Source organism: Canis aureus, chromosome 8 (assembly GCF_053574225.1).
Source record: "Canis aureus isolate CA01 chromosome 8, VMU_Caureus_v.1.0, whole genome shotgun sequence".
Taxonomy (NCBI): Eukaryota; Metazoa; Chordata; class Mammalia; order Carnivora; family Canidae; genus Canis; species Canis aureus.
The window spans coordinates 28,497,879-28,786,236 of record NC_135618.1 but is presented as its reverse complement, the minus strand read 5'-3'; the positions used below and the strand labels follow the sequence as shown (position 1 = coordinate 28,786,236).

Here is a 288,358-nt window from a genome sequence, read left to right as displayed (position 1 = left end):
ATTTCCAGCCTTTGCACCGGCTTGTCCCTCAACTCTGGACCGCTCTTCCTCCGGAAATGCAGAGAGCTAACTGCCTCAGCCACCTCAGGTCTGTGCTCAGATATCATCTTCTACCTCACTTAAAATCCCCCCAGCATTCCCAATCCTCACATCTTCCCCAGGTAGCATTTTATGACGTACCATACAATTTTATTATGTTTCAGGGGTGGGGTTTTGTGGGGTTTTTTTGGTTTGGGTTTGGGTCTATTTTTCTTTTGGTCTCTTTCCCCCTGGTAAGATGAAAGCTCCCTAAGGAAACTTAGACCAATCTCTGAAACTTGTAGATGCTCAACAAGTATATGCTGGTGAACACCTGATGTGCAGGACAACTGAAGCAAGTACCCTGAGCTTATTAATTTAGAAGAGATCAAACATTGTGAAATTCAAGTGTGGTTTGGGGTTTGGTGTAATGGGGTAAAAAAATATATATGATTTTCAAAGTAAACTCTTCTCTTTTTTTCCCTACTATCTAACTTCTAATCACCAGTCTGCACTGATGGCAATGTATGCACAGATACTGATGTGCTGGTTCCCATAAATAAGTGCAAGCTAGTGAGTCAGTCCATCAGCTTATAGACAGATCGCTATCATCCAAGCAGAAAAGGTAAAGTTCTCATTCTCAAGGACCTTACATGTAGCATGCATGAATAATTATTCCACTGTACTCAGATGAAAGAAATGTCACATTGTTGTTGGGTTTGGTTTTTTTTTTTTTTTTTTCCTGTCTCTAAATCAATTTAATCTGCTCCACTCCATCTGAACCAAGCTCAGGCTGAAATCTGCAATGGGCCCCCAAGGCTACCACTTTTAGTGTGTGGCCACCCTGGCTTCCACCTGTCCAGGTCATTCGTCCTATTGATCCCTGGGGTGCTGTGATGGAGCACGGCACAGATCTGTGACACTCTTGGAATTTTCTTCCACTAACCATCCTTCCTAAATTTTTGGAAAGCTCTCCTTTGTAGGGTTGCCTCTTTTTCAAAATAGTGTCAACCTCTACCCCGTCCTTCTTCATGACCCTGAAACCCCAGAGATTTATAACTTCAGCATGGCAGGTGGGGTGCAGGTGGGGAGTTCTGTAGGACACAATCAGACTTTAATTCATCTCTTTACCTGATGTAATACATCTGATAAGACAAAATAGCCTCAGAATGATTACAACAAAAGAAATCACAAAACAGAGTTTCTAAACGGAATGCATAAATTCTCAGACAATGTAACATAAAGGTTGATCCAATGGGCTAGAATTTATCAGAGAAATGTTTCTGGAAGAAGCAGATTTTGAATCAATCCTTCAACAGGGGGAGAGAGACTGAAACTTTCCAATAAAGGCAGATGATTTCGTCTTTGGTGCACAACAGGGGAAGGAGGGGGAGGATGCCAAGTCCGGAAATAGTGAGTCATAACCTGGGGAGCAAAGATAGAGCATCAGGATTGTAGGGTATCACGCCCAGCAGGGGATTCTTCACCATGGCAGAGCGGCAAGTCTACGGGGTGGCAGCTGGAAATCCGAGCACATTAAGCATGACTCAAGACCAGTTTAGATTCCGGGATGAGAAAGAGGGGAATGAAAATGCACTCCCCAAGCATTAGTGACAGATGACCCACAAAAAAGGAAGAGACCAAATACTGCCATGAAGAATCCCAAGTGCGGTATTGGGCATGTACTTCATTCCAACTGAAGCATGAACTTACTACTGTGTTGCATTTCCCAGAGCTACCTCAGTCACTGGGCTCATCAAATCCAATTTCTGCTTTTGGTGGTAAAAAATGTGAGGCCACAGAAGACTCACTAAGGTAGAGAAACTGGAGCTCGTCTGTCCTTGTTCTCTGAGATGGTGCTAAACTTTGTAGCACTCCTGTCTACCTGGAGAGCTCTTAGGAAGACCCAGAGCATTACAGCCACAGAGGGCACACATCTAGCAAAAGGAGGGGCATTTAACAAACAACAGGAATGCTGTCCCTCCCCTTCCATGTAGTTTCAAAGTGGTTTCACTACTACTCCCAATTGGTAGTATATACTTCGTACCAGCCGCCAGTGCTCAGGCATACATCTCGTACTGTTCCTAAGACCTGTGGAATCTTTATCCTTTCAGGAAGATGATGGCTTGGAATAGCTAAAAGTGCCTTGGTTCTAGCTCCAGTGGCGGAAGTATGTGATTAGAGTGGGTACCACGCCACTTTTTATTACAGTAAAGTAAATAGGTTGATTTTCTCATGCCATTCCTTTTGGAGACTCCAGAGAGCTGTTGATTTCTTAACTGTCAGGCACTGCAGGGGAACTGGATCGTTTCTATGGTCCCTGCCATCAGCAAGTGTGCATTCTAAGGCAGTACATACTCAAGCGGGCAAGTTTAATAGCCACAAAAAGTGAAATGCCATGATATGCGAGAAGAGAACAAGCCATTAATTTGATTCGAGAAACAGGGAAAGAGTTCATAGGAAAAGGACCATTTTTAGTACACCTGGGTGGCTCGAGTGGTTGAGTATCTGCCTTTGGCTCAGGGCATGATCCCAGGGCCCTGGAATCAAGTCCTGCAATGGGCTCCCCATGGGGAGCCTGCTTCTCCCTCTGCCTATGTCTCTGCCTCTCTCTGTGTGTCTCTCAAGAATAAATAAATACAATTTTTTTTTTAAAGGAACATTTTTGCTGCCAGTTAGGGGATAAATTGAATCAATACGCAAAAAAAGAATGAGAAAAACATTCCAAACTGAGTAAGAATAACAAAGCCACAGCCATGTGAAAGTGCAGGGTGAGTTCAAGCAATAGTAAACAGTTTTCTGTGGTTGGAGGAATGGGCACTTGGGAGATGGCGGTGGAAGATGAAACCAGATGATGGAGGACCTTAACTATCAGATTTGGGATTACAGCAGACCCAAAGAGCACGTTCAGTCACGTTCGAACAATGACAGCCTTGTTGGAATAAGTGGGTACCTTCCTGAGATGAGTACTTTGAAGGACTGCGCTCATTGGCATGCTCAAGCCCCAGGGCCATTGAAACACAAATCAGTCCTCCTTACTTGATACTCAGACCTGATAAGATTGTGTCTCAGTAGAGGAAAAATAAGCAGTGATTAGGTAAGAAATCAGGCTTCAGACTCAGGATGAGTCATCAGCAGACCCACAGTGGAGGAGGAGTCTCTGTCCTGCTGGGCTGTGTGTCATGGGAGGTTACAGAGTGTAAAGATAAAACTGCCAGGAAGGCCCCTTGAGAAAAATCTGTTTCTGCCTCAGGGGAATTACAGAGGTCTCTCCCAGGGTCAGGAGTCCCAGGGGATGAGGTGGCAAGGGTAGGGGTGCATGGACTGCATTTAGGAAGAACACAGTAAAGTTCTAAGGTACAAGTCATAGAAATGGAGAAAGAAGCTGGGTCTATTCTCTAGCACCAAACAAGTTTGAAGTGTTGAAGGCACTGGAGGGAGACCCCAGCCGGCTCAGCCTGTGGGCACCCAAGATGCACACCGAGGGCTCAAGATAGAGCACCCCTGGCCGCACAATTCATTCTGAATGCCACCAGCTGGTGGGCTAAGGCTACCAAAATAATTCCCTGTCCTGGTGAGAAGTTGTCCCCAAACAGTGGCTCTCAAACTTGGGATACGTCAGAATGATCTGGAAGGTTTGTCAAAACACAGATTGCTTGGCCCCATCCCCAGAGTTTCTGATTTAGGAGTTGTGGGATGGGCTGAGGATTTAATTTTCTAAGGACTTCCCGGGTGGTGCTGATGCTGTGGTCTGAGAACCACTGATCTAGAACTTGATGGACCAGAAAGCACCCAGGTAAAGCCTTCACTAGTTGAATCTAAGTGGAACTAGAAAAGGTAGGCTTTAATCGATTCTAGCTTGAACTACCTGGAAGGGTTTTGTATGCTCAGGAGACTGATAAATGTCAAAAGCGTCAACAGCTCAGTGATAATGCAATAGAAAGGAGAGGAGAAGGGATGGTTAGTTTAAATGATTTCAAGAAGGAATCTGGCCATTTGCCCAGAACAACCACCTGTTGGAGGAGGAACAGCGTCAGTGGCCAGTGACTGGTATCTACAGCTCTCCAGTCACCTGGCCGCCTCTAGAATCATCTTCAGGAGCTTTCCAAAAACACCAGGTGTTTTTGATTTACCTGACCGCATGCCCAGGTAAATTAAATCAAAATCCCTGTGGGTGGGGGCGGGGGGAAGTGGGCATTGCTGACTGTGGAAGTTTCTGAAAGCTCCCAGATGATTCTAATAGTATTTAGGGCTAACAGCCACTGGTCTAAGGAAAATCTGATCCAGTTTAAAGGGGAAACAAAAACCTCATAGGGGATTGAAGAATTAACATCTCCAGGTAACTTAAAACTTGGCAAGATTTCAGAACTGACCAGTCCTCACTCTCTTGCTCTGTCCTTCCCAGATTTTCAAATCCCACTTACTGTTGATATTCCCAGTACCTGGGCAGTTGCCCTGCTGTGCTCCCCCTCACCTCGTTAACCGTGGATCACCGTTATGGCTTCTGGCAGCCGTATGGCTTACAGCCAAAAGCACTGATCAAGGTGTTCTCCTCGACATTGGTTTCTTCCTGTCTCTCAGAGGCCTGACACCGAGAGCAGGTTCAAATGGCATTTGTCTCCGCAGAGCCACACATCCATGAATCATTTATTTTATATCAAATAAAAATGTAGATTTAAGAGTCATGAAATGCCCTGGTGAAAGGGAAGATTCATAGATAGGCTAGTCAAATATTTCATAGAGAGATAACCTCAGTACAGTGAAATCTAAACGAAATGTCAATGAAATTCCAACATATAAAATAGATTTTAAAAGAGGCACTACGGAACGGTGTGTGTGCTATGTTGCTATTTGTGTTAATGAAAGAAAGGAGATGGGGCAATGGTGGGGGGAGGGAAAGCTACCTGGAGAAAGATAGGCTGGAGATGGTAACACTGGTTTCCCTTAAAGTGGAGAACTGGAGACAAGTTAGTAAGGAGACTTCACTACATACGGTTTTGTACCTCTTGAATTTTGAATCATGAGCATGGATCACCTATTTGAAATTAAAATTTTTAGCAATTGATTTTTTGTAGTGGAGCTGTTCTGGTTGGAGCAGGCTGGTCTTTACCTTGCCACTGCTCCCACCTAGCCTAAACCCCATCCCCAGACAGAGACCCACTAGAATTTTTAATCCCATGAAGTTCCTCAGAGGATGTCCCCATAGGATCTGGTTGGAAAGCTACTGAACTTTTCAACCTTACATCTCTTAGCAGCCAGAATTGATGCCTTAGAGAGGCCAAGTAACTGGCTCAAAGTCACATGACTAACAAATGAAACTAAACCTCCAGATTCTTTCATTTTTCTTTCTGGTCGTTTTTTTCCAATGCCTCCTCAGATAATTTAATTCCTTCCTTGTAGGGCAGCCCGGGTGGCTCAGCGGCTTAGCACCGCCTTCAGCCCAGGGTGTGATCCTGGAGTCCCACAAGGGGCTCCCTGCATGGGGCCTGCTTCTCCCTCTGCCTGTGTCTCTGCCTCTCTCTGTGTCTCTCATGAATAAATAAATACAATCTTTTAAAGATAATAATAATTCCTTCCTTGTAGCATCTCAGATACTTGTTGAGCCTCTGCAACCATGCCAAAGAGATACCGTTAATGCAAGCACACATCAGAGGCAGAGAGAATGTATGGACCGGACGCTAAATTAACAGCAAACCCTCACCATCACAGCATTGATACTATGACAACGATCCTCACCATTTGTGAAAATTCACGCTATTAACAACCACACAATATAAAGGATTATGTAGTTTTTTTGGGTATTTTGTAGCATGAGTCACAAGACAAACATTGGGAAGATAAAAGCACCATACACAGAAAGCAAGTGTAGGGTTTTTGTTGATGCTGGCACAGCCCCAATGACCACTAGGTGGCAGTAGTGTCCTAACAACGTAAGGCAGGAGGCCTAGCGCTCGCGGAGAGGAATTCCTATCACACAACTGCCCACCTGGCCTTGAGACCCAGAGAGAATTATTAGTAGCAGTTCCAAACAATTCATTCTCTTGATAAGCTACGTCCTCTGTTGTAACAGCCAGGAATGCTTTAGCTGATGTCAAAAAGCAGGCTCCTACCGGCAGCCCGTAGGCAGAATCTGGTCAGCAGCAATGCAGTCGCCCAGGTCAGTGTTCTGCTTTGTTGTTTTGTCTTCACCCAAAATGACTTTAGGTGGAGCAGGCTCTCTCCACTTTGCCAGATCTCCCGCCACCCCTTTAATGTCTTATTAAAGATATTTAAGGCTCCCTCTTATTTTTGCGGGGCCTCTGAAGGCATTTGAGATTGGGATCTCTGCTAAAGCGCCTTGCTTAAATACACAATAACCCTGCAATCACAGTCTAACTGGTCTACTCAACCAACTTAAGCTCTCTCGCCTCCATCTATCTTTTCTATGTCATCCCTCTATCTGCAATGTCCTTTTCCTATTTTTTTTGAAAGATGTATTTATTCATGAGTGACACAGAGAGAGATGCAGAGACACAGGCAGAGGGAGAAGCAGGCTCCATGTGGGACTCAATCCAGGGACCCCAGGATCATGCCCTGAGTCTAAAACAGATGCCCAACTGCTGAGCCACCCAGGCGTCCCGGCAATGTCCTTTTCCATGGCATGTCCTTTTTTTTTTTTTTTCTACAATCCTTCTCATTCTTTTTTTTTTTTTTTTTCTAAGATTTGATTTATTTACTTGACAGAGAGAGAGAGAGAGAGCACAAGCAGGGGGAGCCGCAGAGGAAGAGTGAGAAGCAGGCTCTCCACTGGGCAGGGAGCCCCACACAGGGTCCTGGGATCATGACCTGAGCCAAAGGCAGATGTTCAACCAACTGAGCCACCCAGGTGCCCCAATCCTTTTCATTCTTGAAGGCTCAGATTAAAGGTCACCTCCTCCTTTTCTTTAAAGATTTTTATTTATTTTATTTATTAATGAGACAGGGCGGGGGAGGGGTTGCAGAGACATAGGCAGAGAGAGAAGCAGGCTCCATGCAGGGAGCCCAACGTGGGACTCGATCCCGGGACTCCAGGATCACGCCCTGGGCCAAAGTCCGCGCTAAACCGCTGAGCCACCAGGGCTGCCCCTCCTTTTCAATCATATCAGGCTGAAGTACATCTTCCCCTCTTCTGACCTCTCATGCCACACAGAGCCTCTACTACTTGGTTGGTGCTTATTTTCTGCTCCGTACCATCAGCTGTCTCTCATAGGGCCTCTACTGCTTGTAAGTTCTCTGAGGGAAGCAAAGAAGCCTGCCACTTCTTTGTATGTGTGGTATCTTGTATACTGTCCTCCCCAGCTTTTGATTTCTTCCAACTCAAAAACTATGCCAGTACCTCCTTAATGGGGATGAATAGGAGGCAAAATGGTTTAGAAAAAAAGTATTATATAGGATATCATTTAAAAAGATGTCATTTTGGGGACTCCTGGGTGGCTCAGTGGTGAGCATCTCCCTTCCGCTCAGGGTGTGATCCTGGGCTCGAGTCCCACATCAGGCTCCCTGCAGAAAGCCTGCTTCTCCCTCTGCCCTTTTCTCTGCCTCTGTTTGTGTCTCTCATGAATAAATAAATAAAATCTTTTTTTTAATTATGTCATTTTTGATACAAGTATATGAAAAATTAAAACTCCATTGTCTCCTCAAGGCGCTAAGAAGATACACTGCAGGGTTCACTATAAGCTCTGGAACTCGACACCCCTAACAAGCTGGGTGACTGAGCAAGTTACTTCACCTATTAATAAGATAATAACAGTACCTACTTAAGAAGATTTGGGTTTTTATTAAATTTTTAGTTTGAAATAACTTTAGAATTACAAAAAAAGTTGCAAAAATTGTAGAGTTTCTACCCATCCTTCACCCACCTTCTTCTGATGCTAACATCTTACATAAACAAAGTCTGAAAATCAAAACCAAGAATTGACATTGATGCAGTACTATTAATTAAATCTACAGAACTTATTTGAATTTCACGTTTTCCAGATGTGATGCTGTGCCCCTCTCATCATATTTGGGGGTACATGATGTCGATGTGTCTGGCTATTGGTGTGGTTAACTTTGATAGCTTGGATTAGGTGGTGTGTGTGTGGGGGGCTTCTCCATTGTAAAGTAACTATTCTCCCCTTTGTAATTAATAAACTCATGGGAAGAGACTCTGAGACTATGCAAATATCCCATTTCTCATCATACTTTCGCCCACTAATTGTAGTGTCCATCAGTGTTCTTACCTGCAACAATTATTACTGTGGTGTTTGCAAAATGGCAAGCTTCTATTTCTCTTATTCCTTCTGCATATATTAAGTGGAATTCTTTTTAAGAAAATATTTTATTTATTTATTCATGAGAGACACAGAGAGAGAGGCAGAGACACAAGCAGAGGGAGAAGCAGGCTCTGTGTGGGGAGCCCAACGTGGGACTTGATCCCAGGACCCCAGGATCACATCCTGACCCAAAGGCAGACGCCCAACTGCTGAGCCACCCAGGCATCCCGAAGTGGAATTCTACTGCAAGGAAAAGGTGTTTCTCCCCCTCCCCATTTATTTATTTGGGAGAGGCGGTTAATGAGGATGAAATGAAGTAGGACAGTGAAAGTCCAGGAAGCATGAGCCACTTCTGATGTCATTATTGAGACGATATAAACGCTCTCTGATTAACATGGCCATTTTCTGGTTGGGAATGAGTCCTTCTAAGATACTTACGGGTATTCCCAAATGGTCTACTGTGCTAGTTTGCTAGAGCAGCTATAACAAAACACCACGGACTGGGTGACTTACACAACAGCATTAAGTTCCTTACAGTTCCAGAGGCTGGAAGTCTAAGATCAAGGAGGCAGCAGATTTGGTTGCTTCCCAGGCTCCTCTCCTTGGCTGGCAGGTGGCCACCTTCTCCCTGCGCCCTTCCCTCTGTGCGCAACCCCCGACTGCCTCTTTCTGTGGCCACGTTTTCTCTTCTTCCAAGAACACTAGTCGGGGCTACCCGGGGGGCTCAGAGGTTGGGCGTCTGCCTTGGGCCCAGGATGTGATCCTGGGGTCCCGGGATCGAGTCCCACGTCGGGCTCCCTGCGTGGAGCCTGCTTCTCCCTCTGCCTGTGTCTCTGCCTCTCTCGGTGTTTCTGATGAATAAGTAAATAAAATTAAAAAAAAAAAAAAAAAGAACAGTAGTCAGATTGGATTATGACCCGCCTGAGTGTCCCCTATTTAACTTACCTCTTGAGATCACCTGCTGACTGTCTCCGACTAGGCTGCACTCAGGTACCGGAGTTGGGGCCTCCACATAGCCATTCTGTGGGGACACAGTGGACCCCATAGTGTTTCCTTCCTTCCGAGAACAATCGTGAGGAAATCCCTGCGCACGTGGGGGAGCTGTCGGGTGGATGGCAGGCTCCGGCCCGGTCGCTCGGCGACCCCTCGCCGGGTCACCAGCGCGAGGCCTGCGACCCCTTCCCCGCTGGCTTGGGGCTCCGCAAGGCCGACCTCCGCCCCGCCGCCGGGTCACAGCGCTGTCCCCGCAGCCGCCAGCGGCGCGCCCCGCTCGTCGGTCCTCCCGGGGAGCCCAGCCGGCCCGACCCCGCGTGCCCCCCCTCGGGGAGCCCAGCGCGGCCCTCGCCCCCGCATCCGCACACCTGCTGCACAACCTGCACTTGTGGTTGGCGCGGCGGCACACGGGAGCGCGGGTGAGCACCCCCGGGAGCACAGGTGAGCACCCCCGGGAGCGCGGATGAGCACCCCCGGGAGCACAGGTGAGCACCCCCGGGAGCGCAGGTGAGCACCTCCGGGAGCGCAGGTGAGCACCCCCGGGAGCGCGGATGAGCACCCCCGGGAGCACAGGTGAGCACCCCCGGGAGCGCGGATGAGCACCCCCGGGAGCACAGGTGAGCACCCCCGGGAGCGCGGATGAGCACCCCCGGGAGCACAGGTGAGCACCTCCGGGAGCACTGGTGAGCACCCCCGGGAGCGTGGATGAGCACCCCCGGGAGCACAGGTGAGCACCCCCGGGAGCACAGGTGAGCACCCCCGGGAGCGCGGATGAGCACCCCCGGGAGCACAGGTGAGCACCTCCGGGAGCACTGGTGAGCACCCCCGGGAGCGCGGATGAGCACCCCCGGGAGCGCAGGTGAGCACCCCCGGGAGCGCGGATGGGCATCCCCGGAGCGGGCAGGGACTACGAAGGAGCGGGCGTGTAGGGGGCGTTGCGGTGCCCACGCGGAACCTTCCTTTCCTGCCCTTGGAGAACCAGCCGCAGAGCAGACACCTGCTGGGAAGCCCGTCCCCTTCCAGGGTGTTCCCCCGGGGGTGGCAGTTTGTCATTTCACCGAATCTGGGCCCCAGAAGTGGGGGAAGGGCCCGCGCTCTGCTGCGGCGTGGAGACGAGGAGTGCCCCCCCCCCCCCCCCCCCGCCGTCCGGCCTGGGGCATCGCGGGCCTCGGCAGCCTCCGGCCGCGTGGGGAGGACGGGGCGCCCCAGGGGTCCCCCGCCCGCCCGCCCGCCAGCGCCGCTCGGCCGGGACGACAGCGGCCCTTCCTTGCTTCAAGACCACGCGGGGCAGAGCTGCCAGGACGCTGAGAGCCAACGGAGACAAGTCTTTGTTTCGTTTTCGAACTGTTTGGCCGCTTCCAGGACATCCCAAGGGAGGTTCTCCGCAGGGACGGCCTCTGCTTCCTGCATCTCTTCCCCCCTTTGCAAAAACTCCTCCCCCTCCCTGGGCCTCATCCCCGGGGGGCGCTTCCACCACTGGTTTGGTGGAAACCCCAGCTCCCAGGCGTGTCCCTGTCTTCCTCGCCCCACTGTCAGGTAATCACGGCTTCTAGTGCAACAGGAAGCTTCTAGAATCCCCCCTAAGTCATCCTGCTCGCTGCCAGCCCAGCCGGGCCTGCTCCTCTCCACCTCGTCAGATCCTCAAATTAAAACCGAATCTTTCCCATCTCACCTCTAGTCCCGTAGCCTCTGTGACGTTCCTGGGAGCTGCTGTGCCTTGTGACCAGACCGAAAGAGAGAATGTGTGCAGGGGTGAGAGGCTGATGAGGAGGGAGGGGGACAATGGGAGCTGGTGGAGCAACACGTACAAAATTGTGAGGCGAGCACAATTTTGAGTCCTCAAAATTTTGAGTCCTCCACTCCGTGTAATTCGGTAAAGCGGGGACCTAAGGAGCAGGGGAGAAAGCTGGCCTGGGTGCACTGCGCCAGGTCACAAAGAGCCTTGGGTCCCATGTGGAGTTTGGGTTTGATGGAGAGACGGTGGAAGTAAAGGGTGGGAAGTAGGGGTGCGTCAAGGACAGAGGTATGTGTGAGGAAGATTTCTGTGGCAGGGGGGTGGAGAATGCATCACAGGAAATTGCCAGAAGCTGGGAGGCCGTCCGAGAGGCTGTTGCAATAATCCAAAGTTGACGGCAGCGAGGGAGGAGACGCGATGGCAGCTGAGGTAACGCTCCAAGTGTTGTAGTTGGCCCAGTGCCACTGTCTGGACCCAAGTCAGTCTCCTGACTGTTTTTAGTGATCCACTGTGAGATAAGGAACTTGTGCCACAAGGTAAACCCAAGGCAGTACTCCCTTCATCAAGAAAGCCTTGCCTCAGGGGGAAAAAGCGTGTCATTTGACCTAAAAGTGTGCTTCGTGAGGTAGTAGTTTTACATTTTCCATTCTGGCCCAAGAGCCTTATCTTTGTGGACCTGAAACAAACAGTTCACACCATGAGTGGCACTAACCCAAGGTACATTCTGACCTGATGATCCGGATCCAAGTGAAAAGTTCAGTCACGATTGGCTAGGAAAGGGTGGAACAATATAGCAATGGAGGTTTATAAGGCAAGCTAGGAACCCAAGGTGCAGAAGGAGTAAGACACTGGAAGAGGGACACATGAACGAAATCTTTGAGGGCTCGAGTGGAGAAGCTGGAATGGAATGACTGAGGGCTTTTGAGTGAAGCAGAACCGAGTTCAAGTCCCTACTCGGTGACATACTGTGTAACCCTACATTAGTTAGCTGACCTCTCTGAGCCTCGTTGCCATGTCATTAGACTGGAAGAAATTCTACTTGCCTCACAAGAACAGTTCCCGTGATACAGCGGGTGACAGGTGTTGGTAAACACCCTGAAGACCTAGTGTTGCAGGATTTCTTTTCCTGTAGGGCCCACGGTTCTCCATCACCCCACTTGGAAGAATGAAGAGGTAGACCAGATAGACCGGTGGGCAGCATAGCCAAGTTGAGTAGGCGACACTGGGTGAGAGTACAAAGCTCCCAAAGAGGGAGAGGACCCCAGAGGTTTGCCTTCAGGGCTTCTAAGTCTGGAGGTTTTCTGAGAAGGTTGGGCTGTTTTAATCTGACTAGCCCTCCACTGCCTGTCACCCAATCAGGTTGTTGTCCACACGCTCATCTACCTATCAGGTCGCTGTTCCCTTGGCAAAGGGCGGAGGGCTCCTTCCTGGGTGCTGTTTCATAGCCTCAGGGCTGGAGAGCTGAGTTTGCCACTGCCCCAAGGCACGCAGGCCAGGCCAGCCACAGGCCGCCAGATCCCGCTCTTTGCTTAAATACCCCAGCGGCTGTGGATCTGACCCCCGCAGTCGGGGTTAGGACACCCAGGGCCATTCCCTTTCTTTCTGGCACACGCAGGTTGTAGGTCTTCCCAGTAGGAAGACTTAAAGCTGGGACACTGCGTAAAGCCTAGAATAACAGGATGGGGTCTTTTTCCTTTTAAAGATCGTTTTCCTAAAAAAAAAATTAAAATAATAATAAATAGTTTTCCTCTTAGGATGGAAACCCCTTGCCCCTGCCTGCCTTTCTTCCGACTATCCTCCATCGCTGGCACATGATGAGCACTTATGAAAATGTATTGAATATCGTAAACATTAAGCAGCAGGGTAATGAGAAGACTGTTAAAAAAAAAAAAAAGAGTAGTGTGAATAAAGACAGAGTTGGGAGTATGTAGGTATTAGCCTCTGGAATACCAAACTCTGTAAAAACATAGTAAAACCATGACACAAAGATCTGTCCCCAGCAGAGTTGTGAAGTCCTCTATTCTATTCCCATTTCTTCCCCACACTTTCCTTCCTACCTCCAGCTCCAGTCCTACATTCTGTGGCCCAGCCTTTGAGTCATCCTGCCTAAGGGTCCATCCCCAACCTCTGGTCTCCTCTGACCACAGGGCTCTGTCCTGGTGCCTATTTCGGTCCGATTTCAACCCTGTTCATGTTGTAGGCACCCACCCAGTACCCCACGTCTCCCTTTTGGACCACCTGGGCTGCTCCGATGGTCCCCTCCCACAGAGATTCCCAAACCCTTCTGTGGCTGTTGCCCTGATAACTACTTGCAAATAGACGTGCTTGAGAACACACAGAAGCCCCCTGCCACTTCGCTTGGACCTCTTTACCATTTGCCTGCAGGGCTCGGAAGCAATACTGCCACGGCCTTCAGACACCAACTTTGCAGTCAGATGGAAACTACCCCAGTAGCTGATGAGTTGTCCCCCACCCCCTTGGTGACTGCCTTGCCCACAGTGTAAAAATCCAGTTCTAGGGGACCCCTGGATGGCTCAGTGGTTTAGTGCCTGCCTTCAGCCTGGGGCATGATCCTGGAGGCCTGGGATCAAGTCCCACATCAGGCTCCTTGCGTGGAGCCTGCTTCTCTCTCTGCCTCTCTCTCTCTCTCTCTCTTTCTCTCTCTCTCTGTGCCTCTCATGAATAAATAAATAAAATCTTAAAAAAAAAAATCCAGTTCTAGATCCAAGTGTTCGCTACACATACATGGGAGGGTGGGGGTGGGCAAACTATATGTTTGTATGGCAATTCACAACAAAGTTCTTTCCCATTATCTTGACATAAAAAAAGAATCCATTCCCCTATTTTACATATAAGGGCTTATATGGACTTAGCATAGTCCAGGAGGAAGAGATTTCCTGGCATGCAGGACCTTCCATGCCAAAACCAGAACAGTCCTGGGCAAATTGAGATGTTAGTCACCCTGGGTCCCCGAGCTAGTAAGTGACAGAGCTAGGATTTGAACCCAGCACAGAGTCCAGTACTGTAGTAGTTGCACTTAAAAAAATATTTGTTAAAGGAATGACACCTAGTCTGCTTTCCAGTGCATCATGAGCCTCTCATAAACAGCATCCCCGGTAAATGAATATATGCAGGTCTTATTTGCCTTCTGTCTTCCTGAGATGGCAATCAGAAGAAAAGATAGAGGGAAAGCACTACTTTGCATGAGAAAAGCATCTTTGCATGAACTCCCATGTAGGAATAAACACCGATAGTAATAATTTCAACAAAGGAATTAATTAAGCAGAGTCTGTGATTATCTTAATAGGAACTTGAAATCAAAAGTGATTGTGAATGGGCCACTAACCCAATCAATATACACACTCTGCCCCAGAATAATCAAAGCTGATTGCATATATGAATATTCAGTACATGTAAATTTTAAATCCTCGAATCAGATAATAATAAAGGCTTGTAAGAGACATGAAGTATATCTCTTTAAAGTCAAGCTTAGCCTCACTGAAACCATCTGGGAAAAGATGACAATCTGTGCTCCTTTTAAAGAGAGAGCCCAAGAGCTTCTTCAGGTGACACTTTTAACATTTAACCATCAAGGAAGGGTGAGAGATTAAGGGACTTTATGGAGGATAGCTACCTAACTCAACACGGAAAATCTTTCCTTTTCCATTCACCCACCAAGTAGGCTTCCATCACTCAATAACAAAGAATGAGAGAGAGAGAGAGAGAGAGAGAGAAGGAGCATTGTTATCCCAAGAGAGTCGGTGGTTGTACACTGTTTCAAATGGTGACACTTAGGGAGAAGAGGCAAGGGTTTCTCTATGATATGGACAAAAAGGTATCAAAAAGATATCAAAATATGGCCCTTCCAGGGCCAACACTAGCTTGGGACTTTGTGCAAATACAAAAACTCAGTTCCTCCAAGGGGAGACCAGTTGGAACAAGGTGTCCCATGCTCGGCTTTGTCACTGACTCTCTCCATGGTACACAGCTAGCTGAGACACGGCCCAATGTCAGCCTCAGGAACTTACCCTCTACCAGACTCCTGGGCAGAGTGCAAGTCACCGTCTACCTAAGCCTTCGCCAGTTCAAGCTCCCCTCTGTCACCTGGGATGCAGCTGTCCTCCAAGACTGTGTGCAGGCTTTCTATTCACTTATTTCTTTCATTAATATATAGATCGCCTTTTAGGATAGGCAATTCCCCAGATTCAGCCACATTGTGAGACATCCCTTGTAGGCCCCCAACTTTTACCTTTTTCACCACTTTACAATCTTTATGTGCATCAAAAAGCTTCCAAATATCTATCATTCATTCAACAAGCATTTAAGAGATGCCTATAATATCTCAGGCACAGTACTGGGTACTGAAATCAGCAGTAGAACATTTACAAAGGGCAGGAATTCTTGAGGCCATTAAGGGAATGAGGAATAAAAAAGTCATTCCTGGAAGAGAGGACAGCATCACGCAGTCAAGACAAAATGCCCACATAAGTACAAGTTGGTTCAGAAGGGCCGCAGGCAGGAAGTCTTTAGGTGTTGGCAGACATGAACCTGGATAATTCGGTGCTTTTCCAAGAAGTCTTCTCTGGCTGATCCCCAGAAAAGCAGTAGCTTTTGCCATCTCTCCTTGAATAAATGTGGGCAATCAAGGCTTCCTACCCTCCCTCTCCCATTTTCCAATATCCAGTGCTTCTCCACCGATGAAGAGATTTAATTCCCTATTTGTATTTTCTTTTCCATCTGTCTTCTGTATATACCCTACATCAGTGTTTTCTGCCAGTAACCACTGGTAAGGGTGGAGTAGTCAGTAGTTTCCTGTGACCCAGGAAGAAGAGAAAACAGAGGTTATTGGTTCTGGGCTATATCAAGCCACGATGTGTTTCCTCAGAAGCCTGGTTAACCTATCTTACTGTAACATCAAATACCTGTCTCTGCTAAGCATGCCCTGTTAACGGAGAGACTAGACTCCCTCACACTCCTAAAGATGCTTTCCAGTGGCAGAAAGGGAGCTAAGAAAAGGACTGGCTTCATTTAGCTGGGTTAGAACCAATACAAACAGTGGTAAGGGAGGAAAGCTGAGAAAGGCAATGGAGACGGGGAAAGAGGCCCTATGGGAAGTGCTTCTGGTTTTGAGCACTGTCATGGGCACAATAGTTGTGTGCCTGCCCCACCCACAGGCTCAGTGAGAATGTCTTGCCCCAGCCCTAACTGCCAACCTCAGCTGGTTGGGACACAAATAGGATCTGATTAAAGGCTGTCAACCCATAGGACAACAGCGAAGATAATAACAATTGGGATTCATTGCAGATTTACAGTGTGTCTAATAGATAGGCTATCTCATTTAATTCTCACAACAATGCTATGAGGTAAATACTATTTTTAATCTCCTTTTCTAGATGACAGAAAGTTTTTCAAGGGGCTTCACAAATCTCTCAAGATCAGATTAAGTCAAACCCTGGTCTGTCTGATTCTAGAACCAAGCACTTGCTCATTTGTCAGCATTGTCTTTTATTCACTTTTTTATGTATTTAACAAATACTACTGAGTGTTCACTGTTAACCAAATACTGTGATAAGTGCAGAGGTACAACAGAGTCCAAGAATAAAAATGCCCCTGGGGCACCTGGGTGGCACAGTCTGTTAAGCGTCTGACTCTTGGTTTTGGCTGAGGTCATGATCTAAGGGTCAGGAGATTGTGCCCTATGTCAGGCTTCACACTGAGCATGGAGTCTGCTTGAGTTTCTCTCTCCCTCTCCCTCTGCCCCTGCCCCCCATTCTCTCTCTCTCTCTCTCTCTCTCTAAAAAATAAATAAATATTTTTCAAAAAAAAGTCTCTGCCCCCATGCAGGTTATACTCCACAGAGGATCTAGACAAAGAACAAGCAACTAATCAATGAAAATAAGTACAGGTTGCACTAAATACTTTCAAGAAGGTTAATGGAATGCTATTCCATTAAGACGGGGCATGCTTAGTAGAGAGATATGGAGGAGATCTAGTTAAATGTATGGTCAGGGATGACATCTTAAAGAAGGAACATTGCATTGAGATCTGAAGGATGTGATTCACAACCAGTCATGAGGTGACTTGAGGAAGAGGTAAGGGAATAGCAAGGATACACCCATCAGTGAAGAGGCAAAGGGTCAGAGTGGCTTTGGTCTATAGAGAGTTAGGCAGGGATCAGATCATGAGGGCCTGTAAAGGTCATAAAAGGAGTTAAAATTCTCGTCTATGTGCAAGCCATGCCATTGTAGGTTGTTAAGGAGCAGAGTGATAGTTTATTTACTTTTTATTAAAAACAGAGGTAGCATACGTGCATTAGAAGAACAAATATTGTTAAAATGTCTTTACTACCCAAAGCAATCTACACATTTAATGCAATCCCCATCAAAATACCAATACCATTTTTCTCAGAGCTAGAACAAACAATCCTTAAATGTGTATGAAACCACAAAAGACCCCTAATTGCCAAAGCAATCCTGAAAAAAGAAAAACAAACCTGGAAGCATCACAATTATGGACTTTAAGCTATATTACAGAGCTGTAGTCAATAAGATAGTTTGGTACTGGCACAAAAATAGACATATAGATCAATAGAACAGAATAGAAAACCCAGAAATAAACCCACAATTGTATGGTCAGTAATCTTCAACAAAGCAGGAAAAGAATATTCAATGAGAAAATGACAGTATCTTTACAAATGGACCTGGGAAAACTGGACAGCAACACTCAAAAGAACGAAAACAGGGATCCCTGGGTGGCGCAGCGGTTTAGCGCCTGCCTTTGGCCCAGGGCGCGATCCTGGAGACCCAGGATCGAATCCCACGTCAGGCTCCCAGTACATGGAGCCTGCTTCTCCCTCTGCCTATTTCTCTGCCTCTCTGTGTGTGTGTGTGTGTGTGTGACTATCATAAAATAAAAATTTTAAAAAATGTTAAAAAAAAAGAATGAAAACAAACCACTTTCTTATACCATTCACAAAAATAAATTCAAAATGAATGAAATACCTAGATTTGAGACCTGAAACTATAGAAATCCTAGAAGAGAACACAGGCAATAACTTCTTAGCATAACACTTTGCTACTGGCCACTGGCAACTTCTTTCTAGATATGTCTCCTGATGCAAGGGAAACAAAAGCAAAAATAAATGGGACTACATTTAAAAAATGTAAAAGCTTCTGCACAGAGAAGGAAACAACCAATGAAACTAAAAGGCAATCTATGGAGTAGGAGAAGATATTTGCAAATGACATATCTGATAAAGGGTAAATAGCCAAAATCTATTAAGAACTTACAAAACTCACACAAAAAAATGAGTGATCCAATTAAGAAGTGGGCAGAAGAAATGAACAGACATTTCTCCAAAGATGTCCAGATGGCAAACAGACATGAAATTATACTTCAACATCTTCCAGGAGTAGAATCTTAAGCCAGCTAATTTGGAATTTCGTAATCAGTACTGAGGTAATCTGCCTCATAGGCCCTGCCGACTCCTAAAGGAAGACAACCTTGCCACAAACAATCCACTCTTTGCTAATGACCTCCTTGTCCTGTCCCCTTTTGCCTATAAAAATATTTCCTTTTGTACAGTTCTTCAGAGCGCCTTTCTGTTTGGATGAGATGATGCCCAATTCAATGATCATTGAATAAAGCCAGTAAGATTTTTAAAATTTACTAGGATTCCAAACTATGGAAAGAGCCCAAATATCTATCAATTGATGAATGGATAAAAAAGGTGCAGGGTGTGCCTCGGTGACTCAGTCTGTTAAGCATTCAACTCTTTTTTTTTTTTAATTTTATTTATTTATTAATTTGAAACAGAGAGAGAGAGAGAGAGGCAGAGGGAGAAGCAGGCTCCATGCAGGGAGGCCAATGCGGGACTCAATCCCGGGACTCTGGGATCACACCCTGAGCCGAAGGCAGACACTCAACCACTGAGCCACCCAGGCAACCCAGCATCCAACTTTTGATTTTGGCTCGGGTCATGATCTTAAGGTTGTGAGAGGGAGCCCCTCACCAGGTTCCACACTGGGCATGGAGCCTGCTTAAGACTGTCTCCCTCTCTCTCAGTCTAAAAAAGATGACAATCATAACAATGACAACAACACCAATGAAAAGCAAGAAGAAGAATTATATATATATAATTATATTATATTATAATATATATATGCATATTCATATATTACTCGGGAATCAAAAAGAATGAAATCTGCCATTTGCAGTGATGTGGATGGAGCTAGAAAGTATTATGCTAAGCAAAATACGTTAGTTGGAGAAAGACAAATACCATATGATTTCACTCCTATGTGGCATTTTAAGAAACAAAGCAGATGAACATATAAGTGGGGAGAGAGAGTGAAACAAACCATAAGAGACTCTTAAAAATAGAGAACAAACTGAAGGTTGATGGAAGGAAGTGGGTGGGGGGTGGGTTAGGTAGGGGATGGGGATTAAGGAGGGCACTTATGGTCATGAGCACTGGATGTTGTATGTAAGTGATGAATCACTGAATTCTACTCCTGAAACCAATATTGCACTGCATGTTAACTACAACTTAAATAAAAATTTGAAAATAAAATAAATAAATAAATAAAATTTACTAGGATAACTTTTGTTTTGTAACAAATTTGGTGGCAGCAGTGGGATCCAAAAGAGACTTTCATCATCTGTGGGAACAACAAGAAACATAGGCATGTCACCCATGCAGCCCTTGAGTTCTCTGTCTTTCTCACTATCGCTGAGAGCCACAGGTTAGTTCCTCTGGGACTAACCAGCCCAGTGGTACATCCCTCTTAGGAATTAGCTTGGCTCCAAATGACCCATAGATTTAGCTAAAAAGAAAAAAAAAAGAAAAGGATCCATAAATTCCAAATTGTTGAACATGCCACTTACCATCACACCTGCTTATTTTATGCCTAAAAATGACGATCCTAGAAGCTATAAATATCTACAAACGTGGCAAAATTTTATTAAATTTGTGTCCTAGGGATGCCTGGGTGGCTCAATGGTTGAGCATCTGCCTTTGGCTCAGGGCGTGATCTCAGTTCAGGGATCGAGTCCCACATCAGGATCCCTGTGGGGAGCCTGCTTCTCTCTCTGCCTATGTCTCTGCCTCTCTCTGTGTCTCTCATGAATAAGTAAATAAAATCTTTTTAAAAAAATTGTTTCCTAAAAACTTGGCTTAATACCTGTCAGATTAGGAGCCCCAGAATACAGCTGGAAAGAAATGTGCTTACACCCCCCATTTGCAGCTAGATATGTGTTGGACAGAAATGTGTGTTAAACTACAAAGGTGGCTAAGGATCCTACCAAACCACTGCCAACCCTCAGGGAAATGGCAGCCTAGAATGACAATGGCCATTACGGAAATGGCAATTATGGAAAACTTCAATTAGACAAGATTATTCTTTTAAGCAGTCTATTTGAAAGCAAGGTCTCCCAAATCAAACAGAATGGGATATCTAATTTAACTGGCATGCAGAAGCTTCTAAAAGACTTCAAGACTCCAAACACTTTCACTGAAAAAGTCATTGCAGAAAGCTAATGAAATATTAAAGACACAAGTGGTACTTGAAACAAAAGACCATAAGATGGATGCAACTCTTACTGTTCCCTCTGTTTTTCTTTATTCAAGTACTCATTCTAGTAATCTTCCATCTGAATTGTCTTTCCACTCAGAAGAGGCTACATGAGCATAAACAAAACCTCGCCAAATTATAGACACCCCCACACTACCCTTGAGGGAGAGTCCCCTAATGGGCTCCTCTCAGGGTTGACGGGACTCTGGAGGGGTTTTCTAGTAAACTGCCAAGAGAAACTAAAATTAAAATTAATAAAAATCTTTGCCAAATCCTGATACATATCAGACCTACACATTTCACTTTAAACGCCACTCAGAACCTGTGGATGGGATCTCGGGAATACCTCCTTTGTGGAAGGATTTACTAAAATATTCCAAAGACAAGCTCTAAATGCAGAACATAGAAATCTTTTGATTTCCATCTTAGTTAGAAATCTTCCTGATCTAAATATAAAAGCAAATTGACAAAAATGTGCTTGGATGGCAGATCAGTCCCTTGATGTCATTTGGGCACAACCCAATTCTTCGAAGAATTAAAAGCAACTTTCTTTATTTTACAGATCTCTGCAAAACCAGAAATATGGCTCCAGAAACTATTAAAACTCTACCTACCTTTCTACTAATCCCCTAACTTCCCCTATTCATTTTAAAAGGCTTGTAAAGTACTGTAAGGAGCCTGGCCTTGGGAAACAGAAGTCCTTCTTAGAGTTACGTACATTCTGTCCCTTTGCTTTTGCATTCAAAGGTTCTATCTGAGCTTCTCCAAAAGCTCTTATCTGGGCCATCTCTTTGAAATTGAAATTAAGAAGGAAAGAAAGAAAGAAGGAAAGAAGGAAAGAAAGAAAAGAAAGAAAAGAAAGAAAGACAGACAGAAAGAAAGAGAGAGAGAGAGAGAGAGAAAGGAAGGAAGGAAGGAAGGAAGGAAGGAAGGAAGGAAGGAAGGAAGGAAGGAAGGAAGGAAAGAAGGAAGGAAGGAAAGAAGGAAGGAAGGAAGGAAGGAAGGAAGGAAGGAAGGAAGGAAGGAAGGAAACCTCAAGGAGGTAATTCGTATCAAAAGGAAAAAATGGAGAAGAATATTCAAAACTTGGATAAATAAAAATCATGTTTTCATCACAAATATTAGTAAAATTCCATAGCCATCATAGCAGGTAAACCTAAGCTATTCCATCCACCAAAAATACAATTGGATTCAACATATTTTGTAACTAGTGACTTTCATATTTTTGAAACTTATTTATGGATGGCTAAAATTGTAGAATGGAATATAAGGAGGTCTCTTCTTGCATCTGTAAGTTTCTGTGTGTGTGTGTGTCTCTCTCTGTTATACACATATGTATATGTTATATACAGTGTTGTTATATACATAAACAACGTTGTTATATGTGTATGTTAACAATATATATGCTGCATTCCCAAGAGCCATAATCAGTCTTCCATTCCTGAAGGGACATTTGGGTGGTTCATCACACTGTCTACCACAGGAACACTCTTGAAAATAACGTGTAAGGAAGTAGGGGAAATATGATTGCGCAGAGGGAGAAGTTGAACTTCGATATAGTTGTAGCAGAGACCTCCTCTAATTCTACGAGGAACTCTGGGACTGGCATGGCCCTTGAGAGTTGTCCTGAACCAAAGCCTTTGCAACATTCCTTCAACTAGCATTAAATAGACAGTTTTGGGGGAAGAGGTCTCATCTTGAGTAGAGGACAATGCTCAGTGAGGGAATGAACTGTGACCTGCCAACAGCCAACAGCTCAGCTGGAGAAATGAGTGCCTTAGTTCTGCAGGGAATATCTGGTTGTTAGACCATAGTCTCCGATAGGAGTTATCAGCATATAGATGATAAATTAGGCCATGGATGTGGATGGGATCACTGGGGAAATGTGGGGTGACAATGGGGTGGAAGCCAATGATGCAGGAGGTGAAAGAGTTCAGCTGCGGCAGAACAAAGGAGATAGAAGTTTATTGAATATACTTCAAGGAAGCAGCAGGCGGACAGTGGAAGGAGGCTGTCTGCAAGAAGGCAGTGGGAGGGGGAAAGATGAAGAGGTATGGCAGCATATGGAATCTTCCCCTTTTTTTGGTAACCATGCCGAGTTATAAGTAGCCCATTGGTCCGTTAGGGCCTCTGGATATTTTGAGGCAGGTAGCCTGCTGAGCCTGTCTGTCAGCCAGGTGGTGGCTGTGGGCCCTTGCTGCATTCCATTTTTCAAACCTGTTTACCTGAAAGGGGCATCCACAAGAATGGCAGAAAACCCAGGGGAGCAAGGTGTCACTGAAATCAAGGAATGGGGATGGAATCGTTTCCCATGGGAAATGATGCAGAGAGGCCGACAAGTACCCATTGTCTTGTCAACATAAAGGTCCTTGGTAACTTTGACCAAAGCTGTTTTAGCAACTGGTGGAGAAAGAGGCCAGATAAGAGTGTGATGAGGGATGGAATGAACTTCAGGAAGTGCAGACAACACATGGACAAAACTTTTTTGAGATTCATTTAAAAGAGAACATAAAAACAGGTGGGGATAGTAGCTGGAGGTAGATAAGGGCTCAACATAGGATTTTGCATTTTACTTGTGCTTGCTTTTCAATCTGATAATTACTAGAGTATGTTTGCTTATTGGAGGAAGATATGGATGATGCTGGAGAAAAGATAAGAAGGACAAGGGTCAATAGGAGAGTCTAGCCTTTGCTAAGAACAGGACCATGAAGAAAGAAGATGCAGAAAGATGTGGGCACAATTGCTGATTTGGTGGTAGGAGAATAAATAAGTTCCCAAAGATGCCTTTTATTTTCTCAATGAAGAAAGTGACTTGAGTAGGTAACTGCTTGTACATTGCAATTCTGTTCCCACCCTAAAATATAATAGCCCCAGGCTGGTTTCTTATATTAAACAGGAAGAGAAAAACAAGGTGTGGCTTTGCAGAGCTAACAGCCGCTGGCATATGTTGCTTTGCTTCTTTGCCTTCATTTTTTTATTTCCATTTACAGTCATGGGTGCCAGCTTCAGACTAGAAACAGGGGTGGGGCTAAAGGTCAAAAGGTGATAAGATTTCAATCTGAACTCACTAGAGTGATCAGCTGTGCTTCCTCATTTTAATCAGGAAATCCTGGAGTGATCTAGCCAGCAAGAACACATCTGAGGAGGCAGAAAGGGACAGAGGGAAGGAGAAAAAGGAAGAGTCATGTTGCAAGGAAGGGAGAGGCTCATCTCTCTTCTCTGGGTCATTTCTTTAGCTTTTATCTTTGCATATATTCATTTAAATATGTCCACATTTGATCTCTGCTGTACCTCTTCCCTTTGAAGCTCTGTTGTTTTTATAATCTCTTCCCCGACTAGAGGAGATTTCATTGCATTTATACATAAAGTCTGCTGGTTTCCAGATACAGCCAAGATAACCAACATTATGTCTTGCTATATTGTAAAGCATACATACACTAATGGAAAAACAGGTAAAACTACAAAAGGTATTTATTGACATATAAATACAGTCCCAATACACTGTTTAATAATAAATGTAGGTTTTTAAAGTGTAGATCAATAAGTAGATATGTATTCAAAGATACATTTACTTTTAAATGGCTAACATTTATTAAATGATTATTATATGCCGGCTATAATGTTAGCTCTGGGTTTTAAAAATAAAAATTATTTTTAAAAATATTTTTTTATTTGACAAAGAGAGCACAAGCAGGAGGAGTGATAGGCAGAGGGAGAGGGAGAAGCAGGCTCCCCGCTGAGCAGAGAACCCAACCCTGAGACCCTGACCTGTGGACTCAATCCCAGGACCCTGGGATCATGAGCTGAGCCTAAGGCAGACACTTAACCAACTGAGCCACCCAGGTGCCCCAAAAGTGATATTTTAATTTTAAATTTTCATCAGTGGGATCCCTGGGTGGCGCAGCGGTTTAGCGCCTGCCTTTGGCCCAGGGCGCGATCCTGGAGACCCGGGATCGAATCCCACGTCAGGCTCCCGGTGCATGGAGCCTGCTTCTCCCTCTGCCTATGTCTCTGCCTCTCTCTCTCTCTGTGTGACTATCATAAATAAATAAATAAATAAATAAATAAATAAATAAATAAATAAATAATTAAAAATTAAATTTTCATCAGTAATTATTAATTTCTCTGTATGCATTACTTCCATAAAGTTTTTAAAGTCAGTTTGCAGCCACTATCAGTTCCCTGATAAACCCTGTCATTTACGTACAGATTCCATAATTCCTCCTCCCATTTGCAACCTAGAACTGTATGAGACATGAGACTGGAGAATTCTTTCTTCTGCTCTGACTTTTCTCTGCTCTTTGTAACATTTGCCAACACTGTGAGTCTGAGTTTGGAATGTCTTGTACAGCTGATTATCTTCTAGGCTCTGAAAATCACTAACAACAAAGTTCATGTTTTAGGCAACATTAACTTAATCTAATTTCTGTTCTCCTCTCAAAAGCTCTCTGATTTTTGAAAAGCTTATGCATGGTTCCCTATTACTTCAGTGTTTGTGGCTTTGACCTCAAAAATCTCTTGAATTTAACTACTTGAATGCCGGAAGCAGTTCCATCCTGTAACTGCCTTCTTGTAACTTATCAGAAAGAGAGCAATAAGTGCTTCCTCTACACCCATAATTGTCTCATTTTCCACTCTATCTCTGTTGCATCTCTTCATACAATGAGAAAGAAAACTTGACTCTTTCTTTCCCATAAAGCTTGGGCATAAGAAGAGAGATGGTAAACATGTGCTCAGAGGAACTAACTTTGTTTTTGTATCACATGCCAGTCATGTTCCAATCAGGAAAAGTTACCCTCGCAACCAAATAACCAGTGCTTTTTAACATTCGTCCAGCCTAAAAAAAAAATAAAATAAAATAAAAAAATAACATTCGTCCCTGTCTTCTAAAAATTTAGTTCCCTGTTATAGAGTTTGCCTGCCTCCTACATTCTGATAGCCATATGATACAGTTAAGCCTGCTGGCAATGACAGGCATATGGTTAAAATTGCTGGAAATTCTTTTCCTATTTCTCTCTCTTGGAGTTAACAATTATCTGAATATTAGCATACCACGTTTCCTATTAAAACTCCCTGTTTCCTTTGGAGATCACAACTGAAAAGCCTGGCAAAACCTGCTATTTTAAAGAGTAGGGGTGGGGGAAAAGGGTGAGAGCATTCCTTATTTGGCTCAGGTCGTGATCCTAGGGTTGTGTCCAGCATCAGGCTCCCCACAGGGGAGCTTCTCCCTCTACCTATGTCTCTGCTTCTCTCTGTGTGTCTCTCATGAATAAATAAGTAAAATCTTTAAAAAAGAAAGGAAAGAAGAAAGAAAGAAAGAAAGAAAGAAAGAAAGAAAGAAAGAAAGAAAGAAAGAAAGAAAGAAAGAAAGAAAGAAAAGGAAGGAAGGGGAAGGGAAGGGAAGGGAAGGGAAGGGAAGGGAAGGGAAGGGAAGGGAAGGGAAGGGAAGGGAAGGGAAGGGAAGGGAAGGGAAGGGAAGGGAAGGAAAAAAGGGCCAGAGAACCACTAGAATCATGTTCCCTGGTTCATCCTGCAGGCTTTTTGACCACGCTATTGGCCTATCTTTCTAATACTGTGCTACTTTGTCATAGCTTTCAGGGAGTATTTTCCTGAACTTCTTATGTTTATGTGACTTACAGGAAAAGTCTAAGACTTTTATAAATCTAAATGTTTCTTTTTGGAAGCTACTCCTTGAATAAGACCCTCATTTAAATTAAAAAAAAGGAAAAAAGAAAAGTGAAAGTATAAGAAAACACATTCAGAGACTAATTGTGTTTTGTTTCTTAGCTTGTATCTGCTATGCACCCTGTTTGGTGTTTTTTTGTTTTGTTTGTTTTGTTTTTTTTTGGGGGGGGGGGTTCTTTTGTTTTGTTTTTGAGAGAGAGAGAGAATCTCAAGCAGGGAGGGGAGCGACAGAGAGACAATCTTTAAGCAGATTCCATGCCCAGCATGGAGTCCAACACAGGGCTCAATCTGTGAGCCCTGAGATCACTGAGCCAAAATCAAGAGTCAGATGCGTAACCAATTAAGAAACCCAGGTGCCCGGGATGCCTGAGTGGCTCAGCGGTTGAGCATCTGCCTTCCTCTCAGGGTGTGATCCTGGAGTCCCACGATTGAGTCCCACCCACATCAGGCTTCCTGCATGGAGCCTGTTTCTCCCTCTACCTATGTCTCTGCCTCTCTCTCTGTGTGTCTTTCATGAATAAATAAATAAATCTTAAATAAAATAAATAAAATTTCCCCTGTACTTATCTGGATTTGACTATCCATACCAGCCAATTAGTGTTTCTTAACTTTATTCCAAATGCCTTATTGGTTAAGGGTGAGGTTGGGCTTGGTAAAGAAGGCTAATGGTAAGGCTAAGCCTTGGTCACAATTAGAAAAATGACCTGGAATGCATTCTCATTTCAAGTAAATTGATAACCTCTTCTTTGTGAGGATCAGCATATGCATAGTGAAGGGGAGGAGAAAATTTTTCTCTACTATTCTATGTTCTTTTAGTTATATGTATTAAATTGACAGGACAAATTAACATGAGAAAAATTTAATTATGTTTGTAAGGGAGCCCCATAAAATATATGAGATCCAAGGACAAGTCAGTCAGTTAAAGCTTATATGCCATCCTGAGTTAAGAAATGAGTAGGGTCCTGGGGCTCCAAAGGGGAGGAAGGTGATTCAAAGACAGTAGGAAAAGCAGATATTTGGGAATTAAATCTTTGCACTGGTATATAGATAGGTCTTTCAGACAAAAAGTTGTCTTTGATAATAATAGCTCTCTTTCTGGACCAGGCCCCCTATCTAAATTATTTTAGGTAGTTAAGGGAAAGGTAAAAATGTTTGTTGTTGTTATCAGCTGGGTCTTGATTGCCTTTAGCTCAAAATAATCCACATGCCAAAGTGGCATATTTCAGGGTCATGTATTTTGCCCCTCTTCAGTCTCACCTTTGAAACTTCCCCAAGAAGTTTCATAGTCCAGAAATTGAGCTGGTAGATTGCTTCACCTTAATGAACCAGTCTCTTAGCCCTGAGAATAGGGCAGTCTGGTGAAACGGTTGTTTCTCATTTCAGGATGCAGTGATGCAAGTGGGTTTATGTTAGGCCGATGGTGAAAGCAATCTGATATTTATTAAGGGGCGTTTCTATGGAAACAAAAGAAAAACAATGGTTAATGATTGGAGCAGACTATAGTCACAGTTTCTGAGTTCTGAAGGCAGCTGGTTGAGAAGATTTCTAGAAGTCCAGCTGGAAGCATCTTCAGATGGAGTGTGGGCAGTGACAAGATGATAGATTTTCCTGATTTGCAGGAAATATCTGATGATCTTTCTAAATGGCCCTTACAGCAAGGCATGAAGATCACCCATACATGGGCTGTTGTGAGGATTTCTCTGAAGTTTAAATCAAATTGTCCAACTTAGCATATAGGGCTTTAGAAAAAGGGCAACTTTATTTCTCAATGACTCTAACTCAGAAGGGTGAGAGAAAATTGGAAATGTTAGTTTGGAGAGTTGTAGCCAGTATTGGAGAAAACTAGAAGAATTCAGGATCTGTTCTACTTCATGGGTAGAAAACAAAAGCTCAAAGCAATTAACAACATTAGAATCTCATGTCCACAAATACTTATTATAGTTTCTACTAGAACAGAATTTTTTTCTTTGTAGTCATCCTTATTTCTATTAAAGAAAACCATTGTAAGACTAATTTGTTTGCAAATTCAGTTTAGTTTCAATAAATTTGGCCAGATTATTTATATAAGTGCAACAAGAAGAGTGATTAACCATATAGGCCTTTAAAATCTACTCTGCTAGAAATCTCAGATTCCAACTTTTTAAAAGCCTCTTGAGGCTAGAAAGCCAATTTGTCATCAAAGTTCGCCTGCAAAACCTATAGACTTGAGTTAACTCCTCTCTTCTTGAGGTCCCCAAAATATCCTGAGGTTCCCATGCCTGCCCGAAAGTGATCTTCCTTATTCACCTGGTAAGACTGCCAAGAGCCCTATAAGTAAGGCAGACTAATTTTCCCAAGGGCTTTATTGGCTGGCTCCATAAATTAGTTTCTTAAAACTGTTTGGTCATCTGTGTTTGTCACATCATTCTCAAATATGACATTCTGGTCAAAACCTTGGTAATATAACCTATATTTTCAATTACAAGAATAGATTCTTATTAAATTTACACAAATAAGTATATTGTCATGAAAATATAAGGATACTCATGTTTTTCAAATTCTAGAAGGATCAGGTAGGGAGAAAATGTAATTATTTCATCTTTGTTCACAAAAATGTGTCTTACCAAGTCATTAATAGCTTAACGGAAAAAAGAAAAAAGTTTCCTTAAATCTGGAAAAATAAAACAAGGAACCAACAATGTTTCAAACAAAAAGTCATAAAAATTATCGTCATCCTGCTCAATTCATTCAGTTCCGTGTAATTAATATTTGTTCTGCTTGAATCAGGTTTTTTTCATTAGTTTTGTGAATTCCTACCTGGTTCAGCTTTGTGATCTTCAAGTTATCAGAAACCTGTACTTGTCAAAAGTCCTTTCCTTGACCTAAAATGAAAAAAGAAAAAAAAAAAGTCCTTTCCTTGAATGTCCTCAAAGATGAAGTACATTTCCAGGACACTTTTGCACAGCATAAGAGTAAAACAATAACTGTCTGTGAATGACAGAAGACTCCACATGCCCACTGTTAAAGACCTGATGAAAGTTTGTTATGATAGAAGTGACCAAGAAATTTAGTTGTTTCTAGACATGCAACATTTTGATGTAATAACTAAAATGATGACTGATAACATTATACCAGGACATATCAGAATTTTAAGAATTTATTTATTTATTTAGATTTTATTTATATATTCATGAGAGACACAGAGAGAGAGAGGCAGAGACACAGGCAGAGGGAGAAGAAGGCTCTATGCAGGGAGCCGTATGTGGGACTTGATCTCGGGAATCGCAACCTGAGCCAAAGGCAGATGCTCAACCACTGAGCCACTCAGGTGTCCCAGAATTTTAAGAAGTTAATACAGCTTCTAGAATAGTTATATTAATAACACCATACAATATAAGCTAAGAATATTTGTCATCACTTATTTGGCAATGCTTCCCTGGTGATGTAACATACCAGGTAGGCTTAATTAATACACCCTCTCTCTCTTTATAAGAGAGAACTTAATTTGAGGTTAAGAAAAAAAACTTTCGTTTAGAATATGATTTTGGGAAGTTTGTCAATATCAGGTGGTTCGGATGCTTGACTAAATTGGATCACAGATCATCATAAAACAATACTCAATTATCTACTTAACCAAGAGACAAAAGCTTTGAAGGCGAATATAATAGGTTACATTGTTGTGAGCAAAACCAAAGACTTGATAAAGAACAGAAAATTATTATAATAAAACAAAGAATATTTGATTTCTAGCCAGACTACTTTAAAGGTAAAAACAAGATTTCCACAATCTCTTATCAGGAGCAATACAAGAAAACTTAGTCCTTTTTTTTTTTTTTAAAAAAAAAAAAAAAAACTTAGTCCTTTTAGCACAATAAAGAAAATTAAATTTTAGTTACATAAGTACACTATTGATTTTAAAATTAATTTTATAACAATTCTATGGTACGGACAGCTGTCTTCAAGTCTTCAAATAATTGAATTGCAGCCTAAATGCCATTATAGGCAGATCTACTCACCCAATTATGTTATTTTCATTTTTCTTTTTTTTTTTTTATAACAGGGAACTTTGGAAAATTTTAATAAATCCTATTGCAAAGGTTTTAGAAGGTTTTTCTTTTCCTCTGGGTACAGTTAGCTTCATTTTAGCCTCAGGGATAGGGCCTAAAAAAAATTCCTCTTTTTGAATATCTTACCAGTTTTTAGCAGGGACAAAAAGTATTTCTGGCAGCCTTGAACAACCCATCTTGGATGTAATAGGGGACCTCAAAGAGGGTGCATAGGATATTGACATTCCAAGATTCAGAGTCATTCCCAAAGGTAGCCAAAAGGAAAAATCAGCAATCTGCATGTCCCAGACAGGCAGAAAGCCAAGACAAGTTCTTAGGACACAACATCAGATAAGCAAGAAGATCAAATTATGGAAATAGCCCAAATGTCCATCAACTGGTGAATGGATAAAGAAGATGTGAGATATATATATACCCAGTACACACACACACACACACACACACACACACACATATAAAATGGGATACTACTCAGCCATAAAAAGGAATGAAATCCTGCCATTTGCAAGGATGTGGGCAGAACTAGAGAGTATTATGCTAACAAAATAAGTCAGTCAGGGAAAGACAAATACCATATGATTTCATTCATATGTAAAATTAAAGAAACAAAGTAAATGACCATAGGGGAAGAAAGAGAGAGGCAAACCAAGAAGCAGGCTCCTAAGTATAGAGAACAAACGGATGGTTACCAGAGGAGAGGTGGGTGAGTTAAATAGGTGATGGGAATTAAGGAGTACACTTGTGATGAGCCCAGGTGTTGTTATTGTTGAATCACTAAATTGTACACCTGAAACTAATATTACACTCTATGCTAACTAAATAGAATTAAAAAAAAAACTTTTTAAAAAGGGAGGCACTAGCTATCCCAGGGAGGAAAAGAATCAGTAATCAATAGGTCTGGAGTTGAAAGGAGCAATGTAGAATTATATTTTCTGCTTTCCAGGGGACATGAATTCCTTGGTGGCAGTCCAGGATATATCTGCAAAGGACACTGTACAGGAAGGCCTGAAGCTGCCAGAGCCTGACTATACAGTTCAGCGAAATCAGTCCTACAGCCTGTCCCAGGTGCTTCTGCCAAACTCACTTTCTGACTTCTAGTATTTTTACAGGTAACTTGCATACCCTGGGTCTGGAAATCAAGCTGAAGTGCTCTCTGTATATCCTGAAGGTAAATGAAAGTCAAAACAGGCATTTGGGGCCATATTTTGAAAAGGTGAATTTACTTTGGTTTTAATTTTTGTTCTAATTTCCTTCTATCATCTTGCTAAGGGAGTCCCTAAAGTTATCCATTATAACTCTTTGTACTCTTTCTTTTAAGATTTTATTTATTCATGAGAGACACACAGAGAGAGGCAGAGACACAGGCAGAGGGAGAAGCAGGCTCCATGCAGAGAGCCTGATGTGGGACCCAATCCTGAGACTCCAGGATCATGCCCTGAGCCGGAGGCAGATGCTTCAACCACTAAGCCACCCGGGCATCCCATAATTTGGCCTTTTTCATATGGACCAATAAGACAATTTGTTCAGGATGAGAGCTCTCTAAAAATGTTTTTCTTTCAAACATAGCCAGTTCAAAGGATCCATTATCTGGTCATTGGTGAGTAGGATCTTATATTAATGTCAGTTACAACTCAAACCGATAAACCTTTTTATGACTTACCCACAGATGCAGGAGGCATCCCCAAGAAGTGTGGGGGAAAAAAAAGGCAGCTCTCACAAGATCCAGAAAGTTCACTCCTAAAGTTAGCCTAAGAAAGATCTAGCTACAAATGAGATGCAACTCACATTTCTATTGCCCCAAATTAATGACAACTAATTTGAAAGTTGAGATGACAAAGACTTCTTAAGGACTGAGATCCCTTATGACAAACTCCCTTGAAAGCTGGCACCATTGGACAAAGAGAAGGCTGCTTATCAGATCCACAGTCTGTTCAGCTACCCACAGATGCATGTGTCCTCCGATTGGTGGAGCAGAGGAAATATTCTCACTGGTCATAAAGCCAAGCTCTCAAAGCATACAATAAGATGAAAGGGAAACATCATCTGGTTTTTCTTATATGCACATTAATAGTTCTAGCTAAGCCTTGGGTCTCTTGGAGCCAAACTAATACCTAGAGAGAAGCACCTCTGAGTTAAGAATCATGTGGTATTTTTTACAGAGTACCTTGTTGCAGAGAAATTTTCTTGAGGTTGGCAGGTGATCTAGTGTCAGTCTTGCCTGTCCCATAATCTACTTATCCTAACGCAGAGTCTTTGGCTTAGGTAGTGAGTTCTATGAACTTGACCAATTCCCACCAACTTTGTGATATTGGCTTCTTTTTATTTTTTAAAAAGATTTATTTATTTATTTATTTATTTATTTATTTATTTATTTGAGAGAGAAAGCACAATCAGAGGGAGGGACAGAGGAAGAGGGAGAGAATCTCAAGGAGATTCTTCACTGAGCAGGAAGCCTAATGCAGGCTGATCCCACGACCCTGAGATCATGACCTGAGCTGAAACCAAGAGTTGGATGCTTACCTGACTGAGCTACTCAGGCTCCCCTGTGATGTTGGTTTCTAAGATGTCCCTTAGCAACAGCCTTTACCTCATGTGCACATTAACCTGTATGAAAACTTATCTAAATGGACATTATTCTGGTGAGAACTGCGAACCCATCAGTCTGTTAGGCAGGCTGATAGGGTCTATGCCTGTGTTCTATCCTATAGCTTTCCTCCTTATGACAAACAACATGACAGAAACAAAGAAAAACAGTGACCATCTCTGGAAGGAAAAAGATCAATAAAAAATCAAGAGTACTCATACCAAACCTTTACCCATTACTATACCCAAGAACTAGTTCTACAGATATTTTTCCCTGCTACTCTAAATTTAGAAAAGGTAAAAAAAAAAAAAAAAAAGACTCACCACTCATGCTTCCGCTGGCCCTTGTAGGCAGAGATCTGGGAGGCTGGCATGGTGAGAATTCTTAGCTTCTGCTGGCTTTTGTCAGAGGTCCAAAGATCTCAGCAGCAGCCTTGGAGCAAGCAATCTCCAGCCAGTAAAGTTTGTCCCATCAGGGTCACAAACAGTAGGGGAGGAAGCTTTTTTTCTCTATTCTTCTAGATTCTTTTGGCTAGTCTATGAATCAAATTGACATATAGCATATTAATGGGAGAAAAACAGATTTAATTATGTTTGTAAGGGAGCCCCATAACATACATGAGATCCAAAGACAAGTCAATCAGTTGAAGCTCATATGCCATCCTGAGCTAGGGAGAAAAAAAAAAAAGAAATGGGATTTGGGCCTGAGGCTTCAAAAGAGAGGAAGATGTTTCATAGGACAATAGGAAAAGCAGATGTTTGAGAATTAGATCTTTGCCCTACTCTATTAGATAGGTCTTTCAGACAAAAAGTTGTCTTTGTTAATAGCTCTCTTTTTGGACCAGGCCCCCATCTAAATTATTTCAGGTAGTTAATGGAGAGGTAAAAGTTTTTCTTGAATCTGCTGGATGTTGATTGCCTTTAGCTCAAAATAATCCACATGTCAATGTGGCATATTTGGGGGTCACATATTTTGCTGCCCCTCAACTGCATTTTCTTTTTCCCCTGTCAATTCTGGCAGGATGATATGGCATTGCTTCCAAAGAAAATAGATTACGTGGGAAAGATATCAGAAGCAGATCACCCTGGACATCATACTTCTCTGCTCAGTTCTTGGCAGGATCTTAAGAGTAAATACTCCCAGTCAGATACATGCACCACCATTTGTCACCTCTGGCTGGATGTCAAGGATAGATCCACATGCTTGAGGGTCCCTTCTACATGCTGTTCTTCATGGGAATCATGAATTAAATGACATGAACACGAAACAAACACATAGGTAAAGATGTCATGTGATTCAATGATAGTCCTGTTTACATAAATAATTTCTTGAAATGGACCAATTAAAAAATATCACACATTGAAACCGGTCTTTACTAACATCTTATGCCCATCAGTTATTATGATATGGCAGCAGGGCTTCATTTCCTTCCAGTGCCTCTGATATCACTAGTAGTAAAGTTTCCTGAAGGGTCATGGCAGTTTGAGGACAAAAAATCTTGTATCTCAAAATAACAGAGAAACTTGAGGAACTAACCTTGGCTTATTCCAAACCATAAAAGATCTGGCCTTCCCACCCCCACTTCCTCTAAAACAGGAACCCGTGAAGATCTTTCTTTGTTCTAAAAAGAGGAGCCTTGTAAGAATCCTCCCCATTCTCCCTTAAAGCCAAACCTATCAAGGAAATCAGAAGAAGAAGAGAACATCAGCAGGAGAGGAAACGATTAAATATGCTTTAGTTTTAATTTGTACAGTCTTTTTTGAAAACTTTTTTCCCTCTCTCTTTCTTAATCCTTCAAATGTCAGTTACTTAACTACTCTGAATCATCATTATTGATTTGATACTAAACCCTACCTTGATTCGAGAGGATACTGAGAAGTAACCCATAGTAAATAACTATACATTCTTTAGGTAAAACTCATTGTCCTTCTCAAACCCAAAGACATACATACGCACATTTACTCCTTTTTTTTTTTTCTAGAGTGAATGTTCCATCAGGTTTTTTCATTGAGCACTCACTATCTTTTAGCTAATCTCACGGAATAAAAAATATACCGGCATAACTCCACACACCACCTCCCCTCCAATGCTGCAATGCCACAATTGTAAATGGTGAATGCATTGGCCATCCAAGAATGAAGCTGAAAGCAAAGTTCAAAGGACCCCGTTTATGATGGCCAGGATTTTAGCAATGAGCGTTTCGGTATATTTTATTTTCAGTGACTTAATGGGGCAGAGCACTGTGAGCAAGGATGCAAGAAGCAAAGCAAGAGAAAGAGGGAAAGGAAGAAGGGAGGAAGTAAAGATGAATGGTAAAAGATACTAAAAAAAAAGGGAAGTTAAATATAATTTTAAAAATTAATAATCACCCAAACAGAAAAGGGGAAAATAATTTGGCCTGCAACAACAAAACAGAAGAATGGAAGAGGAAGTGGTTAAGATAACCTACAGAAAAAGCTGGAACCAAAATAATATGGAGACCTCCTTGTTAGCAATTTTGATGGCTTAAATCTGTGAGCTTCTTTCCATTTCCTGACTTGTACTGTCCTCTTTACCAACACCAAGATCAAAATAAGCAGTCATCAGACCATTAGTCAGCACTTTTAATAGAATTGCATCAAAGATTAATCATCTCTGAAAAGGAGTTCCCCATTATATCCTTCAAAGGAACGGTTTTTAGACCAGTCATCATAAGACAATGTTTGAGTTCCATGTTCAAAGTTGTTGATTTTCATAGGAAAGTCTAAACTATTATTTAGAACAGTATGCCTTTAATGGGATGGGTTTAAAGGTTAATGAAACCTGGATTCAAGTCCTGGGTGTGCCAATTACTAATTCTGTAGCCTTGAACAAAAATGGTTTTAATTTCTCTGATCTTGTTTCTTCCTATAGACGATAAAGATTTTTTAAGTTAAATGCAAAAGCCAATATAAAAAGACTTTTTAGGACGCCTGGGTGGCTCAGTGGTTGAACATCTGCCGTTGGCTCAGGGCATGATCCCGGAGTCCCAGGATCCAGTCCCACATTGGGCTCCCTGCATGGAATCTGCTTCTCCCTCTGCCTGTGTCTCTGTGTCTCTCTGTGTGTCTCTCATGAATAAATAAATAAAATCTTAAAAAATAAAAAGACTTTTCACATCTCTACTATGTAATAGGGGCTCAATCAATGATAGCAACGATCATCATCACATTACAGAATGAATGTTCCCATATATAGAAGAACAAAAAAGAAAGATCTGGAAAGAGAGAGAGAGGCAGACAGGGCTATAAATGTGTACATATGGACAAAGAGAAGAGGGTGACATGTGTGTTTTTGTGAATGCATATGCCTGTATGTGTGCCCAGTGTGGGAACAAAGTTCAAGTGTGGGAGCAAAGAGAAAAAGACACCTAATAAGGAGAAGAAGATAATGAAGAAGAAGAAAGACCCCACTGGGTAGAAGGGGATAAGTTTGACTGAAAAGCAAGCAATCTGTCACTGATACCCAATCAATGGACAGTAGGGCAGTTTCCCAGGGCTACCTATGTCAGTGTCATCCAGTCACGTGGACAGTTCGAAACAATGAGTTTCTTGACGGCAACGGCCATGGTTCTGTAACAGGGGTACATTTCCTTTTGGCTTTTGGCTTTTTGTCCTCCTGAGCAGAACTCTTTGCACTGGTCCACCTTAGGTAGTGATTTGTCCAAAAGAAACATTTGAACTTTTTACAGAACAAGAAAAAGAGCAATGGTCTGCTTCTGTGGTTCAAAATTTTAAAAAAATAGGGTGAGGCAAGTTTCTTGAAAAGGGATTTGCTGGACTCCCTTGTGAGACCTTAGTATTTTATTTTATATTATTTTATTTTATATTAGTTTTTATTTTATTTTATTTTATTTTATTTTATTTTATTTTATTTTATTTTATTTTTTGACCTTAGTATTTTAACAACCAATCATGGAGGCCTCAAATCATTGAGGTCTACCACAGTAAGGTTAAAAACAAAACAAAACCCCTTTATCACTAAGATTTAATCAGGTGAATGAAGTCAGGAAGAAGAAATGATGGAAAGATCAACTCTTTGTTAGTGTGGAGAATTGTAGGACATGAGAAGAGGGAGAAAGAAGTGTGTGGGTGGATGTGTGTGGGGGTGTGGTGGGGGGCTGGGATGTGAAATGGCCCAAGAAGGAAAAGGGGCACTAGGAAAGCAAGGTTACCTTCAAAGGCAGAGCAGGGGACATTTGAAGATAGCTCCCCAGAGACTCTGGAACGAAAGGGCCCCCTGTGTGTCACACTCCATACAGACCGAGGGACCCAGCCCTCCCACCCCCTAAGGCAGTGTGGTAGGGTCAGAGAGAGAGGGATGGAGACGGGAGCCAGAAATCGAGCCTCTGTGCTAGTCAAACGGAGGTGAGACAGAGGCCTGAGAGGCCAGCCAGACTTCAAAGGGCTCGCCAGCACTGGGGGAAACCAAAATGAGGGCAAGTCAAACAGCACACTACAGACTTTGACCAGCCGGGAGATCAACCACAAGTCACACCCACCCAGTTTTGGGCTATAAACACCCACAGGGCCTGCAGCACCCAAAGGAAAAGGGACAACAGCCTGGGGCCAGGGCCAGCAGGGAGCCTTGCTGAAGACACCAACCCCTCCCACTACCACAAGGTTGCATAAGCCTCAGCCCTTCCCCCACGTTCCAGAAGAGCTGAGGAAGAGGTCAGTCATCTGAGAGGCTGAGCATTTTTAGCTAAGGGAAGCAGAACGGTACCCAGTTGGATTAAAGTATTGAATGGCACCACGTTTTAGACCAGCGTTCAGTTAGCGGTATTTCCTCCTCTCTCCAGAAAGCGAGGGCTTAGAAGAGAAGCCACAACAGTATAGACTAAATTAAGCTTATTTTTCGCACATCCCACTTGTCGTGTAGGTTACATTTCGCAATACCATTACACATTCTCTCTTTGGTTTCATGCAAAAAGGCGATCTAAGCACAATATGTAATTGTTACTGGCAGAACTTTCAAAGGATTGAATTCTTTGAAAGAACAAAAATATTCCTTCTCTGTGGCCTGGCTTTAGTGGGGAGGATCAAGTGACAGGAGGGGGAGAGAAGAAGGGGAGCTGACTGTGGGCAAGGGCTGGCCCTGCCTGGAGCATGTAGTAGCTTCTCCACACATCTGGGTCCAATGGGTGGACATTTATACTCCATTTATACTGTCTTGTGTCACACTTTGTCAACATGATCCTATTCTCACAACAGCCTCTGAAGTTGGTACTATTGTCACTTTTTGATGGATTAAAAAAGTGAGTTCAGAAAAGTTGAGTAACTTCTTCCCTCACATGCCTGAGAAGTGTGTTATGGGGACAGAAGTCAAACACAGGCCCAGTTGGTTCTCAAAGGGTTTCCTCCTCCTACAGGGGGAAATCATCCTTCGCAAAGGATAAATTCCAACGGGATCTCTGCCCTCTGTTTCATATGACAAAGAAGATCCTGATGTTCTCTGCCACGACCTGGCTCCCACTGAAGAAATGATTCTCCAGCTGCCATGATCACAAATCCCAAGGTAGCACTGATAGTGCGGCAGTTGCTGTATCTAAATTGTAATTTTAATAGAATAGTTATCTGTGTAAAAAGAAATCACAGGAAAGTAGAAGGAGCTGTGTGGGAAACCGAAATGCCACCCTAGAGAAAAGGAAAGAAAAAAGGCAAATCATAAAGTAATCAGTTCTTTAACTGAAATAAGCGTTTTTAAACTCAAAAGAACCCTTGAGTTTTGTGTAATCAAAATAAACAACAAAACAGAAAAAAATAGGCTAAATTGCATAAAATAAGCCCTTTCTTGGGTTTCCAGTGACGTTACAAACCACAAGAGGCTCCGCCATCTATTTAGATTACAGCATGGGCTTCAACCCTCTGGTGGGTTGTTTGGTCAAACACCGGCATCCGCATTAACATTCGCCTCGCCCTCCTGCTTTGATCTGCTGCTCCCTCTAAATTCAACTGACATTCAGGGGGTTGCAGAAGCAAAATCATTGTCATTTCAAAGACTTGCATTCCACTTATCCCAGTTATAAAAATTAGCAAAGGGCCAACGGCCGGAGGGGGTAACGAAACTCTGGCTGCATCTAAAAGAAGCGAACCTGGAGGCAATAAAAATGGAAATATCACCAGCAACAAAATTGTTCACTTTCCATCATTGCTCTTGCTAAGATGACTGCGATTTCCAAACAGCACAAGGAAAGGAGAAATGATGAGGAGTTGGGGAGCCAGTCACTTATCTCTGAGATGAGACAGCTGGCCCCACAGCTCTCCAAGGTCGGCTCAGAGGTCTGGGGAGGTCTGGGGAGGCCTGGGGTCCCCTGGCTTGGCCGCCTGCGCGCAAAGCAAGGCCCCGCTCCGCACAGGCGCTCGCTGCTGGGGGGGAAGCCAGCTTCTGGGATCGCTCATTGTCGGGGGACAGGGGTCGTGCACAGCTCGCAGGATCCTTTTTTTTTTTTTTTTTTAATTTTTTTTTTTTAAGATTTTATTTATTTATTCATGAGACACCACAGAGAGAGAAGCAGAGATACAGACAGAGGGAGAAGCAGGCCCCATGGAGGGAGCCTGACATGGGACTTGATCCCAGGACCCCAGGATCAGGCCCTCGGCGGAAGGCGGTGCTAAACCGCTGAGCCACGGGGGCTGCCCAGCTTGCAGGATCCTTGTGTGTAGCTACTGGGACAATGGGGAAGTCCGACTTGCTCATACACTTTTTAAAGCTTTTCATTTGTAAAGGGAGGACAAAGGGGGCAGCGAGCCATTGGCTCAGGGCCGGGTCCGCGTGGCTGATTTTCTCCATACCCTACTCCACTGTACAGCAGGGCACCTTTTGGAAAGGTTGAGATGCTACTATTTTTTTTTTTAAGATTGCATTTATATATTCATGAGAGACACAGATGGAGAGAAAGGCAGAGACACAGGCAGAGGGAGAAGCAGGCTCCATGCAGGGAGCCCAACATGGGACTGGATCCTGGGTCTCCAGGATCACGCCCTGGGCCCAAGACAGGCGCTAAACTGCTGAGCCACCCGGGCTGCCCAGATGCCACTATTATGCACCCAACATCACCATGCCATGGAAATCCAGGAGTGGGACACTCCCATTCAAACAGGTGGCACTCTCCAGTGATCAGATAGGCCAACTGAGAAGACTACCTACCGCTCATCCCAGAACACGGGCTGGCCTGTTCTTCCCCTCACCCCGCCACTCACCCCCCCCCACCTCCAACCCCCCCCCCCCCACAACCACCACCACCCAGGCCTCTCCCACCCCCAGCCACCAAAACAGGATGGCTCTGAAGTGGGACTGACTTAGCGCCTATGTTGCTCTTCAGTAATAGGAGCCCTGAGGTCCTGCTGGACAGCTGCTCTTAGGTTGCATTTGGCCTGTACAAGATTTTTTGAGAAGGAATTAGTTACCAGTATTTAACAACCAGGAGATCACACACCAGAATCCATACTGTCTGCTCCCTGTGGAACAGCCAAGTGCACTGGGCTCACATTTGTAGCTGTAGGGGCAGGAGGAGGGAGTCCACAGGGACAGGTATGTGCTCTCAGATTCACCCGGTCCCTGTGCTGCCCACTTCACTCCACTGTGTAAGGACTCTGCCCAATTCCTAGAAGCATTTCACTGCAATCGTTGATTCAGAATATCTACGTGGACTAGAGATTTTCTGACGGCCTTAACTGCCAGGATGCAATTGCCTCCGGATGAAAGTGGCTGGCTGGGCGTCTGCATGATCCAGCGGGAGACCTGTGCTAGGGAGCTGCGAACGCCAAATGATGGGAAGACTACTGGCCAGTTCAGTGGTGTGGCCAACAGGCCGGAGAGCCTTAGAACACCAGCAGGGAATCAGCTCCAGGCCAGAAGCATTGTTTCAATATTGCAAGCGCTTTTTAGACTGTGCTGCCATGTATGGCACAAAAAATGTCATTTTATAAGACATCATGTTCGCTGGCCAACAAATAGATGGAGACATTTCCACAACATAAAGGAATATTTCAGCGCACTTAAAGCTTGAATCCAAGCAGTGCTTCACTAAAACAAATCCTTCCTATATCCTACAATTCTTTCTCTTCAATAAAAATAAACCCAGTTCCATGGAAAATACTATAAATCACAGAGATCCCGATCTTAGCAGAACTTAACAGATAGATCCTTATTTTCCCAAAGCCCAGACTTGGCTCTTTTCAGTGGAATTACTTTGTGTCTCTGTGCTGTTTCCCAATATATGATGGTTGTCAGCCTGAATGCCAGTCCCCAGATCGGGTCCTACTTGTGGGAAAGAGCTCAGTGCACTTAGACTTTTATGTTAGTTCATCCCATTAAAGAGCTTATGCTTTGTTATCCTTTTCTGAACCTTGGCAGGGCCTCTTCATTCCCTTACAAGTTAAGTGAAAAGCAAAACTCTGCACCGGGCTGTTAATGATTCCTAGTGAGAGCCATGAAATGTGAATGGTGTTCGTCCTGAGATTATTCAAGCAGGCAGCCACAAATCCCAGGGAGACTCTTGTCAGTCTCAAAACATGGAAAACATGGTTGCACCCCCAATTTCTGCACCTCCTTAAATTTACCAAAAAAGGAATTTGGGGAGGGGAGATGATGCCGCCAGCTTTATTAGCTTTAGGGTGTTGCAGCCTCTGGAATAAGAGTTAATGCTATGGATTTCCTCCAAATTACAGAAAAGTTCATGGAGTGACACATAAAGAATGTGGACAGTTTATAGCACAGAGAAACTATAGTAATCCCTGATGTCTAAGCCTCCTTTTGTATGGAAAACAAATTGCTCTTTTTCCTCTTTTTCCCTCAGATAGACTGAAATGAAAGTAGGCAAGAAGTAAAAGTGCTTTCAGCAACAAGAACATGTTGTCATTACTTTGCTCCAAATAGAAGTTTCCTACCAGTTACCAGTGCATTCTTAATTGATAATGAAATGCAAAGTCTAAAGTGAAGTGAATGTGGTAACATAGATACACAGTTCCATATGAGTCAAAATCCTGCAAACCACCTAATAACATCGTTCGCAGTGCCAGGCGCAACCCTGGCATGACGAAAGGCAGCTGCGGTGGCCTGCAAACTATCCTCTCCGGGGAAGAAGTCATAACATTCGATCACTCCTTGGTTTTTCAGTGAAACTCCTCTTTTGTGTGCTTTTATTTCCTTTTGGTGTTTATGTAATTCCTCCAAATTTTCCACAGCCATCTTCTAAATAATTGTTTCTTATAAGAGACTCTGATAAAATCATATAGTACTTCCCCAAAGCCAACCATCCATAAATCAAGAAAGTTTTACAACACAAAATTTTATAACACAAAGAAAAATAACTGTCCATTCCTTAAGTTAAAAATAGTTTAGGTTTTCCATGTTGAGCATTGCATTGAATTAATATCTCTATTCTAAAGTTTTACTTTGAGGAAGAACTAGTTAATTCATTCTTGTTCTGAGAAGACAAACAAAAGATTGAGCAATTTTTTTTTCCTCTAGTGGAACTCTGATGTGTGTTTAGGCAACCAGGATCCCACACTACCAATCCTCCAGTAGTTAGCTGCTATGAATATTCAGGTATTAACACACACGCTTTAAAAATATCCTCTAGTTCCTTGATTAGTATTTAACCAAGACTTTCTAAGAATACCCAACACTGGCCTTTCTGCAAATCTAATAGAAAATCCAGATGAAGAGAGAAAGATACCAAATATACAACCCTACAAATCAAAATCTCCTTATCTGCAGGCCACATACCCCTTAGCCCAGCTCCTGTCCTGATGGTACCCCTTTAAAGAAAGAAAGCATAATCCAGGTATCTCCTTTCACTTTACCCTGAGTAACAAGTTCATTAACAAAACTGCTTGGTTTTGAATTCCTTGGAAAATTAACAGAGAGCAGAAACCCATTTGACACAAATCACCTACGGATGTTTAAATTATGTGAACACATTTCAATTTTTGCTACTTGGGGCTGCAATTCAAAATAACTGATTATCAGGATGCCTGGGTGGCTCAGCCGATAAGTGTCTGCCTTCAGCTCTGGGTGTGATCCCGGGTCCAGGGATCCAGTCCCACATCTGGCTCCCCTCGGGGATTCTGCTTCTCCCTCTGCCTATGTCTCTGTCTCTCTCTGCGTGTCTCTCATGTATTAAAAACAAAAACAAAAACCTAAAAAACCTAAAACACAAAATAACTGATTATGAAAAAAATAAGACACTGAATGAACATTATTTTTTAAAAGATTTTATTCATTTATTTGACACAGAGAGAGCACAAGCAGGGGGAGCGGCAGGCAGAGGGAGAAGGAGAAGCAGGCTTCCCACCAAACAAGGAGCCCAACATGGGGCTCAATTCCAGGACCCTGGGATTATCTGACTGGAGCTGAAGGTAGACACTTACCTGACTGAACCACCCAGGCACCCCTGAACATCATTTTTAAAGGGGAAAAAAAAATAAGATGAAAATATAAGATGAGATAATGTATATAAAACTGTTTTCTAAATCATATGTTAATATGTAGGTCTTTTTGCCCTTACAAATGAAGGTCCTTGTGAGTATGTCTTGTAAATTCCTTATAATTCTGCAACTTTTACTATATTGCTTAATAGAGTATAATAACTCAGTTGGAAAACAAAAGTTGACATAAAACATTCAGATAATTAAGGCAAAGGATTTTATGGATTGAATGGTCTAAGTAAGTCTTCGATATCCTAATTCACTTTGCACGTGTCAATGGGAATATGAAAATCTGTGTTTTTCTAAATGCTGCCCTGACTAGCATCTAGACAAGGAAGAGAAACCAAGAACTATTTCTGCAGGTGGCCACATGAAGATAGCTGAAGCAGAACAGCATGTGAGAGCTAACCACTATTTCTGGTGCCACAAGAGAAGCTGGGTGAGTGAAGACTCTCCAGGCATATGATAGTTAATGTCTTTAGAAGTCTTCTATTTTAGAACATAACTTTACTGGTGATTTAAATTTGTTTTTCTCTGAAGTGTCTAGACAGGCACAAGAGAAACCCTGAAATTAGAAATAAATATGCTTTCCTTTGTGCAAAAGAATGGAACCACTTGTTCTGCTACCAGAAGACCTTTGAGGGGTAGATCCGGTAATGGTTGGTGGGCATTTGAGCTGTTGGCATTCTCAAGGTCCTCCTTATAAAAATGGCCCTTGAATGTGAGAGGACCAGCTCTGGTTCAGTGGGATTGGTGTGTAAGATTGGGCAAAGTTCTTGGGCTGCTGGGGGTAAGACCCAGCTCTCTGGCAGAGGTAGTCACTGAAACATGCAGCACACAAAAAGGTTTTTCTCTAGCCCTCCAGATGACTTGCAATTGCTCACCGTTAGATGGATTTGCTCAGAATGATATTGATAATTAAGGATGTGTCATGTTTCCTCTTGAGCGGTGCATTTTTTGTCTCCTTTCTTTTTCATCCTAGTTAAATAAAAGACACCACCTAAGATTTATTCAAATGTAGGCTTCATTTGCTCATGAGAACCCCAGTGGTCCACCCAACAGAGTTCAGAGCAGTGTTCTAGAAGAAAAATACAAATTAAGGTGAGATAGAAACTAAAAACAGTGTTGAATGCTTTGCTTTTCACATGGGGCCTAGAACTTGAAAAATTGACTACAAATGCTGATATTCACAACAGCATCCAATAATATAAAGGACCTGTCTCCATTCCAAATCTAAAGGTTAATGCCCCATTATCTAATTTTAAGTTATTTAAATTTAAAATACTGGTTAAATAATAGCTGCTAACATTGAGCACATTTCTAAATAAAATGATTTGATATTGTTTGAGAACTCAGTGTATTAGGGGAATAGTACAGCAGTGGCAAACTCAGGTTCCCTGGACCCCAAAGAGGAGCCAGTGAAGACCAGAGCTTGAGGAATGAATCCTGTAAACTCTATGAAGGCAGGGACTTTGTAATGGTTTGCCTGACAGCTCGTAGCTCGTAGCCTAGAGCAAGCATTCTTGCTGAATGCACAGGTGAATGGATGGGTGCACCCATCAAGAGGGTTGGGAGCAGGAAGCCCAAGCCACACCAGGCTTCCTCAATGGGGTGGTTCTTTCTGCCCTCGTATCACAAAGCAGCAGAAAAGTGGACCGGTAATAGGATCAGAGCTAGAGGGAAATAGATATGCAACTACCACCTTTCCCTCTCTGGTCCTCCCGGGTATCACTGCCATTTCTTTCCCATTCCCATCCCTCCCTGTATCAGATCAGCCTGACCAAGGACCACTGAGCACCTGAGGCACTTCCCCTTTGCCCAACAACTCCCAGAGAAATCCTTAGGGCGGAGAATAGGGAATGTATCTAAGGCACAACAGGCTTACAAAGGCCTCAAGAACATGAGCCTGTCTTGCATTCATTTTGTGTCTCAGCACATTACTTCTGACAATGCAGTGCCTGCACCCAGGACCAGCGTTATTATCTGACTGGATGTAGGTTTGTCAGGTGGTAAGACATGGTTTGGCACGCTCCAGTTTGTATGTCACCAACACTAATATGTGTCAGTATCCTCACCAGTGTGTAAAAGCCCATTCTTCATAAGGTTATTCACAATACATTATATATTTCTGAGACTGAAATCTGAATGTCAATAGATTCTTATTGTGATTGTCTCATTCCAACCCCAGACTCTTCCGAGGCACAGAAATTCTTTAGGGATTACAAATGGTAATACTAAGCCAAGTTCTCAACTACAGAAGCAAAGAGAATATCATTGGGGCACAATTATTTAGCATTTTAATGTTTTGTTTCTGGGACTTAAAAGAATGCTAAAAGAGCAAATGCTTCTTCTGTGGAAAACTTTAGAACTTTTGCCATGTCTGTTGAACTCTTTGGAACCTCATTTCATAATATTGCAGAGAAGGTCCCATATAACCCTCATATTCATATGGAAGGAAGTCCACCATACTGATTTAAAAAAAAAAATCCATAGGCCTTAATATGGTTGGATACATTTAGACAAATGCATACACCCAAGTAAACAACATCCTAAAAATAAAGATACAGAACATTGCTAACAATCTGTACATTTTCTCCATGTGCCTTTCCAGTTTATCCTCTTGTCGAGGCCGCCACTGTTGATTCCCATCACCATACATCAGTTTTGCCTGTTCTTGAATTTCATATAAATGGAATCATGCAGTATGTTCTTTTTTGTGGCTGGCTTCTTTTGCTCAATAGAATGGTTTTCAGATTTATGCAAATTGTTGCAAGTATCAGTAGCAGTTCCTTTTTAAATTTCTGAATAGTATTCTGTTGTATGAATTTACCGCAATGTGTTTATCCATTGTTAACGCAGGAGCTGGTTGGGCACATGAGGTCACTTCAGTAAAAGAAAATGTAGCAATTCTTGTTCATTCAAATATGCAATCCACACACGCTTTTGCTAATGATCATACCCAGAGTAAAATCTGATTTTTAATCCTTCAGTTATCAAAGGGATGAGAAAGAGAACATGAGAAAAATAGGAATCACTTGAAAGTCTGATTCTAAGAAGAAAGCATAAGGAGTAAGAGGATGTATTAGGTGAAATATCTTCAACAGGAGCCCAATTTGCTCCTGGTCCTGGCTCTAGTCAAGGATTGTGAAAAGGCTGAATTAAAGGCAAGTCTAACCTTCCCTCACTGTTATCTTCCTCTTATCTCTCCTAGCTCTTTGACCACTGGTTAAAAATTCTTTTTCTTTGTAAACAATGTAAAGGCTTTTAGTAATTCAAGCAGACCTTGCTTGCTTGGTTGGGCATTCTTCTGGAATATGACTCTAGTTCCAATCAGAGTGGTAGTGAAGGCAATAGCACGTGTTAAAAAAAATTGGGGGAGGGGTCCGTTTCCTTGGACCATGTGAAAGACACATCAAAAAAGCCGGAAGCTTGGGGGAAATGATGCAAGCTATTATGATCTCTCACCATCAAGCACTTGCTGTGTCTACAGGGAAAGAATAATCTAGCAGGTCCTATACAAGTTTCTTTGGATTGTGATTCCTCCCTCAAGATGTTTCAAAACTATTTAGAGAAAATACAGACAAATCTAGTTTGATCTAGTTAGTTAAGAAACAAATGAGATCAATCTAGTTGGATCTAATTAGTCCAGTGTCCACAGGAAACGTCAATCCAGCTGTGTATGGAGCAAGCAATATTTAAGAAAAGAATAACTGGACATCACACAGAGAACACAGAAAATCATTATTGAAAATTATGTAGGTAAGTAAGAGTTCCTAGTTAGAGATTAATTTTTTAAAAAAGATTGTATTTATTTATCCACAAGAGACACACAGAGAGAGAGAGGCAGAGACACAGGCAGAGAGAGAAGCAGGCTCCACACAGGGATCCCGAAGTAGGACCTGATCCCGGGACTCCGGGATCACGCCCTGAATCAAAGGCAAAGGCTCAACAGCTGAGCCACCCAGGTGTCTCTAGAGATTAATTTCTGAGCTAGTGACTACAAGTTCAAAATTAACAGTTTTGTAATTAAAAAATTTTTTAATGTCACTTGAGTATTATCTCTTTCTTCTCAATTGAAAATAGAGTCACTAGTATTTAGAATTTTTTAAAGATTTTATTTATTTATTCATGAGAGACACACAGAGAGAGAGGCAGAGAGAGAAGCAGACTCCTCACAGGGAGCCTGATGTGGAACTCCGGGATCACGCCCTGAGCTGAAGGCAGACGCTCAACTGCTGAGCCACCCAGGCGTTCCTAATATTTAGAATTAATTGAACTTCCAGTCCTCATTTGGTAGGATTTCCCAAATAGAGCTAATCATCTTTCTGAAGTTACTATTTCCAAGCAGTAGCTCCCAAACAGAGCTACATTTGTAGTTACCTAGAAAACATGAAAGATCTCAGTGATCTTTTGAATGGAGGCATGAAGAGTGAAAATCATTCAAATAGTACAGTCTGGGCCAGAAGTACTACAAGAGTACTACACTGGGCACATCCTTATCATTGGCAGCATCCACAGCAGAAATTAATCCAATTTAAAAAGCTAAAATCTTCATAATAAGACTTTTACATCAGGGGACAATTAAAGATGCCATAAATCACAACCAAAGTGCTGATATTACTAAAATAAAGTCCAGTCTCTAATTAACATAAATGCAAAATTTATCTATAACTATACATTTTGGAATTTCTGATATTGCTAGATCAACTTTTATTAAAGAATTTAATTTTTCTACTTACAATGTGGCTAAAAGGCAAGAACAAATATTTGTCTTATATAAGATATTTGAAGATTCTGTAGAATTGCAATCACATTTAATGTTGTTAGGAATAAAGTATTCTTTTCTTTTTAAAGATTTACTTTATTTATTTGAGAGAGACAGAGAGAGTGCACGATTGCAGGGGGAGGGGCAGAAGGAGAGGGAGAGGGTCTCAAGCAGACTCTGAGCTGAGACTGGAGTCCCACTCAGGGCCCCATTTCATGACCCCGAGATCATGATCTGAGCCAAGACCAAAAGTCGGATGCTCAACCTACTGAGCCGCTCAGGCACCCTGGGAATAACGTATTATTTGATGTCATTTTGTAACTTTCCTGAATATTTACGAGCCAGAGGCATTTCTACAAGAATATGTCAGGTATTGCTCAGGTTGCCTTGTTTTACTCCTCTTATAAAACACTGCCTATGTTTTTTAATCAAAGTTTTATGGGCCTCTGTTTTAGTATAAAAATATAGTTGTTGAGGTTTTGTTTTTTTTTTTCATCCTCAATTCTCAGGATATACTAAATTAAACCCAGATATTCACATTGAGATACAACCAAGAATTCCTTTATCTTAACCATGGCTTCTTGGCCAGAGGTAGGACTCCATCCCACACCTGCCCAAGAAAGCTGTAGTCCATAACTGTCTAGCTCTCTTGGAATGAAACGCATAGTCTGGAATTTCCAGGAAGAATGCACATGCGAGGATTGGCTAATGGGCTCCCAGGTGGGCAAGCAAGGCTGTCCATTGTCACAAGCTCCCCAGTCCCCACCAGGATCAGCTGCCCTACCTCATCTTCCTCATGTGTGAGTCATTGCTGTGCTTTTAAAGATAAAAACCAAGAGTAGGAACACTTATCTTCCATAGAAACACAAAATGGACATGCTTTTCCATTATGCTTGACTCTGTAACGAAAGCTCTAGGAAGTGAGTGCAGCATGAACTCATTCCTTCCGCCACAGCAGACAGATGGATAGAGACATTCCAGTTTGTTTCCAGTCTTTTGTCTTCAGAGCATTTTTGGCATTTCCTTCAGGAAACTGGAGGTTGTGACCTAAGATTTCCTTAGTGAACACACTTCTGTTTCCCACAGTTAACCTTACCCAGAAATGACATCGACTCTGTTAGGTGAGGTTTATCTTCATGTCCCAACTGTGTCCTGTGCATATTCAGTGACAGTTGGAAGCACAAATTCTGAATGTAATAATAGGACTAAAGAGCCAAACACACCAAAATCCTTCAAATTAATCCCCAACAAAGATGACAGTTATGTTCAAACAAAAATGAACTATTCTGGCAATTCTGTGATGCTTACAAAGTGCCCTTGCTCTCACTGTGGAGTTGGAGAAAGTAATAGCTAGGATGTTAAAACTTTCAAATCCTGGTAATTGAAAGTTTTCAGATATGAGGTGTATACTGCTCCACCTACATTCGTCCTACAACTTGCTACTTCATTGAGACTGTACAGTCCCATGCTGTTCCAAGGATAGTCTGGGAGAAGCCAAGACAGTGTCCTGGAAAAAAATTAGGTGATCTGATATATTATCTGCTGTATGTATATCTCCATTTCCCCAGCATGTTGGTGGAAAGCCAAGAATGTAAGCTTTTGTTGATGGGTTTGCAATGACCATTGAGTTTCATAATTTAAATTAGATTCACAACCAGGTCATTGTATATTATTTCTTTAAAAACTCATGTTTTAGGAGGAGAATAATCGCATATAATTTAGTTTGGCTTGAATGCAATTTAAAACTCCGCTAATTATACTTACTTGTCAATGTGGTATTTAGAGGTTGGTGGTTTTCATCTCATTTTTTACTACTCTTCAGTGTAAACTTATTGAAGTTTCTCTTCCTGAAAAAGATAGAGTGGTTTTTAACAAACCACATTTTTTTTCACACCCTACTTTATCAAGGTAAAATCCTTTAAAAGAGTAACAGAAATTTGCCCATAACTTTGGTTCTAAAGAGCCACATAGTCAAATAGGATCTTAATTATTTTTATAAAATGTTCTTCACAAAGTAATCTTTAAAAAAATCAGTTTATTAATGTTTAAAAGTTGATAAAGCTATGTGCAAAATGATCCACAAAAGTCAGAAACCTATTAAATACTATTTTTTTAAAAAGACATTTCTTGGTTTAATTGCACTGAAAACCATACTAAAGAGACAGCAATATATTTTTATTTTTTTGCAACATTTATACACAACTTTAATGAACTATTTAATGAACAGCTGTATTGAAAAACTTCTGGTATTCCCTATCAGTTAAAGTAATGCTTTAATGGCACAAGAGGGTTGTATTTTCTTAGGAAATACACGTTCAACGGTGTTAACGCAGGTTAGAAAAATCCAATAAAATGCTCAAACAAATACATTCAAAAATCACAGAAAGTACTTTTAACACAACAAAATACAACCATCCTGTTCGTTGAACTAAGTCACACAACACTCTGAAATAAACATCAACAAAAGTGCCAAAGACAGATGTTGTATTCATTAGACAGATCCATTAAGAAATCTCTCTTGGTTTACAGTCACCACCACTCCCCGTCAGTTTTCACCTCGTTTTGCTAGTTTGTTCCTCCTGGGACACTAAGGACCCTACCGGATACCATACTGTAGATAAACTGGACTTCTTTAGGCAGATTTCAGCCACCATGGATAATGATGCTGCTATCACACATTTCATTGTCATGTTGTGAAAGGGAAAAAAAAAAAAAAAGAAATCAAAGTGACTTTAATGAAATTCCCCAAAACTGATCTGGAAACTTTGGCCTCAGCAAATAAAACGGCTTTACATCTCCAAACCATCTCCATCCCTCACAGTCTACATCCTGGACACAGGCTACCTGCTACAGACCCCCCAGAAGTGGACTATACCACCTACCCCCAGCTCCCCCAGCTCTGATGAAGGCCAGGTAGTTCAGATGGAAAGTAAGAGAATTTTGAGGAGGGGTCTGAAGGGCGGGCAAGGGAGGGTGGGATACGCAGAGCATACCCAGGGCAGCAGAAGTGCACACAATCACTTGGGCTGGAAACTAAGGTGAAGGAAAACATCTCCTCAAAGCTCCCGACAGATGCTTTCACACCGGGACCAGGGCCACACTGGGAACCCTTCAGGAGCTTGACGATGCTAGACCTTTGGCTCAGTGCAAAATCAAAGCTCCGGGGCGGGGGTAGGAAACAGCTTCCAGGCCAGGGCCGGGTCTCCACCCTTCCCAGTGCATTGTTCACAGGAACTAAGCCACCAACACCCCGGCACCCCCGGGCCTGCCCGCCCTCCCTCTGGCTCCCAGCGGCTCCTCCCCAGCAGCAGTGGAGACAGAGATTTTTTTTTTCCATTTTTTCCCCCCAAACCCTGGGTGGTGGTGGGTGACCACGCAAGAACTCTCCCCATGGGTCGGCGGCTTTCAGTTCTAGGAAGAAGAGTTGACATTTCCAGAGGACATAACGGTCTCCGGGTTGTCCCCATCGTCCTTCTGCGGGTGGGAGGAGTTGTCCGACTTACTGCGGCTGAACTCCACGCCGGCGATGATGGGCCGCTTGAACTTGCCCGCGGGGTCCCCGCCCGGGCACTTGCAGCAGGACAGGATCCGGATGAAGGCCCGGCGCATCTCCTTGTTGGTGAGGGTGTAGATGATGGGGTTGGTGCCCGAGTTGAGCACGGCCAGCACCAGGAAGTACTCGGCTCTGAAGAGGATGTCGCACGTCTTCACCTTGCAGCCCACGTCCAGCAGCAGCAGGATGAAGAGCGGCGCCCAGCAGGCGATGAAGACGCTCAGGACGATAATGACGGTCTTGAGCAGGGCCAGCGACTTCTCGGAGCTGCGGCTGGCCTTGGAGATGTTCTTGCGGAAGGTCAGGCGGCGGCTCCGCGTCCTGACCAGGGAGTAGATCCTGCAGTACAGGATGACGATGGCGAGCAGGAGCAGCGTGAAGACGGTGGTGCAGAAGAGGATATAGTGCTTGTGGTAGAGCGGCAGCACGGTGGAGCAGCTGGCCAGCGCGCCGATGCAGTTCCAGCCCATGATGGGCAGGCCGCCCAGGACCAGGGAGATGACCCAGCAGGCGCTGATGAGCAGGAAGGAGCGGAAGCTGTTGCTCCCGTTGTGGAGTTTCATCTTCAGCATCGTGATGTAGCGCTCGATGGCGATGGCCAGGAGGCTGAACACGGAGGCCGACAAGGCCACGAACATGCTCCCCTCCCGCAGGAACCACTGAGCGGGGGTGAGCTTGTAGGTGGTGGCGCCAGACAAGAGCAGGTTGGCCGTGTAGGCCACCCCCGCCAACAGGTCAGACAGGGCCAGGTTGCCGATGAAATAGTACATAGGTCGGTGGAACTTCTTGGTTTTCCAAATGGTCAGCAAGACGAAGATGTTCTCTAGGATGATAAAGCAGCAGATGAGGATGAACACCACCGAGCTCATTTTAATGCCATTCTCCTTGTCCGCGCTGGTGTTCAGCTTGCCCGTGTAGTTATAGTGCCGGACGATGATATCGTAGTTGACGTAGTCGGAGACGGGACTGCGCAGGGCCTTGACCAGCGGGACGCTGGTGGACCCCATGGCGCGCAGCCGCGCCTCCCGGAGCCCGGGGTGGCGCTTCTCCAGAAGGGCGCTAGAGGGCGAGGCCGAGCGAGCCTTCACTTGCCGCGGGGGTGCTCCGGCCCGAGGGATCCCGGCTTTTCTGCGTCTCTTTCCCTTGGCTGGAGAGGGCCTCGGAAGCCAACCCCTTTAAACGAGTCACAAAGAGGAGAGAGTCAGGGAAGCGGCCACAGCACACTGGCATCATTTATTCTAGCTAAGGCATTGCTCCAGTTTTGTCGTGGATTTGTTTTAAGGAAACTTGGGGAAGGCGTAAAGAGTGGGATTTAATATATATATATACATATTATATATATAATAAAATGCCTATTTCTTGCAGAAAAAAAAAAAAAGAGGAGAGGAGGGAGAAGAAACAAAAATGTACCCAAACAGAAAACTCCAACTGGACAAAACGAAAACTCTCCTGTGTCACATCCAAATGGGAGTGGGAAAACTGGAGAAGTGATCCCCATTTATAACACCTCCCCCCCCGCCCCCACACACACACCCTCACTTCCCCACCTCCAACCCCATCCAGGTTTCCAGCGTGGAAGTCTCCTGAAGCATTCGCCGGCTCCCCAGCGGGTTCCCTCCTCCAAAGAGACCCAACCGCTAACATGAGGGTGGAGGCTCACACCACCTCTGCTCTCCCCCACCCCCCTGCTAAAAGAGCTGAGAACCACCTCCTAATTGCCTTGCAAGACATTCGATTTGCACGAAAATCATTTGACAGAGTAAGTCATTCTTTGGGCTCTATTAATAACTCTCTAGGAACAGGTGTGCTCAGGGTCCGAGGGGTGTGGGCAGCCCAGCCCGCCCCGGCCTTGCGGTAAACAGGAAAGCTTACACTTCTGTGAAGCAACTGCCTTTTCTTAATTTCTTCTTCTAGTTTTTTTTTTTTTCCTTGTAAGCCAGGGCAAGAAAAGATGAAGATAATTCAGTGAAGATCGTTCAAAAGAGCTTGCAATAAATCCCAGGAATGTAATACATTCACTGATTTTCTAAGAAGTGTGTTCAGTTGCTGTGGGTTTGGCCAAACCACACACAGGCACACACACAAAAGAGAGAGAAGTTCTACTACTGACGATGACAATACATGCCACTGCATTTCTAATTCCAAGTGCAAAGCTTCTGTCCAGAAAAAAAACAAAACAAAACAAAACAAAAAAAACAAAAAACAAAAAAACGCACGTTTAATGCATTGCTGAACCGAAGCTGGCGGTTTCGTGCACTGCCCTCCCCCAGCATGCTACCTCCTGTCTCAGAACTAGAAAGTGTGGAGGAACGAAACATGGCACTGGCTACCAGACGTCTACTTGTAACGTTTCCAGATACCGCCGCCACGGGATGGAAGTGGAGCAACAGAGGCCGTAGTCCCGGACGGCGGGGGCTGCTCGCGCCCGAAGCCCCGCGTCGCTCGCATCTAATCCCACGCCCCGCTCGCCCCCCGTGCAGATGTAGCCCCTGACCCCCCACCTCCCATATTCTTTGTCTGCGGGACTTTTCCGAGTGTAGGCGCCTGCCCCGCTCCGCGACCAACCGCAGTTGCCACCGTCCCCAACCCCTGCTCCGCTTTACGATCGCACTAAACCCGTTTTCCCAACTTCATCAATCACCAGCGCCCCAGGAGCAATCCGACCCGGTTGGGCTCCTCGGCAGCCCAGGGATGAATGCCTCCGGCGCCCAGAGAGGGATGTTTCAAAAGTTTTTGTTTGGCTTCGTTCCGCTTTCAAAAACATTCGTTTCCAGCAGCGAAGACCTCCTGCGGCGGGGCCCCCCGCGCCCCGGCCCGCGCGGGCTGGGCGCCGTCCCCTACCTGGCTCAGGCGGGGCGCAGCCGCGTGGGGAGAGCTCCGGGTCCCCGCGGCGCGCTCGGCATCTTGCAGCCGCTGCGGACGGGCTGGACGCGCTGCTGCCTCGTCGCCTCGGGGTCCCCTCCCTCCGCAGCCGCACTCCAATGGGCAGCCCGCCCCGCTCGGCCCGCGCCGGCCGCTGCCTGAGCCGCCGAGCGCCGGCGGAGGCTGGTGGCCTCGCGAGGAAGGGGCGGGGAGGGGTTAACACCAACCCCACGCCCTCCGCCGCGGCGGGGGCCCCGATCCCCGCGCCGGACCTACTGTCCAGGAAAGATCTGGGGCAAGGCGCGCGCGCACACACACACGCACATGCACACACTCCTCCCCCACAGACAGCCGGAAAAAAAAAAAAGAAAGAAAGAAAAAGCAAACCGAGAAGGGACGGAGGCTGGTGCCCCCTGGATTCTGATGCATAAATCACGGCCTCGCCTGCGGCCCGCCGCTCCCCGAGACCGTTGGCCCGAGTCTTCCCGAGAGAGGAGGTGGGGAAGCCTCGGGACCCCACGCCCACCCCCACCCCCAGGTCTCGGGGGCGGGGGCAGCCCGGCGCCCCGCAGCGCCCCTCGGCCGCCCCCTGCACGCGCGAGCCTCGGCGGGGCGGGCGGGGCAACCAGGGCGCGCGACCCGGGGCAGCGGGGGCACGGGGGTCCTTGCCGCCTCCCCACCCCCATCCCTCGGCTGCCGCGACACTTGCGGTCCGAGCGCCAGAGGGTGGCTTTCCCGGGCTCACGGCCGACCGGCCCGCGTCTGGGGAGCCCCCCGGGGGGTGGGGGTGGGGGTGGGGGTGGGGTCCCCTCATTCCGCTGCGCGCAGAGCCCGGCCGGGGTCCCAGACTCGGGCCGCGCGGGGACGTCCGCGGAGGTGGGCACGAGACTGGGCGCGTGGGCAGCCCCAGGGACTTCCGAAGGGAAGGACGAGCCGCGGGGCCCGGCCAGCCTCGCGGGGGCCCGCGCCCTTCGCTCCTTTCCGCGCGGGGCCGCAGCCCCCGGTGCTCCCCGCACGCCCACCCGGTCTTGCGCGGAGAAGCCCCTCGAGGAGGTGAGACTGGGGCGGCGGGGGCGGCCCTGGACCCCGGCGCGGGGCTCTCCTGGCCGGGCCTGCAGCCGCGCAGAGGCCGCCCACCCGCCCCCGGCCCCGGGCTGCCCATCCTGGCAGATGTGAACGCAAAACTTCTCCGTGTGCAGTTTCAATTGACAGACACACCCTGTACCTGAATGACTCAGAAGGAGTCTAAATGAATAAACAGACCCCTGGCTTCTGGGATCTTATGAGTTTGCAAAAGAAGAAATCAAGTGACAGTTAACATCAAGTTCACAGCTGCCTGAAAGTCTTCAGCAACGGAATTGCACCGGGCACACGGCCACGAGTTCAACAGCAGTACCTGCCTACCACCCAGAAACTAAGATAACGGTCCTCTAGATCTAGAATAAGCTCTGCTTGGGTCGGGGAGTTACTTTATTTAAAAGAAGGGACGTGGGATCCCTGGGTGGCGCAGCGGTTTGGCGCCTGCCTTTGGCCCGGGGCGTGATCCTGGAGACCCGGGATCGAGTCCCACGTCGGGCTCCTGGTGCATGGAGCCTGCTTCTCCCTCTGCCTATGTCTCTGCTTCTCTCTCTCTCTCTGTGTGACTATCATAAATAAATAAATAAATAAAAATTAAAAGAAGGGACGTGTTGAGTCTGCCCTGCGCAACATAAGGTGGGGAACTTGGCAAAATCCATCCCGTCCACTCATTGATGAGTTCTTTAAGGGAAAGGAATTGCAGGACACCCAAACTCTACATATCATGATAGATTATCTAATTTAAGCAGGCGTTGTTGGTCATTTTATTGATGAGAAAATGTCACTCAGCTTAAATCGCTGGATATCCCAGCTAGTACATGGTGCTGGGTTCCCCAACTTAGTGCCATGTCTCCCAAATGTCATGTCTCCCAGTTCAAATACCTTCAGTCAATAAACAAGGAACCGAAAAGCGTATGCTCCCCAAGGGGGAGCAAAGCCTAGCTTTAAAATTTTTTAATTATCCTAATCTCTTGACTCTGCATATGTATAAAATATATACAAAGATATGCTAATGAATGTCCTTTTAAAACCGCTTATTTCCTGACTATGCAAGTCTACAAAACATATTCAAAAGTTTTGCTAATAAATGTCTTTTTTTCACCATGAAGCATTTTTTTTGCTGAAATGTTTTGTTAAATTTCTTTTTATTAGATTATTAAATATTACATTATTTATTAAAATAAACCTATTTCTATTTTTACCACCTTTTAAATTATTAAGACTTTCTTTTTAAAGACTGTATTTTCTTTCAGATTTTTTTTTTTTAAGATTTATTTATTTGAGAGAGAGGAGCATGCACATGAGGGTGGGGAGAGGGAGGGGGAGAGAATCTTGAGCAGACTACTCCACACTGAGCAGGGAGTCCGAAGTGGGGCTTGATTGCACAACCCTGAGATCACCACCTGAGCCAAAACCAAGAGTCAGATGCTCAACCAGTCACACCACCCAAGTGCCCCAAGACCTTTTCTTAAGAGCAGTTTTTAGGTTCACAGCAAAACTGAGTGGAAAGTACAGACATTTCCCATATCCCCCATGGCCCACCCATGCATGGCCTCTCCCACTGTCAGTATCCCCACCAGAGTGGTACATGTATTACCGTAGATGGGCTTACACTGACACATCATGACCATCCACAGTCCATAGTCTACATTATGGTTCACTCTTGGTATTATTCATTCTATGGGTTTGGACAAAGGGATAATGACATGTATCCATGAATACAGTATCATATGGAATATTTTTACTGCCCTAAAAACCCCTCTGTGTTTTTATTTATGCCTCCCTTCCCCATGAATGTCTTTTTTAAAACCACTGATTTTCTGACTATGTATTTCCTGACAAAGTGTATACAAAAGTATAATACTGAATATATCTTAAAACTTCACATTATCTACCTATCACGTCTAATGTAAGGTTGTGTATTTGGGTAGCAGATTCTAAGTATTACACATATTAATTCATTTAATTCTTCCAATGACCCTACAAATTAGGAATTATTATTACCCCAATTTTACAAACAAGGAAACTGAGTCCCAGGCGTATTATATTAAGTAAGTTGGTTAACGTGGGCTGTGACCATAGATGGGCTCTATCCTCTTAACCACTAGCCCAAACCACCACGATAAACCTCAAACATGTCAAAGAATTATGCAGGGGAAATAAGTCTTTTTCTTGTGTATAAGCAGTATACATGGTGAGGACAACACTCATTCAGTGTTAATCCAGTGTCTTAAAGAGCTCAAATACTTTGCAGATGATTACTTAGAAATATTCATCCTTATACACACGGATAAGATGTAAAATGTGGATGACCACTCCCAAGAAATTGGAAAGTAGGCAAAACTATTTGCAGCAATGGCTTCCCTGCCAATTCCAAGTCGCTGGTTCCCACACATATCTCTTCCCATTACTCTCAGGAGAGGCCCTAAGAATTGCGTCCTCAAGCTATCTCCTGGCTCTCAGCCCAGCTCCCTTTCCGCCGCTGCCTGGAAGGCCAGCCCAGGGCTTTACCTTACTTCTCCTGGCAATGAGGTTACCATCTGATGCCCGGTTACACTGAGGTTGCTCCATTCTGCATTTCTTTTATTTATTTATTTGTTTGCTTATTATTTGTTTCCATTTCGTATTTCTTATTTCAAAGCCACTTTACTCTTCTTTATGCATTAGCTTTGCTATCTCTCCTTAAGGGTTGCCAGTGAGAATACCATGTAATATTTGGGACTTCTACTAAAAACAATTATTTGTCCTCAATTGGCAATTCAGATTTAACTGAGAGAGCTGTATTTTTATTTGCTGAGTCTGGCAACTGTCCTCTCCTTCCTAAATGCTCCAGGTACTTTCCAATTCTCCCCACAATCCCTTGTGAAGATCCAGCCCTCCCCTTCCAACATTTATTCCTAGGAGAATAGCTACCCTCCTGCTTAGTGCAGAAAACACTATCACCACTTCCCTTCCTCTCCTGTAAGTTCATAACAACTTCACTCACCCTTATTTCCTCTCCGTTGTTTTACTCCTTCCCAAGGCAAACTCTTGCCCATACCACTGTGCTACCACCTGCCCCCTGCCTCCTGCCCCAAACTTTCTAAGATGTGACTCAAGTACTCCTTCTCTCTCTTGTACTCTCAATTCTTGGCCTCTGATGACTCTCTATTTTCAACTTACATTAATATTTATGTGTTGCCTCTACCAAAAACTCACTGTCTTCCCGTCATACTAATTAGGTCCTGATAGAAATTTCTCTTCTCTTGTTTGTCACCACTCAAAACTCAAAAACTGTCATACTGTGGAACATGACAGTCTTAGATTCAGACTTCCTACTGCCTGTTCCCACCTGGGTCACTTTGGGCAAGTTCTTTCAATTCATTGAGCCTCAGTTTCCTAATCTCTTTCTCTTACTCCACAGTGTTCCAGAATCATACAATAACATATCTTGATTTTTCCAAGTTCTCTCCTGGACATACATTGGGCCCCTTATAGTCTGAGAAATTATCCAAAATTATTTTTCTGATAACTTCATCTTCTCTGTTTTCTCCATTCTCTCTTTCTGGGACTCCTACTATTCAGATTATGGGCCATCCAGAAAGCGTACTTTTGTATATAATTTCCTCATATTTATTTTCCATTTCCTATATCTTAATCCTTTTTCTGATTTCTGGGAGATTCCTCAACTTTATCTTTCAGCTCTTCAGTTAATATTTCCCTTTGTGTTATCAGACTTTTGAGTCTAAATGTTTTCTTCTTTTTTTTTCCCTGAATACTTCATTTTTACAGAACCCTGTTTCTGTTTCAGAGATCCCGTATCTATACTTACCTCCAAGAATATTAGAATGGCATTGCTGTTGTCAAGATTTCCTTATTTATTTATTTATTTATTTATTTATTTATTTATTTACTTAATCGTCTCCTTTTCCTGTTTGCTTTGGTCTTGGTTCTTTGTGTCAGCAGCTTTTTCAATCATCAGGTGATCTCTGGCTATCCATTCTTATTTCAGACAGAAGCACTGAAAACTAATTAAAACTCTTGGTGGGGGGGTTGTCAGTGGAAGGGTGCTAGGTAATCAGGCTGTGTTCTTTTATTGGAGGATCCCAAATATCAATATTTATAGATCTCTATTTCTGGAGTGGTCAATTTCAACAGCAAGGAATTCTAAAATCTCCTGTTCACCTTCTACTATTTTCCCAAGTGAAAAAGGGAAGGCAGGGGCAAGAAGGAGAAAGAATCTTATCATTGAGTGTTTCAATTTGAACTGAATCACGATGATAGAGACCTCCATGCACATGCTCTCAGCCCTGCCATGTGTTCCTGTGTCCAAACACCCTCTGAGATAGCGGGTTTAGAAAATAAATCTCCAGTCTTCCACTGCAATGGTCCTTGTCCTGTTGTACAGGTTGGACATGGAGGGCTGTAGATTGGCTGCTAATCTTTGATAAAATATCATTTTATTCAAAAACCAGAAAGGAAAAAGAGTGGAAAGTAAGATCCCAGAAACAATGCATATGCCAGGCTTAGAGAGAGATGGGATGGTGGTGGTGTGTGAAGCATCTTCTGTCTACCAGAGTCCATGCTTCACCTTCAGTTTCCTTCTTTGAAGATTACCATTTACCATCATCTCAGAAGGATCTGGAGCCTCCATCTCCTGATCCTATTTGAGGATCTTTAGTGGGAAATTTACTTGCTTCTAGATCCCCCTGCTTCTGGCTCAGGTTTCAATTTTCTATGGTTTGACAAGCCATTTACCCACATTAATTTGTTTTCCAAAATTTCATTGCTTTTGTCAGAGGCAAACTAACCTTGAAGCTAAATGTAGCTTAAACTTTAGAATTCATTTCCAGGGTCCTGGAAGGAGTCCTAGCAATATTTCAACATTATTATATAAATATTAAAAGTAAGGAATTTTAACCATGATTGGCCAAGTTTGCTGTCTTTTTCCATTAGGAAATCTCTACTATTTCATTTCCCCGTATGTAGGGGTGGTTTGGGGTCTAAGGGGAAGCTGAACTTGGGCTACATTTAGGTTCAGTTTAGAAGAATATGTGAGTGAGATTCCAGTTACTTCTGTATTATTACCAGCCACCCTAGGGTGGAAATGACTTTCAAGACTATTTCTACTGTACTCCATGGCTACTCATGCTGTCATGATAAAAACATGCAGGACCAGTATCATGTGATTCTGAGCCAGAAGCTAATCTGGGCAAAGTTATTCCAGGGGTGTGACATGTATAAATTGTAACTAGAGAATTTGATGCTCATTGACATCTAGTTAAAACAGAAGTTCTCCACACTCCAGAATATACTTGATGACTCCATATATGTAATTATTAAACATGTCATACATCTTTACCATTTTTGATGGAATTCACATGGAAAAGATTGATCAGAATTTGTGTATTTGCTGGTATTTGTAGGGTATAACTATTACAACTTGGTAATAAATTTAGGATAATTTCAATAAAGTCTGGGAGAAAAGACAGACTTTTCATTTGGACATACATATAAAGGATATTTTGTCATCTATAAATTATTAAATAAGGATCGAGAGCAAATCCATTCTAAAAATCATTGAAATATGAAACAAAAACAATAAAATAAGCAATTAAATCAATAGGAATTATTCTGATGCTGGGAAACAAGTTGTATCAAAAGACCTTTCAGATCATACCAAGAATACAATAGGACAGGCACAATACATACAATAGGACAAGTACCAATATCCCCATTCTGTTATTAAAAGAAAGATACATGTTTTGCATAGAAGCAATGAATATGTTCTTTGAGTGTTAATAATCCATATAATGAAGAGGAATGAATCATAAGCAAGTAGAAAAAAAGATAAATTTCCTGCTGATTTGACACACAAAAGAACTGACACAGAGGGATCCCTGGGTGGCGCAGCGGTTTGGCGCCTGCCTTTGGCCCAGGGCGCGATCCTGGAGACCCGGGATCGAATCCCACGTCGGGCTCCCGGTGCATGGAGCCTGCTTCTCCCTCTGCCTGTGTCTCTGCCTCTCTATCTCTCTCTCACTGTGTGCCTATCATAAATAAATAAAAATTAAAAAAATATATATTTAAAAAAAAAAACTGACACAGAGAAAGGCTCTATCAAGATCAAAATATGTCAAGATGCTTGGGTGGCTCAGTGGTTGGGCGTCTGCCTTTGGCTCAAGCCCTGATCCCAGAATTCTGGGATTGAGTCCCGTATCAGGCTTCCTGTGGGGAGCCTGCTTCTCCCTCTGCCTGTGTCTCTGCCTCTCTCTCTCTCTCTCTCTCTCTCTGTGTCTCTCATGAATAAATAGATAAAATCTTTAAAAAAAAATCAAAGTATGTCACTATGATGTAAAGACACCAATAGCAATATGGCGAATGATAATCTCAATTCAAGTGTATTTATAATTGGATCATAAGAAAACCCAAAATGTTTTGCAATTCCACAGCTTATATATGAAAAAAAAGGCATAGCAATTTTTTCAAAATTTGGCAACAGTCCTGAAATCTCACGTCACCAATAATGAATTTGAGTTTTTTGTTTTGTTTTTAGAGAGAGAGAGCAAAGGCAGGGAAGGGTAGAGGGAGGAGAGAGAATCTTAAGCAGTTTCTACACTCAGTGAGGAGTCTGGAGCTCTGAGATCTTGACCTGAGCCAAAATCAAGAGTCTGATGCTTAACTAACTGAGCCACCAGGTACCCCACCAATGAATTTAAAAGCTGAAAGAATGAAGTTTAAAGTTGAAGGAACGTTTTCTAAACCAATAATAAAACATTTTTTTTATTAAATGTACTTGAAGGAAGATTAAATCACACAAATAGTATTTAACATTTTATACCATGAAGTAGAGATCAAAGGGTATATAGCCAAAGATGTAAGAATTAAAAAAAAAATTATAAAATGTTTAAGGCAGTTATTTAAAATACTGTTAGTTTTATAATTCCATGATATTTGTTAGCTTTTGAGAATTAGTACTTTGTTGTGATACCTTTCTTGTTCTAAATTCATTTTCATACCTAATTTGTGCTTTTTTCCTAAATGAGGGCCCTCTGTCGTCAATTGTATAAGCTCCTACCTGGCTCTCCTTTCTTCTTCCATTCTCTTTGTCCTTATAAAGATGATTTATTGCTTTTAGTGGGATTGGGAGGGGAAGAAAATATTTGCCAATCTCCATATTTTGACAGAAATTTTCTTTTTTTCTAAAGATTTTATTTATTTATTCATAAGACACAGAGAGAGAGGCAGAGACATACCTAGGCAGAGGGAGAAGCAGGCTCCCTGCAGGAAGCCCGATGCAGGACTTGATCCTAGAACCCCGGGATCACGACCTGAGTGAACCAAAGGCTCAACAACTGAACCACCTAGCCATCCTTTGACAGTTTTCACTCATGATTTTTTTTAATAGTAATTTTTATTTAAATCAACTATGTACACAGTCTTTAAAAGAAATATTTCTATAAAAGTTATTAAGTAAAAAAGTAATTTCTCCTCTGATTTTTGCTCCCCAATGTCAACTATTTTTATCTTTCACTTTTCCTTTGCATATTTGCCTCCATGTTTTCTAATAATGCACTTATGTTGACTTTTAGATTATTTTCAACTGTAAGTATTTTTTTTAAGGTTTTATTTATTTATTCATGAGAGACACAGGGAGAGGCAGAGACACAGGCAGAGGGAGAAGTAGGCTTCATGCAGGGAGCCCGATGTGAGACTGGATCCCCAGACCCTGGGATCACTCCCTGGGCCAAAGGCAGATACTAACCACTGAGCCACCCAGGTGCCCCTAGAAATTAGGATTTAGCTCTCTTACATACTGTGCACTCCCACAGTTTCCTATCCCCCAAGTAGAGATTACATTTAATTTTTTATATTGTTGTAACTATGCAGATTTTACTCACAGCCTAGCCATTTGTATACATATTTACTTTCATGTAAATCTTTTGGTTTTCCCTAGACTTAAACATTGTCTTTTTCTTTGTTTGTTCAGTTTCCTATGTACTTATTGCTAATCCATTCCCACACTCTCAGGGCATTCAAACACATGAACAAATGTATCACTTTCGTGAAGACATCACTCCAGAATCCTCTGTCCTCCTCTCTAGTCCTAATCATTGAGTGGTTGTCATCCTAGCGGTTGGGGGTTCCCTTCATTTCTCTCCTGTTCAAGAGCCTCAATTCTTGGATCTTCTTCATTCTCTATGCCTGCATATTGATGGAGTTTCCAGAAGTTTCTTGGTTAAGGGTATATGGAAAATAAATTCCTTGATAAGTTGAATATATACAAATGTCTTTATGCTGTCTTAACTCTTTAGTCATAGCTTGGCTGAGTATAGAAATCTAGGTTGAACGTTATCTTCCTCGCATTGGTTTTAAGGCATTGCTCCACGTCTCCAGCATCCATTGCTGCTAAGGATTTATAACATCATTCTCATTCCCTGTCCTTTATGTATAAGCTATTTTTATTGCTTTCTGTGTGTGTCACATTCCATGTGCTCTTCTTCCAATATAACAATTTACACTCCTCTATCAAGGGTGGGGTTTATGTTGCCTCCAGTTGAACATGGTAGACCTTTGTAAGCAGATTGGAGTACAGATAATGCTAAGAAACTTCCAAGGCTAGGTCAATAAAGGTGATATGACTTCCTCTGACACTTGTTCCTTATGGCTTTTAGTACTCATACCATAATGTAGACACTATATGGTATGATGAGAGAAATAGAGAGAAGTACCCACGGTGCCATTCGTCCTTTGTGAAGACTTTAAACACTCACATAGAACCACTATGGAAGCGCTATGTGCATGAATGAGCCTTGTTAGCTGGTGGACGTCACTGTACCTGGCTGAGTCATTTCATTGGTGGACCCCTAAAGGTCAGTATCTTTCGGTTATTTCTTCTGGGAGTACTCATACATTCAGAGAAAAAGGTTTCCACTCTTCTTCCCAGAAGACACAAACCTGGTTGCAGCACCTGGAAGAAGAGTAAGAGAATGAAGCTGGGTTATCTCACCATTCAGTGGATGGATTTCCACTAACCATTCATGTTTTTACCGTGGTGTCGCACCATTAAAGTCATTCTGTGCACCCTCTTTACCCCCAGTTGTCTTCCCTAGTGGGGGAGTTTCAGGCCCTTGGGCTGCTCTGGGCTGGGGAAGGTCATGATGAGGCAGCATGAGGAGGTCAGGATGAGTCCAACTGTTTCAGAAGTAGACCTTCTGTTTTCATCTTCACTCTCAACTTTGCTTTCAGAGATACCTAAAATCCCCAATTTCTGGGCCTTTCTGGGGTTCTGTAGAGCAACTCAGCTTACTTCTGGGCTTCCCCCATTGTTGTATTAGTTTTCAGTTTTCTTGGTTGTAGTAGGAAAATTAGCACTCATCCCTCTGCTTGTCAGTTGCCAAAATTTAGTTGTTCTTATCTCTTGTATTTTCTTTCTTTTTGTTTGTTTATGCCCCAAGCCAAGCAAAACAAAACAAAACCAACGCCTTTACTATTATGTCAGTGGAGCGTAGGAGTGGAGAGAAGTGAAAGTATTCAATTTACCAGTTCTGAACAGAGATCATTTACATTTCTCTTAAACTCATGCAATGTGGCTTCTGAAACTGTTCTCCTGACCTGCCCTTTCTAAGGACACAAATGACTCCTTAACCAACAGAGCCAAAAACTTCTCATGAACCCTCATTTAGAGGAACTTAGTGTTTCATCTGACATTGTTGACTACTCCTTTTGCTGAGACTCTTTAATCTGTTCTTCTGTAACAGTGTTCTCTTGCATTCTCTTCTGACTCAGATTCCCCCTTCCCAGTGCTCTTAACTGGCTTCTCTTTGTCTATATTATCTTAAATATTCCTACCCCAAGAATATGAAATAATTATGTAATCTGCATTATGTGCCAGGTATGGTACTAGATAAGCATTTTATAATACAATTAATTCATCCCCTCAACATTCAATACTGGAGGTACTGTTAAATAATCCATTATACGGATACAGAAACTGAGGCACAGAAAGCTTAAGTAAGTTGATCAAAGTCCCCAGCTTTTTCTGACTGTGCATATTGCCTCTTCAAATACTACATCCTCAGTCTTCCTTCTTATCCGTTTACACTGTCTTGGATTTTTTTTTTAAGATTTTATCTATTTATTCATAAGAGACACATAGGGAGAGGCAGAGACCCAGGCAGAGGGAGAAGCAGGCTCCATGCAGAGAGCCTGACGTGGGACTGGATCCCGGGACTCTAGGATCAGGCCCTGAGTCAAGGGCAGATGCTCAACCACTGAGCCATCCAGGCGTCCCTACACTGTCTTGGCTTTTGACATTTACTTCTAGGGCTTTATCTTTCACAAACATACAGAAACTCTGAACCATACACCTCTATTCCCACCTTTCTCCTAAGCTTCAAACTCAATATCAAAATATTTATTGGAAACCTCCATTTGTGTGTCTCACAAGCCAGCCCCTCAAGATCAAAATATCCAAGGCCCAATCAGGTCATTCTGATCATTCCTTCCCAGGTCAATTCAGCTTACTCCCTTCTGTATGTATCTATGGCATCAGCTTTTACCTCATCAGACAAGTTAGAGCATTCCAGACTCCATTCTAACTGCCTCCTCTTTCTCATCCATGTGAAAGTTGCTCCCAAAATTGTTGTCCTCTGAAGGAGCTTCTGCATTCATTTCCTTATCACCTTTGCACGACTTTATGAAGTCCTTGCCCCTTCTCCCCATTTATTTATTTATTTATTTATTTATTTTAAAATATTTTATTCACTTATTTGACAGAGAGAGAGAGACTGAGCAGAAACAGGTGGAGCAATAAGTAGAGGGAGGGGAGAAGCAGGCTTCCCGCTAAGCCAAGAGCCTGATGTGGGACTTGATCCCAGGACCCTGGGATAATGACCTGAGCTGAAGGCAGATGCTAAACTGACTAAACCACTCAGGTGATCCTCCTCCCCCCATTTATAGCAACTTCCTCAGAGGTCTCAGCTCTGAGGATCCACACCATAGTCAGAGTTGCTTTTCTAAATGATCTGTTCATTCTACTTACTTAAGCTTGACAATCTTCAGGAGACGGAAGGGGTTTCTTACATTACAAACGTATAATGAGACTTCTTAAATAAACATCTCTTGGATATATTTATAGATCAATAAACATGTACCAGGAGAAATTAAAAGCTGTATAATGTTCCAAACCATTGATGATTAAGTACCAATCAGAAACTAAGATGGAAACAATTCTGAGATTGTAGCAACAAAAATGGATACACATTTATTAATTCAATTTTGCTTAAAAAAAAAAAAGTCTATTAAGTTTTTTTTTCATTGAAAAATTCCAGAGGTGGGACGCCTGGTGGCTCAGCGGTTGAGTGCCTGCCTTCAGCTCAGGGCGTGATCCTAGGGTCCCAGGATCAAGTCCCACATCAGGCTCTCTGCATGGAGCCTGCTTCTCCCTCTGTCTGTGTCTGCCTCTCTCTGTGTGTCTCTCATGAATAAATAAATAAAATAAAATCTTTAAAATAAAAAAAGACAAATTCCAGAAGCACCATTTGTTGCTTTTGTCTATTATTTGTTCTCCTGTAGCCAGTCACTTTAATCTCTCCTCATTCCATTGTTTCAACTACACTGAAGGATGCTACCTCTGCCTTTTTGGGGGTATCCTGGGACACTCTAAGTTTTTGTGTGTCTACTTTAAGTCAAGCCTTCTTAATGCCTCTTATTTTGAGAAAAATCTGTCTAGCTAGTTTTGCATGAAGATGTAAATTTTGTTGACATAAATTGCAAATATTATAGTCCTGCATATTTGTTAATATCAACACTATAAAATCACCTTAATCCTTAGCACCTGGAAACGCTGAATGAGATCTGTGAGACATTTAAATTGGAAAGTATTTAAAAAGTGAGTTCAGTAATTTAAAATCCCTAGCTTATAAGAATTAGGGTAACCAAGTATTGTTCAGGAGATGGCTTTTGGGGAATGAAGGGAGCAATTCAAAACCAACTCTCTAACTCCTAACCCTAACCCTAATTCAAACTCCAAACCTAACCCTAACCCTAAAATAAAAATGACAAAACCACCTCTCATATATATGAGGTAAACATGTTCTTCAAGTGCTTAAGGGATCCTAATGTTTACTCAGAGCCCTTAAATCTTATGTAGACTCAATGGGATTAGTAGACTTTGTCTTCACAGGTTATTTTGTCCTTGGCCCATTCTAATTCTTATTCTCTCTGTTTATAATTTTTTTCTTTTTTTTTTTTTTTTTTGCTGTGGCAGGAGGGGAACTGGTAATTGAAAAGAGAGGCAAAAGGATAAACAGATAAAGTGCCTTGTATGTGGTTCACAATTCAGCCAAGGATTTTCAGCCACTGAAGTTTTGTCTCTAAATTTGAACTGCTGCAATCTGAGGAATTTTAGAAGGTTATCTGGTAATTACTCTCCTGGCGTCTTGTTTATTCGACATAAAAGGGTCTACTTTAAGTAATAGAAAGGAAAATAATAGAAGCTTGCTAATTAAAAATACTCATAAATAATTGTGTGACAATCCCTCAACTCTGGGCCTTTGCACTTGCAATTTTGTCTGTCTGGAATATTCTTATGATCCTCAAATAACTCCCACCCTCACTTTATTTGGGTTTTAGATCGAATGGCATGTCCTCTGAGAGATCAGACCTGACCCCTATCTAAAAATTCACACATTCTCTCTGCACTCCATCTCCTTGGGCCTACTTCATTTGTCTTTATAGCACTTCAATTGTCACGCAACACATGATTTGTTTGTAATTTGTTTGTCTTCTCCTACCAGAGTGCAAACTATAGAAGTGAATTGCTTTGGGTAGCCCAGAAAGGTCCCCATGGCAGTAGCCCTTTAAATATTTGTTAAGTGAAAAAAAAATTGTTAAGTGAAGGAATTTAAAATAGCAAAAAAAAAAAAAAAAAAAAAAAAAAGATATTTCTCTTTCCTTAAACACCAAATGGCTTTTTTTTTTTTTTAATTTAGAAAGTGAATATCCTCTGATTGAAAGAAAAAAATTCTCATGAAAAAGCCAATAAAAGCATCAAAACCTCTGAAGCTCTAAAGTAAAATCTGGAGCTTTCATAAATGTGTTTATGGACATTCTCAAATTACACCTAACGTGGATATTGTATCATCCTTAGAAGAGAGAGAATCTGCAAAATTACTGCTAAATTATTAAATTCAATCAATTCAATGAAAGAAATCAGTGAAACTAGTTGTGTGCCATTGCATAGAGAAAACAACCGATTGCTTGGTTATGGCTGTTACCATCCGCTTGATTTCTGGTAAGAGTATTGAATCTATATGAAAAACCCAGTGGCTCAAAGTTGGCTTTCTTCCTGACCCTTTCCATTTCTACTCAGAGCTTATCTGTCTATAAGGAAGATTTATTTATATGTTAATCTAATACACAAATATCCAATACTGCATATATGCTAATTCTAGGGGTATAAAATCTCTGGCCTCTACGTACTCAACCTAGTAAGGCTGACAAATGAACAAATATACACCATTCAGTACAGTACATCATATAATCCACATGTGCTTCTGCATCCCAGCTGAGCTCCTGTTCTTATGTACCCAAGTTCTGAGAGTGTTCCTTCTTGCAGATACTACTAGAGGAATAACTTTGTACCCTAGCCTGAGCTATCTGAAACTTGGCTTCAAAAATCATCAAAATCTCTGTAAGAGGATAAGAGTTGGAAAACTCATACCAAAACTGTAAGCAATTTTCTGGACACTCGATACATAACATAACTCGACACTTGATACACATTTGAATCAGGTGTGTCTTTTATTCTTTAAAAAAGAGGGGAGGAAAGCCCTCAGTTGTGCAAATAAAAAGTAAAAAAATCCAGTCAGGAAAGGTCATTTTTGCGAAACTATGGCATTGGGGAGCAAAACTTCTATTTCCCCCAAGCAAAGACAACCAAAAAATAACCACTTAATATCTCCAGTTGACTACCTCAGATATCTCACACTCCACATAACTACAGTGGAACGCTTGATTTCCCCTTCCAAAACCCCCTGGGCACCACAGCCATCACCACCCCACATTTTCCATTTCTCAGTAAATAGTATCACTAGTCACCCAGGGGGATCCTTGATTTTTCCCTTTCCTTTAATAGCAGATTCAACCCATCAGCAATCTCTGTTTTCTCATCAAAACCCAACTGAATCTGTCTGCTTCTCCCTTTTTTCCACGTCATGCTTATGTCTGAGTTACTGTCACCTCTCACTGAAGGACCACGGTGGCTCCTTCAACTCCCACTCCTGCTCACCTCTAGGTCGTTCTTGGTTCAGGAAACAGAAGGAGCTTCCCTCACCCCAACCTCTTTAACGTGGTGGTTCCATTTTCTCTTTAATTCACAAAATTTCTTTTTTCAAGTGGTTTTAGGTTCACAGCAAAATTGAGGGGAAGATACAAGGAATTCCCATATACTCCATACCCCGCCCATGCACAGCCTCTCCCACCATCAGCAGCCCCCACTGGATTGTCACCCAGCATAGTCACCCAGACTCCACAGTTCATATTAAGGTTCACTCTTGGTACTGTACGTTCTATGGTTTTGCCAAATGTATAAGAGTATCTCTCTAACATTACAGTATCATATAAAATAGTTTCCCTGCCCTAAAAATCTGTGCTCTGCTTATTCATCCCTCCCTCCCTACTGACCCCTGACAACCACTAGTTTTTGACTGCTTCTGTAATATCGTCTTTTCCAGAAAGTCATATAGTTGGAATCAGACACTCTGCAGTCTTTTCAGATGGGTTTTTTTCACTCAGTAATATGTATTTTAGGTTCTTTTGTGGCTTTTCTTGGCTCGACAGCTCATTTATTTTTAGTGCTGAATAATATTCCATTGTCTACATGTACCACAGTTTATTTATATATTCACATATTGAAGGACAGCCTGGTTGCTTCCAAGTTTTGGCAATTACGAATAAAGCTGCTATAAACATCCGTGTGCAGATTCTTGTGGGGATACAACAATTCATTTGGATAACTACCAAGGAGCATAATTGCTGGATTACATGGCAAGAATGTGTTTAGTTTAGTAAGAAACTGTCAAACTGTTTTCCATAGTGTCATTTTACATTCCCACCAGCAATGAGTGAGAGTTCCTATTACTCCACGTCCTCATCAGTACTTGGCATTGTCAGTGTTTTGGATTTTGGTCATTCTAATAGGTGTACAATGGAATCTCATTGCTGTTTTGTTTTGTTTTAAGATTTTATTTATTTATTCATGAAAGACAGAGAGAGAGGCAGAGACATAGGCAGAGGGAGAAGCAGGTTCCTTGTAGGGAGCCTGATGTGGGACTCCATCCCGGAATCCCGGGATCAGGCCCTGAGCCAAAGGCAGATGTTCAACCGCTGAGCCACCCAGGCATCCCTCATTGCTGTTTTAATTTGTAATTCCCCAGTGATGTATGACGTTGAGTATCTTTTCGCTCACTTATTGCCTTCTATATGTCTTCTTTGGTGAGGTGTGGGTTCAGGTTTGGCCCATTTCTTAATTAAGTTGTTCATTTTATTATTGTTAAGTTTTAAGAGTTCAGGGTGTTCTTAAGTACTAGTCCAGTGAGTGATTGAAACTTCTACCCCAGGGCAGCCTGGGTGGCTCAGTGGTTTAACGCTGCCTTCAGCCCAGGGCGTGATCCTGGAGACCCGGGATCAAGTCCCACATCGGGCTCCCTGCATGGAGCCTGTTTCTCCCTCTGCCTGTGTCTCTGCCTCTCTCTCTCTGTGTGTGTGTCTCTCATGAATAAATAAATAAAATCTTTAAAAAGAAAGAAGAAAGAAGAAAGAAAAGAAGAAAGAAAAAGAAAAGAAAGAAAGAAAGAAAGAAAGAAAGAAAGAAAGAAAGAAAGAAAGAAAAAGAAAGAAAGAAAGAAAGGAAAGAAAGAAAGAAAGAAAGAAAGAAAGAAAGAAAGAAGAAAGAAAGAAAAGAAAGAAAGAAAGAAAGAAAGAAAGAAAGAAAGAAAGAAAGAAAGAAAGAAAGAAAGAAAGAAAAACTTCTAGCCTGGGGCATCTGGTCACCTCAGTCAGTTAAGCTTCTGCCTTTGGCTCAGGTCATAATCCCAGGGTCCTGGGATAGAGCCTCACATCAGGCTCCCTGCTCAGTGGGGAGTCTGCTTTTCCCTCTCCTTCTCCCTCTGTGTGCTTGCTCTATCTCTCTCTCTTTCTCTCTCAAATAAATAAATAAATAAATAAATCTTAAAAAAAAAAAAAAAAACTTCTAGCCCATGTGTATGTAGTCACATATACATTCGAATAACATAAGTATGTTCCAAATGAGATCCGTCAGTCTTTTCAGTACTAGAATTCACTCACAAGAATAGAATTCATATATAAAGAATAATTTTTTTTAGAGGAGGGAGGGACAGAGGGAGAGGGAGAGACAATCTTAAGCAGGCTCCAAGCCCAGCGTGGAGACTGACACAAAGGCTGCATTTCACAACCCTGAGATCATGACCTGAGCTAAAATCAAGGGTAGATGCTTAACCTACTGAACTACCCAGGCCCCCTAAAGAGTAAGTTTTATATATCTGACTAGTAATTAGGTAACATAAAACATTTTATTCTGGCTTTCTCGCTTATAAAATGACTACAGCTGTAACAAAATGTCAGATAATATTCTTTTTTTTCTTTGAAGTAGATAGTCTACAGAGAAGAAAATTACTCCCAATTGTAATGCTATCCTTAGATGTCTTGAGCTTCCTAGAAAACAATTCACAAGGAGCCCACCAGCCAGCCCTTTGTTAATTATTACAGAAGCAGGGCCCAGCTACTACTAAGGTGGTATTTTTGCCTATGGAGACAGAAAGGGAAACTAGTTAGTGGAGTATAATTTTCTTCTTTCTGGCTTTACTTTAGTTTCTAATACCTTTTATATTTTTCCTTAGGCATGTGAATGCATAATCCTCAACAAGTTAACTGGTCTTTGGAATGTGGATACCACTGACTTTTATTTTTAATAAGGATTAAAATTAAGTAGGTATCATATTAAAATGCAGTTCTGTGGAAACCTTTAATGTTTTATTAAATGTTGTGAGTAAATTTTTGACCTACGAACTTGAGAAGGTAGAGGTTCAGTAAGTACGTCAACAATCCCAATACACGGAATTGTTCTTGAAATAGAGAGTGGTAACAGATTCCAGTGAGGCTCACATCATTGGAGGAATTCTACAAATGGCTAAGAATATGGTCCTTTTTTTTTTTTTTAAGTTATCTTTAGTTGAACTCAGAGAAATAGAGATTAGAGTGGTGGTTACCAGGGGCTTGGTGCTGGGGAGAAGTGGGAAGATGTTGAGGGACCCAAATTCACAATCATAAGATATTAAATAAGTTTTGGAGAGCTAAGGCACAGCATTGTGATTACAGTCAACAATACAGTATTATAAATTTCAAGGTTGCTAAGAGATTGTATCTTAAATGTTCTCACCACAAAAAACGAGATAACTATGGGATGTGATAGAAGTGTTAGGTAACACTTTGGCGGTAATCATATTTCAGTATGCTGTGCACCTTAAACTTATACAGGGTTCTATGTCGATTACCTCTCAATTTTATTTATTTATTTATTTTATTATTTTTTAAAGATTTTATTTATTTATTCATGAGAGACACAGAGAGAGAGGCAGAGACACAGGCAGAGGGAGAAGCAGGCTCCGTGCAAGGAGCCAGATGTGGGACTCGATCCCAGGACCCCAGGATCACGCCCTGGGCCAAAAGCAGGAGCTCAAGCCACCCAGGCATCCCTACATCTCAATTTTAAAAAGCTATCTTCAATAGGGAAATATTATGTTAAAGCTTCAATTTAGCAGCCTCCTAAACCACTTCTAAGTATGTTTCTATAATTTGAGGGATAGAGATAGATTGGCTTATATTAAAGTATTTCATTCATTCAACCATCCATTTGTCAAATGTTTACTTGAAACAGAACATGTGGCAGGTCCAGTTCAAAGTACGGGATAAAACAGAAAAAGATCCCATCCCTATGGAGATTGTAGTCTAGTAGGAGAGACATCCAATTAACCATCAATACGGTAAGAAGCAAATTATTAGTATTAAGCCATCCAGATTATTTATTGAGCACATATAGAAGCCCAGCAGTAAACAAAACAGGAAAAGATCTTTGTCTCTGTGCAGTCTACTTTCTGGGGAGGGGAGACAGGTAACAAGCATAATAAATAAGTCAACTATGTAGTATATTAGAAAAAGTTAAAACTGGTAAGTCTAAATCCAAAACAGAGGAAATAGCTGAAACAGATCTTCTTTCCTTCCAAAAGTTTCAGTTTCTGCATAGTCTGAAAGCAAAAATTGCTCACTTTTTAAAGAAATATTTTGCAAAAGAAACTTGTCCTGTCATAAGATCTTTTTTGTTAATTGTAGGTAGGTTCACTCAGTCATCAACACCTTTATTCCAAAAATCTGTATCAAGTGCCCACTTGGCATGGAAGACGGCAACCAGCAAACAGACGTAATGCCTGCCATCATGGGCAAATGCTTTCTATTCATCCCAGAATTTCATTGAAAAGAAGTGGATCTGAAAAACATGCGCATCTGCATAACACATGTGCCCTAAAGTTTATAACTACTCTTAAAGATTTATTTTGTGTCTATTTTGTCAACCAAAAAGTCTCCCCACATCCTAACCATTGCCAGTTAGGAGGACTGGAGAAAGGGTAACAGTCTTCGCTCCTGCCGATACCATTTCATCTTCACTGTGACTAGGAAACCTTCACTGCTCCTTAACCAAATTGTATTAACTGAATCGCGGAGGAAGGTGTCATGGAAGCTGTGCCCAACTGCATACTTCTCAGGGGGTCTGGGCAAAGAAATTGTAGTTTCTACAAGAATTTTTAAGAACCATCTCTGTGGCCTCCTTACATAAACCTTAGGTTCATGTAATATCCTTAATGTCCCAATGTCCAAATTATGGAAATTATTTTAAGAGAAGGTACCATATCCAATACCTTATTAATACATCACAAAATGCTCTGAAGAGCTTTATGGTAGACTCTGGTATTTTTGCTGGCCTGGAGTCTCCTCCCCTCTTCTCCGGGTTCTAGCACCCCACTTTGCCTTTGGCAAACCGCCTGCTTTATTCCACATGCCAGGACTGCCAATCCAGTGACCCAACTTCCTTGGCCAAGCAGTGCTCCCGGGCCCCGAGCCAGGCCAGACTGATTCTCCTAGGATTTGAATCCTGAGCAGGGTGACTCTAGGTCAGAAAGCATTCATAGCCAAGAGTTCCTGAAGGTGGAGCCCTGAAGAAGTGGTCCGCTCACTCCATCCCCAAGCCTAACTGAACTACCCCATATATTCTTCTAGTAAAACCCCTTTTACTTAAATATGCCTGAATTAATTTCTGTTGCTTGTGCCCAAAGAACTTTAACATACCTGCTCACATAAATAGATTGGGGAACGTAATATAAATCATTATGGCACCTTGAAAAAGAAATTTGTGGAAAATGGCAAAAATGAGAATTGATTTTGTTTTTCCTTAGTGTCATTCAGATGTTCACTTCTCAGCCCACAAAAGCACAGTTTAAATATATATGCAATAAGCATATGTTTTCTTAAAGTATTGAGAAAAATTATATTCTTATAAAAAGTATTATTTTAAAGGTTTATTTATTTACTTTAGAGAGAGAAAGAGTGCACAGGCAAGAGGGGCCGAGGGAGAGGGAAAGAGAATCTCATGCAGACTCTGTGCTGAGTGCAGAGCCAGACATGGGACTTGATCCCAGGACCCTGAGATCATGACCTCGGCTGAAACCAAGAGCTGGACACTTAACTGACTATGCCACCTAGGCACCCCTAAAAAGCATTATTTTTAAAAAGGAATTGCAAATAGGCTTACCCTTTTATGTAAAACTGCTAATGTTCAAATACATCTGTCATGAATATAGACTCCCACCTCCAAAATGAGACCCTTTTTTTAAAGGATTTTTATTTATTTATTTGAGAGTGAAAGAGAAAGGAGCATGAGCAAGGAGAGAGGGAGAGGGAGAAGCAGACTACCTGCCGAGCGGAGAACCAGATGCTGGGCTTGATCCCTGGACTCTAAGATCGTTACCTGAGCTGAAGGCAGACACTTAACTGACTGTGCCACCCAGGTGCCCCTAAAATGAGATCCTTCTAGCAAAAATAAAATGAGTCACTGTAATAGCTGTATGTGGAAGCAACTGCTGTAGTTTCTTCACTAAAAAATGCATCTATGGGGGTACCTGTGTGGCTCGGGGGTTGAGTGTCTGCCATCGGCTCAGGTTGCAATCCCGGAGTCCTGGGATCAAGTCCCACATTGGGCTCCCTGTGGGAGCTGCTTCTCCCTCTGCCTGTGTCTCTGCCTCTCTCTCTGTGTCTCTCTCATGAATAAATAAATAAAATCTTTTTAAAAATGCATCTATGTATGCATGTGTGTGTAGATAGACACACACATCACAAACATATTTACAAAAAAAAAATCTACCTATATTACATTTAGGCATCCATCCCTTGAGGATGGAGAGTTTAACTGTGATTGGAAATACTTCCATTCTGTTAACTATTCAGCTTTCTGACCATTCCCTAATTTATAAAGGGGAAGCAAACCATATCCAAGTACGCCTTATTCAATATTACCTTGATCTGACTTCTGATTCTTAAGTTGCTGGTCTAGTACAATATTTAGATAAACCAGGAACATTTTACAAACTTCAAAATATGGTATTGATGGTGAAAATATGGCCAAATAATAATAACACTAATTTGATGACCTGTATCTTTAAGGATAGTGCTTTATAATTTTCAAATCTTTTTGCTTACTGTACCTATCAGGTTCTAAGCAAAAAACAGAAGGTACTCAGAAGATTCAATAGGGAGATTTTAATGAAGAGACTACTTACAGAGGTTGTACACACATTGTACACAAGAGCAAACAAAGGATGTTGAAGCAGTCAGACTTGCAAGAGTAGGAAGACATTACTTCTCCTAGAACCTAAGGGCTAAGGAGTGGGAACAGTGTATCAGAAGTCCATGAAAAGTCAAAACCAAAGAAGAGGGGTCACCCAGCCACCGTCAAAGATGTGGAATGGAAGCAGTGGAAGGAGGCAGACTCATCTTGCTTCTTCTTTCTTCCCACCTTCTGATCTACTCTTAGAGCCAATCAAAAGCCAGATGGCAAGGGAGTCCTGGCAATGCAGTTAGTAGGAGACAGGAAATCCTTGGGGCACAGAAAAGGCAGAGAAGGGTGGGGGCCAAATGCATCTGGGGGGGAAATAGAGAATGACCAGCCACATACATTAACTCAGAATAGAACAGGCTCAGAGAGATTAAGCCTCTGATTAAATTTACACAGCTCCTAATCCCTGATCAGAGACTTAAAAACAAGTTTGCAGACCCTCCAAAGCCAGTGTGTTTTCCAATATGTTTTAGTTAATGGCTTAGTTGTTCACGATTCAGGAGTACTGTGCTGCTTGGATCAAAAACAATATTTTATCTCAAACTGAGCTACCTCAGGAGATCCCTAAGGAGGTCCTTTGTTGCATGTCTACCATGAGAATCTGGCTCACAAAGCAGATCGTCTGATGAATCTGGGAACACAGTGATTATGCCTGTCCTTTCCTGGTGAGGTCAATGGAAACACTGGGAGTCATGGGAGCCCTAGAGAGGAGAGAGGCAGTGAAGGGGGGATGCTAAGGCTGTCAGGGAGGAGCACCCCAGTGTGGGTAAGAGCCTGGCCATAGCAGCCAGCCCGCCTGAGTCTGAATCCACTCTTTCTCTCACTATCTGGGTGAGTGGGTATTAATCTCCATTTATTCATCTCCATTTACTCATCTATTATTGGGGCTAAAATACCTACTTCACCGAGTTGAGATGAGGACTAAAATAATGCTTATAAAGTGCTTAGCATGATGCCTGACAGAGTGGCTCTAATTAATAGTCACATCTACCTTTTATTGGGCTCTTGATGTGCTATTGCTTTCATAAAACAGACTTAGAGTGAGTCTTAATATCCCTCATTTTACAGATAGGGAGATCGAGGCTTAGAGAACAATTAGCCAAAGATCACAGAGCTAACACTGGCACTGAGATGCAAATTTAGGAGCACATGCTTCTACTCCATTATACAGTTTCAGACAAGACAGGAGTCAGTGATTTTCCTGGGGGGTTTCAAGCCAGAAACTTTTGAAATGTGCCCAAACACATTTTCTTGAATTTTTCTAGGTTTGTGTAATGCAAGGGATGTGAATTATACACCCTTTTCTGGATATTGCCCTCATCTGTTTCTTGTGTCCATGGCTGACATTTCAGGGCTAGCACCAGCAATGTTACTGTTTTTTAAATAAAGCCCAACCTGCCCTTGAGGAATATGCCTTTCACCAGGGGATAATTGGTTTGGAATCCCGATGCCAGTATTTATCATCACGTGGAGGTGATTTGCAAGGAATATGACTTTGATGCTTGAGGATTGGCTTTGCGCCAAGAAGTCATTGTTGGCGATTCTGGCTGTTTGATGTTAAGATGCAATCTGCCGAGGAGCTGACTGGGCCTATTAATAGGAGTTCAAACACAGTGTCACCAGCTTAACTATGAGAGCCTGCAAAGAGAGCCTGAATAACAATTCTGAGAGAGCCAGAGGTGTCATTGGACAGGACGGTGTGACCTCAACACCATGATAAGAACTCAAGAAGGCATCTGAAACATGCCAGCAGTTCTCTCCACACTTCCTCGCACTCAAATTCACTATTTTGGGCACTGACAGAGCAGGGGATGCCACAATTAGGTGTCTGTCTTTCCCACAGGACAGAGCTCCTTAGAGTCAGGGATTATGTCATTAATTCAAAAAGCATTCATTGAGTGTCTCTTGCCACTGCCAGGCATTGTATGAGGAGCCAGGAGCCTTATTCATCTTTGTACCCAGCACCTCATACAGAGGCTAGCACATGGCAGGCACTCAATAAGTGTTATGGGTAAAATATTGCTCACTGAAGGGGCTAAACACAAACACTGTCACATGAATGTGTTGCGGTTTTCAAAATTTGCTGTAATACCCAAGCTTTCTGAATTAGGAAAATCGACTTGTGGCAAATAAAACTATTTAGTACTTTCCTATTTGTCTTGTGGTTAAAGGCTAAGGAATGCCTGTTGATTAAATATTTGGTTATTTAAGACTTAATCCATTTTTGGTCATGCCAAATAAAAAGTAAACTCAATGCTTAAACAAAACATTAATCATTCCCTGATATTGCCTAAAAGGTGATGTATATCTCACAGCTACCATTAAGGGGATTAAGAGCTTGGATCGATATATGCTTTCCCTCTTACTGATATTATTTTTTTCAGTGAATTAAAGACACATTATTATGATGAGATTCCTAGACTACAGTCAATCATTTAAAAAATCATAAAAAAGAACCCCGTATTAATGAAATGTTGTTTGTGAAAGCAACAGAAACTGTCTAAATTAAAAATAAAAGAATACATTTGAAAGACAAAGATAAACCATCAACAAAGTGAAAAGGCAGCCCACAGAATAGGAGAAAATATATTGGATAAGGGGTTAATATCCAAAATATATAGAGAACTTCTACAACTAGAAGTTTTTGCAATAGCAAAAAAAAAAAAAAAAAAAAAAGATATGATTAAAAGATGGGCAGAAGATCTGAATAGACATTTCTCAAAGAAAACATCAATGGCCAACAGGCATATGGAAAGATGTTCAATATTACTAATTATCAGGGAAATGTAAATCAAAATCGCAATGAGATATCATCTCACACCTGTTAGAATGGCCATTATAAAAAATACAAGAAATAACCAGTATCGATGAGAATGTAGAGAAAATGGAAACCTTGTGCACTGTTGGTGGGAATGGAAATTGATGCAGCCAATGTAAAATAGTATGGAGGTCCCTCAAAAACTTAAAAATAGAAAAAAAAAATAGAATTACCATTTGATCCACAATTCCACTTTTGAAGAAAACAAAAACACTAACTCAAAAAGATATGTACACCCATATGCTATTGCAGCTTTTTTTAAAAAAAGACTTTATTTATTTATTTGACACACAGAGCACCCAAGCCGGGGGAATGGCAGGCAGAGGGAGAAGGAGAAGCAGGCTTCCCATGGAGCAGGGAGCCGGATGCAGGGCTTAATCCCACGACCCCAGGATCATGACCTAAACTGAAGACCAACTGACTGAGCCACCCAGGCACCCCATATATCCATATGGTATTGTAGCTTTATTTACAATAGCCAAGATATGGAAACTACCTAAATGTCCATCAGTGGATGAATGGGTAAAGAAAATATGATGCAGTGAGACGCCAGGACACCCACACCCCAATGTTTATAGTAGCAATGTCCACAATAGCCAAACTGTGGAAGGAGCCTCGGTGTCCATCGACAGATGAATGGATAAGATGTGGTCTATGTATACAGTGGAATATTACTCAGCCGTTAGAAATGACAAATACCCATTTGGTTCGATGTGGATGGAAGTGGAGGGTATTATGCTGAGTGAAGTATGTCAATCAATCGGAAAAGGACAAAGGTTATACGGTTTCATTCATTTGGGGAATATAAAAAATAGTGAAAGGGAATGGAGGGGAAAGGAGAGAAAATGAGTGAAAATATCAGTGAGGGTAACAAAACATGAGGGACACCTAAGTCTGGGAAACGAACAAGGGGTAGTGGAAAGGGAGGTGGGCAGGGGGTTGGGGTGACTGAGTGATGGGCACTGAGGGGGGCACGTGAAAGGATAAGCACTGGTGTTATGCTATATGTTGGCAAATTGAACTCCAATAAAAAATAAAAAATAAAATATGGTACACGCACATGCAGGAATATTATTAAACCATTAAAAATAATGAAAATTTTGCTCTTTGCAACAATATGCATGGACTTTGAAAGCTTTATGCTAAATGAAATAAGTCGGACACAGAAAGACAAATATTGGGGCACCTGGGGAGCTTAGTCGGTTAAGCACCTGCCTTTAGCTCAGGTCATGATCCCAGGTTTCTGTGCTTGAGCCCACATTGAGCTACCTGCTTAATGGGGAGTCTGCTTCTCTCTCTCTCCCTGCCTCCTGCTTGTGCTCTTTCTCTTGCTCTTTTTCTCTATCTCAAATAAATAAATAAATAAATAAATAAATAAATAATAAATAAATAAATAAATAAAATCTTAAAACAAAAAAAGACAAATGCCATATGATCTCACTTATATGTGGAATCTTAAATAAACAAAAACAAAACCAAGCTCATAGAGAACAGTTTGGTGGTTGCCAGAGTTGGAGAGTGGGTATGGGTGAAATGGGTGAAGAGAGTCAAAAGGTACATACACTTCCAATTATAAAATCAGTAAGTCCTAGGGGATGCAATGTACAGCATAGTGACTATGGTTAACATGTATTGGGTATTTGAAAACGGCTAAGAGTAGATCTTAAAAGTTCTCATTACAAGAAAAAAAATTATTTTTGTAACTATGGAAGGTGATAGTTGCTAACTAGGCTAAATGTGGTGATCATTTCCCAGTGCATACAAGTATTGAATTATTATGCTGCACATCTGAAATTAATATAATGTTATATGTCAACTATACTTCAATTTTTAAGAAATCAAAGGAAAGAAAGATAATAAGTAGCTCTTAAAAAGGAAGGTTGGAAACCCATACCAGGAAAAAAATGGCAGTAATCAGGAGATATTAGGCAGCAGGAAGCATAACTGGTGTTTGTGCCACAGGAGCTGTATGGATATGCTGCCACTGGCCCCTGGCTGCCACCGCCCAGCTGTGAAGAAGGTCTGAATTGTCTCTGTGACATGGAGGTGGAGCCCATATGGGCTGAGCTAAGGCCATAGGACCACAGCCCAAATGCTAGGGCACAGGAAGGGGGAAGATCTGGCCCCTTGAACTTCTGTAGCAATTTGGATTTTACATCCCATAAATCCATTAGGAGAATCATAAAAGGCAATGTCCATTATATAAGCTGAGTATTTTATTTTATTTATTTAAATTCAATTTAACATATAGTGTATTTTTAGTTTCAGAGATAGAATTTAGGGATGCATCAATTGCATGTAACACTCAGCACTCATTCTGTCAAGTGCCCTCCTTAATGCCCATCACCCAGTTACCCCATCCCCCCTACCCACCTCCCCTCCAGCAATCCTCAGTTTGTTTCCTATAAAAACTGAGTGACTTTAAAACAAGCCCAAATGATACTGTTTGTTATAATACCTTGTGATAAAAATAAATGTACAAAAATATAATGTAATAGTATAAAAATAGATTGTCAGTAAGGTTGAATAATGCCTCCTCTCTCCCAACCAAAGATATTCACATTCTAATCCTCAAAACTTCTAGGTATGCTGTTTATATGGCAAAAGGGACTTTGCCCATGTGATTCAGTTAAGGATTGAGATGGAGAGGATAACCTAGATTACCTGAGTGGGTCAAACGTAATCCTTTAATCAGAGAGCAGAGGGACTAAAGTCAGTCCAAAGATATGTGACAAAGATGGAGAGATGTGAATAAGGGGTCATAAGCCAAGGAATGCAAGAAGCCTTTAGAAGCAAGAAAAGGCAGGAAATAGATTCTCTCTTAGAGTCTTCAGAAGAAACCAATCCTGGAGCACCTGGCTGGCCCAGTTGGGACAGAATGGAACTCTTGATCTCAGGGTTGGAAATTTGAGTCCCAAGTTGGGCGTAGAGATTACCTAAAAATAAATTCTTAAAAAAAAGAAGGAAACAAAGAAAGAAAGAAGAAGAAAGAAAGAAAGAAAGAAAGAAAGAAAGAAAGAAAGAAAGAAAGAAAATGAAATGAAAGAAAGAAACTCATTTCGCTGACACCTTTGGCACCTTGACTTTAAGCCTGTGAGACTCAATTTCAGCCTTCTGACCCCAGAGCAATAAGAGAAGAAATTGTGCTGTTGCAAGTTACTAAGTTTCTGATTATTATAGCAGCCATAGGAACACAATGGATAAAGGGGAAATCCTAGCCATTTAAACTTTCTAGTAAGACACAGAATTATTGTATTATGCTTAATTGACAAGCCTTCTAATATCATTAAATTTCTTTTACAGAGGTTAAGTTTATAGAGTATATCGAACATACTACTTTGAGCATGTAGGAGAAACAAAGCAAGAATGGTAAATACTTAAACTTCATATATTTTTAAGTAACTCAGTAAGTCATAGAAATTAATGACTTATCATTAAAAGGGATATAGATCTTTTTAAATGTTTTTCAATATTTGTAGCTTAGAACAAGTCCTAGCATTAAAACTCTTTTGAAGGAAGACTTTTAATAAATTTTTTTCTCTTTTTCCCCCTTAATAATCATTAAAAATTGTTTCCATCCAAAGAACTCCTAGTCATATGACTGTATCATACCTCCTTACCCTCATCCAGATCACCTCTCAAAAAGAAACTAATAATTCTAATTTTTATCCAGCATGATGTCAAAGTCCTATATCAATAACAGTTGAGTTCCAAAGGTAAAACATGTCTCTGGCAGCCAGTTTCCTTCTGTCATTCATCCATATGCCTGGGTTGCATGTAAGGATGTCCATATAGCCTTTACCACCCATGGCAGTTGAGTTAAGAGTAAATACATAAAGACTTAATCCTCTAGCTACAGTGAAATGAGAATAGGTTTTCTTCTTGAAAAGTATTTTGAAAACCTAAATACAATGAAATACAATATTCTGTTATATCGAGATAGAAGAAAGGCAGACATATCACTGACAGAGATGTATTATATAAAATGAAATAATACTTAGCACTTTCGAAAGAAAGAGAACACATTGATACAAAATACTCTTTATTTTATATTAATGAATTTGTGTTTGTGTGAAAATTAATCCTTTGTTTTCCACAGAGGGTAGGTGAGATGAAGCAGCTTTTTGTTGCTATTTATTGAGTTTAATAATCCCATGTCTTCTTTTTCTGGAAACACATTGGACAACTGATTCAAAGACAAAAAACAAATTCTTTAAGTTACACATAATTAACCGAGTCTCATAAAACTCTTTGACCTATATATTGGCTTTAATGAGCCAAAGCCTAGTGTTATTTTCCCCAAGTTGTAACTTTTTAAAAGTATTTTATTTATTTATTCATGAGAGACACAGAGAGAGGCAGAGACACAGGCAGAGGGAGAAGCAGGGTCCCTGGAAGGAGCCCCACGTGGGACTCGATCCTTGGACCGCGGGATCACACCCTGAGCCGAAGGCAGACACTCAACCACTGAGCCACCCAGGCGTCCCAGATTATGCACCTAATCACATCCCTGATAAAAGTCACATTTCACAAAGAATTAAAAAATCATTCTCATTTCTCTGAGCAAGACTTCACTCGAATAATATTTTGATGTTTAATGAATCTTGGAAGCAATAGTTTCATTCATAGAATTATTATACATTGATGTATTTTAATGCAATATAAATGATTACTTTCTATGGTAGTGAAACTAGTAATTTATATTTCCATGTGATTCAACAGACCTGAATACCCTAGAATTATGAGAAACCTCTGGGTATGCGGATTCTTGCTCCCCAGAGTTGACACTCAAATTGTGCCAGAATCGATCAACTGGGGGCAGGCAGTATATGGTAGGAGCATGGATCCCATTGTGGAGGTGAGGCCCAGAACTGAGACTTGCTGTGACCAGCCTGTGTATCTGGTACACCCAGAAGTAGGCCTGCGCACTGAATTTCTGCATTTCAGAAATTCTGAATTTGAAATTTGAAATTCTGAATTCTGGAGCCTCTGAATTTCAGCATTTCCTGCATCCCTGTGCTTGTGCCTCACTGTCCTCGTCTACTCTCCACATACCACCAAGAACTGGGGTTCGATCCTGAGCACCAACTTTGCAGTTACCTATCCTGTCAGTCCTCTCCCTCAATCCTGTTCTCTCAATCTTTTGGCTGTGGAGGTGCATCAGGAATTCCCAGACAGACACGATACTCCCAGTCTTCCTGAATTTTATTTTAAGTAGTATAACTTTATATGTTGTTCAGTCTGGGTGTGGTAGACTGAACTGTGTGCCCCTAGAATTCATACGTTAAAGTCTTAACCCCTACTAACTCAGAAGTTGACTGATAAGTTTTGGGAGATAAGGCCTTTAAAGAAGTAATTAGGTACTAAAATGAGGCTACTAGAGTGGGTTCTGGTATAATCTGATCAGTGTCCTTATATGAAAAGGAGATTTGGGATGCCTAGTTGTCTTAGTCGGTTAAGTGTCCAACTCTTGGTTTCAGGTCAGCTTATGATCTCAGGGTCCTGGGATCAAGCCCCATGTGAGGCTCTGCACTTAGTGAGGAGTCTGCTTGTGGATTCTCTCTCCCTCTCCTTCTGCCCTTTCCCTCACTTACCTCTTTCACTCTCTTTCTCTAAAATAAATAAATAAATAAATAAATAAATAAATAAATAAATAAATCTAATAATAATAACGTACCAATTATGACTTTATATTACTCAGAATTAGTTCCAGATGTAAAGATAACGTTTATATTTAAACATCTCATATTATTGCTTACTGAGGAACTATGAGGACACTTCCCTTCACTGGAGATGCAGACTCTCCATGTTCAGTGCAGTGTCTGGCCATCTCAGGTTTTGGCCGTTTGGGGTGGCAGGAAGATTTGGTCAGTCAACCTTGAAACCAGTTGTTCACTTGCTTCTTGGATGATTGGTCCCTGAGATCTTAGCTTTTTCATGCCTCATCAGCTTCCCAGTAACTTTTTCAATACAAGTCATTAATTCATTCAACAAGTAAATGTCATAAGTTCACTGGCTATCTAGAAGATACTGATAGGTCTGGGGTTACACAATCGGAGGTAAACTGTTGTCCTCCCATTGTTCAGCTTCTCACGGGGGAACGAGCAAGAAAATTTATGTTTTTGGATGGTATGGCAATTGTCTTAATAGAACCACGCACAGGAAGCCCTACCAAATGCTTAGACTAGAAATGGGGTCGTTTTCCACTATGCCAAGTCTACCACATACTGATGGTTTAAAGAATAAGCTCATATATCCTCATGTTGCTTCATGGAAAGAGAATGATAATGTGTAAAGCTGGTTCATTAAGAAGTCATATAGACACATTATTTGAAGATATGGAGCTAAGCACTAGAACTAAAAATAGAAAAAGGTTCAAGTGATTGCCCCTAGGAAAAGAATGATAATGGAGAGGGGTAGAGCAGAGGGTTGGTGCTTTTCATTATATACCTTTCTGTTTACTTTTCTACTGTATGCATTCATTTGATAAAAATAAGAAAACTAACTAAATAGTTTAGCTCCTTCTTTTCAGTCCCTTCTTCGCCCCCATGGCTTCCATATCTACCCCTCAATTATTGGAATGGGAAACACACTGACTCAGAAGTTCCCTGGTCAATTGTGTACAATTCCATTCATTTCCACACATATTTGCTGCCTGCTTACTATTTGCCAGGCATTGGGGAAATGGTGATGGACAAGAGGGACATGGTCTTTGTTCCCAGGAACTTATACAGGTTGTAAAGATGAATATAAATAAGTCATTGTTTAAGTTTGTTCTCCTTTTCTTCTCTACATAAACAACTGAATCATATGATGATGACTATCATGCAGTCATCAGAAGTATGTGAGCAGTTAGGGAGACTTGAGCCCAGGGACCAAGCACCTACCACCACAGTGGAGGAGAGACCCAGAGATATAGTCACAAATACTAAATTATTGAACAGGACTATGCACAGTAAACAGTTTCCTGCCTTAGTAGACAGGATCATGGACAGTAGAGTGGGGCATGTAAGGGGAATAAGCTCTGGAGCCAGACTTTCTAGGTCAGAACTCCAGTTCTTCCATTTGTTAGCTGGAAGTATGGCCCTAAGTATGTTACCAAATCTTGATAGGACTATAGTTCTTCATCTCTACAAAGATGATAATAGTAGCTATCTAGTGGTTATACGATTTACTTACCCAAAACACCTGAGTGACTAGCAAAGTAAAATGTCCAACACATGTAACATTATTATTATGTATACCTACATGCTTAAAAGGATTAAAAATGATACTGATTATGGTTATTTTATATCCATATGTAAACTGTAAATTTAGAATTCATCACTCTTATCACATAACATATGATAATTCACCATTTATAAACATAACTACTAATTTGTATAGGGACACATGAATGGACAGAAATAGATCTGGGAAGATCTATATGACATGGCTGACAGTAATTCCCTCCTTGGAGAACTAGATCAGAGATAGCAAGAAGCCTTTAGCATTTTACCAAATATTTTATGATGAAAATATATTTGTGAATTAGAAGCAGTTGTTAAAAAAAAAAAGTCCTATTAAGAGAAATGCTGGCAACCAGTTGGAAACATAAAGGAAAATATATCTATATTCAGATGACATTTCCATATTCATCGATTGAGAACTTAGTTTGCACTAGGCACTGCTCTGGGTACTTTAATGTAAAAGTACATGTGGAGTTCCCCAATCTCTTGCAAAAGCTCATTTCCCTCGTATGTAGCTGGTATGGTATGAATTTGAAGTGGACCTTGTGCAATGGAGGCAGGTGGTTATTTGGCATGTCTAATCATGGCAGGCAGTGTAAGCAAGAGCATGGGGGTATAAGAGTATGAGAAATGTCCAGGAAACAGTAAGTAGTTGAGTTTGGACAGGTCGAAGAGTACTGGATAGAGAGTGGTGAGATATATATAAACTTGGAAGAGAAGGTTGGATTCAGTGTAGTGAGAGCTGCAAATGCTGGCAGAAGGTATTTGGCTTTATTTCTTTGAATGAATGGAACTCACTGAAGGATTTTGAGTAAAGGACTAGCACAATGTCTTAAGAATATTTTGGCAGCAGTGGATAGGTTGCATTCAAATAAGCTTCTTTATGGAATCTTAAATGGTCCGTGTAAAAGGCAATGAAGGCTTGACCCAGTAGATAACAGGGAAATTGGAAAAAGAGATAGATGGAAAACAACATGCAAATGATAAGACAAACTCTTCATTGGCTAAAAAGTTTCAAATGTTGGCAAGAAATATAGGGGAGGGGATTTACAGGCTACATCAGAGTTTTAAGGAGTACATTTTCAGTAAAAATTAAGTAGACGTAGAGATATCCAATGATGCCATTCACAGAAACAGGGAAGTCACCAAGAAGGCAACCTTAGATTTGTTTTGGAATATGTTGAGCTGACTTGCTGGATGGGCCTTGGAGCAGAACCAAGAGAAGAGCCATGTCAAGAGCCATCCGCCCCAAGAAGATAATCAAAGAGGTCAGCATGGGTAAGACGGTTGGCAGAAGGGTAGAAGAAGAGGATGATGACAGACTTGAGGAACGGTTTAATGGTGAGGATGTTGGAATAGTAGAAAAACTAGTGAGAGACAGAAAGTCACCTACAGAAGCAAGAAGAGAACAAGGGTCACGCTTTGAATGGATTCAAGGAAAAAGAGAATTCTAAAAAAGGGAGAAGTCAGCAGTATTCCACATAGCAAAAGAACTAAGGAAAATAAAGATGGAAGGATTGATTTCTTCTCTGTTACCAAAAATGCCTTAGTAAAAGGCAGTTAGAATAGCAGATGAGCCTGAGGGCGCTTGACACAAGTCACCACACATTTTAAAGGTGGATGGAGTTCCTGGCCGGAGCCTGAGTCCTGGCCTCCCGTGTCACCCTCTTACTCTCCGAACAGTATGAGCTCCACCACCTGCTCCTCCTTCTCTTCCAACTACCGGTCCCTGGGCTCCAAGCAGTCGCCCAGCCAGTGGGTTGGCCAACCAGCATCAGTGCGACCAGGGTCTATGCAGGCGTGGGGGGCTCGGGCTCCCAGATTTCCATGAAGAGAGAGCTCCACCAGCTTCAGGGGAGGTTGGGGGCCCGGCTGTGGGGATGGCCAGGGGTCTGGAGGGCATAGGGGGCATCCAGGGGGAGAAGGAGACCATGCAACATCTGAATGACCACCTGGCCTCCTACCTGGAGAGGGTGTGGAGCCTGGAGGCTGATAATCAGAGACTGGAGATGAAAATCCGGGAACACTTGGAGAAGAAGGGACCCCAGGTCAGAGACGGGAGGCATTACTTCAAAACCATCAAGGACCTGAGGGCTCAGATCTTTGCAAGTGCTGTGGACAATGCCCGTATCGTTTTGCAGATTGACAATGCCTGGCTTGCTGCTGATGACTTCCAAGTATGAGACAGAGCTGGCCATGCACCAGTCTGTGGAGAGTGACTCCAGGGGCTCCACAAGGTCATTGATGACACCAATGTCACTTGGCTGCAGCTAGAGACAGAGATCAAGGATCTCAAGGAGGAGCTGCTCTTCATGAAGAAGAACCACGAGGAGGAAGTAAAGGGTCTACAAAACCAAATCACCAACTCTGGGTTGACGGTGGAGTTGGATGCCCCCAAATCTCAGGGCCTCAGCAAGATCATGGCAGATATCCGGGCCCAGTATGACGAGCTGGCTCAGAAGAACCGGGAGGAGCTGGACAAGTACTGGTCCCAACAGATGAAGGAGAGCACCACAGTGGTCACCACACCGACCGCTGAGATAGGAGAAGCTGAGATGACCCTCACAGAGCTGAGATGTACTGCCCAGTCCTTGAAGATCAACCATGAACTCAATAAGAAACCTGAAGGCCGGCTTGGAGAACAGCCTGAGGGAGGTCAAGACCCGCTACATGACGCAGATGGAACAGCTCAAGGGGGATCTGCTGCACCTGGAGTCAGAGCTGTCCCAGACCTGGGCAGAGGGGCAGCGCCAGGCCCAGGAGTATGAGGCCCTGCTGAATGTCAAGGTCAGGCTGGAGGTTGATTGCCACCTACTGTTGCCTGTTGGAAGATGGGGAGGACTTTAGTCTTATTGACGCCCTGGACAACAGCAACTCCTTGCAGACCATCCAGAAGACCACCAACCGCAAGATCGTGGATGGCAAGGTGGTGTCTAAGACTAACGACACCAAAATTCTGACACGTTGAGGCAGCAGAAACAGGGTGCCCTTTGAGGAGCAAGAGGCCAATAAAAGGTTCAGAGGTCTAAATAAATAAATAAATAAATAAATAAATAAAATAAAGGTGGATGGAAAATGTGAAGAACTCAGAAAAAAGATAGTAAAAGGCCAGAAACAAAATGAAAACAAGGCCATGGCTACATGGAAAGCCGAATGAACACCCAGAACAGGGACATTTTTCTTTGACCCATGTCCCAGAAGGCCTTGTTAAGGAGTATATGTTGTAAACACTATACCTCAAACCACAAGTCACATAAACCAACCATTCTGCAGTGGAATGTGTGTGGGAGGTGGAGTAGATTTCCTTTAAAAACATAGATTACATCCTTCTTTGGCTCAATCACTTTCGATAGCTCCTTGCCTCACACACAATCCTTTCTAAACTTCTTATCTTGACATTTAAGAGACTCGGTAAGTTGGGTCTGTCTCAATATTATTTTTCACTGTTTCTCAAAAGAAGTCCAGGCTGATCTACTCAGTCTCCCCAGATTTCTTCTTAGTCCCTCATCTGCACCTTTGCTCGAACTATTTTCCTTACCTAAAATCTTCCTCTTCTCTCTGCTGCTCTAGTCTATGAAACACCTAATGCTCAAAGAAGTCAAGTGCCATCTTCTCTGTGCAGTTTTATTATTCAATTTCTGTAACATTTATTTTGGGGTTAATCCATACATAGATGTTATCTCCAATTATTCGGCATTATACCTTCTTTGGATTATAAGCTTCACGAGGCAAAAAAATTTATTTGAGAAGCACCTAGTATAATACTATTTTCAAATCAAGGCTTTTATTTATTTTTTTAAGATTTTATTTATTTATTCATGAGAGACACAGAGAGAGAGAGAGAGAGAGACAGAGACAGAGAGAGACACAGAGAGAGGCAGAGACACAGGCAGAGGGAGAAGCAAGCTCCATGCAAGGAGCCTGACGTGGGACTTGATCCCGGGTCTCCAGGATCAGGCCCTGGGCTGAAGACGGTGCTAAACCACTGAGCCACCAGGGCTGCCCATTGAGACTTTTATTTAAAGTAGGTTCCCTGGGTGGCTTCCTTCAGGGCTTGAAGTCATGACCCTGAGACCAGGACCTGAGCTGAGATCAAGGGTCAGATGCTCCATTGACCAAGCCACCCAGGTGCCCTCAAATTGAGTTTTTTTTTTTAAGATTTTATTTATTTATTCACAAGAGACACAGAGAGAGAGAGAGGCAGAGATATAGGCAGAGGGAGAAGCAGGCTCCGTGCAGGGAGCCCAATGGGGGACTCGATCCTGGGACCCCAGGATCATGCCCTGAGCCAAAGGCAGATGCTCAACCACTGAGCCACCCAGGCATCCCAAATTGAGGGGTTTTTAAGTTGAAGTATGTAAGCATGTAATTTGATGAACATCAAAAAACATATCTATCTAAGCACCGCCATACCAACCAGGGTAGAGAGCATTTGCAGCGTGGTATTTTGTGCCAGGTAAGTGCTCAGTAGATACCAGGCTTGGCACAGAAAGGAGTAGGCAGGACCAGGAGGATGAATCTTGAGCTTGAGGTCTATCCAAAAGTGTTGGGTCATCTGAGATCACATGAAGTGAAAAGTCAAATACTGAGGTTGGAGTGGGGGGTGATGGGGACAGGGGGCAGGATTTAGTAAGTCCAAGCAGGTTGGGATTGTCCTATCATGGGCTATGCAGACAAAGTTCAGAAACCAACAGGCAGCAGGGAAGGCGAGAATGCTGGGGTGGCCAGGCCAAAGGCAGCTTTACTTCTCTAGTTGAGAGAACTTGCCCTCTTAGAAATGCTAGAAAGTGAAGGCTTGCAGTATGTGGTGCTCCTAAGTCCTGAAGCCATGAGATTTTTGAGAAATTCTCATTAAAAACATTTGCTTAAGGGTGCCTGGGTGGCTCAGTGATTGAGCATCTGCCTTTGGCTCAAGTCATGATCCCGGAGTCCTGGGATCAAGTCCTGCATCACGCTCCCCACAGGGAGCCTGCTTCTCCCTCTGCCTGCGTGTCTACCTCTCTCTCTGTGTGTGTCTCTCATGAATAAATAAATAAAATCCTAAAAAAAAAAATTTGCTCACTGACTGCCTGGCTGCTGATGAAAGTGAGAGCTTGGCTGACTTGGATGTTTTGCTGTGCTGTATTAATAAAACACCCCACTCCTTTCCCCATGTGGAAACTGCATCTGACTAAGAGTATATGAGAAGGCTGAGAGACAGATCCCAGCAGAGTACTTCTCTAACGTTATGCTAGATTGCTTTGATCTTGTAGTTAAACAGCGTTGTCATTTGTCAGGCATCAGAAGGCTCAGAGTGCCCACGGAATGCCTTCACCTGGTGGTCTATGTGGCATCTTGAATTCGATGTGTTCCAGGCTGAGCTCTTGTTCCCGTCTCTTCTGTCTAGCCTTCTCCATATGATTAAATGTTGCACCGTTGTTCACAATAAAATTCTAAAAAGTTCAAGGAGTCCTCTTTGATTCGTGTCCTTTCTTTTGTACCCAACATCAGAGCCATCAGGTTCTAAGCTAGCTGCATCTTTGAAATGTATCCCAATTTTGTGTAGCACACAGTTTAAGCAGGCGAAGTTTGGAGCTATGTTGCTTGGGTTGAAGCTTGGGCCTGCCACTTACTAGCAGAGTAATGTTGAACGAGTGCTTCAGTATCCTCATACAAAAAGGGAGATAACAATATCACAGGGTTATATGTAAAAATAATGTTAACACATATAAAGTACTTGGAATAAAGCCCAGATGTAGTCGGTGTGCAATTAAGGCTAATTCTACCTCTCGATCTACCATCTTAATCCAAACCCATCTTCTCTCACCTGGATTACTGAAATCATTGACTTCTACCCAGTTTCCCTGCTTTTATTTCCACCCATCTTTGGTCTACACAGCTATCAACGTGAATTTTTAAGAATATAAATCAGATCAAGTCCTTAACCCCTACAAAACGCTCCATTAGGTTCCCAGCCACAAAGGAAATCTAAAGTCCTTACCAGGGTCAGTGAGGACTGGCTTCTGCTGATAACTCATCATCCACAGCTCACTCTTTGCATTGGTTTCGCTTCATTTCTCCCTTCCTATTGGTTCTCAGATATGCAAGTCATTCCCTTTTCCCGCCACTTTACCTAAAGAGAGAGAGTGGGGGTGCTGGAGAGGGACACAGGGAAAGGAAGAGAGGAAATCTCAAGCAGGTTCTATGTCCAGCACAGAGCCTGACTCCAGGCTGGATCTCACAACCCTGAGATCATGACCTGAGCTGAAATCAAGAATTGGAGGCTTAGCCGACTGAGCCACCCGGGCGCCCCATGCAAGTCATTCCTGGTACAGACCTTTGCACTTGCTGTCCTCTTTCCAGAAATCTTCTTCAGCAAGCCCTTTGCATTAAGGTGTCCTCATTTTATTCATCACAGCTACTTAAAGAAGTCTAGCCAAATCACCCTATCTCCCCCTTACCCATTTTATATTTCTTTTGTAGTTTTTATCAATCCTGAAAATACACTCTAATTAAAATTGTTTCCTTGTGTATGAGCTGTTTTTGTGACTCAGTGTCAGCTTTCATAGTCTATCTAGTTCATCAGCACGTCTCTGTGGCTAAAACAGTAACTGAACATCATAGGAACTTAATAAATATTTGTTGAGTGAATGAATGGGTTAATTTTCATATCTTCTCATACTCTCAATACATCCACCCCTGCTCCAAATCAAACATCACAGAGATCATCCAGCTCAATGCTCTCGTTGCATATGGGGGAGAAACCAATTGACCAAGGTGAAGGTTGTCTTGGGACTACCTCCTAACTCCTGTCCCGGCATGCTTCGGTATATCATGCTGCCAGTCACCTTCCATCCAACCTCTTTGGTGCCTTGGTGCTATTGGCAACACACAGTAACCCAGCACAGGTAACTAAAGGATATGCAAAGGCCTTCCTCTCTTACGTTCTATCTGTATAAGGTTTCTCTGTCTCCTGTCTTCCTTTTCTCCTTCCACCTTTCTTTCAGCTAGTCATCGGAGTTCCAGTCTTGTTCTACCCTCCCCACTGGTCCCCTGGGTAGTCAAGTCCATTGCTGTGACTTCAGCTACCATTGACATGCCAATGAGCCTATCCCTTCAGCCCAGATTTCTCTTGCCATCTCCAACTCACACTTCCTACTGCTTATGAGGCCTCTCCATCTAGATGCCCTCCCTCCTCCTGGGCATCACACACTTTGTATTTCCAAAACAGACTTTATTCTCCATCAAAATAGCTTTTCCTTCACTGCTGTCTATCCAATGGATGGAAACAGGTTAGTTAACCAGGCAACTTCCTCACTTTGTGCTTCCTTCAAACTTAAGGACATACTGACTCTACCTAAATAATTATTGTATCTATTTCTCTCGTTCCCACTGCTAATGCTTTAGTTATACCTATTATCTTCTCTTATATGGATTACTGTAACAATCACCTAATTATTTTTCAAAATTTGTGCCCCTTTAGTGAGGCATTAAATCAATGTTCTGGGTCATAACAAGCTTTTAAAAAACATCTTAAGCTCACTTCTTTGATATAGTCCAGAAATTAGCAGGATCAAATTAGTAGCAACACAGAAATATTTACTGGCACTCTTTCCTTTTTTTTTTTTTTTTTTATAAAGGTCAAAATACTCAAAATATTTTCAATGAGTACAAAGAAACATCTAACAAAGAAAGCCAGTCTTCTGCTCTGATACACCGAACTCGAGTGGAGAAATGCTGCATATGAATGGCTCTCAGTGGATAGCACTATCAAATTCGGTGGAAATTTGATTTTAGTATGATTTTATATCCAACATGGTCATGAAAAAAGTTTGTTTCTCCGCAGTGTTACTCTCCATACTCCTTATGTCTCCTGCCCCTTTGCTCCTTGGAATAAATGCTTTCCCCTCGCTACATATTAGCTCTCGCAACCATCTTGGATTTGAAATAGCCAGATACAGTTACTTCAAGTTAGCCCAGTTCCGTGATCTGGGCAGGAGTGAAGTTTTTCATTCACCATGAAATTTTTTCCAGCATCAAGGAGTCCAATAATCATGCCCCCCCTCGAATCTTTCCCCTTCCTGAAGCTTACTCTGAATTTGGGCAGGAGTCATTCCATGACTGTCTATCACCAGCTTAGCAGGTTTCATGTCCTGGTCCTTGAGAGCAACATGCACAGGGTAGGGTTCCTGTGATGGCCAGTGAAGGGATGACAAGGGGTCTCTGATGTTGACTTGGCTTAAGACAAAACAGTCAAACCTGATGTTCTTTCAGCTTCCTGGCCCTGTGGTGTTAGTCCCGTGGCCTCCTTATCTCATTTAGTTGTTTTCTAGGTTGCTGCCGCCAAGCTCCAAGAGGGCTGCAACTGTGGGGGGTTCACCACTCTATCTCAAGGGCTTTCCCCAGTCTACTCCTCCACACTATTTGCATTTCTGACCATCTGTTTTTGTTATGTGCTTTGTGGCCTCTGAGAAAACAGTCTTCCACTTGCCTCAATGTCTTCCTGTCCTGCATAGGGCCAGGTGAACAAGCATTCCCAGCAAAGGTACTGCTTTCCTGTGGCAGGGGACCCTTTCATGTCCTCCAGATCCATCTGGCCTGACATTCCCAGTATGCTGGGCCTACCCGGGCCTGTGGCCACATGGAGGAGAGGGTCAGCTCCTCGTGGCCCACTGAGACCACCAGGGCAAGGACCATGACCAGATGAGGGGACTGAGGCCATGAAAAGACCTCACCCTCCCCACACAGGCTTACTCCCCTGCCTGAGGTCATTTGTCCCTCACACCCCGACCACCTCCCCAGCCCCGCAGCCAGCCCTGCTGCCCGCCCTGCTGCCCAGCCATCTTTAAGCAGAATTTTTCAAAACATGCAATAGAACAGAATGGAGTATCAGACCATGCTGTAAAATCCCAACTGTTTTTTATGGTTGTATGTATTCAGGGTTTACAATGTAACACTGTGGATCATGGCCAAAACATTTGAAAGGTCCTATTTTAATTTGTTACTCTGCCTCTATTTTTGTCCACCTTATGTTCACTTTCCACCCTAGGAATGACCTTTCTAAAAAGTGAGTGCAAATAAGGAATCTTTAAGCACCATATACCAAGTCATGCAAGTCTAGCATTTAATAACGGTGTGATAATGGAAGACTTAGATCAACGCTGACCCTCCAGCTCCTCATCTTTAAAGTTGGAATAATAGCTTCATGAATTCAAGGCTGTGGGCCAGCCCCATGCCAACCACTTTCAATCATATATCCCTAATCTTCACAAAAATCCCCAAGTACTTATTGTTACCCTTACCTTGTTAAGGAAGCTGAAGCTCAGAGAAGTAAAGAAACCAAAGCTCATGGTCAGGTTGCTAATACCTTGCTGAGCAAGGAGTTCATTTCCATATTCCCCATGCTCTTTTATAGAAAGCATGTATTTCTACCCATCTAAAGTCTGAGATTTATAATCACATGGCAACTTCTATTGACTTCTCACACATTCATTTAGCTCAATCAGTTCGGTATTTATTAAGTATCAGTTAAGTACACAGCACTGAGTTGGGGACTAGAGGGAAAAGAGAGGAGTAAAATGCCATCTGTTCTTATGGAACATACATTTGACTCGGAGAGAGAACACCGATAGGCACGGAACAACGGCAAGCTGACTAGAGGTGCTGAGCTCCTGAAGTACATTGGACATGTAAAAGTTGTAACAGGTGTTGTCCCATTATAAATTTAAATGATAGTTAATGAAATAAATCAGTTTCTATTTTGCGCAATGCCTGAGGGATCCAGAGTATGGGTATAATTTACAGATGAGGGCTCTACATGGAGATACATGAGTCTAAGTTACTTTTTTTTTTCTTTTTAAGAATATAGCATAAGATGTCCCATTTCGGAGACTAGGATTATTGGACTAACATAGTCTCTTGCACTTTAAAAGTAAACCACATATATTTGTGCTTGATATAATTATCGATATATATATTTCCCCCTCAAATAAATTGGTCTGCTCTGTAGTCAAGAACTAATAGGGACCAGTTTTTTAAACATCATTCTTTAAAGGGCTCACAGGAAGCTGCCTACTTAGTCACTCATCAAGACAAGCCTCGCCCTTCCACACTTTGTTTACTCTCTCTGCTGTCCCTGTTTATGGTTTCCAATTGCTTTTCCACTCCTCTAGTGAGCACCATGTTCTGGCAAAGCTGGGAAATTCAGTTTCTCCCTGTGTTATGAGCTTACCAGCATTTCCACCAGGAGTTCTGTAATATGAATGGGGTGGACAGACGGCTGGATGGACAGGCGATGGACAGTAGGAGAACTGAATGCTGAAGCTGTGGATTGGGAGGGAACCGCCTGGAAGGGCGCTGCTGCAGCTCAGGGCCCAGCCCTGGTGCGCGAAGGAGGCAGGAGGCCCCACGGTATGCCCTAGGCCCCTCGCGGTGGCTCAATTGGAAGAAAGAGTCACGTTGGATTTCTCTCTGAAGTATTACAAGAACCCCAAAAAACTGACATGAGTTATAACATTACCTTGGTTTAACTAACAGTCACTCCAAAATTCTACAACGTTGTTACCATTTCCTGAAACTAAGCTCTGTTGTATCTTGGCTACAACCTTTGAGAAAACCCTAAGAGGAAATCGGAGGAAGAATGGAGTTTTCCATTTTCTTTCTTTTAATTTCTTTGCTTGCAAATAAAATGGGTATTAAAGCCTCTAGAACAAAATCAATACGACTCACATCCTGTTTAGGTCAGCTAAATGACATACGTGTTTAGGCAGAAACCAAAAGTTCCTTTCACTTTTACTATTTTTTCCACGCTAGAGGTTCAGAGGACACCAGGATATTTCGCAGCTGGATGGGACTTTGCCAGGTAGGTGCACACGCCCTGCAGTAACGTGCTAAATGGGGTCGTTGGTCAATGAACCGAAGGGTTAAAAGTTCTTAGTTCTCTGGAAAATGATCAGATCCATGGTAAAATATCCAGAAAAGATCTTTGAAAACATTGCCACAAGTATGAAAACTAGACAAAACATTTGACAAGAAAAAAGACAACTTGAACTGTAACCCATACAAGCCTCGCAGCCGCCCTAATATTCCCAGCCGGCCCGAGATAACGGGATTCCTTTCTTGTGATGTGTGGGACTTAATACGTATAAAAGAAAACAGTGGCTTATGCTCAGTGACGGCACGATATGAACGTTTACACATCATATCATACTTGGCAGGAAGATAGCATGGATCCGGTTTAACCCACCGCAAACATGCTATCAGGTAAATACGTCTGAGGCCTGGTGGGAATGTGAAGGGACAAGCACCTCTCATAGGCTGTGATGGTTACACTTGCAAAATAAGAAGCCAGAAACTCAGAAATGGAAAGTAGACACACACTCCCTTTTCCAAGACAATGTAAAAACTTCCAGGCTATGTGGAATAGAAGAAAAAGATTAAAATATAAAGAAAGGTACACACAGCAGAAAAGCAAAGTATAAACTTTACAAACATTAACAATCAGATGGAGCATATGTTATCCTGGAGGAAGGGCTCACACTGGTTTCTCGGGCATGCCAAGGTGAAGGGACAGGATCTCAGAGAAGGTGCAATCACAGAAGCACAAGCTTGGTTTCGTTCACTCGGAAAAGATATGATTGTATGTATGCCTCTGGCTGCCTCTGGCTACATCACTGTGCTGGATGTAAAACTATCCTTTAGAGGTGAAAGGTTGGGATTTTGTGACCCATTCTAGGGCTTGCATCTTTACATGCACGATCAAATAGTTCTGAAGTTTGAATCCAAGGGTATGTTTTTTAATGTTTTTGGTTTTAATCCTTTTTAGAGGGTGCAGACAAAGAAAACAGTCACATGAAGCCATTGCTGAACTAATCTGGGTTGAAAGTGATGTGTGGAAGAAAAAGGTGTAGTGTTGTTTGTATACGCATGTGTGAATGTGTGAGTGTGTGTGCGTGCACGTAAGTGCGGATGTGTTGAGCACGCACTGAGGTGCTAGAGAAATTCAGCAGACCTCTCTCTCATCTACTTATTCACCTCCTAAAGCCACTCTTCAGCTTTCAGATTCCTAAGTCCATTGGCCACATTTTTTGGTGAGAGGAGTCTTTTGCCCAATGTCTTATTTATGTGTCCCAAAATAAATGCTTGTGGGTGAGTTTCACGAATCATTTTCTTTTGTTAATAGTTTCAAAGGAAACTGATGGTCCCCAGATGGGATGTGGGCGGGGCGGTGGAGGGGGAGATGGATTAAACAGGTGATGGGGATCAAGGCGGGCCCTTGTACTGGTGAGCACTGGGTGTAATATGGAAGTGATGAATTACTAAATTCTATACCTGAAACTAATATTACACTGTATGTTAACTAGCTGGAATTTAAATAAAACCTGGAGGAAAAAAATTTCAAACAACCATGGTTTTGGTAACTAGCAGCATTTCAGCCTAAGGTATAATGAATCATTATACTTGAAACGTTGAGCATCTCTCTTTGTGTGTCTCATGAATAAGTAAATAAAATTAAAAAAAGAAGTCCTTAGCATGGTTTATCAGGTGCCTTGGGATTTATTTGACCCTTGCCCACCTTTGCAGCCTCACTCCATCTCTCTTGCCCACTCAACCCACAGTCATTCTGAAAGCCCCTTAGGACCTTAACTCATCAAAGGCCTCGCGCTGCAGTGCCCTTTGGGTTCTCCGGGAAACAGACTCGGGCAGGGTTAGTGCTCAGGATGTTTATTAGGGAGTGCCCTTGAAGTCACCCCCGTGGAAGGGAGGGGGCGGAAGCAGGATTGGAAAGGGAGAAATCAGGCTGTGAGGCCCATGACAGCCTCAGCCAAACGTGCAGGCTCCTGTGCCACCGAAAGGGCCCCTCAAGTGGCCTGTGCGGACGTGACCTTGGGCGAGGCACCTTTCTGCAGCTGAGGCAATGCCCATAGGGCTGCCAGCACAGCCACTGCCTGGGGCAGCAAATCCTTCCTCAGAGGAGGAGCTGTGCCCGGTTTGCATGCTCACCTCTCCTGGCATTTACCTTGCAGAAAGCTCCTTTCTCCAGTTCACCAGGGGAACTTCCGCTGGTCCCTTAGATCTCAGTGTAGTCCTCACTTTTTTTTTTTTAAAGATCATTTATTTATTTATTTATTTATTTGGAAGGAGAGAGAGAGAGAGCAGAGACAGCATGAGCAGGGGTGGAGGGAAGGGAAAGGGAGAGGGAGCATCAGACACCCCAGGGAACAGAGAGTCGGACTTGCAGCTGGATCCCAGGGCCCTGAGATCCTGACCTGAAGGCAGGTGCGTAACCAACTGAGCCACCCAGATGCCCCTAGTCCTCACTTCTTTAGAGAGCAATTCCTGGGTTCCTGAACTAGCTCGAACTTCTCACGTTTCTTTAGGACCATCCTTGCCAGAATTCTCCTCACACTTAATTGTGATCAGCCGATGGTAACTCCACGAGGACAGAGATAACTTCCATAATAATCTCCTCTGATCCTCCGCGCCTACCACAGTCTTAGCACATAGTAGGTACTTGATAATTATTGACTGAATGAGTGAATGAATCCAAGGCCTGAAGAGCATTGCGAGGAGGAAACACTTTGCACTTGCCAAGCCTTCTAATATACTGACTCCTTGAGGCATGATGTTGAGGCAGAGAATTCCTTTGGATCGTGTTGTCAGACTGCCCACCCCATCAGTCCTGGGTGGATCACATTCTAGCTGTGTGACTGTGGGTAAGTTAATTAATCTCTCTAAGCCTCGATTTCTTTACCTATAATAATAATAATAAAAGCAACAATAGTATTTTCCCCCTAAGGCTGTTGGGAGGGTTCCGTGACATAATCTACATGAAGGGTTTATCATAGCTCCCGGAATTTAGTAAGGCATCAGTGAAAGCTAGCTGTAATTGCCATCTGTAAGTTCTTAATATACCTTAAAAAAGAGAAGAAATATTAGGAAAAATTTTTTATATTTGTTATTACAATGCATCAAAGTAGTGAAAAATTAGAACTCTATTGATTTCCCTACACTTGCTTTATGATGTAGGATTAGTTTTTATTTAGTTTTATCTGTAGAGGATGGAGAATGGCATTATCTTCTCATTTGCTTAGGGTCTTCTAAGGTTTTAAATAAGTCCTGTTCTTGTCCTCTCCTCACACAACCTAGGCATCTAATTCAGCACACTGACCATCTTGTACCTTACAAATAGTGGATGTGTGCACGTGCGTGTGTGTGTGTTGTGTGTGTGTGTGTGTGTGTGTGTGTGTGTGTATGAAGCATGCCTTTGCTTATGTCTGAAATGCACCTTAGGAGATTTCTGCTTCAGTATGAATTGACTCTTCAGCTCAACAAACACCTGCTGGACGAGGTCTTCCCTACTTCTCCCAAGCCACTCCTGCTTTTAGAGGAGTAAAAGCTTTTACAGGTAAATACCAATAAGACCATGTACACATCTGGACTGTTGTGCCCCTGCATCACGTCTCCCCACTAGACTTGAGCTTCTTGACAGTAGACCTTCTTCATCTTTCGTATCTGGCACATTCCGACCCTCAGTGTTTGTTGAGTTGACTTGAATTAGAAGAAAAACACCGGATCCCTTCAGAAAGACACAAATGATAAAGAGGTTTAGGTAATCTGCGATACACTCAAAAAACGAAGTAGGATTTAAAAAGCAAGAAGTCAAATGTTTTCTTTTTAATAGAAACATAATACTCATGCCTGAAATATTAACGTACTACACAATGACTTATCACAAAATGCACATTGGACTAAAGGCCAGCTTAACAAATGGACCATTTCGAAGCCCCTCTGGTGCCCCCTCGAGCACTGATCCTGATAGAACATTTTCTTTTATGTCAGAAAGCATAGCTGAGCCCTAAGAGGTTAAATTTTTCCCCTCATAAGGAATTTCAATAATTAACTGTCCTATGTAAATATTTATTTGTTTATATATGGAAATCATTGACAGGAAATAAATAATTGCCCTGCCCTGCTTTCTTTAGGGGCTGCCATGGCAACAGGATGTCAGTCACTTACCTCCATCCTTTCACTGGCATGTACTTTCACATTCTCTCATCCTATAAAGAAATACACTTAGCAGCCACCTTCTATGCCTTTATGACTCATTTCTGGGGGAGTTCTTTTTCTCCTTTGTCTCCCTTTACTCTGTGTTCTCTGTCCCCTATGTTCCTCCTGATTGAAATGCTTCCCCCAGGGAACTGAATCATCTGACTGCTTTCTTTCTTTCTTTTTTAAAGATTTTATTTATTTATTCATGAGAGATACAGAGAGAGGCAGAGAAACAGGCAGAGGGAGAAGCAGCCTCCCTGCGGGGAGCCCAATGTGGGACTCGATCCCAGGACCCTGGGATCATGACCTGAGCTGAACCACCCAGGTGCCCCTGACCGCTCTTTTTTCTAACTCCACCATGACTTATTATATACTTTTTAAAAATATCTGGGAGGAATTAAAGTTTTCGTGAGCCAGTGTGAATTCTTTATTTAATCTTGCAGGTAAAGATTAAGAGGGTATAGTATATGAAGATAGGTCAATGACATAATAGAAAAGATGACAAATTTAACGAAAATGATTTATACTCTTCTGAGTGTCCGGCGTAAGAACATGAGGAAACTGAAACCACGAGCAACCTCAGAAGGGTTGATAGTAAGAGTTGTACTCAGGATACGTATGCCACAGTGATATAAACAACCCAGCAGCAAAAAGCTTTAAAAGGTACAAGTAACTGAAAATGTTATTTATTAGTCAGCTAGAAGAAAGAAAATTAATAATCAGAAGAACAGACTACTTCTCTGGAAATGTCTCTTTTCTTTATGTGTCATGGTACGTTAGCTTTTTTTTAAAATTATCATTCTTAACGGTTCTTTCCATTTCTTGTCAATCTATGTCATTTAAAGAATTGATATTTGCTGAGATTTGCAACTCCAAGATCTTGCATGCTAGGAACCAAAGGGCTTCTCTTAAATCTTAGTGAGATGCCTCTCATTATATTCTTTAAAAACATTAAAAAGGGGGTGCCTGAGTGGCTCAGTGGTTGAGCACCTGCGTTTGGCTCAGGACATGATCCCAGTGTCTTGGGATGGAGTCCCCCATCAGGCTCCCCACAGGGAGCCTGCTTCTCCCTCTGCCTGTGTCTCTGCCTCTCTCTCTCATTAATAAATACATAAAATCTTTAAAAAAACATTAAAAAAGTTGGACTAGTAAATATGTTTGAACTCTCCTTATATATTAGGGATAGAAAACTGATCTGGGAAATTCAGTGCTAAAGATACCTGGTGACTAAAATGAAGAAGAATGAATTTTGGGATGTTCTAATACCCATAATTTCACAATCTCACATAATTTCACAATAGTTCAGTGAAAGTGTCTTCAATAACTTATTCCTCCCATTTGAAAAAAATAAAGGGTGATGAAGTTACAAAAATCCCACCTAGAAGAGGAATCTTTTTACTGTGTCTATTCATGTAAGTGAATGTTTCTCTGATAGATTTTGAGAACCTCGGGGAAGAAAATGTGTCTTACTCATCCACAGCACCCAGGATGATGCCTAAAAATGTAGATGTTTCAAGCCTCCTAACCTACAAATCGCAATGTCAGCCTCAGGATCTCTCTCTCTCTCTCTCTCTCTCTCTCACTATCTACTTCCAACAGCCACAGAATTGTTACCTCAGAAGGGAAATGTCTTTGAATCTCATATTTCTTCGCCATCTTCAATTCTCTCTCCTTAGAAAATCTTGTCTCTGAGGAAACTAATCCCATTCATGAGGGCTCCACTCTCATGACCCACTTTGCTTCCAAAGGTTTCACCTCCAAATACCATCATAACAGGGATTAGGCTTCAACATATATATTGGGGGTGGGTGGACATAAACATTTTGCCTATAGCAGTATCTCTAACACATGGTTTAAAATTTTTGCTGAAAGCTGGAAGGATTAAATAATAGTAATAGAAAAAAATTCTGACTTTTTTTTAAGATTTTATTTATTTATTCATGACAGGCAGAGAGAGAGTGAGAGGCAGAGCCACAGGCAGAGGGAGAAGCAGGCTCCATGCAGGGAGTCTGACATGGGACTCGATCCTGGATCTCCAGGATCACACCCTGGGCCGAGGGCAGTGCTAAACCACTGGGCCACCAGGGCTGCCCTGATTTTTTTTTTTTTTTTTTTTTTTTTAAAGACCAGGTAACAGTTTAGAAACAAGGTGGTGGGTGAAAGCAATCTGCTTTCAAAATGTTTTCAAAACGTGATTGCTTCAGTGGGCATTTAGTAAAATCATTAAGAAAACGATACAATTAGCAAAGAATAAAAACTATTAAATCTAAATAAACAATGCCACAATAACAGCAGCTAACATTTATTGCTCAATTACTACAGAATTGTTCTATTTGCTTTCATGAGCAAACTCATTTAGTCCTCACAACAACCGTATTAAGTAGTTAGTACGATTATGAGCTGCCTTTTGAAACTGAGGCACTGAAGGTTTCCCTGTGAATACATGAAACTAGTAAATGTCGCGACTGGGATTTGAACCCACACAGTCTGGTTTGAGAGCCGTGTGTGTAGCTTCCACACCAGATAAATAAAGAGCCACAGAAAGAAACGAATATCAGAGAGAGAAAAATTTTTTCAAAAGATTAAAATTTCCTATCTCTGTTCTTAGGGGAAAGAGTCAAATGAGAAAAACCTATATACAAATAACTGGTAATGTTTCTTAATACTAGGCTGGGGTGGGGGATGCCTGGGTGGTTCAGTCGGTTGAGCCTCTGACTCTTGGTTTCAGCTCAGGTCATGATCTTAGGTCATGAGATCCAGCGCCACATGGGCTCCTCACTCAGCAGGGAGTCTGCTTGAGGATTCTCTCTCTCACCCTCTGCCCTTCGCCCTGCTCCTCTCTCTCTCTCTATCTCTCTCTCTCCTGCTCTCTTAAATAAATAAATCTTAAAAAAAAAAAAAAAAGACTAAGCTAGTCCAGGAAAATTTATAATGTTTCTATAGAGTGTGGTTAAGGAAGGCAAGTAGGACTCAAACTCTAAGAACTGAAAGAATGTAACATAAACATGGATTTATGGAGAAAGCTTTGACACATACCCATCTAACACTATGGGACAAGCTTCAGGGATACGAAAGAACTGTAAAATATGATTCCTGCCCTGAAAAAGAAACACTGCTGTTGCAGAAGATGTGATGGTCACACACAAAGTACTTAGATAATAGATAATAAAATCTTAAATTCTGTGGTACAGGTAAAAACTGCAATTATAGAGCACCAAATGTATGTTAAATAGTAGAGTTATTTATTCCTAAAGGGAATTTTGAAAATTAAACTGGGAATTCTTATTCTCAGATGCTTCCAGAATCATCCCCTCCACAGAAATTAAAAAATAAATAAAATCGCTACTCCTAGAAGATTCCATAAAAATTAAGTTTAAGAGACAAAGAACAAAACTGACATACATAGTTCTAGGCTGAATTTTGATTAAAACACACACACACACACACACACACACAACAAGCTTTGTTTCGTGGTATGAGTAAAATGGAATAGCAGTAGGAAAACTGCCTCAGGAAGTCAGAACACAATATAAATCAGTCAAACTTTCCATACCTTTCTAGTTGCAGGAAATCTTAAAATATCACTCCATTCTGCCTGTGTGTGCAGCAAAGGCAAAGGTTTTAAGGCATTCAAAATACTTTATAAGGTAGAGATTTTATGTTTTATCAAATTAAAGTGACAACTTACGTGTTAACCTTATCTATGAATGTCATTTTGAGGAAGGGGAGTACATTATAAAAATTATAGGAAGTCTTACCGAAATGGAATGAAAGAACTCTACAAGAAAAAGAAATTAACTCAAAGTGAATAAAAGAAAACAAGATATTTTTCTGGCTATTCAGGATGACAGGTTTTAAGCTCACTGAAATGATAATTAACTACAGAATCAGAACTACCTAGACTAGCCAGGGTGCTGCTGATGTGGAGAGGGAGGGGATTTTAGGGACCCAAGGACCAGAAGACAGACTGGAAAAACAGAGGCCTCCTTGAGAATATGCGAGATGATACAGAACTATTCTAGAACTTACTTCTTGAACTGAGAAGTTCAGAGTTATTTGGGCTTAATTATCTGGCCTCCAGATAGTTTGGAATGAATTGCCAAATTAGGCATCTCAGAGGTCAGTGCAGTTATTAGGTCCTCAACTTTATTCTCCAAATAAATTATAGCTTGTTTCAGGGGTGGTTAACGTCCATTTCTTCCTTCCCTGTATCTACTCCTTTGGATCCGAGCTGGTTTGTGACATCTTTGCCTAAGAGAAGACAGTGAAAATGATGCTGCATGACTTCCAACCCTAACTCCCAGGTCTTGAAGCCTCTACTTGAATCTCTTGGAATGCTTGCTCTTTATTTTTATTTTTATTTTTTTATAAATTTATTTTTTATTGGTGTTCAATTTGCCAACATATAGAATAACACCCAGTGCTCATCCCATCAAGTGCCCCCCCTCGGTGCCTTGCTCTTTAATTTGTCATGCCGTATGAAGCCAAAGTCAGAAATGGAGAGTGGCCACTCGGAGAGAAGAGAGAGAGAAATGCCCTCCCAGTCCCCAGCTCTTGCAGATACTCTGGCCCAGGAGCAAGACACGTGAGTTTCATAGACGCTTTCAGATGACTCCTGCCTCAGCTGACCCCGACTGAGAAGTGCCCAGCCTTGTCTGTTAACCTCCAGAGCAGTGAAACATAATAATAAGTTATTGTTTTAAGCTACTAAGTTTTGGGAAGGTTTGTTAACCCAGCAGTAAATAAGTGGGACATGCAATTAATATTTGAAGATGGATCTCACAATTTTTTAAAATATTGTATTTATTTATTCATGAGAGAAACAGAGAGAGAGGCACAGAGAGAAGCAGGCTCCATGCAGGGAGCCCGACGTGGGGTTCGATCCTGGGTCTCCAGGGTCACGCCCTGGGCTGAAGGCGGCGCTAAACCGCTGAGCCCCTCCAGCTGCCCCAATTTTTTTATTCATTCATAACAGTATAAAATTCTGCACCACCCTGTCATTCTTGAATATAACTAATTCTACGTATCTATCATATGTTTAACTGAGCGATACCTTCATACTGTTATTTCATTGGGCCCCAAAATAAGTTGTATATTTTGTTGAAATTTGTAAGGCTATAAAATGGCACAATAAAAGTGACATATACATATTCATGTATTCCATAAGTTTATATATTTTTTTTTGTTTTTTTTTAATTTTTATTTATTTATGATAGTCACAGAGAGAGAGAGAGAGAGAGAGAGAGAGAGGCAGAGACACAGGCAGAGGGAGAAGCAGGCTCCATGCACCGGGAGCCCGACGTGGGATTCGATCCCGGGTCTCCAGGATCGCGCCCTGGGCCAAAGGCAGGCGCCAAACCGCTGCGCCACCCAGGGATCCCTCCATAAGTTTATATTAATGAAAAATGGTTATATATTCTTTTTTTAAATAAATAAACTGTAATATTTAGAGCAGCTTTAGATTCACAGCAAAATTGAGCAGAAAGTACAGAGCATTCCCATATACTTTCACATATTTGCAGAACTCCCACTACCAACATCCAGGCCGTACTGGTACATTTGTTACAATGGATGAACGTACGTGGATGCATCATTATCACCCAAATCCATAGTTTACATTATGATCACTGTATGATTTATGGGTTTTGACAAATGTGTGATAATGACCTGTATCCACCATTACAGTACCATACACGGCCCTAAAAATCCTCTGGGCTTTGCCCATTCATCCCTGCCTCCCTTCTAACCCGAGGCAACCACTGATCTTTTTCCTGTCTCTGTAATTTTGCCTTTCCCAGAATGTCGGACAGTTGGGACCATATACTTAGTACGTGGTACTTTCAAATTAGCCTCTTTCACTTAAAATATGCATCTAGGTTTCTCCCATGTCTCCTCATAACTCGATTATATATTCTCATCGAAAGAATACTTTGTCATATTTTCTTATCCCTGACTCATTCTTTAAACCCTTTTACATTTAGTTTCTGTTCACATTCCTCTATGGAACCTCATGACCTTAAAGGTGACAAAAGATTTCCTAGTTCCAAAATCCAGCCTTTTCTGCAGCATTGACTATTGCTGTCCACTAACTCCTTAAATTCTTGCCTATGGTTTTGTGAGACTGTTCTTTTCCTTCTCTTCAGCCTTTCCATTCTCCTACCTTTTGAATCACCATCCTACACAGTCTTCGAGAGTAGGTACTCCCCAAAGGCTGCCCTTGGCCTTGGCTGTACTCCTCATTATCATCTCAGCATGTCTTTCTCTCACACCCACATTATCTTCCGTATCTTCAATATCTAAGAATAATCTTTGATAGTTTCTCTTGCTTCTTACATTCAGCCAGTTACCAAAACCTCTCAATCCTCCCTCCTTGTGACATCTTGAGGTTGTTCCTTCTTCTTCTTCTTTTTTTTTTTTAAGATTTTATTTATTTATTCATGAGAGACACAGAGAGAGAGGCAGAGACATGGGCAGAGAGAGAAGCAGGCTTCCCATGGGAAGTCCAAGTGGGACTTGATCCCAGGACCCCAAGGTCACGACCTGAGGCAAAGGCAGTTGCTCAACCACTGAGCCACCCAGGTGCCTGTGGTTGTTCCTTCTTTCCATTTCTTCAATCTCTTCCCTAGTTGAGGACCTCATTAACTCCTCTTTAGAATTATAGCCACAATATCTCTGCCTTAGGCCTATTTCCTTCTAGCTCATTTTATTCAGTCTTGCTAGATTAATTTTTCTGGACTGCCCTGCTGATTGATGCCTACTTTGGTGTCATTTGAAGTATAAATGTACATTTAGGATGATTGCAAAAACTGTTGTTTTTATACATAATTATGAATAACTTGTAGCTAGATAAAAAATAGTTAAATAGGGCACCTACCTGGGTGGCTCAGAGGTTGAGCGTCTGCCTTCCACTCAGGTCATGATCCCAAGGTCCTGGAATAGAGTTTTTCATTTATTTTATAAATGAAATCTTTAAAAAATAGTTAAATAAATAACATCTATCTGGTGAAAATGCATCAAATGAAATAAAAAGACATCATCTTTAGTAAACTGATTATCAGGAGAGGGTTAATTAGATGACACAAAAAAAGAATATTATATCTCTTTTGAGCCAACAAGAATTTATAAAATTATGAATGCGAGGCAGAATCATAGATATATAATAATTATAATATTTATATAACAGTACTTGTGTGCTGGCACTCTAAGGGCAATGGTGATATTAAACAAGTTACTTCAGCTTTGTATGAATCAGACATTTGGAATGAAGAACCAACTAGCAATAATTTTTAATGGACAGTATGGCATATCAAGGATGAATTCAATTGTACTTCTGCTTTACTTGCCTACTGGGAAGTTTCTGGGTCTCAGTCAACTAAAAACATAATGAGTTGGACTGAAAGATACCAATAGAATGGAAAAACAGAAAAGAAAAATATCATCTAGTTGTCATCAGCACTGAAACAAACATGATTGTCTGTTGTCAACTTGGCATCACTGCTTTCCCATTTATGATCCATGCATCTCAGAGGAAAAATAGAACTATAGTTCCCAGAATCCTCCTCCCCAGATGGTTCCAGGTCAGAGTCTGCCTGGAACAGGCACTTATGTGACATCGGAAAGGGAAAGAGCAGAAGCTATTTTTCAAGCAGGGCAGTGACAGATAGATGTGTGGGCTGACAGTAGACATGAAGTTCACAACAGCTTCTGGATGAGTTCCTACAAGTTACCTTCTTTGGTTCCATACACAATTGAGATGACTTAGTGGTAGCTGTTTGAGAATTACCTGTTTTAGTGCTGCAAGCTTATTTTTTTTCTAAAGATTTTATTTATTTAGTCCTGAGAGAGACAGAGAGAGAAGCAGAAGCACAGACAGAGGGAGAAGCAGGCTCCTCACAGGGAGCCTGATGCGGGACTTGATCCCTGGACCGGGATCATGCCGAGTTGAAGGCAGATGCTCAACCGCTGAGCCACCCAGGCATCCCAGTGCTGTTATCTTTTATAGCTGGTAGAACTTTCTGGAGGTTGAGAGAAAGAAGCTCCCGAGAAAGTTCTCAGAGCCAGCCTCCTTGGCAATGCAAACTGAGATTATTGGCACAGCTTCCCCGATCTTTAATCTCTTGACCCTTCCAATGTTTGTGGAAGCCTCTAATTTCCATATTAAAAGTCTTGATATTTCATCTAGATACAGTAGCTTTTGTGTTTTATATGAACTTTATTTAATACAATGTGGAGGTTACTATGCATTGTCAACACTGTTTTGACAGGGTCTTCAAAAATTACTATGCATTGTACTATGGTAATAGAATTGTTATCCAAAACCAACAAAACATACTACATATGAGAAATTTTTTAATTACCTTGTCATATACTTATAAAACATGTTTAAACAAAATGGAATAGGAGCTATAATGCTTAAAAAGGGTGATTGAACATAAGAAAGCTTTAAAAACTTTCCATATAAAAATTTTAACATAGCAGGCCTTACAGAATTGGCCTGCTTTCAGAGAAAGTAAATCCTCTGCTGGAATCTCCTAAATAAATAACTGAACTTATATGCCTCAAAACCATAAATGTTTCTTAGGTAATATATACTAAATATTCTCCTATTATTCTACTGTAAGTGTAACCTCTTTAACCTTCTTGATTATATTGTAAAAGACTTTCTGGACATACTCTAACAATCCATATTCATACTTGCATTGTTCAAGAATGCACATTTTACTATATCGTCGCCTTCATTATGATATTTTTTCCACTTTTTAGCTAGTAAGATTTCAAAAGCATTTTAAAGAAATTTGTTTCTTTTGGCCTTTGATTTATCTGGCATTTATAATATTAGTCTTATCTAGGTAAGAAAACACAAATCTAAAAACCAGGAAACATGATATTATTTTTGGTTCTCTTGTGGATTTTTCAATCTGGCCAAATATTTGTGTTTTCAGTTAAAAAAGGAAATTTTAAAAAAAAAGGATTGTTTGCCCTGACTCTTTCTTTTTTTTTTTTTTCCTCTATGCCCAATGTGGGGCTCAAACTCACAACCCTGAGATCAACAGTCACATGCTCTACCAACTAGGTGCCCAGCACTCTCACTCTTCTTTCTCAAAGTAGCAACATTTGAAAAATAAAAACAGAGGAAAGTCAATACATTTAAATATGTTAGGTTGAAAGCAAATATTCATTGTCTTATTTATATTTGTTGGGTCACACTAAGTACTGGGCAGTACAAGGACCTGAGGTTGACTCGAGGCCTCACCCTCTGGTAGGCACACAGACCAGCAAGCAGGCAACAATGCAGGCCCATTGGTCTTTGTCCAAAGACTGTCCACAGGTGTTTCAGAAGCAACACTCTTTGTGGAGTTTTAGAAGGGTAAAAATAGAGTCCTGCATCTGCTCTGTGAAGAGCCTGCTTCTCCCTTGGTCTATGTCTCTGTCTCTCTCTCTCTCTGTGTGTGTTTTTCATGAATATATAAAAAAAGAAGGATAAAAAATATATATATAACATTCAATATGTAACATCCCTGATAGAGCCTACGGCAGCCTCCCATACACAAATACAACAACATTTCTGCAGTAAAATACAACATTATAAATAGTTTCACGTCAGTTCAGGTCAGATTTTGCTGCCAAATAAGACTTGGCACCAATCAGAAAATAAACTTTTGCTTTTCAGAACTGCAGATAAAGAACTGTAGACCTGCATTGTATGTTCTAGGCTAGAGGTAAGAACAGAGTACAATGGGAATGTATAGGTTTGGTACCCAATCCAGGCTGGCTGAGGGCTCATGCATTGGTGGAGAGAATATATAAATTAGTTCATAAGTACCAATGAAATAAAAAGGTCTTATTGTGTTATTGCTCCAGAGAGTTGGGAGAAAAGTTGAAGAGGAGATTGTTGCCTAATAACGAACTTTGAAAGACAGCTTTTGGGTTTTCTTACTTTATTGTTGTGTTACAAACTGTCAGATACTTCCCATTGTTGTGTTACAAAGTTAACAATGAAAACATTATTGTCCGGTCAATTCAATTCTCCTACTAACAGAATGAAAAATATTGCAAACAACACATTAAATGGCAACATCTTCATTTAAACAACTATTTCTCGCATGTCTAGGTTATAGTTCAAGGTTTTTATATTCTCTTAGTATTCAGTGGGTCTCTCTGGCCTAGCCAGGCTCCCTCCTACCCCATCATACAGCTGATTATCTGACTTTCATGCCTGAAAACTTTAATAAGAGCTCCTTGTTGAAGAAAAAAAAATTCTCTCTCATGTATATACACACTATCTAAATCAGCAATTTACACACAATCTGGGGAAGAGCACAAGTACTAGGAAGCTTTATTGGGATTGCAAACTGGAGGGTAAAAGGGTAGGAGGCAGGACAAGGGCCCATGCTCAGGAGACACATACAGAGCAACATGATCCAGGCCAATGAAGAGTTTATTTTGGACATGCCCCTTAGAGCTGAAGTGTATGGAAAAAAGGTCCAGAACTAGAATCCTCTTAACATGAACTTAGAATATCTCAATGTATGAAATATTTGTGTGTGAAGAGTCATTTCTTTTTTATTGTTGTTGTTTCTTCTTTTTTCTCTTATTTATTTGTCAGAGAGACAGAAAGAGAGCACAAGCAGGGGGAGCAGCAGGCAGAGGGTAGAAGCAGCCTCCTAGCTAAGCAAGGAGTCAGACTGGGCTCTATCCCAGGACCCTGGGATCATGACCTGAGCTGAAGGCAGATGCTTAACCGACTGAGTCACCCAGGTATCCCTGGAGAGTCATTTCTGAAGTTTGTTTTCTATAGTATTTTTAACATTCCTTTTTTTCCAATCTTACTTGCACAAATTATTTGTGATATTTTTCAAGGTGGGCTTCACTATACGATGCAAATGCTGGACCTGATCAAGATGTACTTTTAAAATATTTAAAAGCTCTAGAAAATCCCTTGGTTTGTACACTGCAATGTATTTACAAATACAAAATTCTAAACACTAGCTATTCATTTTTCCTAATTGGGACAAAGGTAAGGCACAGAATATTAAAACCTCAAAGATTGCCATTTGATTTATGACTATGCAAACTAGAGAAGCTTGGCTAAACATAAAAATGCAAAGTCTGTTTCATTTCTTGTTCCTTACCTTGAACTTGAATCTGCAAGCAAGGACAGAAAGAAGGCATATAATGCTCCCTCTCCCATCAAACACAAACACAAAACAAAATTTTGGGATGCATCCCTCATCCCAAAATCAAACACAAAAAGATGGTGGACCCTAATTCTGTTAGAGTCTCATTACTGCCTCCCATGTCTTAGGTAAGATGTTCACCTAACTGGGAATTTATTTCAGTGATAATTAAAAAAAAATATCTGTTCTAAATGGAACCTAATTTTCCTAAGGTAAGGTTGATATCAACTCTTGAGAGTGAGTGGTGTGTAAAGAGAAATTACATTCCTTCTTCCTGCAAACATGGGACCCCACTCCCTGAAATAACCTTGTTTTTGAAGACTGGAATTGATCCTGCAAGATAGGTTGTAAAGATTAAGAAAATAAGAGTCAGAGGCAGAACTATATGGGGGATCCAATTTATAGGAAGCCCAGTCAAAACCAGAATTTGGATTTCTGACTCCTTGCACCATGTGCTTTCACACCATATATGGCAGGAAATGCATTTTCTCAAAAGCGTTCATGCATTCCCTCAAACAAATATTTATTAAGTAGTGATTTAGTCTCTATATAGCAGTACTTGCCGAATGTCAGGCACTGCATGGGGATACGGCAGTGTACAAGTCATACAACAATTTCCGACATTATGGACTACATTTATGTGGAGAAGAGAGAAATGAAATAAAGATAAATAATAAAGTGCATAATATACCAGATGGTGGAAGTACTATGAAGAAGACTAAACAAAAAGGGACCAAAGGTACACAGCAAAGGGAGACTGTAAATTTAAATAGTTCGGTCAGAATAACCACGCCAACGAAGTCCACTTGAACAGAGATTTGAAGGAGAAGAGAGGCTATAAGTGGATGGATAGCTATGGGAGAGCATTCTGGGGAGGGAAACAAAGGCAAAACCCCTGATGTGGGGGGGTGTCTAGCATGTTGGAAGACAAGCAAGGAGGGTGGTGTGGCTGGAGCAGAGCGGACAATGCAGAGGGTACAGGAGGTTATGCTGGGTCATGCCAGGCCAGCCTGGGTTTTACTCCATGTGAGGCTGAAAGTCATTGAAGAGTTTTGAGAAGAGTGACAGGACATGGATAACATTATAGTCTTGTGTTGGCTACTTTTTGAGAAACGTCTAGAGGTGCAACTGTAGAAGGAAGACTGGTTAGGAGTTTCCAACAATAATCAAGGGGAAATGTCAGGGAGGCCGAAGACACAGAGGAGATGGTCTTGATAAGCTGTTAATTCTGGAGAGATGTCAAAAGTGGGGTCAATAGGATTTCTTGATGGTTTGCATATGGGTGTGAGAAAGGGGGAGAGGAGTCAAGGATGACTGCAAAGCTTTTAGGTGAGCAACTAAATCATGAAGTTGTCATTTACTGAAGTGGGGAAGGCAGTGAGAGCAACAGATCTGTGAAAAGACCAGGGAGTTCGGTTTTATATATTTATTTGTTAAGATTTTGTTTATTTGACAGAGAGAGAGCACGAGTAGGCAGGAGGGCAGGCAGAGAGGGAAGGAGAAGTAGGCTCCCCACTGAGCAGAGACACCCCCCTCACCATCTCCCACAACACAGAGCTCGATCCCAGGACCCTGGGTTCATGACCTGAACCCAAGGCAGATGCTTAACCAACTGATCCACCCAGGCACCCAAGGGAGTTTGATTTTAGACATGCCAAGTTCAAGATGGCATTTAAGATCGCCAGGTACAGGTCAAGCAGGCAATTGAATATACAAGTCTGGTGTTCGGGTGGGAGGTCTGGACCAGATATATTTGGGAGGTCAGCAGCCTATGCATGATATTCCAGTTCCAAGACTGAATGAGGTCATCAGAAGAGTGATACTGGATGGAGAAGGGGCCGGGGAACTGAGCCCTGAGCAGAGCAGTCAGTGGAATGCAAGGCGAACTCTTTCAAATGCTGCTGATGGCTCAGCTCCAGGAGGACTGGAAACTCGTCCCTGAGTGTCACAGTGTGAATGTCATCGGTGAGCAGCCAAGTGCAGGGCAGTGAACAGTGGTTAGCTGGAGTAAAGTGGGTTACAGGGCAGGGGCAAGGGGAGGAGTGGGAGATAGCAAGTGGTCAGCTTCTATGGACTTGCCATATTTTTTTTTCCATATTTTTATGTGATTGTTAACTATAAAAAAAATTTTAGTAACTATAACAGGAATCATTACTGAATGCCGGGGCTATAATAGAATATAAAGCCCATGCACTTTATACATTAAAAAAAAAAAAAAAAGAATTATTCTTCCAGTGAAATGTAGTTCACAGATGAGAAAAGTGATGGTTAAAAAATTAAGTCAACTTTCCCAAGGTCCCATGTGTGGTAAGGGGCACAACTAAAATTTGAATTTAGGTCTCTTTGACTCCAAGCCTTCACCCTTAACCACTGTGCAACATGGCCTTGTCCTATTACATAGTCACATTCTGTAGGCAATTAAGTATTAAATAGCTGCATAAGGATGATTCTTTCCTGAGGTTAAAAACTAGTTTGGAAATGTTAAAAAACAAAATTCAACCAAATAGATTTTAAAGATCTTATTGGTTTTGTTCAACAATTCATGAATGAGGTGGCATATCATCTAGCAAATAAAAAGGAGCTCTGAGGAGCGCCTGGGTGATTCAGTCCGTTAAGCATTTGCCTTTGTCTCCAGCCATGATCTCAGGGTCCTGGGATGGAGCCCCATGTCTGGCTCCCTGCTCAGCAGCTCAGCATGGAGTCTGCTTGTCCTTCTCCCTCTGTCCCCATCTCCCCACTCACTTTCTGTCTGTCTCTCTGTCTCAAATAAATAAATACAAATCTTAAATTAAAAAAAAAAAAAAGGAGCTCTGATAGGGTGCCTGGGTGGTTCAGTTAGTTGAGTAACTGACTCTTGGTTTGGGCTCAGGTCCTGATATCAGGTTGGCACAACCATGCCCCTCATGCAAAGTCTGCTTAAGAGTCTCTTGCTTCACCCCCCATACTCTCTCTGTGTCTCTCAAATAAACAAATAAATCCTTTTTAAAAAGATTTTATTTATTTATTCATGAGAGACACACAGAGAGGGGCAGACACAGAAGCAGGCTCCCTGCAGGGAGCCTGTTGTCAGGCAGCTCACAGCAGGTCACCATCTATGTAGCCTGTTTCAATACAAAATGGCCAGATGAACCAATTTCAGCAATACTGCTAAATCAAATAACTATGAGTATTAATGAAAAAGGAGGACTGAGGTCTATCTATAAACCTAGTAAAGCAAATACAGGGAATGAGAATAGCTTTTTTCCTTATCTGGTCATCTATACGCATGAAAAGGAGTGATACCCCTCTGCAAAGAAGGGTTTGGGGAAAAACAATTTTTTTTTAAAGATTGTATTTATTTATTCATGAGAGACACAGAGTGAGGCAGAGACATGGGCAGAGGGAGAAGCAGGTTCCCTGCCCAATGCAGGACTCAATCCCAGGACCGCGGGATGGTGACCTGAGCCAAAGGCAGATGCTCAACCACTGAGCTACCTAGGCATCCCAGGGAAGGACAAATTTCATCATCCCTATAGTCCCACTCTGTTTTCACACCCTCCATTTAATTTTGATTAGTATTTTAATTTACCCTTAGAGTCACCTATTGAACACTCTGGCTTGGGCCCAGTGGGATAAGACAAAAGTAACTTCAAACAGAATTGTGATGGATCACCACATGGCTCTCAAAATAAACACCTGAGTGTCCTGAAGGTCTCTGTTCTGATAGCCTGACCTTTATAATTCTGTTATAGCTTGGTCCAATACTTAAGGAAGAAAGTATTAACGTATCACATAGAACTTCATTAGAAACTACTGAAGAATACAGCGTCATATCTTCTTTGTGTGGTACAAGGGAACAAAAACTTTGCAGTTCAATATAATAATCACATATTAAGAGAAGAAAACTAGAAGAGCTAAGTAATAAGTAGTAATAAATAACAAAGTGATCTTACAAATTAGGTCACGTATGCAAAATCACTTTGGGAGTTTTAAAGAGTTTACAGACATGAGCTAGTGTCACCACGTAAGCAAAATCAAGGGACATCCTGGCTAACGCACAGAATCTATTAACCAGGCATTTACTTTTAGTATTATGGAAATAGACTTAACAGTGAAAATATTTGCACTTGATAAGCACTTGTTCTTTTAAAAAAGCTGTATATGTACAAGGAAAGAAATTAAAATATTACAATATCACAAACTATGCAAAGTATCTCTGACTGCTAGACCCTCAATTCTTTTTCTCAAAGGCAACCACAGTTTCTAGTTTCTCATGTATATAGATATTCATATTCCTTACCTGTATCTCTGGAATAAAAAGAATTGGTTGTCACCTGACAGTTTTCCTTCACTCTTTCACATTTGGTGGATTTTGGTATTGTAATCACATCCTCTTCTGAAAAATAAGTAGCATTAATTTTTTTCCTCTGAAAATATTCAGGCAAACCACAAACATGTAAACATTTAAGTTGCAATTTTATTTTATTTTTTAAAAGATTTTATTTATTTATTCATGAGAGACAGAGAGAGAGAGAGAGAGAGAGAGAGAGAGAGAGAGAGGCAGAGACACAGGCCAAGGGAGAAGCAGGCTCCATGCAGGGAGGTGGATGTGGGACTCGATTCTGGATCCCAGGATCCAAGCCCTGGGCAGAAGGCAGATGCTCGACCGCTGAGCCACTCAGGTGTCTCTAAGTTGCAATTTTAACTTCAAAAATTCACTGTACAATTTACTGAAGCAATCTGCCTGACACCGTTAGAAATCAGAACTTTAAGATAGGTGCTTGCCCAGATGAAATCCATAAATATTTGCTGCTCAGGGTTCCTGCACTCACTGCATTCAGTAAAAAATCAGAACATGGTGAGAAAGTAGTGCTGGTTAATTTAACACTGGGCTTTGGAGGGAGCCTGCTTTTCTGTACACACCCCATAGAAGTTGTTAGGTGACTTTCCTTTGATTCCTGAGTCTTTCTTCTTTCTGTATTCCTTAAATATTTTATGAATCTAGGGAGCATTTCTTTTTTTAAATATTTTATTTATTTATTCATGAGAGACACACTGAGAGAGAGGCAGAGACATAGGCAGGGGGAGAAACAGCCTTCCTGCAGGGAGCCCACTGTGGGACTCGATCCTGGAATCAGGCTCTGAGTCGAAGGCAGATGCTCAACCACTGAGCCATCAGGCGTCCCTAGGGAACATTTCAATACAAAATCTTTTTTTTTTTTTTCAATACAAAATCTAAATACATAAGCTAGAGGAGGGGAAGAAAAAAAATTTTAATTTTATTTTATTAAATTCAATTTAATTAACATATAGTATATTGTTCGTTTCAGAGATAAGAGTTTAGTGATTCATCAGTTGCATACAACACCCAGTGCTCATTACATCACTTGCCCTCCTTAATGTCAGTCCCCCATCCCCCACCCACTTCCCCTCAAAAAATTAAATTCTTACATCCTTTGGATATGGAGCTTTGACTTGAGGCACAGAAACGCACTGCTTGTGTTTACCATCTCATTTCTTCACTGGGTTCTATGAATGTGCTTCCCCAACTTACCCGGATGCTCCAGCATCTACAGATCTGGCCAGGAGCTTTTTCATACTTCTTTGCCAGCTGGAGAACTTGGATGACTCAGAACCTTCCCTCTGGCTGATGGTCAGTAGACTCTCAAAACGTGTTTATTTTTTTTTAACAATAATCTGGTAGCTTTTGAGGTCTTTGGGAAAAAATGAAATGCAACCTGTTAGAGACTGGGGGAGTTGGGGGAGGAATCTGAAAAATAAAGATTTGCCGTATTTAGTTATTGGTTTTATAATTTAATGTGAGAAAGGACAAAACGCAACTGTTGTGAATAGTTAAAATAACAGATTGCATTTACACATAGCTGAGGTATGTCAGGAAAGTGTGCACAGAGCCCTCTGACATAGGACTTCCTCTTACTCCATCGTCCCTACTACCCCCCTTCCTAAAATAAGAAGCCCATTGACCTCATTTGTTTCTCAAATCGCTATTTTTTTAAAAGATGAAACTTTCTCACTGAAATCTTCTTGCTATAGCTACATAATGAAAACACAACCATCAAGGTACAAAAAAAGTTCTCAAAATATTCATACAGGCTGTTTGGACCAGGCAGATAAAACAATAGCCAATTGAATTTTTCCTTTTTCACCTAATTGTTTTTGGTCGTGGAAAGACACAGGCAAAGCTTGGCTGAACACCAATCATTCATTTTCTACAGTTACTCTCAAGATTTCACGCTGCAGAGTGTGCTGGAAAAAAGAAGTTCAAACTGACATTAGAGTTAATGCTACTAAGTGACAGCATTTTAACTCGAAAAGAGGATTTCTGGGATTCTATAAAACTGAAGAAAAAGAAGAATTGCAAAATGGGATGAAATGGAGCTTGTTGGGTACATAGGAGCTTGTTAGGTACATAGGGTATAGGATGAAAAAAGATCACAGACTCAAACAAACATAAAACAGTATGACGTTACTTAAATTAAAAGAAAGAAAAGACACAATCATACCTGAATTAAGACCTCTGCTTCTTGATGCTTATATATCCAATCCTGTCCTTAAATACACTGTGGAACTAAAAAACTGGCTGGCTTCTACTTTGCTCTCAACTGACAACAGTGTACAGAGTAGGGGAGAAAAGATCGTAATTACTATTTCCTTTCTTTTCTAGAGTATAGCTAGTTGTTTTTTACTTCTCAGGAGAAAAAATTACCATATTTGTGAGGGCTTTTTCCCCTTCACCTTATCCCGAGACCCAGTTTAAGCTTTAATCCTCAACCCTTGAAAGAGTACAGCATTTCAGTTCCTTTCAAAGCACCACATTGGTGCTGATGAGAATGCGACCAAATTTTTTAACAAAGAGATTAATTATGCTAAGAAATGTCCACTATAAGTACTGTAAGAACACTGAACCAACCAGCGAGTGTCTACTGAAGCTGCCTACTGCTATTTATAGGAAACGGCACAAAGCACAGTCCTGGAAGAAGGAAATAGAATATGTGCCATAGACTTTGAGGATGGAGAAAAAATTCAGTGTAAAATAATTAAGGACCCTTCAAAGAAAATAGAGATCAAGACATTCAAATATACATTTACTTCACACACACACACACACACACACTGAGCAAATAAAAAAAAATCCTTGAAACCAAATACAAAAACAATGTGAAACCCTATTGTGGCAATTGTAGGGCTCTATTCTTCTACAAGACAGCTTATACACTCTGCCCAGGACAGTGAAGACATTGTTTCAAAGATCTAGTCACTAAATACCTTTTAAAAAAATATCTGAAAATAATTACATCAGCATATGGACTCTGGAAAATTTCTTCTACCGTAATAAGTTCAGATGGACATTTCCTGTTTCACGTTTCTAGTACACGTTGTCTTTTAGACAATAACAGTGTGAAACAATAGTTTGGCATGAGTTCAATGCATACTAAGAAATGCCCTGGCCCTTGAAGGCTGGGATGAGTCAGCCTCAAATGGCAACAAGAATAAGATTCAAGAAGCCGACACACCTCTGCCCTCAATTGTTCATGTTTCTTGACCAATAAAGAGCTCTTAGGTTTAACATTTACATTTTGCACAGATAGTATTTAGGTTTGTGTCTGCATAACCTGGCTTTTAAAAAAATTGTAAGGCAAAACTGCAATCCTGTAAAAGCATGTGTTGGCAATTCCTCTTACGTTGTTAACTGGCACTGGCCTTCACTTCCACTGCTCAACCTCCTGCTCAGGTGAAAATGAGCTTTCCTGCCTCTCATCAAACTTTGCAGACCTCTGGTAATCCTTACCCTCTCGAGGGGTGTTACTACTACTTTGAAAACCATGGGCCCAGTACTGGGCCCCTCTTAAACTTGGGTAGTGGACACATCCATCTTCTCTGACGCCAGACTGGGACCTCCAGCACGTGTTGGCATCAAAGCAACCCAGGCCAACTTAACAGGACTTGGGTCAGTCGTTTCCAGCAACATCTCTCATCTCTCATCTCCTGCCACTCAGCTAAGAAAGTTAGATGAAGAGAGCATTCTGAAATCAGGCAGCGCCTGCGGAGGACCCGACGGTGGGACCAGCAGTAGCAGGGGCAGAATGAAAGATGAGAAGTTGAAAAGTGTAAGGAACGACAATGGGGAGAAAGAGTAGGCAATGGAGGGTTGCCCTTCAACCAGTGCCAGAGAATTGCTAGGATAAGAGAACCGGAAGTCATCCTTGACCAACTCTTCTCTTTCACTTTCTAATTATACCCAGTCATCAAGCTCTCCTCATTTCTTACTCCAAAGGATAAAAAGAACTGCTGTTTTCTTCCCCCCAAATAATAAAGTTTTATTTACTTAACAGTTATAATTGATACGAGTCTATTTTCAAATTTCAGAACAATATAGAAAGACACAGAAAAAAAAAAGTAAAAATCATCTGGAAATTGACCATCTAGAAATAGGCACTGTTTTAATATTTTGTTGAAAAGGCTTACAGATACCTCTGTATGTACACATGCACATTCCTGCACATATGTGTAGACAATTTTACAGAAAGTGAGGCATATTACACAAGGAGTCTGACAATCTTTTGTTTTCACTTACTAGTGGGTCATGAGTATCTATTTCAATTAAAATAGATACACACAATAATGTAGTAATTGCATAATATTCCATTGAGGGGATATGTCAGAATTTATTTGACAAATTTCCCATTGAAGGAAATTATTATTTTTTTCATTTTTGACTGTTATTGACAGCACTAATGTTAATACCTTGTACACACATTGTGTGCTATTATGAGACCTTCTATATTAATTTGATAATAAAAATAGCTCTCATCTTTTCATGTCTATTTTTAAAACTTTTTTAAAAAATTGTATTAATTCATGAGAGACACATAGAGAAAAGCAGAGACATAGACAGAGGGAGAAGCAGGCTCCTCTTGGGGTGCCCTATGTGGAACTTGATCCCAGGACCCCTGGATCACAAGCTGAGCCAAAGGCAGATGCGCAACCACTGAGTCACCCAGGCGTCCCTCATTCCTATTTTTTGGTCGTTAGTAAGGCTTTAACATTTTGCAGACCATTTATATTCTTTGACAAATTGCTGTGTCCATTTTTCTATTAGAATGCTTTCTCCTATTGAGTCATAGGAGACTCAATTTGTATATTAGGCTCATTTGTATATTAGGAAATCAACCTTTTCATCATTCATAAGTGTGTCGCCCATTTTTTTTTTCCTGTTTGTACTTCACCTTTCAAACTTAATGTTAGGATGTTTTTGCTGAAGCATTTAATTTTTATGTAGTCAGATATATCAGTGATTTAGTTTTGGTTTAGCCCTCCCGATTTAATCTCTTAACATCCCTACCAGCACTGATCAGATCCTTTGTCTTCTTTCTCTCAGATAACTATAAGAATCTGAATTGGCTTCTCTGCTCTTTGCCTCCTGGAATCTACACTCCACAAAACTGTCAGAGTGGTCTTTTTCAATGAAAATCTGGCCGGTTCACTCTTCTGCCTAAGACTGTTCAGTGGTGTGTGTCTCAAACTGGCTATTCATACAGCTGTTCCAGGAGTTGATCATATGTCAAGTAACCATGGCAAATATTCCTGGAGCATTATTTGTGAGGATTTTTGAAGAAAGCACAATATTTTTTATTTTAAGAAATAGACAAACATATAATGGAGCAGAACTCAAAAATTCAAATGAATTTTTAAAATAAACCAGAAGGTTTCAAAGGAACATTAGAATTTAAGTGGCAATGGTTCAAAGGCAATTGGTACAGAGGAGAAAGCTTCACCTCCTTCACATTGGCAGCAGGGAGTGCCTCACATTTGCCAAAATCTATTGCTTTTTCCTTCCCATCACATAAATTTCCTGCCTCCCTTGAAGTCAGATGGGACTATGTGATTGAATCCTGACCAATAGAATGTAGGAGAAATTAGGGTGATCATACGACTTATTGTCTAAATCAGGACACTGCTAAGAGTGAAAGAGGACATTATTAATTGTTGTCCTGGGAATTCAGGCATTAAGGTGGGTGTATGACCACTGCAGGGAGGCGTGAAGTGTGCCACCGCAGTATGGGTCCAGGCCTAACTCCCCCATCTCATCTCCAATCTGCTGGCAGATGCACAAGGTGCTAGCAGAAGACTCAATGCCTGGCTAGAAGCAAGGGATGGAAGGCTCAAGTTAACTGTTCCCGGGAGTGAGAACTCTACTTCCAGCATTTCAGATCCTTGTTGGTGATGGCAGTTCTTTATCCTACTAGTATAGGAGCCCTGGGGCACAGGGCTTCCTGTGGTGTGGCCTCTCCCTAGCCCTCCGGCTTTACTTTTCATCTCTCTCTAGCTGGAATGTAAGCTCTAGCAAACTGAATGGCACTCCCTCATGCACTTTTAAGTACCTGTTTAGGTGTCCATTTCTCCCACTAGTCAGAGAACTCCTTGACGGCATCATCATCATCATAGATTTCATGAATGTCTGTTGAATGAGGAAATATTTAGCCACATAGGAAGTAAATCTTCCAACAGTGACTATTTCATGTCCAGAAACAAAACTCTATATGTCACATGGAAGATCCTAAATCTGCAAAGACATGTTCAAACTCAAGATTTTGGAAAAAATGAACTACACATTTTTTACCCCTCAAATATGAATGCAGAAATATTCCACCTCTTAGCCCTTCACTATTCCTTTGTCTTCACCTTTTCCTCATCCCATACAAAACACACACACGCACACACACATGCACAAGCACACACACATGCACACACTTGCTTACTTCATAGGGGGATATTTGACTTAATTAACACTAGTAGAATAAGTTTGAAGGGAAAGAAAGAATTAAGATTTTAAGTTCAGATCCCAATGCTGGCCAATAATCCCTACATGAGGTGCTTTCGCTCAGCAGGGGGATTTACCATTCCTGCTTCCCAAGATGATTAAAGAGTTGATGTATAATTGACAATGATGTACACTAGAGCATGTTATCAACTCAAGAAAGGGGCTTTGCCTGCATGATTTAATTAACATTAATGGTAGTTAAGCTGCACACACAGAGCATAATGTTCTCTTTGCTCTAAGAAAAAGGAAGGGCTTTCACTACCCAGATTAGGAAATATTGATTAATTCATATATACTCAAACATCCATCTAAAAATGGAATCACTCAAGCTGTCAGTCCTTCCCCTTCACCCACATACAAAGACATAATGGCAGTCCTGAGAAGAACAAGGATGATGAGCAAGTGGAAATGAGGAAGGAGGGTAAGAGCAAAGAAAGGGAAACACAGCAAATGAAGCTACATCCACGGGAAGACACCCAACACCCACACACAATCACACACACACACACACACACACAACATCCACTCTACTAATTAATGCAGCTTTGCTTTCACGCCAAATATTAGGGAAACATTAATTAGAGAGAAATCTCATTAATCCATTTCCCAGTTCATTAATTATGCATCAATGCCAAGTTTTTGTCGGCCTGACATAAGATAATCCTATTCCAATAAAGATCTCATGCTGCATATTACACAATAGCTATGGGGCTTTCCTGACTCTTTGGGATGGTATTCAGGATCTACTCAATTCATATATTGTATATATTTGTGTCTCCTAATAAGTATTCTGTGATTAAGAGATGTCTATCCTTTAAGCTGACTGTGACTACTTCTCAGCTAATACTTCATCCATCTTTGTCACAGGCACATTAGGAATTCTGTTCAGCTAGAAAAACAGCGACACAACATCATGAATGTACTTAATGCCACTGAGTGTACATTTAAAATGGTTAAAATGATCAAGTTAGTGTGATAAGTATTTTACCACAATAACAATATTTCAAAAAAAATAGAACAACTGTAGGTTTTTTGAAAACTTAAGTTATAGGGGAACTATAAATGTAAAAAAACAACAACCTCAAAAGACCTAAGAATGTATTTCCTTTTGTAAAGAGAAAATATTATGAGATGAACTTCAGAGTCCAGACAAGCTCAAATGTACTGTTTGCAAAAAAGATTTTGGAAAAGCAAGGATGTCTGAAGGGCCTTGACAACAAATGTTAACTGAGCATCCATAAGATTTCTTGCACTGTACTGTTAATCTGGAGTTACCCATATCTAATTATGTCTAGTCTCCTAACATATTATTCCCTATATCCCTAGCTCATTTCCTTTTTTTTTTTTTTTAAGATTTTATTTATTCACTAGAGACATGGAGAGAGAGAGGCAGAGACAAAGGCAGAGAAAGAAGAAGCAGGGTCCCCTCAGGAAGCTGAATGTGGGACTCGATCCCAGATCCCAGGATCATGCCCTGAGCCAAAGGCAGACGCTCAACCACTGAGCCACCCAGGCATCCCCCTAGCTCACTTCTTTATTAATGACTGGATGTCACTATTCCCTCTGACCCAAGCACAAGTAAAGGTTAAAAGGTTTAGAATAAGTCTCACTTCGGAAGAGTCTTTCAGATCCATAAAGTGCCCCATACTTAATAAATACTACAGTGTCATACTCTCAGTGGATACACAGTAAATGTCAACTGACTCAATAACCTTTCCCAACATTTTAATCAAGCTATCCGGTATTAAATGTCATCAAATCCTGTCTTCAAGGTGCAAACTGATTGACCCTGGAGTCTGTAAAAGAATTTTCTACTCAATATCACACAAGTGAATTTACTGCAACAGTGTTATATAGTTTCAATCTGAGGCAAAATCTTGAGACACACAGAGAGAGGCAGAGACATAGGCAGAGGAAGAAGCAGCCTCCCTGCAGGGGCCTGATGTGGGACTCGATCCCAGGACTTCAGGATCATGACCTGAGCCAAAAGCAGACGCTCAACCACTGAGCCACCAGGTGCCCCTCAAAATGAGTTTGAAATAAAGAAGAAAAAAATAGAAAAAGATAAAACAAATTATATGTTAAGAATTATTTGATTCTTCTGATCTTTCACCATGGAAATGTTGCTAATCGATATTTTTATTTAAAGAAAAATAAATTATTAATGCCCAAAGAAAGTTGCACACAACCGGTTGTTAAATCCCTCTAGTCACTTTTCCTTAAACTTCCTTAATTTAAAGTCTAATTTTATCCACTGTTTTTACTGAACAGGCTGATCTACTTAAATTCTCTTCTATTTGCATACATAATTTATCCCATCTGCTTTCTCCTGGGAGGGGTTGTTGTCTGTGATCAGTCCAGCCTGCAAGAGACCAAGGAAGAGGATAGAAGGGCCTCTTGCACAACACTATATCACACATGAAATGAGAGACAAAGCACCAAAGACTATCTTAGGAGAGACTGCTCGGAGAAGTAACTCTCAGTGTCCAAACGCTCATGAAAGCAAGGGGGGCCTACTGAGGTTAACGAGATCCTTGCTGAGGAACCAAGTGATCAGAGAACAAGAAGCAGTGACAGGTCCAAATGGGTGGGCTGCATTTGTGTACATTTCTTTTCTTTTCTTTTCTTTAAAGATTTCATTTATTTGTTCATGAGAGACACACAGACAGAGGCAGAGACATAGAGACATTGGTTCCCCACAAGACCCTGGGATCATGACCTGAACCAAAGGCAGGTCAACCATTGAGCCACCCAGGTGCCCCTTTTGTACATTTCTTAGCATCATCTTCTGTAAGCAGACCAAATTTATCTGACCAAGAGTGTTAGGACAGATGATATTCAAATACCTTCAACATGGATCAACTAATATTTGTGTAACAGTTTTAAATATCCCAAGAAGCCTCACATGTGTCATCCCAAATGACTCTTGAATCAATCCTGTGAGGTAGATATTAATATTACCCACATTTTACAGATAAAGATAGGCATGTAGACTGTCATTCCACTATAGAAACAGCATCTGGAGCTTAGCTTCCACTCACTGAGTCACCTAGAAGCCACCATGCCTCTGTCTCGATGCAAGCTGGAGGAGTCGAGTCAACAGGTATATTGCTTGCTGACCGCCTACTGACTGGCTAGTCAGAGAAGCAGCAAATAATAGGAGTTACACTCGGGCTGAGAGGGTAGTGGGATCTGGGAGGTGTCGGTGAGCCTTTTGAGATCTTTTTGAAATCTCAGTTTCTCATTTAGAAGGTCCAAGAAGACAGGTAGTGGGAAGTAGTGGCCAAGTTCAAGACCTCATTAAGTTGTTCACTAATAAATCTCCAATTTTTAAATGAAGATACACAGTGATTTGGGCCATATGACTCAGAAACAATGGAAAGAGTTTAAGTAAATTCTCTTTTTTTTTTTGAAAGATTTTTATTTATTTATTCATGAGAGTCACAGAGGGTGAGAGAGGCAGAGACATAGGCAGAGGGAGAAGCAGGCTCCATGCAGGGATCCCGATGTGGGACTCGATCCCAGATCCCAGGATCATGCCCTATGCCAAAGGCAGACGCTCAACCGCTGAGCCACCCGGGCATCTCAGTAAATTCTTCTTTAAACAAACAAAAGCCCTCCTTCCAGAGCTATCTACTTATGTATATGAATAAGGCTTCTTAGGATCTACAACTACAAAAATAAAACTATAGAATTTATTGATGCTAAACTGGTCTCATTCCAACAATAAGCAATAACTATACTAACAACAATATACTAGTAAGCAATAACAAGCACTAATTGTAAAATAAAAGACCCAAAACAAAAGGGAAAAAAAGTAGAAATTAAAAAATTTAAAGCCTGATTCATCTTACATCCATGTCATTGAGATGTATTTCTAATAAAATTATGTTTACTTTGAAGTCAGATGGTATGACTTTTTTTGACCAACTGAATATTAATAATAATTATAATAGTCACTTATTTCAAAAAAAGTTTGGGCTTCATGGTCACAAGAAATATTTTTATTTTTTTTTAAGATTCTATTTATTTGAGAGACAGAGAGAGAGAGAGCACTAGCACAAGAGGGGGGAGGGGCAGAGGAGAAGACTCCTTGCTGAGCAGGGAGCTGAACCCTGGGCTCCATTCCAGGACCCAGGGATCATGACCTGAGCAGAAGGCAGACACTTAACTGACTGAGTCACCCAGGCACCCCTTAACGATTTACTTTTTAAGGAGATGGTGGGAACACTAAATTGCTACAGTATTTAGACCATATTAATTACTATTAAAGAAGTCATATAGCAGATTTATTTTTCAAAAAATTTTTTTTAATTTTTATTTATTTTTGATAGTCACACAGAGAGAGAGAGAGGGGCAGAGACATAGGCAGAGGGAGAAGCAGGCTCCACGCACCGGGATCCCGACGTGGGATTCGATCCCGGGTCTCCAGGATCGCGCCCTGGGCCAAAGGCAGGCGCTAAACCGCTGCGCCACCCAGGGATCCCCATATTTTTCAATAGAATATTTACAACATGAAGAAAATTGCATTCTCTGCAACTATTTGTACTTACAATAATAAAAATTTTCAGCTGTAACAACATGCAAGAGGGACACAAACCTCTTCAAAATTCTATTATGGTGTATGTGAACTGGAAAGTTTAGAGACCATTATGCCATAGGAACAGAACACATCCAGATGTCTAATACGCATTAAAAATGCAGATATTTCTAAAATCTACTATAGAAGGCAGAAGTTCTATTCAGAGCACAAACTCATAGCAGTTCATTATAAAAGCAAACATAACCTACTGAAAGATTTGTCTCTCAGGGAATCCAGTGTCTCCCACAATTGTTTGCCTGCTTCTTCTAGGAATACATTTTAAAACCTATTGACCTGGGGCACTGGGTGGCTCAGTGGTTGAGCATCTGTCTTTGGCTCAGGGCGTGATCCAGGGGTGCAGGGATCGAGTCCCACGTCAGGCTTCTTGCATGGGGCCTGCTTCTCCCTCTACCTGTGTCTCTGCCTCTCTGTCTCTCTCTCATGAATAAATAAATAAACATCTTAAAAAAAATAAAACCTACTGACCAGCTCATTGGGCATATCAAGAAGAAATAAGAACATGAGAACCTGATATAAAATAATCACAATTTTGTGATATATACACTACACTATGATAAAGGGCAACTCTCTTATACTTACACATGATCCCATAATTCTTTACCCCTAACATAACTCACATGACATGTTGGATTATGTTAGTTTTCCAAGAGGTGGACTAATGACTAATCAGGAAGTTACTTACCCCCATGGAATGGCATAAACGTAAATGAAAAGGCTGACATTGTACACAGGAACAACAACACATCGAACAGGAAATGACAATCTCTCTACAGGTTTCAATTTGTCTTTGGGGGAAAAAATGATAATAAACCATCTACATTAAAACTGAACTGAATTTTAATGAACATTCCCAGGAAAAAATATTTAAAACAATTTTGCTGGTGCTGTTAGAAGATGGAGTTCTATTACAAAAGCGCTCAGAAAAAGCTTTACAATCTAAACACACTGGAACTCCCTAGTGTAAAACTCTCTAGGCTAAATTATGGGAAAAGCCAATGTCGTATCAGCACCAAACAATCGCCCAGCATCAGAATGAAAAGAAGGAAATGTTGTTCTGAATAGCTTGCCAAGGCTAAAGAAAAGTAGAACAGTTGCCGAAGACGCATTGGTTGTGAGGAACAGTCTAAAAGGATGCATTCTAATTTGTGTTTGCCACTTCGATTTTGAAATAGGCCATTCTCTTTAAACTTTGAGTAAATTTCGCTGTGTTAGAGGAAAAACGGAGAGGAAGAGAAAGAGAGAGAAGGAGGCATGAAAAAGGACTTAACAGATGACAGTGAAAAAAGCATCTTAATTTTTAGATTTCTCTCAATCCATACATCCTATAATCCATTATAGATCTATGAATGCTGTTTTCTCCTTTTAATTCTGGAAATATTAGGTTAAGTGTAAAAACAGTGGATCTGGATCCTCCAGAGTAAACAAGTGACTGACAATGTATCTCTTATCTAGTTTTTAGTAACGTATTTAATCTTTGCTTTGAACAGTTTGACTGCTTGAGTATCCGGTGGAAGAATTTGTAATCAAATTGCTTGACTATTTAATATAAAGCAGTGGTTGCTAAGAAGGGCACTTGATGGGATGAGCACTGGGTTGTTATACTATATGTTGGCAAATTGAATTCAAATAAAATATTTTTTAAAAAATAAAGCAGTGGTTCTCAAACTTTTGGGGTATCATAACTTTAAGGTTATTTATTATAAGGGAAAATTTCAAAAAAACCAACAAAGTGAAAGCGAAGGCTATACTAAAAGACTATACTAAATCTACCTGTATCCATCATTAATTAATCATTAATTAACGGTTATCAACTCATGACCAATGTTATGTCATCTATACCTCACCTACTCATTCTACCCTAGCTTATTGTAAAGCAGGTTCAAGGTATGAGATGATTTTTTTAAAGATTTTTATTTATTTATTCATGAGTGACACAGTGAGAGGCAGAGATGTAGGCTGAGGAAGAAGCAGGCTCCTTGCAAGGAGTCCAATGTGGGATTCAATTCCGGATCCCGGGATCTCCCCCTCAGCCAAAGGCTGACACTCAACTGCTGAGCCACCCAGGCTTCCCTGTTTATTTTTTAAAAAGATTTTATTTATTTATTCATCAGAGACACACACACAAAGCGAGGCAGAGACACAGGCAGAGGGAAAGCAGGCTCCATCAGGGAGCCCAAAGTGGGGCTTGATCCCGGGACTCCAGGATCATGCCCTGGGCCAAAGGCAGGTGCTCAACCGCTGAGCCATCCAGGTGTCTCTATTATTGTTTTTAATATAGAACATTTGAGAGTGTTCCCCTATCACATTACAGTGGTTGGATTTTTAAGATTACTCAATTGAGAAAAATTTACATGTATATATGGATTATTGCCCACCCCACTCTCAGGGGTCTTTGCTGACTCTATGCTACCACTCCCCATCCCAGGGATGTGCAGCCTATGGGGGGAAACTTCTGGCATAATGATAACAGCTGGTAACATCACTTTGAAATACGCTTATTTATTAGCACCTTTACATATACTCACAACACAAATACAGCTAATGTTTCTTTATTTCTTGGGGATCCAGTTGTCATTACAGATTTACAAGCAAATTATAAAACATAGTATTAGAATTCTTAACAGAACTTTTTTCCTCCTCATGCACTAAACTGAGCATTTCTCTTCTAACATAGAACAAAGATCTAACTCAGGCCACCACCTTCTAAATTTGTTCCCCCCAACAGCTGTTTAGAGGCCTTTATGACATTGACATTACCTATGAAAAAAAGCCCAGATCTTTGTGGGCTGGAAATCCTTGCACAATACAGCTTGAGAGTTGGCATGCTTGTTGGCAGTCTCCCCGAGAAGCTAAGGAACAAATGAGCAAAGGCTGTGTTCACACACTTGGAAATGACGATTCTACACCAGAAGCCTTAGTACACCCTGTACATTTCCTTTGTCTAAAAGACTAATATTCAATGCTAGTAAGCCAAAACTCCTCTTACACATGAAATGCAGTTTTGTAGGAAGAAAAAGCTTCCTTTTCCTCTGTATGAAAGGGAATTTCCTCAGATTTCTTAGGACAGGGCTCTAAAGCAAACCTTTTCTGATTTCTGCTTAGTGCACGTGTGGTACTGATTAATGCTAATGTGATTTACATATTTTAAAAATAGTATACTGTATCTCACAATCATAAATGTCATTCAGAAAGTTTGTGATTGGATTATTGGTAGGCATTTACTCCAGGTCAATTTCAGCTCCTAAAAATTTGTATTTAAATGAACAGAATTATCTCCGTTAAATCATATTTAACACTAATTTTAAAGGGAAAAAAAATTATAGTAGTGTTACATTTATACTTCACTAGAGAAAAGCAATAAACTCAAAATGGATTCTTTTCCTAGTTTCATATAATATTCTATTTGTAGTTATAAATTTCTGGAAAAAAATGTCATCATTGGAAGATTCCAATTTTGGCTTTATTTTTCTAACTGTGTCCATCATAGAGCTGAGCAAATAGAATACATAAGATAACGAAGTCTTGCTTACATAGGACAATGTTTTTTTAAAAACATAGTTCAAATGTGAAAGAAGGCAATCTAGTTTTCAACCAGGGAAATTACTATCTACTTCATATGTACCGTATTAATTAGATTATATTCAAATCCTAGTAGTTTGCATAATTGCATTTAATTTGCCAGAGGGGTCAAATTATAGAATTGGGCCTCTACTAAGAGGTAATGCTGTTTAGTCAGCAAAAGCATATCACATTCTAAAGAAACTGAAATGCATTTTTAATTTTAGAATAATAAAATGTAGTCTTTTTTTCAGAGTCCCAATTTAAATAGAAGTTCCCCCAGAAATGCACCTGGCTAAATACTTAAATTCATGAAATATGGTTAAACATTAATTAAAAACTTATTTATTTCAGCCCCTTCCAGTTCACTGTCAATTCTTCAAATGTATTTTCTGCTCATTTAGCTAAACTATCATTAAAATATAAGATTTCAGACACTATTGTCCATTACTTCCTTCTTATTATACTGCCTCCTCATGGAATTAATATGTTTTCTCTATATTAAGTAAATTTTTTCACTCCTCACTTCCACCCCTCAAAAATAGGGTACTCCGTTATAAACACTCCTGCTACTTTAAGGGAAAAAAGAAAGCACCTGAGGAAGAACTTCTAGAACTTGTTTATAATGGAGAAAAGAAGATCACCAGAATTGCAAGAAATAAAAAACTTGCTGTATTGGGACACCTGGGTGGCTCAGCGGTTGAGCATCTGCCTTCGGCCCAGGGCGTGATCCCAGGGTCCAGGATCGAGTCCCACATCGAACTCCCTCAGAGGAGCCTGCTTCTGTCTCTGCCTGTGTCTCTGCCTCTCTTTGTGTGTCTCTCATGAATAAATAAGTAAAATCTTAAAACAAACAAACAAACAAAAAAAACAACTTGGTATACAAAAATGTCAGGATGTTTTGGTAAAACAACATTCTTCCAGATTTTACTGAATGTTACTTTGCTTTTAGGCAAACAGTACCCAAGCAAACTTTGTGATATTGGTATTCAGTGACTCCCGTCTACCCTGAGCTACTTCGTCTCCCACCAGCCACCCCCATAAAGCAGTGATATATTCGAATATAGATTATCATCAGAACCACTCAAGGCACCTTTGACAAAATACATATTTCCAGAGAACCAACTTAGAGTTATTAAATTGGAATCTTAGAGGTAGAAGTGGACATGGCAGTGGGGGGAGGCAGAAGCTAGAAATCAGATTTTCTTTAAAATGTTTCCCAGAGAATTTTAAAAACAGCTTTATTGAGATATAATTTGTATGCCATACAATTCATCCTACTAAAGAATGCAATTCAGTGGTTTTTTTTTATAGTCATACATATATGCAGTCCTCCCTACTGTCAATCTTAGACCGTTTTTGTCATCTCACAGAGAACTCCACACTCTTTAGCTACTATTCTACTATCTCCCCCCAACCCCGCCTTCAGCTCTAAGAAATCATTTCTGATTCCAAAGATTTCCCTACTCTGGACTTTCATATGAATGGAATCATATAACATATGATTTTGTGTTACTGGCTTTTTTAGTGTAAAGTTTACAAGATCCACCCAAGATGTAGCATGTATTAGTACTCCATTCCTTTTAGTGGCCAAATAATATTCCATTGCACGGATATACCACATTTTGTTTATCCATTGGTCTGTTGATGAACATTTGGGTCCCCAGGAGATTTCATCATTAGCCATATTTACTAACGATCGATAGACAAGGACTGAGTGTTGATCTCAGGGCAGTTCCAAGCTCTCCTCACAAAGCAGCTGAGGGTTTTACACTGTGAGTAGGGAAAGGAGCACAACTGGAAAAGCAGGACTTAGGATGGAGTTCTGGCTCTGCACTCAATCCTATTACCTGGGCAGTGTCTTTCATTCTATCTCCATTTGCTCAGTTGTAATATAGGAATAGTGATTTCTACTTCAAGGAATTGTTGTGAGGATACATGGGACAATCTGAGTAACGTGCCTAAAATTGCCTACATGACAATTTTATTTTATATACATTTGGTATTTTATACATGGCATCTATTAGTCTCATTCTTATTTTTCTTGTTGAATCAAGGCAAAGCAACTATTTATATACAGAGCTATAGAGGTTGGATAGATTACTTCCACTTAGGAAATAAATTATTATAAATACAATAAGCCTCTTCAAGTTATAAGAAAGTAAAAGGACGGATTAGATAGTACAATTCCTTTACTTTTTTAAAACTAAAGTCAAAGTAATAAATAAAAGACCATTTTCCATTTAAAAAAATAATTGCTTTTGTTTAAGAGTGCAAATCAGATTTTTCTTGTTTCATTGCTTTTTCAAAGTCTACATATTCCACATACTCTGTGAATCTTTTGAAAGCTCTACCCACATAAGTGCATATATGTATATGTATATACACACAAACACACACACATATAGTTACAGTCAACACTTACTGAATCCCTGATATATGCCAGGCAATGTACTTTATGTGCATTAATATACTTAATCCTTCCAGCAACCCTACATGGTCAGCTCAAGAAATTGAAGCACAGCATTGTTAGGAATCTGCCTCTCAATCATAGAGCAAGTGAGTACCAGAGCCCAAGCTCATAACCATGACACTTGCAATAGTTTTTCCTCTATGTGTTTGTATGTAAGGTAATGGAAGATATCATTCATGAACTACAGAATGATGCTTCTACAGCTTGAAGGAGCTTTTGACAGTTATTCATGAAATCCTCTTAATCTACAAGTGAAAAGGCACCAAATTGGCAAGCCAAGCATGCTTAGCTCAGTCCCCTGTCTTGCAATCTAATCTCTGCACCACACCACACTGGCCAAGCATCAAGGTTCCACGTTGGGTTTTTTGTTTTGTTTTAAGATTTTATTTATTTATTCATGAGAGACTCAGAGAGAAAGAGGCGGGGACATAGGCAGAGGGAGAAGCAGAGGAGTCCAATGCGAGACTCCATCCCAGGACCCTGGGATCAAGACCTGAACCAAAGGCAGACAATTACTGAGCCACCCAGGCGCCAACCCCACCCCCTCCCCACTCCCATGTTGTTTTTTTTAAAGGGGATGCACTATGAGAATGCCAAGCTACATGTTTAGGGTAGCTATACCTTCATGTCTACCTTAAGAGTCTTTACTTTATGCTCCTGCTGCAAAATTTCCACCCATTCTTAAGGCTCAGCAAGAATGTAACCTTTTCTATGGCAATTTCTCTCATAAAGTTCAGTCCTAGTTTCTTTCTTTTTGTTCCCAAAGTATGTTGCACCCCTAGCAGTATTGTATTTTGAACACCATTTAAAGATCAAACCAGAGAAAATCAGCATCGTACAGTGCACTGGTTTTCTTTGTCTTTTCTTTTCTTTTTTTTTTTTTTTTGATATTTTATTTATTTATTCATCAGAGAAAGAGAGAAAGAGAGAGCAAGAGGCAGAGACACAGGCAGAGGGAGAAGCAGGCTCCCTGCAGGGAGCCCGACAGAGGACTCCATCCTGGGTCTCCAGGATCACACCCTGGGCTGAAGGCCGCGCTAAACAGCTGACCCATCCGGGCTGCCCAAGTGCATTGGTTTTCAAACTGAGATCTGGGCCGACCCAGGGATTCAGGAAGGAAGGAGCTCTAGCGTTCACACTATGATTAATCAGAGCAGTTCTGCCTTTATCTGTTTGGTTTATTTTCATCTCAACGTGGATCTATTTGGCTTATTTTCATTTCAATAATAAGATTCTTGACAGGAAAGAAACAATTTGAAAAACTGGCATAGTTGAGAGACCTTGAGCTTTGGATTCAGATGGGCCTGACTCTGAATCACAGTTATGCTACTCATATCTCAGATGCACATTCTTGGTTCAAATACTTACTCAATGTTGACTGCAGGTTCTGCATCTGTCAAACAAGGAGAGGACCATCTACAGTGTAGAGTAGGGGGTAAATAAAATGTGTGTAATAGAATAGTGCTTGGCACATAAAAGCTGGATAAATTAATTCCCTTCCTTATTTATTATAATTATTTCTCTATTTCCCTACAGTTTGTAGGATTTTTACATCCTTTCTACCTAACATAGCCTAACTCAAATAGACACTTAACACATGCTTTATTGAAGAGAAGCAGATGTGATGGGATATTAGAATGTCTTCTTTTTCTTTTTTCTTTTTTCTTTTTTTAAAAATAGCTTTGTTTTAGGCATATTGGAAGGTTTTAACACCCCTGTCTCAGTAATTTATAAAAGGAGGGGAAATTAGTAAGGAGATGGGATATTAAAACAAAATAGTTTCAATATTGAGGATAGAGGTGGATTACGAAGAGCTTTGAATGTTATGCTAACGTTTTAAACTGAAAGTTTTGAAAGGCAGGGATGTGATAATATTCTTTAGCAGAATAGTTAATGTAGTGCAGTGATTCTCAACAGAAGGTGCTGGGGTAGAGTTTGACTTAGTAGTCAAAAGTGTAGAATCTGAGTTCAAATCACAGCTGTCACTTAACAGCTGTATGACTGTAAGTCACTTAATCTTCTCTCCCTCAATGGTAAAACTGGCTTAATAATAGCACTTACCTCAGGGGTTGATATGAAGATTAAATAAGTTATAACATACATAAAGTACTTAGGACAATATCTGGCACATAGTAAGCAGCATATAAGAGTTATAACAATGATAAGAAGAAGGTTTTTTATTATTATAATCATTTGCCCCCTAAAAGTGAGTAAAAAGGCAGATTCTAGAATCACTTGGTCCACCTTTGGAAATTCAGAATCGTCTGGGACTCTTTCATAAACTTAACAGAACTTTGTTTTGAGAAGAAGTACATAATGAGGCACTCTTATTGGAAGTGTATTGTATTCCTCGAGTAGAAAGTTGGGAATCTCCTCCGTCCTGATGACATGGAGAGAGACTGGAAGCAAGGAGTGGAGTGAGAAGGTTACTACAATAGTCCAGGAACTTAAATCGATAGTCCAGACCAAAGTGAAAAATGACCACCAGGGAAGTCTGACTTTGAAATATCTGGATTAGATCAGATCCTCATTGGAGGCTACCTAAAAGTAACTTTGAGCCGCTTAGAGAGGCCTAGAACTAGCCCATTCCATTGATAGGATACTCCAAGGTTTGGAGTGGAGTCTCAAGTCAAGTCATATACTTCTGGAGACTTGTTCTAGTTCCACTTAAACATCTAAGGCAGTTTGTAGGATCCAAATGTTGGACCATGAAGTCCAGAGCCAGGAGGCTCTTTATGCTAGTTGATATAGTGACCCAATAAGGAGAGGCCAACAGAACTTCTAGCAACAGAAAACATTTCTAGTAAGCCATGCCTCAGGATGAAGGCTTTCTTCAGTTGGCTTTAGTTATGAACTATAAATCAGTATACATGATATTTCAAGAGCTATAAATCATCTAGAGGGAAAACGTTTGGGAGAAGATTTTATTGAAAAGAAAATGTGAAAAGCACAGTTCTCTCCTAGAGCATTATTCTGTGCCCCCACTCACGTGCTTCCTTATGTATGGTAGGCAGAATAATGCCCCCCATCACCCCCAAAGATGACTACATCCGGATCTCTGGGACTTGTAACTATGTCACTTTCCATAAGCAAAAGGGGATTTGCAGATATGATTGAGGTTATAGACCTTGACTTTGGGAAATTGTCCATCCAGATTACCGTGGATAATCCAGGTGGGCCCAATCTAGTCAGAAATCTTCCAGCTGTAATCAGAGATATGAGCAACAAAGACTCCACCCACCACTGCTGATTTTTAAGATGGAGGAAGAGGACCCTGAGCCAAAGAATATAAGGCCTCTAAAAGTCAAGAATGGCCCTCAGTTTACAGCCAACAAGAAAATGGGGCCTCAGTCCTTTAACCACATTGAGCTGAATTCTGTCAACACCTGAAAAAACAAGGAAGTAGAAACTCCCCTAGAACCAAGAGAAAGGAATATAAACCTGAAGACACTTTGACTTTAGCCTGGTTAGACTTGTACTAGACTTCTGACCTACAGGACTATAAAATAAAAGCTTTGCATTGTGTTAAACCATTAAATTTTTGATACTTTTTATAACAGCTATAGAAAAATAGTTCATATTACTGAATTTTGGAATATAGATTATTTCCAATGGGGTGTGGAAACATAGAAAATGCAATTTAAAAGTATTTATCTTATTTTTTTTTAAAGATTTTATTTATTTGAGAGAGAGAGAGAGAAAATTCCCGGACCATTGTGGTAACCTTCTCACTCCACTCCCTGCTTCCAGTCTCTCTCTATGTCATCAGGACAGAGGAGGTTCTCAACTTTCTACTTGAGGAATACAAGTGCAGGGAGGGAGAGAATCTCAAAGGAGTCCCTAGTGAGTGCAGAGCCAGAATGGGGGTGGAGAGGCTCAATCCCAAAACCCTGAGACCAGAGACCATGACCTGAGCTGATGCTTAACCAACTGAGCCACCCCAGGCGCTCCTAAAAGTAGTTATTATGAATTAAATATTAATCTGTTATTGCTACCTAGTGTGACTCTACTTCATTTTAATTAGCTTATGGGACTATGGGGAGTTTTTAACTGTCATGAATAGGTTCCTTTTGTTTCATGGAAGACATTCATATGATGCAGGCATATTCTTTTCTCACTGTCAGGTTAACTAAAGTCAACTAAACAAACATCCACATGTTTGAAAAATAGGATGTAACTAAAAGGATTAATTAGGACAGGGATTTGTGATATTAAATAGCTACAACACACATAGGCTTAAACAACAACATATATAATTTGATGATCTTGTTCATCAATATTGATGACACAACTGAAATATCATAGGCAAATAAAGGCAATCAACAAAGTGAAGAGAGTAAAATTTTGGGGTGCATACAGAGAAACTGATTTTAATAATAGCCACACTTAGGAACGTCATAGGATTACAATTTTTTACTTCAAACACTGTCAGTGTTACAGGGTTTTTCCTACATCGGTGCCCATGGTTCTTGGTCATGCTGCTCTGAAGAATGAAGAGGCAGAGCAGACAGAGAGGTAGGCAGCAAAGCAAAGTTTATTGAGCAATAGCAAAGTGATGGTACACAGCTCCTGAGGAGGGAGGGGACCCGAGAGGGTTGCCAAGAGTTTCTAAATCTACAGGTTTTTATGATGTGCTTTAATCAGATTAACCTTTCCTGTGCCTGTCATCCAGTTGGGTTTCTGTCACCTATCCATCACTTGGGAAAAAGTGGAGGGCTCCTTCCAGGAGTGGGGGGGCAGGCTGCTCCTTGTGCCTGCCGGCCTGCCTTCCAACTATCCATCATCTGTTCTTATTGAGCTTCCTCTCTAGTATCTCACACACCTATGGACTATACCTTATACAATGAACTTTAAGAGCCTATCCGTGTTTGGCTGATAAAGTGCAACAAACTTGATTTTAAATAGATGGACTATCACTCCAGGATTAGATTTAGATTTTCTTCCATAAAGGATTTCCTTGAAATAGCATTTGTTGCGACAAAATTTGAACTATAATACTCATTCAGTTCTATAATGTCCAGCATTATAATTCCCTTATTTAATACACTTGACATTCCACATATGGAATTCTTTCCAATTTTAATAAATATTCTATCATGGATTAGATCTCTGCTTAAGCCTATTATCTGATCATAGTTTCCATTATAATTTGCCTATGTATGTCCCCACAGGACTGCCATGTCCGGCCGTTCTTTGCTTAGTCTCAGTTGAAGATGAGCAGTGCGGAGCCGTGAACAAATCACATAATTGGATAAAATCATCTGTCCTGCCTCCAGGCTGCTCTGTCCCCTTCCAAGGGCCCACTGCATTTTTGCTCTGCCACTCTCTTCCTCCATCTAACCAGGAATGAGTGTGATATCATCCTTTATAGCTAAAACTGATTCAGTTATTTATATTTTTAGCTTCTTATCTCTAATTGTGGAATGAAAGGATTTATCAACAGTTAAAGTGATTTTTTTTTTTTTCTTTTAGGCAAAACAGTCAGTGGAAGGGAAATGCTGGGTTAAATGCTAGTCCTGAAGGCAAAATAATTTTAGTTCTAGTAGGGGGCAGTGTGCATTGGGGGAGGAGGATGGTGCAGGGAGGAGGTTTGTGTGGAGAATGATGGTCAGGTATCAGAAAGAACAGGGGATATGTAAGAACTCTTCTTATTCTAGGTCTTTTCTTCTTTTAAGCCTAATGACTCCCCTTTCATTCTTTTGCTTAAGAGTCTCAAATTTTGGAGCTCTGGCATCCATTCATTCCTCAAAAGCAGAGCCTGATGCATGAATTAAGTGATAAACTTTGTATGGGAAATGCAATCCCAGGGCAGTGAAAATGAGGGCGACAGAAGGTACGTGTGAGAAGGGTAGGTAACACAAGGTCACCACGTTGGTCACTACTCCATAATGAGCCATGGAGAGACTAAGACAATCACTTGCCAGTTTTCATCTGCTCAGGCACACTGGGAAACTGTCTGAGAAAGGAGGGGAGGAAAAGAGGAGAGAGAATTCTTAGCAGAGAATTGGCTCCCTCTGGTCTCCTGGCTTCCACTGGCTCAGGATCCTGTGCTTCTGGATATGGCATCTGACTGATCAGGAAGCCAGATCCCATGCCCTGTGGTGAAGTGTTTCATCTAAGCCCATAAATGAGAGAAGCAACCAGAGACTCTGGATGTATGGCTGCTTACCTGGCTACACAGTGATAACCCAAGTGAAAGGCCAATGTTCTTTTTTTTTTTTTTTTTTAAGATTTTATTTATTTATTCATGAGAGACACAGAGAGAGAGAGGTAGAGACACAGGCAGAGGGAGAAGCAGGCCCCATGCAGGGAGCCTGACATGGGACTCAATCCTGGATCTCCAGGATCACACCCTGGGCTGAAGGCGGCGCTAAACCGCTGGCCCACCCAGGCTGCCCAAAGCCAATGTTCTTAGACAAGCAATTAGTTCAATCCAGACAACAGAATCATGTGAGACATAGAATAGGTATACCATAGAAGCTTCCAAGGAGGAGTTGATGGCTGGAATACAGAGAAGGCAAGGCCAACAGTATCCAAGAGGGCATATAAGCTACCTATGTCTTATATTTTTTCAATTTTATGAAGAGTACAAGTTCTTTTAACACAGGACTATATATTTTCATCTTTGACTCCTCTGTAACTATAATATTATATGCTGAATCTTAGGTGAGTTTGACTTCAAGGTGTACTATAATTTTAAAGATAGCTAGCAGGGAAGAGCAAGAAGCAGGATTGAGTAAGATAGGAGACACTCAGCAGTTTAAACTGGAGTTAGCATGGCGATCAATCGCCGCCCCTGGAAAAAACAAAACAAAACTGGAGTTAGTAAAGAATCATCTTGGACTAGAGCCTAATCAAAGACAGCTAAGGGGGTCTAATTTTCCTGGCAGATGATGACAATAGAGATATTAAAAATCAGATGGTAGTACATCCTGGCTCCATTGGAAGTCAGTGATATGCAGCATCCCAGCCAGCAGTTGATGATGTAGGAAACAAGATCCAGTTCCCAGGAATAGAGCACAGGGTCCTAAAGATCCAGCCACTGGGGGGACCTGGGTGGCTCAGTGTAACTAAAAGGATTAATTAGAAAAAAAAAAAAAAAAAAGATCCAGCCACTGGATTAGTGTCCACAGTAGGTTTCAGTTCTAGGCAGGGAACTGGAATTTTTAAAAAATGAGGAAATCAAGACAAGAGGCCTCAGAGCTGAGCTATATGAACATGGCAGGGATTTTACAGATGGGTGAAATTATTAATAGTATTTGTATTAATTCTAATAATTTGTAGTCAGTATTGATTATGTACACTGGCTTTTTTTCTATATTGCTTAATTTTCCCAACAGCTCACTTAGATGCTTTTATTATTTCCATCTTACAGATGAAGAAATGAAAAGTCAGGAAAGTTAAATAACTTGTCCATGGTCACACAGCTCATAAATAAAGCCACTAAGATCTAACCCTAGAGGAGTCTATTCCAGAGCATCCACCTTCAAGCACCATTGAAAGTATTAAATGAAATAAAACTCACAAAGTTCATTTTCCTTTTCTTTTTAAGATTTTATTTATTTATTCATGAGAGACACAGAGAGATAGGCAGAGACACAGGCAGTGGGAGAAGCACACTCTCTCTGGGGAGGCCGATGCGGAACTCGATCCCAGGACCCTGGGATCATGACCTGGGCCAAAGGCAGGCACTCAACCACTGAGCCACCCAGGTGCCCCTCTTTTTCCTTTTCCTCACAAAGTTCTTAGCAGAGTTTCAGTCGATGAATTGATATATTTATTGATAAATTATTATTGTTATTAGTATTTAATAGGAGTAGTACTATGAACTATAGTGAGTGAGGAAGTCACTAGTCCTCAGGCATAGGGTCTGAGAATTAGGTGTGAAGGAGGAGTATAGGTATACTGTGTATCCAGGTATAGGGACACACAATGAGGAACACTGCCCTTCTAATGAATATAACTGAGAAGTAACATAGGTGAGGATCTAAAAGCATGGACTTTAGAACTACAAAGGCCTATGTCCTGTTATTTATTAGCAGTGAGACCTTGGAGAAATTACTCAACAGATGTGAGCTTCAAATAACTCACAAGTGCACCTGGCAGACTGCACAGCCTATACTAATAATTCAAGAAAAGCTTGTAGAATACACTCACCGTTTCATTTCCATACTTTTCTACCCAAGAAAACAAAAACAAAAACCCAGGGATGCCTGGCTGGCTCTGTCAGTAGAGCAGGAGACTCGATCTCTGGGTTGTGGGTTCCGGCCCCATGTTGGGCATAGAGCTTACCTAAAAATAAACAAATAAATACTCACTACCTTTAAGCAAGCAGGAAATCATTACAGTCTCTCTTCAAAAATTGTAACCTCCCCTCCTCCTCCCCAAAAAACCTATCCTCAGTATACAGCTGCTATTTAAACTTCTAAATACCAAGGCAAACTCATCCCACTGAGTTCAGCTACCTTTTCAACTAGTATAATTTGTCACCCACATCCACCTAACATTTCAGTAGCCTCCTGATCTGTGCCCCCAAACTGTAGCATGACCGAAGAAAAATGTGTGATGTGCTGTTCCTCTCATCCTGATTCTGTGTTGCTACAGCAGACATTCTTGTGCAATTCATTTATCTGAAGCTACTCTGATTGGACAAGCAAAAGAAAATTTAAAAGAGTGCATATTTATCCCTCCTCCCAAAGCAGGTCAATTTTTTTTAAAAAATAGCTCTCGTTTTAACTACAGTGCAACTATACATGAAAACAAATATATATTTCATTGGTAACCTTTCACTGTAAATTTGAATTTCATTTCCTGGGACTCAAAGAAAAGAATGCTTTAATTCATGAAAGAGGGAGAAAGGAAGGGAGGAAGGGGACGAGAGAGAGAGAGAGAGAGAGAGAGAGAGAGAAAGAGAGGAAAAGAACATTACTGCCACCTCTCGCTCATTTCTCTAGAAATGAGAAAATGTCCAGGAACCCTGGCACTCGCTGTCACACAGACAATCTGACTTTTGTTTTTACTTCCATGACCTTTGATGGCTCTCAGTGCAGTCAGATCAGCTTTGCATATATATATATTGACACTATGGAAACCACACAGATAAGCTTTGGGTTTGTGTGCTGTATTTACATTGGCACTCACCAATGATACACATATTTTCCTGTTAGAGCTCCCAGAGGCTTTGTTCTGATCTTGAGTTGCTTTTCTCTTTTATTCAACTTTTGAATTTCTTTGTAATTACTTAAAAAATGCATGTATTTTTAAACTGGTCCCTCTTACCCCATTTTGTTTTGGATTGCATTGTATGCACGCTTGCTTTAACAGAAGTAGGGAGGGTTCTGCTCAAGCTGGGAAACACGCACTCTCCTCTTGAGCTTCTAGAGGGATACAAATAGAGGAAGGAGTCTCTGGAGGAATAGACACCCCCATCAGGGTCACCTTCTCAGGTATAGACATTCTCTATTTCTTTCTCTCCAGGAATTTCAGAGTGTTCTTTGACATCTCTGATTGTCTTTTAGAACTGGTCTCTCCTACCCTTCTGGCAAAATCTCACTTGCTTCAGTTAGTTCACACACCCTTGTATCATTGAGGACAAAGTATATACTTCTGGAACTCTACAGGAAGACATTTTGAGAATGACAATTTTTAATAATCTGATAAATACATTCTAATTTGTAAATCGTGATTTGCTATGAACTGAATGTCCCCCCCCCCAATTCATATGCTGAAGCCTAAATCCCCAATATAGGGGCACTTGGAAGTGGGGTCTTTGGGATGTAATTAGATCGTGAGGCTGGAGCCCTCATGAATGGGATTAGTGTTCTTCTGAGAAGAGACAGGAGAAAGATGATTTTTCTCTTGGCCCTGTGAGGATACAGCAAGAAGGCAGCTGTCTACAAGCTAGAAAGCAGGGTCTCACCAGACACCCAATGTGCTGGCACCTTGATTTTAGACATCCTTGCCTCCAGAACTGGAAGAAATGAATTTTTATGTTTAAGCTATCCAGTCTATGTTATTTTATTATAGCAGCGTGAGTTGAATAAGATATTGGTAAAATATGTATGACTAAGCTTACTGTTTAAACCATTTTTAAGTGTACCGTTCAGCAGTATTAAGTGCATTCATATTCCAATGCAACCATTAGTGCTGCCCATCTCCAGAACTTTTTCACCATCCCAAATTGAGACTCTATGCCCATTATATAATAACTCACTATTATTCCTTTCCTTCATGCCTGGCAACCATCATACTACTACTTTCTGACTCTATGAATTGGACTACTCCAGGTATCTTATCTATGAGTGGAATCATCCAACATTTGTCATTTTATGCCTGGCTTATTTCACTTAGCAAAATGTCCTCAAGGTTCTTCCATGTTGTACCATGCATCAGAATTTCATTCCTTTCGAAAATTGAATAACATTTCATTATGTACATATGCAATATACATTGTATACATATTCTACATATTATATATATTCTAATTTATATTTATATACACATACAGATCCACATACATGTGCAGACATACCTACCAGTTTGTGAATGGACATTGTCAATGGACATTTAGGATGTTTCCACTTTCAGGTTCTTGTGAATAATGCCACTATGAGTGTGAGTGTGCAGATATCTATTCTAGTTCTTGCTCTCAATTCCTTTACATATAGAGCCCTAGAAATGCAATTGTATGTTTAGAATTTGTTGCAACTGCCATAATATGTTCTGACTAACAGTAAACAAGGGTCCCAATTTCTCTACATTCTTGTCACCAGTTGTTATTTTCTGGTTTGCTTCATTTTGATAATGGCCATCCTAGTGGCTGTGAAGTGGTATCTTGTTATATCCTGACTTTTGAATAAGATAAAGTATGTGGTCTAAATTTCTAGATATTCTTACAAGAGATTTGAACTTACCACTGACAATTTTATAGCAAACAAAGAATATTTTATAGGATTCTTAATATGGCCTCCTTTGTACTACAGTAAGTGAATAGCTAAAAAACAATCAGCCAAATAGCTAAAGAACCAGGCAGGATAGGTGAATATGGGAAAGCGGCTTGAAGAGTTACTTTTCTTAGATTCTCAGGAGTTCATGCCTAACTGGATTGGAAGACAGAAGAACCTAGAATCTCTTTCATGTTTCTGACATGGGTGATTGATAGATGGTAGTGCTATTTACCAAGATATGGCAAACAGAAGTGAGAAGGACAACTCTAGGGGAGAGGGAATTACAATAAATTATGCTGCATGCTCAGTAGGCACCTGAGTCTATCAAACTGGAGGAAGCTGAGGGAGATGAAGAGATTCTGGAATTACCAGTTTATGGTGATGTCATCAGCTTGGAGACCTCATCGATCTGCAGGCTGAGAAGGGACAGCACAGAACAAATGATTCAGATGCACCAGGAGCTGAGTGTGGGCAGAGGAAAAGTAAGAAGAAATTATTCTAGAGTGAGGAGAAATGGTTCCATTGAAACCAGCCAAAAAAATTTTTAGCCCAAAGTGTGAAAGCTGTAGACAGATTAGATAAATAAGTAATGAAAACTGTTGATTGGATTTGGCACCCAAGGGCCACAGATAACATTCATAGAGCAGTTGGAGTAGAGAGGTGTGGGCAGGAGCCTATGGGAGTGGGAAGAAAGTGGAGAAATAAAATAAAGCACAGTCTTTCAAGAAGCCTGGGAGTGAGTAGGAGAAATTCAGGGTGGCAGCTTGAGAAATGCACATTTTTTTTTTTTTTAAACTGAGAAGAAAGACTTGAGCTTGTTTACAGGCTAAAGGGGAAGAGCTAAAGAAGAGAAGGAGGCTGAAGGCACAGGAAGGAAAAGAAACGGCTGATGGATCCAGGTCCTCAAGGAGCTGGGAGGGAATGAGAGCCCCAACTCAGGTGGCTGGAATAGGATGGGTTTGAAACCTCTCCTTTTGGAACAAGGAAAAGAGGCTAGGTGACAGCATATGCAGATATGTTTTTAGAAGTGGGGGGAAGGGCAGGAAGTTCAGAGCATTCATGCATGATATAGCCTTTGTGAAATAGGAAGTAAAGTAATCTACTAAGAAAGGGTGATATTTTTGAAAATCAATATGGTGGAATAGTGCAGTATATGGTGAGTGAGGTAGGAATTAAAAGTAGAAAAAGGAAAAAAAGTAGAAAAAGGAAACTAACATAGTAGTCTAGGCATGAGGTTATATGGGACTTCAGTGGAGAGACAGCAATGAAGTTGGAGAATTGAGATAGGTATCATGCTTTTTTCCCTCATATTCTTTTGAAAGTTAGAAGAATTATTTTTCTTTGGATGAACAATTTTTTCATCTATCCATCCATTCATTCGTTCATTCACTCAATGAATGTTTATTGAGCCCGTATTTTGCTAGGTCTTCCCTGTCATAAGCCGTTGGCCGAAAATGGCAAATGAACCACCCTAATGTTCTTCTTATTAGGACACAGTCATTCTACAGTTAACATGACCCAAATTATCTGTCCCAGATTACTGATGCCTCCAGACTCTGGCTTCTTGGATTTTCTTGTTCTGGCAATAGCATATGATAGGCTGAAGAGAACAATGTCCAAGAATCAAAATAGCCTAACTGGTTTCTATCATAGTAAGTCCTGTATGTTGGGGCCAGGCGGGAAGGGAAACTCCTCAAGATGGCGGATACGCCAAAATGGCTGAAGTTCCTGTCACCACCTCCACTTGGGATGACAGCTTGAGCAGACCCTTACACCTCTCCTTTGGACTTCCTCAACCGAACCCAATGCCCTTCAAACCCCAGAGGAGGAAGTCACCTTTGACTGGTCGAATTGCAATCCTTCCTTTGCATAGTGAGGGTCACTCTGACTGGTTGGATTGCAATCCTTCCTTTGCATATGAGCCAACCAATAGGAAACCGTTCTGCCTTACAACGTTATGTAAACCCCCTACCACCTTGTCTTGGGGCGACTTCCTCGACTCACTCTCTTTCCCCCGTGAGTCGTGGAACCTCGCCCGAGGGTGCCTGCAATAAAATCTGTTCTTGGACCCTCGCTTGCCTTGGCGGTCTCATTTCCGTCTAGTTACTAAAAAAACTTAACACTGTAGAGGAACTTTTACTGTTACTCCTGCTTTCCAGAAATACTGATACTCAACTAGCATTGAAAATCAGAGAGAGGGGCACTTGGGTGCCTCAGTCAGTTAAGCACCTGCATTCGGCTCAGATCATGATCCCAGGGTCCTGGGATTGAGCCCTGAGTCACCCTCTCCTCCCTGCTCATGTTCTCTCTTGCTATCTCTGTCTCTCTCAAATAAATAAATAAAATCTTTTAAAAAAAGAAAGAAAATCATAGAAAGAAAACTAGCCTATATTTTTCATCCTTGCAAATATCTGACTTGACTACATGATGATCTATTTATCCTAAAAGAGGATACCACACTGGGCAGGAACTATGCTCCTTCTTGCCATAATGTCAAAAAAGTCACATAAAAATCTAGATGTCCAGCTTCTCTTGAAAATGTAGAAATCTGGCAACCTGCACACCATGTTCTTACCTGTCAAGAAATGGCTGAAGCTAAGTAATGGTTGTCCTCTGTAGACAGAGTATTTACCAGTCTCTGCCACTTCCTATTGTGTATATTTTTTTTCTTTTTTTCTTTTTTTCAACTGGATGACCATTTGTCCATTCATTCATGTTGAGTATCCACTCTAGGGAAGTCATTGTGTTCAGCATTAGGGATGATTAAACATTGTTACTGTACAGAAATAGATCTGGCTGGCCCTGGTCAGAAAAACTAACCTGGCTCTAGGTTCAACCTTTAACAGAGTGATAAGCATTTCAGACTGAAAGATTAGGCCCTATCTGGTTGAGCACTGATCTTTAAGTGGGAGTAGGAATAGGAAGAAGAGCGTTGTGGTTCTTATGAAATCCTCCCATTTGGAATAGGTTTCCCAGGTAAGTGGACATACAGTTCCAGTTTCCAGAGAGAAAGGACTGGGGAATAAAGATATTAGAGCTCTAAACAGATAAGATTTGGTGGTGTGGTCATCATGGTGGCAGTGGGGGGCAACACATTCACAGATGGAGCTGAACCCACTGCGGGTTGCTCCATTTGTAAAGATTAAACCAAGGAACTGAGCAGGGCTGAGCCTGCAAACTGAAGGCTCTCATTCTTACACCTGAGGTAGGAGTAAGGCATAACTGATATAGTAGACTTGTTTATGAACTACTAGATATCACAGAGAAGAGAGTTCCCCCTAACCTGCTAGAGTCAAGGCATTTATAGGAGGTGATATTTTAACCACTTTAATCCTCAAAGATTAAGTCAAAATTTCACAAATTGAGATGAGGATAAAAGAACAGGTATCCAACAAACACGCATTAACCATGAACTGAGGGCAATATGCTGTGTATATAAAGATGAATAAATCAGGGATCTACTTTTAAGTAGCATAGTCTTGGGGAGTCTTGGTTTAGCGCCTCCTTCGGCCCAGGGCATGATCCTGGAGACCCATGATCGAGTCCCATGTCAGGCTCCCTGCATGGGGCCTGCTTCTCCCTCTGCCTGTGTTTCTGCCTCTCTCTCTCTCTCTCTCTCTCTCTCTCTCTGTGTTCTCTCATGAATAAATAAATAAAATCTTTTTAAAAAATAAGTAGCACAGTTTTGTGGGGAGAAAAATATACAGCAGTCATTAGAATAAATTTAAAAATTAGTGTAATAACATTAGTATTAATATAAAGTAAGGGGTTCCTGGATGGCTCAGTAGATTGAGTGTCTGCCCTCAGCCCAGATCATGACCCTGGGATCCTGGGATCAAGCCCCACATTGGGCTCCCAGCTCAGCCTACTACTCTCTCTGCCCCTTTCTCTCCCCACTTACTGCTTGTGCTCTCTGCTCTCTCTCTCTCTCTCTCAAATAAATAAAATCTTTAAAAAAAAGTAAGAAGACAACATAAAAGCAAAAGGAATGAATTCTTCTAGGAGGAGTAAGGGGAGGGTCATACAGGATAGGGGTTTAAGTTGGGACCTGACAGAGGTGGAGGAGTTCACCAAGCAGATGTCAAGGGCATTCCAAACTGAAGATGGTGTGTGGCAGAGCAGTGAACCTTGAAAGTACATTTCAGAGAGTTGCAAAGAATTCATCCTTGCTGAATCATAAGGTAAGAAGAAGGAAGCAATAAAGATAAAGCTGCAGAAGGATGAGGGCTAGACAACACTAGCAGGTGGGAAGGATGCCAAGACGTTCGCAGTGGCTGACAGGAGTGCACAGGAAAGAACGGCTGTTGCTGACATTATAAGTTACTATAGAACGGATTGATAAGGCCAATATAAGTTATGGAGCTGTGGGTTTTAAACTTTTTAGAAAGTACAGCTCCCTTTAAGAGTAAATCATTTGTAAGGAGCCACTCCCAGAAACTGCAGAAAATCACAACCATCCTATTGCTCTCCCAGGCATTCTCATGTCTCAGTGAAGAACCCTTGCTTTAAAGAGGTGCTTCCAAACCTTTTAAGTGAAGGCCTGAATGAAAACCACTAATATTTGAATAATATCCTGGGATCGCCACAGAAGAAACTGCTTGAGGTTACAGGCGATGAACCGGAGATCTGGCTATGCCCTTCCACCCAGGTATCCTGAAGGCTATAGTGATCTTGTCACACCAGTAACCCATGTGGTGAGCTATGAACCATGGCAGATTTTCATGTAGAAGAACAAAGTGATCAGTTCTGCATTTAAAAAGATAACTCTAGGGGCACCACGGTGCTCAGTTAGTTGAGCGTCCAACTCTTTATTTTGGCTCAGGTCAGTATCTCAGGGTTCTGGGATCAGCCCCATATTGGGCTATACAGGGAGTCTGCTTGAGGATTTCTCTTCCTTTCCCTCTGCCCCTCTTCTCTCTCTCTCTCTCAAATAAATAAATAAATAAATAAATAAATAAATAAATAAATCTTTAAAAAATAAAAATAAAAAGATAATTCTAGCAGCAAGGTAGAGAGCAAACAGGAGGCAATCAGATCAGTTAGAAATTTTTCTAGAAGAGTACAGGGAAATGGCTGCAAAGGCCTATCATAAACCGTTGGTGGAGAAGAGTCCAGAGACTTTGAAAGACAGAACCAAAAGACCCGTTGCCAGCAGCAGCTTCAGAATTTCCATACAGAAGGACGATGGGGTTATCCACTGGGTTAGATAAAGGAGTAGATTTGCAGGACCACCAAATATGCTTATGTAGATTGTTCACTGCATGGGTGAAATCTTACTGGTGTGTCTAAAATAATCTACCTGAACCTCATGTGGTTTTAAAAAATCAAATGTAAGCATGATAAAAATCAATTAAGTCCTCTATTAACATAGATGCTTCAGAAGATTTTAGCTTGATTAAAGGCAACTTGATAAGCAATTATGTTGTTTAAAATGTTACAAACTTATTAAAGAATCTAATAAATTTCCACTTTAGATACTTTGTCTTATAAATCCTTCTAAACTCTGGCTGATGAATATAAGGGTTTTATTTTTTCTCTCTACATCATCATATTTTAGCTTTATCTGATCAAAAGGGTGGGGTTCATGATCCACCACAACCACTAACTCGCCGAAGAAGCAGCAGCGTGGCATGTAAAAATCATTCAGGTGTGCAGTATTGAGTAAATTATGTTTAGAGCTCTTGTACTTGATGCTGTGAATTTTAATAATCTAGTTAAAAATGTGTCCACCAAGTTCTGCTCCTGCATTATTATTTTTACTTTTCACCATGAAGGTAGCATAGGTGAGATTTCTTTTTTCTAAATACAACTGTAAAGGGGATTTCCTCCTTCTTTCCTCCTTTACTCTCTAAAACAAAGGTTTACAATTTTTTTTTCTACAAATGATTACATGGGTACTTTGAATTTTAAGCCGATTTCTTTTCTACAGAAATCAAAATATGGTCAGATTTCCTTGAACTCTTGGCAGTTGAGAACTCAGGGGGACCCTCAAAGGAGCAGAGTGCAGCTTAGGAAGGGAAGGACTGACCAACCACTCTACAAGCCCGTGCTTTGCAGTTATCTCCTGTAGGCAGCTGCTAGATGTTGTGTGCACAATTCATTTGAAGACTACAAAAAACATGCTGAAGTCAGATGCATGGGAAGGCAAAGCTGAACACACGTCAACCAAGAGAGTGAGTGTGAGGTACTATATATCTCACTAGGGGTGGGGAAAAAAAAAAAAAAAACAAAAAACAAGGCAGGAAAACAGAGTGGTTTTAGAGAGATTCCCACCCACCTTACTGCCGGAAGGAAACCCAGCCCTCAGAGACCCAGAGAGGAAGGCTGCAATGGATGGATTCTCCTGCACAGGGTGCCCACACACACAGCAAATTTGCATAGGTATACAGTGCAGTGCGTGCAGCACTTCCACCTCTTATAAAAACTATTGTGAAGTTGTGTTTCTCTGCCAAACAAACTGTGGGTGCTCTATATGCGACTAAAGAATCAGAGGAGAGGGATCCCTGGGTGGCGCAGCGGTTTGGCGCCTGCCTTTGGCCCAGGGCACGATCCTGGAGACCCGGGATCGAATCCCACGTCAGGCTCCCGGTGCATGGAGCCTGCTTCTCCCTCTGTCTCTGTCTCTGCCTCTCTCTCTCTCTCTCTGTATGACTATCATAAATTAAAAAAAAAAAAAAAAAAAAAAAAGAATCAGAGGAGAGAGGGGTCCCCAACAGAAGGAAGTATGACACCACTTCCCCAGCCAAGGCCAAAGTCAGAACAGTTACAATGATATTTCCCAGAAGCTCGTGTCCTATCAAAAAATAAGCCAGAAAAATCTATAGTCTCTAGAATCTAATATTGATCTAATTATCATTTGCACCCCTGGATTTTCCAAACTAGCCAATATTATGCCATGGTTGTAACAAATTTTTGTTAAAGGATCTGAGCTCAGTCCTAAAATAGTTTTATCTAGGCTTCAGGATAGGGTTAACTTGCATCAGAAGTTCTTGGTGTTGATGCTACAGTAAATGTTCTATACAGATTTTCTTAGAAGCAGTGAGATAGATCTGCACTATTGCTAGTTATATACTTTATGTATACAATAGTGCAGATTGTCAGTGTATCATAACCAAATCAACATTGCCCTGCAGTGGGAACTCAAGCTCAGTTTTCCTCCTATTTGCTGGTCCTGTTTACAGCATGACCTGAATGAAAATCAGCCATCATAACCAGTAATACAAATAAAACTCTGATTTTTTTTGAAGGAGAAATAAGAGGGGTACCTGGGTGGCTCAGACCATTAAGTGTCTGACTCTTAATTTCAGCTCAGGTCGTGATCTCAAGGTCATGAGATCAGGCTCCACACTCAGTAGGGAGTCTACTTGGGATTGATTCTCTCCTTCCTCCCCCCGCCCCAAATAATAAAGATCCATTATTATTTATAAAAATAAATCCGTATTTACTTATTTTTAAAGATTTTATGTATTTATTTGATAGAGAGAGAGCATGAGTGCACAAGCAGGGGGAGCAGCAGACAGAAGGAGAGAGAGAAGCAGGCTCCCCCACTGAGCAGAGAGTCCAATGTGGGGCCTGATCCCGGACCCTGGAATCATGACTCGAGCAGAAGGCAGATGCTTAACCATCTGAGCCACCCAGGCAGCCCATAAATAAGTCTTTAAGAGAAGAAATAAAATGTAATTTCCTTAAGTGAAATGTATCTAAAATCTTCATATTGGAGATTTCTGTACTAAAATATTTAAAGCAATATTAGAAGTGTAATTTTTTCATTATAGAGACCTAGAAATATAGTATGTGATATGCACAATTTAAGTTTTGTTTTTTTCTTGATTAACCAAGAATTATCTGTCATACATCAGGATATTTTACTTTTTAAAAAGACTTTTAAAGTTATTATTTTTAAGTAATCTCTACATGGGCTTTGAACTTATGACCCTGAGATTAAGAGTCACATGCTCTACTGACTGAGCCAGCAGGGTGCCCCAGGATATTTTATTTTTGTTTTAATATGACGAATATGATCCTAGGTTAACCTTGGTTAAAATTATCACGTGTTAAGTAACTCCACAGTCTTTAACTATGGAGAGAGTTAGAGGGAGAATGACCAGGAAGAAGTCTGAAATGTTACTGTAGGCTAGGATAACTGTGGTTTTTAAGCTTTTTTATTTTTATTTTTTTTAGAGGGAGCAATAGCCATGCGAGAGCCAGGGAGGGAGGAGTAGAGAGAGGGAAGAGAGGAAATCCCAAGCAGGCTCCATGTCCTGCTTGGAGCTCAATGCAGGGCTCGATCTCACCACCCTGAGATCATGTCCTGAGCTGAGATCAAGAGTCAATGCCTAATTGACTGAGCCACCCAGGAGCCCTTGATAGAAACTTTAAAAACTTGAATCATATGTGTTTTTTACCACTACATTTGGGAAATAAATTGTTCTCATTGAATGAATATTCTAGTTTAATGAGAATAAGACAACTTTTTTGTTTGGATCTATGGAATAGGAAACTTAGCTAAAATATATTAGTTTACTATCTCCCCTGAGTAGGAAAAATATGACAACCCTGAGTAAACGACTCTAGATCTTAGAATGTTGAGCGTTTTACTTTTCCCCTTTATTAATTCATTCATCTGACAAATACTTGCTGAACATCTCTATATGCCAGGTACTATGCTGGGCAAAAGCTCTCTTTGATGGTCACTATACATGCTATAGAAGAGGTATAGACAAAGAGTTTGACGTGTAGAGAGTCCAAGTTATACCTTGGAAACTGCTCTTAAAATTTTCTGTGGGGGGCACCTGGTGGCTCAGTGGTTGAGTGTCTGTCTGCCTTTGGCTCAGGTCGTGATCCTAAGGTTTTGGGGTCCTGAGATCGAGTTCCGCATTGGGCTCCCCACAGGGAAACTGCTTCTCCCTCTGTCTGTGTCTCTACGTCTCTCTCTCTCTCTCTGTCTCTCGTGAATAAATAAATAAAATCTTTAAAAAACTCCTATTAGCTTGTTTTTGCTAATATTGAGATTTTGACTAAAACACAAAGTTTTTTCTCTGTATACTCTTAAAATGTGCTTAACTGAAGTTTCTGGTTAATCTCATTTTTAATGTGGTACAAGATAATTCTATAAAGCAGTTACTACAGTGTTATGGGAACCAGAGATTGTTTACTTGTGTATGGCAGCAGAAACGCACCGTGTAACCAGTAGTCTTTTCTTGCTGTCCACATGAAGAGGCCCTCTCTTGACACAAAGGATGGGCAGTGTGATGTAGAAACAGTACTGCCAAAGCGCCTGGGTGGCTCAGTAGTTGAGTGTCTGCCTTTGACTCAGGTGATTCCGGGGTCCTGGGATTGAGTCCCACATCAGGCTCCCTAGAGGAGCCTGTCTCTCCCTCTGTCTGTCTCTCTCTCTATATATCTCTCATTAATAAAAAATAAAAAAATAAAAATAATAAAAAATAAAAAACCTGAAAGAAAGAAAGAAAGAAAGAAAGAAAGAAAGAAAGAAAGCAAGAAAGAAAGAAAGAGTACAACCCCAGGAGTCAGACAAACCTGACCATTTGACTCTGGGTTAAGTTCTTCACTTTAGCCTTAGTGCCCTTACTTGAGAAATGACATAATACCATCTAGCCTAATGTTATTCTGAATATTTGAGAAGATAATTCATTCAACAAATATTCACTAAGTGCTTTATCCTGAGAGCAATGGAGAAACACTATGAGGTCTTGAATAGAAGATGCAAGATAATTAGATTTGAACTTTGGAAATATCACTCTGGCTGCAGTATGGAGAATGAACGGGGCAGGGGGGTGAGGCAAGATTGCAGGAAGGGAAACCAACTAGGAACCTATTATTATTCAGAAATGAGGGTAGCCTTCCTGAAGTAGAGGCAGTGAGGATGAACAGAAGTTAATGGTTTTGAGCATTATTAAGAAATTAAAGGTGCAGCATAGGGAATGTAGTCCAAGGTATTACAATAGCATTGCGTGATGACAGATGGTAGCTATACTTGTGGTGAGCATAGCATAATTTATAGGGTTGTTGAATCACTATGTTGTCCATCTGAAACTAATGTAACATCATGCGTCAACTATACTCAAAAAACATTAAGAATATGGTATCAAGAAGAGAGGGTGACATGCTACATGTGGATGGTAGTATAAAGGAACATCTAAGTGGATATCTTGGATATTTTACTTGGATATCTGAATGGATGAAGATGACATTAACTAGAAGAGAAAACATTAGAAAACCAGCGGGGTGCAGGAAAAGATGACAAATTGCATTCTGGATAGGTAAGGTCTTCAGAGGTGCCTGTAGGATGCCCAAGTAGTGATATACAATATGGGGTTGGAAATATAGGTCTGGAGATAATGCAGGGGAACAACAAAGAGTAGAAGCTCAATCATCAGTGGCTATTACTAAATAGACCTCCTAGAAGGCCAGGCATATCTCTGCTTCTCCCATTGGCCTGGAAACACTGGCCCCTCAGGGGCCATGCGCTACTCATTATAGTGCAGCATAAGTTGTTCATCATTTGGAAATTTTCACAACTTCTTGTACTATTTAGATTCTTTCTTGGCCCCTCCATTTTCCAAATGTCATTCCAAAAGAATCACACTCTACTGTTTCATTTTCAGTGTACTATATGTCAATTTTCCACTGTGGTTTCTGAGAACTTCCAACTTCTGAAACTGTTTTCAAGATGTGCTTAAAGTACATATATAGTCTCCCTCATCCTGGTTTTCCATATAGCCATTGTGTGTACCATTTTGGAGCCACGTAGATAAACTTCCGAACTGGGGAAGAGCATTCAGGCCAAAGAAAACACAAGTAGCCCTAATTGAGAAGACCAGTGTACATTCTAGACCAATATGGAATGATGGGGCAGCAAGGGGGCAATGCTATGACATGATGCTGGGGAGGTAGGCAGAAGTCGAATCACGTCGGGAACACGCAAAGATCCAGAGTAAGAACATCACTTGTTTAGGGAACTGATGTGTCAGTAATTCAGAGAACAAGGAGACAAAACTGCAGAAGCATTTGCAGGAAGAGGTTCAGATCATGAAGGGCCTTATGAACCACATGAGGAAGTGAGGACTTTATCCTGACAGCAATGGGAAATTATTGAAGTTTTACATGAGGGAGATTTGCAGTTTAAAGATCACTTGGGTTCCCACGAGGAGGATGACTGGATGGATGGTGGCAGCTCAGAGGCTGTTACAAAGTGCCAGGTGACATAGAAATGTGGCCGATTTCATGCCAGGGAACCAGGAAAGAAAAAGGCAGATACATTGAAGAAATAAGGAGAGGAATAATTTGAATATGGGGCGTCAAGGAAGGCAGAAAGCATGACTGTCACCTAGCTTTCTGGTGTGGGCAACCAATGGCCGCATCGTTCCTACTCAGTCCTGCTTTCTTCTACAGAGCTGCCTGGGGTGGTGGCCATTGTTCTATTTTCCTCCACCAGCTGTGACTATAAAGATACTTATGTTAGGAGACAGTGGATATTAAGTTGATACTGAAGAAAATTCACGCCTGCTGTGGCTGATGGAAGAAGTTTTGCCCTAAGGAGTCAGAGACAAGCTGAGGTCTAGCAGGGAGGGAGCAGTAACTGCTCGGGCCCCCCTGAATAGCGATGGTCCCGGGTGCTCTCATTTTTAAGAAAATAGCACCAAGGAGACCAAACTTGATTCCTTAAGAATTTAAGTGCCCTACTCTTCTGGCCATAGTTTAATAGATAGAGTCACAATTTCTTTAAAGTGATCATAAAGTATATTCCTTTTATCATACAACTATAAAATTCTACAAACCGAGTTACCAGGTAGCAATACTCTGTACTCATCAATTCTAAGATTTGATTTATTGAGAGTCTAAGCATTTCTAATTCCTCATACACTGACCACCAGCAGGAACCACAACTTTCTGTTTAACAAGTATTTTAAAAACTATTGTGGCTTACCACAGCACCTTGAAAAGGTGCTTTTTTTTTTTTCCTATTATTATACTAAAGCCCATCATCTGATATGCTCAGAAGATACCAGAACTCTTTCTCAATGTAAAATACTTTTAAATTCAGTTACCCCAAAGGTCTTGCTTTTAGTTTGATAGTAATTCTGCTTCAGACAGGATGTACTTCATTTGAGGGGGGTGGGAGGGGAATTATAAAGGAACTTCCAAGAGTATATTTCTCTGAAACCATTTTAAGCAGTAATAAAGATTCACTGCTTTTTTCCTGAGAACTGAGAATAGTTTTTAGTAAATGCCATAAAGAAAATGTGCATAATTTTATGAAAACACAGTATTTTAGGCTATATTAACTAATAACTGATGGTATTTGAACATTTTTAGTGAGGAAGAGAAGTACTTGGGGGAATTTCAGGTGAATCAAGAAATAGAAACAAGTTGATGAAATTAGGCTGTAGATTTTCCTGTCTTGCATTTTAAAAACGTTTATGTACAGTGTTAAGTATCTGATGGGTGCTTAACCAACATATTTTTTTGACTAAAGGTCCTGCATTTTTCAGTCTTAGAAGGTAGCATATTTTTGTTTAATTTTTGGATTGCAACTTGAACTTACAGATCTTGTGTTTGTTCTCAAATACAATCAAGGCCCTCCTTTAGTCAATCAACACCATTATCAAGAGTCCTTTTTGCACAAAAGCATTTTAAGGAACACAAAATAAATGTTTCTTATTTACTTATTTTTATTTCTTTATTTGAGGGAGAGTGAGTGAGAGAGAGCATGAGCAGGGAGAGGGGTAAAGGGAGAGGGAGAATCAGACTTCCGTTGAGCAGGGAGCCTGCCCAGAGGCTCCATTACAGGACCCCCGGATCAAGATCTGAGCCGAACACACATGTTTAACCAACTGAGCTACCCAGGTGCCTCACAAAATAAATGTTTTTAAGGGGAGAACCTACTTGGAATGCAGCAAAAGGCTGATTGCTTATTCATTTGTGGGAGAAAAACCATGAAAAACTCATTTCAGTCCAATGAGTTGTGTATTTTGTTTATTTATTAATTTCTCCATTTATCTATTTATTTTTTTTTTATTTTAAAGATTCTATTTATTCATGAGACACACAGAAAGAGAGACAGGCAGAGAAGTAGGTTTCCTGCGAAGAGCCCACTGCGGGCCTCGATCCCAGGATGCTTGGGATCATGACCTGAGCCAAAGGCAGATGCTCAACCACTGAGCCACCCAGGTGCCCTATTTATTTATTTATTCTTTTAGGAAAGATGATATTAATGATGTGGAAACCAGAAAAAGTAAAGTTTTCTTCTGTGTGTCATGTTTCCAATTTTTAATTAAATAAAAATAGCGTGATGAAAATAGTACATATTCCATGTTCCTATTTTACTGATAGAGATGATCAATACATATCAGTTCAGCCTGACCATTATTAATGTGTTTGTCCACATGACAGTACTCTGAATTTTTTTTTCATTCTGGGACTACAAGGCAAAAAAACTGAAGCACTTTATTTCCACTGACAGCAAATATATCGCTTTTGAAGTCTTTTTACTTTTTACCACTGCTGAGCTACACTGGAATAGGAAATTTGACATGTGCCAAATGTAATACATAGTTACCCCAAATTTTAAATTTCAAAAATTAAAGTTCTTTATTTATTTGGAAAGGAAACCCTTCAGTAACTAGGCGTAGATTCAAATATATTATGTAATTTATATCTCCCCTATCACGGGCATTGCCTCCAGAGAATCTGACGTTAGTAAATTCCTTGTGTCCTTAGAGTATTTTGATATAAAGAAATAACTGATGGAGGCGCCTGAGCGGCTCAGTTGGTTAAGCGTCTGTCTTTGGCTCAGGTCATGATCTCAGGGCCCTGGGATTGAGCCTTGCATTGGGCAACCTGCTCATCGGAGAGTCTGCTTCTCCCTCTCCCTCTGACCTTTACCAGGCCCTGCCCCTGCTCCAGCTTGTGCTTGCTCTCTCTCTCAAATAAATAAATAAAATCCTTAAAAAAAAAAAAAAAAAAAAAGGAAAAAAGAAATAACTGATAATTAAGATGATTTCCCCAAGTTTTGGTCTTTATCATTAGAGTATATGTTAAGGTGCCCTATATTAAAATTTACCCTTTTTAATAGAGTACTTACTCTATAACCTTTGGTTTCTCTACTACATAGCAGGACCTAGATATCTATCTATCTGTTAGGAGCTCCATATATGGGATTCCTTGCACTGAAAAAGATCTTCCTTAATATTCCACAGGAAGATTGATGGAGATTGTCGTATATTATCTAGTTAACTTTCCTAACATTGCTCTGAAGTTAAGGAGTAAGAACACTAATTCTCATCTTATAGCTGGAGAAAAGAGCTGTAACTTTCTCTAAATCATACTATTCTCTGTAGATATAGAACCTAAACTTCAGTCTTCGAACTCTTTTTCCTTAGAGAATAACCAAAGTCACTAATGAACAACTTGTCTTTCTATTTTCTGAACCTTTTTAGATGACTTCGCACTTCCTAAACTCCTGCAGATGCCTTTTCTCAGTAGTGCTACCACTTCTAGAATATGCGACAACGTTAAGAAGTTGAGCTAATCACATGGCTTTAGGTGAACCATCAAAGCAAGCCGGTGGGAACATGTAAAAAATAAATTGTGAACTTCAACTTAAAACCTTCATGGCTCAGTGGTTGAGCATCTGCCTTTGGCTCAGATCATGATCTTGGGGTCCTGGGATCAAGTCCCACATCAGGCTTCTTACAGGGAGCCTACTTCTCCCTATGTCTCTGTCTCTCTATCTGTGTCTCTCATGGATAAATAAGTAAAGTCCTTTAAAAAAAATCTTCATGGCTAACCATTCAAGCAAATGATTTATCACATTTATTTGTGATCACTGGCTTAAATCCTCATGACAATTAACATCATATATTCTTTTGATAAAACAACATTACATTTTGGAGTTCTCTACCACAAATTTGAAATTGAAACATGTAAAAATGGGATTTCCAGGATCAAACCAGCTGTAGGGGTATCAAAACATGTGGCAGGACATTAGTTAAATGTAGTTTTGGCATGATTTTACAATATAAACTATTTGAGAAACTGGAAGTTCTTGTAATCAAATACATTATCTTTTAAAACTTAAACATTAAAATAACAAAACAGCAGTGTTATTCTTCTATAAATAGAACTTTCTTTGTAAGGAGTTAGTTGTTTTACTATCCCAGGAGATATATCTGGAAAGGGTCTAGTTCCCAGTAAGCACTCAGTAAATATTTGTTGAATGAATAAATCAAGAGTCTTAACTTCTAGTGAGAAGTCTGAAATTCAGAAATAGATTGAGGGCTAAGAAGGAAGGAGCTGAATTTAGGCCAGATGGATGAAAGATGAGTGTGTAGATGAGAAATTCTCAAGAATGCACATAGAAAAAAAGTTTGAATCTGGATAGGAGGTAAAATTATTTTAATTATATCATGTCATCTATAATTGGAGTTCAGTAAGGTGATCAGTATAAAAGAAATATATAAAAACCAATAACTGTTGGACAAAAAATAACTTGGAAAATGTAAAGGGAATTGTGTCATAGATAATATAATAAGTATATAAATAAATAAGTAAATTTCACAAACATATATAAGACTTGCATGGAAAAATCATAAATATCCACTTAGAGACATAAAAGAAGATTTGAATCATGGAGAGCTAATCCCAAATTAGATGAAAAACTTGACAGTCAAGACTCCAACGGCCCACTATGTACCTATTAGAATGGCCCAAATCCAAAATACTGACAACACCAAACGCTGACAAAGATGTGGCACAACAGGAGCTTTCATTCATTGCTGGTGGGAATGCAAAATGGTACCGCCAATTTGGAAGATTTTGCAATTTCCTATAAAATGAAACATAGTCTTACACGATCCAGCAATTGTGCTCCTTGGTATTTATCCAAAGGAACTGAAAACTTATGTCCACAGAGGGGCGTCTGGCTGGCTTAGTCCATAGAGCGTGTGACTTTTGATCTCTGGATCATGAGTTTGAGCCCCACATTGAGATTGGAGATTACTTAAAAATAAAAACTCATGTCCACACAAAAACCTAGACATAGATATTTGTGGCAGCTTTATTCATAATTTTTAAAACTTAGAAACAACCAAGATATCTTTTAGTATGAATGGATAAATAAGTGGTATATCTCAGATAATGAAATAAATATTATTCAGTGCCAAAAGGAAATGACCTGTCAAGCCATAAAAAGACCTGGAGGAACCTTAAATGCATATTACTAAGTCAAAGAAGTCAATCTTAAAAGGCTACATACTGTATAATTCCAACTACAGGACATTCTGGAAAAGGCAAAACTATATACAAATAGTAATAAGATTAGTGGTCATGAGGGCTTTGGGGGCACGGGGGATTGAATAGTCAGGGCACAAAGAATTTTGGGGGGAGTGAAAGTATTCTGTGTGATATTGCAATGATGGATATATGTTATTATACATTTGTTGAAAGCCAAATGTACAATACCAAGAGTGAACAATGCATACTCCAATGTGCAATAACAAAAGTATCATACCTAATGTGAACTATGGACAAGTGATAATGATGCACCAATGATGGCTCATTAATTATAACAAATATACCACTCTGATGCTAGATGATGGGAAGGTTGTGTGTGTGTGTGTGTGTGTGTGTGTGTGTGCATGTGTTGGGAGGGGATCATGGAGCACAGGAAATTCTGTACTTTCCATTCATTTTTGCTGTGAACCTAAAACTGCTCTAAAAGAATAAAGCTATTAAGAGTTGTAACAGCTCTTTAACAAGGAACTTGAGTCAAGATTATAACATTTACCTTGTAAAAAGCACACAGAATTTCAGGAAAATTCTGCAAAGGAAGAATTTTGGGAATGAAGAATTGAGCAGGGAACTGGTCCTGCAAAATATCAAAGCATGATGTAAGGCTATGTTACATAAAACAGTATGGTATTGGTATAGGAAGAGGCAGATGGAACTCTGGGTTAGAGCAGAAAATCCAGACAAGAACTCAAATTAATATAAGAATATAAAACATGATGAAAAGAGGCATTTGAAATCAGTGACTCAACACTAATTTATCACTTAGATATTGTGGTGACTGACTAGCCAGTTGAGAAAAAAACCTGAAGCCAATTCCTTACCTACTTTTTAAAACCAATTATAAATGGGTCATAACATTCTTATACATTATGGTAAAAAAAAACACCTAATATAAAATTTACCATTTTAAAGTATATAATTCATAATGTCATGTAACCATCTAGTTCCAGAACGTTTTTTATCACCTTAAAAAGGAAACTCCATACCCATTAAGCAGTCGAGCAGTCGTTTGCCTCCCTCCAGCCCCTGGCAATCATTGATCTGCTTTCTGGGCCTATGAATCTGCCTGTTCTAAACATTTCATATCAATTCAATCATGTAACAGGTGACTTTTTGTGTCTGACGTCTTACACTCAGCAAAATATTCTCATGTTTCATCCACGTTATGGCATGTATTGGTACTTCACTCTTTTTCATGGCTAAATAATATTGTTTTGATTGAATATACCACTTTTTGTTTATCTGTTCATCAGTTGATGTATCAAAGATCTTTTTAAATGAACACCTAAGAGAATAAAAAGATAAATACTTGAATATTTTTATATCTAATCAAAGGATAAGGAAGGTCTTTAAAGTATAAAATATAACTCCATGAAATAAAAACATGTAAATAGAAACACTCTATATAAAGGGGGGAGAGAAGCTATATTCTTCAAAAATGTCAGTGTTATAAAAGACAAAGAAAAGCTGCAGAAAAGTCCCAAATGAAAGGAAGCTAAAGAAATATGACAATCAAATACAATTCCTAACCCTAGACTGGATTCTGTGCTGGAGAGGCAAAAGTACTATAAAAATATTACTGGATTAATTGACAAAATTGGAACACAAATAATAGGTTCAAGTATTATACCAAAGTTAAATGTACTGTAGCAGATAACAGTATTTTAGTCATGCAAGGCCATATACCTATTCTTTGGAAAATATATATTCAAAAATATAAAAGTAAAGGGCCATGAGGTAACTTACTCTTAAAAATAAATGAAAGTATATATATTTATATGTATTTCAAAACAACAAAGCATATTGTTAAAAAGCACTTAATTTGTTATTCCATTAACTATCTCATATCAGATTGTCATCATTATGTAGATAACAATATTCCCAAGGTAATTTTAGTTATTGTTTAAGTTATAAATATAGAATATGCAGTGCATCGAAGTATTTGAAACAGCAAATGTAAGTGCCTTTTCCTGATCATCTGTAATCCCATTCCCCAGAGAGAATTACTTCCTATATATCTTTTTAAATCACAACTATGTATACATATTTTAACACAAATGGGATCCTTTTATATATAAACATTAAAAACCTGCTTTTCTTTTCCCGCTTACTAATATGTTTTAGATATTTTACCAGGTTGCTGTTTATATATCTACTCTATCCTCTTAAAAAACTATTTATTTGAAAATTATTTCAAATTTATAGGAAAGTTGCAAGAATAAAAAGAATACAAAGAACATTCACACACTATCCAGACTCACATATTATTAGCATTTTACCCCATTTGTTAATTCAGATTATGGGGCCTAGGTTTTTCCATTCCCCAGTTCACGATAACAAAAAAGATAACCTAAGGAACAGTCCAAACAGTCCAATGAAGATGATGATAATATTGATGACATCAGTGATTGCCACTGAGCAGTCAGTATCATGTGATAAGTGTGCCAGATGTTTTACGTAGTTTTATGTCACTTAGTCCTTACTACAGTCCTTTAAGGGTTTCTAAATGAGGAAGCTGCAGATAAGAGAATGTAAGTATCTTGCTCAAATTCATGATGTTGATAAGTGGTGGAGACAGAATTAAGGGGGAGGATGCTCAGACTCTAAAGCCCATATTCTTTTCCCTGTAACTGCTGAATTACCCCTCAATGCAATAGAAAATAGAAGGAAATGTCAACAAAATGCATACCCTGAAAGAAAAATTGATTTCTAATGGTAAGAAATTTAAGGTATCAGGGTGAATAATATTTAATTTTAATTGAGAGAAACACTTGTCTTTTTTCATACAAATCTGCAAAGCTCTCCATGTTTGTACTTGAGCTTCACAGCAATTCTGTCCAGTAATTTGTCTTCCACACCAATATATCAAATAAAGATCTAAAAGCAATATAAAATCACTTTTGCTTCAGTAAAGGGCTCTCAACTGGCAAAAAAAAAAAAAAAAAAGAATTATCCTACCCTGTATGCATATGAGAAGATTACATATTTGTACTCTTCATTCCTCTGTAAAAGTTAATCCTAGATTCATTACTGTCAAGTTTGTGAACATTTACATAAACGATAGGTTTGTTATCACTTAATACCAGATTCAGCAGATTACATGCAAAATGTGCAAAGACATGATTAAAAAAATCTTTGATCTTTTAATCGAAAGAGTAAGCAATATTAATTCATTTTGGCAAGTGTGATACATATACTTTATTACAATACTATTTTGCATTTGCGATTACCATACTACAATAATTACTCTTCATTAATGAAGGTTTGTTGCTATGTAATTTCGCTGTGGCTCTAGGCAATAACATCCTTTCTGGAGAATTAGTTAAATTTGCTGTGAAGTTATTTAATAAAACAAATATAAATTTTATCATCATGGTATTTGATTCTGTAAAGCTTGTAGACAGAAATATCACTGAGAACTATGTAGATGGGAAGAGTGAACAATCCTCAAACAGAAGACATAAGATTCAAATTCAAACGCCTAGTATATTTCTGTCAGTATTGAGTCTGTGAAGCTCAAAGAGAAGAAAAAACACCCACATCTTATTGCTGCCCCCCTCTAATAATGGAGATAGCTGTAGACATAAGTAATTACAACACGAGAAGGATGCACATTAATGTAAGGAAAAAAGAAGTGACATGCTAATTATTATTGGAAGGATCCTGGAAGACTTCATGGAAAAGATACTGGAATTCATCTCTGAAGAATGGGTAGGATCAGGAAGCAGCGGAGGAAAGGGGAGAGGAGAATAGGATATAAAAGGCAGGCTTGAATGCCAGTCTAAATGATAAAGCTTTATTCTCAGTGAACAGAAAGTACAGGGTTCTGAGCTCAAAAGTAATATGATCAGAGCTATGAGGAATACTCTGAAGGTATTGTGAAAGGGACATAAGAGTTGGAGAAAATTATGGGTCACACGAAGTTATTTCAGTGATTGGTATGTTTGTCTATCTATTCCCCAGAGAGTTGTCACAGGCTTCTCCCACCAGACACGTATTTTCCATAACTTCATGTTCTCCCAACTATACATATTTAGCAAACATGCTGCTGAGTGCACAGATGAAGGGAATGAGCTCTTGTCTATGCCTATGGTGGTGGGAATGAAGTGAAAGCACTAAAACTGAAGAGGTGGCATTGTAAAGAGATGTCAAGTGGTTGGATGTAGATGCTCAATGGAATGAAGTTACTACTCAATTTACCTCAATAAAAACTTACAGGGCATTTATCATGTGCCAGAAGTGTGGTAGATATTAAATACACAAATATGAATTAACATTTGGTCTTTACTATCAAAGAACTAGGGGTGACAGTCAAGGAAATAGATAATAAATAATAGAATATGCAATAATACGTATTTATATACATATATATGCAATAATGTGGGTGGAAAGTTCACAAATAGCAAAGAAACAAGGAGTCTATTTTGTCTAGGGAGAGTGAGTGAAGACTCCATTGAGCAAAATATGGTGGAGTAGGACTTTGAAGAATAAAGAGGCATTCTCAAGGACAGAAGGTGCAGGGGGCCATCTCACAGAGAGAAATTAACATTTGTAAGTATGCGGAGGTCTGAAAACTGTGTGTGTGTGTGTGTGTGTGTGTGTATTTTGAAAGTGCAAAAGCATAAATCGTAATAGACAAGAACTGGGAACTAAAAAGACATGAGAATGAGAATGGAGAGCTAGGTAGGGGGTAAGAAGGCTCTGCCTTGCAAGATAATGAGTGTGAACTTTAGGGACACCTGGGTAGGTCAGTGGTTGAGTATCTGTCTTCTGCTGAGGCTCAAGGCATGATCCCAGAGTCCTAGGATCGAGTTCCGCACTGGGATCCCTGCCGGGAGACTGCTTCTCCCTCTGCCTATGTCTCTGCCTCTTTCTCTGTGTCTCTCACGAATAAATAAATAAAATATTTTTTAAAAAAGAGTGTGAACTTTGTGTGTGGAGTGAAAGTCTTTAAGCTGCATAGTAACTGATAGATCTGTCTACCTTTCAGATGAGAAGCAGGTTCATGGAAGCCTGGCGAATGGATGGGACACAGGGCAGGACAGCCAATCTTTTACTGGATGGTCTACTCTACTGTTACAATGGATGTTGATTGCTTTTTTCCTTTTTTTAAAGTTCTTTTCAGGATTAAAAAACTGTAGCAAAAAATAAGGTTGTCAAGTGAGAGTATAGAGGGAGGAAAGAAGAGGACCAAAGACAGGAACCTGAGAAATGCACAATGCGCAGATAAAATTTTAGAGTCAGTAAGGGAAGAAGAGGATGCAAAGATATTGGAGAGTGAACAATTAGGAGAAGAGGTATCTGGTGCTGAAGACTTCAGACTTCAGGGGAGGAGGAGTTGGGGAAGCGAATAGAATGATGACCTGAGAGCCCCAAATGAGGTTGGGGGATTGGCCAGTTCTGATAAAGTAGTTTCTTGGGGCAGGGTTAGATTGCATTTGGCAAAGCATGAGATTCAAAAGAAGACATAAGGAAGTAGTGCAGTTAGTGCACACACAGGGAAAGTGTGTCAGGCAAAGGGAAACTAAAACATGTTTGTAATCAGAGGCTGGAGAACTAGTGTTCAGATAAAGGTTGAAAACACAAAAGGAAGAGGGAGTAATTGAGCCATTTCATCAGATGTATTTAATTTCCTTTAAAAAGGAATTAATACCAGAGCAACTGGGTGGCTCAGTCGGTTAAGTGTCTGCCTTCAGCTCAGGTCACCATCCCAAGGGTCCTGGGATCCAGCCCCACTCAGGTTCCCTGCTTAGTGGGGAGTCTGCTTCTCCCTCTGCTCCTCCCCCTTGTTCATGCAGCTCTCTCTCTCTCTCTCTGAGATTCACTTTCTCTCTCTCTCAAGTAAATAAAATCTTTAAAAAATTGTAAAAAAAAATAAAAATAAAAAGGAATTAGTACTGTATGCGCTTTCATATTTGATTTCAAAACCAACTATGCTTTTGTTTACATTTACATTTGAGTACAAAGAATCAGATGGGGGGCTTTTACCACTAATTTTTAATTCCCAACTTTGCCATTTTTCAGACAATAACAGGAACCGGAAAGAAGTGGCTGGGCAGGCTGTCTGTGGTGTGACGCACACTGCCGGCCGACTGCTGGAGTAGATGTTTTCTTGCTTCTCATGAAATGCAGTCTTCTAACTTTGGATCAAACATACTTAATTGTTCAAAGTGATAGTAAGTGTTAGAATAAACCACAACAACTAAATCCGTTGGCAGTAATAGAACTCCACCCAAAGGTTGTTTCGAAAATACACTTTGTGAATGCTGTTACTGCATGTGTCATAGACCTCTTTGGTATAGGAGTTAGACTATTTTTCTGCAAGCTGTTCATATCTCGACTTCACATCCACAGACACACGCACACGAAAACAATCAAAACAGCTGCTTAAACATATATTCGTTTGGGGATTATGCAAGACAAATTTTAGTCCTTACACAGTTTCCTTCCTCATCATCTATCAGAAACTTATCAACATTGGCATATGGTTAGAAAATGCATGTTAATTTTAAATTTTAAATGCTGACAGCCTGAAAAAGGGAAAGCCTGTAGGATATACCTCCTAGGTGAGATGATAGGGCATGAAAGAAAAAAAAATGCATTCTAACCTTAACTATGCATGATTTTAAGATTATCTGTGAAGCTAGGATTATTTACTTTTTGGGATGACACATAATGCTGGTAGGAGGTTGACTATATTTAAGACAAAGCTATTGAATCGGATTTTCTCCCCCAGATAAATCAGCCTTGTTTCACAACCTTGAATTAAAGTAAAATAAAATAAAAATTAAAATTCCCGATGAACATCTTCTGTGGTAGTGTCACATGCGGCTGGAGTATAATTGTATAAAGAAGTAAGAAAAAAAAAGAAAGAAAGAAGGTTGGAAAACTGGGGCAGGTTACAGAAAGCCTTGCATGAAATATTTAACATTCTGCAATCTGTCAGGCACTAGATGTCACCTTTAAAATCGTACACTCTCCCCTCTGTTACCATTAGACCTTGTGCATATTCATTTTGACATATTTATTTCTTTTATTTTTTACAGTTTTATTTATTTATGTTTCAGTTTTCTCTACTCCCAGAATAGGGCTCAAACTCATGACCCTGAGATCAAGAGTCACTTGCTTTTCCAACTGAGCCAGCCCGATGCCCCTTTATTTCAACACATTCGCTTTATATTTTGTAATTATCATTCATGGAACTATCTCTCCTTCCCAGATTATGAGCAATCTGAAGACCAGGAAAATGTCTTTGTTCTAAAAGCTTTTTATCCCAGAGCTTAGCATGGTGATCAAGCTCAGTAGGTGCCCAAAGAAATAAATGAACAGAAGAACGCATGCATGAGTGCACACATGTGGTACGTGTACACAAGGCTATGAAAAGTGGGCTTTAAGACAAAAGGATATTTGCAGATTAAACTGTTAGGTCTGTACCCTGGATACTTTGCCATGACTCTACTTTTCTTTTTTTTTTTTTCTCTCTTGAAATTAGGCTGATTATATTCACTCTGGCAATGCAGAAAATATCCCTATCTTTAGGCCTGACCCCAAAAGCAATGTGGACCAGGAGGGCCAACACTGAGGCATGGTCCAGGGTTCAGAGGCTGATGCAGGGGTGTGGTCATTTGGAGTAGCAGAGAGAAAACAGCATAGACTCCATGTAAGGAGATTTGCGATTTACAAGTGGACAGACCAGAAACGGTTGTTAGGTCTTTGCAGCAAGTCCTAGGCTAGAAATGGAAGCTGAAATTAGTTTGTATTCTAGGTAAATGCAATAGCAAAAACTGAGGATAACAAGAGAGAAGAGGGCCCAGAACTTGGGATGTGATGAAGGCTGCTCTCTCAAAGTTCCTCCCATTGGGGTGCAGTCATGTAGCTGGGGTAACAGGCAGGATTGGGTCAGGATGTGAAGGGACCCTCTGGGCTTGGTTCCTGGATTTGCTGCCGTCTCATCCTTATCTACTGGTTTAATTCAGTGAAACTTCATTTGTTACCATTTTGTGTATTTTGTTGCTCCTGGTGTAGCAGGCTCTAAATGAATGCACTGAGAAAGCACAACCAGGAATGAGCTTCAGTTACCACACTCAAGGAGCTCCCAGGAAAGGAAAAATAGTCATATGAACAAATAAAGACAGTAGGTAATAGTCTAGGGAAAAATGCACACAGTTGCTGTGGAAGCTCAGAAGAAATGTCTGAGTCCACTTTAGGATGGTGACAATTGAGATGGGAAAGTCTTCAGGAAAAATTTGACAAACAGAATCTGGAAGGCTGGTGTAGAAGTTTAGCAGGCACACTAGAAGGATAAGAATGGTCAAAGCAGGTAGGAAGATGAGCCAATTAAAAATCAGCATTGTAAAATTTGAGGTACATGAAAAAGCAGGATATATTCAGAATTCAAGTCATTCAGGCAAGATGGGAAGAAGTGGTAGGATATATGGCTGGAATTGGGGGAATGGAGACAAGACAGTGGCGAGGGGGAATGGAGAGTAAGGCATGTATTTGAAAAGCAATGTGGGGGAGTAATTGAGAGTTCGGTGATACAATGGCATATGTACAGTGAAGCGTGGGACAGTCATATATGAGTCCGGGGTTTCCAGAGCTGGCAGCTACATTGGATGGTGATGTACCTATCAAGATTGGGAAAACAAGAGAGGAGGTTGGTGTGGAAGAGATGAGTTTGGTTTGGGACCTATCGAGTTTGAGTTAGTATGTCCACAAACTGATGGACATGGAAAACCATAGAAAGAGACCAATAGATGAAAATATGACTGGGTCATAATCTGAATAAAACTTCCCTCTCAGCTTCTGCCAAGATTGTGGATGCATTCTTGGCTTTTGATTCTGACAAGCCCAAGTCACACATGACTGATTCACAAATCTTCATCATGTATTTCACTCTTCAATGAGAATATGAATTCTTTACCTTTGTATAATGCCTACAACAAAATAAGAGTGTTTGGCTAGATGAAGAGCAAAGTTCCTCCTAATTTTCAGATCTCTATGTCTGGGTAAAATATGTGCCTTTAACAAAATTCTAAAAATAAGAAAAAGTGAAAACACATTTCTGCTTTTCCCTGTACAACTCTAAAAGGCATTTTTGTTTTGGGCTTCCCAGTGTTCCTATCTCCAGTCTCTTTCGGAGGAATTAACTGTATGTAGTGTTAATGTGAGAATTAAGACTTGGGCAGTCTAACACATGAGCAAAGTTAAATCAGACGCTTTCTCCTGGGAGTTTGTATTTCCTGGGCAATGCAAGGAGAGGGGGCAGGTGGCAGTACGGTGGTCACACCTTATATACGCCATCCACTGAGGAAGCAGTGACTGTGGGGCTGCAGTGGCCTTCTGATTCTAGTGACTTGTTGGTCCCTGCCTACTTCCAAGAATCCTGCATTCCAGTCTCCTGTGGTTCTGTGAGCCTGATGCCCCCCTCAATAAATTCTCTTTGCTTCAATTAGCCAATTAGTTTCTGTCACTAGTGATAAGAAACCTGGCTGGACATCACAATAAATTAAGTCCTTTGACCAAAAAGAGATACCAGATGTTTATTTCCTAATTAAATCTCTAATTGAAATAAAGTAATGGTTATTATTAAAGGCATTGCATGTACTCCAGAACCAGAAAGGATCTCAACAGTGAGTTCTTTGGAAAAAGGAACTTATTAGCCTATCATTAATAAATGGTCAGACACATTCCTTCCTCTGTCTAATTATATAGTCCTTACAGTAAGTTGGCCATAGGTAGGATTTTTTCTAGTAAAAGTTAATTGCTGGAATAGTTTTGGAAATTTTTATTTTTCATTTGGTTTTAAATTATAAAAGACTTATCTTCTGCAGGTTAGTATCTGACGAGGAAAGGGATATTATTCTTACTAATTTGGTAACATTTATTGAGTGGTTATGCTAAATGTTGAAAGGGTATGCTCTCTCCCCATTTCGTATTTTCTTAAAGATTTTATTTATTCATTTGAAAGAGTGCATGAGCGGGGGGGGGGGCAGGGGAAGGAGAGGAGAGGGAGGATTGCAAGCAGATTCTGTACTGAGCATAGAACCTGATGTGGGGCTTGATCTTCCGACCCTGAGATTACAACCTGAACAAAAATCAAGAGTTGGACACTTAAGACACTTAACCAACGGAGTCACCCAGGCGCCCCTCACCACTTCGTATTTTAAAGCATTTAGCATAGTGACGTTTGTATAGTAAATTCCTCTATTGTCATGAGAGAGATGAGGAGAAAAACACAGAGTAGGAGCTGTAGGAAGGGACCAACAGTGAGACCATCTCGGATACAGTGGCCAGGGAAGCTTTCCCCAAGGATGGGACTGATACGCTTACACCCAGAGGATGAGAGGAAGCTGCTGTACAAGTGTGGAGAAGTGCATCCTGGTTTCATTGAATACAAACTGTGGGACTTTGGGCAATTTATATAACCCTCCTGTGACTTTGTTTCCTCATCTGTAAAACATGGAGCATGATAGAACCTCTTCTGTCCTACTGTTGTGAGGATTAAATGTGTGTCTATATGGAGGGCACTTAGAACAATGCCTGGCACATAGCAAGAGCAAAATAAATTCTAGTCATTCTTACTATTCAAAAAGAGGGACTAGCAGGTGAAAAGCCTGAGGCTGTTAAGGTCTTTGGCAAGTTGATTAAACTGAAATAAGATTAGAGTGGCTAGAGCAGAGTGGGCAAAGGCTAGTGGCACAAAGATGAGGCTGAAAACAGAGACAGGGGCAGATCATTTAGTTTGGTGGGTTTTGTTGTTGTTTTCTGAAGGACATAGGAAGCCATTGAAGAAGTTAAGCAGGAGACTGATGTTACTGGATTTATGTTTTAAGATGATCACTTCATCTGTGGAGAACAGGGTGGAGGGGAGCAAGAGGAGAAAGAGGGACCAACCAGGAGGGTGCTGTACAGTAGTCAGGGTAGGAGAGGATAATGGCCCAGACTGAGGTGGAAGGAGTGAAGAAGACAGTGGTATCAAGATATATTTTGGAGGGATACCTGGGTGGCTCAGTGGTTGAGCATCAGCCTTCAGCTCAGGGCATAGGCCCGAGGTCCCAGGATCAAGTCCTACCTTGGGCTCCCCTTGAGGAGTCTGCTTCTCCCTCTCCCCATGTCTCTGCCTCTCTCTGTATGTCTCTCATGAATAAATAAATTTTTTAAAAAGATATATTTTGGATATTAGACTTGGCAGTATTCAGGAATTAATTGAGTTTGGGAAAATAAAAACAATGGAGATGATCAGAACAGGGCTGCCACACACGGTTGTGAGGGATGTTCACTGCATAAGAGTGTTAAGCTGACAAGGGCATGTGGAGCTGAAATCCATCACATGTTTAGCTCACAATGTCCTGTCCCCTGCCATGGGCTACATGCATGTGGCAGGGGTGCCTTTTTCTAAATTCTACAAAGACCATATGCAGTCCAACCCCTTCTTACTTGGGTAGCTAGGTAAATGGTGTTGCCACTGACAAAAATGAGGGCACTAGGATGGGGGTGAGACATGTTTTAGAGAAAAAAAATCAAGGGTTCAGGCCCGGTTAACATTGATAGGACTCTAAGATACTTATGTAGAGATCTCAGATTGGTAGTTGGTTGCCTAATACTGATTTTCTACTCATCAGCTTTGTTTCCGATCATGTATTTGTAGATGCTTTCAAAGTTTCACTCAACACAATCACTATTTACAAATAATGGCAATTTTATTAATTCCTCTCTAATCCTTACTGCCCCTGCTCAGACCTCCAGAACAATGCTGAGTACAAGGGGTGATAGTGATCATCCTTGCCTTATTCCAGATCTCAAAGATAAAGCTTCTAGTGAGCCTCCATGAAGCATAATTGCTAATTGTTTCTTTGTAGAGATCCTTATCAGATGAATGAAGTTCCTTTCTATTTCTAGTTAGCTAAGATTATTTTTTACCATAAAATGATGATAAACTTTATCAAATGCTTTTTCTGCATCTATTGAGATAATCATGTTTTCTCTCATAATTTTTCTTTCTTTCTCATAATTTTCACTTCCCATAATACCACTGGATTTTTGGTAACAGTTCTGTTGGCCTCATGAAACAACTGGCTCACTTTCTATTCTTTGGAACATTTTCTGTTGAAATAGATCCATCTCTTCCTTAAATTTTTTATAGAGTTCATTGGTAAATTATCTGGACCTGGACTTTTCTTTGTGGAAAGGATTTTGAATAGATTCATTTTCTGTAAGAGTTCTTACTATTTAGATTTTTTCTATTTTTTTCTTTACTTTTAGTAAATTGCGTTTTCCTAGGAATTTATTCATTCCATCTAAATTTTCAAGTTTATTAATAAATATATTTAATAATATTTATGATAGGGCAGCCCGGGTGGCTCAGCGGTTTAGCACTGCCTTCAGCCCAGGGCGTGATCCTGGAGACAGGGGATGGAGTCCCACGTCAGGCTCCCTACATGGAGCCTGCTTCTCCCTCTGCCTGTGTCTCTGCCTCTCTCTCTCTCTCTCTCTCTCTCCCCATCTCTAATAAATAAATAAAATATTTAAAATAAAAAATATATATAATATTTATGATAGTCTTTTCTTATCTGTTTAGGAACCTCCATTTGGTATTTGTGTCTTCTCTCTTTTTTTCTTGGTCAGTCTAGTCAGAAGCTTATCCCAAAGACCCAGCTTTGGGGAATGACTGATAATAGTGCAGGGTTTTTTCTGGGAGATGATAGTGTTTTAAAATTAAGTATTGGTGGTGGTTGTACAACTGCGTGAAATTTACTAAAATCCACCAGGCTGTACATGTTAAAAGGATGAACTTTATGGATATGCACTATATATAATAAAGTCATTTAAAATACATATGTAAACAAAATAACATGACCTATATAACCTACTCAAATATCAGTAAAGTTTATAATATTAGCCTACATCAAGACTTCCAGTAATATCCATTGTCATAGGTTTTGTACACTGTTAGGTTCTTTATATCACATAGTTGTTGACAAATCAACCACATGAATAGTATTGCCAGGAAGATAGGAATCATTAATATTATATATTAAAATCTTCAAATTTTGTGGGGCGCCTGGGTGGTTCAGCCAGTTAAGTGTCTGCCTTCAGCTTAGGTCAGGATTCCGCGATCCAATGGGGAGTCTACTTCTCCCTTTCCCTCTGCTCTTTCCCCTCACTTATGCTCTCTCTTTCTCTCTCAAATAAATAAATAAAATCTTGTTTAAAATATTCAAAATTTAAATAATAACTATAGTCTCCAGAGAATTCTGGTACATGTTCTGTCCATAGAGACCAAACCAATCTAAGGAAAGTAGGTCAGAGAACACAATCCAGTTCAAACTTGGCACAAGATGAGGTAATGTTTTTTTCTTCACATAATCATGATGTTTTCTAATCATTCTGATTCTGACCTTTAAATCAGTGGGTAGTCTATTATTACTTGGTGGCTGCTGAATCCAGAGTCAACATTTTGGAAACTAAAGAATGCCCATCTTCTTTCAAAATCTTTTGGCTTACTACAAGCTGAGCCCAGCTAAAATCTCTTGCCAGAGTTTAGTTATTTCATGCACATGAACAAAACAACAAACAGAACACAATTAGCAGAGGATGAAAAAATAGAGAATATGTTTATTTTCTAACATGTTAAAGATGTTAAGATCACATTAAATATATAAAAACACTTAAAAAGAAATTGTCATCAAGCACATTTTAGTCTTAAGAGATTATAAATCAGATTTTCTTATTCCTTAAAACATGTTATTCTATTTTCTATAGACAATACACAAGAATATTTAATAAAACTGGGAAACTTAAATTTTAGAAATCCAAGTGATAGAATATCTGCTCTCTCCACAGGCCACCGATAAGATATATTCCCTGCTTCTAAAAGGTATATGACCCATGAATTTGAAAGGAAAAGGAAAAAAAATCGTCTATGGTTCTAACTCAATAACTCTTGCAAAAGTGTGTGTGTCCTTTTTGGTATTTATTTTTGTAATGAGTCAAGCAGCTTCCTCTCTGAAAAGAGTAGCTATTCATTTATATAAGTACCATATAAAGTGTTCAAGTTATTTTTTAATAAATTGTTAGCTTTTCTAGGGTCTTTACCACCCTTCTATCATGTCCACAATGTCTTTATTAATTAAAAAATTCTAGAAACAGAAAATACAGAGATGGTTAGAGGTACATATTGGAACACTTAAGAAAGATGATTTGAAGTCTTGACTCTTCACTCTAAACTCTTTACTGAGGAATATATAGTTTCTATATATTGATTTATTCGGGATAGTAATAAATTTCCTCTGTCTATGAGAATGGAAAGAATTAAGTGCAAATTACTTAGTATGCAGGTGTATATCGAGGAATGGAAACAAAAATGACAAATATAATTTTAGATTCAGTAATATGTGTTCCTTAAATAACCTTTGCTCTGAAAGGTTAAAATACTGTGAGAAAATGGAAGTGTGAAGAAATGGTTTATTAGATATTCATTCTTGAACCTCAAGGCATCCATGTCTTCATGTATTCAATGATGCATAAGAAACTTTAAAATCATACCCAAAAGAAAATTCTTATGACTCATAACAGACAAAAGTTTATATATGTTTTATAAAGAATTCCTGCAAAACAATAAAGAAACATAAATCAATAGAATAATGGGTTTTGGGTATGAACAGACAATTCATCAAAGAAGTACAAATACATAATAAACATATGAAAAGATGAGCTTCACTAGCTAAAACAGATAAGTATATTTTTTCTACTCAAATTAGAAAAATGTAAAAGACTGATATCAGCAACTGCTGGACAGGTGTGAGGCATGGAGAAATGAGCTTTCTTTTATATTGTTGGTAGAAATACAAATTTACACAAACTTTTGGATGAGTTTTAATAGGGAAACAGTTTTCCCTATTAAAATCTGAAAAGTACATGTCCTGTTACCCCACTTCCAGGAATCCATCCTATAGACAATAGCTACATGATAACGTAAAAATAAAATAGAGGATGGTCATTACAGCGATATTAGTGACAGTAAAAATTTAGGAACGACTTAAATATCTATTGAGAAATGAATAAATAAAGGTGTAGATATAAAATCATTGCAGCCATTAAAAAAAAAAAACTGACAGTCAGGGTTTCTGATGTACTGGCAACGTACTGGTTTTTCTAAATCCAAGTAGTAAATGTAGGGATGTTCACTATGGATAAATTTATATACATATATAGTTGGACAGGTTTTTACATGCATCTGAATTTTCACAAAAAAATGAAAAGGAATGAGTGAGGATAAAATTATGTGAATTAATCCAGTAAAATATATATAATATATTAAGAAAAAAACATATTAGGCCATAAAGACCATTATGAATGCCATAATCCCAATTTTATGGGAAAAAAGTACTATGTATGCATATTTATGACATGTCATTATGCTTCTATATATATAAAAAACCAAGGAGGATATGTAGCAAACCTCTGGAGAATGGGATTAGAAGGATGCTTTTAGGAGGAATGGAGTGGCAATGGAGAGCTTTCATAATTTTCCTAAAATATAAAATATGTTTGATGGTATATATATATATTTACTTTTATGTGTGTTTCAAATGACAAAAAGAAGAAAGCTTACTTAGAAGAATTGAAGAAAGCAAAACAAATGTATTGAGACCAAATATGAAGATGTTCCAGTAATACTTATCCAGCAATAGAAAGTTATTTATGCAGTTAATGAACAATTATCAAGTATTTTTTACACACATAATAAAAAAAATTATCCTATGTACTTGGAAAAGGATAGTTTCTAGAAAAATTTAAGACACTGTAGTTATACCCATGTTTCTCACATTGTATTAGAGAAATTATCAACTACAGATGATCTATTTTTAATACAAATTTTGTGGTGATAAATCTGAATTCAGTTAGAAATCACAATACATTAAGAATTTTTTCCAAATAGCAATAAAAGCAGATGTTTGTTCAGTGCTAATTAAGTTCTAGGCATGATTCTAAATGCTTTATATGTATTCATTTATTTAAATATTACAACCAATCATTATAATCATGTCTATTTTACAGTTGAGGAAAATGAGATATAGGGTTAAATAACTTGACAAAGCTCACAACTTATAAGTAGTGGTGCCAGGATTCACACCCAAGCACTTTGATACTAATACTACCACCATCCTACATTGTCTCTTATTATTTCAAGTAAAACCTAATATTCATTTAAAATGATGTGCTAGGGGATCCCTGGGTGGCACAGTGGTTTAGCGCCGGCCTTTGGCCCAGGGCGCGATCCTGGAGACCCGGGATCGAATCCCACGTCGGGCTCCTGGTGCATGGAGCCTGCTTCTCCCTCTGCCTGTGTCTCTGCCTCTCTCCCTCTCTCTCTCTCTGTGTGACTATCGTTAAAAAAAATAATAAAAAATAAAAAAAATAAAATGATGTGCTATTATATTAAAGTATGTTTTGTGTCACCCTGTAAGGCACATGAAAACATTTTGAAAAATATAAAATGCTATAAAATGTAATATATGATTGTAAAATTTTAGTTATTCACTTTCTTCCCATAACTAACAGATGCTTTACTGTGACAGAGAGTTACATTGGATGTTACACTTATGGAGACAAAGTTTGGGTTTGAAAGAAATAATATACAATTTCAAGAAACTGATCAAAATTAACTGTTTCTTATTTACTAATGTAGACTAGTATTAATTGCTCCAACAATTATTTTTATACATTCCAATTCCAAGGAACTATGGAGCAAGTTATCACGATTTATTTATTAAGATTTATTCTGCGATAAAACTTTGGGAGTAAGTGGACTATGCAATCCTTTTTTTCCAACAAACTTAAATACAGTTTAGAAGATGGAAGGCATTTCACAAATTTCTGGAGAACAATAACAATGTATATAAAGAAGGATTAGAATGAGTGTCAAAGATATATAAGAAATACATAACCGTTCAAAAAAATAAAAGAAATACATAACAGTTCAGAGAAGGTAGACACTGTCAGGATATGAAATGAAGGAATTCTTATGTCTCATGTGGAACTGAAGTTTGGTCTGCGAGGGAGTGAAAGAATTGAGGAGCCATAAAAAGAGGGTACTTTACTTTTGTTTTTGACAGCTAAACATAATTATGATGTTGTTTTACCTACTTTCTTGGGACTGCTGGAAAATCACTATAATGATGGAATTACATTTAAAAAAAATATCATACACTGCTCAGTAGAAAATTGCTAGTCTTTTAAAACTAATCATGTGATAATGTTTGAAAAAAACTGTTCTTTCTTTTCCTTAATCCAACAATTAAATGATGAGAAACACTTCCTTTGTAATTTTTTATGCATTAATTACTAGTAATTAATTACTGCTTCCCTGACTTTAGTTAGACAAACCTAAGCAGATGTACAGATAGCTGATTACTTGTTATGGTATATACATCTTACTAATTTCTAATTACTATTTAATTTCTAATTAGTAAGATGTATATACCATATACATCTTATATGTATATATACCATATATATAATTACATTTCTAATTAATTAATAATTAATTAGAGATGTAAAGGTTATCGGTCAAAGTTACCTAGTAACAATCAGGGCTTCTTAACTTTGATTTCAAAGTTTCACCATACTCAGGTATTCATGGTGTGGAAATATGAAAGCAAAAACACCAAGAATATGGACTCTCATATGAATAGTAGGATGTAGAAAAGAACAGGAGATTACAGTGAGTTAACAACTGCCAATTCCTTAATATGCAAATGTTTGTACCGGGAAAAATCATCTAAGTAAAATACTTCATGCTGTAGAGGGGAAAGGAAATTGCATGAGAATTAGCTATTCAAGAAAGGTCAAGTTAGAGACAACTTTAATGATGGAGCTGCAAGGAAGTGGTTTAAGAATATTTCCTTAAAAGAAAAGTCAGAGCAACTAATTTTATTATCTTTAATGAGCTCCCTGGGCCTTATCTAATGTTTTCCCAGAAATCCTCTTGTAAATCCTTAAATTTACAGAGGTTCTTAAAAGAACTCCCACTCTTCCCCTTCTATCGGGTAAAAAGAGTCTGTCATATTGTGGGGAGGGGAGGACAGGGCAGTGGGTAGGTATTCATGCCAACAGACAGAGCTTGTCCCAAAATAAGTGCCTGGAAAAAATCCAAATTTTCAGTCATCAATATTCCATCCCTATTCCACACAAGCAAAAAGGAACAAAATACACAGTAAGAAAGGCAGACAAATTAAAGGAGAAATTATCAGAGGCTCCCCGAAACGGTTTCTTTTTAAAATGGGTTGACAGAAAAGGTCAAGGTCAGTATATCTTCCTATACAAACTGTAGTTGTGATGAAGCAATATGGAGCAGTAACCAAAACAATCACAAAGGCAGTAAAGGAGAATATTGTTTAATAAGGCCGTCCATATTTGGGTCCCTCAGGAAACTGAATAATATTGAAATTTGAGTGCACTGGGGCATGACCACAAATGCAAATTGCATACTAAAATTTTCAGCTTGAAATTTTCAAAATTAATTTTTGAAATTAATTAATTCAATTACTTTTTAATTAAATTAGAACATTCAAATAAGCAATTGGGTTTTTTTTTCTGCATGGGAATTTTTCAGTTAGGTTTATATTGCTTCAATGAATGGACTGCTTGATTTTTTGAGGATTGGAAATAATACATTATTATCCAGCCCCTAGGTCAAGAGGTATAAGGTAACAATTACTACTATTTCCTTGAACCCAGAGTGTCTTAAGTTGGATATATTCTTTGTCTACTCTTCCTTACAATGTCTCCTCCTTCCCAGAGGGAGAGAGAAACATTATAAACAACAAAATATTCTTTGGAGCTCATGCTCTTCTCTCATCTGTGTGAGATGGAGCTGGGAAAAGTGATTTATAAAATTGGTTAATAAATTGTCAGATAATATACTTTATAATGAGACTTTAAAAGATTGGTGAACAATATGCTAAAAAACTTAAAGAGAAGAGCCCAGGGAACTAGTTCATTGTCTAGTTTTATTACCACGTACAGATGACACTTAGCCTCAGTTTTGTCATTTACAAACCTACTTAAGAGTAGTTGTGAGAAACAATATGAGATTAATATCTTAAAACAAATACAGAACTGTATACAAAAGCAAGCTATTATTGACTTCTTATTTTTACTATTTGTCATTTAGCATGTAAATGCGATCTCTTATGAAAAGCACTGACCTAAAATCTAAATTAAAACTACACTGACCTTTTTTATCTATAAATAGGGAGAAATAAATAAATAAATAAATAAATAAATAAATAAATAGGGAGTAAGGTCATTTACAGTTTCTTTGGTAAAATGCTATTGGTAGGGGCTAGTTGCCTGTGGCAAGTAATAAACTTACATGGACTTTCTTCAAAATTTCATATTTATTATCTGTATTAGCTAAAATTAGGTTTGGCAGCAAATGACAGAAACAATAGCTTAATAAGATGAAAGCTTCTCTTTGTCTCATATAAATGTCAGGAGCAGCTCATGACTCACAAGATAACCCATGCTGCAGGAATCCAGGATCCATTCATCTCAATTTTTGTCCTACCGGGCTTCAACCTCACAGTCCAAGATGGCAACATCACATTCCAGAGGAGCAGAACTGGGAACAGGTCAGAAAACAAGAGTGAAAGGACATACAACCTGCTGTCTCTAAGGAGCGGTCATGAAAACTGCCATAAGACACTTCTATTTGCATGCTATTGGCCATGCCTGGTTGCAAGCTAGAAATGGAGTATCAAAAAAAGAAAGAAAGAAAGAAAGAAAGAAAGAAAGAAAGAAAGAAAGAAAGAAAGAAAGAAAGAAAGAAAGAAAGAAAGAAAGAGAGAAAGAAAGAAGAAAGAGAGAGAGAGAGAGAAAGAAAGAAAGAAAGAAAGAAAGAAAGAAAGAAAGAAAGAAAGAGAGAAAGAAAGAAGAAAGAGAGAGAGAGAGAGAAAGAAAGAAAGAAAGAAAGAAAGAAAGAAAGAAAGAAAGAAAGAAAGAAAGAAAGAAAATCCATTGTGAACAGTCACAGTTCTAAGACTCTACCACCATGGGAACAACTACTAGGGTTAACTAGCTATCTCTGTCATTTATCATTTCATTTAATAGAATTATTTTAGTTTAGAAACTTTTTCTTCCTGAAAGAAAAAAGAGAATGAACAGAAAAATATGTCAGGAGAGTGAAATAAAGCCACTTTGGGAATGTATATCATTGTCTTTCTAATTTTGAAAATTAGTAAGCCCAATAATGTAAAAGATTTTAAATGTTGATTATTTTTATCATTATGTAATCATTATGCCTATACTTCTGAATATCTAAAATATCTTATTTCTCTGACTTTGCATTGACCTAAACTACACTACATAAAACTACAAATAATGTAATCATAAATGATAAGAATCTCATAGCATATAAAGCATGTAACAGAACCTCTACAGGGAGGCAGTATGAAAATATGGCAAGAGCACAGGCTCTATAAGGAAAGTCTTGGAATGGAAGCCCCCCACTCATCCACTCATTCATTCATAGTATCTGCTGCTGTTCTGTACATATGTCTCAGGTAGTGTGTCTTATGCATAACATTTACAGTCTATTTAGGGAAACAGGAATAAAATGTACAATTTTACAAGTACTAATTCAAATTAAAAGTGTGATAAGTAATTCAAAGTAGGAGTATAGGGTACTGTGAACACCTAGAAGTAAGACCTAGCAATTAAACAGTCCTGGAGAATTTATATTTATTAGTTGAAAGATCTTCTACACTTAAAAGTTTAGATACACTATAAAGTAAAAAAAAGAAAGAAATTGCAAAACAGTGTGAGCAGTATGATTCAATTTCATTTAAAATGTTGCACCCAAAATATTATTACATGTAAACAGATCCATAAAAAATTATAGGATATATCTAATATATATATGTTTTGTTTATATTATATTTACATAAAATACATGCAATAAGTATGTATTTTTTGTGCTTAAAAAATAAGTAAATGAAAATAAAGAAAAAGAAATAAAAATGCATTTAAAAATAAAACTTAGGGATATAAAACTGACTGTAACATCAGTCTGGCATTTGGACATTGACCTGCACCTAGTAAATGCTCAAGGAAAGCTTTAATTACATTGGTAGAAAAAACGATATTAACACATACACGCACATGCACAAATGCGCATGCAGATATATTTTCTAATAAAACAAATAATGTTTTGAAGTACATTAGTTTATTTATTTTATAATACAAGTTCAAAATTTGGTATCTATCCTTAAAGATAATTATATTTTCCCATACAAGACAGGGAAAATAAATCCTGATTCTCCTTAGTTTTCGGGAATATTGAAAGAACTAAAGTAAAGATGATTTGGCTCTCACAAATAAAAATACACACATTGAGAATTGATTATATAAAATACCATGCTTTAGGGAAAATACTGATAAAAAGTAGTTTACCAACTCAACAAATATATATCGGTACCCATTTTGTACCAGGTCTTGTGCGATGCTCTGCAGATTCCAAAATGAAAAGGACGTAGACTCTGCCTTCAAAATACTTTTGAATTAATGATAGAGATATATAAATAACTTTCTTTAAAAACTACTAGAAAAATAAGTAACCATAGGCAATTTTTATGTTTTATTTATTTATATTTTTGAAAGATTTTATTTATTTGACAGAGAAAGAGAGAGAGAGAGCACAAGTAGGGGAGCAGCAGAGGGAAAGGGAGAAGCAGACTCCCCACAATGTGGCGTTCCATCCCATGACCCTGGGATCATGACCTGAGTGGAAGGCAGACGCTTTAACCAACTGAGCCACCCAGATGCCCCCTTGGTAATTTTTAGATCTACACATGCTAGCACATGCACATACTTTCATAGAGTGACACAGAGTTTTATATTTTAACATCAGGGCAACCAAGGGCAAAGAGCTCAAATGGTTTCCCTTGTTGCAAAAACATAAAAATACAGAAAAATGCATTTGGGCTGAGGGGATTAAAAAAAAAAAGGAGGAAGACAAATTTTGCTTAAATATCCATCATACTTAGAAAATTTGGTGGCTCCTTTTTAAAAAGTCACATTCCAGGCTTTATGAAATGATGCTAAACTGTGAGATAGTTTAGCTGCTGACCATGTAAATCATTATGGAAAAAGTCCTTCTCATATCTCAAAAAAGTTCTGCTTTTCTTTTTTTGTCAGTTTTTTTAGTGGTGACTGTGGTAACAAAGGAAAGCCTTAGATCCACAGTGATAAGACAGAGTGGTTATTTTTCTTTCTTGACAGTCAGCATGGACATTTATACTGAGAGTAATAAGCATTTTCATTATCCATGTAATGCAACTCCTTTGTAATGGTGTTCGGAGACAGAACTAGCTCTCAGACATCTAATCATTCATCCCACCAACATTTTTCTTTCTTCTAGAATGTGCCAAATAATTTCCGGACCCTGGACAGTAAGAGGTGAGGAAGGCATGGTCCAGGCCCTTGAATTCACACAGAAGCTTACTGTGAATGCAACAAATTTCCTATAATCTGGCATGCTGTGGTTAACAGAAATAACTATATACCCTTAACCAGATAGCCTTCATTTCTTCATTTAATAAATATGTACTGAGTTCCTTCTATGTATTAAAAACTGTGCTATATATAATATAGTTGTAAACACAGACATAACCTCTATTCAAAAGGAGCGGATAGTCTGTTAGGGGAAAAATGAGACAGAAATTGTTAGTTTCCTACATGATTTCCATTCTTCCTTCTTCTTTTTTTAAAAGAAGTCTGATTCTTGTCTAGGGAGCAGTATGTCCAGTTCCAGACAATGGATGACGATTCATCTAAGCCCGTGATTCCCAAACTGTGTGTCCAGTCTCCAAGAATGCCAAAGTAAACTCACTGGGGGACCATGGCATAGTTTAATTTTCAAGAGAAGCAGTATGATTCAAAATTTGTTGGACTGTGTGCAAACTACTAGCTTAGGGTACAGTTTCCATATTAAATCACTTCGTTCCTTCAGAATATGCCATATTAACTGCAAAGCAGGATTTTCAGTGGTTGCTGTGATTAAAAAACAAACAGATATGGCAATGAAAAGCATGGAGAACAACCAATGGCACTCTCCAATCTGATTCCAACATTTGTGAAGCTGTAGAGTGCTTCACATAAGTATATACATCCTATTAGTAACATGTGGTTATTTAAACATAGAAAAAGTATTACTTTTCTTTCTGTTTATGTGTATAATTTATTCAAATGACTGCTAAGTTATAAATGGAACTTTAATGTATTTCTTTTGGCACAAGAAAATTACTGAGACCCCAAGGGAGCTATGCACCAAGAAAGTTTGGGATCCTTTGGCCAAAGCCAATCATTTTTTTAATCCTCTTTCCTGCTTCCCTAGCTTCCTTGCATCTAAAGGTGAACATAGGACCCAATTCCAGGCTAAGCAGAAATGCACCTGGAGGTAAGAGAGGAAGGACAGTGCTGAGAGAGCATTTACTTTTCAGATGAAAGGGGACAATGGCAACAACTGTTAGGTGTCCTTCAAGAGTCCAATTCCTTTAGCAATGTAATCCTACAAGATACAGGTAAAGACCACATATTCCAGCCTCCTTTCCAGCTACATGTAACCAACTGACTAAGCCCTGACCAAAAGTACATGAACAAGAGAGATACATACAAATTTTTAATCATACTCCTAAAAAGAAAGAGCATGCCTCTACTTCTTTCCCCTTTCTTGTCAGACCCCAGGAAATTAAACAATCATCTTCAAATGCACATAGATAATATCACTAGCATTCTGAGATAAGAATGTTAGGCCTCCTTATTTCGAATCCACCACTTTTTCTATATGTTACATTCACTGAGATCTTGGAAATCTCTGCTATAATTTTATATGCCATATTTGATATGTTAATATGATGAGGTCTTTTTGATATATCATATTTATTCAAAATAAGACAAATTCACATCATTATAAATGCATAGACCATCGCATTATGGTTAATAAGTAAGATTTAGTTAACGGGTCAACCCAGTTTATTAACCTGCAACAGCTAAAACCTAGACCCTAACTCATGCATTGTAGGTTCCCTCTACAAGAGGCAGGTCACATGGGAGTTGGACAGCTCCTATGGTTAGGAAGAGCTGCAAGGCAGGGCTTTAGCCCTTGCTCCGTGAAGTGGAGTTTCTCTCAATCAGGAGTGGGAAGATGCAAAAGTGATTGCTTTTTATTCTATAGAATGTAGGGAGTTCTAATTTTAGTTTATGTAAAGGAGCTGAAGTAAACATGACATATACAGAGACAATAAGACAAATGGATACTTAAGGACAGACATAAACCACAAGATTATAAAATAGCAAAAGAATTCATTAAAAAATTAGCAAGAACATGACATCTGAGACAGGTGACTTTGTAACTAAGTCATTGGAAGTTTTGTAAAAAAAAACATCTAAAGGGATTTCAAAACATAATAAAATTTCATTTCTTTAAAAACATGTAACTATTTCTTTTACTACTTGCCATGCTCAGTCACACCACATACAAAATTATTTAATTCATTAAGATATATAAAAAAACAATGGTTGAATTCCTAAAAAAGATGATAATGACTGAAGATATCTACAAAGCATACCTACATACCACCTATTCCAAGTCATCTACAAGATCTCAGACAGAACTGTAGAGTGCTTGCAAAGTCATAGTCACTGAACTACAATATTGTGGTGGCCCAGGGATCCTCAAGTTTCATGGCACTGTCCTTGATGGCTTCTCCCAAGAGACATAGCACCTATATCTTTTGGCTGTGCCAGTGTGATGAACACTGCATTCTAGTGCATACACAGCAGCTTCGTTGGACTAACCACCCTTAGGAAGAACCCAGGAGAACAGAAAAAAGAAGACAATGATCACCAATATTTTAGAAGGTATATATTTTTAACATTGTTTCCCACAAACCTTGGGTCCCTGATATGTGTGGATGACTTCTTTGTGTAATTAAAACTTTCTCTAAAAATATGAGGTTGAGGGATGTCTGGGTGGCTCAGTGGTTGAGCGTCTGCCTTTGGCTCAGGTTGTGATCCTGGAGTCCTGGAATCGAGTCCCACATCAGGCTCCCTGCATGGAGCCTGCTTCTCCCTCTGCCTGTGTCTCTGCCTCTCCCTCTGTGTCTCTCATGAATAAATAAATAAATAAATAAAATCTTAAAAAAATATGAGGTTGAAAATGAATGTATGGTGAGTTTATCTAACATCTAACTGAAGAAACAGGGACATCCTGCCTGTATCTGTGTAAGATAAACATACAAAAAAATACACATCAGACTTGACAAAGCCAATGTAGAAGAAATACAAAGGCATATTAAAAAGAGATGCTCTAAGCAAAAGAGGCTCATTTTTTTAGGTTATAATAGTCTCAGTGACTTATTTCTGAAAATGGCTTAGTGTGTGTGCATTCATTCTCCCAAATGTGAAGCAAGCCTGTTAGGATGAAAAAAAGTTCTGAGTAGAGAAATGAAGAAAACTTCACTAACTAAGCTAAGCAGCAAGAAGCTGGAAAATCTGATCTACTGAATCCTAATTTTCTACCCTGTCTTTAGTCCTCATTCTCTTTCCAGTCCTGTGGATGGGCCTAGACACACTAACACTTACTATATTTTAAGAGAGGAGACTCCAGAAAATGGCCTCATTTGTTAATTTTATTATTTTTTTTTAAGATTTAATTTATTTATTCATGAGAGACAGAGAGAGAGAGAGAGAGGCAGAGACACAGGCAGACGGAGAAGCAGGCTCCATGCAGGGAGCCTGACATGGGATTTGATCCCAGGTCTCCAGGATCATGCCCTGGGCTAAAGGTGACACTAAACTGCTGAGCCACCGGGACTGTCCCTCATTTGTTAATTTTAAAAACTATTTTGTGGTGTGCAATTTGCTTTTTGGTTTTGGTGCCTTTCTTTATACGTGCTAAACTGTGGCAATCAGTATTTGCCAGATGACATAAGATGAATTCAGAAATAAGATGGGAGGGAAAAAGCCATTTAGTGATCAAAGAAGAAATAAGTACAGCAGCAAAGACTTCTTTAACTTATAAATATCGGCCATATTATTAATAACTATAATTATTAACCTCAAGTTGGTACCCAGGTGACTTATAATTTAGTATCAAGAATAAGACAAATATATAAGTAACTCTTAAAAATGATGGAATATAGGGAGTGAGGATGTATTACAAGGTTTAATGAGAAATGAGATATGGGACTCCGCAACCAAAAGGTTCTCCCCTTGAACTGCTTTTTTCCCCCCATGAACTCTTATTGTCATCCTTTTTCCTTGTCTCCAGGCAATTGTTTCTTCTACTCTCTCCCTGTTTTTCTCTATCCTCATTCCTTAATTTATCCAGTTCCAACCCATTTTAGGTCCTATGGGTTATCAATCCATGTTTTGATAATATCTCAATTTCCCCTGTCCCCATTATTCCTGCTGCATCCCATCTGGTTGCCCATACTGCATTCTCTTGGTTCTTCATATGGGCCATGCTCAGTTCTACCTCAAGACCTTTGCATATGTTGTTCCCTATGCCTAAAACATTCTATCTTGTCCTCAAATTCTTTTAACTCCTTGCTACTTCACCTAGCTAACACCTCTTCATTCTCCAGATCTCTGTCTATACTGCACATCAAGGAAGCCATATTTGATTCCCAGCTAAGTTAAACCCTTTTAAACATGTTGTGCAGAACCTTTTAAAACTCATAACAAGTGAAATTATCCATCAAGTCTTCTTTTTTGTTAAATTATAACCTCTGCATGGGGGGAGGTGGCAATTCTGTCTTAGTCATTGTTAAATCCCCAGTGCTAGTTTATCATTTGATACATGTTAGGCATAAATATCTGTTCCATACAAATAAGTGAAAGGAGAAAGAGACTCTAGGAACTCAGCTGAGATGATCAAGGAAGGATTTATAGCGAAGGAAGCTTGTGAGATAGATTTTGACACATAATGAGAGGCAGTGGGAATAGTTGGTGCTGAGGCTTGGAACAAGAGAGTTAGTGGGTGCTCAGAGAAGAGTGGGTTGTTCATTTTGTAGAGTGTGGGTCACATAAGATAGTAGGAAAGATTAGGCTGGAAAGAAAGGTCAACATAATATGATGGAAGGCCTGACTTGAAAATCAATACTTAATTTAATATCTGATAAAGAGACAAGGAAGAAACATAGTACACTGGCTAAAGGAAAGGGGAAAAAAAGAGACAGAGCATGTTGGAAACTTGTTCATGAACTCAGTGATAGTCCAGGCAGAAACAATAAAAAACTGAGCTGCTGATTGTAAGAAATGGATGGGGAAAAAAAACCCACAGTGATAGAAAGAATTATATGTTTAAGTTGAATTGTGTGGAGAAAGACTAAAATATTTAACTAAAATATTTGGGGGAGACAAGGAAAAGAGATAAGCCAGTGTGCCTCCTGATGTTTCTGTAAGAATAACTGGAAACATGGTGAATCCAGGAAAGTTGGGAAAATTTGGCTTTAGGGATGGTCAGGGAAAGAAAGTGATGAGTTCATTTTGTAACATTATTGAGCTACATTTTTAAAAAATCATCTAGAATAAAGTATTCTTAGGGTGTACATTCTGATCAATGGCTGAAGATTAATGTTCTATGAGATTTTATATTTGTACTCTAATGAGATTTTATATTTACATTTCTGTTAATTCCCTTAGTCATTTCATAAGCTTTTATACCAGAAGGGTGTTTCAAATAGTAGGATAAACACAGTGTGTCTTCTTGGAGAACTAATTTTATAGAATATTTGAGACAATAAATCACCAACCAACTTAATCCTCTTCCCCACTTAAAAATATTCTTACCTTAGAAGTACATGATGGATGAGAATACAAGATCCACATGGATTTTCAGACACACTCAAATTCCAGGAAATGTCATGCTTGTCAAACTGCTTTGGGGTCTATGTTCCTTGTCCCAATTTCTGTATCCCTCACTTGGAGTTTATTTTGCTAAGTAAGTTGTCAAAATAGTTTTTCCACATTCATACAGCTGGTAAGTGGTAGAGCAAGAATCTTAAACCAGATCTCCATAGAGCCTTCTCTCTTACCTATTTCATTAGTACTTACTATCTATATATAATATTCAGATAATATCATATTTAGCATCACTAACCAAGTGAATGACAACATAAAGCCAAATACTTCCAGCTGGTACTTTTCAATTATGAATTAGCAAAGTCTCCAAGAATGTAATCAGAGCAAGTGATTTTTCACAGTGCTTGGGGAGAGTGAAGATGGGATCATCAAAAGAATTAGTGTGGTGTTTCCTAGTTCACTAATGATTAATCAGAAGGGTATGTTAAGCATTCTTTTAAGGCTCAATCCATCCTTCAAACTTTTAAAACAATGAGCTGCGATCACCTTCCTATCCAAAAGCTTGAAAGCACAATTTAGAAAGTCCTTCATAATCTGTGCCTAATTATTCTTCAGCAATGAATCCCCATACAACTAGCCCCAAATACACTAGATTTTAAACCATGAGTTAATACAATTAAAAGTCTTAAGACTTCAAAAGTAAGTAAGAGTTGGTCAGATTAAGGGGTAGGGAACAGGGTCTGTCTTTACAGAGGTAGAGAGTTCTAGGCAGCAACATGCAGAAACAACATCATGTAGGAAGAGGGAGCCAGGTCCACTGAAGAAGGCAATGGAAAGTCAGTGAAGGGCTTTGAGCAAGGAGTGACATACTCAGATCAGTCTGTACTTAAGAAAACTCACTCTAGGGGCACCTGGGTGGTTCAGCCAGTTGAGCATCTGACTCTTGATATCAGCTCAGGTCTTGATCCCAGGGTCACGAGCTTGAGCCCGGTGTTGGGCTCCATGTATGGAGCCTACTTAAAAAAAAATTACACTAGACACTGCTGGAAATGATATTGACACACATGGAACTGTCACTACTACTTCCAGATGTCCATGACTTGTATAGGTAAGTGTGGAAACTGATAAATGAATTTACCTAACAAAACTGTAGTTTTGAAATCTTATCATATTTTTAAAAAGATTTTATGTATTTATGAGAGACAAGGGGGAGGCAGAGACATAGAGGGAGAAGAAGGCTCCCTAAGAGGATCCTGATGCGGGACTTGATCCCAGGATACTGGGATCAGAACTTGAGCCAAAGGCAGAAAGGCGCCCCAGAAATCTTATCAGATTTTAAAATAACAGTAATTAAACACAAAGGCTTTCCTCTAAAAGCTTCATGGTGCACGTTAGTGTGCTTTTATAAACTTTAGTAACCATAATAAGCAAATTACTTTGGCGCACTGTATTTTTTAAATGTTCAATGCATGAAATATAATACTACAGCATTCCCAAACCACTTTATAATCTTTTTAAAAAGTGCTTATTTAAATACACAAATATGATCAATGAATACAGAATTACATAATCACCAAGAGAAGTTGCTAGAGTTTTCATAATGGTCTCTTGGTTTTCCCTCTGCTGATATTGGCGCCAAAGAAATTAGGTTATAACTATTGTTTCTCTGTGGCTGAAGAGACATTTCCAAGTACAGAATGAATGGAGTTCATTCAGAGGCCTTGCAAATGGGCTGTGGCCCCTTTTTATGCATGATGGGCCCCAGCAAGGATATTTAGAACAAAACCAACTTTCACTTTTTAATGCATTGACAAGGTCCTCACATTTTAAAGGAGCTCCACACAGTGGATTTACTCAGGTTTATCTCTTCTGTCATCACAATTTCTATAGAAGAATATTAAGGATGCCAGGGAAGGGGGCTGAGTTTTCTGTTTTAATAACAGGGCAAATTATATGTTGTTTAAAGCCTAAATTATAGAGGATGTAGGAATTTCCAATTGATTAAGTTTGAAACAAATAATAATAACATTTGAGAAAGAAAAGAGCTTGATGGAGAGAACAAGTCCCTGTGGAAGGAAAAAAGGTGAAAAAGTCATGCATCTTTCAATAAACTTATTTATTTATTTATTTATTTTTGTGGTTACTATTGTTCCTGAATATATCAGGGCTGCATGTATTTTTTTTTGAACTGATTTTTTTTTTTTTTTAAGACAAGATGAGACTCTACAGTTGGGAGAATAAAAGGTTATAACCCACTTCCTCCACGCCCTCTTGATACTCACCATCCACCCTTTGTGTGGTCTTTGGCTTATGCAGTATCCTGTCTCATTATGACTAGACATAAAGAGTCAAATAACTGTCATCAACAATATAGTATCAAATTGAAGGTCTCATTTTTTTAAATGTATCTATTTTGTCAATTTACTTTTTTTTTTCCTGTTTAAACCACAGAATAACCTCCTGCCAAGTTCACAGCTGGCAAAGGAACAGAGAAGTAAATTTTAATCTAATGCTATAGTTTTAGAACAACACAGTCAAAAGATTTTAATAGGAGGGGAAAGTAATTTCACATTATTTTACCTGAGATGGGATCATGACCTGAGTTGAAGGCAGTGAGTTCAATATTTAAAGGTTCACTAGGACTTTTTCCTATCTTAGCAAGGGAACTAATTTATTCCTAGGTTGGCCCAAGGGCGGATCTCTGCTTCGTAAAGTAATTTGTGGGTTGGCCTACAAAGGGCACACAGAAAACCAATGAAAAGAGAGTAACGAGGTAGAAAGAATACCGGTTCTTGGCATCTGCTTGCACTTCATTGCCTGCATTTCTGCCAACACAGATTCGGGCGAGATGGAGTGCAGCTTCCAGTGGCTGGCTGAGGAACCTGTCTGCTACCCACTTCATTCAGCAGCAGGGGACCTGTCATGCTCCTTCACACTGTGTCCTTTTGACGGACTTGATAGAAACTCGTCTTAATGGAGATACTAAAGATTAAAGACCAATTCTGAGACTGAATCATTCTAAGAGAGAAAAAATTATCCAAGTCAAGTGACACTATCTCTAACATAAGTTCTGCTAAAGACAAGACAGCTCCTCTGCAAAAGAAAACAGACACACTGTTCAAGGGTTAAAAGCAGCAGAGAGATAATTGCTAATTAATCCTTTCATGTTTTCATGAACCAAATATTTAACTTACCAACTATCCTAAGTCGTATTTTTATTAGAGAAATATTGTATAATGGCTGTGCATGTACTCTAAGCATTTTATTATATAACAATATTATGCAATTGCAGTGGAAATAATGATACAATCTATCTCACCAAGTTGTGGAGAGGATAAAATGAGATAAAAGTATATAGTGCTCATAATGGGACGCCTGGGTGGCTCAGCGGTTGAGCATCTGCCTTCAGCTCAGGGCGTGATCCAGAGTCCCAGGATCGAGTTCCACACTGGGCTCCCTGCATGAAGCCTGCTTCTCCCTCTGCCTGTGTCTTTGCCTCTCTCTGTGTGTCTTTCATGAATAAATAAATAAAATATTTTTAAAAAATAAAGGGCTCATACACCATATTCATGGTGCCTTATAATTGCTCAATAAATGGTTATTATTATTACTGCTGTTATGGAAACTGTTCATGTAAAGCTTTGTTTCATAGTCCAGCTAGAAACATCTACTAATGAAGACACTAGGGGCTAAATAGTAACTCTGAGCTTGAGTAGGATCTGGAAAAAAAGAGAAATTTTTGATCCAGAGGTATTTATAAGGTTTCAAAGCACCCCTAAGACTCAGGTTTTCTGTAATTTCCATAATTCCTTAAGTTTTTGAAGAGATATGCACTTTCAAGAAGTTAGGCTTTCACATTAAATTAAAGAATCTGAATCCTGGCTTCACAATTTAGTCTCTCTACATTTTCGTTTTCTCCCATGCAAAATGGAACTAATAATTCTCCCTACCCTCAGGGCCGTGGTAAGGATTACTGAAGACTGGAAGACCAGACCGTATGTGTAAATGCTTCAGGCAGTGCAGGGAATTTAGCAAGTGTTAAACAGATCTTAAATCACTACCATCCTCATTACCACCATTATGTCTCATTGCCTGAGATTATCTTTGATTTTCTATTCTCTTTGGTGTATAAGGAAGTTCTGATTTCAATTATTCTGTAACTGAGCATTCCAAAATATGAGGTCATTACTAACCTTCCTGTCTATAAACTGGGGGGATATCTGAGAACACAGTGGCTGCAAGGAAAATAATCACACATTAGTAGGCTAAAGAAAAGGAGGAGAACCCAGCAGGATACGAAGCTGCCTCACTCATCCCTCAGGAACCCCAAGGTCAGGCTTGTCCTCTTTGCTTTTCTCTGTCAGTGCCCTTGGTTTCCTTTGCTTCCTCAGCAAGGGTCCAGTCTCAAGTAGAATGACTTGTAAGCACATCTGTCGAGGGGGTGGGGAGCTGTCTCTAAATTCACATTCTTTTGTTTGTTTTTCTTAAAGATTTTATTTATTTATTTGACAGAGGGAGAGAGAAAGCACAAGCAGGGGGAATGGCAGAAGAAGAGGGAGAAGCAGGCTCCCCAATGAGCAGAGAGCCCGACATGGGGCGATCCCAGGACCTCAAGATTATGAGATCATGACCTGAGTTGAAGGCAGACGCTTAACTTACTGAGCCACCCAAGCACCCCCTAAATTCACATTCTTGAGAGACAATCTTGGTATCTTAGACAGATTCCCATACTAATACTTGATTTTGTTCCACTTGCCTCTCTTGGTTATCTCTCTTCCTACAGCTCTTAATTTCCAATTTCTGATTAAAAAAAAACAAAAGAACCTGTTTCCTAATTATGCTAGTGGACTCTTAAGTCAAGTTGGTTTAAACATATTCTCAAGAATTTGAATCTTGAGTAGAGGTGCCTGGGACAATGGGCTCCTGAGCTCCTGATCTCAAGTCCTCAGAATTGTCCTGGTTTTCTCACCTCTGTGAAGCTCGCTTTGGAGAGGTACCTCCAAATCTCTGAGCGACTCCAGCAGTTCTCCTTTTTAAAGATGGTCTCTGTCTCTTAAGCACTTTTCTGTTTTTTAGAACTAAAAGGCCTTCCAAAATAAAAAATAAAAAAATAAAAATAAAAGGCCTTCCAGCGCTGAGTTTTCTCTGGGGAATTTAATCAGCTATGATCAGTTAGGGACTTAGACAAGCCAAATTAAGCTAGAGGAGATGGCAGGTATAACAGGCAACTTGATATATCCATCACAGGGAAAAATGGGTTATAACAAAGGAGTACATTTGTATCTATATCTACCATAGCCCTAGCAGGATATAAAATACCTCATTTAACTGAATTCTATTTAAGTCCATAGGCATTCACTGAATAAGAATTCAGGGGATGTTTAAGTGGGCAAAGCTAAGTCTTTGCTTTCAAGTAATGTCCAGTTGAGGAGAAGGATATGTGTACACATATAATTGTAATATAAGGCAAGGTATCCTGACTACTATGCTAGATGAAATAAGCACACAGAGAAAAGAACAATTAATTTAGACTATGGGATTAGCCAAACGGATCAGCCTGCTAAGAGATTCAAATATCATGTTGTAAGCTACAGACATGAAGCAGAGAAGGATTCCTTTTCAGGAGCTATGGCTTTTTCACATCTTAAGCAATATAAGAAAGCAGAGTCCCCTGGCTTATAGGCACTTGGGAGATTTTACTGCTTTCCCACTCTCAACCTCACTGAGGCACGGGTCTAAGTAAAGGTGTATAGTGTCAGAACTTCTTTCTCCCCAGCAAAGTGTTTCTCTCCTCCCAAACCCTAATCCTGGGTTGGAAGGAAGTGTTACAATCCATGGCCCTACTTCTCCACCAAGGCTGTTTTCCATGCTTGAATTACTTCAACAAGGAGAAAATCTGAATTTATGGTCCCCACACTTTTGAAGTGGAGGTAAGTACATCATTTTTCTCAGATCTTAAATCTGATATTTCAGCACAAATTCTAGCCACAATGGAGTCCCTCAACCAAATTGAGTATCCACTGTGTTAAGGATGAGTCCTGGATACCAGTGTAACCTCTGCCTCCTTACCTTCTAGTCTACCCTGGCCCTGCAGGACTGCGGTTCTACCCCATATATAGCCCTTCTTACCTGAGAACTGATTTTCCTAATTCTTAACAGTCATCTCTCTGGCTGATGATTCTGAAGCCTGGGTCATGTATTCTAAGTCCTAGTCCAATAAGCAATTCTTTTGGAACACAAACTGATATTTTCCATACTTTAGAGCAGGGGATGAAAAACTATTTTCTATCAAGGGCCAGACAGTAAATATCCTAGGCTTAGAGGGTCTCTCTCTGTCCCAAGTATTCAGTCTGCCATTTTAACACTAAAGCAGCCACAGATAATACTTGAACAAATGGGTAGAGCTATGTTCTAATAAAATTTTTACAGAAGGAAGCAGTGATTTGGCCTCTGGGTGTAATTGGCAGACCCCCTTCTCTTGAGCATTACCTATGCATTCAGGATTCCTTAATACCATGATCCATCTATTGGAGAGATAGCTCAACTCAATCTTTCTCAATCCCCCCCCCCTTTTTTGCAAAAGTTTAGGATAACTCTCCGCATAGTGACAACACACAAGATGTCCATACACCTTACGTCAGTTCCTGGGCCACTCCAGAGCCATAATTAATATTTGTATGTGCCCCATCCTTCCCCCTAGAGTTAAAGTGAAAAAAAGAGAAACCAGAAATGGAATGGTATATCTATATATACATATAGCAGTTAAAAATAACAACTGAAAATAACTCAAAAAGCCTTTAAAAAAAAGTAACTGATCCTTAATTATGGAATAATAGGAAGGGAGAAAAGTTATGAGACAATAATCTGTTATATCCTGCATGGAGCAGATACCTTGGTCAAAAGTAAAGAAAAGTGGTGTTGCCTGGGTGGCTTAGTTGGTTAAGTGTCTGCCTTTGGCTCAGGTCATGATCCTGGGGTCCTGGGATGGAGCCCCACATTAAGCCCCACATCGAGCCCTGCATTGGGCTCCCTGCTCAGCAAGGAGCCTGCTTTTCCCTTTCCTTCTGTCTGCTGCTCCCCCTGCTTGTGCTTGCATTCACTTGCTCTCTCTCTTTCTCTCTCTATCAAATAAATAAATAAAATCTTTAAAAAGAAAAAAGGGAAAAAAGTAAGAAAATTGGTTGGGGGTATCCCTGGGTGCCTCAGCGGTGTAGTGCCTGCCTTCGGCCCAGGGCGTCATCCTGGAGACCGGAGATCGAGTCCCACGTTGGGCTCCTTGGATGGAGCCTGCTTCTCCCTCTGCCTGTGTCTCTGCCTCTCTCTCTTTGTCTCTCATGAATAAATAAATAAAATCTTTTTTTAAAAAAAGAAAGAAAATTGGTTGGGTTACTCCCTAGAAAGTGACAAGAAAACTGAGGCTCATAAAAATTAAATGAGAATTCCACATAGATATGTCATGGAATTACTCATTATGCTCACCTTGAAGCAAGGGAAGGCGATGGATTGCAATATCCTAGACTGGAAATCTGAATATACTTTCTGAGTAGGGTTGTTAAATAGAGTGATTTGTAAAAATATAGTGGGCTTAATAGGATTTTGTAAGTGATTTAAAAATATATAAAATAATAGTAACAATTGCCATTTAGTTAACTGTCAATTAAATGCCAAGGTGGTAGAGATTTTTCTGATTTAGCCATCCAACATCCATTCTCCTTTCTCCCAATAATACTTCCTATTCTTTCCTCTGGGAGATCATGCTTCTTGTGCTTTTGGTCCTTATGCTTTGAATGCTGCTGAAATTGTCCCTGATTCAAGAAGTGGGTATGTGAACTAGATCTGAATGATCAGAACATTGAATTTCCCTGGTCTTAAAAATGTTTCAGAGATGGAAACATGTGAATGTTATTTAATCAAAATGAGGCCAAGACTTTTTTTAGGTGTTTCTGAGAAGAGTTGCTTTTCTTTTTTTTTCTGTTAGAGTGGAAACCTACAAGATGTAAATATGGAGTTGGTAGGAATCAGCATTAAGAACTTCTTCCATGATAAAGCAAATATCAAGAAAGGTAAGCAAGAGAAATGCAAGAAGATCACGTCCTGAGGATACAGTTGAACAGTAATATTTTAGTAATAAAACAAAATAAAAATAAAATAATTTCTAAAATTCTAACCAGTTTTCTTTTTTCCTCTCTCTATTCCTCCCTTTATCCTACCTTCCCTCTCTCCTCCCTCCTTTCCTCCCTTTTACTTTATGCCTGCAACTGAGAGTGCTAATACAATCTATTTTATGTTAGCCAGTACATATACATTTTTTTAATCCACAAAACAATCTTTTGGATGGAAATAATTATTCTCATTTTCAGATCAGTCAACTGAGTAATTGCATAGTATGCCCATGGTCATGCGCCTAATATGCCTCAAAGTGATGATTCAACCTCAGGTCAGTTTGACTCCAAAGCAGGTGGTCCTCACTGCACTTTGTTCTCAGGGGACAGGGCTCCTAACGGACCAAACCTTGAGGTTTCAACACCTCACACGTGCTTATAATTTAGGGGCCATAACTATGTTAGACGTATAATATGATAACACATTTGCTCTGGACTGTGATGGGAAAATAAATGATTTACTTTTGAAAATGTAGTGAATCCTTGACCAGGTCACAGGTGCATTTTATTTCATTTTATTTTATTTTATTTTATTTTATTTTATTTTATTTTATTTTATTTTATTTTAAGATCTTATTTATTTATATGAGAGAGAGAAAGAGGCAGAGAACACGAGTAGGAGGAGTGCAGAGGGAGAAGCAGAATCCCTGGTGAGCAAGAATCCCGATGTGGGGCTTGATCTCAGGATCCTAGGATCATGACCTGAGCTGAAGGTAGATGCTTTAACTGACTGAGCCACCCAGGCACCCCCACAGGTGTCTTTTAGAATGTTCATGAAATGATTGTTACAGACAAGCCATTTATAAAAAGTATTTCTTTAAAGTGAATGGCACTTTGTTCTTGTAGTCTAATGTCAGGTGTATGTCCAAGACAAAACTAAAAAAGTTGAACTCATACAAAACAGAGAGTAGAATGGTGGTTGCCAAGGGCTAGAGGAAATGGAGAGATGTTGGCCCAAGGGTACAGACTTCCAGTTATAAAATGAACGAGTTCTGGGGATCATTTGTACATAATGGTGATTATAGTCTGTGAAACCACATTGTATAGTTTGATTTGCTAATTAAGTAGATCCTAAGCAATTACCTACAAAGGTAACTATGTGAGGTGATAGATGTGTTAATTATCTTGATTACCATAACAATTTCACAATGCATATTACATGAAGTCATCACATTGTATACCTTAAAGAAATCATGTTGTACAAACTCAAATATATACAGTTTTTATTTATCAATGATACTTCAGTAAAGCTGGGACTTATCTCAGTTATTTACTGCTCTGAGATGACAATTTAGACATTTCAGTCTTTGCAATTCAAAAACACTAGGAGACTTTTGATTTGTTTGAAATAGATTCCAGTGACCTATCCTAATATATTATGGTAAAAGGAGTAAAGGGAAATTTCTCTGATATCCAAACTCATTTGAAAAATTTCCCTATTGCCTCAGCCTACTCTTTCTCCTCTAAGTAGATATAAAGACAGAAAGTGTGTACAGAATATAACATTATTTAAATGAAAATCATATCAGTGCTCTGAAGTAATCATACATTAATAGTTCAAGATTATTGACTTCCATGTTGTTACAACTTACATAAGCCATGTGGCTACATTAAAGTTAATAGAAAATTTGAGATCCCTTCTCAAATACATTGTATTTTAAAACAACATATTTTTATAATGAAAACTGTCTTGATATATTTCCTTATTCAGTACTATACAGTAATAATCTTTGATTGTTTCCTGACAAAATAGTATTTAACTTTAATTACAGTTGTGGGCATGTATTACAAGCTGCTCATTTGGAGAGGTAATTTATGTAGCAAATTTGTGTGTGGGTGTGCATGTGTGTGTGTGTGTGTGTGAGAAGGAGAAGGAAAGAGAAAGAGCACAAAAGAGGCAAAAGTGAATCATATTCTATTAAAATAATCTATAAATATTTAAATCTAAAAGTCAGTAGTTCCTTAGTTGAGGAACTTAGGAGAGGATGCGGTACAAATAATAATAGTGCTATTATGAGCATCCTCATTTTACTGATGAGAGACTGAGGAACAGAGAAGTTTGTTCAGTATTGCATGCCAGACTCTTTTTAAGATTTATTTATTCATTTTAGTATAAGAGATAGTGATCAAGGGATGGAGCAAAGGGAGAAGGAGAGAGAGAATCCTTAAGCAGACTCCCCACTGAGTGCAGAGCCCAACATGGGACTCAACACAGGGTTGAATCCCATGACCCTGAGGTCATGACCTGAGCCAAAATCAAGAGTCAGGTACTTAACTGACTGAGCCACCCAGACGCTTCTTGCATCTCAGACTCTTATTTTGTTTGGAAAGAGTGGTTCCCTATGAAGTTTCACACGTTGGGGAAAGTGTTACATTGCCAGCTTTCAGGATGAGTTCACTTCAGGCAGATACTGGGAACATAAGATGCCCTATTAATTTAAGAAGCCCTTTATACCGTATTTTTTGTTCTGGGCATCCCAGTACCATTACTTCATTGCTAAACTTAGTGCCTGGTATGCTCTAAATGTCTAAACATCTCTCAATGTCTGTTGTAGGATGAAAATGAGTATAAAAGTTTTTGTCTTGGACATACACCTGACATTAGGCTACAAGTGAAAAGTGCCATTCACTTTAAAGAAATACTTTTTATAAATGGCTTGTCTATAACAATCATTCATGAATATTCTAAAAGGCACCTGTGGGGGCGCCTGGGTGGCTCAAGTCAGTCAAAGCATCTACCTTCAGCTCAGGTCATGATTCTAGGATCCTGAGATCAAGCCCTACATGGGGATTCTTGCTCACCAGGGATTTTGCTTCTCCCTCTGCCCTCCCCGTACTCATACTCTCTGCCTCTTTCTCTCTCATTCTCTCAGATAAATAAATAAGATCTTAAAATAAAATAAATAAAATAAAATAAAATAAAATAAAATAAAATAAAATAAAAGGCACCTGTGAGATCACACAGTATTTGTCTTTCATCAAATACTTAGCATCATGTCCTCCAGGCTTATCCATGTTGTTGCAAATGGCAGACTTTCCTTCTTTTTCTATGGCTGAATAATATTTATATATATAGTGTATAGGTAATATATGCATGTTTGTGTGTACATATATATGTTATATATTATATTTTTATTATCCATTTATCTGTTGATGGACACTGAGGTTGTTTCCATAGCTTGGCTATTGTGAATAATGCTGCAGTGAATGTGAGAGTGCAGATATCTCTTTGAGAGACTGATTTCCTTTCCTTTGGATACAAGCCCAGAACTGGAATTGTGGATCAATTGGTTGTTCTATTTTTAATTTTTTGAGGAAGATCCCATTTTCCATAGTGGCTGCACCAATTTACATTCCCATGAACAGTGTACAAAGGCTCCCTTTTCTCCGCATTCTCACCAACACCTATCTCTTGTCCTTTTGATAATAGTTATCCTAACACCTGTGAGGTGCTATCTCATTGTGGTTTTGACTTGTTTTGCCTTGATGAGTAGTGATATTGAGCACCTCTTCATATACCTGTTAGTCATTTGTATGTCTTCTTTGGGAAAATGTCTATTCAGGTCCTTTGCTCATTTTTTTTGCTATATTGAGTTGTATGAGTTCCTTCAATATTTAGGTTATTAACCCCTTATTAGATATGTGGTTTGCAAATTTTCCCCCATTTTCATAGGCGATTGCCTTTTAATTTTTTTATTGTTTCCTTGCTTTACAGAAGATTTTTAGTTTGATGTAGTCCCAACTGTTTATTTTTGCCTTTGTTGTTATGCTTTCTTTGTCATGTCAAAAAAAAAAAAAATTGTCCAGACCAATGCCAACAAACTTTTTCCCCTGTGTTTTCTTCTAGTTTTCCCTATGTTTTATGGTTTCAGGTGTTACATGTAAGTTTTTAATCCATATTGAGTTGATTATTGTATAAGGTCCAATTTCATTCTTTTGTTAAAATATATATTTCTCTTAGTGCCCATATAACGCTGAATGAAGCCATGTGGTGTAATGGTTAAAGAACAAGAACACTGATGTCAGACAACTGTGGGTTCAGATTCGGATTCTAGGTGAGGTTCTTAGATTAAATGCATTATTGTATGTAAAATACTTAGCATGGATGCTGACACTTGGTAAGCACATGCATATGTATAATAATGTTAGATTTACAAAATACAAATCTTCATAGAAAAGCTTTCAGTGATAAAGGAAATATCAAAAATTAAAAGCAACTATATATCCTTGAGCTTTCTTTACTAGTAACATATAAAAAAACATAAAAATCAAATTCTTTTTTAAAAAAGATTTTATTTATTTGAGAGAAAGAGAGAGCGAGCACAAGCAGGGTGAGGCAGCGAGAGAAGCAGACTTCCTGCTGAGCAGGGAGCCCTACCTGGGGCTCGCTCTCAGGACCCTGAGATCATGACCTGAGCCAAAGGCAGCCACTTAACTGACTGAGCCACCCAGGCACCCTAAAAATCAAATTCTTAATATAGCTCTATAAATTAAGAGTTAAATCACTTGGGCATATAAAAAAGACTAGATAAACAACAGGGAGATGCTATACTAATAGAGAATAATTCTTTTATTATTATGTAACTATTTTAACTATATTTAACTGTATTGTCCAACATCTTATTAGTTCAAATGCAATGTGAAATACTATACTGTGTGTTGCTCTACACTTTATTTGGTTAGTTATAGAATTTGCAGTTATTTGTTACTTTTTATAGTTTTTTACATACTTGATAGTGAGCTAAACACCTTAGTTTTGCTTCAGTTACACAATTATAAGATCTTTTTCATCACACAATTATTCTTTTAAAATGAATGTGGAAGTACAAATGTGCAGAGTGTAGACAGCTGTCCAAACAAAAGAACTCTATGTATCAGGACAGGTGCTGTAATTTTCCCCCAAATCCTTAACACAAGTGCTGGGTTTATAAAAAAAATTTGGAGGAGAAAGACTTAAACAAAAAAGAAATAAGAGAGAGAGTAGTAAAAGCAACATATTTCAATTTATTCCATGCACAAGAATAAAAAAATAATCCATGAAAACTTTAAAGAAAAGTATAGCGGATTGTCTGCTGCTTTGGAGGTATTTTGATATCACATAATAATCCCAGTTTGGAATACTTATTATAGCTAGCTAACCCAAGGCACTGGGTCAAAGTGTTACTAAGAATCACGTCACACTTAATAAACCTGAAGAATCAACTTAATTTACAGATTACTAGACTATGAGTTATTTCAGGGCAAGATCCAACTTATTCATCATGGTTTTCCCAGTACCTCACACAAACCAGGTAAGGATTAAATGAAGGAGCACAGACAACTGAAGACCTACACCTACTGGAAGAAAAGCCATACTGTGTTCAAATGGCACTCTCCCATAGGCTTAAATCAATAGCCAGGTGATCAAGAGCTGTGGTTCTCAGTCAGGGGAGATATTACCCCCAGGAGATGATTGCCACCATCTAGAGTAATTTTTTGGCTATCACAACTGTGGGGATGATGTTATCTGGAGGCTAGAGGCTAAGGGTGCTGCAAGCATCCTACAGGACACAGGACACCCTCCAGCCCCCCCCCTCCCCCGAACAAAGAATTATCTGGCCCACAATGTCAATAGTGGTAAGGTTAAGAAGCCCTGATGTAAAAGTTAACTGAATATTTACAACAGCATCAGTCATTCAGAGCAGATGCTACTAAACCCTACCTTGTTTAATTAAAATGTCTCATTATAGAATTTGCGACTCATTTTCCAAAAAGGGAAAGCTGCTAAAATGGATAGAAATGTGGAAGTAGAATGAAAAGCCTCTCATTTTCTCTTAGCTAATAGACAATTTTTCACACAGCTTTGTGTTTATCACTACATGTGATCTTTCGGAACTGGGGATGATGGTGAGTGACAGGGGTATGCTTCCACATGAGCTGTTGCTTTTCTCCTAGAAAATATATTGACTTTTATTAGTGAGACATTTAGAGAGGTCACATATGGAAGAAAGGCTAGAGTGGTGCTCCATATTGGCATAAGAATACTGAAATAGAAAAAGTAAAGACAATAATGATAAGATAGTCAAGATCTTTTGGGTGCTTTCAATCTGGCAGGCACCATACTAAGCATTTTACATGTGTTTTTGTTTTACTGGCAAGATCTACTAATTTCAGAAATTGAGAGTTCCAGAGAGAATACTATTTTCTTTTATAAAAAATATTGTTTTATAATTTCCCCTTGACCTGTTCCTTTCCTCCCCTACACTGAGACCTTCTGGAGGATAGGGTCTCTTGCCTTATTCATCATTGTGAACCAAAGGACCTGGCATTTTACCACAAAATAGGGCATTCATTACAAATTTGTTACATAAATAAGAGTACCCCTGCTCAATAAGACATAAATCCAGAGAAACTATCTGAAACACTCCAAAATCTGAGAAGAGAGGTTGTCACAAGCCTAGTCTGTGAGCTCCTCCATAAGTAGGATATCTCATTTATCTTTGCATTCACAGTGAATTCACAGTTACAGGAGAAGAGTCTAGCATATAATAGGCACTTAGAATATTTTGAATTGAATTAATCTGGAGACTATAACCATTTTCAGAAGTTCTTCCAAAACAGGGAAATGTGATCCACTCCTTTACTCGGATCTTGACTCAGCAAATACAGTTACTACTGTTTTTCACATGTACTTGTTTACTGCTCTTGTGTGGTTCCTGCTTTTTACATGTTCAGCTCTGATGATAACAATTAATGGCACTCAGACAAGGTCAAAGGGAGGAAGTATTTCACTTGGACAGTTTCTTTACCCAGCTATATATTTGTCAGTGTGAGGAGCAGAATATTTATATAAGTAAAGGCAAATATTCTTTTCTGAGTCTAACCCAGTGCTCTCCAGCTGCCCAATTAGATTGTTGCCTTATGTGGGGAGCCATCATGTGGTGCTGTGGTGGATACTGTGGGAAAGGGAGGAAGAAAAGAAGTAGAAACAAGTTGAATGTGCTGAGGCAGAAACTATAGGTCTATTTTGAGCATATCCCACCTGATGTTTTATCAACAAAGACAAGAACAACATGTCTTCTGTTTCTTAGGCACTCAAAAAGTTTTCACTAAGCTTCAAAAATCAAGCACATGGGGGATCCCTGGGTGGCTTAGCTGTTGAGCGTCTGCCTTCGGCCCAGGGCGTGATCCTGGAGTCCCGGGATTGAGTCCCATGTCGGGCTCCCTGCATGGAGCCTGCTTCTCCCTCTGCCTGTGTCTCTGCCTCTCTCTCTGTGTGTCTCTCAGTCTCTCATGAATAAATAAATAAAATCTTTAAAAAAGATCAAGTACATTGGCATAATAACTATAAAGTATTTGTTTGCTGTTCTTTTGTTTTAGAAAAGATGTTTTTTCATTCTCTTCATGAACTAATGTTTATGAAATGCTCTCATATACATGCTTTCTGTCATCGCCTGCACTGAGAAAATTATATAGAGAAGTTTCTGCCCTCTGAGTTTCTGTATTGCATGGAATAAGAGAGAATAGAAAAGAAGGTCACACTCCTTTCCTTTAAAATGTCATGACCCAAAATAATATATAAATAAATGTTTACTGTAATCAGGCAAAATTGGCAGTAGTATAGATATCGGCAAACTGAATGGAGAATCTATGCCCTCAGACCATGGATGGGTAAGTAAACATAGATATAATGCCTTCCAACTTCCCTCAACACAACTTCTGCATTTTGTTGGTTCTGAGATGAGAAAATGAGATTATCTCTTGGATAATCTCTGATCACTTTCTGTCTCCAACAGCAGATCCCTTTGCAGCCTACTACTGAAGGAATGGAAAGACCTCACAGTGGGCCACCAGAGAGCTACGACACATGCAAAGAACTTGCAACCCTCCTTGTTTCCTTATTTTTCCTGATTCCATTGGCAGAATTTTTTTCCTTGCCCAAAGCAGAGCTGCAAATGAAAGCAGCTGCCCAAAGTGGAGGAAGTTCAAAGACCAGAGAAGAAAGAGAAAGGAGGTGGGGGTCAAATGAGGAAAACAACTGAGGACAGCAAGAAGACTCTTGGCAACTCTGCCTTGTACAAAAGTCTAAAACAGAAAACATACGGGGGACAGATGGACTGGTGGCAGCCGTGGGCAAAGTGATGCACCCATAGGCTTTCAAGTGACAACTAAGTATTGTATTTTACAGATTCAAAAATTTTTAATGCTCCCAGGGCAAGAAATATTTCAAAGTATCTTCCTCTGAGCTTTTGGTGGCCACTTTTCTGGTTCCTGTCATACACTCATTCATGTTTCTGAATCATGCTACAGATGAAAACCTATCTAAAATTTTTGTATGAATTTCTCCTTTTGACTTAGGGGTTATCGAGAAAATAGAAGTATGTTTATTTCCAATCTGACTTCAAAGGGCCCACTTAGAGGAATTAGTGTATATCTGCATTTTTTATATATATTTTATGTATATCTGTATATTTTTAACTACAAGTTTTAGTGCTTCATTAGATATTAATATTTAATCTTGAAATTATTATAAAAGGATTATAGTTAAAATGTTCCAATTAGTTGCTTTCTTTTGAAGAACTTAAAAGAAATAAAATAAATACAACTTATGAGACCTTACAGAATATATTTCAAAAACAGATTTAAAGAATATATAAATATCCTACTATATTTTAGGATTTTTAGAAAACTTTTATGCAAATTAATTTTACATAGTTTTGATTCAATGTTAATAATATGAATTCTAGCCTGTTGGAATTCCAAAAGATTGGAAAATTCCATGGACTGCAGATTCTGGAAGGAAATTTGAATATATTCACAATTTCAAGCATCTACATTTTTAGCACAAACATTTTCTATTGCCTCTTTAAAAAATATATTTACAAAGCAGCAAGGGTAACTGTGAAATAGGACCTGCAAATGCTTGATCTCTGTAGAAATTTCAGGAACGCAACTACAGAACAGTAAACACTTTCTACAGACTGACTGCCAAATCTACAAGTCTCTTCTTTCAGTCAACACTTTCCCACCATCCTGAGAACCATTTCTCATTAACAACCAAATTGTTTTCAGATGCAGTGCTATAAGGGGTTTCCCTAGAAACCATTTGGTAAAAGACTGTGGCTTTCTTCCATAGAATCTCAAGCAGTGAAAAGGCAGATTTTCTGGCATAAATCAAACCCAATTTCTAGGGTTCACTAAACCCTTTCTCCTCAAAATAATGTTTTGTGACTTGATCTTAGCAGTTAATAGTACATGCAGGAGAGGTGGTGTGAACCAGTTCTGAATGAATTTTATTCCATTTCTTTTGTCATTCAATTGAAACCATTTCCAGGGCTTGTTATACCTTGATGAAGGTTTAACTGTACAACGGATGGACAAAATGGTACATTTTATTGTATAGCAAAATCTGTACATTTTTTCCTACTAAGTTGCCCAGGTGAATTAATCTTTTTTATTGAAAGGATAATACCATTTGTTCTGATTTCAGAGTTGTTCTTGCTTGTATATTTACTTTTTAAAAAAGAAGTTGGGCAACACAGAAGTTTTTGTACTAAAAATATAGATACTTCATCTGGCCAATATATACAAATATATATCAATAATGTTTAGGAAGTTATGACTCATAAGAAATACACTGAAAAGAGGCATTTGTATTAATAATTATGTCTCAAGTATGGACTTGGCAGGATATCTTAAATGGAAATCTAAAATTATTACTGGGATGGAATCATGATTTTCCATAACTCCATACCTTTTGCACACATTGTTCTTTTTGCCAGCAATATACATCTGCCTCCCAGAAAAATCTTATTCCTTTCTCAGTCTCTACTCAACTATCTCCTCATTCATTCATTCACTCATTCATTCAATAATTTTTTCACTGAGCACCTACTATATGCTAGATGCTGCGCAGAGAACATGGAGCCGATGGGTGAATCCGAATGGACTGATTCTTCCCTAACTTTAGACAGAGTTACCATCAGCCATTTAACAAGTATCTAAGAACACTCACTAAGAACTAGTTCTAGACACTTGCCACTTGCCATATTGCAATCGTTCATTTGTGAATCTACTTTACCTATTTGGCTATGAGCTTTTTGAGGAAAGAGCTTTTACATATTTTTGTATTCCCAATACCTAGCACAATTTCTGGAACACAGCAGGAAAAAAGTAAATTTTTGTTGAATAAATGACTAGAGTTAACTAAAATATTCTAGCTAATAAAACAAGCTTTCTTCTACTTTAAAACTATCAATAGTATAACATAGGTTTACAAAAGTATCAGTCCTGATTTGCTAAAAACTTCAGCCAAGTATTTTAAAGAAGTGAAAGGTGGAAATCAGAAAAATGTACAAGCTGCTCTAAGAAGTTTGGCAGCTAGAGATGTGGCCATGTTACCTGGCAAGTCTTTCCCAACATTGAATTATAGGATGATCCATCTAAATTCAAAAAATACTTCAAATTAGAATTTTTCTTCTTAATTATATGACACAAGTCTTGTGGCAATTTGGTCTGAAGATATTTGAATTTAAAAATTCAAACCTTTGTTTCCAAAGGCATTTCACTCAGAGTAAATCCTCCAAATCCCTACTTTAACATATAAGACCTTTTAAGATCTGTCACGCTGCCCCCTCCTTTCCAACTTTACCTCAAACCACTCCCCCTTTTCCAAGTGCTCTTACCAGACTAATTTCTTGCTATTCCTTGATATCCAAGTAATTTTGCCTCAGGACCTTGGCACTTGCTTCTCCCTCTGCCTGGACAGCTCTTCCTCACATACCTTGAAAGTTCACTTTCTCCTTCCTATAGGTCTTTGCTCAAATGTCACCTTTTCAGAGAGGTCTTCTTTGACACCAAATCTTAAACAGCAGGCCTGTCCTCTCCACTCTGAAGCACTTCTAATCCCCTTATACCCTACTTTAATTTCTTCATAATATTTGCCACCATGTAACATAATATCTATTACTTTTTTTCTTTTGGTCTGTCTTTCCTAGTAAAATGTAAACTCTGCAAAGCTAGGTATTTTGACTATATTCTTGGTGATTAGAAAGAAGTGTGCCTTACACATAGAAGGCACCCCATAAATATTTATTGGGTGAATGGATTTGATGAAACTATCAAAAACTGTATCTGTAGCATTAACTCTACTGTGTAGAGTACAGTAACTTATACTGTGCTAATAACTAGGGACTACAAATATGGTAACCCCCTGAATTTGTGGATTCAGAATTGACTAATTGGATCTTATATGTAGCCTGAATAGAAAGTATGGGTGTGGCTCTGAGATGAGGTAAACCAATGGAATTTAATTCAGCTGGTGAGGCATGAACAGCAATGCCTATAGACAGCAAGAATCCAATTATTGGAATCCAATAATCTGGTATTGGGTTAGTATGATCTCATGATAATTTATGGAGCACAAAATCTGAAGCCTATAGTAGGAAAGCTAGCCTAGGCTCCAGTAATCTGATAATACTGATGGTAGTGAAATGCTCTCTGACCTGCTGGGAATGAGATTGCTGGTGGAGAACTTCCAATTACACTTGCCAAATCAATGGAACACAGACATGCATTAAATTAAGACTCAAATGGGCATAGGGTTACATAGCTAGAAAGAGGCACAGCTAAATTTTAAACAGATCTTTCTGCTCCCAGGACTGCTGCTCAGGCATTTAAACAAAAGTTATATGGCAACCCAGGTGGCTCAGCGGTTTAGCGCCGCCTTCGGCCCAGGGTGTGATCCTGGAGGCCAGGGATCAAGTCCCGCATTGCGCTCCCTGCATGGAGCCTGTTTCTCCTCCTGCCTGTGTCTCTGCCTCTCTCTCAGTCTGTGTCTCTCATGAATAAATAAATAAAATCTTTAAAAATAAATAAATAAATAAATAAATAAATAAATAAATAAATAAATGTTAGAATATAAATTTTATTCACAGAAATCCATTTTCTAATAGTAGTTATGTCCATGTCATTCTCTGTATTCCAGATTCTGTGAGGGTAAAGACTAGTCTTCATTTATCTTTGTATTGTTGTATTAGTAAACAATACTTGTATTGTTTAATTAGTAAAATTATTATTATTATTATTTATTCTCAGGAGAGAATAAACTTTTGATAAACGTGGTTAAGTTAAATAAAATTAAATGAGACTTGCATATTCCTACTTGTTACCTTACACTTACTAAATGTTTTTGCTTACCTCATGGAATGTCCTTCTTTAAATTCTATTCAACTGTCAAACTCCAACTTAAATTCTCGAGTCTTTACTTGAGGCCTTGGAGACATTTTCTGAACTCTACCTCAGCATTTTATCTTTTCATGTATTTAATTATTATTCTCAAAGGTGTCACTAGCTCATTTGTACCCTCCACCCTTACGCTTACAGCAGACAGCCAACCAACATTGGTTACCCAAAATCCAGAAGAAAAAGTCTGTCAATAAATCTGTTCTCTTAATCAACAATTCAAAACAGGAATGAACATTCAAAACAGGAAAAGAATTCTAAACTTCCTAACAGCAGGCAGACATTACTACAGTCTGGGTGTTGCTATATAGTGTACAAAAGAATTCCTTTTGTTCTTTATGAGGAACTTAGCTTTACCACATCTGAAGACTGTCAGTATATTGATAAAGTTTTTTTTTAAAAAGAAGTCATTTCCTTATGAAAAGACATTCTCAATATTTTCTAAAAGAGAAAAATATTTATAGTTTGTGTCAATGTTATTAAAAATAGAATACTTGCAATAAAAACTAATAAAAGCCCAATTACTGTTGAGCTACATTGCAACAAATCTAGTTGTGAAAGTCAAATTTATAGCCTCATTATTTCTAAGTGATCAACTGGAGGAAACAGATGAGACAACAAACATATGAGAACTATACCATTTACTAAATATAAAAGTAAGAACAATACTTTCCATTTTGAACCTAGACTTTTGCTTACATGTTTTTGTTTTGTAATCATTAAGATTCTGTATCACAAAAAGGTTAGATTTTTTTCCTCAACCTAAATCTTTAGTAAATCCATTTTTTTCCTCTGGGTCTGGGGAAACTTAGTTTTGGCAGCATCAGGTAACTATGAGGTAGGAGTCACACCAAAAGTATGTTTCTTGACTCATATTTTTAGTACCTAAAAAAAGAATATTTTTTTCCTGTTCAAGATTATACTTCTGAATGAATAATTCCAAAATCTCATGGTCTACCTGTGATATGGAATGATCACACATTTAAAACACTGGTGGTAAAATCAGAGACTGATTACTGTGAAGCTAAGAAAGCACAAGCTCCAAGGCTCCTTTGCACAGTCCCCTTCTGAGGCACTGAGAGGGTCTCCAGCAATGACTAACAATCACATACTTTTGTACAATTTTTGAAGTAAAATACATTAACTATAATTGGTTAAGACCAGCATTTCTTTTTATTATGACTTCTGCATCACCTTTCCTCATGTTAGGTGTCAGAGTAGCCACATGTTCCTTGGGATCCAGCTGGGAGGAGACTAGATTAGGGATATGTGTAGCTTGGATTTAGTGGGATAGGCATATGTGGTCTGCAGAGTTTTATGGATAAGTAGATTATAAGTAGCCAAGCAAGTTCAGAACTGGCTTTTTTTTTTTTTAAGATTTTATTTATTTATTCATGACAGACACAGACAGAGAGAGAGGCAGAGACACAGGCAGAGGGAGAAGCAAGCTCCATGCAGGGAGCCTGGTGTGAGACTTGATCCTTAGTCTCCAGGATCACACCCTGGGCTGAAGGCAGTACTAAACCGCTGGGCCACTGGGGCTGCCCCAGAACTGGCTTTTAACAATACTCCTATCGCACTGTGAATGATTCATCCATAACCATGATACAGTGATGAGTCCAGAGGTCCTACTATGGTATGAATCTATCTGATGATGCCTGGTACTGAAAGTATGTAGCTAAGGCCAAAAGACAATTGAGAGAAGTGTTCTCACATTAGACAAAAATATTAAAAATTTACAAGAACAGGGGTGCCTGGGTGACTAAGTTCGTTAAGCATCTGACTCTTGATTTCAGCTCTGGTAATGATCTCAGGGTTGTGGGATTGAGCCCCACATTGGGCTCAGTGCAGAGTCTGATTGAGATCCTCTCCCTCTGCCCCTTACTCTGCTCTCTCTCTCTCAAATAAATAAATAAAATAGGGCAGCCCAGGGCGTGATCCTGGAGACCCGGGATCGAGTCCCACGTCAGGCTCTCTGCATGGAGCCTGCTTCTCCCTCTGCCTGTGTCTCTGCCTCTCTCTCTCTCTCTCTCTGCATCTCTATGAATAAATAAATAAAATCTTTAAAAATAAATAAATAAAATAAACATTGAAAAAATTTAGAACATTATTAATATCAAGTTTAATAGTGAGTTGTAAACTAAAAGAAGTTTTTCTTCTAACAATAATAAATAATAGGATCTCTAACTCCACCCATGAAAGATTATGCCTTCCCACTGCAGACAGCCAAAAATCAAGGCAAAATATATAAAATGTGGCTTTCAGATATTGCATAAAACATAGTGCAGAATTGTGATCTCTGAAAGAATTTTCATAAATTTGTAGTAGTGCCAAATTATTTCCAAAGTAGAGGTCTACAATAACAAGGCTTGAAGGCCAAGCCAATTTATTTAGCTGCACACTGAAACAAGTCCAATACTCTAAAGAAATGCAACAAAACCCAGTAACCAAGCATAAAACCCAGTACTCAATAGTAAAATTCACAACATCTAGCTCCTGCAAATGTATTAAGCATGCAAAGGAGTGAGATATTATTACCCATACTCAGTAGAAAAATAAATCAGTTATAAATATATACAGAAACATAGCAACAGACTAGGAGAAAATACTTACAAAGACATATCAGATGGAAGACTGTTACCCAAAATGTACAAAAAACTCTTTTTTTTTTTTTCAAAAAACTCTTAAAAATAATAAGAACACAACCCAATTTAAAAATTGGTCAAAGATCTAAATAGACACCTTGCTAAATAAGATATCAAATAAACATGTGAGAAAAAATGTTCCCCATGATATGTTATTAGGAAAATGCAAATTACAATAACAATGAGATACATATCTATGAGAATGTCTGAAATACAGAACACCGACAATACCAAATGCTGGTGAGGAAGTGGAGCAACAGGAATTCTCATTTATTGCTGGTAGATATGCAAAGTGATACAGCCACTTTGAAAGACAGTTTGAAGGTTTCTTACAAAACTAAACATATGACCAGCAATTATGCTCCTTGGTATTTACCCAATGGGATGAAAACTTAGGTCTATAAAAAATCCTGCCCACTAATGAATACTGCAGCTTTATTCATAATTGCCAAAACTTGGAAATAAGATGTGCTTTAGTAGGTGAATGGATGAATAAACTGATACATTTTTCAGCACTTAAAAGGTATGAGCTGTCAAGCCATGAAAAAACATGGAAGGAACTTAAATGCAGATTACTAAGTGAAAGAAGCCCATCTGAAACTACATAATGTGTGATTCCAACTATATGACATTCCAGAAAAGGCAATACTATGGAGACTATAAAAAACCTAGTTGCCAGGAGTTAGGTTTAGGGAGGGATGAATAGGGAGAGCTCAGAGGATTCTTAGGGCAATGAATCTAAACGGTGATATATGTCATTATACATTTGTCCAAACCGAAACATTGTAGAACGCCAAGAATGAACCCTCATGTAAACTATGGACGCTGAGTGATAATGATGTGTCAATACAGGTTCACTGATTATATAACAAATGTACCACTCTAGTGGGGGATGTTCATAATGGGGAGGGTATCCACAGGTGAGGACATGAGGTATTTGGAAAATCTCTCCATCTTCCACTCAATTTTGCTATGAGCCTAAAACTGCCCTAAAAAATAAAGTCCATTCAAGAAAAAACAAACCTAAACAAACAAACAAAAAGAGCATCAGTAACCTGTGGGACAATAGCAAGCAATCTAACCTATGTGTATAATCAGAATCCTAGAAGGAAGGTCTGGGACACAAAAATATTTGAAGAAATAAAGCCTGAAATGCACCCAGACGATGAAACTATAAACTAATCCAAGAATATCAATAAATTCAAGTAAAAGAAACATAAAATCAAACTAAAGTAAATCACAGTCAAACTGCTGAAAACTAGTGATAAAAAGAAAATCTTAAATGCCCAGTGGAAAAAGATACATTGTATTCAGAACAAAGAGAAAGAGCCAATTTCTTATCAGAAGCCATTCAAACCAGAAGACAATAAAAAGACCACTTTAAAGTATTGAAAGAAACTGTCAACCTACAATTTTAACCTCAGCAAAAAAATATATTTTAAAAATGAAACACAGACTTCTTCAAATGAACAAAAGCTGAGAGAATTAATCACTAGTAGGACAATACAAAACTAAATGTAAAAGAAATTCTTTAGCCAGAGAAAAATGGTATCAGATAGAAATTTGGACCTACATCAAGAAATGATGAGTGCCAGAAATGGCAAATATATGGACAAATATAAAAGACACATTTATCTCACTTTTAATCTCTTTAAAAGATAATTATTTCTGTTTATATTTATTATAATGTAGTTTATAAAACATATAGAATTAAAATGTATGACAATAAGAGTATAAAAGATAGGGAGGAATGTTTTTGTATAATTTGAATGCAGACTATGATAAGTTAAACATATATCCTAAAAAACTTAACGCAACAGCTAAAGAAAGTAATATTAAACCAGCCAATTAGTGGAGATTAAACAATATTTTTTTAAAAGAAAAAGGAGAGAAATTAGATGAGATAAATACAAAATAAATAGTAGGATGGTAGATATAAATCAAGTAGTATTAATAATTACATTAAATGTAATGATCTGAACACTAAAATTGAAGACATAGATGTCAGATTGGATTTTTTTTTTTTTTAAAAAGGATCCAGCTATGTGCCGTCTACAAGAAATCCACTTTAAATATAGAAATAGAGATGGAGATAGAGATAGGCTAAAAGTAAAAGGATGGGAATATATATACTCTGAAAATACTACTCAAAAGAATGATGTAAGAGTTACCTTACCAGTAAGAACATTGAATCAATCACCATAAAGCTCACAACAAAGAAAATTCCAGAATTCTAGAACTAGATGGTTTTACTTATGAATTCTACCAAACATTATAGAATAATTAATACTAATATTTCTCAAACTCTTCCCAAAAATTGAGGAGGGAGGAGGAAGAAACATTTCCAAACTCATTTTATCAGGCCAGCATTACCCTGATAACAAAACCATACAAGGATACAACAAGAAAAGACTATTATAGACCAATATCCCTGATAAACATAAAGGTAAAACAACAACAACAACAACAACAAACAAGCCAAAAAAAAAAAAAAAACCCTCAGTAAAACATTAGCAAACTGAATTAAAGAATACATTAAAGAAAAAAAAAAAAAGAATACATTAAAGGATCATAAACCATAATCAAGTGGGTTTCCAGGGATGCAAGGTTAGTTCAACATCCTCAAATCAATCAATGTGTACATCCCATTAACAAAATGAAGGATAAAGATCATATGAACATCTCAATGTTCATACAGAAAAAGTATTTGGCAAAATCGAATATTCATTCAAAGTAAAAACTCTCAACAGAGTGGGTGTAGAGGGAACATACCTCAATATAGTCAAGGCCATATATACAAGTTCACAGCTAAGATCACATTTTATGTTGAAAAGCTGGAAGATTTTCCTCTGATATAAGGAAGAAGACAAGGATGCCCATTCCAACCACTTTTATTCAAAATAGTACTGGAAGTCCTAGCCCGAGCAGCTAGACAGGAAAAAGAAATGAAAAGCATCCAAATCAGAAAGGAAGAAGTAAAACTGTTTCTATTTGCAGGTAATATGCTATTATATATAGGAAACCCTAATGACTCCACCAAAATCTGTTAGAAACTAATTAATTAATTAAAGAAATTAAGAAAAATTGCAGAAAACACAATACACAAAAATCAGTTGTGTTTCTATGCAATAATTATGAACTAATGGATAAAGAAGAGGATATATATACATATATATACACATATATATACATATATATGTATATATCCATTCCATTTCATATATATATGAAATTCCATATATATTCATATATATATATAGAGAGAGAATGGAATTGAATATTTCTCAGCCATCAAAAAGAAAGAACTCTTGGGGCACCTGGGTGGCTCAGTGGTTGAACATATGCCTTTCGCTCAGGTCATGATCCTGGGATCCTGAGGGGAGCCTGCTTCTGTCTCTGCCTATGACTCTGCCTCTCTCTCTGTATCTCTCATGAATGAATAAATAAAATCTTAAAAAACAAAGAGTGAATGCTTGCCATTTTCAATGACATGGATGGAGCTAGAGTAAATTATGTTAAGAGAAATGTCAGAGAAAAACAAATACCTTATGATTTCATATTGCCTCATATGTGGCATTTAAGAAACAAAATGGATGAATATATGGGAAGGACTGAATAAGGGGAAAAAAGAGAGAGAGGGAAACAAACCTTCAGAGACTCTTAACAATAGAAAACAAATTGAGGGTTGAGAGTTGTTGGAGGGACGTGGGTGGGAGATGGCTAGATGGGTGATGGGTTTAAGGAGGGCACTTATTGTCATAAGCACTGGGTAATGTATGTAAGTGATTAATCACTGAATTCTACTCCTGAAACCAATATTGCAGTGTATGTTAACTAACTAGAATTTTAAAAAGAACAAAAAAATGTGGAATTCATAGAAAGGAGAACAGGTCTTGGGGATCAAGATTTGGGAAATGACTTGCTTGAAGCACAGACCAAGACCTTGAGTGGTGGTAGTTCTAAGAGGAAAGATGTGCTAAGCAAAGCTTGGAGAGTGAGGTGACTTATGAACTAGACAGTGGAGAATACCTATGATTTAGAAATTGGTAAGTAAGGAGTGCTCCAGGAGGAGGTAACTGCTAGAACAGAAGTAAGGCGGAACAAAGTGAGAGCACTTACAGGGAAATCTAAAGCCGCAATCCTCAATTACCAATTACCAAGGGGAGGCCAGCATCAATGTATTCTTGGTTTTCGTGTCTCAGAGAAGAGAGTTCATGAAATATATTTTCAACCTACCCTTTCTTGATGAACTGAAATTATAGTCATCTTGAAAGATAACTACAAGATTATTAAAGCCAAGGCAAGTAAAGGAGTATATTATTTTTCCTATTCTGTATCTTATACTTATTTCTAAGGTATTTATTACTTTGGGTATTTATTTTATTATTTCAATAATAGAAGCTATAAAGCTCAATAAAACCAATAAAAAATAACAACTGTACACCTATATTACATCACACAGAAAAATCAACTCAAAATGGATTAAAGACCTGAATGTAAGTCCTGAAACTCTATAAAACTGTCCTCCAAGAAGAAAACTTTCTTCTTGACATTGGTCTTGGCAATGATTTTTTAGATTTGATACCAAAGCAAAGATAAGAAAAACAAAAATAAACCAGTGGGGCTGTATCAAACTAAAAACTTCTGCACAGCAAAGGAAACAATCAACAAAATGAAAAGTCAACCTACAGATGGAAGAAAATATTTGCAAATCATATATCTTCTAAGGAGTTAATATCCAAATTACATAAAGAACTCATACAACTCAATAGCAAACAAACAACCTGATTCAAAAATGGGCAGAGGAACTGAACATACATTTTCCCAAAGAAGACATGCAAATAGCTAATAAGTATATGAAAATGTTCTCAACATCACTAATAATCACCAAGTAAATGTAAATCAAAACCACACTGAGCTATTCCCTCACACCTGTTAGAATGGCTGTTATCAAAAAGGAAAGAGATAAAAAGTGTTGGCAAGAATGTTCAAGAAAAAGTTGAAAAAGTTAGAGGGAAGGTGGGTGAGGTTGCCAGGGATAGTGGATGGGTAAAATAGGTAGAGGCTGGTAAAAAGGCTGCAAGAAGATTACAAACTCTCAGCTATAAGATCAATGAAGTCTGAGGATCAAATGTATAACATGGTGACTATAGTTGATAACGCTATATTATAAAATTGAAATTTGCTAGGAAAGAAGAACTTAAATTTTCTTACCGAGAAAATTTTAAAAGAGAAATATGCGATGTGATGGATCTGTTAACTACCTAAATGGTGGAATCACTTCACAATGCATATGTACACCAAATCATCACAATGCACACGTTGAATATCTTGCAATTTTATAAGTTTATGATACCTCGATAAAGCTGAAATTTAAAAATTATTATAGGTTAATACATAAAAATGAATGTAATCTTTTAAGAAAAGAGGGTGGCATAAAAGATCCACTATACAATAATAGTTATTATTGTTGTTCACTCTGGATAATCTGCTGCTCTCTCCTTAGCTGTCATTTCTTAATCTGAAAAAGGGTACAAATAGATAGCCTCGAAGTTCCCTACAACTCTAGATGCCAATGTTTATGAGCCATAATATTACGGAATATAAACCTTATGTTATCTCACGATAGTGTACTCTGTTAAATACTTATTTATATCTATTACTATTTAACAAAGCCCAACAGTGTAAACAGAGTAAAAATATGAGAAATAGTGTTTTATTAAATTTTAGTCATTAAAAAACAAAACAAAGTTGGGCAAATCTGTACCATAAAAAGCTAGAAAGGAAATGTTTACAAATAAATGTATAATATGAATACACTTAGTCTCCATAGATGTTTATTTATTCACTGATCTGCATAAAGGAATAAAACCAAATTAAGATCCAGAGAAACAAAGTCATTTCATTATCAGGAACCTTCATTTATTTAACCTCTCCTCCCTCTTAGAGGATTCTCACAAAAGGTGATGTCACACTGGATCCAACCATACAGAGCAGACCCTGAGCTAACAGTTTAACATCATCAAAGCTTTGAACTCCACATACCGCCACAGACATACACATCTTATTATGGCCAGGATCTAACCACATAGGCACCTTTATTAAAAGAACCATTTTTTAGTATGCTTACTTTTAATATAGTAGGAAATTATAGGATCCAATCCTGGTGTACCTAAAAAGATAATCTCTGTAAGAAAACTAGAAAACACAATTTGCTTTTTGCTTACATTCTATTTTAATTATATTCGATTCTTTTAGGATTTGCTTTGAAAACAAAAAAGAATCTCTTTGAGAAGTATATAACTGACAGCCACAATGTGAAATCACACAGAACAAAAAACAATGTAAAATACTGGGTACTATTTTAAAGAATGTATGATTAATAACAGTCATTTGTTTCTTAGGCTGTTACTGCAACTGCAAAATAGAGCCTGCCCTCTTATCTCAGAGGAACAGTCGTCCTGTCTCCCTCTCAACTAAACCCCCACCACTGTACTTGATAACCTACCCTAAAAACTATGCTCAAGTTTTAGAGCTCTATCTGTACCTGTGTCTGTATCTTCATTTCTGAATCTATCTATATTTCTCTGTAACTTATCACCATATCTATCTTTCTCCATGCAGTTTTTGCCTCAAACTACAATACTATTTTTCTTTTACTAACAGATTTCTAAGGGGGGGAGAAAAGTAGTTTCCACTTTAAGTGCTTACTAACTCATTCTTTAGGGCCTTGAGATATAGCTTCCTACCTCACAACATCTCCAAAGTAACTAAAATCCTTTGTAATGGGTGGAATAATGTCCCCCACCCTCAAATTTATGCACGCCCAGAACCTGTGAGTGTGACCTTATTTGGAAACAGGTCTTTGCAGATGGAACCAAGTTAAGAAGGGACCATATTAATTTAGAGCAAGTCTTAATCCGATGGCTGATGTCCTAATAAGAAGAGGGAAATTTGGACATAGAGACACAAGACACTCAGAAGAAGATGGCTATGTGAAGGAGTCAAGTGTGCAGTTACAAGTGAAGGAATGTCAGATTGCCAATCACCACGAGAAACTAGAAGAGGCAAGGAAAGATTCTTCCTTAGAGCCTTGGGAGAGGGAGCATGGCCCTGCACACACCTTGATTTGGGACTTCTGTCCTCCAAAACAGTGAGAGAGTAAGTTTCTGTTGTGGTGAGCCACCCAGTTTACGGTATGTTGTTAACTAGAAACTAATACATTCTCCTAAATCACAAAATCCAATTGTCCCTTCCTATTCCTCATTTCCCTCAGTTTAAGGAAGGCTTAACTGTACCTTTTGTAGTAGAATTCCTACATTGGATTTGAGGGCTCCGCTAACATACTCATGATCTCCTTTCCTTCCTTCTTTGCCTTTTTGTGGGCTTTCTCCAAAATTCTGTGTCCTTTTTTTCCTTCCTTCACCTATAGGCCCACTCTTACTCTCCAGATTTTAACTAATGCTTGTATATAGATAACTTCCACACTGAAATCTTCAAGTCTGACCTTTTTTAGAGCTTTAAGTCCTATGGTTTTTTTTTCCCCTTCTTTCTTTCTTTTTTTAAAATAAAGATTGTATTTATTTATTCATGAGAGACACAGAGAGACAGAGACATAGGCAGAGGGAGAAGCAGGCTCCCTGCAGGGAGCCTGATGCGGGACTCCATCCTGGCACTCCAGGATCACACTTTGAGCCAAAGGCAGATGCTCAACTGCTGAGCCACCCAGGTGCCCCTAAGTCCAATGTTTTCAACAATGTTGATTTTGAAATTCTATGTTTTGTTTTCATTTTTATGGGCAATTTTCTAGTAAAAGTGTATAGTTATGTGTTCTAAGCACTTTACACATATTAACTGCTAATATTCACAACAACCTTATGAAGCCATTACTATTATTATGCACTTATTATTAAGATGAGGAAGCTGTGTGGGGTGTGGAATGATTACATATCTTGTCCAAGGCCCTGCAGTAAAGTGTGGAGCTGGGATACAGACCTATACAATTTGACCAAGTGCAGTGATTCTTAAGCATCTAGGAAATGCAGACTTCTTTGAGAATTTGCTGAACTGGTCATTCTCTGCAGAAAAATTAAGTTTCCCATAAAATTTTAGAGCATTTAAGCATCTATTTGAAGTCCACTTGTGGGGGGCCCTGGTGGCTCAGTTGGTTAAGTGTCTAACTCTTGATTTTGGCTCAGATCATGATCTCAGGATCATGAGATAAACAACACATTGGGCTCCATGCCAAGTGTGAAGCCTGCTTAAGATTCTCTCTCCCTTGGGATCCCTGGGTGGCACAGCGGTTTGGCGCCTGCCTTTGGCTCAGGGCGCGATCCTGGAGACCCAGGATCGAATCCCACGTCGGGCTCCCGGTGCATGGAGCCTGCTTCTCCCTCTGCCTATGTCTCTGCGCCTCTCTCTCTCTCTCTGTGTAACTATCATAAATAAATAAAAATTAAAAAAAAAAAAAAAGATTCTCTCTCCCTTTCTCTCTGCCCTCCCCCAAATGCTCTCTCTCTTAAAAAAAGAAAAAATGAAGTCCACTTAATGGATATCAAGAACAGCTGTATTGGAAAAAACTGAATTATTACAAACATATTAGGAATAAAAAAAATAACTGGATTCAGTCTCATTTGATTCATTAATTTGATTCCCTAGGAAAACAGCAAATTAGTAGATCTTTGTTATTTTTTCTTTTTAGATCTTTGTTATAAAGAAAACAGTGAACATCATGTTTATTAATCCAACATGAATTAATGAATGGGTCCCAGTCTAGAAGGGAAGCAAAAACATATAAACAAATGATTACAATGAAATGCAATAGTTATGACAAGGACAATAACCCTTGCGGATCTGTGGAGAATAATATAAAAGGTTCGGTGGTGAACACAAACATCAGATTAAGAAAATAATTTTAATTAGGTTTAAAAAATCCATGCAGGAGATGATTAGAGAGATTCTAACCTAATGTAGTGGAAATAATCTTTCTCAATGAGCAAAAAGGAATAGATCTAAGGGTTACCAAAGAGAAAAAACTGTCCAAATAAGGGGCCAATTAGACACACATGATGACAGAGAGAAAGGGGAATCAAGGACAACTCTGAGATTGCTAAATAGGATGATTGCGCACAGAAATGTCATTAACTGAGAGAGGAAATAAGAGAAGGGGGTTGGGGTGAGGAGAAAAAAATTCCATTTGGACATACTGAGTTTAAGATTAGATTCAGGCATCCATGCAGAGATGTTTAGTACTTAGAATATAATGAAGAGTTCAGATAAGAGACGGGGATAAATATTGCAAAATCAAAGACACAGCCAAAGAAATGAAATGGATGAATTATTTGAAATATGATGTATAAATAGCAAAGGGATTTGTAATCCATCAGAGTTCTTCACAGAAATAGAATAGGAGTTGTGCATGTGTGTATGTGTGTGTGTATTTTAAAGAGATTTATTTCAAAGATTGGCTCACATGATTGTGGGGGCTTTGGCATTCTGAAATCCGAAGGGCACATAAGTCTGCAATTTTTCGGATGGGCAGTCCAGCAGGCTAGAAACTCAGAAACTCAGGCAGAGGGTGATGTAACAGTCTTGAGGCACGATTTCTTTTTCTCCAGAAAACCTGTTTTTGCTCTTAAGGTCTTCCAACATTGGATGAGGCCTACTCACATTATCTTCTTAAAGTGAATGGATTTTAGGTGTTAGCCAAAACCTACTAAATATTTTGTATTAGTGCTTGATTAAATAACTGGTTTATTTACTACAGCCTAGCCAAGTTCACACATACAATCAGCCATCACAGGAGTGAATACTCCTGTGGGGAGCACCCAACAGTCAATGGGAAAATGAAAGTATAAGGACAAGTAGTCAGAGAGGTAGAGAACTTGTAGACAGGGATCACAGAAACCAAAAATAAAAGATAATAAGATGATCAAAAGTGTCAAGCCCTATGCAGGGTCACATGAGATAAGAGCTGAAATCTGTTCCTCGACTTTATCACTTAGTAATTAATTGTGACCCCAGTGACATCTATTTTGATGGAGTTTGAGGGAAGGGGAGAAGATTGTAGTGGATTGAAAAGTGAAAGGGAGTTGAGGAAGTAAAAGCCTAATTGCAATATATTAGTAGGAAAAATAACTGAAATGTTCCAAAAAAGCACTTTCCCTTTCTTCAGTTGGGGCCTCCTCACCACCAAATTATTTGGGTCCTCCCCAAGGCTAGAACCACTCCCTGAGAGGCCACCCCAGCAACAGGTGCAGTCATGGCTGTTTAGATGCCAAGCATTATGGAAATTAGCTTCATGTCACAGATGACAAAGTAGACATTACAACGGAAATTCTGGTGATATTTTTAAGAGATATAAGAGAATCCCTAAAAAGTTCTATTTTTTTTTTTTTGGTGGAAAGAAATGCCAATATATTCATTAACAAATATTATTTTTAAAAATCATGGGTAATCTGTATACTTCTCTGGTATCAGAAAAGATTCAATCTATTACATGTCCAGTTTTATAAGTTTGGATGACTACAGATAGGCACACTTAATAAAGAGGGCATTTATTTATTTATAGATTTATTTATTTATTCATGAGAGTCACAAACTGAGAGTGGCAGAGACATAGGCAGAGGAAGAAGCAGGCTCCTTGCAGGGAGCCTGCAGCAGAACTTGATCCTGTATCCCGGGATCACGATCTGAGCCAAAGGCAGGCGCCCAACCGCTGAGCCACCCAGGCGTCCCTAAAGAGGGCATTTATAAGAAATGAGTGCATAGAATCATCTCATCATGATAGTTAACGTAGAACTTAGATTGATGCTTATCCAAGTAAATCTTATTCTGTCTCAAAGTCAAGGAGAGGTATTACTTGAAATAAAAAGGCCTTCTAAAATATTTGAATTTCACAACTGGTAGAAATTTGACATATAATCATAATACTTATTTGATAAAACAATAATCTTAATGTGTGTTTCTTAACCAAAAATATATATATACAATTATCTGGGCTTCTCCAAGGCTAAAACTACTCTTTGAAGAGCTTCTTCCAGTTTTCAGAAGAAAGACCATTGGATCTATGAATTAAAAACAAAATTCTGTAAAATTTTTTTTTGACATTGGTATTGGGATAGAGGTCCTATACTTAATTTATAGGCTAATCATGATATATATGGTTTTACTGTCAATGAAGACTTTACCTAATTCATAAATATTTCTGCAGACCCAATACATTAAAATACTTTGGTAAATGAAACTCCCCCACAAGGGCAGCCCCAGTGGCTCACCAGTTTAGCGCCGCCTTCAGCTCGGGATGTGATCCTAGAGACCCAGGATGGAGTCCCATGTCGGGTTCCCTGCATGGAGCCTGCTTCTCCCTCTGCCTGTGTCTCTGCCTCTCTCTCTCTGTGTGTCTGTCATGAATAAATAAAATCTTAAAAAGAAAAAAATGTAAAAGACAAAAGGCTAAATAAAACTACTGAAGAAAAGAAATCTTTTTAAAAAGTAATGGTGAAAACAAATTATCCAGAAGCACAACCAAGGGTGAGGAAAATGCCCTTGTAATAAAGAACAGGACACCTTATCAAATGGAAAGTTGGGGAAATCACACAGGAAGGCTTTTTTAAAATTATTCAAAAAATTTTTATTGTAAAATCTTAAATTCAATCCATCATCCAGTGTTCATTCCAAAAAGTGCCCTCCTTAATTTCTGTCATCCATTTCACCCATTCCCCCACCCCATCATCTTCCCCCTGGTAACCATTAGTTTGTTCTCCATAGTGAAATCTGATTCTTGGTCTCTCTCTCTCTTTCTCTCTCTCTCTCTCTTCTTCACTCTCCTTTTTTCCTCTAGTTGTTTCATTTCTTAAATTCTACATGAGTGAGGTAATATGGTATTTGTCTTTCTCTGACTTATTTCACTTAGCATTATAATCTGTAGTTCTATCCACATCATTGCAAATGGCAAAATTTCATTTTTTATGGCTGAGTAATATTCCATCACATCTGTGTATGTATCATATTTTCTTTCTTTGTTCATTCACCTGTCCATGGACACTTGGGCTGTTTCCATATTTTGGCTATTGTAAGTAAGGCTACAATAAACAAGGTGAATGTAAACCCCCTTTGAATTAGTGTTTTCATATTTTGGGGGTAAATATCCAGTAGTACAATTGCTGGACCATAAGATAGTTGTTTTAAAGATTCTATTTATTTTAGAGAGAGCAAGCAAGCACAAGAGGAGGAGCAGAGGAAGAGGGACAAGGAGACTCCACACTGAGCACAGAGCCCAACACTGGGCACAATCTTATGACCCTGAGATCACAACCTGAGCCAAAACCAAGAGTCAGACACTCAACCAACTAAGCCACCCAGACATCTCATAAAGTAGTTCTATTTTTAACTTTTTGAGGAATCTCCATACAGTTTTTCAGAGTGGCTGTACTAGTTTATATTCCTATCAACAGTGCAAGAGAGTTATTGGTTCTCCATATCCTTGCCAACATTTGTTGTCTCTTGCGTTTTTGCTTTTAGCCATATAATAAGAGTGAGGTGATATCTCATTGTAATTTTGACTTGTATTTCCTTGAGGAGAAGTGCTGTTGGGCATTTTTTCATGTTTATTGGCCCCCTGTATGTCTTCTTTGGAGAAATGTCTGTTCATGTCTTCTGCCCATTTTTTCATTGGATTATTTAGGGTTTTTTTGGTGTTGAGTAGTATCAGTTCTTTATGTATTTTGGATATTAATTCTTCATGGGATATGTCAGGTGCAAATATCTGAAATAGGAAGGACTTCTTCTATTTTTTTTAAGTAGGTTCTATGCCCAGTGTGGGGCCCAGTGTGGTACCTGAACTCATGACCCAGGGATCAAGACCTGGGCTGAGATCAAGAGTCAGTTGCTTAACCAACTGAGCCACCGAAGTGCCCCAGGAAGGGCTTCTTAATCATAGCTCAAAGTGTCTGAAGATTTCACTATCAGAAAGACTAAGACTTAGCCTCTGAGGGAGGAACGTATAATCTGTTTTTACTGCAGGCCTGTGCGTAGGCAGGCAAAATGAACTGTTCTCCCTCCCATTCTCCTCCTCACCTCCTCTGCAGGATCAGTCTTAACCCCAAACTCTTGGTTATTATCAGTTCCTTCACATTAAACATGTGTTTAGATGAAATCTTTGAGTTTGTGTGTGTATGCACACAGACATGTATCATGCATATATATATAACTTTTTTTTTTTACCAAGCATAACTGACCATTTTCTAACCTTCCTACCTGTAGTGAATCAAGTATTACTGAATGTGGATCATGTGAAAAATGCCGTACTAAATATGGTGGAAGGAAGGAAGAGTGGTTAGCAGGGTAAAAAACTAAAATATACTTCTCCTTAATAAATTTTAAGTTTCTTTTTGTTCCTTTGCTTGAGTTCAACCAGGCTTAAAATATGTTTGGCATTGACAGTTAAAGAGAAAATTAAGAAACTAATCAAGACTTCTGGCTTTCAAGGATTCACACCTAACAATGTCTGTTTGTTGATCTGATGCAAGGGAACAGACTCTCTGCATACTGGAGTTGAGGACCCATAGATAGGAAAATATAGTAGTTTAAAGTGGAATCAAATGCAGCCAGGGTCCAATCCCAGATATAAACACTAAATTTTAGTTTCTTCATTTATAAGATACACAATGTTAAATATATCTCAATTATATGAGAAAACTTATTTCAAAGCAATGTGTATGGCTCCTAGCATATGGCAAAAGATTTTTAAAAGATAGTGATGATTATTAAAATATATAGTCTAAATCTCTGACTTAATAAAAACACCAAGACTCCTAAACACTATCTAAGGCTAGTGAGCAGATCTGCTATGTCTAAAACTAATGACAAAATTAGGACTAAAACCCAGAATGATTTAACTGGGAGAACCAGACTTCACTCTGAGAACTAAGCATTTCTGTGCTAAGGCAGTTTTCACATTTTACAATAGTCTAAGCACTCAAACATTTCAACCAGATGATACTACTTTTACCAAATTAACATTAAGCCATAATTTTCTTCACTGCTTTTTCAAGAACTGCATAAATACGTTTTCTGCTTCAGTGCTAGAAATGATCATAATTCTTTTGCTTTTCACTAGAATATAAGTTTTTTTTTAATTTTTAAAGTTAAACTTTATAGGAAAATACACCTATTTCAGTATGCTTACAGTTGCCTTTGAGTTCACTTCCTCTTTTGGCCCTTCTCTGCTTTTCTCTGCTGCTATACTTTACTACAATAGTAGGGACACAGTATGCTGCTCTGCTTTTGAGGACTATGTTGCACTAAATTATCTTCACTCTTTCCCCTTGGCCCTTCTCTATTTCAGTACTGATGACTCACCCTGGTAGACCTGTAACTACCAGGACTGGTGATCAATGGTCCAGTCCTTGATTTTCTTAGCACTCAAACGAGGCAGATGAGCTACAGAGATTACTCAGAGGCCCAGGTCAGCCAGTGAAGAGACACCTAGAGGGGCAGCTGCATAGTCAAGATGTTGGGGCTCACTGGAGTGATGGATCTATCAGACTACCATATTTGCAGCCTGCAAATCTTGACCATGCTGCTCACCATCCCTTCCTCACTGACCTCTGAAACAGTGGGTGCTCTGTGGAAGAAGCTTAAATTTTGAAGTTGGCTGAACTAAGTTCAAATATAGTTTCCACCACTTACTAGCTTCATGCCTTCGATTAAGGTCCTTAACCTTCCTAAATCTTAACATGCTCATCTATAAAATAGGCCTTATCCTACTACAGGGATTGTGGTAAGGGGTAGCTGATTCAATGAACATAAAACACAAATCAAAGCAAGCTCCTAGCAAGATTTTGATTTGACAGATGCCGATCTTTATTCTATCTTGTCTGCTATTATTTTTTTATTACACATTAAAGATAGGAATTTAATTAATGATGAAGGTATATTGGGGAGAATATGGTTGAGTAACTGGTGATTATTTTATACAAGTGCCTTTCCATTAGGAAAATAAATTATTTTAAATCCTAACATATAAAATGTCACTTTGAAAAGTTGCATTTCTCTAATGACTAATGTTTTGTACCCTTTCCTCTGTTTACCAGCCATTAATAAATCTTGGGTGAAATGTCATTCAAGATTTTTTTTTTAAGATTATATTTATTTATTTGACAGAGAAAGAGAGAGAGAGTAGAGAGAGAGCACAAGCAGGTGGAGCGTCAAGCAGTGGGAGAGGGAGAAGCAAGAGCCCCATGTGGGGCTCAATCCCAGGACCTTGAGATCATGACCTGAGCTGAAGACAGCCACTTAACTGACCGAGCCACCCATGTGCCCCCGAGGCATTTTTTTTAAAAATCATGTTTTCTTATTTTTGAGGAGTAGTGTGAAATAAGAAATATGTATGTTGGTTACTGCCCTCAATTCCTGACATAAAGCTCCTAAAACCCTTATAAAATAAGGATGCTAGAATATTTTGTTCTAATATTTAATCAAATTTGACCTCGCTGGGATCCCTGGGTGGCGCAGCGGTTTAGCGCCTGCCTTTGGCCCAGGGCGCGATCCTGGAGACCCGGGATCGAATCCCACGTCGGGCTCCCGGTGCATGGAGCCTGCTTCTCCCTCTGCCTGTGTCTCTGCCTCTCTCTCTCTCTCTCTGTGACTATCATAAATAAATAAAAATTAAAAAAAAAATTTAACCTCACTTTCTGACACAGACCTCCTAAGAAGACCTTTGTAACTTCCTGAGTGATAGGGGCATCTAACACTGAGGTCCTGAATCCTTTGGAACTTCATGGGTGATAGGAACATTTTTTGCTCTAATGAGGTGACTCTTGGTGGGCTCCTAGATGGGGACTGGTCACCAAAAAAAGACAGCCATGTTTAGAAGCTTAGAACACTCAGTTCCACCCTCCAATCTCTGGAGAGGAGACAGGGGCTGGAAATGGAGTTAATAAATCAATCATGTCTATGCGATGAAGCCTGCATAGAAATTCCACCAGTTCAGGGTTTGGGGAGGTTTTGGGTTGTTGGACACATTTATGTGCCGGGAGAGTAGCACACCCTAGGTCTACAGGGACAGAAGTTCTTCTGCTTGGAACCCTTTCAGACCTCAACCTAGGTATCTCATCATCTAGCTATTCACATGTAACCTTTATCATATCCTTCACTGTACAACACACTGGTAAACATAAATGTTTCCGTGAATTCTGTGAGCTGTTCTAGCAGATGATTGAATCCAAGAAAGGAGTCATGGAAACCTTCAATTTGTAACTAAACTGGACAGAAATTGTGAGTAACCTGGTATGATATTGTGATTTATGACAAGAAATATATTTCATCTTCATCCACTGTTCCTGGCACATAGCTCCTAAAACCTTAGAATTTCCTATACAGTAGCCCACCTTATCCATGGTTTTATTTTCCATAGTTTCAGTTATCCATGGTCAACCTCTATCTGGAAGCAGATGATCCTTCTGACATACTGTGAGTTCAGTAGTAGCCCAGTGCTATACCACATACCCAATGCTATGTTACTGAACTTACTTCATCTCATCACCCAGGCATTTTAGCATTTGATATCACAAGAAGGGTAAGCACAGTACAATAAAATATTTTGAGAGATCACATTCATTTATTGCAGTATAGTTATAATTGTCCTATTATTATTGTTACTAGTCTTTTACTGTGCCTAACTTGTAAACCAAACTTTACCATAGGTATGCATGTATAGGAAAAAAAACCTACTTACATATAGAGTTCAGTACTATCTGCAGTTTCAGGCATCCACTGGGAATCTTGGAGCATACCCCCTACTGACAAGAGCGGGGGGGGGGGGGGGGGGGGGGGGAGGGACACTACTGTACAAGACCCATAGGGCATCATTTGTTATACTATTTGCCTTTTGTCCTTAGTTCCTCAAATAGCTCCAAAACCATAAAGGTAAAAGGAGTGTCTTGTCATTCATGACAAGCCCCTTTCAACCACACCCGAGTTAATGTTTAGGAGCTAACTTTGTAAATCCTAAGGTGCTGAGGGCCACTTGCCAAGAGAACCCACCATCATTAGAGACTTTCAGTCCCATCTCCTTGACTCCCAATCTCCAGAATGGAGAGAGGGGCTGGAGGTTGAATCAATCAGTGGCCAGTGATTTTATCAATCATACCTATACAATAGAGCATCCACAAAAACGCCAATGAAGAAGCTTTAGAGTTCCCAGGTTGGTGAACACCTAGAGATGGTGAGCGGTAAGCCCAGACAGCACAGAAGCTCTATGCCCCTTCCCTCATATGTTGCCCTATGCATCACTTCCACTTGGCCATTCCTGAGTTATAACCTTTTATAATAAACCAAAAATCTAGTAAGTAAAATGTTTCTGAGTTCTGGGAGCTGCTATAGCAAAGCAATCGAATCCAAATACAGGGTGGTGGAAACCCACCTATAGTTCATTGGTGAGAAGCACAAGTAATAACCTGGACTTGCAATTGGCATGTGAAGTGGGGACAGTCTTTTGGGACTGAGACCTTAATCTGTGAGATATGACACTGTCTCCACGGAGATAGTGTCAAAATGGAGTGAAATTGTAGGACACTTGGTCAGTATCCGCTAAGAACTGGCAAACTGCTTGGTGTTGGGAAAAACATATATCTACCTGGGGACCACCTGCTTGTGATTGGCCTCTAAAGCGGTGGCCAGTGACTAAGCCCTTAACCTGTGGGATTTGTGCTCACTCTGGTTAGTGTCAGAATTGAACTGAATTGTAGGACATGCAGCTGGTTTTGGAGACTGGTTGGTGGGGTAACCCTACACATCTGATGTCCAAAGTAGTGTGACTGAAGTGCAAAAATAAAGAATAAGCAGTTTGCCTTAAAATAAATATTTAATCTATTTATTCAGATACAAGTCCTTTGTCAGGTATATGCACTTTGAATATTTTCTCTCAATCTGTGACTTTCCTTTTTCTTTTTTTAAAAATATTTTATTCATTCATGAGACATAGAGAGAGAGGCAGAGACACAGGCAGAGAGAGAAGCAGGCTCCCTATGGGGAGCCCGATGCAGGACTCGATCCCAGGACCCCGGGATCACGACCTGAGGTAAAGGCAGATGCTCAACCACTGAGCCACCCAGGTGCCCCATAAATTATTCTCTTTAAAATTATTTTCTTGATTCTTCAGTTTCAAAAAGTTAACTATAATGAATAAGAATATATTTCAATTTTAAAGATATTAAAGTTCACTAAAATATTGTGTCTTACGGTTTGCATTGTTTCATTAAGATTCAAACACAAATTTAAAGGAGTCACATGGATTGTCAGAACTGCAGGAATTTACGTTCCATTTCTTTGCCTTTACTTATTCCTTAATATTTATTCATTTAAGTAATCTCTACACCGAATGTGGGGCTCAAACTCACAACCCCAAGACTAAGAGCACATGCTCCTCTGACTGAGCTAGCGAGGCATCCCTTCTTTGCCTTTAAATTATGTACTATTATTTCAAATCTACTATTTAACAAGAGACTGTCCTGTATAACGTTGGTCAGAGTATGAGCTACACTTAGAGAAAGCTCAAATGATTTCTAACCATTATAAATCCTAAACTTTTTCTTTAAAGGGCCAGATATTAAATACTTTGTTTTACCGACCATGTATGGTCCCTATTCCAACTACTCAACTCAGCTGTTCTAGTGTGAAAACAACCACAGACAATATGTAAATGAATAAACATGGCTGTAGGGGCAATAAAACTTCACTTATGGACACTAAAACTTGAATTTCACATATCATTTTCATGTCATGTGGTATTGTTCTTCTCTTGATTTTTTTCAACCATTTAAAAAATGTAACAACCATTCTCAGCTCACAGGCTGTACAAAACAGGCAGCAGGCAGATTTAGGTATGTCATTTACTGACCCCTCTAGCCAAGGGAATGTTTAAGTTTTGTTAATATTCCTTGCTGTCCCCCTTTGTAGGACAGGTCTATTTGTAGTTCACCCTTACACTGAAGGTATAACCCTTTGAGTATAGATCTTTTTACAAGAGGTCTTTTATTAGACTGGCCAACTTTGGTAAGCTATAGTTTGTCTCCCACCCTTGATACCCTGAGTTGTAGAAATTGAGCTCAGGGTCCCAATTCTTTTGCACAAATTCCTGGGGCAAAAGGCAGCTTTGTGCTACTTTACCTCTCTGGATTTCTGTATTCATACTGCTTTTGGCCTCTGAATTTTTTGAATTTCTTGCCAGTTCAAACATTTTGCCCATCATCAATTGCAGTTTTGACTAGGAGGGTTAGAGGATTTTGCTTCTGCAGAAACAGAGATCCTCTATGCACAATCATTTTTATTTACACTAGCTAAAAGCACTGTGTCGTTTTACCCTCTTTTCTTACTTTATAATTTTTAAGTTTTGGAGACTAAAGTCCTAGGGAGACTTTTCGATTTCTTCCTAAGAGTTATACTTCACTCCAGGCTAACATCTCTTAATAAAAGAGTGTCAATCTTAGTGCAATAAATGTAATATTGTTTGACTAGGGTGCCTGTAAATGTGGGCAGAAACTTGAAGCAAGATTTAGTTACTGTTATAAACAAATCCTGGATCTATTATTAAATGGCAAATAGAATTTTAAGTTATATCAGTAAGGAATAGCAAATGGAAAAAATAACATTTCTAGATTATTTTGTCTATTCAACCCAACTCAAAAGATGTAGGACTCAGTAAGATTTCACAGGCCATCAGCTTTTAAAGAAGAATCATTTAAGTTTCATTGTCTATATGCTCTGAACTGTCCACATCAATGCAATGTTGAAATGTATTCTCTAAAATGAAGTTTGTGTAATCTAATTCAGAAGTATATCCTGATCCTGATAAAATTACTTTGTACGGACAGCTTCTAATAGACTTTGCCAAATAAAAATTTATGCTGTCAATTCAGTTTTTAAGTATCATTCAGAAAAATCTGTACATTGGGATGCCTGGGTGGCTCAGTGGTTGAGCATCTGCCTTTGGTCCTGGGATTGAGTCCTGCACTGGGCTCCCCCCCGGGAGTCTGCTTCTCCCTCTGCCTATGTCTCTCCCTCTCTCATAAATAAATAAAATCTTAGAAAAAAAATCTGTACATGAATCCCAAATTCCTTGCTCCCTCCTCTTTTGGGTGAGAACATTAAAGTTTATTCTCTTAGCAAATTTCAATTATATAATACAGTATTATTAACTAAGTTACAATGCTGTATACTAGATCCTCAGACTATCTTATATCTAAAAGTCTGTACCCTTTTATACACTATTAGCCACCCCAGACCCCTGCCAGCCCCGACAACCACTATTCCATTGTTTCTATGAGCTTGGCTTTTTTTCTATTGAACATATAAATGATAACATATAGTATTTGTCTATCTAGCTTACTTCACTTAGTATAATGTCCTCAAGCTCTATCGATGTTGTTGCAAATGGTAGGATGTCCTTTCTTCTTATAGCTGAACAATATTCCATTATACAGGTATATACACACACCACATCTTCTTTATCCATTCATCCATTGATGGACACTTGGGTTGTTTCCGTATCTTAGCTATTGGAAATAATACTGCAATGGACAGAGAAGCACAAATAATTCTTCAATATCTTGTTTTCATTTCCTTTGGAATATGGCCTTTTCTTGATATGATTAAAACAAATTCTGGATTATCAACGTAATTCATGTTTTGTAGATGCTTCAGTTTTGGTGACTAGGCTTATTTTGTTTTAGATGGCCTAAGGCTGTTGGATTAAGAATGTGGCTGGCCTTTGTCCCTGTCTCATGAGGTAGCCTCTAAACTCTTTGCATTTTCCCAGTGATAGGAGTGTCTTTGTTATTTATGGTGGACTCCAAGAGAGTTTCTGTTAATGAAATGAATCAGGATGGGGACTGGACAAGACAGAAAGACAAATCATATGATTAGAAGGTTGGGACTTTTGAGCCACGTAATATCAACCCCACCACCAGGAAGGAGAGGTAGGGACAGAGACTGAACGGAACCTCGTGGCCAATGATTCAGTCAATTGGCTATGTAATGAAACCCCAATAAAAATTCTGGACACTGAAGCTCAGATGAGCTCCCTTGGCTAGCTAGCGATACTCTATGCACTATCATACATCAAAGGAGGGGTGGTGTGTGGAGGAAAATGTTCTAACTACATGGGGAGAGGACATGGAAATTTCATTATTTGGGGCCCTCCCAGACCTCATTCTAAGAGTCTCTTCTTTTAGCTAGTTCTGACATGTTACTTTTTTGCTATAATAAAACTATAAGTATAGTGCTTTCCTAGTTCTGTGAGTTGTTCTAGTGAATAATCAATCAAACCTGAGGGAGTCATGGGAACCTCCCAAATTTGTAACCAACTGGTCAAAAGTGAGAGAAGTCCTGGGAATTTTCAAGTTTGTAGCTGGTATCTGAAATGAGGGTAGTCTTGTAAAGCATTGTACCCTTAACCTATGAAGTCTGGTCTAACTCTAGGTAGTTAGTATTGGAATTGCATTGCAAAGGCTTTACTATACTTACTGCCATATGTATTCCTATGCTGCTTTCTCTACCTTCAAGTTCCTTGGTTCATATAGGAGTTGTGACCGTTTTTAAAAAGTAAACCTACTTTGTATTACATGATTTTTTATAAAGCATTGTAATATAATAGCAGTGATTATTTCTGAAGTAATTAGAAATCAGACATATTTTTATCCAACAAATTTTTATTAAATATATTTCATAAGTACATTCTAGTTACTAAGATACAAAGATAAAATACATAATTTCTGCTGCCAGAGAGCTTACAGTCTAGGGAAGACTCAGACAAACCATTATAGTAGAATTAATCAATGCTATAAAAGAAATATGAAATAGTAAGTGTAGCAATGCCAAAAGAGTAGATGAAAAAGAGAAGCAAGAGGCTTGGAAGAAGTGACATCAAGACTGAAGTATGAGAGCTGATCAGAGAATAACCAGGAGGAAGAGGTTAGAAGGGCAAAAGAGAAGCATGGAAGGTGGAGAGTGGAGTGCTCCCTGGACCTGATAGAAAGTTGAACTGCATACAGGAGGTAAGTGTTGTGGTTAGAGAGAAACACGGAGCCAGAACACATGGCCCCTATGTACACTATGCTAAGAAATTTGGATCTTATCTTGAATGTAATGGGGAAGCACTGAAGAATTTCAAGCAGGGGAATACATTCATGAGAGATAAGTTTCAGAAAAAATAGAGCAGCGTCTTGAATGGATTATACATCAGATGAGACTGGAATCAGTCTTAGGAAGTGAGGAAGTAACTTTGGAGGAAAACAGTAAGTTTTCCAGTAAAACAGTAAGTAAGTATAGAAAAAAAGGAATTAGAACCATGAGACATAAACAGATAAAACTATATTGGATTCAATTGAATTTGAGGGGATAAACACCAGAGGGACATTAGGGTTTGATTTTAATGGTGCTTCTCTTCACTAAAAGGAATTGAAGAGAAAAAAAGTATCTATGGTAGGAAGAGTACAGTTCAGTTTGGCACATATTGAGATTCTGTGGAACAAAGTATAGCAGACACACAGTTGAATGGAGAAGGTAGCTCATGAGAGAAACTGCAAATGAAAATACAGATATGAAAGTCATTAACTTGATTAGTTTTTTTAAAGATTTTATTTATTTATTCATGAGAGACACAGAGAGAGGCAGACACACAGGTAGAGGGAGAAGCAGGCTCTTCACAGAGAACCCGATGTGGGACTCGATCCTGGGTCTTCAGGATCACACCCTGAGCCGAAGGCAGACACTCAACCACTGAGCCACCTGGGCGTCCCTGAAAGTCATGACTTTAAAAGTGATTTTGGAGCCATGGGAGCAAATAAGATCATTAAGTAGGAGTTTGTTTTTTTAAAAAAGAAAAAAAAGAGTAAAACCAAGAAAGGAATCCAGAGAACAGCAATATTTGAGGACCAGACAGAATTAGAACATACAGGAATTCAAGAGAAAACAGTATCTGCATCCAGTAGCAGATTGTTCCCTGGTTTAATAACATGCAGGTCATGAGAGACCATAGCAAGAAGAGTTTCACAGAAATAGGGATGGAAATCAGATAAAATGGATTAAGAAATGAAAGGGATGAGAAATCTGAGATGACGTCTGACCATATATTCAATACACTTGTGTGTGAAAGAAGGAAAAGTATAAGGAAATACCTAGATGAGGACAACAATTAGAGGGAAGCTGTTCTGATTTTTAAGATGGGTACATTCTAATAGGCTAAAAGGAAAAAGCCAGCAGGGAGGGAGAAGTGGAAAATGTGGAAGAGGATAACAGATAAGGCAAAGTCTCCGTGACAATGGGAGAAGAGATTCAAAGAAATTCAGACAAGGGGTAGAGGGCATGTGTTTATCAAACAAGATGAGGAATACTGTATTCTGAGTGGGAGAAAAAACAAAGAAACGATGGTACAAAAAGCACTATAAAGAGAAAATTTAAGTTATAACTCATATTTATAGGACAGGGAATTCAGGAACAATGGAATTCCAACTAATTAGCAGGAAAGCCAGCTAATAGTTGAAAATGATACACAAGTAACAATTTATGTACATTCTCTACAGAAGAGTACCATGCAAAATATCAGGCCCAAAGAATAAGAAATAATTCCACACCATGTTTCCTTTTCCTGAGGATGCCAGGAATTAGCTATTGAAATGAATAGCTAAGTGGAAATTCCTGTTTCTGCTAAGTACACAGAAAGCATGGCCATACTGCAGAGGGATATTTATAACATTTTAAACTAGTAATCACTACTCATTTTTCTATGAACACAATTTCATAAAAACAACCCACAAAAACTGACTGAACTCATCCTCTAACTAAAATTTTACAATAGAACTTTTGGCAGTCTGCATAAAGAAAAAAAAAAGCCACTCTGAAATGATGATATTAAATAGTTGGCTAGGATCTTCACAAGGTGAGTGACTCATTTCTGCACACCAACCCCACTGGCACCTGATTCACATTTATGCCTCCACAAAATAAAAATTACTTCATGCAATGGATCTTCAAGATTGCTTGTAAATTAGTAAATCAAATCAAATAGAATATCAAGTGTCTATTTCATTCATTTAATAAAGATACATTTTACCTATGTCTCAGTTGCAAAAATGAAAAGAACACTGCCTCTGCCTTCCAGGAATACAAACTCTACTGGTGGACCGAAAAACAATGAATTATTGTAAGAGGGTATGCACTACTAGGTGTAGGAAAGAGAACACAAAAAAGATACTCCTTTAGTTTAAGAAAGGTTTCCTGGAACAAAGAATATATAAATTAACTCTTAACAATGAAGAGGAGTCTACCTTGAGGAGGGCTATAGGGGTTCTCCAGAGAGTGGGAATGGCAGCAAAATGGTGACAAACAAGAAAAACCTGACTTCCGGAAAATGGGTTTAGCATGCAGTAAAGGATATAAAACAGGGGAATGGAATAAGGATTGGGAAAATCTAAATTAGAAAGGTCTGTATATTATTCTAAGGAATTTTGACTTTTATGTATAGATATGACAGAAGAACTGAGAAATTTTAAAGAGATTACAATGAAATTTCTTTTAAAAAGAGCACACTACTGCAGCATAAAAGATGGGTTGGGGCAATACTTGAGATAGGGAGACCAGTTAGAAGGCTACTCCATGGTACAAGTGAGAAATGACAAAAGCTAGGATTAAGGCTTGAGCAGTGGACATGGAGAGTATTGGGAAGGTACGCGAATTATTTAGGAGACAAAACTAACAAGACATGAAGAGCAATTAATCGGGGTGAGAGAGCATTCTTAGTGTTAGTCTACTGCTAAGAAACTGGCATTCTGGGTAACCTGGAAACTCCAGTTAACATGTCTGTAAGGCTGAAGTCCACCTGCAACACTGTCCCATCTGCAACAAGTTGGGCTCCCTGGAAAATACCCCATCAATACAGTTCCCCCAAACTGTGACATAAATAAACTTTGGTTATCTGGTGAGCAGTCAAACATCCAAGAACAGCTTCCATGTGTTACCTAGATACTATAAAAAGAACAGCGTTAGATCAAGCTATTAGAGCTGCAACCAGTAGAATTAGTCTCCCCCATTCCCTTCTCCCGCTATATTATTTGTACCTCTATTACAGCATGTATCACTGTATATTATCAACTTGTCCCTAGGGAGCAGTTACTGACGATGTGTTCCCCACTTACATACAATCTCCAGAGGGTACAGATAGTAACACGTGCCCAAAGAGTACAGAACACATAGCCTTATCCATGACAGGCACATAAATACTTTTTGTATCAAAGCAGGCACAATTATGGCCAGTTAGGTATTACAGGGCTTCAAGTTAGTTGTGGAAGGAATTAAGCTAAATCTTTGCATGTGATGAACGAACACTCATGAGTGTGCGGGAATCTGTCAAAAATGTGATTCTCCAGAAATAAGTAATAATCTCAGCTCTCTCTATGCCTATTCATTCCTGTGTCTAGATGGTTACAAGAAGGGAGAAAAATCTCCCGACTCATTTTAGTTTTGTTGGAATCTCACCATAAAGTGAGGTTTTTGTTTATAATAATCCAATGTGATGGTAGTCCTAGAAAGGCTTGATGAGAGCTCTCCTAGGACCTAGTTAGTTCTTCATGGTTTTAAACATTAAACTGAATGTAGAGTGCTGTTAACTTAGATCTAAATTTATTTTTATTTTTCTGACATTTGACAGAACTTCTAAATGTAAGAAAATGGTTCCAGTTTGGATTCATGTCAGGTTCTAATCAATCCCTGTTCTCCTCTCCCATTTAATTGTACTCATCATGGTCATCCACATTGGTTTATATAATTTAACACATTGCAACTTACTTTGCCATTGAGTATATTCAAGACTGATTATCACCTCAGACACATCACTACACTTCTCCGTTGGTGACCTCTCTCCTCTTGATTCCATTAAGCACATGATTACTTGACTGCTCTTCTTAGCAGCACTTACACCAAGACATTCTACAAATATTCAGCATCTATTACGAGCAAAGCATTGATACAGGTATTACAAAGAACATAAAGACAAAACACTACCCCTTCCCCTTAAAATCTATAGTCTAACTAGAGAAATAAGATACTAAAAGAAATCAAGAGAAAGGAAAGAAACTGCAGCTTAGGTGATGTGGGAAGATACCAGAGATTAAGAGCTTCTAAACTACAATTTAAAGAATAAGATTCCTGCAGGATAAAGTAGAAAAGGAATATTCTATGTGAAGGCAACAACACTGAACAACAGGTGGTGGCCTTTTAAAATTGAGACATGGTATCAGATGATTAAAGAAGACTATCAATACTGGGGCATGAATCTCAGCACATGTTGTCCAGGGAAGACCACTCTTTAAAGTGCTATTTCAGCATGTAATAAGGGACACCTGGGTAGCTCAGCGATTGAGCATCTGCCTTTGGCTCAGGGCGTGATCTTGGGATCCGGGATCGAGCCCCACATCGGGCTCCCTGCGTGGAGCCTGCTTCTCCCTCTGCCTGTGTCTCTGCCTTTCTCTGTGTGTGTCTCTCATGAATAAATAAATAAAATCTTTAAAAAAATTTAATCAGCATGTAATGATATGGCATGTAGCATTTAAAACAAACAAAAAGTCAAGTAAGACAAGATCCAGAGTATCTATCCAAGGAGAAATACAGCATGTGAAAAAGTTTAAGAAATAGGCTATTGGTCACTGGGCCACCATGAGCAGTCCAGTAGTCTGTATGTAGTCTATGTGAATGGCACTTCTTAAAGTTGTGCAGTGCACAACCTGTTCAAAAGTACTCACTGACCCTGACAGTTTCAGACAGGTAAGTACTTAACTTTTTAGAGATCTTGCTTTTAAGAACTCACTTAAGGTGAGATGGAGCTGAGGGTGAAAAATCAAATCTCTCTTGGAAGACTGAAATAAGTTGTATGGTTTGATCTCTTGAAAAAACAAGGCAGAGATGCATATAGTGACGTAGTAATGAACTAGGTACAAGACAAGGAACTCTACTACTGAGAAACACAGGGAGGCCAGGCAGAAGCACAGATGAACAGGAAGCGAATTAAGAAATGTTAAGTGAGACCAGTATCAAATTAATATGATTCTGAGTGCAATTTCTATGGCCCCAGAGTATTATAGGGCCATACCCCCAAACCTTCTCTCTACTGATGGGAGTTTAAATGGTCACAGAACAAAATTATTAAGAAATTTTTAAAATGTTATCAAATCATTATTCAAGAAAAAAATGTTCAGGGACACCTGGGTGGCTCAAAAGTTGAGCATCTGCCTTTGGCTCAAGGTGTGATCCCGGGGTCCTGGGATGGAGTTCTGCATCGAGCTCCCTGCATGGAGCCTGCTTCTCCCTCTGCCTGCGTCTCTGCCTCTCACTCTGTGTCTCTCATGTATAAATAAATAAAATCTTAAAAAAAAAAAGTTCAAAACTTAGTTTTTTAAAGTTATTAATACCACTTCCTTCTTTCATTACAAAATAACATTTTAGCTACATTATAATTTTTATAAGCTTCAAGCATTATCCTGGAAATCCATGTTTTCTGAGTACCAAATATTCAAATTGCAAATTCATTTTTTTAATGGGGAGGGACAGGGTCCTGAAGTGTAGTTTTACTTGAATATATAGAAATTGTATAAAACCAACTGACCAGAGAAAAATTTTTGTTTGATAGTAATATTAACCAATGTTAATTGGTTACTATGTTGTAGGCCTTTGGACATACACTTTACTCATGTTATTATTATATTTAATCCTCACACAGCTTTGCGCAGTGGCAGTATCATAGCCAATGAGGTTTATCCGAGGCGCAATTATTGCTAATATTTAATCCTCACTAAAACCTTAAAGACAGTAATATTTATAATGTTAGCTAACATTTGCTGAGTGACTACTAAGTACAAGACACTGTTAAAAATACTTTATATGAACTATTACCTCATTTAATTCACATGATGGTCCTATGAGTAAGAACCTTTATTATCTGCACATAATGTAACTGAAAATTTGGGAACTTTCCTAAGATCATTATTGCTAGTAAGAAGAGCCAGAACTCAAGTCCTATAATCTGACTCCAAAGCCCATGCTCTTGACCACAAGTTTTTACTGCTTCTGCAATTGGTATACACAGAATAAACAGTATCTTTGACACTACTGTTAGAATTCCATCTAATATTATTTAATGAATATCTCAAGAAGAACAATAACCAGAAGAAAAGATATGATTAATTCTGTATGAGCCTGGATCCCAGTAAGCCATTATTTTCAGAAACTTTAATGAGCTGTGTCAGTGAGTTAAAAAAAAATGGAAAAAGAAACAATGCTATTCAAAGAAACAACAGAAAATATTACTACAAAACAAACCCAAAACCAAATAAAATCAAGTAAAATGCAAGGAAATAAGGTCAGGGTAAATCATATCCCAGGATTTAGAAAATGCAAACCAAATCCACTCCAAGAAAATTAAGTTTGTGGAAATTCTGCAATTTCACATAGACAGGGCTTTAATTTTGGTTGCAAATGTTTCTAGATTTATTGTGGAAAAAAATTACTCTCTATACATATGGTAAATGACCATACTGCTAAATTTGAATAACTCAAGGCCTACACAGTTTCTTAGTGTACATATTTAATCATTACTTATATAGTTTAATAAGACATATTCTAGTTATCTTAATTTCCAGGCTTAAGGAATTATTATATTGCTTCTTTTCATATCAAATCTTTAAAAGGAGGGAAAGTCGGGAAGGAGGAGGAAGAGGAAGAGACTTACTATTGGGGTTTAGAGCCATTAAGTAAAGCAAAGACTACAAAGTGCAAAGAGCCCAGATTGATTCCTGATCTAGAATGCTTTCCATTCCAACCTACTTCTTCCGCAGAAGGAGGTTTCTGAAACCCATCATGTGTGTTAGCAATCATTTAGCTTAAAGCATTCATCTTACTGATAGCAAAACCAATTCAACTCAGTTACTGGCAACAGAGCCAGAAGAAGTGGGCATCCTGACCACAGGCATTCTCTTTGGGCATAACTGTGTTCTTTAAGCACACGGTCATTGCTGCACACATATTAAGGCCCATTTAGAAAAACGGGTTTAACTTACAAGCACAGATTCAGCAATTAAGTAACTGTAGTGCTCCGAATACATACTTCTGCTTCCAAAAAATAAATTTACCTAGAAATGTTTTCAATTAATACCACCTTTTTTCATCAGAACTATAAATTAAAACCATGAGATATCACTACACACCCCCCACTAAAACTAAAGTTTTAAAAAACTTACAATACCAAGTTTGGCAAGGACATGGGGAAACTGGAACTCCTATCAGCAGCTGGCAGAAATGTAAATTGTACAAGTACTTTCAAAACTCGTCTGGCACTATCTACTAAGGTAAAAACACCTATCTTCTAACCTAGCAGTTCCAATTCGTGCATAATGTCCCAAAAGACATGAACATTGTGTCCAACAAAAGATACAACATTCATAGATTTATTCATATTGGCCCAAAACTAAGACACTTAAATATCCATCAACAATAAAAAAGATAGTGATATGTTCATAAATGGAATACTATTCAGCAAAGACAAAGAATGACACTGAGGGGGGCACGTGATGGGATGAACACTGGGTGTTATGCTATATGTTGGCAAATTGAACTCCAAAAAAAGAGATTAAAAAAAAAAGACAAAGAGTGAACTATGTATCATCCAACAACATGAATGAATGTCACAGAAATAAAGGTGAGCCAAAGAAACCAGACATGAAAGAGGACATAATACATGATTCCATTCATAAGAACAGACAAAGTAATTTATGTACTACAGGTCAACTAATGGTTACCTTGGTAGGGAAAGGCATTTCCTGGGGTACAAAGGCCTTCTAGGATGCTGGAAATGTTTCATAATTTGAACTGGGTGATGTGTACATGGCTGTATGTAAGAGCTGTATGAATTCATCCAATTGTACACTTAAGATTTTGAGGACTTTGCTGGAGGCAAGGTATATCCTATCTCCATAGCACTCTTTTGCTCAACCTTCTTTCTCTGAGATTCATCCATGTTGTTTTGTGTTAAGAGTAGTACATTCTATAAATAATAGTGAAAGGGAATAGAAGGGAAGGGAGAAGAAATGGGTAGGAAATATCAGAAAGGAAGACAGAACATGAAGACTCCTAACTCTGGGAAACGAACTAGGGGTGGTGGAAGGGGAGGAGGGTGGGGGGTGGGGGTGAATGGATGACGGGCACTGAGGGGGGCACTTGACGGGATGAGCACTGGGTGTTATTCTGTATGTTGACAAATTGAACACCAATAAAAAATAAATTTATTATTAAAAAAAAGAGTAGTACATTCTTTCTCTTTACTGCATAGTATTGTATAAATGTACCACAACTACTCTTTTTATTTTATTGTTGTTTGGCATTTACAAAGTTTTACAAAAAAGAATAAATTTAATTTTTAGATCCCAAATGAACATCTTCTCTGTTCACTACATTTCATTTACTAAAATATTATTTGCATATTAGCCATCTTATACTTAAGTATTAACAAATTGCTAGGCAACACTTATTTGGTGCTAACCAAGTCTACAGTGCTGAACGCTGTGACAGAATGATAAAAGCAAAGACAGGTTTTCTCATAAAGGGCACCTCAGAGTATAACAATGTTTGCTTAAAATGACCTCTGGCAATCAATAAAATATGATATCTAATCTAATGGATTGGTCTTAAAACTAATGAACTAATTTCACACTACTGTGAAGGAGGAAAAAGAGTAAGAACCAATCTAGATGGGATAGAGATGGTGGAGAAGGCTAGTACTCATAATCTGATAGACTCTGCAGATAAGGATAAAATTAATTTCAAACTCTATTATTGGTCAATGTTTACGGAGTCTTTACCAATTGCCAGGCACTATGCTAAAACCTTTATTATGTATTCTTTCATGTATCCTCACAACAATCCTATGAGAGGTGGTACTATTATCTCTATTTCACAGATGAAACAACTTGAGATTTAGAAAAGCAATCAGGAAACTCCTGGACTTAAGCCAAGGTCTCAATGACACTAAAATCTTAATTCTTTTTTTTTTCCTTAGAGGGAGAGAGGGGGAGAGAATCTCAAGCAGACTCCCCATTGAGCATGGAGCCCGATGGGCTTGATCATAACCCTGAGATCATGACCAGAGTCGAAATCAAGAATCAGACCCTTAATTGACTGAGCCATCCAGGAACCCCCTATAATCCCAATTCTTAACCATTAGGCAAAATTTCCATAGTTATTCCTTTATAAATAAAATAATTTATTTGTAATTTATATATAATTTATATATATAACTCATTTACATATGTGGACGTGCATTCATTCATGTATCTACTGAGCATATGCCAAACCAAATGGACCAAAAAAAAAAAATTCCTGCCTTTGTGGTGTTTATATTTTAGTAGAAGGATATTGACAATAAAAATGGACACAATAAATAAGTAAATCACACAGTTATGTTAGAAGGTGCTATGAGGGGAAAGAGCAGATAAAGTAATTGGAAGTATACAGTTGTTTGTTTTTCCTCCCCAGCAAAACCCAGCTCTGGAAGTGTACCATTTTATAGTTTTGCAGCAGGAGGTGAGTTCAGAGAAGCAGGGCAGTAGTATATTGAGTAGTAAAACCTGGTAAGTCGTTTTTAAAAATTTTGGCTTTTGAGTGAAGGAGTAACCTTTCTCCTTCTCCCACCAAGTCTTGGCTAATTATATGGCTCCCTGAATATATCTTAAAAGGGCACTGTGTAGTTTTTTAAACACAGGAAGAGTGAAACTACTGTATCCCTGATTCTACCCTTTTAGCAATAGACTTTGGAGGAAGGAATACCAAATATAACTTCTAAAGCAATGCTATCTTTATTTTTTTATTTTATTTAAATTCAATTAATTAACATATAATGTATTATTGGTTTCAGAGATACAGGTCAGTGATTCACCAGTCTTATATAATAACCAGGGCTCATTATATCACATGCTAACCTTAATGTTTATCACTCAGTTACCAGCAATGCTATCTTTAATTATCACTTATTTGTGAATTGATAGAAAATGACTATCAGTTAATCTGGGATTGCTAAACTCTACAAATATTAATCAAGATTTACTCTAACAATGAGGCAATCTCTGGGAACATATAGGTTAATATTCTTTATTCACAATGAGGTCAGATGGAGTTTACCCAGTAGCTCTGAGGTCTCCTTTTCAATAGACAAACAATGAACTCAAATAGGAAAATTAGAGGATGGCTTCTTTTAGAGGTAAGTTAATTACAATTTGTACATAATGTAACGCAGTGTCTCAACTGTTATAACTCTAAAATTTAACTACTATGATGTGTTTATGACAATGGAATGGAAAAGCCATCATTATTAACTTCTTATGACTAACTATAACTTTCACATTTTAGGACTACTGCCTGAAGGTCACAGATTAGATATAAGGAAGAATTTCTGACAGTGTGGGTACTAAAAATGAGTTACTGACAAAGGTTATGAAAACAGCTTAAAGCTCTTTCAGGAAAAGCATAAATGTTCACCCTCAGGGATGATTTGGTACTCTCCTACTTCCTAGCAGGAATATAAAGAAGAAAATGCTCTAGGCCTCATTTATCCTTGTTATTCTTTAAACTAAAAAGGCTTTCACTTCATCCTCTTTTTTTTTTTTTTTGGCTCTAGAATTGCAGTTCTTTAAAACCATCCCCCTCTTTTCTACTAGATGGGAGATCCAAATTTACTGTATTACTATGGTATTATACTTTCATTATCATCAAAATAATGCTACCATATTGATTTAAAATTGTCTGAAATTGTTTTAAAGAGAAATTTTCAAAATCTCTGCCTAAATTAGGTGAAGAAATGAGATAATTTAATCAGCTATATGCTTAGCTATGTTTCCTTAGTATGTTCTCTAGATGAGGGGTTTATCTTACATGCAAAATGCAATTAATATGTCTACTTATGTCTGCAACTCTCTTGGAAATGCATCAGAAAATAAGATGGGTTGATGGCCCAGTGAACGGATAAAAACATGTGATAAAGCAAATATAGCACAATGTTAACAACTATAGAACCTGAGGTGACTATATGGATGTTTACTCTAAAAACGCTTCAACTTTTCTATATATTTGAAAATCTTAATAATAAATGATGGGGCGTGGACACCTGGATGGCTCAGTCAGTTATCTGCCTTCGGCTCAGGTCATGATCCCAGGGTCCTGGGATGGAGCCCCAGGTCATCCGGCTCCCTGCTTAGTGGAGAGCCTGCTTCTTCCTCTACTCCTCCTCCCCCTCCCCCTCCCCATCCTACGCACTTTATCTCAAATACATAAACTAAAAAAAAAAAAAAAAAAACTGTGGAAAATTCAATCATATTTGAAATTGTTTTAAATGGTAAGGGAGAAATGTCCGAGTCAGAAAGAATAATTCTGCAGAAAAAGACTATGCAAGACTTTGCTGATTACATTTGTTGAGAGGAAAAAAGATTTCCACAACACCTTTATCTATGTTCAGAAAAGTCCCCCAAATTTACACTTCTATTGAGAAATGAAGGCAAGTAGAAAGGTAAGAACCTTATAGGGAAAGTAGTTAACCGAATTCTGAAGATTAAAAATTGAAATTGCTTCTGTATCTAAAAAAGAGTATTACCTTACATACCCAGAATAACTTCATTTTCAATACAGATTTCCTGAAAGGACATAAACTACACCTTCCTTTCAGCACTGTCCTTTCACTGTAAATACACTTAGAATTACTCAAAGCAAATCTGAAAACAAAAACACATTAAAAAAATGACCGTACATTGGAAAATTTACCTACTCAAGAAGGTAATTATGAGGAGTATGTGAACTGTATCATAAACCTTTTAACACAAATAACTTTCTGAAGTGGCATGAATGACATGCTTTTGTTTGACATCCCATCAATGACTTTTGGTAGTCATCTAAAGCATACCACACCTTGCATTTCATAAAGATTGAAAAATATATCATAACTCAAAGAAATTACTGAGCTACTAGTGTATACATAATGCTCTATTTAACAAACATTTACTGAATATCTATTATGTGGCAGACACTGTGCTAAGCCTTAGGGATGAGAAGATACAGGACCTAACTTTATGAAATTGATGGTTTGATAAGGAAGATACACAAATGGACAATTATAAAACACTTAGGTTGACTTCTAAGTATATGCACAGAGTTTTATTATAATTAAAAGGATACCTAAACTAGTGCAGGGATCTCTGGAAAGGTTTCCTAAATTTAGTCTTTTTTTATGATTTTATTTATTTGAGAGAGAAAGAGAGAGAGCATGAATGGCAGGAAGGGTCAGGGGGAGGGCTGAGGGAGAGAAGCAGCCTCACCACTGGGTGCAGAGCCCAACTTGGGGCTCGATTCCAGGGAGATCGACCTGAGATCATGACCTGAGCTGAAATCACACTTAACCAACTGAGCCACCCAGGGGCCCCCAAAACTTAAAGAATGGGCAGCAGTGATCTAGATAGGAGAGAATGGGAGGAAAGTACTCCATGCTGAGGTGGTAGCCTGACCAAAGTCAAAGGAGAATGTTGTGGGCACAGAAGAGTACCACTAGAGAAGTAGCTCAAGGTATGGAGTGGAGAGACACGAGGCTAGCAAGGTAGGCAGTGGTCACTCTGGGGATGACCTTGTGGGATATGTTAAAGAGCCTCGACTTTCTCTTGACCTCAAAAGGGTTTTTTGAAGGGAATGTCATTCAGACTGCAACTTAGCTAGGTCTCTCTGGTCCCCCGAAAGAAGTATGAATGTGAGGGAAGCACGGTGAACAGGTGCAGGAGTGACATGAGGACCTAAAGAAAGACTGTGATAGTAGGTACGGTTTCTATTGAGAGGCAGATAAGTCAGATTGGATGTGAGGTAACTTCCAAGTGTCTGGCTTGCCTACGTCTATAGATGATAACGCCCTCCATCCAAAGTAGATAGTACAGAAGGAAAAGCCAAGTTGAAAAGATGATGGATTCAATTTTGGATGTGTTGAATGTGATATGCCTCTGGGTTATCTAGGTGATTTCCAGCATAAAGTTAAATATAGGAAGCTGAAGGGGAGATGTGAATGGGAGGCTAAAGGTCTGAGTCAGCAAAATACCAGAGACACTCAAAATTATGAGTGAACAGGGCAGCCCAGGTGGCTCAGTGGTTTGGTGCCGCCTTCCACCCAGGGCGTGATCCTGGAGACCCGGGATCGAGTCCCACATCCGGCTCTCTGCATGGAGCCTGCTTCTTCCTCTGCCTGTGTCTCTGCCTCTCTGTGTCTCTCATGAATGGATAAATAAAATCTTTAAAAAATTATGAGTGTATATTCAGGGTTTTATTATTGCTTCCAATGTCAGCCATTCTACGGGGTATATACTGTTATCTCACTGTGGTTTTAGTCTTTATTTCCTTAATGTCTAATAATTAGCATCATTTCAAAGCTTCTTTGATATTAGTGTATCCTCTTTGGGGATTTATCTATCTTACTCTCTGCGAGACTCTTGTTCAAATTCTTGGCCTATTTAAAAAATTAAGTTGTATTCTTATTTTTGCCTTTTGAGAGTTATGTATTCTTGACATAAGTCTTTTTTTTTTTTTTTGACATAAGTCTTTTAGCAAACATACACTTTGCGAATATTTTCTCCCGTGTGTGGCTTCAACAATATCTTTTGAAGAGCATACATTTTATTTCAGTGAACTTCGATTTCTCAAAAAAAAATTTTTCCCTTACATCATGCTTTTGGTGTTGCACCTGACAAGTCTTTGCCTAAATAATAAGATCACACATATTTTCTGTCTAGGAAGTTTCATGGTTTTATGTTTTCCATTAAATTTATGATTCATTTTGAATTAATTTTTGCTTATGGTACAAGGAATGGATGGATGTTAATGACACCGGATAGAATCAGTCATGACGAGCGTACTGAATGAGAAGTGCAGAGGGCAGATGGAACCTTGGAGAAATCAGATGAAATTAAGGCTTGAGAAAAAAACGTCGGGCAAAAAAAAGACTCAAGGCATTGTATGAAAAAGCAAGCAGGAAAAATCTGAATAATCAACACTGCCTACTAAGATAAACAATGGAAATTGTCTTTTTGACTTTGATGAGGTCACTAGTGACCTTACCAAGGGCATTTACAGTCAAAACAAACCATTCCCGATACCGGAACTACATCTAACCAACCACTTCGCAGGAATTCCCCCGGTGGAAGCGATTGAAACCTGAAATTCCTGGGCACTTAAAGGTCACAGCGGCGGGGGGCAGGGGGCGGGCCTGGGCTTCCCGACGCTGAGGAGGGCTGGGGCGTAGCCCGGGCACGACCCGGGGGCACCCCGGAAGGAGGTCCCCAGGTGGGGGCAGAGCCGAGGCACCACCGCCCGCCGGGAAATCGGAGTCACACCGAGGGCCAAGTGGGCTAACCCGACACCTCCCAGGGAGGCAGCAGTGGGACGAGGGGATGCTGAGGCGAGGCCGGAAGTGCCGCGGCCCGGCCACCACCCGGGCGACTCAGTCCCTCCCGCCCGTCAGCCGCGCCGGGGCCTGGAGGGGAGGCGGCCGTGCGGCCCGACCTCGGGGCCACAGCTCCCGCACTTACCCCGTCCTAGGGTGGGGTCCTTCCCCCGAGGCCGCGCCGGACCCCCGCCCCCCCTACCTCGGCCCGACCGACCCTCCGCGTCGCGGCCCAGCTGCCGGCCGCTCACTTCCGGCCCAGCCCTTGCCTCCGCGCCGCTCGCCGGGGAGCCGCTGACCCGCCCCTCCGGCCAGTCGTAAAGTGCGGTAAAGGCGGCGGCGTTTTGCGGCACCGCCGGTGAGGCCGGCGGCGTGGGCCTTCCGTCCACGCGAGCTCGCCCTGCGGGTAGCTGCTTGTTCGGCGAGGCTGCCGGTTAGCAATTTTGGGGACTCAGCGACAGTCCTCGGAGGGTGACTGACCGCTTTTGATTTGGTGTAACGGGAGAGGCGGCTCGTCCCAGTCCGCGGTTGTAAGGGGCGGGACGCCAGGCGCTCGGACCTCGCTCGTGACTTGCGGTCCCTCGTGCACACTTGCTCTTGGTTTCCACGATCGTCACTAGATTCGGGGAGCCCTCGGTGTAGCTGACACGTGTTTTTCTTGCTGCCTCCGTCTTGCAGTCCCCGCCCTCTTGGACTTTGAAATGCTTTACCTGATCGGCTTGGGCTTGGGCGATGCCAAGGACATCACAGTCAAGGGCCTGGAAATCGTAAGACGCTGCAGGCGAGTGTACCTGGAAGCCTACACCTCGATCCTGACTGTAGGGAAGGAAGTCCTGGTAGGTGCTTACGGCGCCCCAGCCCCTGGGAGGAAAGCTGTGATTTCCATGACCCACGCTGAACCCAGCTTTCGGGCCTGCTGGCTTAAAGCCTTTAAAACACATCCCCAGCCCGTTAAGGATCACAGGACTGGGAGTAACACAACCACCGAGTGAGCTGGAAAATGAAAGGGCGCTTTTTGTCCTGCTTTACAAGTCTGATTTTGTGGCTTTCTCCGGTAAATAGGAAAGTTATTTTACACTCCTGAGGATAGTTACCAAAATCTCTTATTTCATGAGATAGACATTTTTTTTTTTTTTTGAGTTGAGTCCTAATGAGGTAGTGGCATCACCTTAATGAGTTGGTTGTACATTCAAGAAACTAAGCGGAAAGCTTCTCCCTTTGAAGTAGTATATCCGTAGGGAATGGTAATCGCCTTTCTGTCAGTATCCTGTCCAGAGAGGTCTCACCTTTAAAAAGTGCCAGGGAGGCTGATGCACACTCCCTTGTGTGTATTGCGTCAGCCTGGGACTTCCCAACCCTAGGATTTGTTTTTTTTTGTTTTGTTTTGTTTTGTTTTTTTTCTAGGATTTGTTAATATGTCATACGTGTAGCTTGCTCTTGTTAAGGGCTCAGTACGTTTTGGAGGAGGGGCTAGGTGGTTCAGGTGCACTGTCAAAATCCAAATAGAATGCACTGAAGATGAAGGGAGCCATGGACATGCTGCTGTAAGAGGAGGGAGACGTAGAATTGAATGGCCTGTCAAGGCTTGCGAACAAAAAGGTGAAGGTCTTCCGTTCCCTCGGGTTCACAGCCCAGAGAACTCTAGTTTCAGAGTTACTTTAATAGAGAAATTAAAGACTGTTACGTAAATTGGCCATGTCCTGATGTGTGTCTAATGACCAGCTTTGATTTGTTGGCTTTCATTTGTCTGGTTGGAACCAAAGTATCTAAGCTCATGATAATAAATGTTCTTCTCTTACCAGTGATCAAGGAAAACTGGAATCAAATTCATCCAAGAGGATAAATTTATTTATTATTACTGGAGTTCGATTTGCCAACATACAGTATAACACCCAGTGCTCATCCCGCCAAGAGCCCCCCTCAGTGCCCATCACCCAGTCACCGCCCCCCCCTTCCCCATCCACCCCCCACCCAACCTCCCCTTCCACCACCCCTTGTTCGTTTTCCAGAGTTAGGAGTCTCTCCTCTTCCGTCACCCTCTAATTTTTCCCACTCATTTTTCCTCCTTTCCCTTATAATCACTTTCACTATTTTTCTTTTTTTTTTTTTTTTAAGATTTTATTTATTTATTCATGAGAGTCACAGAGAGAGAGAGAGAGACAGGCAGAGGGAGAAGCAGGCTCCATGCAGGGAGCCCAACATGGGACTCGATCCCGGATCTCGAGGATCATGCTCTGGGCTGAAGGCCGCTAAACCGCTGAGCCACTCTGACGTCACCCCTTTCACTATTTCTTATATTCCCCGTATGAATGAAACCATTTAATGTTTGTCCTTTTCCGATTGACTTACTTCACTCAGCATAATACTCTCTAGTTCCATCCACATCAAAGCAAATGGTGGGTATTCGTCCTTTCTAATGGCTAATATTCAATGATATTCATCTTTATCCATTCATCTGTCGAAGGACATTGAGGCCAAGAGGATAAATTTTTATAGGATAAAAAGTCAGGGCATGGCACAGAGGAAAGTTGGACTTGACTTTAAGCCTTCTCTGTTACATGTTACCATGTCACCTTGGACAAGTCGTTTAACTTTAGTTTTTTAGTTTGTAAAATGGGGCTAAAAATGCCTACATCAGGGCTCCTGGGTGGCTCAGTCAATTAAGCATCTACCTTTGGCTCAGGTCATGATCCCAGCATCCTGGGATTGGGCCCAAATCCAGCACCTTGCTCAGCGGGGAGCCTGCTTCTCCCTCTCCCTCTCCCTCTCCCTCCATCTGCTGCTCCCTCTGCTTGTACTCTCTCCCTTTGTCAAACAAATGAATAAAATCTTAAAAAAAAAAACCCTACCTCTTAACATACGTTCTTAACATAGTGCCTATTGCAAAAATGTTCAAAAATGCTAGTTGTTAATAGACACATTTCCAGATTTCTCTAAACCTTAGTAACTTCATTTGTGAAAATGGAGATAATAACTAGGTGGAGGGTTATGTATGTTTTTATTAAGATGATGTATTTGAAAGTGCTTTGTAAACTTTAAGTGTTAGTTAAATGGTAGTTTTGGTCGCTGTAATTTTTTCAAGTATATTTTTTCCAAGAATGTATTGTTGGGGCCTGGCCCAGCTTCACCTACAGGTAAATTATGTATACTTTGTTAAGGTGCTGGAATATCTGTTCCTCCATATAATAAGTGCTAATATTTATAGAATGTTTACTATGCACTATAATGAGTGTTTCACATGTAGAACAGGATTATTACTCTGTAATTACTGTTCACATTTTACAGGCACAGAGAAACTTGCCCAAGGTCCTACAGATGATAGAGCCAAAATATGAGCCAAGACAGTCCTGAGTTGAGAATCACCACTCTTCACATTTATACCATACAGTGTCTCTGTATACTCAGGGGTAGAAAATAGCTTCACAAAATAATGATTTCAGAGAATGTCTACAGAGAAGATAGGATTCAAGCAGAATGATCCAGCTTGAATCCTCCTATCACAAAGTTCCATTGGTCTGCTCTTCATGACCTCCTCCAGGTCCTTAGTTCATGTTTTTACCTGAGCAACTTGCTATGCAACCTCAACCACCTTTAATGACTTTTCTGCAATAAAGTAAGGTGTAAATAAATTCATGCCTTTTATTGCCTTCTAAGATCTCAGAACCACTTTCTCTTCAGTGACTTCCTTTCTGTTTCATTTCTACCTCTTTCTTTCTTAAACAAATTGATTTTTAAAAATTGTTGATGTTCTCATACCTGCGTATACAATCTGGTCTCAATAACTAAATTATTATATAGTGGGAAAAAAGATTGGAAAAATATTTTCCTTATTGAATGTATACTTTCTTTTATCAGTAATCACACAAAAAAGTATTTTATAAATGGCACACATGGATGTTGCTAAAGTGATCTGGAATTTGGGGCACCTGTATGCCTCAGTCAGTTAAGCATCCGACTCTTGGTTTCAGCTCAGGTCCTATGGTCTCCTGGGTCTTGAGATAGAGCTCCAGTTCTGATTCGCACTCTGTGGGGAGTCACCTTGAAGATTCTCTCCCTCTCTCTCTCAAATAAATAAGTAATTTAAAAAAAATCTGGAATTTGTCCATTCTTTTAAAAAAAAGATTTTATTTATTTATTCATGAGAGACACAGATTCAGAGGCAAAGACACAGGCACAGGGAGAAGCAGGCTCCATGCAAGAAACCCAATGTGGCACTCGATCCCAGGACTCCAGGATCACACCCTAAGCCAAAGATGATGCTCAACCACTGATCCACCCAGGCGTCCCCCTGCCCTTTTTTTTTTTTTTTTAAAGATTTGAAATTTATCTATTATTACATTGAAAGCTATTGTTTTCAAATTACCAAACAGGGAGTAGTATTTATATGTTCTGTATTACTCAAAAGTAATTAAACTAGAGACCGCGAATCCAGGAGTTTCATTTTGAATTTCTTTAGTCACTTTCTGTGAATAAATTAGATCTTTTATGCCAGTTTGGTGTAATACATCTGTAGTGCCTTATATATATAGGTATAAGCTATGGTCTTTGTTCTCAAGTGGTTCATGATTCAACTGTGTTATACTCAGGAAAACTGAATAATGGAAGATTTAAATAACAGTTCATGACAACAGTGGAAAGAAGAAACTGAAATTACATTGCTGGGAAGAACTTAGATGATCTTATTTAAGCCAGTGCTCTTGTTTTCATGAATTAAATAGTAGAAGCTGTCTCAAATATTAAATAATTACTAGTGATTAATTCCAGTTGAAATACATAGAAGATCACTTCAGGTCATTGTGGTCAGAGAACACTATGGAATAGATGGAATTTGAGCTATGTCTTAAAGTAATGCATCCCAATCTTTTTGTTTTGCTTCTTTTGTTTTCATGGTCTAGATAAAAAATGGTAATATTTATACAGCTCTGTAGGATAAATAGAGGAAGTTGCTGTGGTTCAAAGGGGGCTGACTCTGGGGCTTTAGCTATCCTACAGAAAGCAGAGGAGACCACTAAGCTCTGCCTGTCTGTGCTTCATTTGTTTTTTTTTTTTTTAAGTAAGCTCCATGCCCCTGTGGGGCTTGAACTCACAAGCCCACGACCCTGAGATCAAGAGTTGCATGCTCTACCAATTGAGCCAGCCAGGCACCCCTATGCCTCATCTGTAATACATGTGAAGTTTTGCAGTCAACCAAGGTTCTGTAATGTTGGGCAATCACTTTGTGTTATTTTTCTTATCTCTAAAATGGATAAAAATAGGGACTATCTCATGGATTGTGATGAAAATTAAATGAATTTATGTGCATAAGTTCTTAGAACTGTGCCTGACCCCAGAGTGACCTAATGTAAATGTATTATAAATATTGTTATTGTAGATAAGACTCGATAAAGCAAAGAGAAAGAGACAGTTACTATAGATAAGATTTGGTAAAGGAAAGAGAAAGAGTATTACGAGTAAACACATGGAGGAGACAAGCACAATAATTTGCCATACTTGTTCTTAGGCATCACTAAAATAACTTGTTTTCTCCCAGTATATCTGTTTCCCTCTGTTTTCTCCCAGTATATCTTTCCCTCCCTTTTTCTTCCTAATCCACTTCATCAGTCTACTTCTTTGTCTTCCTATCCAACTCCTGAGGATTGGGATTGGAGGGACAGACTTCCCACTAAGAAAGATGAGGCAATCATCTGTGACCTTTATTAACTTTCCATTTGTCCTTCCCCTAAATCTGAATCTGTCTTCTCCCCAGTTTTAGAAAGTGACTTGTGAAATGAGAGTCTCAGCCTGTTGAAGACTAACTCTAATCTAGATGTGTTTTTTTCCAAATCTCTCTCCCCATTCCTCTGAAACCTTATTCCCATCAATTATTCTTTCTTCATTATGTTTGATCTGTATTAACATCCTTCTCCCCTCAACCTGAAACTACAGTCATATCTTGTCCATTCTGAAAACTCTTAAACATCTTAAACGCCCCTTTAAACATCTTTTCTCCATAGTTGTTTCTGTTTATCCAAAGTGTTTAGAAAAAGAATTGTACTTTTATTGTCCCCACTTCACTCATGGCTCAGACTCCTGCAAGCTCACTTCCATTCCTCTGAAATATTTGTTGAACAGTTGTTCAGTAACTGAGAATACCAGAGGATAGTTTTCAACTCTTACCTGTTTTACTTCTGACATAGTTGATCACTCCTTGAAACTGACTTTCATGACATGACTCTTGGTTTTATTTGTACTTTTCCATTCTTTTAAGTCCCTTTTGTAAGCCCTTGTTTCTCTGTTCCTTCTTTAAATGTTAGTGTGTTTTAGGGTTTGTTTGTTTGTTTTTTTTTAGTTTTTTTTTTTTTTCTTGTTTATGTATCCTACTTCTAGCTTCCACTTTTCTATTTTTTACCAGGTAATACATTAAATGGCATAAAATTAAAGATATTAAATGGTATGTACATTGAAAGATTCCTATCCTGGCCCCCCTTCCTGAGGCAATTATTAGTAATTTCTTATGTGTCCTTCCAGAAGTATCCAAAAGTAACCAATTTTGAATCTTTACCCTATCTGCCTTACAAAACCTGCCAACTTAAAGCAGGAATGAATTTTGAGTTTTGCCTTCGTTTTCATGAATGGAGAAGATTAGGATTGATACTGTACAAAACCTGGCTTATCAGTCATTGGATAATATATAATATAAATGTAAAATTATTTTTTAAATAATACTGCTTTTTTTCCCCCTTCCATGACTTACTAGGTTCCATGCTCCTATAGCACTTATTAATGTGGTAGATAATTCCCCACTAAACATTATAAGTGACACGATAGGTGCCACATTTGTCTCTTTCATCATTGTTTCCCAACATCAAGCATAGCGTTTGGTGTGGAGGTTGTGCACAAGAAATATCCCTCGAGTGAGTAAATGAATAAATAATGAAGTGGGTAAATTAAGAATATTGTAATACCAGTTTTGCTCTTTCTTCCCTTTTTTTAAACTTTTTTTCTTTTTTTCCCAAGAGGATCAGCCATTTGATTATACTGGAGTGTTTGGGTGTGTGCACAAGTGTGCATAGGTGGATACTTTTTTTTTTTAAATAAACATTGTGTTTCGATTAGATAATGAAATGATTCTTAGGATAAATGATAAATAGTGTGGTACATGATAGAAGTCTTGAGGAGAGTGGAGTTTTGTGTTCATTTATAAAATATTGAATAGGATTTAGGAATACTGCTAGCATTAAGCTAGTAGCATGTGACTTTTTGGTTGTAAGAAATGTTAGTTCAGAAAGAAATACCGTTTCCTTTAGTTTTCCATGATCATGTGTGTGTCTTCTTAGACACGTGAATATTTTTTTTTTTAATTTTTATTTATTTTTGATAGTCACACAGCGAGAGAGAGAGAAAGGCAGAGACACAGGCAGAGGGAGAAGCAGGCTCCCCGCACCGGGAGCCCGATGTGGGATTCGATCCCGGGTCTCCAGGATCGTGCCCTAGGCCAAAGGCAGGCGCCAAACCGCTGCGCCACCCAGAGATCCCCTAGACACGTGAATATAAATGTTCTACCACTAATAAGTTTTCTGGGTTCATGAAATTAAAGTAAGTTACATACAAATCAATGATTAAGAAAAAAATACATGGTAAAAGTGAAAATAAAGAGAACATTTTTTGTAAAAACATGGTCATTGGGAACTTCTGGAGCATTTTCTTTGAGAAGATATAGAGAAAAGGGGAAGGGATCTTTTTTCACATTTTCAGATTCTAGTTAAGTATTAGGCAATAATTATGAGAGTTGAAACTAGAGCCTTTATCTTCAAATGTTTAATCATTTATTTACTCTTTTGCTTGAAAGATACTGAGTATAGCAATCCTTGTAATGTTTACATCTGATATAATCCTTATAACTCAAACTTCTCAGCATGTAAGAAATAGTATTTGTCTATGTGTTATTTTCACTATATTTGAATTACATATTACTCCACAGGAAATCAGTTAATAAGATTCATGACCTTGGATCCCTGGGTGGCGCAGCGGTTTAGCGCCTGCCTTTGACCCAGGGCGCGATCCTGGAGACCCAGGATTGAATCCCACGTCGGGCTCCCGGTGCATGGAGCCTGCTTCTCCCTCTGCCTGTGTCTCTGCCTCTCTCTCTCTCTCTGTGTGACTATCATAAATAAATAAAAATTAAAAAAAAAGATTCATGACCTTGCATAATAGTTTGTAACCACTACCACATGACTATTAGCACTCTGGTTCACTCTGTACTTACCTGCTGCCACTGCAGTTACGGTCAGCCTCCTGGATTTATTCTCTGGAGTTGAACTTCAGGGGGTTGGTTCACAAAGCAGTTTGTATGGAGACTTCCTATATAATTAGAATTTTTTTTCTTTCCTCTGCAACTCTGCCTTTTTAGCAGGAACTAGGAAATAAAGCTTTAAATTAATCTTTCCTGCAATTACAGGAATGTTTGCTGGTTCTGTAGATAAGTAAATCTTAATTTTCTATTATTTCTCATTGAAGTTACCTTTTATTTTAGCCAGATACCTGTATGTTTTCCTGTGGAAAATTTAATAAAACCCAAATTACCATATATGTTCATAATTATTATTTGAGATGTTCTGTATTACTGTTTCTGGAATAAATTTCATGCATGTTCTCTGTTCCACCATGCATGGCTCGCTAGACTCAAATTTAGAGGTAAATTTAAAATGCAGAAAGCGTCAGATGTTAGGAGGTCTACCTCCTCTTGGGATATTACGACAGCCTCAAAGACAGAGTTTAATTGCAACATGATAGAGAGTGCTAGCCCACTGAGGAGTCCTAGTCCGTGATCTGTGTTTGGATGATTGCCAAGATTTGCACCAGCCCCAAAGATTGGTGTGTGTGTGTGTGTGTGTGTGGTGCATGTGTTGAAATGGTCATCTGCTGTCTCATTTTGATATTGGACTTAAATCTGTAGGAAGAGTTTTATGGAAGAAAATTGATTCTTGCTGATAGAGAAGAAGTGGAACAAGAAGCAGATAATATTTTAAAGGATGCCGATATCAGTGATGTTGCATTCCTTGTGGTTGGTGATCCATTTGGGTAAGTCAAAGCAGGTGTTTTGAGTTTTAATTTGCTTGCTTTTCAAAAACAAATCAGAATTATTCTGTTATATTTAAGACCTTTTACTTGCCTGGTCCTAAAAAAGTACTGTGTTTACCTAGGCTCTAAAATTTTATAAACTTTCATTATCTTTGAGATTATATGATCTGCTTGATAAGGATGTCATCATGTGTTAACTTACATTGGTTATCAAGCGTCAGTTCTAAAGTTTGTATCATTGCAGCTCCTGTTCTTTTAGAAGGTAACTTAGGATGTCAAATGACTTAACTAGTGTATCATTAAGTGTATTACATTATCAAGAGTCATACCTACCTTTTATTTTGCAGGTAAACCACAAGCATCTTCTGCTTCCTTTGTCCTTGTTTTTTTTTTTTTTTTTTTAACTTAATTTTTTTTTAAATCACCTTATATTTAGCAATATTGTCACTTTACTTGCCCTGAATTTAAAATCTGCCCAGCCTCAGGGCACCTGGGTGGCTCAGTTAACTATCTGCCTTTGGCTCAGGTCATGATCCCAGGATCTTGGGATCGAGTCCTGCATCAGGGTCCCAGCTCAGCAGAGTCTGCTTATCTTTCCCTTTCTGCCCCTCCTCCTACTCCTTCTGTCTTTTGCTCACTCAAATAAATAAAATCTTAAAAAAATATTTGTCCCGCCTCAAATTTTAATGTCTTGTATCCATTGGGAGCTCTATTCTTTGCCATTAACGAAAAGATGTGTTTCTGCTTGTCTAGTTAAGAATCATCAATCACAGGGCAGCCCTGGTGGCTCAGTGGTTTAGCTCCGCCTTCGCTTGGGGTGTGATTCTAGAGACCCAGAATCGAGTCCCAGGTCAGGCTCTCTGCATGGAGCCTGCTTCTCCCCCTGCCTGCGTCTCTGCCTCTCTCTCTCTCTCATGAATAAATAAATAAAATCTTAAAAAAAAATCATCAATCACTAATGTCAAGCCAAATAGAGGAGTTCTTTGTTTCCAACTTGTGACCTAAGATTTATGTCACAGATTAAGGAACATAAGGACAATTAAATCACTATGAACTCACCACCAAGAATGTTTTTCAAAAGAATGGAGTTATATGTGCATGTGTCTGTCAAAAAACAGTAATGTGGTGTGCCAGAGATTATGTTTCATTATTTATACCTGGTTGCAAATGATATTGTGTAATCACACATCTAAAAATATCCAAATTGTTTTAGCCTCTGACATTGTTTTTTGTAAAAGTACGTCTTCCTTCAAATTAGCAGTACCTATATATAGTTTTTAAGCCACAAAATAGTAAAATAAAGGGAATGAAAAATCCTATATCTAAAATGTCTTAGAACTCTTATAGGATTTTCTCATTGTACTGGGTTCCCGCCAAAATCCCATATTTTTTATAGTGACACCTTCTGAATTCACCAGATTTCCTTACCTGATGAAATCACAATTCTTAGAGTTACCTAGAAGAGTACTGTTAGAGTTACTTCTGACTCTCAGGCATCCAGTCACTGACAAAGTCCAATAAACCACTGCTACTCAACTGAGGTTTACAGGCTGGTGCCAGCCTACAAACTTACTAGTTCATGATGAGAACTACAGAAATTGAGAGTAAACATTTAGAAACTTGATAGCATTTTTTAAAAGTAATTTTGTCTCTCCTGAGTCTCATAATAAAAATTTGGAACTTATATTTTGTATTATGTTATATTTTCTTTTTCTAAATCATTAATTTTGATTACAAAACTGTTGTTCCATGACAATTTAGAACTTAAAAGTATTGGCCTTTCACTAGTTTGAGAAGCACTGCTTTTGACTTTTTTTTTAACCAAGTTTTTTAGGTTGTTTTATTCCCTAGTTTATTTAATATAAAGCCTTTATTATTTAATACCAAGCCTTTTGCTTGGTCCAGATACAGACTCTTAATTCATTACCTATGTTGTGGTCACATTTATATTTGTGAAACCACAACTTAGTGGCTCAGTCTAATGAGCTTCTGCCTTTGGCTCAGGTCATGATCCCAAGGTCCTGGGATCAAATCCTGCATCAGGCTCCTGGTGGCTCTGCCTCTTTGCCTCCGCCCCCGCCCCCCCCTGCCCCGTCTCTCATGAATAAATAAAATCTTTAAAAAACAAATAAACTACAATTTGAAAACCTTATTTGAGCTCAAAATGAGAGCTACTAGCTCCATCCGTTGGCCAGATATGAAATATAATGTCCAACCTTCCCTTCTACCTATGTTCTGTCCTTTTACTAAAGCCCTCACTTCTGCCAACCAGTTTGTCCCTTCCCCCATCATCTTGCTTTCTCATTCTATACATCTGTTCAAACTCTTTCCTTCATCTATAATACCCTTCGCTATATATCTGATTGTCAGAGGTCCAGCTGTCTCTTGAAGCCTAACTCAAATACCACATTCTCAGTGATGCAGTCCTTTATTATTCTGATCAGAAGTTATATCTCTTCCTAACTACTGACTTGTCATTCACGTGTTCTTGTATATTACTATTGTTTTTGATAAATGTATACACCTACTCTTTAGGTTTGTAGGCTGCCCTTCATACATTTTATCTCCCTTGCCTCTTTTGCAAAGTAGTACATATCAAATAAATATTAATGGAAAGAATTTTTAATATTTTGCCTGGGGTCACAAGGTGAGACCAGGCATATCTTGGACTGATGTTTATCCATTCAACAAATATCTTTGGAACACCTGTCTTACAACAGGCACTCCTACATGCTGGATATATGTTACATGATAAGACCTGAGGTTTACAGTTTAGTAGGGGAGGTTAACATCAATCAAAGAGAAAAAAATAAATTTAAAGTTTTAATAGGCCTTATGTAAGGGGGAAACAAGACTAGCAGAAATAGGCTAATTTTTGTGGGTTCATAGGGAAAATCCTCTCTATTGAGGTAATATATAAGCAGGTATCTGAGAAATAAAAGGAACAGCAGAAGGGAAGAACATTGTAAGCAGAGGTGAGCTGCAAGAATGTATTCAAGGAAAAAAAATAAAATAAAATAAAATAAAAAATAAAAAATTAAAAAAAAAAAAAAAAGAATGTATTCAAGGACCTGGAAGGGGATGCCTGGGTGGCTTAGTGGTTGAGCGTCTGCCTTTGGTTCAGGTGTGATCCTGGGGACCTGGGATCGAGTCCCACATCGGGCTCCCCACAGGGAGCCTGCATCTCCTTCTGCCTATGTCTCTGCCTCTCTCTATATTTCTCATGAATAAATAAATTAAATATTAAAAAAAAAAAAAAAAACAAACCTGGAAGGCCAGAGTGGAGCATAGTGAGTGGGCAGGGAGAGGGAGTAAGAAGGAGTTAAACAGGTGGGTGGGACCCAGATCATGTAAGGCCTTAGATAGGGTAGAGCTTTTGTTTGAAGTACTCTGGTAAGGGGTAGCCCAGGTGGCTCAGCGGTTTAGTGCCACCTATAACCCCGGGTGTGATCCTGGAGACCCGGATTGAGTCCCACGTCAGGCTTCCTGCATGGAGCCTGCTTCTCCCTCTGCCTGTGTCTCCGCCTCTCTCTCTCTGTGTTTTTCATGAATAAATAAATAAAATCTTAAAAAAAAAAAAAAAAGTACTCTGGTAAATATTTGAAGGATTTTAAGCAAGAATCACAATCTGACATTCTTAAATGATCACTCTTAAATGCTCACATAAGTGGATTTTTAGGGAAGCCAGGTGGCTTTGGTAGAGGAGAGAAAAAGACAAAGTGGGAAAAGTTCAGAAGGAAGAATGCCAACATATATGTAGTAGGTGAGGAAAAGGAAAGAAGCAAGTTTTCCAGAATTCCAGCTTTAGCAATTTATCAGTTTTCCATTCTTTGAAGTCCCTTTTGTAAGCCCTTGCCAGTTCTTGAAATGATGAAAACTCCTAGGGAAAATAATTGGGGAAGACAAGAATTGGTTCTGGAAATGTTTTAAATTTGAGATGTCATATAGGCAATGTGATATCTGAAGGGGTTATCCTCAATATGTGGCTTTTGAGGTCATGAGTATGTATGGGGAGAGAGGGAGAGACAAGGTGTTTAAAGCCAGAGAAATGGATGAAATCACTAGGAAGGAACAAGGGGAAGACAGGAAGATCAAGCCTTAGGGAACTTGAATTTTGTGGTCTGTCAACCCTCAGAGGAGGAGAAAAACCAAGAGAATGTGTTGTCACCGAAGCCAAGAAAAGAGAATAGAGAGGAAAGAGTGGTTAACTGATAGACTGCTGAAAGGTTGGGTCGAGGAAGTGTAAATTTAAAGCCATAGAGTTTGGAGTTTTTCAGTGGTGGTGTTATGGAGGAGTTGGTGCTTGAGCTGGGTCTGGGTAGAATTCAGTACATGGAAATTGTGGAGGTGGTCTACAGGGGATGGAGGGGGAAGGGAGAATTGCACATAAATAAAAAATAAAAAAATTGAGGCCAACAAAAATGTACCTTGATGCTGTTACTACTCTGCTAAAAAACCTTAATGACTTCATGGCCTAAATCTTTTAACAGTTTATCTGTTTTCTCTGTCACCTACTCTTCTTTTTGACTGTGCCAGAGCCTAGTTGTACTCCTTTGCCAATTCATAAATGTTTTTGCAGTATTCGTCTTCCATGTCTTTGCTTAAAAGACTTTTCTTACCAGTTTGTTTCTTTTATTCCCAATTATATTGAGATTTAATTGACATACAGCAGTGTGTAATTTTTGATATACAGCAAGATGACTTATCTGTATTGTAAAATAATTACCTCAGTAAGTTAACATCTATCATACAAAAAAAAGAAAATATTTTTTTTTCTTGTGATGAGCAATCTTAGGATCTACTTACTCTGAAATATACCATACAGCACTGCTGACTCTAGTCCTCCACAGTTTCTATTCAATAAAATAGATTCTTTAAGACCCAGCTACCTCTTCCATGAATATGAATATTCCATTATTTTATTCAGGAATGAGTGCCTGGCTTCCTCCCCTCCCCTCCCCTCCCCTCCCCTCCCCTCCCCTCCCCTCCCCTCCCCTCCCCTCTCCTCTCTTCTCCTCTCCTCTCCTCTCCCCTCCCCTCCCCTCCCCTCCCCTCCCCTCCCCCATCTCCTCTCCCCTCCCCTCCCCTCCCCTATTAATTTACTCTATATCATTAATTAATTGTGTATAATCCTAGATTCAGATTTGTGTAATAATTATTGTACTATAGTTATTTTTCATTTATTCACTGGATTACTATTGAAATATAATCAAGAGGGATCCCTGGGTGGCGCAGCGGTTTGGTGCCTGCCTTTGGCCCAGGGCGTGATCCTGGAGACCCTGGATCGAATCCCACATCGGGCTCCCGGTGCATGGAGCCTGCTTCTCCCTCTGCCTGTGTCTCTGCCTCTCTCTCTCTCTGTGACTATCATAAATTAAAAAAAAAAAAACACAAAAATATTAAAAAAAAAAAAGAAATATAATCAAGAGATACAGTAGTTGGAGACAAGATGGTAGTAGGGAATATGTACATTTTAATTGGGTCTTGAATTACGATTTGTATGCATTAAATGGATACACCTGGAAGGGAATATGGAATGCAGCAAAGTACTGAAATTCTTCCTTATATACAACAACCACCACAAGTTATTTTTTAATTTCAAGCCCCTTTCGACTTATTTGAAATAAAACTTGAAAAAGAAAATTACTTAAATTTTTTATTCTAGTATCTTTTAAATTATAGTAAAGTTTATTATAATATTTACCACTAGCCATTTTTAAGTGTGCAATTCAGTGGCATTAAGTAGTGTAATCATCATTATCATCCACTTTTAAATTCCTGAAGAAGGTAATTGAAATTAAGTCAGTTCATGTAGTTTTCATCTTTTCCCTTTTGTCCAGGTTATTGATAGGAATGTGGAAGTTAATCACATAAAGAATGTAAATGACCCTAAAAAAAATAGTACATCAATAGATCTGACCCAGTCATGTGAGAGATGACAGTAAGCTTTCTGTCCCCATAAAGAATAGTTGAACAGGGTCATCATTAAACCATTTTTTTTTAAGATTTTATTTATTTATTCATGAGAGAGAGAGAAGCAGAGACACAGGCAGAGGGAGAAACAGGCTCCATGCAGGGAGCCCAACGTGGGACTCGATCCTGGGACTCCAGGATCATGCCCTGAGCCAAAGGCAGACAGACACTCAACCACTGAGCCACCCAGGCGGCCCTAAAATCAAGTTTAAAATAAACATATCAAGTCTTTTTTTCTTTTTTTTTTTAACATACCAAGTCATATATTCATTCAAATTGGTCACCTTTATGTTCTTTATTGGCTCCATTGACTAAAACATTCTTGAATCTCTTGAAATTGCTTTCAGAGCAATTCCAAGAAGCAAGCATATTATTAAGCTAAATTTATTATTATTTCTGAGCACATGGCTCTATCGAAAACCATGTATACATACACACACATATATATGTGATTTTGAACAGAGCCACATGCCCTAAAATAGTAATAAATGTCTTTATACACATACTTTTCCAATCACCATAATTGAAGTGTTTTCATGACCCTGGACTAGAAGGAATGCCCAGTATAATGCTTTAAGCCTGTGTTTCAAACCAGTTTTTTTTCTTTTTCGTGAAGCAATATAATTTGGGTAATTGTGATGATAAAATACCAGTTTTTCATAGCAGAAATCTGAGGGGCTTATTTAATCACATTTATGGCAGCTTCACAAAATCAAATCACTTTGCCAGGTCATTAAACCTCCATAGTGCACCAACCACATCTGGTCATTTTAGATGAAGTTGTGATAGAGATATAATTTTAAAGTAGGTTTACTTTCTGCTCATCTATTCAAATAATTCACCAAGTAACTAGTTCAGTTTTCCTTAATATTAGTGTTAAGTAGTAAAATTCTGTTAAAGATGATATTAAAAACATTCTTTATAACTGGCATTTATATTGTTTTTTAAAAGCTTACTCTAAATCAAATTAATGATTGTTTTTCATACTAGTTTTTATTTTATGTGTGATTAAAAACAGGCTTCCCTGGTGGGCATTTGTTAATCTGTTTCTGACTGCCTCATGGGGTGAAAGCCCTTGATCTTCCTACTTGGTATGCATTGACCAGTTGACAGGTTCTGCTGGTTTGTACGTACTTTCTCAAACATGCTAATGTTGCTTTCCCCAGCAGGGCCAGGAGTTTTCATCAAGGGGAAAAAAGGCCCTTAATAATGCAGTTCTAAATTGATGTGGGGTTACATTTCACAGTATCCATATTTATATTTACACATATTCTCTCTTCCCAGTCTGTCTAATTATAAGCATTAGATTTGTCTCAAAAAAGAAAAGGCAACAGGCAAGGATATGCACGCACATACACGTGCTCACATACTAATTACATGTACAGTAACCAGACTGAAAACAGTTATAAATAAAATCACTGTTAGACAGATGTAAAATCCAACTACGGTTATATCAGATAGAACCCTAATATAAAGGCAAAGAATAACAGGCTACAAAAATGTTCTGTACCATCTGCCTTGTTGTATTTCAAAACACAAAAAAAGAAACCTTCAAAAGATAGCAGAAATTGGGACGCCTGTGTGGCTTAGCGGTTGAGGGTCTGCATTCATCTCAGGATGTGATCCCAGGATCCCGGGATCGAGTCCCACATCTGGCTCTTTGTGGGGAGCCTGCTTCTCCCTCTGCCTCTGTCTCTGCTCCTCTCTCTCTCTATGCCTCTCATGAATAAATAAATAAAATCTTAAAAAAAAAAAAAGCAGAAGTCAACAAGTAGATCTAATAGTTCCATAATTTAGAACTCAGAGCAGTCATTTTAAGAGTCTAAGAAGGCCCTGAGCCCAAAGTGATAATTGCCGCTCAAGAGTTCAGTTGCTAAGCTTACATTCCACAAATGTCTTTGCAGGTATTAACAGGACAAAAGAGCAAGTCAAACTTCCCTTTCTCTGTAGCTGCCAAGGCTGCTTAAGAGTGTAACAAGTGCAGTTCAGCATTATGAAGGGCATGTGTAGACTTAACACTTTTCTTGTCAGAATGCCCAGAAATTGAGGAAAAGCAGCCCCCGTAACCCTATGATTGACCTGAACTCATGAAATATTATACCTTTATTGTCTTAAAAAGTCAGTGTGGTTACTTTAATCCAACTTGATCTTTCTCACTACAGGGCTACCACACACAGTGATCTTATTTTGAGAGCAACAAAACTGGGAATTTCTTACCGAGTTATTCACAATGCTTCCATAATGAATGCAGTAGGCTGCTGTGGTTTACAGGTAATACTACTAAGAAAATATTTTTTTATGGTAGTTAGCAAAAATGTTTTGGAAAACTACAAATTGCAGGTAGATTTTGTTACATATTGTGAATTTTAAGATATTACTATTTTTAAAAAAGATATTACTATTTTATATAATACATTAGTGGGTATGAAATTTTTTAATATTGAATTTTTTATACTATTTTCCTATAACTTAGATCTTTTTTCTCCTCATTGGAATGGACCACTGAAATTTAGCTACAGAAAGACTTTAGTCTTAAATCCAACTCTGGCATACAAAAACAGGGAAGTTTAATCTAATTAAGTTGGTTAAGTTTTCCTAAAGCCTTCTCACATTCTTCCAGATAACTTACTCTGCATTGCTGAAGCATGTTTTCTATACAGTATTATTTTCTATGCCATCAAGAGCATCGTGATGCAGCATTTATTAAAAGAATCTGCAAAAGAACCAAAAGCCATTCATATTAGGCTTGTAAGCCACCTTTGTAATAATTATTGCTGTATAAAGTTGGTTAATTTTTAACCATCAGTCTTGATTCTGAGGGGTTAAAAGAGTGCTTCATAACTGTTTCCAGGGTTTTCTTCCAGGCTGCCTGATACTCATTTTCCAAGTCTGACATTTGTGTTCTGATGTTTGTATACATATATGATCTATGACAACTATGACTGCTCATAGCCAACAATGGTTTTAAGACCTAATTGCTTGTAAGGACCCCTTCCTATTTCAGATATATCATAATAGGGGGAAAAAATGTGCATATTAGGATCTATGAAATGAAGTATTCCCTAATATGTCATCTTGGAATGCATAATTTAAAATAGATATTTACAACAAGAAGATAGATCATCATTGGACACCAGTGCTGTATCTGTGGCTTTAGAGGTGTCTGTTTTTTCTGTATTAACTGGAAAGAGTATCTCAATTTAATTGATATCCTGATATCCTGGCCAGTCATCTCAGAAATATTGCCTCTGGTTCTGAAGAATCAGAGAAAAGGTATAAATGATTTACCTTTTAGCATTCATCACTCTCTTAGTTATTACATTTAAATTGGCAAAAAATTTTGTTCTTTGTCTTCTAATAAAGTGCATATTTTAAAAAAAAATCTTGCCAAGTAAGTCTGTTTCACACTTTAAACCCCTTCTGAACATTGCTGTGTTGAAGTAAGTAAATGGAGTTTCTTGGTTCTCAGTCCAGTATTCTCTTTCATAGACAATGTGCTTTTTAAGAACTGATGGTTGCCAAGAGAAAGGAAAAAAAGAAAGGAATAAATTAATCTTGTGATAGACAGAGATGGGTAATAAATCTTAAGCTAATGGAGTATATATATTTTTATATTGGTTTTGTTTTTATTTCTGTTAGGAAAAGTTAACCTAGCCCCTTTCCATCATTTTTTGGTCTAACTTATCATAACTTATCATTTAAAAGTTTTTGTTTCTTTTTAAGGATAAAATTTTTTAAAAGATCCTTGTCTTCATCACATGTATATCTATCATTCAGACTGGCAAGAGCTAAACTAGGGTGACCCTGTCCTCCTTCTGATCCTCTAGATTGGTAGAGGGGTATAGTGTTATTGTTCTCATGTTTAAAATAGGTGAAGGTATTTGAGAGGAAATTTACTGTGAGAATTGGCAGTCTCCAAATAAGCCCTTAAAATCATATCCACATGGTACATAGATTATTTTTTTTTTAAATTTAGTTTTCTCTCTTCTATAGGATTTTTCTAGGCAGCCACAAAGCATTGTTTCCCCATCTTGGTTCTATTCTCTAATCTGGGTATGCAAATGACTTACTACTTGTGTGAAAAACAGGAAGTGCCTTTTTAGGTTCTGTCTTACGTGCTTGATGAAATCTCTATGAAAATATGCTTTTTGTACTGCCCAAGTTATTTATATTCCAGGAGAAAGAGGTTATTAGTGATAACTTTTATACAGTTTTCTAAGATAAAAAGCATTAAAAATACAGTCATTATATTCATGACACTTTTAAATTTTAAAACAAATGTATGGATATCCTGCAGAATACATAAACTGTGGCAAAGTCCCCTTCCTTATAATTTTCTCTGCGGTATTTCGATCAGCATTTATGGGAAAAACAATAACCTATACTGGTGGTTCTCAGACTTAGTATTCATCAGAATTACTTATAGGACTTAGAAAAGAGATGGCTGGCCTTCCCCTCAGATTTTCAGATATAGTAGATCCGGGGCAGCAGCCTAAGAATTTACACTGCTAGCAAATTCTCCAGTGATGCTGAAGCTGCTAGTATAGGTGTCCATTTTGAGAACCACCAACCTAACAGATAAAAAATTTCTTAGAAAGTTAAAGAACTCTACTGTCTTTCTTTTGGTTTGGCAGAATTGGAAAAGTAGATTTTAGTTCCCAGAAATACACTTGCTAAATGTAGAATGTGTTACCTTGCCATGCTCTCTTTCTCAATTATTTAAAAGGGAAGTGGGCACCACTTTCGAAAGACACTCTGTCATCTCTGAGAAAGGCTTTCCCATGAGTTACTGGGAAAACAGCCATCAAGTTATTGAACTGAAGTTCTGGTTTGGGTGCTATGACAGACCTGAACAGTACATGCTTTGCAAAGTTTTTTTTTTTTTTTTTTTAAGATTTTTTTTTATTTATTTGAGACAGAGAGCAAGCGAGCATGGGCAGGGTTGGGAGGCGATGGGAGACGAAGAAGTTACCTCCTCACTTAGCAGGGAACCCGACATGGATCTCGATCCCAGGACTCTGAGATCATGACCGTAGCCGAAGGCAGACACTTAACTGACTGAGACAGCCAGGTCCTTTACTCTTGTTTTCCAAAGCAGCACAGAGAGAGCTCAGAATTGACTGCTGAGTATTTTTCATTCACTTTGTGGTTTCTTAACTAGCAGAAGACTCTTGATTTTCAGTATTAATGAAGGTAAGTAGTTATATAGACTAATACTTCTAAACACACAAAACCAGTTGATATGCAGTCTATCATAAGCATGCCATAAAATAGGATTTTTTTATTCCAAACCCCATAGTTCCATGAAAATTTTCCTTGTTAGGTGGAATGTGTATTGAGACTGTCAAGTTAAGACAGGAATAATAATCTGTTTTTATTCAACAAATATTGTTTACCTACTTACTGTTTCTCTACTAAGTGCCTTTGGATACACTGATAAAGCTGTCCAAGAAGGTCCCTGCTCTCAGAGAGCTTATGCCCTAGTAGGAAGGAGAGGCAATAATAACAACAAATAAATATCAGATAGTGAGATGTATAAGAAGTTACAGTAGACTGGTATATGTTAGAGAGTTGACTTTACTGTTGGAGTTGGGCAGTCAAAGGAGGACTCTCTAAGGTGGTGTTATTTAAGATTAGATATGAATCAAGAAGGAAGTAGCATATTCCAGTCACAGGGAATAATTTATGCAAAGACCCTAAAATGGAAATGACTGTGGCTCTTCAAAGGAACCAAAGAAGGGTTTATTGGAGAGTAATAGGGAGGGGAGAAGCAATCTGAGGTCAGGTAAATAGATAGGGTTGGATCACTAGGCTTTCTAATCCAATTCCAGTATTTGGATTTTATTCTTAGTGAATTGATTGTATAGAAGAGTATAATGTTTAATTTACTTCCAGACTCTGAAGTCTCTCCTTTTGTCTTATGAAAAATTAGTAGTCCTGGTATCGATATTAAGTATATGTATGTTAAGTGAAAGAAGGATGACACAGAAGATCATATATTGTAAGATTTTGTTTATATAAAATGTCCAAAGAGGGGTGCCTGGATGGCTCAGCGGTTGAGTGTCTGCCTTTGGCTCAGGGCGTGATCCCGCGGTCCTGGGATTAAGTCCTTCATCAGGCTCCCTGCATGGAGCCTGCTTTTGCCTCTGCCTACGTCTCTGTGTTTCTCTCTGTGTCTCTCATGAATACATAAATAAAATCTTTAAAAAAAAATTGTCCAAAGAAAGCAATCTATGAAGACAGAAAGTAATTAGTGGTTAGGATTGAGAATAGCTATTACTTATAAATGGGCAGATGGGATCTGATTGGAGTGATAAAAATTTTCTAAAACTACATATGATAGTAGTTGCAACTTGTTTACTATAAATCATTGAATGTACACTTAAAATGGGTGAATGTTATGGTATGTAAGTTATATCTCAAAGTGGTTTAAAAAATGAATTACAAGAGGTTTGCTAGATGAACGATAAGGTAAATACATTCCCAAAAGGGAGAAATGTTCAGTTAAAGACGAGAGTCATAGAAGCACTTTGAGGAATCTGCAAGATATTACAGAAACACACACGCACACCACATGTACATACATATGTATCACAAAACCTTGGTTACCTAGAGATTAGTTAAAACAGCAAATATATATGTTGGATAAGAACTGACTATATATTGGGTAGAACTGGCAAAGGAAAAGTAATTATGAAAAAAAGGTTTACAGTTTAACTGCAAATTAAAAGGTCTTGATTTTACTTTTGCTCAGGGAGTAACTAAGGAGTGCTCTAACTTCTCTGGATCCGGATAGTCAGGTTTCCTAACTGTAGGGATGAAGTGGGGATAGGGAGGAATGCTGGACAAGATCAGTGGTTTTCAAAGTGTACCAAGATCTATGAAGATGCTTCAGCAGTTCTGCAGAAAATGAAGTACTTGAGACCAAACAGCAAAGAATAAATCCCTGAGGAGCCCAATCTTTATCTTTAACCCTATTGATATTCTGTAAGAATTTATTTGGAGGGGGCACCTGGGTGGCTTAGTGGTTGAACATCTGCCTTTGGCTCACATCATGATCCTGGAGTCCTGTGATCGAGTCCTGCATCAGGCCCCCCGCAGGGAGTCTGCTTCTCCCTCTGCCTATGTCTCTGCCTCTTTCTCTGTGTCTCATGAATAAATAAAAAAAAATTTTTTTTAAAGGATTTATTTGGAAAAAAAGATTTGGCATTAAAAAGTACGGAGAATACTAAACTAGGTAAACTCTAATGTCTTCTAGATTTGGAAGCCAAAAAGCTGGCCTATTTTCTAACTTTAGATAGAGGTTACCTTGACCAAAATTGATTAGATACTCAAATTTTCATTAAGTAAATCTTTGGATTTTTCACAATTTAAATAATGGTTATAAATACATATACTTAAAAATCATGTTCTTTGAAATTTCTAAGTAACAGATATCTCTAACACTTGTGTAATTTGTATTTTGAAGATATCTCTAGTCAAAGAAAAATCCATCTATTGTGAAGAGCCAGGCAAGTTAGTTATATTGCGGCATTCCCAATAACAAAAAATCGGGTGGTTTTTTGTTTGTTTGTTTGTTTTTTGTTTTTTTGTTTTTTGTTTTTTGTTTTGTTTTGTTTTTTGTCAATACACAAAAGGCAAAAAGAAGTCTTTTTCTTGAATTTTTCAAGTTAAGCATTTAGTACCTTAATCATGCAGAATCAAAATTGCTTTCATTTACCATTGTTTCTGCTTAGGAAGAATTGTTTTTGCTTTTTGTGGGATTTTTTTGTTTTATTTTGTTTTAAGGATTTTATTTGTTTGAGAGAGAGAGAGAGTGTGTGTGTGTACCAGCAGTGGGGAGGGGCAGAGGGAGAGGAAGAAGCAGACTCCCTGCTGAATGTGGAGCCCGATGTGGGACTTAATTCTAGGACCCTGGGATCATGACCTGAGCAAAAGGCAGAAGCTTAACTGACAACTACCCAGGCACCCTAGAAGAATTGTTTTTAAAAAATAACTCTATTTTCCTTGATAATAAGTGACATATACATATAAAATTGGTAAAATACAGTAAGTATAAAGAACATGCACACATCTGTAGTTTCACTACCCAGATATAACCATAATTAGCTGACAGTTTGGTATATTTTCCTTTAGTCTTCAACTCTTATCTGTATATATTGACCCGAAGGTGACAAGCTGAATAAAGAAGAAATTACAAATTCTAGCATATTTTTTTTTGTGTGGTATTTATCACTTCTTGTTACATTTGTGTAATAGAACAGATTCTTTTTAAAAAAAAAAATTGGTGACTAAAATGGTTCTGAGACATTTTAAAGGACAGATAAATGAGACAGTTCAGTGAAACCAGATAGCAATGATTTCTGCATACAACTGCATTATCAGTTGCGGCTGACTTCAGGGAAAAGGTTGTATAATTTTTTCATCATTATGAAATGCTTCCACTTTCTCTGTTGCGTGAGTGACCCTAATTATTGCCATATGTTCTGTTTATATAATACATTTCTACTTTGGAAAAAAATGTATATTACTTTTAAAAAGTAACAACTCATTTCCTTCCTTTTTTTTCATAATACAACACTCATTGTAATAAACAGCATTGTTTTGACCTTATAGTAGTTCTTACTGGTAGTTTTCAAAAAGCATTGAATTGATTTCAGTGTTGTCCAGGAACTAATGTAGAAATGATAAAGTCTAACCTAGTACAGAGAACCCTAAACTAGGTAATAAGGAGATCTGTGCTCTCTATGTAAACTTAGAAGAACTCATCTAGGTAAACTCCCTATTGTTTTAGTCACTTTGGAATTATTTTGACCACCTGCTGAATCATGGGCACATTAAAAATGCTTTTTCTTTCCTTTCCATTTCCACTATAACTTTTTGTTTTGTTTTGTTTTGTTTTACAATTTTATTTATTTGAAAGAGAGAGCAGAGGGAGGGGCAGAGGGAGAGGGACAGCAGACTCCCTGCTGAGCTCCCCAGGGAGCCTGAGGCAAGGCTCAATCCCTGAGAGCTTGACCTGAGCCCAAGTCAGACACTTAATTTAACCACCCAGGAGACCCTCAACTGTAACTTTGTAGTCAATATTTTAATACCTTATCATCATTCTCTCCCACATAATAGTTTTCTTTTTAAGTTGCAGATGCGATTGTACCATTTTTCTACTTCAACAATCCTGGTAAATCCTCATCCTGTGTAGAATATTCAGTTATTTGTATATGTTTACGTGTTGGGCATATTATAAACTTCTTGGTTTACTCATCTTCACATCTTCCATTGTACTTTGTCACAGTGCCATGCATATAATCAGTATACAACAAATATTTGCTGAGTTGAATTGTTTATTTACTTATCTTTCCCTCCCCACTCCAAGCTGATATATCTTTGGAATTATGAACTTTAATTTAAAACTCTTCCATTTAATTAGTATCTGAATTCATTCATACATGATCATATAAATTTTGTGGCTCTTTTGTCTTCAACTTTATCTATGTACCTAGTATGTGACCATGTGCATAATCTTTCTTAGTGTCAGCAAAATCAGTGTTTCATCAGTGTTAAGAAAAATGTTTGTGGGAATTAAAAAAAAAAATTCCAAGGCCAATATTCTGTATAGAAAATTGGTAACTCTTTAATATGTGGTTTTTGTGGTATGTTTGTTGATGACTCTGCTGGGTCAGCTTTCTTTTTACTTCACAGATTTAACTGATCTGACTTAGGATTTATATTTATATGTACCTTTGTGGAGCTTCACAAAGTTATTAGCAAGTTAAATTTTCTGATTTTCTATATGTAAAGAAATTTTTTTAAAAGATTTATTTTAGAAAGAGCACGAGCAGGAAGAGGGGTACAGGGAGAGGGTTAGAATCCTCAGGCTGACTCCCCACCAAGGGCAAAGCTGAGATCATGGCCTGAGCCAAAATCAAGAGTCTGACACTTAACCAACTGAGACACCCAGGTGCCCCAAGAAGATGTTTTTTAACTTAAAAATCACCAGCTGTTTTTCATCTGAATATAAAATGACAAAGCATTAAAACCTAATTAAAATGGATTTTATGAAACAGCTTCTGAAAAGAAGGAAATATTGGTGGCAGTGAGATGAATTAGAAGATAGTTAAGGTTCAGGCAAGTGGCATTGAGGACTCAAACTAAGGTAGTGGTGAAAGAAATGAGGTCAGTTCTAGATAAATTATAGAGCTGGCATTGACAGGAATTGTCACATGGTAAGCTGTCAGGAATTGGATACTTGTTAAAGGCCAGTCAGGCAAGATAATTGCTTAATGCCATGCTAAGGATTGCCCAAGGGTTCCCACCTCCCTTAGGTTGTTCATACCGTCTTGTAATTTCCCCATGATCAACTTCCCCCATCCTGTCTCCTCTTTAAGATCAAGTTTATATTCTGACTTCAGATGTCATCTTCTGGTGCTTTCCAAGTGGGGATAATGCTCAACTCTTTCAATACAGCCTGTATCTCTTTTTTTTATAATTATTATTTGCTACCTAATATTTGTCTTTCTTGTGCATCTTCTCGCTTTAAATATTGCCTAATATATAATTAAGTGGTTCATTTTTGAGTTTTTATCTTCAATAGATGAAAACATAATCCAATATCAAGTTAGATAAATACTGCTTTCTTTATAACTTCAGGTTAAAACTAAAAAAGACCTGTATTTATATACTGTTCTTAAAAAAACAGCTCTTTTTGTGGTCTCTAAATTTAGATTTGCATTAATAACATTTTGGGGGAAAATGATCACAGCACAAAGGCTAACATTTATAAGACAGTGCTTAGACTTTTGCAGCCTCATTCTTGTGACAGTATGATTTTACTCCAATTTATTTTATGGTTTACTGGTAAGTCCTTGGATTGTGAAACACAAAGGACTGATCTTTCTGTTCTTTGAGGGACTGACATCTTAAATGGTGCAACTGTTTGCATAATGTACCAGAATTCGTTGAAGAAGTTTGCGGCACTGCCATGGGAATGGTTACAGTCTATAAATCAGGGTCCTAGAAAGCAGTGCTTATGTGAGGTTTTCTTTAATCCCCCAAATTAGACAAGTCCAAGAAGCTTTTCCACAGCATGCTGCAGCTAGTGTTTATATGTGACTAGCATCACAATTCTCTCTTAAATCATCTATCCCTTTCTTTCTGAATGAACATTATACCTTCATGAGTATATATATTTCCATAACTCTTAAAATATTGAAGACCTAAAGTGTATGTTTCTTTAACCTCGACAATTTTCTTTTTTACAGAGTAATACCAATATTTCAAAATCTGATCAAAGATGCCAAAAATCCTTTATAGAATGTAAACTGCTAAATTTATCTGAATTAAAGCATACAACAACAATAAACATCATCAACTGTGTTATTTCAAATATTTGGCAATATTTTTGAGCTTACTCCAATAGGAAAAGCGGTTGGATTATAGCAAGACACAGCATTTTAGAACATTTTCAGATCATCATTATAAACATCGTTTTTATATCATCATGTTCCTAATATTTATTGTTTCTACTATCTGCAATGCACTAAGCACTCTACACACTTTATGTCATTTAATCCTTAAAAAAAAAAAAAGCACATTATTAGGTTTATAGTTATACACATCTTGCAGGGGAGTTTCTTTTTAAAGTCAGGAAAATTACTTGTCCATGATCACCCAGCTAGGAAGAACTAGAGCCATGGCTCCAGAGCTTTTGCCTGCTCTGTGAGGTATGAGCAAGACTACATTCTCCATGAAGGCCACAGCTCAGGTTTGATTCTCACTTTTATACCTATGCAGAGCGTAACGTCTGGCATATAGTGGATGATCTGTAATAAACATTTTTTAGATAATTTTGCCTCTCATAGAATAATAACAATAGCAGAACCTTCCAGCAGGGCTAGGCGTATTCCTTGTAGCTTGGGTGAAAGTATTCCAGGAATCTTACATTGGAACGCATTGGAACTCATCAGGTAGATGAATTTTTCACAGAGAAACATTATATGTGGCAAGAAGATTGATGACTGAATTCTTGGAGTTAATGGGTCTTTCTACACCGATCTGAGAATTTGACTGCCACTGGATGGCAGGGCTTCCATAGACTTTTTAGACAGTTTCCAAGTGGACTTTGGGAATAAAGCTCATTGGTAGGTAAATTGGAAGTCGTGGCCATGTAAAGGACTTGAAAGGGCATCAGACACCGCTGCTGTGTGGACCAAAGAGAACATTTACTACTGTGGTGACAGATTTGATCCCCAACCCATCTCGGGTCTGGTTCTCACTTTTTGTTTTGTTTATTATCTTTAAAATAGTAAGTAGTGAATTGTTCCATTAGTAATTGATGTTTTTATTTTTTCTAGTTGTATAAGTTTGGAGAGACGATTTCTATTGTTTTTTGGACAGACACTTGGAGACCGGAAAGCTTCTTTGACAAAGTGAAGAAGAATAGACAAAACGGCATGCATACATTATGCTTACTAGGTAAGGATTTTGGAGTTTCCTTAAAGCACAATATGGAGTGGTCATATTGTTCTCATTTTGTTCTGTGGATGACTAGCTAGACGTAAGAAAGGACCCAGTCTAACCACTCTGCATGCTACACGCTTTCCCATACTCTGGGATGTATGCATTTTCCGTTCCAAACACCACATGGCTATTCCTGCCTGCATACTATAGTTCATGCTACTCCCCTCCTACTCCCCGCCCTCTCATGGATCCTCTCCAGCATTCTATATCTTACCCATTATCCATCAAGACCCTGTCAATTAACTGCAGTTCAGCACACCTGTATCAAACGTTGATTCTTACCAAGTGCCCTTCTCTGTATGTTCTAGAGATGTTCTCTGAATACTACAGTATTGATGCTATCAGAATCACAGATTTGAAACAGACTCTGGAGATCATCTTATTTTACAGATGAACTGGAGGCCTGGAGATATTAAATCATTTTCCCACTGTGTTACCTACCTTAACTTGCTATATTTTATGCCCATTTTAGAGTTAGGTTTTTTTATGGAACACTAAGGAAATATTAGAAATACGTCCTGCCCTCAGGGTTTTGAAATCTAGTTGCTAAGTACAAAAGTTTAAAGAACAATTAAGTTCTATTGTATGGAGAGGCAGGAAAGACAAGCCAGAACTTTGGCTCTTGAATTCTCTTTCTAAGAGCTGCCCTTTTTCTTGGCTTTCCTGGGAAAAGACAAACAAGGCTAAACAATCTATCTTCCTTGCTCCATTAACAAAAGCAGGAACAAGGTGTGAAGTATAAGATATCATGATTCCAGATCCTCAAACCATAGATCTCATCATTTAATCATCTGGAATTCTCATCATTTAAATTAGTATATATTTATTGGATGCCAGCTGTGGTCCAGACCCTGTAGGGATTCGTGAGAATATACCATGTTAGAAAACTACAGAGAATTTAAAATGTACTCTGAAAGATAAGATATACATGATGTAAAAAAAAAAAAAAAAAAAAAAGATATACATGATGTAATTAGAGATTAACAAAATATAATAACTATATAGATATTTCAAAGAACAAAGAGCTTTTGAGGGGAAGTGAACACAGACTTTATGAAGGAGTTGGGACTTATGCTACTGAAGGAGTAGTTTAAGATGGGCTGGTGGATGGGTGGTAGTAGAGCCACGTGAGTGAATTTATTCAGTAGACATTTATGGAGCATCTGCTGGGTACTTTGCATTTCTAGGTGCTTACTAAGGTGAATAGAAGATGCTTACCTTCTAACAAGTAGAAGTAGAAAGGAATAATTGTGGCCTGTGTGAAAAAAAAGGAAAGAATATTAAGACAGGTCTGGTGTGAGATCAAATATTCAATAATGCAGTCTTTTAATGCAGTTTGATCAAAAAGCATTTGCCTGTAAAAATCCTTCCCAACACTCCTCATTTTTAAAACCAGGTTCTATAAAACATACCATTTAAAAAGTTAAAATAGTAAACTAAAAGCTTTATTGTCACAACATTTCAGAACCTTAAGGTGAACAAACTAATAAGTGTGTTGAATTTTAAAAAAATTTTTTAAATCTTAACAGATGCCATGTAAAGGAAGTCTAAGTTGACATTTACTGTTAATGATACTGCAGGCTATTTTCAATAACCAATACACATTTTTTCTTCTATGTGCTAAGCAAGTGGAAATTTTAAATAATTAATGATATTTTGAACCTGAAAAATACATTCACTGCTGCTTATAAGAACATTTACAAATACTTATAAAGGATTAACCTCTGCTGTATTTTCCTAGGAAACTGTTTAATCTCCTTTATAAGAACAACTTTAATAATCACTTACGAAAGCTATAGAAGTCTATCAAAAAGACCCTTTAGTTATGCTGTATTTATTTTTGCAAAACCAAACTTTGGCTGAACCATTTGTTTTTAGCATGTAGAACAGGAAGCAGCTGTTGCTCTTGCTGTTGTGTACTGAGTTCCTGTGAGGATGTAGAGTGCTTGTAATTTTTTACCTTTTACCAAATTGTTCAGCTGAGCATCAGTGATTAACAAGTGTAAGGAATGAATATTTGTGACACTTGCATTTCAAGCTTCAGGGAAGCAGAGATTATATGCCTTCTGGACCTGGTGGTAGCCCAATCCCTGGTAGTCAGTGCTTGGGAAAACGCTGTTGAGAGTATGAATATTTCTTATTAAAGTGCTTATTTATAAGTTATTAGTCATGTCTTACCCATTCACAAGAAAGCAAAGGTTTCTTTTCAAAATATGAGAATTTTCTTCTGTTAACGTTCCATGCATTAAAGCTTATATTCTTGTGCCTGAAAAATAAAGAACAGGAACACAGTAAGAGTTGGGTCTATGCAGTTACCAGCTAGTACAAATGAACACAAAGATTTTGATTAGCTGTTAGGTAGTGTATATGCCAATATTTATCTTACTCTTTCCTGTGTCTTCTTTTCCAAGAGGAAATTAGATCCTTTCAGATGATCTCAGGGCCAACCTCATGTTTGTGTTCTAACTAATGACCTTTACACACCACAAGCTTCCATTCTTCTCTGTATTTCAGTAAAACACTGGCTTGATACAAGTGTGAAGGAAGACTGTCATACGCTCTCAAATGAGCATTTGAGAGACTTGAGAAGAATGTTTCCCAAAAATTTAAGCGACTCAACTGAAATTTACACACAGGGTTTTGGATAAAGTAGTTAATTAAAAGAGAACTATTTTTTGCTTCTTACAGACATCAAAATAAAGGAGCAATCTTTGGAGAATCTAATCAAGTAAGTTCTTATCTGAGAATGTTTATGTCTATTTTTTTATGTCTGTTTTTTTTTAAAGATTTTATTTATTGATTTGAGAGAGGGCAAGAACGTGCACACAAGCAGGGGGAAGGGGCAGAGGGAGAAGCAGACTCCCTGCTGAGGAGGAAGCCCACTGTGGCTTGATCCAGGGACTCTGGGATCATGACCTGAGCTGAAGGCAGACACTTAACCAACTGAGCCACTCATGCACCCCTGTTTAAATCTATTTTTAATTTCTTGCACAATAAATTCTACGTGACATGAATTCTAAAGATTGTTGAAGATCAGCTTTCATTAACAGTTAAAAATTAAACACTTAATCTTATGAAAGAGGGATCCCTGGGTGGCGCAGCGGTTTGGTGCCTGCCTTTGGCCCGGGGCGCGATCCTGGAGACCCGGGATCGAATCCCGCATCGGGCTCCTGGTGCATGGAGCCTGCTTCTCCCTCTGCCTATGTCTCTGCCTCTTTCTCTCTCTCTCTCTCTGTGACTATCATAAATAAATAAAAATTAAAAAAAAATCTTATGAAAGAATGATAAGCAATGTGATAGGGCAGAAATATCAATAGGTCTTACAGATTCAATACTGAAACCGGTGGGTGGTTGGCACCTAATAGGCACCTGTAAATATTTGCAGAATGAATTAATGAATTGGAAGTCAGAAGACATGGATGTGAGTCCTGAGTCTGCCTCTGGTTATGTGCCCTTAGGCAAGTTACTTTGGTTTCTGAGTCTTATTTGACTAATGAGCACATGAAACATGGCTAATGTAACCGAGGAACTGAATTTATAATTTAATTTTAATTAATAAAAACAAGGTTTAATCCGATTAATAGTGAAATGAAATAGGCCAGGCAAAAGTTGGTCAAAACAGGCTTTTAATGGGATGCGCTCTCTCGAGGTTCCGCAGGCCACAGGGGAGGGAGAGAGCCGGGAAGTCACAGGCTGGGGAGGGCAAGTGGGCTTTAATGGGAGGGGAAAGGGGTTGTGTGTCTCTATGGGGTGATAGGTATTAGGGCATGTTACTGGTGGAATCTGCTTGGGGCGATAACTCCTCATGCCCTTATATGGGGTCTGGGTAAAGTACAGTTCAGGTTTCCTGCATAGGTCCTGTCTTCCCCTGATGAGGTGTCCTCGGTCGGTCTGCTGGTGGTGGGAAAGCTCTGAGGTGGGAGCCACAAGGTGGGGCATCTGCTGCCATTTTGTTGGTGCCTACCTATCCCCCTTGATCCCGCCAGCCCAACAAATAATACTCAACTTAGTTATTGGAAAAGTATATTTAGAATAACTTCAATGTGTAAATCTACTTTTATAGCCATGAATTTTATGAAATTTAAATACAGATTAAATATTTCTAATGAAAATTTAACATTTGAATTTTGTGCTATAAGTATGAAATACCAGATGTCAAAAACTTGGTATAAAAACAGTCTCTTTTGGGACGCCTGGGTGGCTCAGCAGTTGCGCATCTGCCTTTGGCCCAGGGCGTGATCTTGGAATCCTGGGATCGAGTCCCACGTCGAGCTTCCTGATGGAGCCTGCTTCTCCCTCTATGTCTCTGCCTCCCTCTCTCTGTGTCTCTCGTGAATAAATAAATAAAATCTTAAAAAAAAAAAAAAAACAGTCTCTTTAATAATTTTTATAGCTGTTGGGACACCTGAGTGGCTCAGTGGTTGAGCACCTGGCTTTGGCTCGGGGTGTGATCCCGTAGTCCCAGGATCGAGTCCCACATCGGGTTCCTTGCATGGAGCCTGCTTCTCCCTCTGCCTCTCTCTCTCTCTCTCATGAATAAATAAAATCTAAATAATAATAATAATACTTTTTATAGGTGTAAATGTTGAAATCTAGTATTTTGGATATATTGGGTAAAATAATATTAAAATTTTTCCCTTTTTTAATATGGCTGTGAGAAAATTTAAAATTATGTTGTGGTTTGCATTATATTTCTCTTGGACATTGCTGACTTAGAGAATTATTTTGAAAGTCAATAAAAGGGCAGCTCGGGTGGCTCAGCGGTTTAGCGCCGCCTTCAGCCCAGGGTGTGATCCTGGAGACCCAGGATCGGGTCCCATGTCGGGCTTCCTGCATGGAGCCTGCTTCTCCCTCTGCCTGTGTCTCTGCCTCTCTCTCAGTCTCTATGTCTCTCATGAATAAATAAATAAAATTTAAAAAAAAAAGTCAATAAAATCTGTATGAACTGTTTTGTAAGCTACATAGTAGTATTTTTATCAGATTGTTGGGCAGACATGGTAGGCTTTAAGCCCTCAGAAGTAAACACATCTGATCCTCCAAGATTTTCAGATATTTACTGCTTTGGTTTCCTTTTCTTATAGGAAGAAGTGAAAAGAGGAATATATAGTTTAAACATGGTATAAAAATGAACACTATAGAACCTGATTAAGCCAGGATCTAGAACAAATTGCCACTTAATTTGAACTATTTTTGCCTAGGGTATCACTTTAAGTAAAAGTAACTTTGATTTGAAGATTTATCATTAAGTTGTTGGATTTTTACTTATGCCAACATTTCAATGGGATCAGAGGACAGTTGAAGTAGAACAATGAAAAAAAGTTTAAACTTAAAAAATTATGGTATTCATGCTTTAGTATACCTAAAGTGGGTAACATATGAGTGCTTCAAACAGAATGTAGACTTATTACACTTGGGGAGATAATTACATTAAAAATGTATTATGTAATCTCATGGCTAAGAACAGTGGCATCTCGTTTTATATTTACAGAGGAAGGAAGATCTATGAACCTCCTCGGTATATGAGTATAAACCAAGCAGCCCAGCAACTTCTGGAGATTGTTCAGAATCAGCGAATGCGAGGAGAAGAACCAGGTACTCAAGGCCCTAAAAGGGCTTCTTATGTTTCCTACTGCTACATTGAGATGTGTACATGATATAACTTCACATATACCCCCACACACACATCACCACAACCAAAGTGAGAGTGTGTTTGCATTGTATTTTTTCTTGTCATTTTTTAAATCACTTTTAAATTTCACAGGCTGAAAGTTGTACCAAAGGAAAAATAATGAGAGTTCTTTCTAGGAAAATTAATACTATTCCAGAAAGTGAGGATTTTCACAAATTAACTGTAAATCAGGTTTTAGGCAGCCCGGGTGGCTCAGTGGTTTAGCACCGCCTTCGGCCCAGGGTGTGACTCTGGAGACCTGGGATCAAGTCCCGCATCAGGCTCCCTGCACGGAGCCTGCTTCTCCCTCTGCCTGTGTCTGCCTCTCTCTCTCTGTGTGTCTCTCATGAATACATAAATAAAAACTTACACTAATAAACTCATTACATTCTGTTACAAGGTCCTGTTTTTGAACACCTATATCTTAATGGAAAAAGATACATGAAGAGATTCTTGAATGTTGTTTATTTCTTTCTCATTAGTAGGCCTTGTTTAAAGTCATGAAACAAATAATTTGCAAGGGTGTTGCATATCCTAAATTTTGAACCTTAAGCCTAAACTTGTATGGATGCTTATCCTTGTGAATATCATTTGCCTCATTTTGATCATGTTCAGTTGGGACACACTTTCCCAACTAAACAAAACCATGAAAAGATCAGTACTTAAAAGCATAAATAATATCATAATGCTTGTTATTTGTTCAGGGCTCTGTAGTAGTGGTGGTGGTGGTTGTTTTAATTTTTTTTATTTATTTGAAAGAGAGCAAGAGCATGAGTAGGGGGAGAGGCAAAAGGAGAGGGAGAAGCAGACTCCCCTGCTGAGGAGGGAACCTGATGTGGGGCTCAATCCCAAGGCCTGGAGATCATGACCTGAGCCACCCAGATGCCCCACAGCTTTGTAGTTTACTAAATACTTTAATGTCTCTTATCTTATCCCTTAAAACTATCACTTAAGAAAGATAGTATTCTATTTTAAAAAGTGAAAAAAACTAAAGTTTGACATAGCTAATTAGGTGGCCAAGCGAAAAATCAAATCTGTGTATTTATCTCATAACCTGCTTATTTTTCTAGTATATCTTGGTCAATGTGAACATACTCAAGCAATTTATTAAAAATATAGGCAGGTAGTAAACATTGTTCACTCTTAAAGACAAATGCTATGCAGTCGTAAAGAGTATGGATATATCAAGTCCTGAAAATATAAACTAGTTAGGTAGTTAGTGCATGTAACTTGGAAAAGCCTTAGATAAACCGATATCTGTAATGAGTGACTAAAGAGATTGAAGATATTTGGGGCTTCTTTATTTTTTTTTTTAATTTTTATTTATTTATGATAGTCACACAGAGATAGAGAGAGAGGTAGAGACATAGGCAGAGGGAGAAGCAGGCTCCATGCACCGGGAGCCCGACGTGGGATTCGATCCCGGGTCTCCAGGATCGCGCCCTGGGCCAAAGGCAGGCGCTAAACCGCTGCGCCACCCAGGGATCCCTTGGGGCTTCTTTAAATGTACTTTTGGTACTAATGTTAGTTTTAATGTTGGACAAGATAATGCATTTGCTGAATTGAATGGCAATTTTTTTTTTCTTCTCTTAATAGCAGTCACCGAGAAGACACTCTGTGTTGGCTTAGCCAGGGTTGGAGCTGAAGACCAGAAAATTGCAGCAGGCACTTTGCAGCAAATGAGTACTGTGGACTTGGGAGGACCGTTACACTCCTTAATTATCACAGGAGACAACATGCATCCACTGGAGATGGAGATGCTAAGTCTGTTTTCCATACCAGATAATAGTTCAGAATCCTGTTGATGAACTTCATGAACATTTTCTATTGTTAGATGTTCATTTGTTTCAGTCATATATGCACATACACACATTTGCATAATGTATAGTTCTTTTGGTTTACCTAATAATTATAAAGCAAGTGACCAAGAAGAAAGATGTTGATTTAACAGTACTTGGTTTCCTGTGGTAATGAGTTTTTTTTCCCTATGTCATTATCAGTTGTTGCAACTATTTTGGTGATTTTTCAGGATGCACACACATGGAGCAGACCAAGTCTAAAACTTGCAGGGGCATTCATAAACAGAGTTGTTTAAAAGCAGTTTTTACTTATGAAATAAGTTTATACAATGTGGAACTTTCTTCTTTCTTAAAAAGTCAGCTCTCCTGGCCACAAGATGGGTTGTCTTGACAGCAGATGGTATTAGTGCATATACGCAGAGTTGGGAAGAATAAGTCCTACTTACTTAAAGCTCAGCTGAACACATGCCACAAAATGACATCCTTTTGAATTGCCTTGTCTTGTTTAAGTGACATCCTAATTATGTGGTTCATATTCTGCTGTATTTTGGAGGTTATATAATTGTTGAATTATGAATGTTCAGCCAGCCATGTACAGTTGCTGTTTGGTTTTAAATAGCATCTTTCACATCCAAGTTGACAAATGGAAAACTTACCGACTACAAAATACAGTTTTAAAAAATTTAAGTTTGGAGGCAGTGGGTTAGTCAAGATTTTTCATATAACATAACTCAGTTGATATGTCACTGTATGTATGCAACTAGTCACATTCATTTTCCCAGTTGTAAATAGCACTCCGTTTATTATTTTTCATGACAGTAGAGTCTTATATATTTTGTTAGTTCATAACAGAAATGGCTTTGCTATATGCAAGTTTATTGGTCTAACTCTAAATAGCCACGAAGGTGGCTTTATCAACCATAGCTTAAATTTCATTAAATTCATTGAAAATTGAACATACACTTTCCTACTTCCTGGAAGCATTAATTAACAAGACATTATTTTGGGACACCTGGGTGGCTCAGCAGTTGAGTGTCTGCCTTAGGCTCAGGGTGTGATCCTGGAGTCCTGGGATCGAGTCCCGCATCAGGCTCCCTGCAGGAAGCCTGCTTCTCCCTCTGCCTATGTCTCTGTGTGTCTCATGAATAAATAAATAAAATCTTTTTAAAAAGTTACTTTGATTTCTTTCTTTCTTCTTTTTTTTAAAGTAGTCTCCATGCCCAGGATGGAGGCCAGCACTGGGCTTGAACTAACAATCCTGAGATCAAGAGCTGAGCTGAAATCAAGGATCTGATGCTCAGCCAACTGAGCCACCCAGGTGCCCCTGACTTACTGCATTTGAAATAAAATATATTTTACTATATATGAAATATTCCATTTTTAGTCTTTTACACGAAAGAGGAGAGAGCAAAAGACATTTAAATGCCAGTTCTGTGTTGCTTTCTTTTGAGCCATTAAAGCGAGCATTGAAGAATTATAAAAAGAAAGACTTCTAGTTTTGATAATGGTTGAATAGCTTGTAATGTACAGCCCTCCCAATTGTAAACTCTGGACAAAATATAACTGTCTAAAGACACTGGGAAATGACCAAAAGCAGGCTGAGGACTGTACTTCCCCTCAGTACATTCCCCAATCTGGTAAAGGATGGCTAGAATGCAAGAGAAGGTTACAATCTTACTGGCTTGAGGTGTCAAAGAAATTGGAGGCTGCTAGTGGGGCTGTAAATTGAGGAAATTCTAGAAATGAAGGTGGCACCGAAGGAGAAGCCAGCTTTCCAATCTGCATATAAATCTCTTAACTCTTTGGCTAACTCCTAAATTGCACTTGTACAGGGAAGTCTCCATGAACCTTGTGGAAAGCCAGAGATAGAAGTCTGGAAAAATCCAAGCAGAGCTTGTTGGTCTGTATTGCAAGAGAAAACAATTTCAAGCTTGAATTCTGACAAGTTAGAAGGCGTGGTAAGCACCTTAGGCTTTCTGTCAAATACCTAGAATGGCTGTGTGTTAGAAAAGACTGCCCAGGACTAAGGATTTGCCATTGAAATTAAGACCAAACCTTTTTTTTTTTTTAAGATTTTATTTATTTGACAGTGAGACTGAGCGCATGAGAGTGAACTAGAGCACAAAAGTGGAACAAGAGCAGGGAGAGGGAGAAACAGACTCCCTGCTAAGCAGGAAGCCTGACCTGGGCTCCATGCGGGGCTGGATCCAGGGCGCTGCGATCAAGACCTGAGCTGAAGGCAGATGTCGAACTGACTGAGCCACCCAGGTGCCCCAAGACAAAACCTTTAATGTAAAGTCAATCCTCCACAAATCAAGATAGGTAGTCAATAATTTAACTGCCAGCTGGAACAAATCTTAACACTTCCATGGTATGATAACAAAATGAGTCTCTTTAGCATATCAATGGTGACAAGAATATGATACAATAATGCATTTAAAAAAACAGGAAAATGTGATTTATGGCCAAAAGAAAAAACACAGAAAGATCCTAATATAATCCAGAACTTGGAATTAGCAGATGGGAATTTTAAAGCAGCTAGTAGAACTATGCTCCAAGATGAAAAGGAAAAACGGTTGTAATGAATGTATATAGAGGGGTGCTCTCAGAGAAATGGAAATAGAAACCCAAATGGTTGGATTTAACAGCAGCATACAGATGGCAGATGGATAGAAATTATCCTATCTGAGGACTAAAGAATAAAAAAAGGTTGGGGGACAGCCCAGGTGGCTCAGCAGTTTAGCGCCTGCCTTCAGCCCAGGGCCTGATCCTAGGGACCCGGGATCGAATCCCACGTCAGGCTCCTTTCATGGAGCCTGCTTCTCCCTCTGCTTGTGTCTCTGCCTCTTTCTCTCTCTGTGTGTCTCTTGTGAATAAATAAAATCTTTAAAAAAAAAAAAGATTAGGGCGAATAAAAAAGAAAAAAAAAAAGCACAGAGTGTCAAAGCAATGCGGGGCAATATTCAGCAGTCAAATGCATATGTAATTGGATTTCCAGAAGGAGCAGAGAAAATAGAGGACAGAAAAAAAGATGAGTAAGTAAAGGTAAAATTTTCCCAAGTTTGGTGACACTTATCAATGCATAGATCCAGTAAGCTCAGTGAACTCTAAGCAGAATACAGAGAGAACACCTAATACATCGTAGTTAAAACTGATGAGAACCAAAGAGAAAATCTTAAAAGCTACCATGAGTGGAAGTAGGGAACTTACTATACACAGGGGAATAATAAATGTTGGCTGCTTTACCTCAGAAACAATGGAGGTTATGAGACTACACAAAGAGAACTGTAAAGTACTGAAATTAAAAAGCAAAACCAAACCAAGCCCAATCAATCCAGAGTTCTATATCCAGTAAAACCATCCTTCAAAAATGAAAGCAAAGCAATCTTCATGAAAACAGAATTTGTCACTAGCAGACCTACAAGGAAAGCTGAGGGAGGTTTTTTAGGCTGAAGGTAAATGACATCAGTTAGAAGGAAGGAAATCATATGTGAGTATAAAAGACTATCAATCTTTTCTTCACTTAATGTTTTTAAAAGATGACTGACAAGGGTGCCTGGGTGGTGGTACAGTTGGTTAAGTATTTGCCTTTGGCTCGTCACGATCCCAGGGTCCTGGACTAAGCTTACAGTCAGGAAGCCTGCTTCTCCTCCCTCTGCCTGCCACTCCCCCTGCTTGTGCACGCTCTCTCTCTCTCTTTCTCTCTCTCTATCTCTCTGATAGATAGTAGGTATAACTAACTAACAATTTAGCATGGTACACTGGTGTATAGTTAGATATATTTCAACAATAATACAAGTTTCAGGGGTTAAAGGGAATTAAACAGTGGCAGTTCTTACATTTTCAAAAGTTGTGGAATACTAACTATAGACTGGTAAGGTTATTATGTATGTTATGTATTGAAATCCCTTGGCAGGGATCCCTGGGTGGCGCAGCGGTTTAACGCCTGCCTTTGGCCCAGGGCGTGATCCTGGAGACCCGGGATCGAATCCCACGTCAGGCTCCCGGTGCATGGAGCCTGCTTCTCCCTCTGCCTATGTCTCTGCCTCTCTCTCTCTCTCTCTGTGTGACTATCATAAATAAATGAAAAAAAAAAAAAAAAGAATTAAAAAAAAAAAAAATGAAATCCCTTGGCAACTGCTATAAAAAAAATAAGGCAGAAGTAAAAAAAAAAATTAGAGGAATTAAAATTAAATACTGAAAAAAAGTTGAATTCTCAAAGACATGATTTATCAAAAATCAGGAAAGGAGGAATTATAGGTTAAAAATATATAAGACAAATACCAAAATGGCAGACCTAAATTCAGCCAAACTAGTAATTACTTAAATATAAATCCAACACTCCAGTCAAAAGAACTAGACTTCTTTAAAGGTCCAACCATATGTTGTCTATAAGAGTTAAACTTTATTTATCTT

At 39.4% G+C, this 288,358-nt stretch overlaps 2 protein-coding genes, 4 long non-coding RNA genes and 2 pseudogenes across 18 annotated transcripts in view; 5 read left to right on the top strand and 3 right to left on the bottom strand.

The window, feature by feature from the left end:
- Window positions 1-11,390, bottom strand: part of LOC144318056 (uncharacterized) — a 12,618-nt gene extending 1,228 nt beyond the window's left edge. The window contains exons 1-2 of the long non-coding RNA XR_013383913.1: window positions 10,957-11,390; window positions 9,237-9,312 (exon numbers count right to left, since the gene is read on the bottom strand). This is a non-coding gene — a long non-coding RNA (uncharacterized LOC144318056). The remainder of the gene's footprint in view (window positions 1-9,236; window positions 9,313-10,956) is intronic.
- A 38,747-nt stretch (window positions 11,391-50,137) lies between these two features.
- Window positions 50,138-54,943, bottom strand: S1PR1 (sphingosine-1-phosphate receptor 1). 5 transcript variants are annotated; one of them, XM_077905638.1, is made up of 2 exons: window positions 54,925-54,943; window positions 50,138-52,848 (listed from the first exon to the last, which is right to left on the bottom strand). In XM_077905638.1, exon 2 carries the CDS (start codon window positions 52,680-52,682, stop codon window positions 51,534-51,536), a length of 1,149 nt encoding a protein of 382 aa, XP_077761764.1. In that variant the 5' UTR covers window positions 52,683-52,848; window positions 54,925-54,943; the 3' UTR covers window positions 50,138-51,533. The 5 variants fall into 5 exon arrangements, with proteins under 5 accessions (XP_077761764.1, XP_077761760.1, XP_077761762.1 ...); XM_077905634.1 differs by lacking the exon at window positions 54,925-54,943 and adding an exon at window positions 54,517-54,792; XM_077905636.1 differs by lacking the exon at window positions 54,925-54,943 and adding an exon at window positions 54,317-54,427.
- Window positions 54,700-56,206, top strand: LOC144318565 (uncharacterized). Its single transcript, XR_013384569.1, has 2 exons — window positions 54,700-55,034; window positions 55,737-56,206. It is a non-coding gene; the product is annotated as an uncharacterized LOC144318565 (long non-coding RNA).
- A 32,083-nt stretch (window positions 56,207-88,289) lies between these two features.
- Window positions 88,290-89,573, top strand: LOC144318054 (keratin, type I cytoskeletal 18 pseudogene; annotated as a pseudogene).
- A 6,503-nt stretch (window positions 89,574-96,076) lies between these two features.
- On the bottom strand, window positions 96,077-249,205 carry LOC144318563 (uncharacterized). Of its 8 annotated transcripts, none has more exons than XR_013384567.1 (8): window positions 249,072-249,203; window positions 238,270-238,427; window positions 232,817-232,997; window positions 142,426-142,560; window positions 118,346-118,505; window positions 117,092-117,187; window positions 108,510-108,565; window positions 96,077-101,162 (listed from the first exon to the last, which is right to left on the bottom strand). It is a non-coding gene; the product is annotated as an uncharacterized LOC144318563 (long non-coding RNA). The 8 variants fall into 8 exon arrangements; XR_013384564.1 differs by lacking the exons at window positions 232,817-232,997; window positions 238,270-238,427 and adding exons at window positions 181,047-181,155; window positions 215,200-215,355 and having other exon boundaries at window positions 249,072-249,201; XR_013384565.1 differs by lacking the exons at window positions 232,817-232,997; window positions 238,270-238,427; window positions 249,072-249,203 and adding exons at window positions 181,047-181,155; window positions 215,200-215,355; window positions 217,642-217,781.
- Window positions 193,591-205,956, top strand: LOC144318053 (uncharacterized). The gene is made up of 4 exons (XR_013383912.1): window positions 193,591-193,729; window positions 197,377-197,461; window positions 201,522-201,615; window positions 205,336-205,956. It is a non-coding gene; the product is annotated as an uncharacterized LOC144318053 (long non-coding RNA).
- LOC144319856 (U4 spliceosomal RNA) lies at window positions 240,195-240,309 on the top strand (annotated as a pseudogene).
- DPH5 (diphthamide biosynthesis 5) lies at window positions 248,610-285,117 on the top strand. 2 transcript variants are annotated; one of them, XM_077905632.1, is made up of 8 exons: window positions 248,610-248,720; window positions 249,605-249,762; window positions 257,862-257,986; window positions 266,122-266,230; window positions 276,310-276,430; window positions 279,164-279,203; window positions 281,964-282,067; window positions 283,740-285,117. In XM_077905632.1, the coding sequence occupies exons 2-8, from the start codon at window positions 249,628-249,630 to the stop codon at window positions 283,946-283,948; spliced, it is 843 nt and encodes a 280-aa protein (XP_077761758.1). In that variant the 5' UTR covers window positions 248,610-248,720; window positions 249,605-249,627; the 3' UTR covers window positions 283,949-285,117. The 2 variants fall into 2 exon arrangements, with proteins under 2 accessions (XP_077761758.1, XP_077761757.1); XM_077905631.1 differs by lacking the exon at window positions 248,610-248,720 and having other exon boundaries at window positions 249,258-249,762.
- Window positions 285,118-288,358: the final 3,241 nt, after the last annotated feature.

Excerpts from the sequence above, each read along its gene's own strand:
- DPH5 (XM_077905632.1), top strand. The coding sequence starts at position 249,628 with ATGCTTTACCTGATCGGCTTGGGCTTGGGCGATGCCAAGGACATCACA. Across the intron at positions 249,763-257,861 it reads CTGTAGGGAAGGAAGTCCTG|GAAGAGTTTTATGGAAGAAA; the intron begins GTAGGTGCTTAC and ends TTAAATCTGTAG. Across the intron at positions 276,431-279,163 it reads GCATACATTATGCTTACTAG|ACATCAAAATAAAGGAGCAA; the intron begins GTAAGGATTTTG and ends TGCTTCTTACAG.
- S1PR1 (XM_077905638.1), bottom strand. The coding sequence starts at position 52,682 with ATGGGGTCCACCAGCGTCCCGCTGGTCAAGGCCCTGCGCAGTCCCGTC.